The 288,358-nt window shown below is 36.8% G+C and overlaps 2 protein-coding genes across 10 annotated transcripts; one reads left to right on the top strand and one right to left on the bottom strand.

Annotated features, from left to right (window-relative positions):
* Nucleotides 1-27,985: 27,985 nt before the first annotated feature.
* On the top strand, nucleotides 27,986-38,172 carry CD180 (CD180 molecule). Its single transcript, XM_039365293.1, has 3 exons — nucleotides 27,986-28,186; nucleotides 33,105-33,271; nucleotides 34,822-38,172. The coding sequence occupies exons 1-3, from the start codon at nucleotides 28,013-28,015 to the stop codon at nucleotides 36,533-36,535; spliced, it is 2,055 nt and encodes a 684-aa protein (XP_039221227.1). The 5' UTR covers nucleotides 27,986-28,012; the 3' UTR covers nucleotides 36,536-38,172.
* Nucleotides 38,173-45,334: 7,162 nt separating this feature from the next.
* Nucleotides 45,335-253,137, bottom strand: MAST4 (microtubule associated serine/threonine kinase family member 4). 9 transcript variants are annotated; one of them, XM_039365211.1, is made up of 31 exons: nucleotides 252,390-253,137; nucleotides 226,720-226,873; nucleotides 213,545-213,666; nucleotides 170,608-170,682; nucleotides 164,595-164,626; nucleotides 107,060-107,148; nucleotides 95,865-95,934; nucleotides 94,752-94,772; nucleotides 93,732-93,810; nucleotides 91,881-92,038; nucleotides 89,250-89,325; nucleotides 88,570-88,779; nucleotides 85,461-85,562; nucleotides 82,971-83,103; nucleotides 78,762-78,823; nucleotides 77,745-77,830; nucleotides 71,655-71,863; nucleotides 70,916-71,054; nucleotides 70,156-70,288; nucleotides 69,360-69,525; nucleotides 67,170-67,271; nucleotides 63,537-63,659; nucleotides 63,278-63,390; nucleotides 62,129-62,253; nucleotides 61,796-62,034; nucleotides 60,343-60,543; nucleotides 59,169-59,398; nucleotides 56,769-56,891; nucleotides 52,684-52,820; nucleotides 51,804-51,985; nucleotides 45,335-51,491 (listed from the first exon to the last, which is right to left on the bottom strand). In XM_039365211.1, exons 1-31 carry the CDS (start codon nucleotides 252,852-252,854, stop codon nucleotides 47,734-47,736), a joined length of 7,914 nt encoding a protein of 2,637 aa, XP_039221145.1. In that variant the 5' UTR covers nucleotides 252,855-253,137; the 3' UTR covers nucleotides 45,335-47,733. The 9 variants fall into 9 exon arrangements, with proteins under 9 accessions (XP_039221145.1, XP_039221154.1, XP_039221161.1 ...); XM_039365220.1 differs by lacking the exon at nucleotides 94,752-94,772; XM_039365227.1 differs by lacking the exon at nucleotides 170,608-170,682.
* Nucleotides 253,138-288,358: the final 35,221 nt, after the last annotated feature.

Below are 288,358 nucleotides of genomic sequence, written 5' to 3'. Positions count from 1 at the left end.
TAATCCAAGATGGAGAACATAGCTAATATTCCTTCCTCCTATTTTCTCTACAGCATCCCTGGGAGGTTATTTGAGCTAAGAGAGAGTGACTAGCCCAAAGTCAACCAGCTGGCTTTCAGGGCAAGGCGGCACTACAACTCACAAACTCCCAGTTGTGGTGCTTTAGTCCACTAAACCAAAATGACTGTCATTGATGCTATCTTTCTAAAATACTATTAAACCTATGTTGTAAACACATGCTTGATTTTTCTCTAGCTTGAGTTCGTAATTTCTTTGATTCAAGGATTTAAAGTTTCATAGCCATAGAAAATATTTTTTTAATTTACAATAATATAAAGGCAGTCTTTTAAATCCACCTTCCTTTGGATGACCAGAAATAAAACTCCAACAGGATGGGAATTACAAGAGATGGAGCCACGCTGAGCACTGAGGCAATATAATAGCATACCATATTTATTATAATGATGGTGTAACAGCAAGAGACCATGCCATAAAATAATGAAAAATATTTGCAATCATTGATAATAGTGCTCAAAGTATCCTGAATTTATTCTCATTTTCTCATAACACCAGCATTAGCTGATAAGAAATTATGGAACCAACACTTTCTCAGCTTTTAAAACAGCAGGGTACACCAGGTTATTATAAAGCCATTAAATAAAGCAAGCCCAGCATTTTCTTCTGCAATATGTTAACCTAGGCCAAAAAAGGTGGACTAAAAATGTCAAAAGACAAATGAATATGTGGTTTATATTTATGGGAGAAAAAATTCCTAGAAATGGAACAGGATTGCTTCCAGTTACCACCATCAGATTTTCTCTCTGAATTTGACACAGTTAGTAAAGTCAGTTTGTGAATGAAAGTAAAATCAGACAAACTAAGCAAACTCCCCAAATACTATATGTGGTAGTATGGTTCAGAAGTGAAGTAGCTGAACTGACTTTGGGAAGATCGCTTTAAAGATCCTATGAACCATGGAGTTTGCAGGGTGACTTCAAGCTCCCTAACTTAGCTCTCTGGGACATTCTAAAAATTAAAGATAAATATGTAGTGCCTTGACCTTTTTGGGGAAAGACTGACTATAAAGTGAATAAGAAAATTGTTAATAATAAGGCAATATTCTTTTAGAAAACCCAAATTGTTTCTATATTCCTTATAAAATATGGAAGTTCCACACAAATGATCATAACAACCTAAAATTGCACAGATATGCAAAATTGTGTTCTGAGATAGAATCAGCAAAGCCTGCTTGAGAAGTATTCAGACCAGAACAAAGACCTAAGGAAGATAACAGTAAATTTGTTGAACTCACATTACAGCAAACAGGCAAGGAAATCTGTCTTAAAGAAATGCTCATTATGTATGTATGTATGTATGTATGTATGTATGTATGTATGTATCTATGTATGCATGCATGCATGCATGTATGTATGTATAATTCAGGCAGATATAAAGACATATGATTTGGCCTCCAAATAGATTACATTTGGCAATCTATTATTTGGGATCTTTACACTGTGCTTCAGCAACATCAGCTTCATACTTGAAGGAATCTGCAGCAAATGTGATGCTATTGCAATATAGCACTATTGCAATACGTCCCACACACAGTTCTTTTCTTCTTGCCTTGGTTCAGATAAATTTACTATAGCCAGTCCATACCAGAAGAAAGATTACCCTCTGCTCCTTATGGCTATCTTAATGTGCATTTCTTCAGCCCCTGACTCAGCTTAAACTGCATTGCTCAGAAGCCAACTTCTAATCTGCTTCAACAAAGAAGCTGGCAAGTGATGCTCTTCTTCTGACACTTTTCATGCAGGACAAGTTAAGAAAAGTGACTGATAGATTTCCCCAGCTTCATTTCCCCTCCCATCAAATACCAGCAGCTTATGGGAAAACAATCCATCAGCCACTGTCCTTAATTAGACAGGGGAAGAGAGACAAGTTCTGTCAGATACCTAGACTTGGAGATTAGCAATCTGTCAAAACTTGCTGTGGTTCTGTATAAGTGTGCATTCAAAGATAGTCCCAAATAACCAAACTCTTAGCTTATACCAGCTGATAGGTAATTTTTAGACATGGGTTTAGCACTTTTCTGAAATAGTGCTATGTAGTAGCACTCTTTTGGAGAAGAACTGAGCCCATATTTAAAACTGGCTTGAAAAACAGCTGATCACCACACATCTCCTCCTCCTCAGCCAGGCTATTTGGTAAAGAGATGCGTGCTTAGATTCGCAATATATTTGGAAATAAATTCCATTGGATCTGGTGGGATTTACTTCTACCTAGATCTCAGGCTGGCAAGATCTATTGGGGATTTCAGTAGAATTTTGAGATCCATGATCTGGAGCCAAATAGATATAAACATGCACTTAGAATTTATCTTAAGTATCAAAACTGAATAGCATTGCCAGACAGCACTCTTTCTCACTCTCTATCTGCGTAGGAGGTTTTTTACTAAGCAGCTCACAGGGAGAGGGAGGGAGGCTCCACCAACTATGCCCTCAGAAGCCCTGCAGAAGAGAGACGAGCCAAATTTTAAGGTTGAACAGGGGTAAGAAAAACAAAACAAATATGTATAAACAGTTGCATATAACTATCATTGTACATGCTGAGAAGTTGGGTGTTTAGGGACATACGTAGGAATCATTTCCTCAGTGCTGATACTAAAGCCAACACAATTTCACCAGCAGACAAGCCAACCACTCCTAAGCAGAAATTAGGTGAGCAACCCCGAACCCACAGGCCATGCTACCCCTTCAACTTTTTTTTTTTTGTTGTTGTTCCTGTAATTCCCAATGCTACCTGGATTGTGTCTTCTTGACAGCTGGTGACAAACCACCAAACAACAGTAGTGCAATATTCTGTTTACTTGGGAATAAAAACAAAATAAAATTGGTATGTTTACTGCTGAAGAGGATCTATAAAACTCTTTAAATCTTTATGTTCTTCTGCAGATACCATTTTGTTATTGACTCAACTATTGCAGGCCCAACCATATTAAAAAAAAATCTATCTCTGGCCTAAATGAATTTTCCCATCTCAATACAGACAAAAACAAAACAAGAGTTAAAATCGGCAGCTAAAGAGTATAACAGGGACATCTGGGTGCCTTATGAAATTGCCATAAGAAAGCATGTAGAGTGCCCAATAACAAAAATCCATGTCTTTTACTATAAATTCTATTTAGAGTAAATCATAAAAATTAGTTGCATCAGTGTTTTTCAAACTAAATAACTTTAAATGTGTGGACTTCAACTTCCAGAATTTCCCAGCTTGCATATTGGCTGAGGAATTCTGGGACCTGAAGTCCACACATCTTAACATTGTCAAGTTTGGGGGGGTGGGGGTGGGGAACTGAGTTAGATTATTTTGCTGCCATCATTTCATGAGCTTTACTCTAATATAACATCACCACCAAATGGATTTGAACTGGCTAACAAACCTCACTCGACATGCAGTCCTTAATGGAACTACATCTACATGGAGGTAAGTAAGCAATGAGGTGCCACATAGTTCCATTTTAGGCCCAGTACTCTTCAATATATTCATAAACAATTTAGATGAGGGAATAGAAGGGTAACTCATCAGATTTGCAGATGACACTAAACTGGTAGGAACAGCCAACACCTCAGAAGATAGGCTCAAAATCCAGATGGATCTTGACAGACTTGAACACTGGGCCCTATCTAACAAAATGAAATTCAATGGTGAGAAAAGTAAGGTTCTACATTTAGGCAAGAGAAATCAAATGTATAGGTACAGATTGTGAATTCTGGCTTAAGAGCAGTAACTGTGAGAGGGTGACCCTGGATCAGTTTAATTACAAGAAATATTTTCAAACCTTTCTCACCCTCATTGCTTCTGAAATGCATGACATTTAAAAAGGTCATTTCATAAACTTCTTTAGAGGAAATGTTTAGATGCTGTAAAAATTTTCAAGAGAGAAAGAAAAAAAAAGCCAACTGTGCACACTTAAATTAGTTGTCTGGGCCTCAGCAGCCCTTAGCCTTTTCCTATTATTTTCAGACAACTCAGATCTTGCAATTTCAAGATTAATCCAATTTCTAGGCATCTTGGAGAGTTTTCTGGTGTTCTCTCCTACAAATAGGATGAAATCTGACCCTGCTTAATTGTTTGCCTGACTGGAAAACCTAGAATAAAACCTAGAATAAAACCCAGAATAAAAATATCAGAGGTACATCAGTAAAATATTCCAAAGTAAGGATACTACTTAAACAAGAGATATTCGTATCCCTTTCCTTTCCTAATTTAATATAATTAACCTGTTGAACTATCTGAATAAGCTGATATAAATGGAATAGCAATGCCAGCATACAGTCACAGCTGATATAAGTACAGATAGGCTGCTTTTAAAGAATTTTCATATAACTACAAGGATGGACAGATAAGATGGCAGGACTTCACAGACAAATTGTGTTTTTATCAGTGCTATACTTGCCTTTTGAAACAAGTGAGCAGCTTTTACTTCTCTTTGTTTGCAGATGAAATCTGGGGGCAGATACCAAAAACTGACTAGGAAGAAAAAGAGAAAGTGAGCCAGAAGCAGAGAGAGTAGTCACCATCATCCTGCTATTTCCCCTCCACTGTCAGGTTCACCATTTGTACTCTGATGTCCTGCCATTGTGCTGAGGGGGAGGGGGGATGGCATGCCTGGGATTTTTTGCTTCTGCTGTTCGCTTGAGAATTAAAGAGGGGGATTGTCTTCAGAGATGGAACAGACTCTTTCCCAGCTGGTTTTAGCCAGATTCCAAGGCCATCACGCCCTAAGTGTGAACAGTTATCTGCCTAGCACCTCAGCTTTCTCAAAACATCTTTTCGGCACCGCATTGTCCACTGGTAGACTTGTCAGTGGGGTTGGGGTTGGGAAACCAAAAGAATTGCTTTGTGATTTGCACAGGATCTTCAGATTCTGCCTGACTTTACTGCATCCAATTTCTCTCAGTAAAAGTTTTTTTTTTTATTCAACTTGATGGATTGAAGAGTCTTACTTTCCTGAGGGGGCCGACTGAGGCAGGTCTGACATCCTCATGGGAGGGGAAAATGCCTCTATGTTTTTGCCAAGGAATATAGCTGCAGGAGATAAAGCCTAGGAAACAATTTTAAGTTACACACAAACATACACACACACATACACATACACACACACACACATGTGTGTGAAGAAAATATATGAAGAAGCTTCTCAATCTTAGAGCACTTCTACAGAGTTTTGGTGCCAAAAGTCCAACCTTTCAAAGCTGTTAAAAGTGGACCTGCCAATCTCCTTTACTCATAATGATCCTGGAATATTGAGAACACAATATGATGCTGATAGCCCTTTGTCCAATTGAACTGCAGAAGCATGCAAACATTGTAATGTGGTCAATTGAGCTCCAAGATATAAAAGCAAGAGACTGTCTTCATTGCCACAAAGAGAAATGAAGTAAAACTTTTATATGTTTTCTCTGGTAGTCTGCAAATAAAGACCATCATCCAATGTGCTTGTAATGGGGTAAAGTTGCCTAGTTGCATTGTAGTGTAGGTCTTAAATCAAAACATGCAGAATGCCATTTTATTGATTTTACAGCTGGGTGATCCTTCTGCTATTTATTCCAAAAATAGGGTTTTTTAAAAAAAAACTTCTTTCACTAAGTACTGAAGGAAACTCATCAGTAAATGCTATAAAAACTTTTCAGTCCAAAGGTACCTAATACAGTAGCTGAAAAGCAATTAAGAAGTAATTTCAAAAGTGATTAAGAAATTAGGCTTGGTGATCCTTGTATCCATATAGGCTGCATTATGACTGAACTTGTTTTTGGAAATTCTAACAGACTTAGTCTAATGGATCATGGATCCAATGGTTTGGAAATAAGGTTTTGAAATTAATTATAAGAAACCTTCCCATGGGAAAATGCTGTTGTTTTGAATTTAAAAAAAATGATAGGATAGAATTTTGGACACTAGAAGGAACCAGAAGAAAATAAAGACTTTAACCAAAGAAGAATTAAATTTGACTCACTAATACAAATAGGAGCAATATACTTTTAATGGACATACAGGTATTAAAGAATATTTATGAACAATGGACTCTGATTTACAAATGAAAGACTACAAGAAATATAGAAAAAAAATACTACATTGGATATGCAAATGGATGATGTTTTAATAATTAAAAAGCATATAGAAATGACAAAGAATACTTTGGATAACTTTTCTACATTGGATTTTCAAAAGAGAAAATCCTGTTTTGAAGGATTTTATGACAAGGGACAAAGAAAACCTGAAAGAATTTGTATGTATCTATGTATCTATGTATTTATGTATGTATGTGTGTGTGTAAAAAATATTTTTTATTCAAAAGTTAAAATACAAAATCAGCCTCCCCAAAACAGAACATAATGAAATATGATAAAAAGTGCACAAAATAAAAAATACCCATATATAGTCCCCTCTAGGTTCAATAAAGCAACAAAATTATAAATCAACCTAAAGAGGATACTCAGATACTGGCAACAGCAGAATCAGATTTGCAATCAGGTAGATTGGAAATTAATTTTGGCTGACAAAGTTGGAAAAGAATTACAGGTTTGGTGGAGAAGGCTGAAAGAGCTATGAATCCAAGAGATTTAGAGATGACAGAATGGATCAATGATGAATTGGACTTTCTAAAGAAAATTCATGGACTTTTTGAAAACGTTGTGGAGAAATTGACAAAAGAGATCCATAACTCTGAGGGATGAAACTCAATTATATTGAAAGATACTAGTTATAATTTTAAGGAAAAGTGTTATGATTAAAAATCCACCCAGGATATTTGACCCTGGATGGACCAGAGACAATGACAGTAGTGGATAAGGCTGAAACTGAAGCTGCTGCAGACTTTCTGTGACTTAAAACCAATAATAGATTGTTTCAGAGCATTTTGAAGTTTTGCTGTTGGACTTACCTGTTAACAGTCAATGGAGTTGTGAAAGCTTATATATTGTAGACCTGTTTTGCAAGGGGGGGAAACTACTAATGTTGAATATATTTATTGGTATTCAGTGAAAAGAAATCAAATTCTATGACATTATTTGAAGGGATTAAAAATCAAGTCTTCTAATCCAACCCGTTGTTCAAGGCCAGAGACCTTATACTATCCCAGACAAATAAATGTCCAATCCTTTCTTGAAAACCTCCAAAAAATGGTAAGCTGTTTCATTGATTAATTGCTCTCATTGTCAGGAAACTTCTCCTTAGTTCCAGGTAGGATCTGTCTTTAATGAGCTTCCACCTGTTGCTTCTTGTCCTGTCCTCAGGTGCTCCGGAGAATAAGTCAATCCCTCATCGCTATGGCTGCCACTCAACTACTGGAAGATAGCTATTATGTCACCCCCTAATCCTTCTCTTCATTAGACTAGATATACCTAGTTCCCACAACCATTCAATGTACAGTTTCGTCTGGAGATGATGTTTTGGTAAGCTTCAACTTAGTAAGGTTTATTATTAAGCTTCAACTTTCTCACACACACTGTCTTGAGATATGCTGTCATCACCAATCTGGTGCATTCCAAATGTTTTGGAGCTGTAGAGAAGATGATAAGAGATCTCCATACCTCTTATCTTCTCTACAGTTCCAAAACAATAGGAAAGCACTAGATTGGTGATGGCAGCATATCTCAAAACAGTGTGTGCTAGAAAATTGAAGCTTACTAATGCCTCTTTGTTAAATTGGTGAATGGGGTGACTAACCTTATGTTAGAAAGGTTCTCACTATTGAACAAGGAGAAAGGTCCAAAAATGAAATTGGGGAGATGCAAGAGATGGGAAATTATTCATTCGCGTGTAGATGTAGATGTGAGAACAGCATATCATGTGAGCTGGAAGAGGTTGTCCCACATCCTTTCCTTGCTCAAATTTCTCACTCTCCCCTTGAAATATACACAATATACAGATCTCTTCTCTTGGTTTTTATTTCCGGAACTCCATTCACAAAACTAACAGCTGGGAGAAGGGGGTTTTAGACAGGAAAACCTGGTTTGTTGTAAATCATCCTATAAATAATTCAATAATAAACCTAACAGGCTTGCATCCTTCATATCTCATTAGCAGCTGATAGTCTCGGCAGTCTTATTATGATTTATATTACTGTACTCAGAAGATAACTCTAATGTGTGTCATCACATATAGTAAATGAAAGGGCAGAAACGACAGAGTATTAACCTGGATCTGGGACACCTGAGTTCAGATTTCTGCATGCCTAAAGTCAAATCCCATATGTTATACTAATTTAGCTCACAGAGCACTTGTAGACAGATGTTCTGGATAGTTCCCATTGGTTCTGATGGCACCTGACAGTGGGAATTGCAATCCTAAATATCTGAAGGATGCCTTTTAGAGAGGACAAAAGATTGCCCTGCAATTCCTTAAGAAAAAAAGGAAATTATTTCAGCAAGACTAAATAAATACTAAATGGAGAAGGAGGGTACCCTACTTACTCAGATTTAGAACAGTTCACATTTAGAATCAGAATAGAATAGACTTGGAGGTCTTCTAGTCCAGCCCCCTGCTCAAGTAGGAGACCCTATATCATTTCAGACAAGTGGCTGTCCAGTTTCTTCTTATAAATCTGGAGTCTGAAGGCAAGCTGTTCCACTGGCTAATTGTCCTCATTGTTAGTAAGCTTCTCCTTCATTCCAGGTTGCTCCTCTCCTTGATTAGTTTCCATCCATTGTTTCTTGTCTTGCCTTCTGGAGCTTTGGAAAATAAATTGATCCCCCTCCTCCTTGTGACAGCCTCTCAAATACTGGAATACTGTTATCAGGTCCCCCCTAGTCCTTCTTTTCTCTAGACTGGCCATTCCCAAATCCTGCAACCGTTCTTCATATGTTTTAGTCTCCAGGCCTTCAATCATCTTAGTTGCTCTTCTTTGCACCTTTTCCAAAGTGTCAACATTTTTTTTTGTAATGTGGTGGCCAAAACTGGATGCAGTATTCCAGGTGTGGCATTACTAAGGCTTTATAAAGTGGTACAATACTTCACATGATTTTGATTCTATGCCTCTGTTTATACAAACAAGGATTGTATTAGCTTTTTTGGCTGCAGCCGCACACTGCTGGCTCATGTTTAAGTGATTGTCCACTAGGACTCCAAGGTCCCTTTAATTGAAAAGTTGAAGCTGATCCAATAACCACATAAGAGAAGTGAATTTAAAGAGAAAGGTAAATGCAGAGTGCCTGATAAATCACAACTTCATGCTTATTCAGTAGTAGATCTCATTAAACCCTTGTGGCTTATTCCTGTAACAAATGGACCTATCCCAGTCTCTTTAATCATGCTGGCTGGGATCCTGGGAACTTCAGCTTCAATATAACTAGAGGCTCCAAGGTGAGTTAACCCTAGCAGATAGGCTCACTGACAGCTTGAATATTCAGGAATCACTATTGTTACCCATGTTTGCTTTCAATGAGATTCATTTCCAAGGCTAAGCATCACCTCCTTGTAGTAAGCTAATTTGTGGTATTTCTCAAAGAAGAATATATTATTTTCCTTTAACTTGCTATGGTCTCTGGCCACATTTTCTTGTTGCTGGATAAAGAAATGCAGTTCCCCTGATCAGAACCACAGATAGGTTGGTGCGAATCTGATGCTGAGCTGTTTCAGATACAGATAGCATTTCACTTCCATGTCCAGGTCCTTTTGCAAATGCCTGCCAGCTAAGATGTCTGTGTTGGAAGACATGTAAAATTAACCCACCCTCCATTTTGGAGGCCTTCCGATTTTTAACTTTTATTTTTAAGTTATTTAAACCAACTGTGCCCTAATGTGTTCAACTAGCGCCACCTTGTGGATTTAATATTTGAAGCTTTATTTATATTGATAACCATAGAATACGACCGACCTACCTTATCAATCCTTTCTTTGGAGTGGATTCTGTGCATTTTCTGTTAACTTATGCAAAAGTATCAAAATATCCTGACTCAATGGTGAAGAAGAGAATACTGCAGAAACTCCATCTGCTTGTGACCCGTTGGCTAATGAGCTTCGTCCAGCCCTCCTTTAAAGCACTTCTTTTAATATATTCATATCCAAAATCAAATTAAGGAACCTTCACCAGAAAGTAAGAGTTTTGGTTAGGCTTAGAAGACATCTATTGGACTTCTGGCACCACCGTTGCAGCAACTAAATACATTTGGAAAACCTAGTCAATTTAACTGAATTTGAATTCCATACTGGTGGAAATAACAACAACAACAATAATTGGTGATGGTTTTTAACATATCACAAGATTATTTATATATTAATAATAATAATGTTGGAAGGAACCTTGGAAGTCATTTAGTCCAACCCCCTACTCAGGCAGGAAACCCTATACCAATTCAGACAGATGATGGCTGTCCAGTCTCTTCTTAAAAACTTCCAGTGTTGGAACATTCACAGCTTCTGGAGGCAGGTTGTTCCACTGATTAATTGTTGTAACAGTCAGGAAATTTCTCCTTAGTTCTAGGTTGCTTCTCTCTTTGATTAGTTTCCATCCGTTGCATCTTGTCTTGCCTTCAGGTGCTTTGGAGAATAGCTTGACTTCTTCTTCTTTGTGGCAGTCCCTGAGATATTGGAACACTGCTATCACCCCTTGTCATAGACATACCCAATTCCAGAAAGCGTTCCTTATATGTTTTAGCCTCCAGTCACATAATCATCTTTGTTGCTCTTCTCTGTACTCTTTCTAGAGTCTCAACATCTTTTTTACATTGTGGTGACCAAGTGGCCTTACTAAAGCATTGAAAAGTGGTATTAATACTTCATATGATCTTGATTCTATCCTCTGTTAATGCAGCCTAGCACTGTGTTGGCTTTTTTGGTAGCTGCAACACACTGCTGGCTCATATTTAAGTGGTTGTCCACTAGGACTCCAAGATCCCTCTCACAGTTACTATTATACCTATATTATACCTGTGCATTTGGTTTTTCAGGCCATAATGTGAATAAAACCTTACTTTTTCACCATTAAATTTCATGTTAGATAGTATCCAATGTTCAAGTCTGTCAAGATCCTTCTGTATCTTAATCCTATCTTCTGGAGTGTTGGCTATTCTTGACAGCTTGGTGTCGTCTGCAAATTTGATGAGTTCCCCATCTATCCCCTCATCCAAATCATTGATAAAGGTGTTGAAGAGTACTGGGCCCAGAACAAAGCCCTGGGGCACTCCAGTACACACTTCCTTTCATGTAGGTGCAGTTCCATTGAGGACCACATGCTGAGTAAGGCTGGTCAGTCAGCTACGAATCCATGTGGTGGTGATGCTGTCTAACCCACATTTTTCTATCTTATCAAGTAGTAGCTTGTGGTCTACTTTATCCAATGCCTTATTGAAGTCCAAGTAAATTATATCCACAGCATTCCTCTGATCCACTAATTTTGTCACTTGATCAAAGAATGCAATAATATTTGTCTGGCATGATCTGTTTTTGATGAACCCATGTTGGCTTTTGGTAATGACTTTATTTGCCTCTAGGTATTCGCTAATTCATTGTTTGATTATCTTTTCCAGAATCTTTCTAGGTATTGAGGTCAGCTTTTTGAGTTGTTTTCCCCTGGAGGATTCTCATCCATAGAATCCTTCCCAAGCTCTCTCTAAGTTTATTGAAATTAGCTCTTTTAAAGTCCAAGACTCTAGTTTGACTGTGTTCTATTGCTTGTGCTTTCATAATGTTGAATTCCAATATTGCATGATCATTCCCCCTCCCAAGGTTCCTGTGACTTCAACATCGTCTATCATTTCATCTCTGTTAGTGAGAACTAGGTCCAATATGGCTGATCTCCTAGTTCCCTTCTCTACTTTTTGGCCGACAAAGTTGTTTGCTAGGTTTGTCAGGAATCTGTTTGATCTTCCACTTGGTGCAGAGTTGTCTCCCAGTTGATGTCAGGGTAATTAAAGTCCCCTATTACTATTGTGATGTGCTTCCTACATACTTTAGTTAGCTGACTAGCAAAAAGTTCATCTATTTTCTCTGTTTGGTTGGGTGGCTTATAGTATACACCTATGGCAATGTCATTTTTCCCCTTTTGACTCAAATGCATTCAAGACAGTTTTTATCATTGTTGTGCTCTATTTCTGTAGAGATGTAATTATTTCTTATATGGAGAATAACTCCACGTCCTCTTTTATTTGGTCTGTTTCTTTTAAATAATTTAAATCCCTCTAGCTGTGTGTTTCATTTGTGTGTTCCATCCCACCAAGTTTCCGTAATGGCAACAATATCATATCTGTCCTCATTTACCTGAATTTCTAGTTCATCCTGTTTATTGCTCATATTCTGTGATAGCTCATACTCTATTGATTAAAAAAATTTCCTGGATTCAGTCCTGCATTCAGTCACTCATGTCCTGATCAGCTCCCATTTAGATAATAGGTAGTCCATGACTTACAACCATTCATTTAGCGAGCATTCGAAGTTGCAACGGCATTGAAAAAAGTTACTTATGACAGGTCTTCACACTTACAACCATCACAGCATCCCCACAGTCAAGTGACTAAAATTCGGATGCTTGGATGATGGTTGTGGCATCCTGTGGTCATGTAATTACATTTGAGACCTTCCCAGCTGGCTTCCAGCAAGCAAAGTCAATGGAAGAAGTCAGATTCATTCAATAACTATATGATCCATCTAACAACTGCAGTGATTCACTTGACAAAAAAAGTTGTAAAATCAGGTGCAACTTACTTAATAACCGCCTTACCTAGCAACAGAAAGTCTGGTCCCTATTGTGGTTGTAAGATGAAGACAATCTGTACTACAATGCACTCTTCATAGGGCTATCCCTGAAGAGTATCTGGACACTGTAGCTTAGTTGCTATTAGGAGGCGCATGTAACACTGCTGCTACGTGAACTATATTGGTTGCCAGTTTGCTTCCAGGTCCAGTTCAAAGTGCTAGTCATCATCTTTAAAGCCCTTCATGGCATGAGACAATCTAACCCAAATTGTATTAGCCCACCCCACTTGATTCCAGCCCAAAGGGTATGCTATGGGCCCCAATATTCAAAGAGTTTCAGCTGGCAGGGTCTAGTAGGAGAGCCTTTTCTGCCATGACCCCCCCCCCCATTCTTTGGAACATCTTGCCACCTGAGGTGAAGCCTGTCCCCACCCTTTGGGCCTTCTGGAAGAACAGTACATCCTCAACTATCCTGGGGTCCTGACCGGGGGGGGGGCAGCTCTGTGTTAGAGATGGCTGATGGATTAACTGAAAAAATGCTACCACGGTACCAATTTTGTCTTTTGGTTCATGTTTCTGTCCTTAATGTATTTTAATATTTATGATTTTAATGGTGAGCTACGCACAGAGTTGCCTTGCAGAGGAGATGAATGACCTATTAAATAAATAAATAAATAAAATTGGTAGCTGCATTTTAAATTTTGAATATTTAATAATAATAATAATAATAATAATAATAATAATAATAGTAGTAGTAAAGTTGGAAGGGACCTTGGAGGTCATCTAGTCCAACCCCCTGCTCGGGCAGGAAACCCTACACCATTTCGGACAAATGGCTGTCCAGTCTCTTCTAAAAACTTCCAGTGTTGGAGCATTTACTGCTTCTGGAGGCAAGCTGTTCCACTGATTAATTGTTCTCACTGTCAGGAAGTTTCTCCTTAGTTCTAGGTTGCTTCTCTCCTTGATTAGTTTCCACCCGTTGCTTCTTGTCCTGCCTTCAGGTGCTTTGGAAAATAGCTTAATTCCCTCTTCTTTATGACAGCCCCTGAGATATTGGAATACTGCTATCATGTCCCCCCTTGTCCTTCTCTTTGTTAAACTAGACATACCCAATTCTCGCAACCGTTCCTTATATGTTTTAGCCTCCATTCCCCTAATCATCTTTGTTGCTCTTCTCTGTACTCTTTCTAGAGTCTCAACATCTTTTTTACATCGTGGTGACCAAAACTGGATGCAGTATTCCAAGTCTGGCCTTACCAAGGCATTGAAGAGTGGTATTAATATTTCACATGATCTTGATTCTATCCCTCTGTTAATGCAGCTTAGCACTGTGTTGGCCTTTTTGGCAGCTGCAGCACACTGCTGGCTCATATTTAGGTGATTGTCTACTAGGACTCAGAGGTCCCTCTCATAGTTACTACTATTGAGCATGGTGCCACCTATGCTGTACTTGTGCATTTGGTTTATTGTGCTTATTGCCTGAAATTCTATATGCATCTTTCCATTCATTTATATATACACAGGTTCCATTCCACTTTACTGAAACAGAGCAATTCTTATACTTCAGCTCTGGGAGGAAGGTTCCATCACTCATGATAGTGTTCAAGGTCAGGAATCTCTCATTACATTTCACAAATAGCAGCATGGGGACAAGTTTAGGAAAGAACACAGAACTATACAGGGCAAATAAGTGCTTGTTTAGTGGCCACAATTACAGCTGGGAAGCAGTTGTTCAGTGAAACCAAGACTTAGTTCACCTTTCCTTTGCTTTACAGGCCTGTGAAGGTCATAAATGCAAGAATTGGTCACAAATTTACTTTTTCATCACTATTGCAACTGCAAAGGGTCACTAAACAAGTCAGTCACTAAGTGAAGGCTAGCTTTGGATTTGTTTAAGACAAGAATTTTGCAGACCATGTGTGACCCCAGCTCTTCTTCTTTCTTTCTTTCTTTCTATCTTTCTTTCTTTCTTTCTTTCTTTCTTTCCTTCTTTCTTTGTATATTTGCTGCATAGGTTGTTTTGGTATTTTTTCCAAAATAGAAACAAAACAGGTGCATCCAGTCTCTGCTGGACTTAATGACTTTATTTTGATTTTTTTTAAAGTCCATTCTTATCATCAAAATAAAGATGAAAATCTCAGCCCTGTCCCTCCCGTAACATTATCACATCACTGCCTCACGATACAAGGTCTTTTTAAAAGAAAAAAAATATCCCCATTCTGACTTCAAGAAGATTGCCTGCTGCAATATATTTCCACAGGTTTAGGGAGTAACTCAGATCTTTGTCAAAAGGAAGGATAGTGAAGAATAAAATTTGTATTGCTGCAAGCACAGCCTTCACACTGCAGGCAGGAGAGGCAATTAACAGAAGCCACTGATAACGCTGGTGGAATAATTTATGAGGCAAGTTGTGAAGATACTATCAATGAAGCAATTATTTTTGTTCTTTATTACTCTCACTCTCTCATTTATCACTATAAACTTCTACCGGTGAGGATAAACTCATCTCCCAAAGTGCTATCTTGCCTCTTTTCATTTTATTATGGTAAGCCAATCTAGAGGAGGGGATGAAAAGCAGCCAAACTGTGGCTTATTAAGTGACATTGAGATTCTTTTCACATCAGCACATAAAACCAGGCAGGTAGCATGAGAACAACCAGGGGGCTTATCACCTGCAACTGTGTCCCTTGCCACCTCCTGTCCTATCCTAGGAAGTACTTTTCATGAGAGCTAATTCTCCATGCCAGGGAACTCTGCAAAAATGGCTTTTCAGATTGACAGACGCTTGTGTTTCTTTTATTCTCGTCTCCTCTGGCTCCTCTCCAAGTATACTGAGCAGGAGGATAAGGAACAGCTCACATTTTTTTGCCAGGAACAACTTGTGCTTTATAGTGTATGTTTCCAGTGATTAGCACACCACCACAAAAGACAAATTGAGCACCGTTTGAGGGCGAAGGGAACGAGAAAATCATTTTATAATGATGTTTCTCAAATGCAAAGAAGACAAGCACAAGTTCAGTGTCAGAACTTTATCCCCCAAATTACCTTCGGTAGTTTCAATAGAAGATGCTTTGCTATGATCTGTGATAATAAACCACCTTACTTGGAACTGCCTATATTCTTAGATGCTACCTCAATATTTCTTAGGTCCTTGGTTAGGACTTGAATTATTAAGTTCCGTCAGTTTTAGACTATGGATTTAACAGTAGCTTACTCAATCATCAATATAATAATACTTAAAGCAAATTATTATTAATAAAACTTAAAGTGAATGCACATTGGAAAATAACTCATACATATTCAAATATCACTGGGCAACAATTAATAAGCTAAAGAAGATTCATTACCAAAAATTAAATATTCAGGGATGCAGAACTGGAAGAGATTCATAAAAATTGTGAAAAATGGAAGCCTTCGAAACAATAGAAGAATAATAGAATTAACTCAAATAACAATTGCAAATATAAAGGAAAAAACTAGTAGGAACTACAGAAATTATGACTTTGAAGAAGTAATGACAACTGAGCCAGTACAGATCAGCATAGAAATAGTCTATGAAGTGAACCCCCAACAAGAATAATTAAAAAAGGAAAATTATGGCATACAGAAAATTACCACTAGAAAAAGAAAGACTGCCAGTGATAGTCTTGGTGGTTGGAAATGAAAAATATGGACTTCTTAACATTAGGAATAGCATCTTCAAGGTGACTCATTATCATCCTTATATTTGTCATTGCTATGATCCCACTTTCCGTGATTCTAAAGAAAACAAATCTTGGCTATCAAACAGCAAAAAAAAAAAAATGCTAATAAAGTCTCAGTTTTGCTTTATATGGATGATCTGAAGTTTTATGAAAAATCAGAATTGAAATTCAGTCATTGACAACTAACATAAGATTTTTTTAGCACAGATACAGCAGTGAATTTCACCTACAGAAATGTTCTGTAGTATCAATAAATCAGAGTAAAATCATGAACAGTGATGGAATTGAAATGTCAAATGGTCAAACCATCAGGAGCCATCAAAATGAAGCCTGCAAGTATCTGGCCATTTTACAGTTGGATAACATCAAGCATGGACAAGTTAAAAATATGGTTAATAAAGAATACACCAAAAAGTGAGAAAAGTGCTAAAGACAAAATTGAATTGGAGAAACATCATCAAAACCATCAATAGCTAGGCCACACCTGTGATACGATACCTTGCTGGAATTATTAACTGGACACAAGTTGAACTGGACAGCTTGAACTGAAAAAGAAAGCTAACAACTATTCACAATGCATGATATCCCTGTAGTGATATTGATCAATTATTTCTGTCCTGCAGAAATGGAGGCAGAGATTTATTTCAAGTCAGACAAACTGTTGGAAAAAAAAACATGCATTGCTTGATTACATAAGAAACAGCCAAGAACAATCATTGATACAAGTTAAAAACTGGAACTTACTGAATGTTCAGGAAATAAAACATGAATGTTGAAATAATTTAATGAAAATAAGAACAGAAAGCTGCCAAGAAAAAGCACTAAAGATGAATTTAGTAAAAATCCAATGAAACAACTAATAGTAACAGCATAAATAGTTAAAAATCGAGTGAAATGGATTAAAAACTGAACATTTTCTGGTCAATTTCTGCAAGATTGAGGGGAAAGTGGATCAAGATAAAACATATTAGTGGCTTATAAATGGAATCTAAAAAAAATAAGAAACTGAAGGCTTGATTTTGTTTGTTCAAGAGCAAGCTATTAGAACTAATGCAATCAAGTCCATAACTGAAAAATCATCAATTGATTGAAAATTCAGGCTGTGCAAAGAGACAGAAGAAACAGTAAACCACACGCTCATGTCATGCAAGAAGATTTTAAACAATGAAATAGCACCATTGCCAAAATGATTCACTAGAACGTCTGTAAAAATTATCATGTGCCACTAATGAAATATTGATAAGAATGTAGAGTTGAAAAAGTGGTCAGAAATGAGCAGGTTAAAATATTGCAGCATTTCTGAATACAAACTGATAAATTCTTGATTCATAGCACACCAGCTTTAGCTGTGGCTGAAAAGAAGACAGTGTGGATAATTGATGTGGCAATACCAGCAATAGTATAACGGAAGACAAAGAATAGGAAAAGGTGTGAAAATAGTTGATTGCAGACTGAATATGTGATAGTAATGTAATAATGCAATTTTAGACAATATGTTCAGAAGTATAATTTCTAAACCATACCTCCAATCTATTCTGTAATCACCACCCTGAGGATTGGACTCAATTCTGAGCACCTCCCCTTCTTTAAGAAAGAGCCAGATGAGCTGATATGTGTTCAGAGAAGGGCATGGAAGATGATTAGAAGATTAGAAAGTGCTATGAAAAGAGATTTATATTTTTAATCCTGAGCAGAGAAAACTAAGGGAAGATATCTGGAAAGATTGTCACACAGGAGAAGATTAAAACCTGCTGTCCATCATTCTAAAACATCGAATACAGCACAATGAAGTCAACTTCCAAGAAGGAAGATTCTGATTGAACGTAAGGAAAAAAGTAAAAGTAAGAGCCATTCAATAATACAATCAGTTACTTAAGAAAGTAACATGCATACTTTATACATATGTTTGTTCAGAGGTTAGATATTCATATTTCAGGGATGGCTTAATTTATATTTCTGACCTGAACATCAGACATCAGATCTGATGTCCCCAAAGATCACTACCACCTTGAGGATTCTGTGAGTTGAAGGGCCTTTCTTAAACAAATGCTGAAAGGGAAGAGTTTTCAAAAGAAAGCAAGAGAATCTATTGTAGAAGCTAGAGACAATGGTGGCACAGTGATTAGAATGCAGTATTGCAGGCTACCTCTGCCCACAGCCAAGAGTTGGGGCAATATGCTGACATTTGTAAACTGCTCAAAAAGTGCTATAAAGAACTGTGAAGCAGTATATAAATCTGTTGCTGTTGCTATTACTAATCTTTTACTCTCTTCCTGTCAAGCTCTAAAAACCAAGAAAGAAAGAACACTGAGATTCTTCCAAGCAGTTTCCCATATTTTTCCTCACCTACAGAAGAAGTCTTACCAAACTAAAGCAGACTACAGGTAGTTCTCAACTTACAACAGTTCATTTAGTGACTGGTCAAAGTTACAACAGTAAAAAAGTGGCTTATAACCATTTTTCACACTTACGACCACTGCAACAACCCCATGATCACATGATCAAAATCCCAACACTTGGCAACTGATTCATATTTATGATGGCTGCAGTGACCCAGGATCATGTGATTACCTTTCGTGACCTTCTGACAAGCAAAGTCAATGGGGAAGCCAGATTCACTTAACAATCATGTTACTAACTGAACAACTGCAGTGATTCACTTAACAACTGCAGCAAGAAAAGTCGTAAAGTGAAGCAAAATTCAGAAGCAAAACAACTGTCTCACTTAGCAACAGAAATTTTGGGATCTACCTGTACTTGCATTATTAAACATATACTCTGGGAACTACTAGGGATGAGCCATCTTAACTCTCTTTCTCTCATACAAACTCAAGATCTAAACTTCACTTTTGCTCCTTTGGAGTTCATCCCCTCTGTCCTGGGATTCCGGACTATATTCCATGTCACTTCCCTCTGCATGTTTTATGGTGGATGTTCTGCAAGATAGTTGCACCACTCAGTGTCATATTGCAGTTCACAACATTGCAAAACCCATTTTGCTACGTGGCCTTCAAATCAATGACCTGTGAAGCCAAAGTGTCTTCATCTCCCCTGGTATATAGATCTATTTGCTTAATTGCTTGGATCTGACTAAACACTCTTTTGAATTATTTCTATAGTAGTATACCAATAATCTGACTGTATGGTAGATGCTGGCTTTTCAAAGAATACTGTATTTTTAATTTCCACGTACAATTATTCAAATCTCTACCATAGGAGATACCTCCAGGAAAAGAAAAGGTGTTTCAAATAATAAATAACTTGACAATCTTATTGGCAATTTACTTAGCTGTCAAGTCACTAACGCTTGAAATGAAATGTCAGGCTCTTTGGTAAATTGTTAGCACTTTTTCATCATCAAGATTGATCAAAGTATGTATAAAAAATAATTCCATTCCTGATTAAAAAGATGAAGCAACAAAGAAGCATTAATGTGGAAACTATGTCTATTAATCTATTATATAATTAAATGGGGAGTGTGGAGAGTTAAAACTGAAAATCAATTTGGGCTACATTTGAAAACAAACCAAGCAACCATTGATTTCTGGAGAATACTAATTAATATTTCTCAATGTTTCTGAAAGTAGAAATGAAGATAATGCAAAAGAGGATGAACATGAAAACATAACAGCCCTGTTTCCAAAACCTACAGAAATATTCATTAAGATACACTGTCTGGGACCACAAGCCATGATGCCTTTGGTTTACATTCTGCAAAAGCATAAACACTGAATAAATGCCAAGGACACTCTTTCTATTCTTCTTAACTGAACAGAATGTTGGAGAGAAATTATAGAGAGTTTGGAATTTGTCCATCAGTAGGATAACACTCCACAAACAGAATTGAATGAGACCAAATTTGGTATAGCAGAAGACTCCAGGAAAAGAAAGATTGTTTTGAAAATGGGTCAGATCCAGCAAAGAGCTACAGAGCAACAACATTCCCAGGTGCATTTCTGTGGGAGAAACTCTTGTTCTATGCTTCTGGTTGTTATTAAGCATTTCATCCTTAAGCCTCTTCCATCCTTCTCTTGGTTATGAAGGAACATGAAACAAAGCACCTTCATCTCCATGCTACCTATGAACTACACATCTTTCTATGACTGTCATAGGGATGCAGGAGCATGAACCGATAGTCACCCTAAAAGTCGTGGAGTAGTGGCCCCATATCTTACTTCACAGAAAATTGCAACTAGAAGAGCCATGATGGCGCAGTGGTTAGAATGCAGTATTGCAAGCTAATTCTGCTGGCTGCTGACTGCCAGCAGTTTGATCCTGACCTGCTCAAGACTGACTCAGCATTCCACCCTTCTGAGGTTGGTAAAATAAGGACCCAGATTGTTGGGGGCAATATGCTGACTCTGTAAACCGCTTAAAGAGTTTTGTAAAGCACTATGAAGTGGTATAGAAGTCTAAGTGCTAAATAATAAGTAATAAGTGCTATTGCTAGAAAGCCAATGAAGCAGACACAGCCTCTTCAGTACCTATCATGGGAGGTGGATTGTATCTTCTGTCTTTGGGGGTGGGGGAAAGGATGTACCCGTATATTAAATGACATATAAACATTTTATGTGAAAAAAATGTCCCTCTTCTGAAATACGTTTTCCTTTTTTCTTGATATTCCTACTGTCTTCTTCTCCCTGTGTCCCAAGCAAAAACTTACTGCAGGGCAGGCAAAAGGAGAAGTGGCAGGGATATATCCAAGCAGAAACCAAGTGTTAGGAAAAGTCCTAACACAACATTCGATTTTTACCAATTGTTTCTAACAGTGCGTTGAGTTCTACCTATTCCAGTAAGTTGGTTTCACCTTGAGACAAGAGAAAGGGAGAGAAGGCAGTGGTGGGATTCAAATACCTGAACAAATGGTTCTCTGCATGGATGCAAGCCTTGGCCTCCGAGACCTAGAATGGACTTCCAGAATGCATCCATTCACTTTCAGTGGGCTGTTCTAGGCCTGGGAGGCCTCCTCCAGGCTTCCCAGGCCTGGAACAGACTTCCAGAAGCAGTGTACATTCAGCCAGTTCTCCGAACTCAACAAAATTTAGCTACTAGTTCTGCCAAACTGGTGTGAACCAGCTGAATCCCACCACTGGGGAAAGGGATAGTTCACAAGATTATAATGGACACAAGATTTGTTTATAATAGTGGTTTTCAACCTGTGGGTCAGGACCCCATCTGGGGTCGAACGAGCATTTCACGGGGGTCGCCAAACAACGCAATCCGCCATTTTTTCCCCCTTTTCTTTAGCTGTGCTACTCCCTTTTATTCTATTGGCTTTTGAAAGCCAATAGAATAGACTCTCTTGAATAGAGTCTAATTCTATTGGCTTTCAAAAGCCAATATGAATTGTCCAGGCTGTCTCTGCCCTGCTGAGCCCGCCAAAAGTCCCATTCTGCAAACAGTGCTGCACCAGTTGAGTAGTCCTTGACTTATGACCAGTTGAGTAGTCCTCGACTTACGACCGGTTGGGGGTCGCGGCATTAAAAAGGTTGAGAACCATTGGTTTATAAGGTCAACAATAGTTGGATTCAGACTGTATTAACCCTTCCCCCCCACACACACACAAAATATTATAATTTGGTATAATGTGGAAAACAGTCCACTGTAACCTTGATCTGCTCACAATCTTTCAAGGAGGCTGGTTCAGTGCATGAGTAGCATTCTTCCAAACTTTATCACATCTCAAATCAGGAAGTCAGGAAGCACTGACGTTTCATTTAGCTATAATTTTTAGCCAGTATAATTGTCTATAGTGTAAGTCCCCACCCTCCATTCATCATAAGGAAAGAATTAATCCAGCTTTTGTCCTCTGCATATGTTGGACCTATTGGCTAGGAATACAACACATTTGAAGGATAATAGGTTTCAAAATGGTGGGTGACATCCAGGAAAACAATCGATTGAATTGTAGATGGATAGAATCTATCCTACAGTTGCTGCCACTGAATTGATCTGCTTTGTTTTGCATAAATCTAGATATATTAATGTGCTGAATTTGGTGCGGCTTTACTCCCTATAGTACTCCCATCTAATACAATGTTTGCTATCAAGGAAAAACAAAGGCCTTATTTATTCAAAATATTTCAAACTTTCAAAACAACATCTTTCTTCATTCTCAAAATTTCCTCCACCAGGATTTTCAAGAAGCTCTTCAAAGCTGCTTGCTCCAGATGTGAGAGTCACACAGGTACAGTCCTAATTCATCTTTTGTCTCAAACCCTGACAGAGAATGGCAAAATTGCCTCAAAGCATTCAAGAGCCCTTTGTCCTATTTATATACCTGAATTCTCTCATATCAAGACTACATAATCTGATAATGTCATACTGTATATGTATGTATTCTAATTTGTTAAACAATAGCTTCTATATTAGAAGATAGCTCACAGACAGTGGGCATTTTTTTTAACCAATACCATACAACACTTAAGTTTGTTATAATGGGTGAGACACCAGGTAGAAAACAGTTGTAGTCCCACCTTATGTACACCTTATGTAAAAAATCAGCTGGGTGATCTTGGGTCAAGAATGTCTCTCAGTCCTGGGAAGGAGGCAATAGCAATATACTTGTAAAATCTTGCAAGAAAACCACAGGGACCTGTCCAGAAAATCACCAAAAGTCAACACTAATTGAAAGGCACAAAAAATACAAATAAAAACTATTGCAAATGACCACTAGGTGTCTCTGCTGTATGAAATTCAATATTGTATTATTATTTTTTTATTTCCAGGCCCTGACATTTCAATTAGTGTACAAAGATTCATACAAGATCTTTTTATTCTAATAACCCAGATCCAGCAGTATGCATCGATCATTTCTCTATAAGCACACAAAGATTTAAATGTCTAGTTAACATCAAAGTCTATGACTGCTTTTTAATCAAAAGTGTTACATTTGGGATAGATTCAGTGGCCAAATGATGCACTTTAGGCTTCTTCCCAGAGGACTGTACTGGAACCAGTTAAGCAGACACTCAAGCATCCGAAAACTCCTGAAAAGACAAATGGATTGATGTATATCAAAAAAAGAAGAAGCAGCAGCAAATGAGGAAGCCCAAACTGCACCAGACTTAGAGTTTGGGTTCATACATCAAATGAAACTATAACGTGGTTTCATTTAATCTGACCTGCCTATTGTGGGCTTGGAGAAGAGGGGAAAAACAGTCATCCATGAACAATGCATGCCCACCAGGATCTCTTCTGTGGTCCTCTTACACTGGATGCAGTCAAAATTGTTGGTCTGATTTTACATTATGGAGGCTGGGGGCTGAAGTGTAAAATAGCTGTCTTAAAGTAATTTCTACATTTAAAAAACCCAAATCTCTCAATAATTGTTTTAAGCCCTGCATATATTTGGAGAATGATGCTCAACGTACTGCACAAAGCTTGATGAGACACCAAGTTGACAATGTTGCATATCTCTGTCTTTTGGTTTAGTCTAATGTAATAGATATTGAATTTACAAGTGGAATTTGATAATCACCTAAAAATCAAAAGGGACATACAAATTATACCCCCAAGAGCAATGTAGATTATCTTTTTAAACTGAAATATAAGAGATATACTGGAGTTATTTAATGGAAATTACATATGTATTTCAAGAGAAGACACAAAGAGATTTGAAGAAAAGAGGAGTTAGATTTTCCCCCCAAGTTTTTTATTAATTTTACAATATTACATTCACATATTTGAAAAGTAGCATGGCGGCTGGAGAGATTGCCTGCTCTGACGCTAGAGTTGCTGCTCTTTGGGGTGACTTTTGGCCCTTTTCAGGATCCCCAGAGATGCGAAACTGAATGGGGGAGAGAGAGCAAGTCTCCCAGCCGTCCATGGCGGCCGCATGATGAACCGGAAGCCTGGGGAGTTAGATTTTTATCTATGGGAAAAGGATGGCTGAAGGAAGAAAAAAAACACAAATTTGGTTTATCTGACTCTGGTTAAATAATGAATTGTTATTTTTGGTAATGTTAATAGTTATCTGCATTGCATAGTTTCTCTTTTTGAAGTGTCCAATAGCGTAATGGATTAGTTTGTAATATTTATATTATTTTTTGGATATGAAATAAGATGATATTATTTCTAATAATTAATAGCTTTCATTATTCTTGTTGCTGTTATAATGTTTAATTGTTAAAAGATGTCGGAGATTTAGACTAAATTAAAATAGGGACTATATATTTATGTTGTTAGGTATTAATTTTTACTGGACCTTTGTGATCTATAAAAGCTGAAAACTTAGAGATGAGTTTATAGAAAATGGGGTGAGAAATTACCTGGTGTAATTTAAGATAACTTGTTAGTTTTGACTATACGTGGGATGAAAAGAGGTTTCTTTTTCTTACTGTCTTTGGAGGGAATTTTTCTTACATTTTTCCATATTTTTTCTTTTTTTAATATATTTTAATTAGGTTTTTTATTAGTTTTATCTGTTTAGTATAATTCTTAATAAAACTATTGAAAATAATCTTATAGTCTTACAGTTTCTATCCCATTGCCTTAAATACTATACCAGATCAGTTGGCAAACAATAGTTCCATCATATCCAGTATATTTTATTTAGCCTAAATAATTTTAATCGATGTTTGTGTTACTAAGGAAGCAAAAGAATTACACATGAACAAAAAGATAAATAAATCTGCCAAGATAACTACCTAGTTATATAATTGCTACCAGCAAATATATTGTACACAGACCAAATCAATAAATCACTCACTGAAAAACTGTTTTTGCAGTTGGAGATATGACAAAAATGTCAGCAAATGTTAAATTCCTTAACATTAAATTAAATGTTTTTACTTACTAAGGACTAAACTAAGGACTAACATTAACTATGGAAGTTACTTGCCATTCACCACCCTGGGGTCAGTTAAAGATGGTTTACAATATGACATTGTAGCATATACTGAACATGAAACATGCTGAAGAAAAAAGATGGATTGCCAACAAAGCTTTTTGTGACCCGCATTTGAGGAAGAAATACATCATGACTCGTAGCATTTTGGCTCAAAGCAGAGCTGCCACATCAGCGGGCCAGTCTAAGCATTTTGATTGGAGGAACAAAAAGGTATATCCTTCCCTGTCCATTTTTAGCAGCTGAATAGATGGACTGTTAAATTTTACTTCTCCACAGGAGATCAGGACCAGATTAAGGCCAACCAGTTCTCTAAACACAGACAAACAATAATGCCTATCAGTTCTTCCATTGGTTAACTGACAGGACATTAAGAATCAATAAGTTCTGTAAATTAATGCTGAATGTAGCAGTGAAGCTACTAGGGCACCAAGCTATTAGGCCTTGGTGTCCTAAGCAATTGCTCATTTTTCTTCATAGTTAATCCAGGGTTGGTTGCTGGAGATGGGATAGTATCATCCACATCTGGAATAGCAGACTAGGGACCCTAATAGATCATGATGGCACAAAGAGTCTCAACATTTTGCTTCTGCCTTCTTTAAGTGTCCCTGTTCACCTTATGCCTCCTACTTTTGGTATCTATTTATTCCTTCACCTGCTTCCTTACTGCTTTTCCTAGATTCCTAGCCTGCTCCTATTGCAGCTTCTCTTTGGCCTTTGCTTTTTCAGAATCTTCTTTCAATATGGGGAAATACATCTTCAGTCATGGAGACATGTTTTTGAAAGCTCAGCATATGACATTGCTCTGACTCTCATGCTCCTTGTCCACTGAGGAAAAGAATCAGAGAGAAAATCAAGTACATTAGAGCATACTGGCTGGGGAATTCTGGGAATTGACATCCATGCAGCTTAAAGTTGCTGAGGATCATTAGAGCATCAGCACACAAAAGGTACAAGACTACTTCTGACTCATCATAATGTGCCAATATAAAGGGCAACATATCTGCATTGGCTTCAGTAGAAAATATATTTTAAAAATTAAAATGTTGAAATGAAAGCTGAACACAACTGAACATGTAATTCTGTCTTCTCTTTCCCATACAGATTAATATGACTCCTTCCCACCAAAATGGAAGATGACTCTTCTTTCTATTCTACATGAAATGAGATCCTCCTAACCTTCTGAAGAAAGAAGTGTCCAGCCCTTGCCAAGCAAGATTATTTCAGCATAATTAAGAAAACTTGTCAGCATGAGTCTGGCCACAGCCTACAGCCTTGGGGATTAAGCATGCATGTCCTTGGCGTGCAAGAAGTCCAGATGTCTTTATCTTCTTAGGCAATGAGTTAGATTAGGTCCAGATGGCATCCTGATTGCTTGAAACTCAGTTGATTGAATTAGTGGAGCTGTTATTTGTTCAGCAGTTTTAAAGCTTGGGACTCCCATTCATTGTCAACGTCCTAGAGTTTGTTGCCAAATGCCTAGTGGGAGGGCAGATCAATAACTAACAACTCTATAGCATTTATAAGTGCGTGTATTTAACAGCCCTGTGCTGTCCTGGAGAACACATTCATATGCTTTTCTGTTGACCTTGATGTGGCTGGGCAGATGCATTGGCTTCTCTTGCAACAGAAGGCTTTCGCTGTCTGTTTTGCATTTCAGCCTCATTTAACCACATCCTCTACCCAAAACCCACAAGACCTTAAAAGCACCTGCTATCAGTCCACTGTGCCAGGGATCAAATCAAGAACATTCAAACTCTAAAGCTTTTGCAGTTGTACTAAAAGCTGCAATAAGTCATATAGCACATTGTGATTCTTAGCCTAGTATATTATTATAGTGTGTGTGTGTGTGTGTGTGTGTGTAGATGAATTCTGGAGATTGTTTAAATATTCAAGCATACAGGAGATGAACTTAGAAACTACTATTTGCTCAAGAATGCACATTCTCATCTCACCTATAAAATGTCTGGCACTAAAATGGCACCAGTGCCTTATACACAAATAGATGTGTTATGGGTACCCAAGGAAGGGCATTAGGACACCCACAATTTAATGTCTTCCCATGGCAGAAGAACTAAACACCTCTATTTAGTAGATAGAAATGCACTAAACAAAGCTGTGCTATACAGAATTATTTCAATATTTTCCTCCCTGCCTAATTTCTCAGTATATAATCTGAAGATTGTAAAGTTTTCCTTACTTGTTGCTACTCTTAAATTGAATCTTTGACTTAAAATTTGAAAATGAAAGATTTGTCTGCCAGCAAGCCATATTTTACTCCATGGTATTCCATTCTGTTCTCTCATGTTTCCCAGTCCTTTGTTACAGGTTCACTGATCAGGCTCCTCAATCATTATTTGGATCCCTCTAATAAGTTATCAGGGGAACCTCCAAGACTATCTAAACAACTGTATCCCTACCCAATTCCTAGAAACAAAGGCAATGATATTTTCAGGAAATCATAGACTCAGAGAATTCAGTTATTTAAGAGTACCCACTTTATACTTGAATGTCATTCAAAGTAGAATAAGTTGTTCTAAGATTGGCTGCAAAATATAGCAAGTTTCTCACAAGGTCCTGAACTTTTCCAATAATTTATGGCAAAAATGGTACAAATATTTAGGAGGTAAACCAAAAGTAGAAAAACAGAGCAAGAGGAGGAACTGAAAAAAGTACGCTTCACGAAAATCCTGTGGTTGTTAAGGGGAAACAACATCTTTTTCAGGCACTCTTTGGCCGCTCTTGAAGCATTAGATTCCAAATGCCTTTTCTGAACCCCACGCTAGAAAATTATTTTTCATCCGTCTTCCATTACAGGCGTGTGGAGAATCTAATCAAACTCTTAATGGTTTGTTGCACATATTGCTGGCTTCTGATGGGGCTTTTAGGTCTTAGCTATGAAGTCTCCAAACCCCTCAATCAGATGTGCACTGAGGTGAGTGATCACTTATTTGTCTTTCTATTGGGAGAAAAGCATCTTCAAGAAAGAATCAATAATTAATTTGGGAGCAGTGAATACTTGCATGCTAACATTGGGTCACTGAAGGGCTGAAAGTCCTCTGCTGGGTAAAACAGAAAAATATACAGATAAATGCAGTGCCTTAGGAGCACATTTGCTGGACAAAAAGCAAATTTGCTTTTGCCTCCCCCCCTCCCAAATCAGGCTGATTTTGCACCCATTATTATAGCTAGTTGTGATTCTATTTTATTAGTTTCATATTCACAGTGATACATATTAGTTAGATGGAATCATGTGCCTGCTTAGAAGCAGATACCATTTTGAAATTCCCACATAGGCAGTTCAAGGCAATAAGCAAGCAGGTTAAGGTGGTCTATCTCTTCTCTATTTGTGGCCAAGAACCTTAAAACAAATAGGATCAAGGGAGATTGGAGATCTGCTGTTTAAGACACCATGTGGAGTTTTCAGGCACCATTTGGAATTGGCATATGCAGGGAACATTTGCCAAATGCTGCTGGACTAAGAGGGGCTAGGAGGAAAACAGACCATTGGCACTTTTTATCTACGTGCACCAGGGGCTTTTGAACAGGTGCTTGGCTTTATAAGCAGTTTATATGCACCTCATTTCTGTACAACTAGACCTTGGGGTGTGATGCTTCTCATGGCACACTTACGCTCACTAACACAGACATCTTTTACAGCTGTTATGGAAAAGGCTAGCGGCCTCAGATTCCCTCAGGCTTTTTGAATTGATCAAGTGATTGCTTTCTTGATATGTGCCAAAAAAACAACAACGCAACCCAGGATGAAAAAAGTAAATGACTTGGCACATGTATGAATGGTGGTAAATGAAGTATTTTTCAGAAAGTTGTATATGCTTTAGTCCACTCACAGTTTGATATTTCATAATGGCTACTTCTTTGTCATAGAAGAACTCTACTATGTATAAACCTCTATTTCAACCATCTGAATGTACAGACTTTAAAACACTGATAATTGACAAACATTAAGGTACAGTTGCAAGGTAATCAAGTAGCAGCCCCAGGAATGATCTTTTATAAAATGGGAGCAGGGCTTTGAAGTTCCCCATCAACTGAAGTCAGTGACTATAGCTTTGAATGCTCCTGCAGTAATTGTCTGAATTATTTAAAAAAATGATTAGAATTTACTGGGGGTTGTTTTGGACTATGACTTAGTGCTCCAACCTGGTCTAGATGTAAAGACCAAAATCCAGGGCCACGAACAGACAGTCTGGTATCTTCCAGATTTGTTGTGCTACTCACGACAATGATAAAGAATGGCAATATGGAAGACAACAAGTTTGTTTGGTGTTTATATCTTGCTGTAGTCAAAGCCCTCAGCAGTTTGCATAACTTAAACCAGGCAGAATTAAAAATAACATTTATGATAAAAATGAATATAAACAGTCATAATAATTAAAACAAAATTAAAACCCCAACTTCAATTAATCATAAAATACAAGGAGGGTAACCAGAATCGTCTTTGGAAGAGCTCTGTCTTTAGCAACTTCCTGAATGTACTTTGGAAAGGAGCCAGGCTAACCTCTACCTTCTTTTACTTCCTCAAAGTGGGTGACTAAGAATAATTTCTCCCAACATGACTAATAGGTCAGGCAGATTTTGGGGGAAGTAATCAGTCCTGCAGCTACCTATTTTTGTCCTCGGCTGCAGAAGCAGAGAGTAACACTTGAAGGACAATGATATATCTGAAAGACATGTATACTTGATCAGCATCTAATCTTGTACAAGAATTAGATCCTGGGCCATCAGCCAAGTACCCTACCTTTCTCTGTATTTTAAGAAAGTATCTATATACAGGGATTGGTATCAATTAGGTTTGTACATGTTAGACATTAAATATTAATTTATTCTTTTAAGTTATATTACCATTTCCTACAACAAAGCTGAATTTACTCTCACATCAGTCTATTAGAGAACACAGTATGATTTCACTTCCCATATTTTAATATTTTCTTTTTACTAGCCCAGAAAATGTTTCCAATAATAGTTGAGTAATCTGGAAAAAATTTTTACCAATGAAACTTTGAACATAAATTATACGATCATACAAAGAGCCTGTTTTGAGGTGTTTTTATTCTTTTAGCTTTTCTATTTTGACTTGCACTGATATTTTCTCATTTTGCTGTGAAGACAGGCAACATTTCCCCCCCCCCCCAATCCTTCACTAACTAAACCAGGCAATAGTCACTTAATGCAATTTTCCATCTACTTTCATCAATTTGGCTTTCACCCATGAAGAAAACTTCAAGTCAAAACCCCAAAAGGAATTGTAGATTAACAATCCTACTGCTCCTTCTTCACTAATTCTAGAACACTTTACTAAGCTCCTGGTTATACTTAGTTTATGTTAGACTTCAACAGGGGAATATTTCAAAAAGTACCAATTGTTCACATAAGTCACAAGGATCCATTCTCCAGCTTTTCCCATCTTTGAAGTACGCTGAAACGTCTTTGTAATACATTGAGTACAATAGTGCTCTTAGGTTTTTATCTGAGGAGTTTTCCATTCTGAAAAGTTAGTCACAACAAGAGTTTGGTTGATGTGGGTTTTATAGCAGAAATATCTAAACTAAGTATTAGCTGAGAAGATCTCTCTCTCTCTATTCCCCCATACAAACTTGTTTTCAAAAAATATGTTATGGCACCTTAATTTATAATAATTTATACATATTGACTTAAACGTTCCATGAAATCAGTTTGATCTGCTCCTAAATTCATAGCCTCAGTAATATAGTAACAAATATTTCTCCAAGTTGTTCTCATATTAAAAAAAAAAAAAACCAAACAAGGAAGCAAAGCAGCTGAAAAACTACATTGACTCCTAGATAGGAAATGTTTAGAGTCAATTTTATCATATTTATTTTCTAGATTTTTTTTCTTACATACATACATGAATGAATGAATATGATATTACATTTCCTCAAATGTAATGAATATTACATTTCCTCAACAACTCAAAAATAGCTCAGAGTGAGTAATTTTAAGAAAAAAAGATACCCACAGGAGAAAAATAATGTAATAATTCTGTAATATTAGAAACCTAGAAAGGAAGATCAGCTCCCACCTAAAGAAAAGATGAGCAAGAAATATTCTTTCTGATCCAGGAGATCATTGGTTCTGTCTGTCCTTCCTTGTGAATTCCTTCATTCCATCACCTGTCCTCTAAACCTGCTGTGATGGCCTAGTGAATTTGCAACTTTCTGTGAGAACAGATTCTTTGGTGCAGAATGGGTGGCTGGGGTTGGCCCCAACAAAGTTGCTGGAAATAGTGATTCCTTACATTGTCATTTTCCATAGGATGCTAATTTTCCACGTGCTGTCTAAAACAGAGCAGCAGTACTTATTTGTAGTAGATCAAATTAGTCTATACCAGAGGTAGGCAACCTTGGCTCTTTTATGACTCGTGGACTTCAACTCCCAGAATTCCTGAGCCAGCCAGGAATTCTGAGAGTTGAAGTCCATGAGTCATAAAAAGAGCCAAGATTACCTATCCCTGGCCTATACTATAGTATCTAGATAAGGTATTTTGAATGGAAAGAAATTAAAACTATTTAAAATGCTTTATAGAAATAAATGTCTTTGATTATGCTCTTTCTGTTCACTTTCTAATTATATTTCTAATTGTTCTCTTCTTGACAGGAAAATTATACTCTAGCTGAAGAAAATTGTGTTCTGTAATTATTGTATTTAGCAATGTTTTCTCCAAGATTTTGAGAAATTCACACTAGAATTGAATGCAGTGTGTTTTACTTACATAGTTATTTATTGTGCAACATGGCAGGGAGTCCCATCTGCAGTTATAATATTTTGGGAAATGTTTTCAAGGTCATGCACACATTATATAGCCATAGTTTTTCAATCATTTATCATTTGTTGAACTGTCAACTTATTGTGAACTTTCTGCATTAAAAAATGAACAGAAAGCCTATATGTGAGATTAGTATTTCACACTGAGCTCTTCATTGTACACTAGACACCATCAAAAAAACCCATAAGCCAGATGTCAACAGCATATGAAATCATGAACTTTCAATATCATTCATTTGGTTGTTGTTTTTTCCTGCAATACTGATTTTTTTAAAAAAAAAAAATATGTCCATTATATGGCAGCAGTAACAGATAAATGGTAGTAATATAAATTTTAGTGAAGTGTCAAAAACAGGGAAAATACTGTTAGCATTATTTTTTTAAAAGAAATGTTAAACAGAAGGACAAATGTCATTCTCTGACCCTTTTTATTCATTCCAAAAGGTGCATAATTTGGTGTAACCTTTATAATTTGCCCTCCCTCCAAAGAGGTAATGAAAGTTTACCTCAGATTCCTAGCAGTGTCATTTCTAATGATAGCTCAGGTTTGTCCCTGATAGAGATTAAAAAAAAAGAGTTAGGGTCAGGTTTCTGATTTGTTCTGTTAGCGTATTTAGCTATATGTTGGCATATGTACTTAAAATACAATGGTTTTATAAAAAACATAAAACTGGAGAGATACATATAATACATTCGCATATATCAGTAGTCCTCAATTTACAGCAATTGTTTAAACTTACAAGGGCACTGAAAAAGTGACTAATAATCAGTCTTCACTCTTAAGACTATTGCAGCATCTCCAAAGTCACGTTATCTAACTTTGGGTGCTTGGCAAACAGCATGTATTTACGATGGTTGCAACATCCAGAGCTCCTGGGATTGTCATTTGCAACTTTCATAGAGAGCTTCTGACAGGCAAAGTCAATGGGAAAAGTCAGTTTCACTTAACAATGTCTTGCTTAGCAACTGAAATTCTGGGCTCAGTTGTCAAGGATTACCTATAGGGATGTACTGCACGTTTCTAACTTGATATATAATTTTTACAGTTTTTTATTAATACAAGCTACAGTTGCGAAGGTTTAGGATTGAGAGAGATTCCAGAACAACTGCCTTTCACCACTGAAGTTCTTGATTTCAGCTTCAACTTCCTATATCTGCTTCAGCAATCAACATTCAGCAGGCTGAAGGCCTTGGTGCACTTAGACTTAACAAGGTAGGTATGTTGGTTGAATTTTTATACTGCCCAGTTGCAGAATGATCTGGGAAGTTTACGAAGTTAAAACAAACAACACTATATAAAAAGAATAACATAACATCCTTCTACAGCATCCTTCTACAGTAAAAGCATTCACTCAAATGCTCAGTCAAGACCTAGAAAAACTGGTTTTAAAGAATTTCTTGAGTGCGGACAAGGTGGAGGGCATATGAATTTTCCATGGGAAGCTATTGCAATAGACAGATGTGCAACAGAGAGGATTCACCTTCTGGGTGTTGCTAGATAGCATTACTTGCCTGACAGGACCCAAAGCAAGCCAACATTATTGAAGCACACAGGCTGGGCAGACACTATGGGAAATAGACTTAGATTCTGTCTTCCCTTCAAAATTTCAAGATGGTTCACATGACTATTCTTCTGCACTGTTTTATCTTCGCAATACCTCTGTGAGGTAGACCAAGCTGAGAGAAAATGGCTGAATAAAAATTTCTTAGTGAACCATGATAGTTAAATATGGAATTGAACTCAAGTCTGCTGGGACCTATTACAACACTATTACAACAGGTAGTGCTTAATTTACAACAGTTCATTTAGTGACAGTTTGAAGTTACAATGGCACTGAAAAAAGTGATTTATGGCCATTTTTCACACTTATAACCATTGCAGCATCCCCATGGTCATGTGATTTACTCGACAACTCATTCATATTTCTGACCATGCTGTGTCCCAAGGTCATGTCATCACCTTTTGTGACCTTCTGACAAGCAAAGTCAATGGGAAAGCCAGATTCACTTTACAACGGTGTTACTAATTTAACAATTGTAGTGATTCACTTAACAAATGTTGCAAAAAAATTCGATAAATGGAGCAAAACTCACTTAACAAATTTTTCACAACATAAATTTGGATTCAGTTGTGGTTGTAAATCAAAGGCTATCTGTACTCTGATTTTTTTTCCATATCTCTTTTTATGCTTTCAGTTTTTTTCATACATTGCTGTTGTGGATGAAGTTCTAAAAGTCTCAATAATAGTTGCAATAATATTCAAAAATTAGAGTTCTAGAAAACATGAAAACTTGCAGCTGTTTGGTAATAAAGGCATTGCCTCTGTATGTGTACATTTATGTGCATGTGTCAATATGGCAGCTTTTATTTCTTGTAATATTTGACATCAGCTTTAAAATGTTACCAGAACTTGTCCTGTACTTTCATGTAGAAATTTTATTTTCTCTGGTGTTTTTCAATGATTCACTCAAGAAAATAAATTTGAATAAATCTTAATCAGAGTTTGCAAGCTTGTAACACTCCTTCTGAACTTGTAATTGATAGGTATTTGTCTTGTTTAAAGAGACATATCATGATGTGCTTTGATAACCATCTAAAATCTGTTAATGTTGATTGGATCTCTAAATTTATTGAAAAATGAAATGTTTCATTTAACTACATGGTTACCTAATGATCTCCTGAAACAAAAATAAGGAATCTATTTAAATTATATCCACAGTTGTGCTTTGTTTTTAATACCAGATTTTGTTTTCTTTTAAAAGGTGTCAGATTAATTGGGTATATGAAAGCACTTTCGAAAGCAATATTTTCCTGGAGACCGTAGTCTTTACTGGAAATAATCTTCTCTTTCTGGCCTCAACAGCGTTTATGGGTCCTCAGTGTCTGAAGCATCTTGATCTAACCCAAACAGGGATCACTAACTTAGCATTTATCCCAATGCAGGATCTACACAACATAGAAACACTGTTACTAGGAAGTAACCATATTCAAACATTGGAGCTGCTATCAGATTTTCCAGCTAGAAAGCTCAAATACTTGGATTTACAGATGAACAATATACAAACAATATCAATTAGAGACATAAAGGCATTAAAACAAGCTAACAATCTGACTCTCAATCTTAGGGACAACAAGATCATGCACATAGAGCCCAAGACTTTTAATTCATTTTCCTTCTACAGTTTGGACTTTGGCAGTTGTAATATTTCTGTGATATTGGATGGATTGCAAGGTGTCAGCACTGCTATCCTTTGGCTCGGCACTTTTTTGGGTGTAGACAACCGTCCTATTCAAGAGAGCACATTGCAAGGCATATGCAACATCTCTGTAGACTATCTCAGTCTACAATATCACTCTTTCCTAGAACCTTCTGGTGACACTTTCCAATGTTTGTCCAAACTGAAAAGATTGGACTTGACCCATACCTCCCTTTCTAAGCTACAGAGTCTTCCTCAGATGAATTTACTGAAAGAATTAAATCTCAATCGGAATTACTTTTTGAATCTCTGCGACATCCACTTTTCTGTTTTCCCTTCTCTTACCCATCTCTATATCCAGCAGAATCATGAAGCCATGGAGTTGAGTTTTGGATGTTTAGAATCCTTGTCAAAGCTTCAACACCTTGATTTGAGTTGGAGTCACATAGAAAGCCTAGACTGCTGCAGCAACCAACTGCATGGTCTGATTGGCTTGCAACACCTTAATTTAAGTCACAATTACAAACTTTCATTTCATAACACAACATTTAATGAATGTTCTAACTTGAAAGTTCTTGATCTCTCTTTTACACATATTATCATCAATAATTTTCAAGGCCCATTCCACAATCTACATTCTTTGCAGATGCTTAACCTTTCTTTCTCTCATATTGATACAAGCAAGCAGAATATTTTGCAAGGTCTAAGCAGCCTGCTTGTCTTAAATATGAATGGAAATACCTTTAAATCTGGCACCATTTTCAATGATAACATTTTTCAGAAAGCACCCAATCTAGAGGTGTTAACCTTAGCTTCTTGCCAATTAATAGCGATAGAAGCTAAAGCATTTTCTGCTCTCAGCAAGTTAAAACATGTGGATCTGCATCATAACAATCTTACTGCATTCTGTTCAGATGTGTTTTCCAATTTCAGGAACATTTATCTCAATTTTGCCAATAATGGGATCCATATTATCCCACATGATTTGTTGACTCGACTATCTGGCCAGAGTATAATCAATTTAAGTTACAATCCACTGGAATGCACCTGTTCTAATATTGGACTATTAACTTGGTACAAGGAAAACATAGATAAAATTGAAGATTCTGAACAGACCTTGTGCGCTGAGCCCAAATCACTAAGTGGTACTAAGCTTTTCTCTATAAATCTGTCCTGTGGATATAGCACTGCACAAATAGCATTGATTACTCTTGTTGTGATAATAGTAATTGTAGTGACCTTCATTTTGATCATTTATGCTTTAAAGCAAAAATATTAACAGATAGAAGCTTTTGGTAGAAAGTAAGTATGTAGGAATTTTTAAAAAATATAGAAATATATCATTCTCTCAATGTATTAGGTGATAACACAGTGGTTCTCAACCTTTCTAATGCCGTGACCCCATAATACAGTTCCCCATGTTGTGGTGACCCCCAATCACTTATATATCACCGGGTGCCAGGGGCGTGGCCAAAGAAAAGGGGGAAAAAATGGCAGACAGCCTTATTTGGCGACCCCCGTGAAATGGTCGTTCGACCCCAAATGGGGTCCCGACCCACAGGTTGATAACCACTGTAATAACAGGACACTCCAAGCTCTCGTTGTTATGGCAGATAGGAGAAGAACAGAGTAATGTAATATTCTAGAAACAGGAGAGAACTCAATTTTCCGATTGATTTAATGATGTAAAAATATGAAGATTACATGCCCTTCATCCTCCCCTTTTCCTCTGAAACCTTTTTTTTACTCATTAGTAAAGTGATACCAAACCTATGACATGCATGTCAAAGGTGGCACACCATGACATTTTTGGTTCATTATCAACCAACAACACTAATCTTGAAAGCACCCTCGGTTTTCACACAATTTTTGGAGGCTATGGAGACTGTGCTTTTGCATAGCCCTGGACCCTCCAAAAATGAGTTTGTTTTACTCATATTTCATTTTTGTAATTATATGACATTTCTTTATATAAAATACATATACACGATAGGACTGTATTTTTTAAAATAACTATGTAGAGAATTATTTCTCTTTTGTTTGGGGATGGCGATGGCGGTAACAAACCAGCAGAGTCAAGTTAGTCATTTTCCAAATTTTTGATATGCCAAGCTCCAAAGTTTCACTATAATATATTAAAATTACTTATTTTCCCCTAACTCTGTACAGGGTTTAATACCAATATATTAATATACCAGAATATACACTTTTTTTTACACTGGTGTTTTAATGAGTTGTTTCTTCTTCTAAATAAAGATGAAGTATACCTTATACCTTCTATTACATTTCACAAAATGTAAACATATTTTACCTGTAATTCTAAAGCATAGTTTAACTTCAATGACAGAGCCTACAGTTCTGTCCTTCTTTTTTACACCCTATTTTCTAGAACAGGGGTTTCCAACAGGGGTTTCTGGCTTTGTGGACTGGCAGTGGTAGTGGCAGCAGCAAGGGGGTAAGGGATGTTTTGTGTTTGTGCCCACCACTTATACCAATGGAGTTTTGCAGCCTTGTCAGCCACTTGCACAGCCCAGTTCCCAACAGGCCACGGCCCGGGGACAGGGACCCCTGTTCTAGAGTAACCTTAAGGATATTGGTCATGATGGGTTTTCTTTTCTTTTATTATGATTTGCTAGTCTGTGTGAACTTAAACATTAGAGAAGCATAGTTAGAGGTTCTGATCTTGGTTCATGTCTGCATATTATAATTGCATTTTACTGCTAAAAATGACAGACTATAATTGAAAATCAAAATGTTTTATTATCAAAATTCATGAACATAGCCCCAAAATGTTTGATTAATATATCTAGGCCTACTAATGAGCCATGGTGGCACAGTGGTTAGAATGCGTTATTGCAGGCTGATTCACATCTCACTGCCAGAAGTTCGAGAATAGAATAGAATAGAATAGAATAGAATAGAATAGAATAGAATAGAATAGAATAGAATAGAATAGAATAGAATAGAATAGAATAGGAGCTGGAAGGGACCTTGGAAGTCTTCTAGTCCAGCCCCCTGCTTGAGCAGGAGAACCTATACCATTCTAGTCTCTTCTTAAAAGTCTTCAGTGATGGAGCGCCCACGATGTTCCACTGGTTGATTGTCCTCACTGTCAGAAAGTTTCTCCTTAATTCCAGGTTGCTTCTCTCTTTGATCAGTTTCCAACCATTGTTTCTCATCCTTCCCTCTGATGCTCTGGTGAAAAACCTGATCCCCCCACCCTCTGCCTTGTGGTAGCCCCTCAGATATTGGAACACTGCTATCCTGTCTCCCCTATTTCTTCTCTTTAGACTAGCCAAACCCAAGTCTTGCAGCTGTTCTTCGTATGTTTCAGCCTCCAGGCTCTTCTCTGAATTTTTTCCAAACTTTCAACATCTTTTTTGTGATATGGCAACCAAAATTGGCTGCAGTATTCCAGGTGTGGTCTTACTAGGGCTTTGTAAAGCAATACTAATATTTCACGTGATCTTGATTCTATGCCTCTGTTTATACAACGCAGGATTGTATTAGCTTTTTTGGTTGCAGCTGCACACTGCTGACTCATAGTCAAGTGATCGTCCATAGGACTCCAAGGTCCCTCTCACAGTTACTGTTTTTAATCCAGGTCTCACCCAATCTCTATTTGTGCCTTTGGCTTTTCCTGCCTAAGTGTAAGAATTTGCTTTTCTCCACACTAAGCAAAGTTTCACTGGCTCAAGGTTGGCTCAGCCTTCCATGCTTCTGAGGTCAGTAAAATGAAGACCCAGATTGTTGGGAGCAATAGGCTGACTCTGTAACCTGCTTAGAGAAGGCTGTAAAAGCACCCTGAAATGGTATATAAGTCTAAGTGCTATCGCTATTGCTATTAGCTCTGTGTACTTAAAAAAGAACAAATATACACTTGTTTCTTTTCAAGGTTTAAAAACAGAAAGCAATATATTAAAACTGATTCATAGCTAAATGTGTTCTAATGTAAATCTTGTAGCTATGAATATCTTTTTTAATACTTATATTCTGTGGACAATTTTGTATGATCTCTCTTTAGAGGGACATTATGTTCATGGGCACACCATACTACTTTATCCTTTCCCAAAGTTACATGCATTCTCAACCATGTATATATTCATTTTTCTCTGCATTAGGCAGTGCTTTTTTTGTAAAAAAAATAAATAAAAAAAAGTGCCGGAACTCACACACATCATACAACCCACCTTGCCTACTCTAAAAGGTTCCATCCAAAAAAGGTGCCAGAACTCCGTTCTGGGCATTCTATGACAAAAAAACCCTGGCATTAGGCATGGGAATGTATAAGAAAATGCCTATTTGAACCAATGTATAAGCTTTCTGTACAGGCAGTCTATAAGATAAAAATGTCTGACTTACAGACAACTTATACTTATGAATGGGTTATTACTAAAAATGGTGGACCACATTCTCCTTAAGCTAATAAACTGCTGAAACCCTGTTTTAATATGCAGCCTGTTTTCAGGTTCATGAAGACATTGTGTAGTTTCAATTTTTAACCAGTTTCAGGAAGGAGAATGCCTTCCACCATTTTTATCAATAGTCAGTTTGTATGTATAAGTTCTGACTTATGTAAAAATTAGAAGTAGACAGACTTAGGAATGGAACTTGCTCTTAATCTGGAGATTGCCTGTATTTTCAGAAAGACTTTACCTTCATTTATCAATTGTTGTTTTGTGCTTGGTATATTGTGTATGTATATGTGTATGAGAGAGAGAGAGAGAGAGAGAGAGAGAGAGAGAGAGAGAGAGAGAGAGAGAGAGAGAGAGAGAGAGAGAGAGAGAGAGAGAGAGAGAGAGATGCATTAAAACTTAAGTTTATAAATTAAGCTAAATTTAATGCATAGGCTTGTGGTCAAAGCTAGAACATTAATTTTTGGAAAATTATCAAGCAGTGGGGAAAATTTGGGTTAGTTTTATGTGTCCATGATTATTTCTTCAATTCAAATCTGACACAGAATTTCATACACTATACCAGGGGTAGGCAACCTTGGCTGTTTTATGAGTCATGGACTTCAACTCCCAGAACTCAGGAATTCTGGGAGTTGAAGTCCACGACACATAAAACAGCCAAGGTTGCCTACCCCTGCACTATACAATAATTATATCTCCAAAAGCTAATGTAAATGTTATGGAAAACGCCTTACCAGAAAATAACAAAAATCCTTATTCTGATAGTAACGAAAAACCAAGAATATTTATTAATTTATATAGAATTGCTATCTTTCAAAACACACTAACACAAACATTCTGTAGAACAAAGAATAAGGCCTACATGTGATTTTTAAAAGCTTTTAAGATAATATAACTTACTAAAATTAATAAAATATTGAATAGAACAGAACAGAATAACAGAGTTGGAAGGGATCTTGTAAGTCTTCTAGTCCAACACCCTGCTTAGGCAGCAAACACTATACCAGTTCAGACAAGTGGTTGTCCAATCTCTTCTTTAAAACTTCCAGTGTTGGAGCATTCACCGCTTCTGGAGGCAGGTTGTTCCACTGATTAATTATTCTATCAGGAAAATTCTCCTTAGTTCTAGGTTGCTTCTCTCCTTGATTAGTTTCCATCCATTCCTTCTTGTCTTTCCTTCAGGTGCTTTGGAGAATAACTTGACTCCTCTTCTTTGTGGCAACCCAAGATATTGGAAGACTGCTATCATGTCACCCCCAGTCCTTCTTTTCATTAAACTAGACATTCCCAATTCCAGCAACCGTTCTTTATATGTTTTAGCTTCCAGTCCTATAATCATCTTTGTTGCTCTTCTCTGTACTCTTTTCTAGAGTCTCAACATCTTTTTTACATTGTGGTGACCAAAACTGGATATAGTATTCCAAGTGTGGTCTTACCAAGGCATTGTAAAGTGGTATTAACACTTCGTGTGATCTTGATTCTATCCCTCTGTTAAAGCAGCCTAGAACTGTGTTGGTTTTTCTGGCAGCTGCAGCACACTGCTGGCTCATATTTAAGTGATTGTCCACTAGGACTCCAAGATCCCTCTCACAATTGATTACCATTTATACTATACCTGTGCATTTGGTTTTTCTTGCCTAAATGTAGAACCTTACTTATTGAAGTGTATAAATTGTTTCACTAAACTGTGTGGTATTTTCATCAAAATGTTCCAATTCAAAATAAAACTATTTGGTTTTAAAGAAAAAAAATCCAGATGTTGTGTTAATTACAGAAACATTGTTATTAACTGACAAAATGTAATATCTTTAATGGAAACATTTTAAAATAATTAAATATACTATTTATAACACAGGTGTCGAACTCGATCATATCATGTGATGTATTGTGAAGTATCGTGACATTTTTTGCTTTTGTAGAGCCAGGGTGGGCGTGGCCTCTGTGACGCATCCGCCCTATAGGCCACCAGTCTGACATCCCTGGTTTAGAATATTAAGTGGGGATATAGAACAGAGTTGTATTTAATAAACTATAAACACTTCTGTGTTGATGCAGTTTATAAGCATGTTCAAATGAATACTCATTTTTCTTTAGATACATCCATTGCCAGTACATTTGATGGACCTACCTATTCAGTCACATTTTGTCAGTGTTCATTGCATCTACACATCTTGGGATATGGCAAACATGCCATTAGATAATCCCATCCACTCAAAATACTTTACTCCATAAACTTTGATCAATGATCATGATACAATATTGGTTAATTAATTGATCTCTTTTCTATACAGAACTCACGTGGTGGAAAATATGTTTGTAGCCCAGTAAAGGTCTAAAATAATCTCCAATAAAATGCTATTGATACTTCCAGAGTTAGAATCCAGTTACCTGGGAATAATTTCTTTAAAGTTTTTCTGAATAATTAAATGCCAATGGAATATACCTTTCTTCTATGATATGTAAAACATTTCTTCTGGAAATCTACTCTATGACCTAAAGTCTACAATGTTGTACAAATCTGTAACCCAGGGAACCAAACTATTTGAAAACCAGCTACCTTCCATTTGATAATCCCTGGCATTCTTTCCAACAATCTTGTGCTGTATTATTATCTATTCCATGGTCACAATGATAGAATAAAAAGCATCCTCAATTTTCTTCACATACCTGTATCAATTTCTCAGTTCCAGAAAATGTCATAAGTCATAGAAATATTAAACTTACTAAAGCAGCCTCATACAAAGAAAATTTATATAAAATGTGGTTGACACTGGTTAGATTAGCAAAAATGTTTAAAAATGTATCGAATAATTGTTGGAAATGCAAACAAAAACCAGGTACCTACTATCATATTTGGTGGGTATGTCCTAGTGCAGTGGTGGTGAACCTATGGCATGCGTGCCACAGGTGGCATGCAGAGCCGTCCCTGTGGGCACACACACCATTTCTGGGCTCCTCCCCTTCCCCTCTCTGCGCATGCGCAGTCCGGGAATAGCTGCAAGAGCTGGGCGGGCTGAGGAAACATATAAAAGGAGCAGTTTTGGTGGAGAGTGAGTGAAAACAGAGCCATCTCCCTTCCGCAGTGCAGCCCCATCGGCGTGAGCGAAGACGGCCCTGGGACGGCCTGGTGTGGGTGCTGTCTATAGGGTGGCTCTGACAGGGACAGTGGCTGCTGCTCTGAGCCCCTTGACTGGCCAACCACACAGAGAAGCAAGAGGAGGTGGCAGCAGCGGTGATCCCTGCATCACAAAGCCCGGTCGGCCGCAGATCTGGAAGCAAAGCTGTGCCAACCATCCTTGCGCTGGTGGGGGCAGTGGCAGGGGAAGGTGAGCTGTGGCAGATGCCCTCCCCTCCCTGCCCGCAGGCGCATGCAGGACAATGTGTGGCAGCAGTGGCAAAGGGTGCCCACATGCCAAATCCTGCCTTCCTCTGCCGCCAACGCCAGCACGAGGATGGTTGGCAGAGCTTTGCTTCTGGATCTGCTGCCTGATACTATCGGCCCCCACACACAGAAGCCAGCAAGCGCATGGGGGCTGACGGTGTCTGTCAGCAGCCACAGCATGCTGGCTGTCCTGCATAATGGTGGACTGGCCACAGAGCCCCATCGGTGCAGGCGGAAATCGCTCTGGGATAGCTGGAAGAAAGCCTTTGCCCGGCCTGGGCGCATCCACTCTATGGATCTGATGGGGATGGCTTCTGCTGCTGCTCTGACCGGTCAGCCCTGCAGGGAAGCAGAAGGGGCAGCTGGTGCACAAATCTGCTGCCTCGTTGGGCTGCTAGTGAGCAGCCGAGGCGGCTCCAGACCCCCGGCTGCCCCTCCACCTCCTCCTGCTTCCTTGCATGGCTGACCAGTGAGAGCAACAGAAGCCACCCCCATCAGATCCGTCAAGTGGATGCGCCCAGGCCGGGCAAGGGCTTCCTCCCCCCCATAAATTGGTGAGAAGACCTCTTATTATGGCTTAGTTCACAACCATAATAAGCTGCTCCTCCTGAGCAAAAGCACATGAGCTGGGTTTGCACCTCGACCTAGATTTTTGGGTGGAGGAGGTAATAGCAAGCCCCTGGATGCTGATGCAGCAAAAAGATTAATGGGCTGCTGCGACTCGCCTCTTGTTCCGGCTGCTGCGGATGATGGAGCTGCCAGCATCAGGCAGAAGAGCATGGCCCTGAGGCGGGGGGCTGAATCTCACTCCCTAGGCTGTGAAGCTAAAGCAATTGGGGGGTGGAGTGCAGACAACCTGCGAGCAATAGAATTGGATGAGCCTCCTGTCCACCGCCCCACCCGCCAGAGACCCCCTGGATCTCCCCCAACCCCTCCCGGCTCCCACAAGCATCCCTCCCCACAAACACCATCATGGTGGCCACACCCGCCGTGGCCATGCCCACCCAGTTGGCTGTGACCACTGAGCCCACACCCACCCAGTCAGCCACACCCACCCAGCATGCAACGATAAATAAATGGGTTTTGGGTTGCGGTTTGGGCACTTGGTCTCTAAAAGGTTTGCCACCACTGTCCTAGCACAAAGAAATTTTGGTTTAAGATTCATATATGGCTGGAAAAGATGACTAAAATACAGATAATATTTAAACCAGAACTGTTTTTGTTGGGAATACTAGGACTCAATTATGGAAAAGAGAATGAATATTTAATATTACATCTATTGACAGCTGCGAGAATAGCATTTGCCCAATTCTGGAAGAACAAAAATTTACCATCTGACCAGATTATAATTACAAAAATTTTAGAATGTGCAGAAATGGATAGATTAACCTTAGAGATTAAAGAGAAAGAAGACTCAGTTTATTTTAAAACATGGGAAAATTTTTATTAATGGTTAGCAATATGATCTAGCGAGAAAGGATTGTGACTTTAACTAGGATGAATGATAGTTATTGACTAACTAATATTTTTATGATTATGGATATTCTTATTGATTATAGCTATTTATCATTATATTAATTACTGTCCTCTAATATTTGTATCTGGACGACAGTCTGCTTGCTAAAGCGTGGAATTATTGTTGGGGGTAACCCCATTTTTCTACCTACCCTTACCCTAATCCCTCTCCTGAACCCCACCCAACACCCATACTGATCCTATCCTTTCCTTATCCTTGTAAAACCTAATAAAATATTTTTTTTAAAAAATGTCATAAGTCAGAATGGATGTGCTGACATATTTACATCTTTACACAGGCCATTGGACAAAGTGAGCATATAACATATATAGTCATAAATAAAGTCTTTGTGTACTGAAAAACACTCTAATTTGGTTGTTGAAGTTCTCATATATGTACTTTCAAGTTTATTGGAAATGTTGCTGTTTGTTCCTCTTTCTTATATCTTTATAAAGATTTACTTTTTTATTTTTATTCTCAATTTACAACCCACTAAGTCTATGATCAACAATCTTTCTTCTGTCACTCTTTCATATTTCACTGAAGAATGAATCATATTTTGTTTCCAAGCGACAGAATGTTTACCAACTCTCTTTCCTTTTCTTATAGTCCCCTCCACATAATTCACATGAAGCTCTGGTGCACTTTGTACTTATCAATATAACAAAAAAATATCTCATGCACATTCTTGTTCTGTTAAATCCTGAATATTTAAAATGTAGTATTTTAGAATTCAAGAAAGTCTGTTCAAGCAATAAACCCAGATTTCTTTCATGCCCTTTTTATTTCAATATTGTCCAACTTTCCATGTATAAATATTTGCATTTAATAGGCAATTTCTATGACAATCATGGGGATCTCTTAAAGAAAAAAAAAGAGACTGCAAACACTTTATTGCAGAAATCCTAATCATTTTTTATATAATTTGATAACTAACAGTAGGCGATACTACAAATGGACATTATAATATACAGCTACACAAAGACTGACAAGTAATACAGAGGACCTCTAACAGTTTACTTTAAGGTAAACATTAACGAACAAGGAATTACATGAATGCAAACTCAAGTGCTACCATATTTTCAAAATGAGGGGAAATATTTGGCAAAAGTGATAAAGCACTATATACAAAATATACATTAAAAGATATATTTGTAAACAAGATAGCTAATGTGCTTTAAAGAAAAAAAGTGAAAGGGTTTTCTCCCCCTAGTACAACTGTAAACTATGAAATACTTCCCAAAGAGCGACATTTTGATTTGGGGGCACATTTGCATTCAGTTTTATTCCCAAATCACAGATTCAGACTATAAATGACAGGAATACCTGAAGAGTATTTCTCCTTCTCTGCTTATTTTAAATAACTCATGAGTGGCAAATGACTATACTACCACTCGATGGACATTTAGAAACTGGCTGCTGATACCATTTTCTGAAGCTTATAAATATGAACAAATCCCACCTGGTTTATTTCTTCCCCAGAGAAATGCATTTAACACACTTGTAAAGATCTTATAAACAGTCAATTTATAATTAGGTTATGCTCGGCGGTCCATAGTTAGCAAACAGGAAAAATGCCCTGGAGGAGACTCAGCATTAAATGGACTTCTATAAAGTTATATAAAAAGGAAGAAAAATTAATGAATTCTCTTTTCATTTTAACATTCTCGTCTATCATAACCTTTGATGTTTTTATTTAAGTTTCCAACCAAATCAAGTTTCCTTCAAATGTCATCCATTTAAACTTATTTCATGAATCATGAAATTAAAGTAAGGCTTAGGAACATTAAACAAAACATGCTCACATTCTAGCCCCAAATAGCTCCAACATGTTCTCCCCTTTTAATCTAAAAATGTTTTTCTTATTTTAAAAAATTAACTTATTTTCTATACAAATAAATATCATGCTATGAAATGTTTACAGATACTTAATATACTTCAACCAGAATGTGACTCCTAGCATCACTTGCAAAAAAGCAGCAAGTTTAATCTACAATGTAAGGCCCCAGCTAAGTATTTAAATGTTATCAGGTACTGAATATATTATCTAGATAAAATGATGGACAATGCATCCCTTCACCACTTTTGTCATAAAACAGCGAAGAAAACTGAACCACTAAATGATCAAATTTACCTGTCATCATAGTGAAAATGAAATGTGGTCCTAAGAGATTTGCTTCTACATAAGTATCATATCAGAAAGGCCAAACCATAGTTAAAATGATCTGAATAAAGATGAGTATACTTAGCATGCCATGAAGAAAAAGGAACATGTGGACATTTCCTTTTATTCAAAAACTGTCTTCTAACAAGGAAGTTTTATGTGAGAAGACAATAGAAGTTCTTTCTGTTTCCTAACATCAACACTGAATAAAGACAATCACTGTGCATTAAAGAACTGCAGTTCGTTCATTTAAGCCAGTGTTTCTCAAACTTGAGGACTTTAAGATGGGTGGACTTCCACTCCCAGAATTTCCCAACAAGCATGGATGGCTAGGGAATTCTGGGAGCTGAAGTCCACACATTTTAAAGTTACCAAATTTAAGAAACATTGGTTTAAATGAGTAAGTCTAGCTCACCTACAAAAGTATGAATCTGTAGGTCTTATGCAGCTAAACTCATTAGAAAGCACTAGATTTTGATGTTCTTAGATTTTTATAGTGGGTGTACAATTCTGAACAAGAAAAAAACTTTCTATTTTCATCCTCCCATCAGAGCAATACATTTGTGGGATCAGTTTAGTCCTAAGCTTTAGCAATTTTGTTCCTTCTTTGATTATGGCAAATTGGTGGCAAAGCAACTCTTAAAAAAGAGTAAACAATACAATCAGCAGCAGTTGGATACTGTAAATCAAAACAAACACACAAAGTATTTACAGTGAACTTGCCATGATCAGCCACAACCCCAGGCCCACTTTACCGTAAGTCTCTCAACTTGTAAAAGTATTTCTATACAAATACCATACGCTAACAGTTTAACCGGTAACATTTGGGAAGACATTTATGAAAGGGGAATAAAACTCGAGTCTTTCTTTACAGACCCTGCTTAAGTGGCACACTTTTTTCTAACAGAAAATACTACACAGTGCTGATTTTTGGGAAGAAACAAAAAAGACAGACAAGGAACTAGATTTTCATCCAAGATGTCCTATTTGCAAGTGACTACTAAGAGCTGTTTTTGTGAGGGCTGTGTCTTGAGGGGTCTTTTCCTCGTTTTTGCCGGGAAGAATCTTTGTCCAATGAAAGTGCATTGAGAGAGTCATTTGTAGTCCCTGACTTTGGCAAATCTTTGCCTACATTCTGTTTTCTTATAGCAGAAGACTGAGGCAGACTGGGGTCTCTTCCTTTTATGTCCATAGTGCCAGCAGAGTGAGACCTCTCCTGACCTCTGGGCTTTCCCCCCAAATCTGAAGTAAGAATTTGCTCTTCTTTAGGGGGTGAAGTACAGTGAAAGTTCAATGGCGAGACAGTTTCTGTTCTGCCATCTGCTGAGAAGGAAAAGCTGCTTTGCTTTTTGACTTCCTTGCAGCTTGGTTCAAGGGGCGGTGCTGCTGATAGCACTTTAGCCTTTGAGGAAGGCAAAACAGGGGCTTTCTGTCTAGGTTCTGAGCAGCTGAATGGGCCATCCAGCTGCTTTGTAGTGTTTCCAACCGCGCGACATGAATTCTGCAATGTGGTCAAGGAGGAATGTTTTGTTGGATTGGTTTTACTCCCTTCTGCCAGTTGCTTTGGATTTGTGTATCCTTTTCCTTTAGAGTCCTGAAAGTTCTTGTTACCCATGGCTGACTTTTCCACAGCCTTTCCTCTGGCATCACAAGCAGAAACAGAGAGGCTGGAATCCAATTTCCTGCTATCACTTTGAAAATAAAGTGCATCGGTACATTTCCTTCCTTCGGGTTGTTTTTCTGAAGAAACTGTTGGGTTACCTGAATCCTTATCTCCCTCTTTGTTCAGCAAAGGACACTCTTTTGCAATGGATACCTTTGGCTTGTTCCGTAGATAGAATGGCTTTCGATCAACTGGATCTCCTAAGCTTGCTGTCTCTTCCTTCTGAAAAGGCTTTGTATTCTCTGTTCCCTGGCTTTTACTAAATGGTTTAAGCTGATTTTCACCAATGGTTCTATTGAGCTGGACTGGTAGTTCTGATCCACATTCTATAACCAAATTCTGTTCTGTTTGTACCTGTCCATTATTTAGCTTTCTCTGAGAGTTTGAAGAATGTGAGAAAGAATCCAAAGTGATCTTAAACATGTTTTTCCCCTCCTTTCGAGAACCAGCCATTCCCAGTACACCGTTTTCCTTTTCTTTTACCTGTGTAGCTAATGGTTTATGTGCAAATTTTTCAGAATGTTTTAATTTAGAGGAGCAAGCGTCAAGAACATGCTTTGGTTTAACAGTGCTGTTCTCCACAGCAGGCCAGAGAGTTTCTTGATTGCTATAACACATAGGAACATCTGCTGCAGATGGTCTGTTGAATGGTTCTTTTACTGCAGGAACATCAGAATTGCTACTTTGTGGCTTAGAAGCAAAATTAGGTTCCTTATCAGCAGTTGGAGGCTGTGTGTTTTTGGATTGCCTCTGCTCTTTTGATCCCAGGTCTCGAGGCTTATCCTTTTGCACAGTTGCAGCCACCATTGTTTTTTCTACTTTAACGGAACTGAAACACTTTGGGGAAAGCAAAGCATTAGTTCTTAGTTTAGGCATGCCAAACTCATTTCCTGAAAATTCTCCAGTGATGTTTTCATCTTCCTTTGCAGGCTGTTTAAGCATATCCTTGACGTCTTTGGGCTTCATCTTGGAATTTGATGCCTGTACTTTTGCTGTACCGCATGCTTGTAAATGAGCAGTTATATCCAAAGTATACCTTTGACTGTGCTTAGAGTCTTGATTCGAAACCAAATCTGGAATGAGACTCTTCACTAAGAAATCTGCAGTCCTCTCATCATCAGTCTGTTCGGTTTTCACGTGGCTCTCCAATACTTCTTTAACATGTTTCTTCTCTTTTCGTTTGCCTTTTTCAGTATTCCCTTGTCCTTCAGTAGCTCTGCAAGTTATCAAAGCAGAATTCTGATTCTGGAAGCCATTAGATTTCATATTGTTTGCACTAACCAGGTTTGTCTCTTCTTTTTGACAGATCTCCCTTACAGAGGAGTAATCATTAGCACTGAAACTACAGAGTGATTTTCTTGACTGCTGTTCAATCATCACAGATGCTGCAATTGAATGCTGTGTGTTTTTATTAGGCTTTGAGCTCTGCAGCTCTAGAAGATCAGATTTGTATGGTCTGGATTGTTGGATAGTTGGTAGCACCTTCTGAGATAATGGCTCAGCTTTCAGGCTGTTGTCACACTGGGGGAGTTCATCATTTTTAATACTCTGCTCACCTTGGAATGCACCTGAGGACACATCTGACTTTGAAGCCTGTGGCCCTGAAAGTAGAGCAATATCTAATGTACCTTCAATTGGTTTCAAGCAAGAAATAGATCTTCCTTCTAACTTGTAATCTGAAGAACTCTTCCAGGCCAATGATTCTGTGGAGATCAGGGTTGATTTCTCCATGCCAGGTTCTGCTCTGCTGTTCAAGGTTTTGAGGGGAACAAAAGGAATGGAACTAATCTGAGCAGCATGAGCATTGCTAAGAAATGATGGGCTTTCAGCAAGTGAATTGGAACTCTGCATAATATTTATAGGCTTAGTTGAATTAAGCTGTTGGCACTCAAGCATGCTTGCTGCCAATTTGGGCTTTAGTACTGGACTAGAATTGTCATCACTTTCTTCAGAAGATATTTTCTTTCGAATATAATCTATATTTGCAAGTTTACTATCTAATCTTTCAAATTTGACAAATTCTTTTGTTGATGCATTTTTATCTACATTTCCTTCTTTTCCATTTGCCAGCTTCTCAGATGAGTGAGGCAGAACATCTAGCAATGTACATGGAGGGGAAAGTCTTTTGAAATCATAAGACAAATGACTAAGTTCATTAAGTGCAGGGCTATGACATGACATACATGCATCTGAAGCACTGTATTCATTGGACTTCAGATTTGTATTCTTCTGAAGAGTATCTTTCAGTATGCCGCCTGTCGACTGTGTCTCCAAAGCTGTAATTTTAACTTCAGAGTAATTTGATCTTTCCGAAGCTTTTTGAAACACTTTTTTGCTATCCTTGTCATCCAGGCATGAGATAATAGGGTTTTCTGATTCACTGCAAAGTTCATGTACGGTACTTGTTTTCTGCAAATATTCTTGTTTTTCTGCCAGATCTTGCTTTTTCACAACTATCTTGAACTTTAATTTTTCTCTATCCAGTTCATCAACAGATTCTTGCCTGCCCAGTTTCCTGGAAAGGGGACGTTTTAAACAACCTTGTTCTGCAGGCCTCACTCGTGTGACCGAAGGAGATTCCAATGCATTCTCCTCCAGATTCTGAAGAGTTATATCACGCTGAGATGCTTCTCTATTCACCTCTTCCTGAGTTACTTCTAAGCTGTGCTTGCGTGAGCATAAGTGTTTCTTATCAGTGCCATAAGAAGGGGCAAGTTTTTCTTCTGACTGAACCCTTTTGAGCAGTGGGGATCTTGGTGGCTCTGCACTCTTAGGCCTGACAATATGTCTTACAATAGTGGGAGGAGAATGCATTTTACTGGGGAAAGCCTGAGCTATTTTTCCATTTCCTATTGAATGACCCAGTAAGGGGGATGGAGATCGCTGAGGAGAGGTTGGCTGAGGTGTTGGAGATGGAGTCCTTGCCAATGGTGAAAGGGGAATACTGCCAGCTGATTTGCGTCTTCCAGATCTGTATCTTGATCCCCCAAGCTTGGGTCCTAAACCATGGAGTGTGCTGGGTCTAATATGTCCTGAGCCAGCTGGAGAATTGGGTGCACTTGAACTTGGAGAACTACTTTGGGAAGAATTTGTTCCTAGGAGAAAAAACAATAACAAATGAAACATTATCAAGTTCTTCATTTCAATATTTAGAAGCTATCATAGAACACATTATTTTCATAGAATCTACAGATCATGAAAAAAATATTTCTCAAGTGTGATACAGATAAATATTATCAGAGATCAAAGATCATATTTCTCTAGCCTTAGAAGTTTTATGTTTGACACTCATATAGCCACACAAGAAACTTCATGAAAATAAGCTCACCGTCACACTAACTGTGCGGTTAGTGCCTGAAAAACTTTTCATTTCTTTCACTGAGAATCTTTAATTACCAATTCCTTACCTGAGGGGAAATCAGGGGTGGAACGAAGGCTTGGTGTTGGTGATCGGGGGGACAAGCTATGAGTTGGAGAACCAGGTAAGCTCTCTCCTGATGATAATGATCGATTCAGACAGGAGAAACTCCGACTTGTGTGAAGAAGAGGTGAGGGTTGCTTAGCCAGCTTTTTGAACAGAGATCTCCTCCTAATACGAAAACAAGAATTTTTCCCTTAGTAGTTAAAAACTTACCAATGTTTTACTTTACATTACAGCTAGATGTTTAGGCACTTAAGTTGTAAATCACAGAGGTATTTGTTAAAATCTACATACTGTAAGAGTTAATTTCCAATGTTCTATTCTAGAAGTCTAGGATAATGCTTTAATAACAAGTGCCAGGCATCCATCCATCTATTCATTGCCCATCTCACCTGAGTGACTCTGAGCAGTTTACAAATAGCAATAATAGCACTTAAAAGCCATATGGTAAACCCTTTTTAAAGAAATCCTAATTAATCAAAATCTTAATTTCTGAAAAACTCCTGAAAGACAGATCTGCTATAAAAAGAAAGAAAAATCCCACTACCCCTCATATTATTTACATGTAAATACATAAAGTAAGGATCTCCACCCCAGCAACTTTCAAGCAGATTAACCATTATAAAAAGCACAATCTTAAATTATTCTAACGAAATGATATGCTTCTAATATCCTAATGAGACATATGATTAAAACTTTGGAGATTTTAAGAGATTTTGAGGCAATATTTAATGCTAGTAAGAGTAAGAAAAATTGGAAATCTTGAATGGAGTGAAAATACTATTTAAAAAGATATGTCTAACATAAAGAAGCACATATTATAGAAATGTTACAAATTTTCTCTTCATTAAGGAATCATAACTCACCTTTCCAAACTCTCCTTCTTTTTTGTTTTCTTACTCCGTCTAACCATTCGGCCTCTATAGCTATTCTTTCTAGCCGGTCCTGTTTTTATTGAGGTATTTTCAAATGGGGTAGTAGTAATTGACACTTTATTGCCACTCTGTTAAATAAGAAAACAGGACAATATGGTACCACTATAAAGACTTTATTAAAAAAAAGGAACAAAATAATGAGAATATGGGTCTAATATGTGAACTAGAAAAAAAATCTAGTACATTGGTGAGTTCTATCACAAAACTGTAGACATTGATATACTGCTGAGATATTAAAAGGGAGGGGAGATATGTTCACTTCAACTTGGTTGATTTTTATCATCACTATTCTTTTGTGTCTTGACCAGTTATCCCTGGATTTGTATTTAATAATATATCTATAGCATAAAATTGTTGTTCTCTCAATAGATGTTTGAGAAATCCTGTTTTCTATATTTATATAGATAAAAGAATTTTTTCTATCACTCTCATGATCAAATCTTAGTTTTTGTTAAGCAAAGCCATTATAAGTAAGATTTTTACTATGAGCAGTATTTTTCTTGCTTTTAGTTTCATATTACAAGTGATGTTAATTTGGAATGTCCCCGTAGCCACATGACAATGATTTGGGTGCTCGGCAACTGGCTTGCACTTATGATGGTTGCAGTTATGATCACTATTTATGGCCTTCCCTACAGTTTCTCACAGCAGAGTCGATGGGGAAGCCAATAGAGAAGGTTGCATTGGTGGCACAGTGGTTAGAATACTGTGCTGCTTCTGCTGACTGCCTGCAGTTTGGCAGTTCAATTCTCAACGGCTCAAGGTTGTCTCAACCTTCTATCTTTCCGAAGTCAGTAAAATGCGAACCCAGATTGTTGGGGGCAATATGCTGACTCTGTAAATTGCTTAGAGAGGGCTGTAAAGCACTGTGAAGTGGTATATAAGTCTAAGTGCTAGTGTTATTGGTACTGCAAGTCCCCCAGCCCCTCCACCCAGTTTGTCCCTCAGCGCTCCTTAGTTCTCACCCCACTGCACTTTTTATCCCCCGGCTACCTGTACTTCTGGCCCACCATACTCTTATCCCCAAGACTTCCTGCATTTGCATGTGGCTTGCACCCCTCCTCCCAGGGTCGCTTCCCCTCCCTTGTGGCACCCCCAGATGCCTTACCTAGAACTTCCATGCTTCCTGCTTAACAACCTGTGCATCTTGGATTATGACAGCAACCAGGATTGGAATTATTGTTGCTAACAATAGGTCATGTGATGTTGCAGTTTACAATTGCATCACTTAACGATGGTAATTTTGGTCCCAATTGCCATCATAATCCAAGGACTATTTGTATGACAAATCTTTTTCAAACTCACAGGATTCTCAGATACAAATTGTTATTGAGCATTGAATTGGCTATCCAAAGCAAAAGTAAAATAAAGAACTGCCATTTTAAATAGATACATCTAAGCCCCCTAGGTATGCCTAAATATCTGTTTGTAATCTGGTTAGAAATTGCAAAATTCCACTAGCTGTTTTTTTTTAAGCATTTTTTGCCAATCTTTAAGAGTTAGCTGCCTGCAACAAACTGTGTTTTTGCCCTCAGGGCATTAACCAGAGTCTTGGGGTGTATAAACATTAAGCCAATTTTGGATAAATTAAGTGAAAGGAATAAAAAATTAGGTATGGATCACAACCACGAGAATTCTGCAGCCCAAATGGGATTACTGAAAATTTTGGAAGTTCATGTTCACACAACCTCATCCAGGTTGAAAAAGAATGAAGTAAGCCATATGATCCTCGTTAATGCCAGAACATATACATTGTTTATGCAGGGCTACAGATTAATAACACATACCATACGTTCTATGTAAACTTAAATATATAGCCAGTAGTGCATTAGCCAGATTGTGCAGTTATCTTTATACTTAAAATGTCATACAGTTTAATCCCCCTATAAATTAAATCATGGTAAGATTTTTTACTGACTTTTTGTAAAAATATTACAAAATATTTTTAAATGACTTTATAAAAATCCATTTCCTAAAACTCTTTCATTGTGCCTTCCATTTCAATGTACAAAAAGAAAATTATTTTTTTTAAAAACCCTCCTAAAATGATTTGAATTTACACACTTTTGGTAATACAGAATATACAGTATAACAAGATGTGACATTTTCATCTATTGAGAGAACAACAATTAAAAGTTGTAGCAAATTCTCATGAGAGAAAACACGGTCTTAATGATATACTCTGAAGGCCAGTTACTGCACTGAAGCTGACAAATTATATATGGTGATAGAATCATAGAAGAGTTTTTTTCAGATAAAGCTAATTATCTTTTTTTTAAAAAAAAATTGCTATTTTGCTTTATAACTTTAGTCTCTCTAAGAGCAACATTATGCCCAGTGTATGCTTGACAGTGATATGAAAGAGATCTGAGTTCACTTGAAAAGACCAGCTGCTGGAGGCTTCCTTTAGTATGGTATACCATCACTATTTATCAGGCGTTAGCAGAAAAAATGGGAAGAGGATGAAATATAATTACACAGTTCAAAGGACAGCTAATTGCAAGAAGTGTTTTATTTTATATCATTATATTTCTGCCATTTTTCTCTTCATTAACTTGGGAATGCATCTCCACCTATCCTGCCAGGTTGCCTCCCAGGATGCCTCCTCTAGCTCAGAGAGGAACATTCAATGCCTCTGTTTTCATGACATGTGATTTTTTAAACTATTTTCCACTTGATTAACCAAATGCATATGGTTCAGAATCACTACCAGGTGCTCTGGACAAAAAAAGGAAGGCTTTTAATTATTCATTGACCTCTTTAAAAAGAGATAAATATAAACAAATATATCCAATTTAAACAAAAACCAAACTAAAAGGAATTGAAATAGGTGAAGAGGCCAATTAAGTCTAAATCAAAGCAGGACTTTTCTGAAGCAAACTGTAGTCCCTAACCTCTATGGCCCTTCCAAGGCTTACTGAATCAAAATTGGGGGCGGGGGAGAGCAGGGCACAGAAACAAAATAATCATGTTTAGATGATTTGCTTAACTAACTGGATCATGAAGTATAGCATATCATATGAACAGGAACATTGGGTCATATGAAATCTAATCTTATTTGAGACATGTCCCAAGTCAGAATGTCATTTAAATCAGAGATCCCCAACCTATGAGCTGCGGCCTTTTGGCCACCAGGCCACATGAGTGGCTGGCCAGTGCACATGTGCATATGTGTGTGCTCACCCCCTGCCCTTAGCTGAGCTGCGAGTCTTGCACCGGTGCTAGCCGAGGCACGAGCCGTGATTCTTTCGCTGGTGCTAGCTGAGCTGCAAGCTTCTCACTAGCACTAGCCAAGCCATGAGTCTCTCAACGGCATTAGGTGAGAGGCGAGCTGCGCACTGACACTAGCAGCCCCATGGTTACAGCCCCTCACAGCTCACACATGGAAAGTGGGTGTGCAGAGTTATTATTCCAAAAGGAGGTGTTGAGACAAAGAATGCAGACCACTTGGCTCTTATCAAATGACTCTTCTTTAAAGTAGGATCTAAAACTTGTCTACTTTGTCAGGACTTACTGGACAGGCAGATTTTGATGCTAATTGAGCAAAACACTAAAAAAGAAACACCTGTAATTTATATGTACTATTATATTCCAAACCCCTTTATAACTTGATGAAGTTTTATAAATTCATAATCAATATTAATTAAATACTCCAACTTAATAAATTATTTGTGATAAAAATATAAGAATATGTTAACACAGACTAATTAATAATTGTCTTCAACATATTAATTGGCAGCTCTAAAGTCCTACTTCACAGTTAGAAATGTGTAAATATCCTAGTGGAAACAAGTTCTCCACTGAGTTTGTGGACCAATATATTATTGCTGTAAAATTAGTGCGTGTCGAATTTTATACACACACACACACACACACACACACACACACACACACACACTGTATATGTGCTTAAATAACAAAATGAGTAACTTATGGTAAAATCACTGTCTGGGAAAAAAAAGAATGAGTGACAGAACATATAGCATGAGGGACAGATTTCTGCCAGATTACTGTACCTTTAATAACAGTTCTATGACTTCAGTGTGAACAAGGCCATGCACTGGCTCTCCATTAATATGGGTAATGAGATCACCAGCCTTCAATCCAGCATAATAAGCTGGACTTCCCTCTTCAATGTTCTAGAAAGTAAAAGAAAATACATAAGCTCAAATATATTTGTCTTTACTTTGTTGAAGAAATATAATACAGTAGCTTCTGGATTTATCAAGAAAAAAAATGGATTACTTTGTTGTTCTTCCACATGCCACTGGCACAGAATCTATCACAAAAACGTATCCCATCACTTCATAATGTAAACAGTTCTGCTCTTTAATATCACTGAACTTTAAAGATTAATTGTTATTGTTAAATTTTCTGATTGTTATGTGCCATGGTTTTCATTTTTAAATTTCTACATTCCAAATCATCACATTCTGATCTATCATGAAAGAAAAATTGGGGAAACCAAGGGCAGTTCTAAACAGTTTGAGTTGGTGACAGCACAACTCAATGCTGTAAAGCAGACAAAGTCATTTTACAAGTATATACAAATCCAAGATTTCCTATTGGTGTTGGGGAATTGTTTTTCATTTAAAATTACTGTTGCATTTTTCAAGACAAGGATATCTCATTACATGGTTGTTTCATGTATTTACAGATAAAGGAATGTTTGTGCAGAAATTAGAGGAATGTTGGTTGGAGAGATATGCATGAGTACCTTTTGATGGAGATGATGCCATGTTGTTGGCTGAGAACCTGAAAGATTTGCAGCAAATGTTAGATATACTGCATGATGCAAGAGTATGCATCTAAAAATTAATGTATCAAAGACCCAGGAAGTTATGTTTGGTAGGGAAAATGGAGTGAACAACTGCAAATTATATATAAATGATGAAAACCTGTAGCAAATAGATGAATTTGTGTTCTTTTTCCATAAAGATAGAAAAATGGATGAAGAAATTTTATGACACACAAATTCCGATACAGCAGTGGGTAGTGTGTTATGAGGAGTGTTTGCAAAAGGAAAGAACAATGGCTATGCATAACTGGATGCTTCTTCCCGTTTTGTTATATACAAGTGAAATTTGGAGATATTGGAAGAAACATGAAATACGAATACACAGGAAATGGGTTTAAAAAAAATGTGTGGGATAAAACAAGAAAAAATCTGGTTAAGAACAGACAGGTGAGGAATGAATGTGGATTGAATACAGAAATGAGTGGCCATTACAGATAATCCTCATTTAGTGATCACAACTGAGACTGGCAATTTTGTCATTAAGTGAAGTGGTTGCTAAGTGAAACTGCAGTCGTCCTTATGGTCTTATGAAGGCTATAAATGCAAGGATCATTCAAAAATGACTTTTTCATCACTTTTATAACAGTTGCTAAATGGGACAATCGCTAAATGAGGATTAGCTGTATTAAGGAAGAATGTTGAGGTAGTTTGCTCATATAGAAAATATGAATGAAAACTGGATTCAGTTGAACCAATATGTGAAGAAAAAGTGGATAGTGAGAGAAAGAGGGAAAGAAAGTTATAGCTGAATTGATCAGAAAAGATGGACTCAGGCAGCAGCACAAGGCCCTGGACTTCAGATCCTCTCTTCCCCATTAGTATTGGATTCATATAAAGGGAATGATTCAACTTCTTTTGTTAATTAAATACTGCCATAGCAAGAAATTACAAGACAGAACAAATATTAATTTTAATGCCATTTACATTTTTGGCTGAATTGGTAAGTCAGGTTACTAAAAAAACTAAACTTTGTTCCTGAAGATTTTTCTTTTGAATTTCATCTTGATGCAGACAAAATGGAAAGGGGACATTGACTGAAAGATCAGAGAACCCAAACTTGGAACTGGCCCACAGAAATTATGGTACCTTAATAACAAATATGATCAGCCTGAAGATTAGTAAAGAATAAACACTTGCCAGGGTCTATATATTAAGATTGTTATTCTGAAACTATTTTTCATTTTAATAAGCCTAAAGAAGGTAAAAATCTCCATACATTTTCCTCCCTTAAGTTCAAATATTCTGTTTTAAATGGTTAGGGCTACTTTGTCCTTCAGGCACATTAGCTCTATTTCCAATTCAGACTAAATCAATGACTCTCAAAGTGTGGTCTGGAGAATTCTGGAGTTTCCCAAAGCCCTTCCAGGGGACCTACGAATATTTTAAATATTTTAAAGTTTCTCAGTTTTAATTTTTAATATACTAAATACCGATAGATATTTGGGGCCCTCAATAATTTTTAAGAATGTAAAGAGGATCTGAAACCAAAATGAACATAGCTGGATTACATAGTATACTAAGTAATACTTTTCCATTATTAAATTACACTAAATGTGGTGTCTCATTTAAGTATAACCTACAAATAAATTAATCAGGTATAAGAGATTGTAAATTTTACCCAAATAATGTGATGAACTGTGTAGATGTCGCTATCACCCACATATACTCTGATTGCTCGGATAGTAAATCCATACTTTTTGCCTGAAGTATGAATTATGACAGGCTGGTGGGGACTTGCAGGAGCAATTGATGAGTCACGGCTTGGAGAAGAATCTCTGGAAGATGAAGGATCTGAAGATATGGAATGTGGGGACATTGGACTTCCCAAAGGAGACACCCCAAATATATCTGAAAAGAAATGGTCTCTATTTAGGAATATATTCAGTTTCATATATATGTTAATATACTACGTTATCATACTCACAGCTTTGTTTTTTAAGAAGTATCTACCACTGTTCAAAACATGCCAAAATATTTCTCTTTTATCTGGTGGGAAAAAATACCAACCTACAGGTTTATGTATTTTATATAATGTTTATGGTTAAGATCTTTTTGGTTAAGATCTCAAGACAGAATATGTTCCTACTCTTACTATAATATACTGTATAGTATACCCATGTTTTGCAGAATATTATTTTATGGTTAAGACAAAGGGAAAACATGGAATAGACAGTTTCATTCTAACTCCTCATCGCCAAGTCTTATAGGACTAGTGCTGTCCATAGAAATACAGTTCTGTATTTCTTTCTGTGTAACAATTTAATGTAATGAATGTGTTTTCTTTTTCTTTTCTTTTTTCTCTCTTGTTGCATGTGTTCACTAGACAGCCTTCAGAATTTATCTGCACTATCCATACTTTCATTTCATCCATTTATCTGATCCAAGCGTGTATCTGCACTGGGAAAGGCAGCAGTTTTGCTGATCTGGATAACACACCTAGAAGATAAAAGGCAAGGTGGCTTTGAATGGATCAGTCCTTAGCATTCCAAGCCACTGTCTACTTGCTTCGTACTTCTGGATTAGATCCAGCCCATTGTTTAAATCAAAATTCCTTTTGCTGATAGCAGATAATTCAACTTCTTTTAGAAGAAGATAACAATAAGTTGCATAGGGAGTATTAATTACTACTAAAGATTCAGTGTACACACCATGCAAAACCTTTAAAAAATGTGACTCATTTTAACACAAGAAAGGTTCAGTTGAAGATGCATTGCTTAAAGAGAAAAAGAATCACATAAGCATCATTATAAAACAGTTTCACATAAGTTTCATCATTATAAAACAGTGTCTACCTCCTGGAATCATAAGGGACAGAGCACTGGCCGAGAGAGACTTTGTAACCTTTCCAGATATTTTCTTTTTTTCTGTAGTTTCTAATCGCTGACGAGCCATATGAGATGCTTGTTCACTAGATGTTTTTGAGAAATTATCTGTGCTATCCATACTTTCATTTCTTCCATTTATCTGATCCAAGTGCTCTGAAAAACTACCAGCTGCACAAAATAAAAGAATGAACACATTGAATCAAGATTTGGGAGGAAGTCAAACAATAAGATGAGGATTTATTTTTCTGGTAGAACCTCATGCAATAAAATTTTAGAACAAACACCTGCACAGTTATTAATCATCATTTTGGGATGAGGACCAAGCATTAATATTAGTTTCTTTGTCCTTCCTTGCACTAAATTTCCCATTTTCCCTTATTTTAACAATACGCTTAATTTTCACAACCCTGCTTAAGTTGTTGGATTAGCTTGCTTTCAGCTACAATATTTAAAATACAACACAAAACATATCCAAAGTGCTTTTTCTAAAAGATAACTGGACTTTTTTGTTTTTGTTTTTTTTTGAAAATATTTCTCTTCTTATCAAGAAGTTTTTTGGATAAGAAGAGAAATATTTTCAGAGGAAAAAAAACAAGAAAGTCCAGTTGCCTTTTGGAAAAAGCCCTTTGGGACATCTATGACCAAATGATTGAGAATCTCCATAAACATTTACAGCATAAAACCAAAAGAGAAAAGGTTAGAGCTCATATAAAAGAGGGAAGGTTATTAGACCAAATCTGATTATTTTTGTATGCTCATAAAATACCATTTTGGGCAAAAAGTATCACTTGTTATTAAACAATATAGAAAACTTAGTTGAGAAAGCAGCAACAGTACAAACATTGGAGAAAAGTGATCACTTAAATGCTGGAGCTTCTGACTTTAAATTAATCTAAGCTGAGTCAAACATGTGCCTTGGGCTTTAAAGAGATTAATATGAATTTCTCAAGAATAGGCCTTACCAGATTACTCATATACAATTTTTATTAAATAACTTTATTAACAGATTATAGGAATGGTACTGCATAGATATATCTTGATTTCAGCAAAGCATTTATGCTAGTACCCTCCATGATATTTTAATCAATAAGCTAGACAAATAAGGACTAATTCAACAAGTAGATATATAGCTGGCCTAATATTGTACTTATTAAATTATACTGTATGTACATATCTAATCAAAAGTTTATGGAGTCCTTCGTGCTCTTATAACTAAACCAAGGAAGGGATTTGCAACAAAAGGGGTAAGAGATAAAAGAAAGTTGTGTTCATTCCCCATACGTTGTGATATAAAGAAAATGATCCAATGTGCTAATCTGAGTGATCCATTTCACGTCAGTTGAAAAAAATCAAGATAAATTGTTATTATAGCCCGCTCAATAAGTAGATCTAAGAAAAGCCATTTTTATATGGATCATACCTGAGAGTGTGGAATTACTAATTGTGCTTGCTGGAGTTGTTACCTCCACCTCTACTTCATCTTGAACAGTTTCTTCATTTGCAAACACAGTTTTTTCTTGAACTTTATGAGATCCAACAGAACACAGTAATTCTTCTGAATCTCCTTCAGCTGATATAGCTAATTTTGGAAGTAACCCTGAACTGTGGCATTGCTTAACACTTTCAGTATCCGAAGAAACAGATGTAGATATTTGCTGCCTATATTTAAAATGATAATACATGTCAACACACACTAAATATACATACATTCACAAATGTTGCATAGTAATCACATATTATTAATATTACTTACATATCAGAATATTCTGAGCTCCAGCATGAAGATTCTGAAGATGTTAGTGTCACATTTGTTGTTCCTTCTATTGTATTCTCCTTTTCTTCAGTTTGAATGGTGACTCGATCTATACTACTAAAAACCTGTATGCAAGGGTTGGGGATGAGGGCAAAATAATGAAAAGTTAACAATTACTGTATCAAACAGAACTTCAGAAAAGTATGTAATATGATTCAAATACTTCAGATGAAGATATGTACGAACTATTGATTACTTTCATACAAGGAATAAATATATCATGGGGTTTGTCTGGATCATTCTAAGTAGCTCACATTATATTCAAGGTGAAATCCAGATTATTTTGGTTGTTTCTGGTTTTGGCAAATAAAAACCCCAAACAGGTGAGTAGTGCAAAGCTCCTGCTCTTTCATCTATCCTCTCCTTCTTGCATGTCTGTGTACCAACTTGCCTGATGATTTTCCCCTGGCTTTCCTTTCCTTTTCTTCCCCTAACTGCAACCACCTTGAATACAAGAAGAGCATACAATGGATATAAAAAGTCTACATACCCTTATTAAAATACCAGATTTTTGCAGTGTAAAAAAATCAGATCAAGATAAATCACTTTGGAATTTTTCCCACCTTTAATATAACATATAAGCTGACAATCCAATTGACAAATAAATGGAAATCTTTTAGAGGAAAAGATTAGAGAAACACACATTCATAACCCTAATAATTGAATCTTGTGGGCAAAAAGAATTTGGAAATGGGGCAGTCCCTCTGAATGAATTTATTCGTAATAATCCAAGAAGGTACTATAGTAGAATATCAAGTTTATTGCAACTGTATATCAATTGCAAACTTAATGTAAACTTTACTTTAAACCCTCCCCCTCAACAGCTTCATTCAGTATGAAAAAAAATGCACTTCATGGTAATTATTTTGGCACCTACTGATTCTTTGAGCTGTTGGGAACAGAATTTTATTGTCCTGTGAGGATATGCACAGGTGGCTACTGAGGATGACAAGTGGCTTTTGAGCTATGAGTTGCTCACCCATATTAACATACTGAAACCTTAAATTTATATGCAAAATTATTTTGCAATAATTCATAATTACATTTTTGTATTAGATATGTTTGCATGCAAACTATTTAAATACTAACTTTTGAAAATCGATGTGAACATGAAGAAAACTGTCTTATCTCCAAATTAAAATCTTCATCATTTGTATCCTCTTCTTCTTCTGTCTCCATATGATGATACTTCTCAGAACGAGCTATAAAACAACATGGGCTCAAATTAATTGAATAAGTTTTACTCAAAAATCTTTAGATGTCAACAAAAATGCATTTCAAAATCAACTATTGCAACCATAACATTTAATATATGGATATTTGTATATCTCTATTGAAGTAGGCATACTGTCAAAGTAGCTTGTGTCATCTTCAGATTCCAGCTGAGGAATGAATTCTGCTTTCTGTCTCAGCAAACTATTCCAGTCTAAGTTTTGAAAGAACTGATGTTGTTTCACTTCGTAAGTACCACCTGGTGGAGCAAGAGAAAACTATTGCAGATTATATATACAAATAAATTGTTCATACTTTTGAAAAGTGAATTACCTTCCAGATTTACATATAATGATTAGAAGGACTGCAGGTTTTTCATGCAACTAATTTTTGTAACTATTGAGAAATATTTACCTTTGGAAAAAGGACATCAAAGAAAATACAATATGTCCATTAACAACTAGTGTATTTTTAAGTTATTAAGCAGTATACAATAATTTTATATTAGACCCAAAACTCAAACATAATATCAATGGAAGAAAGCTTATTTATAAATCAGCAGAAAGCAAATACGTATTAAAACACTGGATTCCTTGTAGGTTTTTTAAAAATATTTTTCAACATTCTACTTGCATTTTTTGCTTAAATTTTGTTTTCACACAATACTCAAATTTGATACATAAACAAACTTTGTCAGCATGTAAAGCATTTGGAAATGTACTGTTGGATTGTAAATAATATTCATTTTATTCATGATTTTCAGGGATACAGTAATTACTCAGAGTAGTCTAAATATTTATAGAAACTAAATATTTTTTCCATCGACATATTTGCAATCAATTCTACAATCACGGCTCATGAAGCAGAATTTTGAAGCATAAGAAATTCCATTTTCCACTGAAAAGAAATGATACCTCCCTCCTCTTCTATTACTTCCAGATGCAGCAAACTACAATTCCCAGAATTCCAAAGCAGCATTGTCAATAATGAATGATGGTTGCTACTGTAGCTAAGGCAGAAACAAAGTGATAGATTTTCAATCCATCATATATAAGAAATCCTCCCTACTGAAAAAGAATGAAAATGTTTTTTGTCCTTGAAAATCAGCTGTAGTTTGATCACTAATTAAATTTATTGCAGTATATTTACTCATTATGGATTATACACTGTAGAAATTTTCAGCCAATTTTCTCATAACAGCAGTGTAACTTGGTTTGGAAAGTATGAATGTTAGACTGAACTGACGTTACCAATTATAAAAGAAAAAAGAAAAAGAAAAATCTGCAAACTTGATTGCTCCTATAAATACCAAAATTGTTCAAGCTATTCTTAAGAGTTAGACATCAAAGTATGAAATTTTATATGACAATAAATTTATTTTAGTCATATATGACTATGATGTGTATATGTGTCTAATATACAAAATATTGTTACACATTTCAATAATTTTGAAAATTATCTAAAGAGGTCATAATTGTGACACTGTTGAAAAACAGTTCTTGCATATTAATTAAAATGCTGAATGGAAATAGAAATAAGGCTTTTTATTCTGCATGGAATAGCAGTAGATTTTAAAAAGTACAGAAAAATATGGAAAAGGTTAAAGGCAAATTTATTCTCAGTTATTTATATTTCAACATACAACATAAATACTTTTTTATATTTGAAAAGTCTGGAATAATCCTCCTTAGTTAGAGCAGAACCTATTATAAGAGATTAGTGCATAAAGAATTTAACTAAAATATATTTTAGCGTCATGCTTTCCACTGATTGCCTATGAGAAAGTTCTTTAAATTTCTGGGTTCATTCCAATCAAACCAAGTTACATTTTCTTCCAATAGGAATAATATTTGCTTAAAAATTCCAACTCTGTCTTTAGGCTCTTTTACTCAAAATTATCCAACTTTTACTCTAAGAACAAATTAATTTGTGACTCTGTAACTTTTAAAAATTAATACCTATTAATGTACATTGGCATCTTACTTTGCTTATGATGTGTTATTTTTGTTGCCTTGATATAAAATTAATAAAATACAATGCAATGCAATACAGACCATGTTAAAGAAGTATAAAAGACAGATCTGCTTCTTTATCTTTTTATTGGGAGGGGAAGGAATTGCAGAAATTCTTTAAATTTGGTACACTTACTAAATATAGACTAGGTTTTAAGGACAACTTTATATCTTTATCAGAAATCCCTGTGGCAAGCTGGGTCATCCTTTGAGAAAAAGATAGCATGGTCTGAGATGACCAAAATAAATATTTAATTATAGGCTGACCATATTTTTATTTTTTTGTCCAATGTTGAATGGTTCTGTAATCATCTAAGAAAAGTATATGTATCATAAATAGAAACATAATTGCAAATGAACTTCAAAAATAAGTCAATATGTACTTACTTAAACAGATAAACAGAATTACTACAAGTGGGAAAAAAGCAGTGAGGGTTAAAGTGACCTCTGATTTCTGTCATGATTTTGCTTGTGGGAAGTGGCAGGGAGTATTGGGAAATCACATGATCTTGGGGATGCTGCAACAGCCACGACCTTTTGCAAATAAGACTGGTCTGAACGTAGAGGAAATTTCAATTCTACAGGAATAATGGGTTCCAGGAGTTTTATGTATTTTTAAAGTTAGTGGATTTTAGGTACTTTGGTTCAAAATTGCTGCAGTATAATGTTTGGGCTAATTTGAAGGTACAAATAGACAAACAGATAAACATAATGAGACTTTTATTAGTCTGAGTCCCCAACTGTAGTGAGATTTTAAGTATTGGGAGGGGGAGGGAGAAAGAATTGGTGCACTGCTTCAAAATATGTATGACCAATGTTATGATTGCAGGATTCAGCATTTGACCCTGCATTCCAAAATTCACTGCTGATTAACAATTTTTGTATTTCAACAAATCATATATTTCTCAATTCCAGGAATACAACTCCTAATTAACCATCCCTATGGGATGGTTATTTATCCATTACAATACCATAGCACTGCTCCAGGACATTTACTAAGAGTTAATGTTGATATTCTCTCTCTATCTCTCTATCTCGCACACACACACACAAATACATACACATCTGTGCAAATGGAAGAGCATGGAGATCCCATCAAAATTTTGGGCTTCTACTGTAATGACAAACATAATAAATTTTTAACAGTGTAGTTGTAAAGTACTATTATCTAGATCAGGGGTGTCAAACTTGCCACCTCACACGACGTGTCATGACATATCGCGATTTTTTCCCCCTTGCCGGAGCTGGGGTGCGCGCAGCTTCTGCTTGATGCATCCAGCCCGCGGGCCCACAGTTTGACACCTCTGATCTAGATTAAACCATTCCAGGTTCTCTGCAAGTCTCTCAGGCATTAATAAATTCTGAATCCTCTACAATCTTTACCATGATAGCAAATTGTTTAGATAGTGAGGACTAGCATTTATTGACCTATTGTGGGGGAAATAGGAGGAAGAAGGAATATTAGATATGTTTGTGGCCTTCAGCTATTTGTAAAAATAATAAAGGCAAGATACAAATAAATAAACAAACAAATGGGAAAAATAGATTAGAAAATGAGAAAAAATTACAAGGTGTGGTTTGATTCAATGCCACCTTAGTTATTATTTAAGTTAGTAAAACAAAGAGAACAAGGAAATACGTTTTTAAACTACAACCAGACGCAGGTATTTATTAAGTAGAAACAAAAGATCAAACACTCCGCAGCCAAAGAGATAATGCTTCCAACATGTAGGAAAATAAAAGCAAAATTTTCTAACCTGTTCCTAGTCTCTCCAAGGGGTTTTGTCTCAGAAGCAAAGCAATCAAATCCTGGGCATCTGAAGGTGGTGCTTCATCCTTTTCAGGCCAGTTGATCTCATCTAGGAGAAAGAAATACCACTTCTAAATATGTTGTTGTTGTTGTTGTTTTTAATGTTGTAGCATTCTATATGGACAAATCCAGGCATCTTAATTTTCAGTTCTTGGTTTTTAATCCTGTATAGACTTTGAGCCCCCAAAATGTTTGAAACACTTTTGTATTGCCTAATGTTATTCTTTATTATACTTATATTGTACTATATAATGTACTAAGCATACATCCAAGAGTTCAAGCACACAAATAAATAAAAGCTTATTTTGAAGTTTGCCAGTTTTCAGTTCTTAAAATGCCATTTAAATTTGATTTGAAAAATATAAATATGTGTTGATACCCTAAAGGATCAAAGCTAAAACATTTGTTATATGTACTAATTAAACATTTCATATAGCTTTGCATCATACCAGAAACAATATTTATTACTTGTATTATGAACAACTAGCATATTGTATAAAAAGCTCATTAACAGTAGGCATACCATGTATTTCCTTCACTTTTATTAAAAATATGCCAGATTATTTAAAAAAAAACCTTTTTAAAAACACAATTGCATTTTTTTTCTTTACCATTACCCCCTCCTTTTATCAGTAGACCTTATCAGCATACTTTGTAAAATATATTGGGAAATGAGTAAACATAGGTTGTTTAACATAAACAACAGGTATCTATTTCTACACATCTGGAAAACATGAAAGTACACCAACTAGAATAGTGATAGATGTTGTTCAATTAGTATTTAGTTTTGCCACAAGCTGCATAACAATACTTTGGTTCAGCCTGCAGGTTACAACCTAAAAGGTTATGGAATTTTAAATGAAAGAAGAACAGCTGCTACAGAAATAACATTATACTGTAACAGCCACCAGTGAAATCATTAACAATCTGTGAACTGCATTTGAATTCTTCCTTTCCCCATTATTTATTATTTGGGAAACTATTGTTTCAGGCTTTTATTACACCTCTTCTAATTTATTGCATTATGCTATTAGGCATTTTCCATTTTATGCAAATGAAATAAATGTGAACTTTTTAAAATATAGATTAGACTAGACTATGCTAGTTTGAAGCATTAATCTAAATAGATTCTTTCTGTTTAAAGCACTTGTCATTTATTTTATTGCTTTCTCCGCTCCTTTCAAAATATATATAGTCACTCATTTCTATAATGTAATTGCTCTATATATGATTAACGATATCTTAACTTTTAATTTCTTTATGATCTTATTCTTCTCTGGCACTTTGTAGCAAATTATTTTTCCTTTTCCATTCCTTTCCCAGGTTCTTTAATCGCAATTGCTCTATACTGAGAACATGCAAACAGAAATTGTTCTAAATGTATATTTTAATACATAGTCACAACTTTACTAGTATTTGCTAATGTAATTGGGATTGCTGTTATTGTAATTACTGAAAAGCAAACACATTTACTCAAATGACTTTAGAGCTGGGAAGAAAAAAGGTCCTTCTAGCAGTGAAAACTATAACACTTTACAGAATGAGAAAGCATGGAAGTGATTCAAATTATAAAAGCAAATTAAGCACACACTACAAAGAATATATAATATTTCTTAGTGAATTTATTCTATTTTTTCTGAAGTTTAAATTTTCAGACTTATCATTCTTGCCTGATGGGTGAGATGGACAATTACCTTTTTTCTTTTGTAAACTATAACTAATATAATATTATAGCCTTTCATAAATAATAAAACCCTGACTGAGGAATTAAGACTGGTCAGGTAGTGTCACCCCCAAACCCAAAGACATCATGTTGAAATCTAATCAAGTTCTTTATTTGTCTATGCCTAGTAGAATTTTGCCAGAAGCCATAACCTTCTAACTTAATAGATATACTTTGGGAGATTTTAGGGTATGGCTACTCTGAACTTCTTCTACTTTCCCATCCAATTCAAGGCTGAGCAGTCTTCTATTTTGGGCCCCTATCTGGAATGTGTTGTGTCTCCCTGGGAAACCAAAATCACAGTGCCAAGATCCCCCCCCACCCCGTTCCAGCTGCACTTTCCATCACAGATAGCCATCCCCAAAGGAAAGTGTAATGATATAAGGAAAATCACTTCTGTCATGTGATAATTACCACTGATAACTTGTCCAAATAGCTCCTCTGGTGTATCTCCAAAGAATGGCACACACCCAACAAGAAACTCATAAAGGATAATTCCCATGGACCACCAGTCCACTGGTTTGCCATAACCTTGCCTTAGAATCACTTCTGGAGCGATATATTCAGGTGTACCACAAACCTAAATAAGGAAACAGTAAAAAAGAAAACTGTAAACTTTAATAATGTCTATCCCATTAAATAATTTCAAATTTTCTTTTCCTTTTTTAATTTTAAAAAAGCATGTTAATTTTTCACATTTTCTAATAAAAGTTTCCAACTTAACTTTTGCAAGTGAATATTTCACAGACACTGTCTGCCAACTTGAAATCAAAATATGTTATACATATATTTATTCTGATTATGTTTGGATTATTCTTATTTTAAATTGAAAACTTGAACAATTTTATCTTAAATAAGTCTTAGACTGAACAGATTGTGGGTAAATGGTAATGAGGCATGCTTAAGGGGAAATGGGCCATAGCTAGGATTTTTAGCATCCTTGACTGTACAATGCATCATGAGTTCCACAAGTACTCTGCTGAGACTCTGAATTCTTTATAAAAACAACATTCAATTTGTCTCTTTCACAACCTCACTTGCTTTCAATTAGACCATTCATCTTACTAATAGACCATAATGGTGAAAAGCCAAATTTGAAACAATCTGCAGTGCAAAAATAAAGATAACTCTTATATAGAAATTTGCAATAGTATTATAGAAATTAAAAATAATTTGCTAAACTTTTGGAAAGAAAACAAACATTGCTTACCTGTTTATCCAGAAATTCTCTAGCATCCTTCTCAATATGACCCTCATAAAGATTGGTGGTCATACTCATGAGACCAACCTTAGACAGCCCAAAATCTGTTAATTTTATATGTCCCATGGATGTTACTAGTAAACTGCAAAAAAGAATAACAATAAGTAACTATTAGCAACAGAGCAGTCTTTTCAGTTTACCATTTAATATTAAGTCATTATTATAATCACATCCTATCTGCAAACATGTTGGAATGATATGTTTCATAGAGGATATTTAATTTTGAAAACAAAGTGCTACTAGCTTAGTGAAGTCCATCAAATCGCAAGATAGACAGTCTTTATTCATTAAGGGATAATGGGAGGAGACTTGATACCTTAAAAAACTAAAGTTATAAATCTGTAAACTGTATGCAGTCATATTTTTAAAGAAAGTTCATTTAAATTATTCACAATTAAATATTAAACATAACACCAAATTTACAATTCATTGGTGTACTCAAAACAAATTTTAAAAATAGAAGTTATGAAATATTAATCAATGAACACATTATGAACATAAATATCTTGAATATCTATACTAATATTCATCATAATTATGGATTTATTTCATAAATTATCCTTTATAGAATTAAAAAATAATACAATCAGATTCTGAATTCTGAATTTATATAACAAGAATAAAATAAACATTTCTGCTTCTTGCTTCATTTTATACATTCTTAGTTTTTCTGTAAATATTTTCTGTTAATTACATGCTACATACATACTTATCAGGTTTCAAATCTCTGTGTACTATTCCATAGTTGTGGAGATATTCCAGTGCTAAAACAGTCTCAGCAAAATACATCCTGGCCATATCTACAGGCAAAGGGCCCATATTTTTCATCAAAGTAGCACAGTCTCCACCTAAAACATAATGCATATTGCTATATTTTATGCCACACAGAGAAATCAACCACAGCATTCAGACTAGCAAACAGATGGCAGTATTAAAAACAAAACTTCCTTGTTAGCAAACAAAAAACAGAATAAACTTCAGTGTGGGCATATAGAAATTCTTTTTTAGAGTTCAGATTAAAAACTCAATGGGATAAATTGAAAATATTGTACACTAATTTGCTGATTATACTATAGGGGAGAAAGCATTTTGCTCAATGAACATGCATTATGACTTGGGGATAATTTTGTACCAATCAGGATTAGTTTGGTTGGAGTCTTGCCTTCCTACTCTCATTTATCTTGTCAATAATCCATGAGGTAAATTAAAATGGGATTATGACAAGACAAGATGACATTAGATAATCTCATGATCATGCAAAGACTTGATGCTATGTCTCCCTTTTCGAGCCCCGTTATTGCTATAGGAACACTATGACATATGGAGGAGACTCAGCCTTTAAGTAAAGAGATAAAACATTTGACATTTCTAATTTTCAATATTCATTTATGGTTTCTCAATATTACAATACATTGCACTTGACACATAATATAAAACATAGACTGTACCTTCCACATATTCCATGACCATGCATAAATGGCGTTTAGTTTCAAAGGAACAATACATGCTGACTACAAATGGATTTTCTGCAAATGTCAGGATATCACGCTCAACAAACGCCTGCTGAATCTGGTTTCGAAGAATGAGATTCTGTTTGTTAATCTTTTTCATTGCAAATCTCTGTCTTGTTTCTTTATGACGCACCAGGTAAACAGCACTTGGAAAGAAAAGGAATGGGGAATTATTAAATCAATTACCATTTAAAAATCTGTAATACTAAATAGGTGTACAATCTGGTAGGAAAAGTTTAACATTTGAGAAGTAATAAAATTTATTTTTTTAATGCAGCTTGCTATCCCAATTTATCTAATCAACTACATAAAAGAAGTATTCATAATATTTTGATAATTATCCTTAAGTTTCATTTCATTAAATTTTTCATAAAAAAAGATATGGCACAATATTACAATTGTAATAGTACACTGTTAGGTAAAATGTTATTGTACTTAACAATGTTCAAAGTTTCAAAGGAAAATTGAAAAATTATAAGTATAAATAAGTAAAAACTCACTTATCTATTATTCCAATTTATACAGCTGCCTATGTCATATATATGCTCTAGGAGTCTTATAAATAAATAAAAACAATATAAAACAACCAAACAATACAGTAGTAAAAACAATATAAAAATCACCATAAAATTCATAGCTGAGGTAATCATTGTAACACTCAAAATTACTGAGCCAGTTCTGCATTAATAGATTAAGAATAAATTAATAGTTTAGGTAATAATTAAATAATAAATTAAAATTAACACATTGATTATCAACTAGGTTGCAAATGGTATGAATTTCATAGGTAAAATTGTTATTATATTCAGGATTTAGCATAAGAAGTTAAAAAAACTGATTCCTCCCTACTATGCTATATGTCGTATGATAATTAATATACAGAAAGTGTTACTCTAATTTCTTAATTTTCAGATTAGAGGAAAGTATACAGAAAAAAAAGAAAGCAAACAAGTGAAAACTCAGAAACATACCATAATTCAGTGCTGACAAACCAATATTATTACAATAGATTAAAATTCAAATTACAATTATACTAACTTAATCAAAAATTCAAATCATATATTCACCTTTTGTATTTCCTCATAACGTATTTTAGAGAACACCATTTCTCATTAAATTAAAGCCATATTTACCTCTTCAGAATTTGAACTTTGTGTAAGTATTTATAGCTTATGTTTCAAGATATTTTTTTTATGAAGCACCTTCAGGAAAAATTTCAAATACTCTATTTATGTGAATGGTGGGCGCGCTCAAATGGAGCTGTGCGCATGAAACCATCTCCTCTCCTCCCTGGGCTGCCAAGCCAGAAAGGTTGGAGACCGTTGTTATATAACACAACCCTGGGAATTGGTAATCAACTACTATTCCAACAACTTTTTCATCATAATAATAATAATAATAATGTTGGAAGGGACCTTGGAGGTCATCTAGTCCAACCTCCTGCTCAGGCAGGAAACCCTATACCATTTCAGACAAATGGCTGTCCAGTCTCTTCTTAAAAACTTCCAGTGTTGGAGCGTTCCCCGCTTCTAGAGGCAGGTTGTTCCACTGGTTAATTGTTCTAACTGTCAGAAAGTTTCTCCTTAGTTCTAGGTTGCTTCTCTCCTTGATTAGTTTCCACCCGTTGCTTCTTGTCCTGCCCTCAGGTGCCTTGGAAAATAGCTTGACTCCCTCTTCTTTGTGGCAGCCCCTGAGATATTGGAACACTGCTATCATGTCCCCCTCCGTCCTTCTCTTCATTAAACTAGCAGCCGTTCCTTATATGCTTTAGCCTCCAGTCCCCTAATCATCTTTGTTGCTCTTCTCTGTACTTATCCCATACTTGTAAATGTGCTTTTTGTTTGCAAAATGATTTTACTCCTCAATGTATTCTTAAATTTTGATTTGTATTTCATTCTTCTAGGATATCCCATCCAATTTTGTGTCTTCTGTAAGTCTGATACAAAAATTCTCCAATTTTTAGTCATTTTAAAAAAAAGACAAATACAGGATGCAGGACTATATCTTATGCCATTCTACTCAATATCATTTTCTTTCTTGGAGGAAAACAATCATATATTTCAAATGGTTTCTTCCATTAGGGCTTTCCTACTAGGCAATCATATTTATTATTGCTCTGAGTTTATTAAAATCAATGTTACTTTACTATAAAATACACATTTGAATATTTTCAATCCAGCATTTACATTGTCACTTCCACCTAATTTTAATGTTACTTCAATTTCCTAAATTAGAATAGAATAGAATAGAATAGAATAGAATAGAATAGAATAGAATAGAATAGAACAGAACAGAACAGAACAGAAGCTGGAAGGGACCTTGGAGGTCTTCTGCTCAAGCAGGAGAACCTGTACCATTTCAGACAAGTGACTGTCTAGTCTTTTCTTAAAAACCTCCAGTGATGGAGTGCCCACAATTTCTGAAGGCAAACTGCTCCACTGGTTAACTGTCATCACTGTTAGGAAGTTTCTCCTTAATTCCAGGTTGCTTCTCTCTTTGGTCAGTTTCCAGCCATTGTTTCTTGTCTTTCCCTCTGATGCTTTGGAGAATAGTTTGACGCCCTCTTCTTTGTGGCAGCCCCTCAAATACTGGAATACTGCTAATCAAATTAAGTTTTCTCTATCAGTTATATTCTGTCAGGAATATCTGATGTATTGTGCCTTTCCTCATCCTCTGTAAGACAAGATAGACATTCCTTAAACAATGATGATTGGCAGAGTTTCTCTTCCAAAAGACATGGAGGTAATGCAAGTTCTTCATTATTACTACTTCATGCCTGTTTGAAAAATCTTGTTTACTTTTGGAAATCATTATCTGTATCTTCTTCTTAACTGGCCGTGCAATAAAAGCAATTATACTGGTTTTATTTGTTTTTCCATCTACTTTAATCTAGACCAGTGGTTCTCAACCTTTTTAATGCCGCAACCCCCCCCCCCGACCGGTCGTAAGTCGAGGACTACTCAACCGGTCGTAAGTCGAGGACTACTCAACTGGTGCAGCACCGTTTGCAGAATGGGACTTTTGGCGGGCTCAGCAGGGCAGAGACAGCCTGGACAATTCCTATTGGCTTTTGAAAGCCAATAGAATTAGACTCTATTCAAGAGAGTCTATTCTATTGGCTTTCAAAAGCCAATAGAATAAAAGGGAGTAGCACAGCTAAGGAAAAGGGGAAAAAAATGGCAGACTGCGTTGTTTGGCGACCCCCGTGAAATGGTTGTTCGACCCCAAATGGGGTCCCGACCCACAGGTTGAGAACCACTGACCTAGACACTATATATAGTATTACGAAGTTCATTCATTTGGACTTCCAAGCAAATGCATACAGATTCATATAAATCACTTAGTAATTTTAGTCTTTTTGAACAAATTATATCCTATACTTCAATCAAGGTATCAAGTCCCATTCATTTCCATTATATCAATCAAATTATAATTGCATTATTTCATCAAGAATTCAAATTGTATCTTTTCTCACAAATCCTGAAATCAAAGCATATTTGTATGATGGTAGCAGTGTCCCTGGGTCATGTAATCACCATTTGTAACCCTCCCAGCAGGCTTCCAACAAGTAAACTGAAGGGAGAAGCTGGATTCACTTAACAACCATGTGATTCACTTAATGACTCCAGCAAAAAGGTCATAAATTGGGCATGGTCACATTATGATTCACTTAATGACCACACTGCTTTGTGATGGAAGTTTTGGTCCCAAGAGGAGTTGTAAATCAAGGACTATCTTTACTAAGTTCTTTTCACTGTATATATCTCTTCACCATCTTGGCAGCCTACCTCTGAACCCTTTTTAGTATTTCAATGTCCTCTTTAGATGATTGTACCCAAAACTGGGCACAATATTCTAAATGGTCCTGACTAAAGCAGAGTGGGGTGACATCGTTTAAGATTTCTCTTCCAAGGAATAAGAGGATGGATGACACCACCACCTAGGCTGGCTCAGGAATTCTGGGAGTTGAAGTTCACGAGTCATAAAAGAGCCAAGATTGCCTACACTTGACCTAGGTCCCCAGGGTTTTGTGCTTCCTTCATAAATATTCAGTCCTTTGCAGTATTCCGTTCCCATTTGGATTAGAAGGGATGACTTATTATTAGCAATTTAATATGACTCAAAGTTTATTCAGTCACTAATCCTTGCTTTGAGCAGGCAGCACACTTTATAAACAAACTGCCAAGCTGAAAAGCATTTAATTTCATTCCTTGTAGTGCTATTTACCACCATGACTGTTTCATCTTCTATCAGGATACAGCTGCATCTCCTCTGCCCTTCTGGGATCCAACATCATTTCTTCTGTTCTTGCTGTCTTCATTCTTTTCTCTGAAAATACCCAGCTTGATTCTTCTGTGGAGTCCTGAAAACTGTTTCTGAGTTCCAGCAGTGCGAAATAGTTTCTATGTAACTTGTTTCTAATTGCAACTCTCTGACTGTTTTTCCCTTTGACTCCCTTCCTTTCAAAGAGTTGCTTGCTGTGTCAGTTCTTAAAGTCTCTTTTATTTGGTCCGATAAACCCCCAATTTTTTGTCATAGGAGGGACAATGACCATTACTTATTTCCACCGGTTAACTTTTTCATCAATGGTGCTAAAAATAGTTCATTTGCAGTAAAGATAATGCCAAGTTGTTTTCATGCAAGTAATACAACATGACAAAACCACTACAAGTCACACCCGCAGAATCCATACATTTTCACACTCTTTGGCTTGTGGTCCTTGGAAGAGCAGAAGCAGCAATAAACTGCTTATAAGCCAATGTTAATCAAATCTTGTTAAAGCAAAAACAAATCAAAGCTAGGGGGGAGAGATCAGTTTGTCAAGCTGAAAGAACAGAAAGTGCCAAACTAATGTTACAGGGGAAGGATATAATCACCAGGGGAGTGTCAGACTGTATTTCTATGTGACTGAGCAAAGCATTGCAGTTGCTGGCAACACTGAAAACTATAAAAGTAGAAATTTAAATGTCATAATCGAAGTGTTTCTTAGGGGCCACAATTTTGATATCCGCTGGAAGTTATAGAAGAATGTCATTCTGCAAATCTGTAGTGAAGGGTGGTTTGGATTCCCAGGAGGAAGTGGGTGCATTCCAGAGAGCAAAGAGGCAGCAAAGCATGGAAAGTTTTGGTCAGGAGAAAGAGAATTAAGAAGATTCTTCTCTAGCGATTTCCAGAGTGTATCTATAGTGATGCAAATTGTTGTTTGGCAAGATTTCTATCTATAGGTGAATAACAATAAAGAATTACTCAGAGGTAAGTTCTTGGTGCCTGAGAAATTTTGTAGCCTAGGCGCTAACGTCGGTTGTTGTTGTTTTTGTAATTTTTCTATGCATCCCAGGGTCTGATGGAAAAGCACGAGAAGAATCTTGCTTAATCAGAAGCTCTCTGGATGTACTTATTTTTACTTATCGATACATAAAACATATTTCTTTGCACCACAATCAATTTTTGCTGTCGGTTCCTATTCCAGAAATATTTTCATTCTCAACCAATCCCTTAAAACAATATCTCTCCTCATTTGCCTCAATTCCTACTCTCCGACTTCTGAGCTCTACCAGCAAATTCCTCTCTTTCCCATTCTCTATTCCACCGAGCTTCTTTCTCATTTCTCCTCTACCTCCATGACAGCTGAAGTATGAAGTAGGGTATCCCTTCAGATTTATGACTATGTCAGCCACCACACTATTTGTGCTTCACACAGCCACTAGCTCACCTCTCAATTACTTCATTCTGTCAACTTGGGATTTTCTCTTCAGCATCACTGAAGAATGCTATAAAGCCACCGTGGCCATCTATTCCCTCTTTCCCTCTCCCTGGAATCATCCATTTTCATGAGAAAGAAATGACAAACGCATTTCATTTTAAACTTCATATAGGCTTCAGTACATTTCTTCTGACATTTTCCCACAGCAATATTTTTAGCACTCCTCCAAAAGAAATACAATTTTTGTGCACATTAAGAAAAATATACCAAGTTATAGAAAACTGTGAAACAAATCTCAGAGAATTTTGTTTATTTTTACTCACCCATATGCTCCATTGCTAATCAATTTAATTGTTTCAAAATCATTTTCACGAGGCTTCCTCTTAAGTTTAAGTGATGCATTAGAATTCTTCAAAATAAATAGAGGAAAATTATTACACAAGACACTAGCAATGGGGTTGTACAGAGTTTCAGATAAACTTCAATAGATGGCATGAACACTTGTTGGCTACTCCTTAAGTCAAATGGTGCCTTTTCTTGAAATCAGAAGCATGATCTTGGTATTAAAAAAAAAAATAACCCTTAGCTTCTCTAAGTATTGGCAGGTCTACATGAAAATCCCATAGATTCTGAAGCATCTTTTTCCATTCTGATCAAAAGGACCATCACAGGTCCTCTGTACTTTTAACCAATTTGCTAAACCAATATTTAGCAAATCTTCAGACATAGTGCCATTCATCAAATAAACATGGTCTTTTCTGTAACACCCAGTAATATATTAGCCATTATTTTATCAATTATATTTCCACTATGTTTTAATTATTTGCATACTATGTTTTAGATATTACTTACAAAACATTTGACACCATCAAGATTAACCATAATAAAACAATTATAATCAGTGTTAGATGAGAAATATAGTATCATCATTAAGAAGCAATACATAATGTTTACTCTAAACTTATTTTTTGTCTTACAGCATTAGAGTTTTTATGTCTGTGTTTATACTGTGCAATATGTGACAGTATGGATAGGACAATGATAATTTTTCAGTTATTTAAAGAACACAAAGACCCAGATTCAGATTGATATTCTTGTCTGATTTATTTTGTATGACAGCTGAATATAAAAAAACAGCTATTTCCCAAATAACATTAAACTAAAATATAGCTTGTTTTTCACTTAGCAATGACATATGTTGCTTATCATTAAGGATAAGCTAGTTCATTATGATTGTTCCCATAACTTAAAAAATAATTTGCATTATAAGTGAATTCAGCCAAGGAAGAAACTATTTATTTAATAGTAAGAGTACAAGAGATTAAAAGATTTACACTGACCGGTTCATCCGTTTCTGGAGTTGCTGCTGCTCCACTGTCATAGTTAGTTAGCTGTGCTATTTCTATCAGAAAAAAGAATACAATTTTTAGAATACAGCTTATGTAAGTTTTATTAGTTTTGTTTTATGTTTAGTTGTTTTATGTTACATTTTATGTTATGTAACACACTATATCCTGATCTGTAAGAAGGAAAGAATTTTTTTAACTGTGTTACAAAGAGATATAAACACTCAGGAAATTCTTAAGTGGTATCAACTTTTCACATCAAGATCCACTAAATTAAGATCAATGTTAAGTTTGGTTCTATAATGTTCAAATGCACCAATATAAAACACAAATTAGGCTTTGAATGAACTGTTGTGTCACTAAGAATCAAAAAAACACTATCATTTATAGGCCTCTGCTGGCAAAACAGAGGCCAGGGACAACACATGCATCAACCTGGAGCTCCATCTGCAGGTGCAGAGGCCTTTTCCTAAAGGCCTCTGAGAGTGAAACGGAGGCCGGGGATGACTCATGAGAACGTCGGCAGTCAGCTGCAGAAGAAGTGGTCTGGCAGCAGCCACATGGGTTCCTACTGGACAGTGCTATCAGTGCCACCACCTTGAGATGAGGCAGGTATTGGGGTATGGGAGGTCTGGCTGTTTACCCTGAGGTAAACAGGTGCAGGATGCCTGGGGCAGCTCCACCCTCTCCCCCACCTGCCTTGTGTCACCTCGTGGTGGCAGTACCACGAACAACCAGATAGAATGGGCGGGTGTCCAGCTGCATAGGCTCTTAACTAGGGCTTATTTTGGGGGTATTAGGCACATGCATAAAAATCAAACTAGGGCTTATTTTCTGAATAGATCTTACTTTCGGGAAAACAAAGTAATTCCCTCTGTGTTGGTGCACTTACATTTATTCAGGTAATGCAATAATTCACATGACTAGAAAAAGACAATTTATATGAAGAGCTCCATGTAAATTATACTGGTGTTCCAAACTTTGTTATTGCATTATAGATTTAAGTCATAGAAATAAATACAAAAGCAGAAACTTAAAAAATAAATAAGTTTATTTTGTGGTGTATAGAGGTATTCCTCAATGTGTGTTCATCAGCCAGTCAAAAGTTACAATGGCACTGGAAAAAGAAGATGTTCAACCATCACTGCACCCCCATGATCAAGGAATTGTGATCATAGGTTCTTGGCAAAAAGATCACACAATAGTTGCAGTGTCCCACCATCACATGACTGTCATTTGTGATTTTCTCTGCCAGCTTTCCATAAGCAAAGTCAATTGGGAAGCCGGCAGAGAATGTCACAAGTCGCTCACAAGTAAATCAGTCACACTCTTCACTGCCTGGCAGCAGCTAGTCATGGTCCTACTGTGCAGGAAACTCGCATACCCTTCCCCACCAGAGCATCAGCCACCCCTGGCCCGGTGTGTGCCTGCCATATCTTCATTCTCTACTAGCCTGTATATGAGTTGCCTGGGTCTCACTTAATGACCTGTGATCCTTGCTGAACAATGGCAGTGGGAGCATGCCATCATTAAGCAATGCTGTCATCTGATGTGCCTTATGACCACATTGTTTAGCGATTCTGGTTAATGATACCATCATTAACAGAGTTCTACCTATACACACAATTACAAACACTGACAAAGAACTATTTGACTTTGAAACTGAAAGCACAAAAAGAAACATCTTATCCCAGCAAATATAATATTTATAATCCAAAATGTAATTTCATTACAAATTTATAATAAATCACAACTTAAGTCAAACATGCCTCCAGCATGTTTTTATTTAAGATGAACGACACTTAGAACAAAAACATAAAACTTCAGATTAACTTTACTATCAATATATAAATGTGAAATTTTATTAGAAAACTGCTGAGAAACAGCTTATGGTTTGTTTTTCATTTTCTAAAAACCAAGCCATTGTAATGTAGTTTGACAGTTTTGTCAATCCCATATTTATATTCATAAATGGAAAATCAAAGTGGTTTAGTTATGTATCCTACTTTTGATAAAAAATAACCATTATCTGAGAAGTACACATTATTTGTAAACAGTAGGTAGTAATAGAATAAAACCAAGTCAGCTTTTGAAGCTGAAAGCTAAAGAAATATTTCGCAACGCCTGAAGACATTTTTTAAACTCATCTAAATACCATTAAACATCTGCTTTTTTATTTTATTGACTTAAACCATTTCTAAAGAGTCATAATTCAAAAAGGTAAAGATTTAATCTAAAAGCCTCAGGGAAAAAAATTCAACCTGGGGAGCATTTCTGAAATACATTGATCACACTCCAATAAATGATGAATCTGCTATTTATTGCTTTTTATACAAAATAGTTTTATCTAGCATTATCTCCAAAAACTGCATGCATCATTTATCTGAAAAGAAACCATACCCAACAGACAAAAAAAAAAAAAAGATCCAATTTTAAGTCCAATTACTAGAAATTTTCATTGGAAACAAAGAAATGTATTATAAACTGAAAAGAAAATCAATGTCTTTTAAAATGTGCTTTCATAAATCAGCAGCTGTAGTTTTGGCTACTATAAAATTCCCATAATACTGTACAATAAATAAAGCAGTAAAATTTATATTGATCCCAGAGAAAAGTTGAATACTCCCTTCTTACTATTTTAATTGTTGTATCAATTATTATACATACATACATACATACATACATACATACATACATACATACATACAGCCAGTTTATAATAACTAAGGAACATAATTCAGTGAAACCTAATTTCATTTTGCTCTGAGAAATTGTATGTACCTATAGATATATTTGTTTGGCTCATTCTAAAGCAGTGGTTCTCCACCTGTGGGTCGGGACCCCATTTGGGGTCAAATGACCATTTCACGGGGGTCGCCAAACAACGCAGTCCGCCATTTTTTTCCCTTTTCCCTAGCTGTCCTACTCCCTCTTATTGGTGGCCACACCCACTTGGGGGTCACCACAACATGGGGAACTGTTTTATGGGGTCATGGCATTAGAAAGGTTGAGAACCACTGTTCTAAAGCATGTAAGAATAATTGAGCAATGATACCTTCTTGAATATGGAAACTGAAATAATCAGTATACTAATTTGGGACTTATTCAAATGTTTATTCTAAAACCTGTAGACTACCATATTTAATTTAGATAAGTTATTAGAATGTGATGCTACGATGTGGGATAAATAGGCTGCATCACATTCAGACTAACACAACAATTTTATTTTAAGAATGCACAAATAAAGACACTGTGGTTGAAATTTTGGATTTGTAAAAACAATCAAAATGAATTGTGCCTTCTTTAATTTCAAAATAACATGAAGCTGTGATTGATTTTAATTTCAAAATAACATGAAGCTGTGATTGATTTTAAACATTTAGGGTGGAAGAAGAGAGAAAAAAAGATATTATGGTTCAAGCATGATAGTTGAACCTGGATAATGCAATTTGTTTTGCCTAGCATAATTTATAAACCGATAAATCCACTATTGCTTGTTCAATAAACTATTGTTAATACTAATTAACCTAACATACAAATAAAACTATATTGTCAGGGATATCCATATCCATAATGGCAAATAATATAAAGCATTAAGTCAAAATGTAAACATTCAATTTGACAATATTCATGATTCTGAGTTAAGAGATTACGTGCAGAGTCAAGTACATTTGTGCCACACTCAATTTTATTATGAAACTAGTTTATTTTTATGAGACAGATGTTTTTATTTGTTTTTCAATTTGTACTTCCACTTCCTTAATTGACCAATAAATTCTTTCAGGTTTTTATGTGAAGATAATTAAAAATTGCCCCAATTATTTCTGTTAATGTTTTGATGTGTTGTATTATAATATTGGATTTACATCATGCTTCAGTATCATGGCTTACAATCTGATCAGATTTTCATTAATTTGACAATATTGTTAAACATCTTACCCCAATATGCCTTCTTTGCAAAAGCTGATAGTAAGCTATAACTCATCAATTATTTTCTAAGATGAACAAAGAGTGAGCTTAATCTTTTAGCTTGTTTTGTCTATGAAAGGTCTTTCATTATTTTGTAGGAGTTTGGTACTAAAATCACATGATGTATTAGATACATATATTGAAATATACAAGATTAATAAAAATGGTGATATCAAAAAAATGGGTAAAATACAATAAATCAATTGTGATTATTACATTATTAAATTATCATACCTTCCAAAGGATCCTTATTCAAACCCAGTTGACTTATGATATACCTAGGAATGTCGGTTTTAATGCCTTGCCCCTCTTTTGCATGGCCTTCTGCAGCTTCCAAAAGATAGTAAAATTCTTCAGGGTCAAACTCCTAATGAAAAAGAAGAAAACATGAATTGGAGATTTCACCCTTATCCCAGTATACATTAACTTCTTCCTGCAGGAAAAGAACCATTTCTGTTTTATGGTTGCTATTATTTTTTATTAATTCTTTATAAAAACAACTTTATGTGCAGCAATTCCATGTTACAAACAAGATCACTGCTATATAGACATATGTTTTGCAGTGGAGAGTGAGGAGAATTTGGAATTACACTTAACGTCTTCTCACAAAAAAAATTCCTCAATATATTTTAAAAAGAACTTCTAAAAATCGATAAAACTGAAAGGAAGACTAGAATAGCTTAAAGCAGGGGTAGTCAACCTCGGCTCTTTTATGACTCGTGGACTTCAATTCTGAGAATTCCTGAGCCAGCTTAGCTGGCTCAGGAATTCTGGGAGTTGAAGTCCAAGTGTCATAAAAGAGCCGAGGTTGACTACCCCTGGCTTAAAGGAATACAGAGACTACCATGCTGCAGACAGCATGGAAAAGTAACTTAGTAAGTGAATCTATCCTGTGCATACTGTATTTATGCAGCATACAGTAACTGTGGGGTCTTTGGTGCTCTCCGAACATGGTTGTTTTCTTGCAGATGCTCATGGATGATATTACTTAGTTGGGTAATGAAATATTTATGGACCATAAAGGCCATTTACTCATACAGAATTACCTGCAAAATCTAAAGAACAGTGAATTGTATGAAATTTAACATTCCCCAGATCATCTGATGATTACATTCCTTTGTTCCTTAGAGTTATTCAATCCAATCATTTTTTTTTAAAAAAAATAGATAGGTAACTTCAAGTTAAATTGCATACTGTATTCATTCTCTAAAATTACTGTGCATTTTTAATTTACTAAATTTTTAACATATTTCTTAGTTGAAATTTTATGTGTAATAGATCTATTTAGACCTTGATGCTATCATAAATACGTACACAGTTATATCCTGATGCAGGAAATAAGTAATATGGTGTGTCTTTAATATTAGCCAGTTATTACCTGCTTCTGGCAGTATCTGGGTCTTAATCAAAGGCCGAATTTTTCTTCAAGGTATTCATGTTTTTAAGCAAATGTATCAGGACAATGCTAGCAGATTCATCACTTCCTCACTGATATTACCAGATAATTGGCAGACTCTAAAGCAGTGATTCTCAACTTTTCTAATGCCGTGACCCCATAATACAGTTCCCCATGTAGTGGTGACCCCCAAGTGGGTGTGGCCACCAATAAGAGGGAGTAGGACAGCTAGGGAAAAAAATGGCGGAAAGCATGGTTTGGTGACCTCCGTGAAATGGTCATTCGACCCCAAATGGGGTCCCGACCCACAAGTTGAGAACCACTGCTCTAAAGAGCCTGGAAATCCAGTATTTGATCTGAACATGTATTAGATATATATTAAATCAGATGTAATGAAATTGTCCTATTTTCAGCCAGACCCATGGAAAATCCTCTCATCATTATTAATACAGGAAGTTGCTCACTTTATTGGACAGGTATATATTTAATGCTATTTAGGTTTAATCAATATATGAATATCTATGTTTTTAATAATAATAATAACAACAACAACAACAACAACAATAATAAAGTTGGAAGGCACCTTGGAGGTCATCTAGTCCAACTCCCTGCTCAGGCACGAAACCCTATATCATTTTAGACAAATGGCTGTCTAGTCTCTTCTTAAAAACTTCCTGTGTTGGAGCATTCACTGCTTCTGGAGGCAGGTTGTTCCACTGGTTAATTATTCTAACTGTCAGGAAGTTTCTCCTTAGTTCTAGGTTGCTTCTCTCCTTGATTAGTTTCCATCCGTTGCTTCATGTCCTGCCTTCAGGCGCTTTGGAGAATAGCTTGACTCCCTCTTCTTTGTGGCAGCCCCTGAGATATTGGAACACTGCTATCAGCCCCCCCTTGTCCTTCTCTTCATTAAACAAGACATACCCAATTCAAGCAACCGTTCCTTATATGTTTTAGCCTCCAGTCCCCTTATCATCTTTGTTGCTCTTCTCTGTACTCTTTCTAGGATCTCAACATCTTTTTTACATCGTGGTGACCAAAACTGGATGCAGTATTCCAAGTATGACCTTACCAAGGCATTGTAAAGTGGTATTAATACTTCACGTGATCTTGATTCTATCCCTCTGTTAATACAGCCTAGCATTGTGTTGGTTTTTTTGGCAGCTGCAGCACACTGCTGGCTCATATTTAAATAATTGTCCACTAGGACTCCAAGATCCCTCTCACAGTTACTACTATTGAGCAAGGTACCCCCTATACTATACCTGTACATTATTTATATGCCTTGCTTTACTGACTATCAAAGTTATTTAAAGTAAACATAATCTTACCAAACATTCAAGTAAACGAGCAGGCCGTGCAATTACAATAAGTATTTTTCGGACAAGCTGTTTAATAAATGCTAATTCTCCACTTTCTGATCGTTCTTGAGCCTGTTAAAGAGGCATTAAAATAGTCATCATATTAAACATGGACACAAAGAAACATTATTAAATATAATGAATATATAAACTATATATTATTTCAACATAATCATATCAACAATCTTGAACATTCAAGAAATCTGATATATTTGTGTGTGAATTATTACCATTTAGCATAAATTATTAATTGATATTTACCATTTATCATTTGTTTGATATCTATAGTATAGGAAATTATTGCCTAGAGAGACAAACATCTAAGTTCAAATTAACAATGAAAGCTAGAAAAGAAATTATAGAAACAGACATAGTGTGAAAGGAGCCTACTGATTTGATCAATTAGGGCAGTTTTACCACAATATGTACCCCAGAAAGTCTGGATGTAGCTCTCAAAGCACATTTAAATTTAGAGAAGAAACAATAAATGAATGATCTAAGTCAGGGGTCCCCAACCCTCAGTCCATGGATCAGTACTGGTCCGCAGCATGCCAGCAGCCAGGCCGCACAAACAAGCAAAATCCCAAGCAACACACAAAACCACACCCCCTCCGGTCCACGGAAAAAATCTCTCTACATAACTGGTCTCTGGTGCCCAAAAGGTTGGGGACCTCTGATCTAAGTAAGAGGTCCCTATCTTTTGGGCACCAGGGATCGGTCCCCTAGAGAGAGGTTTTTCCACGGTCCATAGGGGGTGTAGGTTTGCATATTGCTTACATCTCACAGATGCAGTTTCACTGGTTTGTGCAGACTGATTTCTGACATACCATGAACTAGTACCGGTCCACAGATCAGGGATTGGGGACCCCTGATGTAAGTGAGTAGGGGGGGAATGCAATATTTTGCATCCAAAAACTGAGTTGTAAGTCTAGACTTCCAGAAGTCTAATAAATGCACCCCCCCACCACCACCACATGTTTTTCCCTGGGTGAAATATTCTTACGTGCCTTTATTCATATCTCAAGAAGACACTTATTTGCTTCACTTCAAAGCAGATGCAAGACAAAATTCAAAATATACTACTTACAATCTACAATGATGGATAATTATTTTTATGTGGAGTTGAATTAAACACATCACAAGTCACTCCTAGACATTTGGTTTTAAAACATTTGTACTGTTCATGCATAAAAAGTTTATAAATATTTATAATTAAGATAAAAATAACAGATTTTGAATAATTTAATTAGTTTTTAATTCAGCTTTTTCAAGCATTAATTAAAATAATAGGAGAAATGGGTAAATCATTTTAACTGTCAAAATTTCAGAGATAATGGTCTACTAAATGCTACATACTTAATATATTACTATCGGTATCAAAGGCTTAAATGAAACACTAGGAGAAACTATAATCAATGCTTTTGTGAAGTGAAAAAAATGCCAACAATAAAACTCAGTTAACCTTGACCTCAGAACTACTGAAATGTCAGCTAAACACAACTGTTCAGATGCCTTGTGGCTTCCATAGGCCATTCATTGCAATCATAATGTGCCAAGCAGCAGGGGACACAGCCATCTACTGAATGTCACAGCTGCAGACTGACTGAACTGCATCACCAAAATACTAAACTGTATTCCCACAGTCTAGTTCCAAAAACAGCAGGCTTTCCTGCAAGACTACATGGTTGAGAGACACAGTAAATCAGACAGGAAATAGAGGATACATAAATGTAATCCATAAAAGTGCCATTTGATTCTAAAGATACTGTTTATAAATGTGCTTTGAAATCAATAGTAACCTTGTCCATAAATTAAGAATATCAAAATCATTTCACTGAATTAAAGCATTAGGTTAAAAACTGCAGCATTATTTAAATACCTCTTTCTCCTTACTGATTTACCACATGAAACCATCTTTTTTCAGAAATACTTGTTTACATTGTATTGGAATGGGTAACATAGACTTATTTATCTATAAAATATAGAAACAATTATCCCTATTGGTCAACTACACTGACATGCAAAGTACTTCCAAAGTACTTCCAAAATCTCCATGCATTTTACTCATAAATTTTAAACATCTAAAGAATATTAACTAGCAGAGTAATTGACAATGATTCCATTACAAAGAAAGGTCTTGAAAAACTGTAGTGCAATCAATATCTACTGCCCCAAATGTCCATACTAAGGAATTAAGGAGCAAACTTACTGTTTTTGTAATACACTAAATGGATTAGAAATAGTAACTATCATATATATGTTCTATCAAAGAAATCTTTCTTCTTTAATTAAAGATCGGGGTTGTTTTTTATGATAGTTTCAAATGTGTCTTATACTTTCAGAATCAGAATTCTATCAGAATTTTAGAAATCCCATAAAGTACATTGAAATATAAGGTGTTTTTACCATTATTTCAAAATTATTCTTAACCATTTCCTGCTTTCATCTAATTTGAAGGAAAATTAAATAGTTTGTATGTAATTTTGGAAAGTTAGCAACCATAACATAGTCTCTTTCTTGTATTTCTGTTACACTTTTAATAATATAATTAATTCAGTTAAACAAAAAATACTTGATTTTTACATAGAAAAGTCCATTTAAGCTGAAGCACAGAATGAATATGTATATTATATAGGTTCAGCTGCTTTATAAACCAATTATTTCCAAACTTGAAGATCCCTATAGCAGCTGCTAAGGTCATTAAACTGAATATTTTAAACAGCTGTATATATTTAAACATTATTTTATAAAACTGTAGAAGGCCGTAAATATTTTTTAAAAACCCTCTATTTTTAAATCGAGAACCTGTTTGGTGTAGTGGTTAAGGCATCTGTCTAGAAATCAGGAGACAGAGTTCTCGTCTGGCCTTAACCATATAAGCCAGTTGGGTGACCCTGGGCCAGTCACTCTCTTTCAGCCCTAGGAAGAAGCAACGGAAAACCATTTCTGAAGAAAACTTGCTGAGAAAATAGCTATTCTCACACTATTCCAGACAGCCATCAGGAGTAAGCAGTGACTTGAAGGCACAAATAAATAAACAAAATGTGCTTAGCGTTAATGAAACTTTAATTGATCATACTTCTTGTAGGAGCTTATCCAATTTATGCTGTAATTCAAAGAAATATCGTGAGGTAATAAGACCCTGATGAGATTTATCCAAGCAATCACGACCCAGTTCAATGATCTGATGGTGGGTGAAGCTGAGCACTCCATCTGCCAAGGGAAGGATGTTCTCAGGAGAATGGTTGGTGATAATATCCTGAAGCCTTTCTTCCATCTGAGCAGTAGCCTGTATAATATATGTTTTATAGACTTAATCAAGGTATTAATGAACTTAAGCTTCTAAATCAAAATTTGCACAAAAGCATATGCAAAAACTGATTCCAAGAAGTTTACTTTTAAATTATAAACAACATTTTGAACTTAATCAGATATTAGTAATAAAGCTAGAAAGGTATACAAAAATTTTAAAACCATATTTAAAATATAAAGCCACAAATTAGGAACTGTACATATGTACACTATATATGGACTTACTGATTAAAGAGACATTTTCCTGCTATGTTAATTAGGACATTTTTACAATTTAATACTAAAATAAATGTCAAAAGTTACTGCTTTAAGTTTTCTGAAATTTAAAAGAACAAAGCTATTTGGGGTTATTTTAATCTGATATATTAAGTACAATAGAAAACCCTCTTTTTCCATATGGTTTTCTTGTGAAATTTAATACAAGATATAATTTATATTCTTTATTACCTTAGGAAACCTTTCTTTGTACACATGGTTCATCATAATAATTTCATGATCGCAGCAGGCAGGAGGACGTCCAGGACTGAAAGCAAAGAAATTAACCTTTGAATCTCATTCTAAATTAACTTAAAATTTATAGTACATCTTTTCCACTGACAGCCAGTCAGTTTATTAAAAATCACAATCTCCCCAAATAGTGAGACCAGGTTCTGTTTACTGTCCCAGTCATCCAACCATATTTTATTTTACTTGGTTTCTATTTGACTGCCAATTTTTGCCTATATTCTATTAGCGCTTTGTGCCTACCTCACACATTCAGTTAACTTACAGCATGATCTTTTTTTAATGTACTTTTCCCTACCTTTCTCCTGCAAATTTTACAGTTCTCTGAAACCTGTTAACGTGTTTTAATTTTCTAAATTAAATTTTAATTTTAATGGTGCCAAACTGTCTACACATTAGATAAAACAGATATCTTCTGGCAAGACAAGAAGCAACGGATGGAAACTAATCAAGGAGAGAAGCAACCTAGAGCTAAGGAGAAACTTCCTGACAGTTAGAACAATTAACCCGTGGAACAACCTGCCTCCAGAAGCGGTGAATGCTCCAACACTGGAAGTTTTTAAGAAGAGACTGGACAGCCATTTGCTGAAATGGTATAGGGTTTCCTGCCTGAGCAGGGGGTTGGACTTGATGACCTCCAAGGTCCCTTCCAACTTTGTTATTATTATTATTATTATCATCATCATCATCATCATCATCATCATCATCATCATCTTTCTAACAGTATTTCAATACAGTGGAAAAAATTTAGACTATTATTAAGCCATTATTTCATGAACTATTCAATACGCATATTATCAATAACCGTGTTTGTAATATTTATATATTGATAAATATATTAAACAATTATTAATTTAGGAGTTAGTAAGACAGAGTCTGAAGCCAGGTCTGATATGTTGTTTCTTATCTTACAGATCATAGCTAATAAATATTGTACTAAACAAGCAAGGAGAAAGGCTGCAGCAAAATTCTTAACAAGACTTCTGATTTATCTTATGCCATGTTCAGGGTAACATTTTAAGAGAAAAACTTTTAATCAAGGTGAGTTACCTTTTCATATACAAGATGAAGTTTCTTGTGACCCTTTAAAATAGATGGACTTCAGTTCCCAAAATTCCTTAGCCAGCAAGATCCACCCATCTTAAAGTTGCCAAAGTTGAGACTTACTGCCTTAAAGGCTAGTATTATTTCTGATCTTAAAATGCTACAATATTATTTATTGCCTTTGGGTTTATTTTATTTATTCAATTTCTATAGCTGCTCATCTCAACAAAGTGACTCTTATTTCAAGTATGATTAAAGTAACAGTCAAATATGTTTCTAAGTGGATTTTTTTGTAATTATTACCATTAAATATTTGATAAAATAATGTACTGTATTTTTATGAGTTCAACAAATAGGAGATGGACAGTTCAGAAATATGAAAAATAAATAAATAAAATAAATATATATCATGAAATTGATTACTTTTTTTTTATTTCTCCACAATTTGGCATGCCTGGAGGCCAAGACTAAGAATTTTGTAGGTATACTGTATTTTTATCAGGAAAATTATTCTAGTTAAAGAAAATATTGGCATGTATACACAAACACGTACACAATCACAATCACAAAATTAATAGTAGGAGGTGGACTTTTATTTATTCCAAATTTAAAATGTTAATCAAAGTACTTAATGAGCAACTTATAAATCCATCAAAACAAAGTATCCATTGCAAAAATGAGACCATCAATGTTTAACTTTTCTCACTTAGATTAAAATTCCTTTCCATCAAACAGAATATTATTATGGCAAGACCTGATTATGAAACATCAGCTCACCGGTGTCAATATAGCCCTGTCTTGTCAAACAATATTTCTTTTTCCCATTCATCCAAAATCTATATATTTCCATTAAATTCTGATTAAAGTAATAGATGATACCAGAAAAATCAGATCAGGGTTCACTGCATGCTTGCATTAGATTGACTTGGTTATACTGACACACAAATTACAGTCCTGTTCAATTATATTGTGCTCCTCTTCAATAAAATCAAAGTAGTGAACCACGAACATGAGAAGAATAGCTTTTGCCTGCAAAACCTCTATTCCATACACTGTATTCCACTAATCATGAATATAGTGTTTTATTAAAATGTATACAGTACTCGTATGTTTTACTAACAAAATATATTTACGTATGTTTTTCTTTAAATTTGGACATTTCAAATAATTTACATTGTCATTTAATGTATTTTTCATGTATTTTTAAGATAAAGATATATTTAATCATTTTTCCAATGTCCATTGAAAATCATGTTTCTAAAGAATATTAAACTAGAAATTCACCAGAATAAAAATTATGATCTTAACAGTAAAAATCTAGACTTCATACAGATACTGAGGAATTATACATTGGAAAGTACATTTTGGAATCTATTATCCTTTTAAAACAACAATATATAACATGACAGATTAAATTTTTTTGGCATCTCATAAGCATAATAATATTGTTTGTGTGTGTATATTTGGATCATTTTTCACAAGTTTCTATATCAAGATACATGTCATACTTCTAACAAAAAGTAAACCTACCTGAGGCTTCTGGATCGTGGCCTCATTTGAGTGGTCCTACATCTATTATCACTAGCAATACTTTCAGTAGCACAGAAATGTTTAGATAAAAAATGAAGTTCATCTGGCGTTGGCTGATAGGGTAACTGGTGTAACTTCTCTTGGGAAGAACAGGATGACTACAATAAAAATATAAATATTAATTTGTACCAATATTCAAAATAAAAATCTATTCTATTATCAACAGTAATATCACAGTATACAAACAAGTTTCTTTTTACATATAAATGTACAATACTGCATTTCTAATACAATTTACTATAACAACAGTAACGTGCTAAATCAAAGCACTTGGAATTCAAATTCACAAATTAGAACGTTTGCTTCCTGAAAAAGTTCTCATATTTATAATTTTGTTTAAAAATAACATTAAAAAATCAACTGTGAAAAAAGCTGTTAATGAAAAACAGATTTTCTCTTAATTATATGTTTACTATCTCATACATATTCTAGTCAAATAAACTTTGCTCCGTTTCCAATTGATGAGTATTTAGTGCAGAACAATCTCTTCAATGCCACATAATGCAAAATCTCTCTGGAAATGTCTTACCAAAGCACTTCATTATAAGATTTTTCTAAAAGTTTTAAAATAGCAGGATTTGACAAAATCATCTAACAATGAAATGTAATTAATCATAATTGCTTCTGTTTGTTTTGAATACCATTCATCCTACAAATAAATATTAACAAATTTGAATAATTAAGATAGTATTCCATAACATTTAGAAACCAAGCATATTTTCCAATGAATATGGCACTTTATTAAAACATGAGTTTATTTCAGGGGAAGTAATTCAAATTTGTCAATGTAAAAATGATTACATAATGGTTAATGCAGCATTAAGTCTTGGGTAGATAATAATAAAAGATTAGAGAAAATGTCATTCAATTCTCATCATTTACCTTCTTTTTAGAGTAAATTATTCAAAGTACTTTACTTGGATGGACTAATCTATCAACTGTATATTTAGGTCACTTAAATCTCTGTCTCATTGAACACGTCCCAACGTGTTCAAAAATTCTATTTAAGGTGATTGAAATTCTCACTATCATAGCCAGACTGTGACTATATAAGAATAAATACTCCTTCCTATATCATGACATATATTTATTTATTACAAGTTTTCAGATTCACATTGTTCAGTTATAAACTTTTTTGGATAGATTTGTTGAGGATAGCCGCTAACCTACACTGTCAACATAGAAACCACAGACTTCTTCAGCACTTCCTTTCTAATGGATCGAAAGAAAAGAAGCAGTTAAAGGTGACTAAGCTACTCAGTACTGAAGTCATGATAAGTATTTAATTTAAATCAGACAAATTACATTTTATTTAATAATGTTTGCTAGAATTCTTATAAAAGAAAATAAAAGAATAAAGATACTGTCTAGTTTTGCGGCGGTCACAGAAATAAGTGGTAAAAATGTGCAAAATATTTTAAGTTCAAATTGTTTGGAAAGCAAAATGCCCTGCTTTGACCTTGAAAATAGCTGCTATTTTGATCTTATTCAAAATGTTGGGTAAACATGGTTGGACCTTGGAATGTGCTGCACATTTCTGTTATTCTAATATAGAAATTTACATGCCCGGTTACTGGATGTTCTAGCATCATCAGTCAGTTTCTACCTATTGAGTAGAAAATATGACACAATCTGTCTCCAGACTTACAACCAAACTTCTCAACAGGTTATTAAGTCTAAACTTACAGACTTTATTCTTTACTTGTCAATACTACCCCAAACTTCACCATTTTCTAAAAGAGCTGAATCTGAAAACATATTACAGAAAGAAGCCAATATAAAATCACTTACTGAAACTGTTGAACTGGGAGTATTTGTACCATATCCAGAAGAAGGGAGAGATGCCAGTGACCAACGCCGTCCATCAGTCCTAAAGTGTATTTGAGTTTAGTCACAAAATACAACTGCAATTTTACTATGCCAAATATTCAAATGGAGTTAATGGAATAATATGACAAAAGGGAAAATACAGCAATATAAGCAGGCCTTATTCAAGGCATTTTTTTAAAGCATTAAAAAATGTTTGGAAACAAATGGAAGATTTCATCATTCTAATTAGCCAATTCAAAATGCTGACTAGAATAGAATAGAGAAAACAGAGGATAACCATCACAATCTACGTACTAAATATAAAACATGTAGATTGACAGCTAAAGTGAATCCAGAATGGTAATTGTTTTATTTGCAAAATGAAAGAGAGATCATTCTATTTTTGGCAAAATATTGATTGTATGGAACATTTTTTAATCTTTAATACATGTAATGAAATTTGAGACATAGAACTACCAACCTAGTTTCATTCCCAGTCACAGCGTAAATATTTATCTAACACATACATAGTTGTTGCCTATGCTTTAAATTTCACTACCACCAAGGAATACTGTTCTCAGACAAACATCAACAATACATAAATCAGGGAACTCAACCAAACTATAGATTGTACAGTAAGTTACATGCATAATATGAATGATATCCATCATATAAGAAATCTCTGCTCAACATTGCTCAGAATTGTTTCAGCATGCAGAAACACAGTTATATTTAGTCCCACATTTGAATGTAACACTTTATCTATCACAGAGATAGGTGCCTAATCATATCAGAATGAACACTCCAAACACACATACATGAAAAAGAAACACAGAAACACACCACACAAGCACTCCTTGTTTTTTCTCTATGAGGCAAAGGAAGCAGGCAGAAAACAGAATAGCTGCAGATTGTATCTGGACTTGCTGTGATGACCTATTCAGCCTTGCGAAGACATGGCTGCAACAGTGAGCACAGCTTGTACAGATAAGAGATAGTTACCTTTCATTTCGATGCCCATGACTGCAAATGTAATTGTACCAAATATATTTAGACAGAAACACAGAAAACAACTTTTTAAGCACAAGCAAGCTACACAGAAACTTCAAATAACTTAGACATTGTGGCTTTAATTTTTACAGTTAATCTGTAGAAAATACAGAATATACAGAAAATACAGATAATCGGACTACCAATGTTAACAATTTTTGATATACAAAGATATACTTAAGTGAATCACATAAATTTCTAATTCCCTCCAGCTTCTCAATAATTTTCTATTTAACACTTATGCAAGACTCTCCTATATTTCTTCAATATTTATTCAAGTATCCTGTGATTGAAGTTTTTGATAATGATTATGGAGGTGATTACACAATGAAGATGTTGGGACAATTTGAATCAATTGATTGAATCAATTAAGTTCTGGCATTAGATAAGCATCAATTGCTCCCAAATTATGTTCATTTTTAAATATTCCAATAGAGAACACTATTAGAAAGAGAAAGGAGGTTATTCAACTACACATGTAGAGCAAGAATATTAAGCCTTTTAGCATCAAATCTCACATTGCTTTTTATTTTTGTATATATTCCAGTCAGCATTATTCTACATGCATACCAGTCTTCCACTTCTAGAATGGGTGAGATTAGACAACATCTTATAGAGAGACAGTAGCCTTCTACCATAACATAATTTGTGATAGAGCTTGCAAATGATTATATATCTCATTGACAAAGGGGAATATTTGTAGCTTAGGGATGAAATGAAGGGTCCTTGCTGCTCTCTGAGTTTGGTTGTTTCTTTGCAAACATTTCATTACCGAAGACATGCTAGAAGAGATATCTTCAATTAATATCCTAATGGTTTGCCCTGTTAGTGTTTGTAGGACACTAACAGTTCTTTGGTTGGAACAAAAAAATGAAAACACCTCCCCACCAGCAATCAACATAGATTAACACCAAGATTGACATCAACCAAAAACCAAGAAGTAAACAATATCCAATCAAGGAACTGCCAAATAAGCTAATAATAAAGAGTCAACCATCAGCATTATCATTACCAAAAATATTTTTCTGCTATTAATTTTAATGTTAGAAGCATATATTTTCTTACCTTCGTGCAAAAGAGAAGTGGGCTGAGGCACTAGGAGAAAAATTTCTAGGGCTGTCTTGAGGACTGCTGCCTGTTATGAACAAGATAAATATAAAATATCTTAACAAAAAGTTCCATAAACCATTGAAGTTCAATAAAAATTTGTAATAAATTCCAATTATTTTTTTCTCATTTAGATGCTCCTTCTTCCCATGTCATATATACTTACATGAAACTGAGTTGTGGTCTAATTAAGGTATCTGGCATGATATCTTATGTTCTGACTCAAGGAATGTGATTAGTAATAATTGGGTGTAAAATCTCCCACTTTTCATCCAGACAAACATAATATTTTCTCTCTTTGGACTAATAATAAATAAATGCAAATGAAAAAGTAGGTGATGAATATCACCCTTTTTTTCTTATCAAGGGCCTTATTTTTCAGGGAGCCAAATGTTTGGTGGACTAAAAAAACAAATCAATAGAGCCAAACTTAAAATGGATGGATGCCCTCATTCTTTTCCTCTCCCTTTTTTCTTCAGCAGAAAATATAGTTTCATCAAATCCACAAACATTTATGAACCTAAGGTAAAAATCTTGTTTTATATATATAATAATATTAGTTCTCCAGATTACAATGCCTCTACCTATTAGTTATTTATACATTTTATAATACCTTCCTATGAGGAAAAAGTTTTGAACCAAAGTATATATTTAGACCAAACATAATATTAAAATACAACCAATTACAGCAGTGTATGTGTGTATGTATGTATGTATATATGTATGTATGTATGTATTGTATGTGTGTGTGTATACACACACACACACATACAATACATACATACACAATACATATATTAAAAAAAAAGATTTCTTTCTCCCATATTTGGGCTGACAGGGTGTACATTCAAGGTAAATATATATATATATATAACATTTCATTTGCAGAAATATATATAGTGAAACCTCATTTTAGCATTTTTAAAGAAAATACAATTAAAATTCATTTAAACCCCTAACATCAAAATAAGAGGGGGCTTTTGGATTGAATTTATTATTACAAGGAAGATTTAGGAAAATTTGGGACAAAGGTGTGTATGTAATTTTTGTAGAAGAAAAGATATATTTATTGGTTGGAAAGAATTTGGAAATTATTGACAAAAGCTTTCAAGGTACTAGAACAAATAGGGGAGGATAAGTAAAGAATATCAGCAGCAATGGAGGTATGTCAGAATTGGCTGGACCAAAGTTTTGGAAGGCTACTTGTTGGACCTATGGCCCTAGTGATTCTGCTATTTGCCAAGACTACCTAACAGAATGATGTAATTTTCTGCTAATAATTCTCTTGTTATAAATATGTGAAATACATTCTCCTACCTTCATGCAAAGGAAAAATGAGGTGAAGTACTATGAGAGATTCCTAGGAAGAGCCCATTGGCTGATTTCCACAATAGGACTGACGTGATTTACTCTGTGGATTTGGCACAAGAGGTAGAAGGAATGCCACCCTTGTGGAATAGCTTGTGAGGTAGAATGGTTGCCTGAGCAGGCTTGAGAAAGTTGAGAAAAGTGAGCATGCAAAAGTATGGTCTTCTAAGTGGGTGAAGTGGGAGTAGGTAGGCAAATTGCTGCCCAACAGTAATAGAGATGAGTATGTTGAGAGAGATGTTAGAAGACTGCTGTAGTTAATCAGATTAATGGATAATGAGACCTCATTCTTCTGTAATTAGGACATGAAACATACACATGGCCTGCATCACAAAGGGATGATAAGTGAGGACAAGACAAAAATTTACTCACCAAGCCTCTGTGGGCATTGGTAGCCTTTATGCAAATAGTTGGAAGAAGGTCCAGAAATTACTGCTTGTGCGATTTTAGTAGTGACTAGAAACAATACCCTAGAAGTGGCTGGGCATGCATGTTATATTAGGTCCTATATAGTGAAATGTGTGGATGAACCTGAAGAACAAGGCGAAGAAATGCTCCTTAGGAAGCAATCAGACAAGACAGGCAGAAGCTCCCCCAATAGCTTACTGGTCAGAGAAGGAAACTTAGGAAGGAAATGCCCTTATAGATAAAGCAGCTAAAACTGGTAGTTGGAACTTTGTACTTTCAGACTTGCAAGATGCTGTTAATGTAGCCTAATAAAGCATAATTAGTTCATCTAGTTGTGTTTGTTGTCTGGTTTATAAGAGGGCTGATAAGTCTTAGAAGACAAGATGAAGCTACTTTTGATATATTGACCGACCTGTTCCTTAACAACAACCTCCCAGATCCCATTGTTGGATTAATGGTAGAGTCCTCAAATATATTAGTCTTTAATATCCATGTTTTGGAGATAGGATCTGAATGAACTTGAGAGTTTATTATCTCCATGGTGAACCCAGACTTATCCAGTAGATCATAAGGCTAACACATACAAGCAACTATACCTAATTAATAGACACACTGTCAGCTTGCTTGGTCTCAACAAATGGAAAGACTGGTTAAAAAGGTCCGTCCCAGGAACAAAGGACCCTTAGGGCTTTCTGAGGGCCCTTGAGAAATTTCTAGCGGTCCTGAGTCAGAGAGGTTTAAGCCATATAAAGCATCAACAAATATGGATTCAAGAGACTTCTTCTCTTTTTACACCAGTGACCAAAACTAGGTCATGTATACCAATCTGGGTCATTTGTATTATTAAAACATTAAGCATATAATACAAATTACATCACCTGTGGTATTTTATTTTATTTCCATAATGACATCATTATGCAAATGACATAAATTTACAGGTAAAGTAACGTGGGCTTCACGTATTTTGTTCATTGGGTTATTACTTATTTATTCTGTACATCATATTGATTTTTTTAAAAAAGTTTCTACTATAAACACATTATTAAAATCAGATGGAACATTATACTTCCAAACTCTAGAAAGAAGAGGGCATTTCTTTTGGCTTTGTTACTATTCTTACATAGCAATAGCACTTATATACCACTTCATAGTGCTTTACAGTATTAAGTGCCCCAACAAAATCTGGATCCTCATTTTACTAACTTTGAAAGGATGGAAGGCTGAGTCAACCTTGAGCCGGTCAGGATCGAACTCCTGGCAGGGTGAACAGTCAGCCTGCAGTACTGCATTCTAACTACTGTACCACCATGGCTCTACATAAAACCATTCAACTTGCTGCTAAACATTGGGAATGCTTGGTAGACAGTGATTGATAATTGAACTTTTTATAAGCAGCAATGCCTGCCGGAAAATGAATTAGTATCTTTAAAGAAATTCTTTGATAAGCCTATACTATGCTTCACAAAAATGTATCATGCCACTTTAGTGAATACAGTTGAGTTACTGCATATAAGACACATTTTTCAATATTTGTTTTTAACTTAGTAATTTAACTTTTAAATTATTAACTTAGTGTATCATCTAAAATATGAAGACATATCAGATATTCATTGATTAACTATTTACCATAAAATGTGCTAACAATTTAATTATAATTGTATAACATAAATCTCCTACAAATGGAAATGAATTATAGTGTATATAATATGTTATTATTTATTTAGCATATGGTATTTGTACATGAGAGAAAGAGAGTCTACAATGTTATTATACGTATAGTTTGGCTGCTTAGAATTGCTATCCAGGGTCTGCTGCAGGGGCGAACTAGCAGGGTCTGCTGCAGGGGCGAACAGAGAATGGCTAATGAAGTTTTGGGGGCATTATCCAGGGCTTTTGCCTTGCATTCGAGCAGGTCCAACGCCAGTTGGCTTCTTGCTACTGCACGAAATGCCATTTGCTTAACACCAGAGTGGTATCTGTTTATTTACTTGCATTTTTACATGCTTTCAAACTGCTAGGTTGGTAGAAGCTGAGGTGAGTGATGGGAGCTCATTCCATCATGCACTGCTAGGACTCAAACTGCTGGAGTACAGAGAGTTGACCTTTACAGACTGGAAAATCCAGTGTCTTTAAGCCACTGAGCCACTGTACCTCTTTATATAATAGGTTAATCTGTACCTTGGTATAATGGCAGATAATTTTTTTAGCCTGACTGGCCAAATTAAAATATTTATGTTTTACATATTTAACCTGCTTCTTCTAATTAGAACATAAATCTGCGAAAATGAAAGACTGGATATTTATGAGTTTGAAGAAGACTTGCATGGTTTCAATCCTATTAACTTCTCCCAATTTAAATAGAATAGCTACACGATTTACATCATAGAACATGGTCCCTTGCTTAAAAGGTTGCCTAATGAAGGTCAGATTTAAAGATACAAAAGAATATTGAACAGGAAAACTGAAATTTGTATTTCTTAATGGGTGTTCTGGTTATATATAGCCAGATCTTAAAAATATTGTTAGAAAATTATGTCATATTTTTTATCTTCTGTTGCTTTTGGCTGCTTAAATATTTCTTTTTTAAAAAGAAAATTGAAAGTATTTTTTGTCATTTAAAACTCCCAGCTTTTTACCTGGATCTTAATTCTTTAATTCCTTCCCAAAGCTTTGTTTTCTCCCAAAATATATCGGTAGTCTTACGACTACTCTATTGCAGTTCCTATTTTATTAAGGGAATTTATTATGCTGCTGAGGGTTTTTTAAAAAATAAATAAATAAATAATCTTCTCTTCTTGAGAAAATTTTGATCTAATGAAAACAATGAGGAAGCATTGAGACTGTTTTACAACATGAATTATATAAACAAACTAATCAGGCAGGGAAGAGACGGAATTGTCAGGGGAAATTAATGTACAACACAACCCTATTTGTATCCATGCATACTTGGGAGATGAGCTGAACACCAATGCTTCATTTCTGAGTTTCAAATGCTGTTACTTTTTTCTCTTTTTCTTTTAAAAGCCAAAGAAATAACAGAGAGGTGAAAAGTAAGTGCGTTTGGCACTTCTTATTGGAGCAAATGTCTTACATGTTTGATGAGACTTATTTTAGAAAAATGGAGTGCTGACCACAATTGTGCACGGCCACAATTTCAACATGGGAAATGAAGTAACAAAAATGGGATAATGGGACTGCTTTTGTTCCAACCATTTCAAAGTAATATATTTTAAATGGATTTTTTTTAACCTATTATGTATTCTGTTGTTTTTTTTTTTTCACTGTCCCATACCTACCTGGCCCATTTTAGGGGCTCAATTTATTCTGGTTGCAAAGAATTTTTCTTGTTGGACAAATTTTAATACAAGATTTTAAAAAGGGAAGTTTTTTGCTGTGGAACATTTAATGGTGTGCAACTGAGAAAAAAACTAAATATTAAAATTAAGGGTCTGGCTATAATCTTCATAACTCACATAATTTATTTCAATATTTCTCCACCCTAAATCCTATTGTTCCCAAGCTTATTGCTTTCAAAGACAGCGTCATGTAGTTTATAACTATTACTGACTACTATTTAAACCTAATGAATGGGGTCAGACATTATATATGTTATTAACACAAGTTATTCACAGAGACAATGATACTGAGAGTAGCTAATCATCACTGAGTGAATCAGTCTGGTATAGTAGTTAAGGCACCAGACTAGAAACTGAAAAACCATGGTTCCGGTCCCACCTCAGGTGCAAAACCAGATGGGCGACTTTGACCTTGGCACTCTTTCTCTCACTCTTAGGAAGAAATCATTTACAAAAATCTTGTCAGCTCCTTTCCCAAGGAGTCCAAACTAACTCAACGGCACACACTATAAAGACACACACAAATATTTAAAATAGTAATGTATCTGAGCTTGATATATTATATGGGGAATATCATTGCACACGCACAGCTATTGTTGAAATAGTTTTTTTTTAAATCCCAAAAACTTAGTTGATATTGCAGCTTGTATATTATTTGATGTAATCAGGAATTTTACAATTCATGTAACTTTTCAAAATATATGTTTTAAGGTTTGACTGCTAGTTACGCATCTGGATAGCAAAGTAACTTTTTAAGACACAATATTTGCTTGCAAAAATAGTTAGGTAATACTTTTAATTACCCCAGAAGGTAAGACTATTTAAGTACAAAAATAATAATTGTTTATATGAAGACATATTTTGTTTTCCAGTAAGGAAAATACTAACCTTTCACTAAAAGGTCTTGTGGAAGTAAGCAGTTGATTTGGTTTAAGAAAATTTCTCACTTTCAATCTGAAATTTGGTTTCTCTGGGCCCACCAGAGACTGGAGAAATTTGGAGGTACAAAAATGCAGGTGGCCATTGGTAAAATATTGGAAATTGTTTTTATTATTACATACTGACCTGCTTTTAAATATAAGGAGGTATATAACTATCCCCATACACAGGAATATGAAGTACTGTATTGTTTTCATTTCCTTATATTGGTAGCAGCTAAATAATTGATTTGGCTCCTAGGAATGGACTATTTTCCTAGGTCTGGAATGAAGTTTTGTGCACATATAAAATTCACAGCTCAGACCATTCAATATTAAAGAAATAGTATTAGTGTCTTACAGGAATCTGTTTAACCAAAAGATTTTTTTTCACTAGTGGAAAATATGAAGGCACTAAAAAAGAAAATATCTTTTATGGCTACAAATTCAATTTGATTTTATAATATTATAATAATAATAATAATAGTAGTAAAGTTGGAAGGGACCTTGGAGGTCATCTAGTCCAACCCCCTGCTCGGGCAGGAAACCCTACACCATTTCGGACAAGTGGCTGTCCAGTCTCTTCTTAAAAACTTCCAGTGTTTGAGCATTTACTGCTTCTGGAGGCAAGCTGTTCCACTGATTAATTGTTCTCACTGTCAGGAAGTTTCTCCTTAGTTCTAGTTGCTTCTCTCCTTGATTAGTTTCCACCCGTTGCTTCTTGTCCTGCCTTCAGGTGCTTTGGAAAATAGCTTAATTCCCTCTTCTTTATGGCAGCCCCTGAGATATTGGAATACTGCTATCATGTCCCCCCTTGTCCTTCTCTTCGTTAAACTAGACATACCCAATTCTCGCAACCGTTCCTTATATGTTTTAGCCTCCATTCCCCTAATCATCTTTGTTGCTCTTCTCTGTACTCTTTCTAGAGTCTCAACATCTTTTTTACATCGTGGTGACCAAAACTGGATGCAGTATTCCAAGTGTGGCCTTACCAAGGCATTGAAGAGTGGTATTAATACTTCACGTGAGCTTGATTCTATCCCTCGGTTAATGCAGCCTAGCACTGTGTTGGCCTTTTTGGCAGCTGCAGCACACTGCTGGCTCATATTTAGGTGATTGTCTACTGGGACTCCGAGGTCCCTCTCACAGTTACTACTATTGAGCATGGTGCCACTTATGCTGTACTTGTGCATTTGGTTTTTCTTGCCTAAATGTAGAACTTTGCTTTTTTCACCATTGAATTTCATTTTGTTAGTTAGTGCCCAGTGTTCAAGTCTGTCCAGATCCTTCTGTATCTTAAGCCTGTATTCTGGAGTGTTGGCTATTCCTGCCAGCTTGGTGTCGTCTGCAAATTTCATGAGTTCCCCATCTATCCCCTCATCCAAATCATTGATGAAGATGTTGAAGAGTACTGGGCCCAGAACAGAGCCCTGGGGCACCCCCCTACACACTTCCCTCCATGTAGATGTGGTTCCATTGAGGACCACATGCTGAGTACGGCCGGTCAGCCAGCTACGGATCCATCTGGTGGTGGTTCTGTCTACCCCACATTTTTCTATCTTGTCAAGTAGTAGGTTGTGATCTACTTTATCAAATGCCTTACTGAAGTCCAAGTATTCAATGAGTTTATTGAAAATAGACCAAATTGAAAACTACACATGTATTAGTTAGATCTTAACACTTACTTTGTTAAGTAATCTCTTTATCTCTTATCACAGCATATCACTGACCTGTAAAATTCATCACCTAAAGATAATATGATGGCCACTGATGTGGAAGTGGACAGAATAGGTTCACAGGAGATATTGAACTTCTCTTAGAAGTTCTCATATTAAAGAACTACAGAGATTCTCAATGCAATGTGCCTAGTGGTGCTTAAAAGTTTGTGAAGTCTTCAGAATTTTCAATATTTCTCTATAAACATGACCTAAAATATTGAGGAAAATGATCTACATACATATCTATTTGTGGAAAAATATGTAATTCTCTAGGGTTATTATCAGTTCATTTGATGAATAAATTATACTCTGATATTTCAGTCAGAGGGCTGATAAATCAGATTCAATAGAGACAGAAATTCTTCCACATTTCTTTGTAATTTACTCAATCAGAAAAAATAGTAAACATGTTAGTGAAAAAGAAGTGACTAAAGGAGGACATGCTAAAGAATATTTTTCTGCTTTGGCTCTCAGTGATGGGCACCTGAAAAAGAAAGATGGATCTTGAGTGTCATATTTGTCTCTGTATATTTGTCCTTTTATATTTACTTTTCTTCTTGTAGAACAGCAACCAGAGTAACTGGGTAACTTTGAGATATGTTGATTTTACTTCCCAGAATGTTTAATTCTCTATTTCTCAGAGAATTCAGATTCTGTCCAGGCAGCCTCTGTCTCTTGCCATGGACAATAAGAATGATGGGCATACCAATAGCTGCTGCAGGCCTTTCTAGACCCTTTCAACGTGTTCAAGCTACGCAAAAAATGGAAACAGAACTGCCAAACTGAAAATGGGATCTGATCTTTGGAATGCAAAATGAGGAAATTAGTGCCAGTGCTATACGAAGATGGCAGACAACAAAATGCCTTGGAGTGAGATCATTGAGAGAATGTATCAACCTTATTTTATTTCTGAAACACAACCAGTTTTTAAGCTTGGTTGGCAGAGGCTTGTTCCTGCTGCTTGGGCAAGGATGGCATTCTATCCTGCTTTGCATTGCAAGATGCTCTCTGTGCCTGGTCAAGTTGGACAGGTTTGATGACAGATGTCACCGCCAGATCCTATTTTATCACCCATTCCCAAAATGGCAAGTCTCTTGCACTCTTACTAAGGGCTCAGAATGTAAAGAGTCTCTGAGCAATTTTAGTCTTATCTTACCCAATCTGTGTCCCCTTAAAGTTGAAGTGAGTACAAAGAAATTACCAGGAAAAAAGAACAAGGCAGACAAAGCAAGAGAAGTCATGGAAGGTGACATGGGAATGACAGCAAATATGACAAATGACAGCAGGCAGGCAACAGAGAAGCAAAGGCATCTTTGGAACAGGAAGCTGGAGCTGGTACATCTCATTGATGTATATCTCAATGACTGAACTTTGAGGTTGAGTATCATGGTTCTAACTCTTGAAGATGCCACTCCAACATATGATGGGGAAGACACAGAGGAGTTTTAATGTTAATTTGAGATTGTTTTTTAATTGAATAGACAAACAAGTTATTTTAATTGCAATTAAGATATTTTGTGCAAAAGCTGTGACTGAGCTTCTGAATAAGATGGAGATATGGTCTCTGAAGATGCTGGTCCCTAGAAAGAAGGCAATTATTTTTAGTATATGTATTTGTAGCTCATGCTACAAAGTATCCTACTATGCATTTTGAAGGGAAGAACTTGATTAAGGCAGAGCCTTGGATGCATATTTTAAGTTATTGTTTTAATTTCTATTTAGTCATTGTAACTCCTTTTAAATACTTAATTAGTCTTCTTTTCATTCAGTTCAGGTACTTTAGCTCTTCAAGATATTAATTATTTATTACTATATTAAAACAATAACCAACTTCATGAATATGTGGAGTTTTGTAAAACCAACTGATTATTTAAAATATTGGAGCAAGCTGCTACTTAATCATTACTTATTACATCCCCGTCCCCAAGATTTGAATGGTCTCCATTCTACTGGCATCTCCAATATAGCTCTTTGCCCAAACCTTTGGCAAGGATGACTGATGCCCCTTTTCTTTGTTTCCATCTGGGTTTGTTTCCTCTGCCAACTTCGTTTCTTCTGTTTGTGCTGTTGTTCTATTCTTTTTTGTTGTTAAAAACATTTAAAAACTGCTGAGAATCATTGGGAATCATGTGGCAGAAACATTTAATAACTTTATTTAATTATTATTAATTAACTTGATTCAGAAGAAGATCTTTATAATGGCAAAGTACTTGGAGATTCTAATCTTGAAACATATTCGTTAACGTGGATTGGAGGACATTAAGAAATAGCATATGTATTTTTACCTTTCTTCTTTTCTAGAACAATTCTGAAAGCTGTTATTAATCCTTTTTTAATTAGATTTTTTAAAAATATTTTTAATCCCTTTATTATTTTTAATAAAATAATAATGAATGACTTCAGGTTCCTCCCTCTCTTGTATCTCTTTCCCTCATCCCCCAAGGTCATCCATACATTCCATTATACTAATTCTCCTTCCTTCTCCTATTTTTTAATCACCATCAAAATTCTTATGAGGTGAACTGTGATTGGCCCAAGTTTACCCAACCTTTTACCAAACATTTTATCTGTACTTTGTTTTAGTTCATTAGGATCTAGCAAAAATGAATGTAGCAAAGTTCTATCTATAAGCTTGTACCATCTATTACAATTAATATCAACTATACTTGCTTTGCCTTGAGTTATAGTTCCAAATCTATTTTATGTCACTTCTGCCTTTGATAAAAGATAGTAACCAATTTACTTTAAAAGGGGTAACTGATGTCAAATTGTATAGAGAAATCAACTAGTGATGCAATGATCAGTTTACACTGTTTCACAATGCATTATTTATTTATTTATTTATGAGACTTATATACCGCTTTAAGTGCAAGCACTCTCTAAGTGGTGTACACCAGTAAGCAATGTATGTATGTGTGTGTGTGTGTGTGTGTGTGTGTGTGTGTGTGTGTGTGTGTATATATATATATATATATATATATATATATATATATTTTTACATTGCCCCCAACAATCTGGGTCCTCATTTTACCTACCCCGGAAGGATGGAAGGCTGAGTCAACCTTGAGCCGGTGAGATTTGAACCGCTGACCTGCTGAACACAGTCAGCTAAAGTGGCCTGCAGTACTGCACTCTTACTGCTGCGCCACCTCGGTTCTTTTTACAATATTTACAATTTTTCACTTCTATCTTATCAATGATTTTTGCTGTGGTTATAAGCAAGAATTACTGAAATAGATGTCAAATTTATTGCAATAAATATTAAACCTATATTTCATATTATTAAATTCTACAATAACATATCACATACTATACATTTTTAGAAAATTTCAAATAGGAACTTTTTGAAAATATTAAAATAAATTTTAAAAGAACAATGGTATTACCTGCATGAGCAGAAAGTGGTGAATGGGGCCGAGGCATAGCTGAAGACTGTCCATTACAGATCAAACTTTTTCGATTACTTGTCCGACAACTGTAAGAAAAGAGTAGTTGGTTATTAAATGATAATGTACTATAAATCATTAGTTAATATTTAAATAACTCAAAAGCATAGAATAGCATTTGAGTCATCTATTTCAACACTAAGTTACAAACTTGTTACATTCTGAAATAGAAGGAATAAATCCTAGAGTTATTATCCTATATATGAAATAGCAAAGTAGAATATATCCTATATATCAGAGAAAAGATTCTAAGATTAATTAAGACACATTTAATACAAGTATTATCCAGCAAACATATTCACCCTCCACTTTCCTATTCTAGATTACAAATGACAGTTTACTTAATATAGAGCAAAGACCTTAAAGGTAAGGAAAAAGAAAAAAAAATGATTTTGAAAAAAATCATTAATACAACGCATTTGTGTTTATATGGATTTCCTTATGTCAAACAGAGGAATGATTGATCTCTTTTATGATATACCAATTAAAAATCTAATTATTGAGGCAAATTTCACATCTGTGCTTGTTGTAAATAGAAGTGGCATATACTACAAAGATAAATGTGTTCCTTTGCTCATATGCTTTGCATTTCAAATACTGCCAATTACTATTTTTCTCAATTAGAGATGACAGGAATATTATAGTTGTAATTCATAATAGAAAGGATTCTTTGCAGATTTTTAACAGTATTTCTAAATGTTGAAATTATAGTCAATGGTGGTTATGTGATCACTATTTGCGACCTTCCCTGCCACCTTCCCATAAGGAAAGTTAATGGGGAAGCCGGCAGGAGGTCACAAATTGTCCAGTCAGCCACTCCCATTGCTTGTTTTTTTTTCTGAGAAGCCCCCAGTAGAGCAAATACAAGTCTCAGCTGGACTTCTGCCAGCCACCCTCAGCCCCACCTGCCTGCAATTACACCATAGCACTTACCCATTCATTCTTGCTATATAGCATACCAGTCCCATAATCCTTTAAGCAAGGATTTTACCTCTTTAAATTATGCGTGTAGTTTGACATGAATTATTAAGGAGTTACTGTTTATTCAAGCTCTTGAATGAGTTATTCAAGACTCCTGAACACACGTTCTACTGTCTTACTGCATTCTCCTTTTATATCTGGGAGTAATTTTACATGTCAATGATGACCCAAGATCACGAATCTTGCTTACAGTTCCATTAAATTATATCACTATTGCTTCTAATGTTCAATATTATATGATTCACTATTCATAAACATCCTGGCGTATAAATGCTGGTGCCTCTTTAGTGAGAGTTTGACTCACAGGTTTCAGTCAGATTCCCATAACACACGTTATTTACTATATCTCATGAACTAATTTGGCTTCAAATGTTTCTATTATTTCATTTTGATCAAAACAAAGGAATCAATCAATCGAATCAGTTCCAGCTTTCTTTTCTCTACTTCATGTTTATTCTAGAGATTGAGAAGAATGCCAGAGGAAAAACACTACCCATCTGCTAAATACTGTTATTCTGATTTTTTTCTTGTATTCACGCTAAAAAACAACGAATGAGTCGTTTTATTAAGCATCTAATAAACAGCCAGCTTCTGTTATTTCAATATTTTTAAATCCTACCAAATAAAATAATGAATATATATATATATATATATATATATATATATATATATATATATATATATATAGTTAATAACACTAAAAATATGAACCCTGGGAATATTCATATCTAAAATAAAATGAACACCAAGGTATTGATTAAAACTATAAGAGTTTAATTTAAAAACGCCAAGCTTTCGCCGTCATCTGCCGGCATCATCAGGGCTGGACCCTCAGGGTGTGAGAGAGTCATTTTATAGGCAGGCCGGAGTCTGCACTCGGCTCCTCGATCTCGTCACCGGACCCAATTGGTTGAATTGTGCTCCGGTGGTTCGTTTCTTTCTGTCCTTCCTAGCTGCGTGTGTATCTTCATCTACCTTCTTTTCTTTGGATTCTAAGGTAGGTGATGTAAACCCCTTGTCTCTTCGATTGTCTCTATCTCTCAATCCATTCCCCCTTTTGGGTTCGAGTGGTAGTTTGTATTTGTCCTTTTCCTTTCTCCAATCATGCTTCACCCAGTCACTTTCTCTATGAGTATCCTTGTTTTCATCCTTAATGCCCCTCCCTCGTGCCCAACTGTCATTAGAATGGTCGTGCACAATGTTCCAGACTGGCTGGGGTGGCTCAATGGATTGTTTTTCTATGGGGGTGATCTCATGGTTATAATTATCTTTGGCCCGTTGGTGAGGTGTCGGGTCTAAAGATCTCTCCCCATCTTTGTCTAACGTATCTCCTTGCACGCTAATTGGGATATCTCCGATGTTCGTGATGCAGGGGTTCTGGGCTTTAATTTCTATCGCTCTCTTAGTTTTTTGCAAGCGTGTTAACATTGCGGGGGTAGTGGAAATTCTCAATCGTTGTCCCTCCTCTTCTGAATTGCCATCCTTAGAAACCCCAAAGATAAAATTGAATTAGAAAATCAAGGAGTATACGAAATCCCATGCACCACTTGTCCCACCACATACATCGGACAAACCAACAGAAGAATAAGTGCACGCACTGAAGAACATAAGAACATAGGAACCAACATCTTCCCTGGTCCAACACCTTAAAGCCACAGGACATGAAATTGACTTTAAAAATACCAGAACCATTGCCAAAGTGAACATTTTAATAACAGAATAATCAGAGAAGCCATCGAGATAGAAAAACGCCCACACAGCATGAACAAGCGAGATGATACCTCCCGCCTACCAGCCATTTGGAAACCCGCCCTTATTGACAAACGACTCCCTAACACAAAAAATGATACCAGACCCACACTCACAAAAACCACACAGGATGTCACCACCACACATCCAAGCAAAAAACAAACCCAAAGCCACACCGATGATGAGGCACGACCACAAACCAGAAGCCAGACCACAGCTGCATCATTAGCCACTTTAAACCCCTCCAATCCACACATGAAGCAAACTGACACCCTCCATGAAGATGAGGCACGACCACAAACGCGAAGCCAAAAATCTTAAACCCCCCTGCAACTCAGACTAACCTGAGCACAACCAAACAGAACACTCTCCCAGCCAATCAGAGCACAGCCAACCCCCCAGCCAATCAGAGCACAGCCAAGCCCCTAACCAATCAGAACACACCTCCACCCAATCAGAACACAGCCAAGCTCCCACCCAATCAGTTCATACCCCCACTGGCAGGTAAAAGGAAGAAACAGCTAAGACCACACATTGCTGCTCGAAGCACGAAGCTGAAAACACCAGCCTGAAGATGACGAATGGGAGTTCGTTGAAACGTCGCCAAGACACTTCCAATTTTACGCGGGAGAAAACCCAAACAACCAAAGACCTACATACATACATACATACATACATACATACATACATACATACATATTTAACCTCTTGGTGCAAAACCTGTAGTGCTAAATACAAAGATTCTTAATTATAAATGTATTTGTAACTGTGAAGTCTTATGACAAAACTGCTTTTCTTCTTCTTCTAGATCAGAGGTCCCCAACCTTTTGGGTGCCAGGGACCAGCTCCATGGAGAGACGTTTTTCCACAGACAAGAGTGTGCATGGTTTTGTGTGCTGCTTGCATCTCACAGATGGGGCTTTGCTAGTTTGTGCAGCCCAGTTGCTGGCATGCTGCTGTTCTAGATTACTGTTTGATTTAAAAACAAAATTACCACTTTATAATAGCCTTATTACTAAATGCAGCATGTTCTGGAAAGGTATATAAAGTTTGATAACTTCTTGGTTATTTAACAGTCAATTCTTTTTTAAAACAAACTTAGTCAAGATAAAAACAATCACATTTGAAATAGAAAGAGACCATCAGACTTAACTGTAATTTTTAAACTTAATTATTTAGGTCTACAGTCAGTTTAAGGACTATCCATCTTTAAAAGGAAAGATGTGTATGTATCCAATCATTAATAGAAAATGAATCTCTTGGCACAGCCAATCAATAAATCAATATTAACATACAAAACACTCCTAACTGCAGCTTTCATGATAAGCAATCAACAGCACCAATAATGACACCCCAATAATACGATCCATTAAGGTTTTTTCTTCAGAGAGCATTGTTTTACTCTGTACACAGGAATAAATTACTAGAAATAAAGGTTAATTGCTAAAAGGAGCATGGATGTAAGATGTGCTGACAGCAATTACTCCTTACCATGCTTTTCATACGAAATTTGGCGTCTGCTTTAATTGTTTATAATGATTTCATTTTAACATCCTTAATTATTAATATTTGCACTTGTAATGAAGATGGATACAAGCTTTAAAATACTATGGCTGCACCTTTAGCAGCATGTGCTGACTATTGCAATCTCCTGCAATGTAGTCCATAATTTAATTGCCATCTGGATGAGCAGGAGATGAAGCTTAAAAAGAATATGAAGCACTGTATTTGAAAAGCTACTATGAAATAATACAATCGGCCAAGAAAAATGTGGGGAACAATTTTTATTATAAAACTTAGTTGCAGTAAGTGAAAACAAAAAAGATACAATGCACACAGATTCTCCCCCCCCCACCGCCTTTATTTATCTTTCTTGTAACAAAATCTGTGCGAAACATCTCTTTCCAAGAAACAGAATATTTCATTTCTACTTTGTTTATATGGCATGTGTTATGAAACATGCTGACCTGTAATTTGAATTATTTGCTTTCTTTGCAAATTCAGGTACAAAAACTTAACTATGAATGCAACATTTCCAGTTCTGGATAGCAGAAATTATCTAATAGATTATACATGTGAGTAAAATACTGCAAATTGCTAAGAGACACCCCCCCCCAAAAAAAATCTGGACATTTAAAAAAGTCAAAGAAGTTTTCAGTTAAAAAATATTTTTTTAATAGGAAGGCTTTTATCAATAAAACAATCTTGAATGCAGTTGTAATTAATGATGCTATTAGACAGATGCTAGTTATTGGCTTAGTTCCAACATAATTTCTCCTTATTAAAATGTGTCACAACAAGCCTGACAGCAAAAGCCCTCTTATTCTACTACTGGTTCCAAAGAAGAGAGAATGCCATTCTGTGCTTTATTTTGAAATATATAATGCAGTTTCTGCTAGGGACAAAACAAAATTATGCAGCTATCATTTCCATTACAAAGAATCTCTATCAAATTTTATTTGTACTCCAAGTGGAATGAATCTTGTCCACTAGCAATAAATAGAAAATGTATATCAAGTTTCATATTTTACTTCAACCTTTCTTGTCATTGTAAAATCTCAAGGGGATATCTGCCCAAATATTCTTTATATATATATATACTGAATGTATTAACTGCCCTTATGATTTCTGATTCTTCTGCTGATACTACAAGGAAATAAAAAAAATATGTTTCCTCTTCAGAAGTTTGTTTTGGTCATCTTGGAAAAAGTAGGTGATAAGCAAGTTCTCTTTGTTTTTTATTTTATTAAATAATTGATATATGCTGAAAGAAAAAAAGCAGAAAAAAATAGAAATTTAACGGTGACCTGCACAAAACTGTTTCTCACAACCTTATGAAGCAAAACCATTGCACAGAAAACAGATGGAAGATCTACTGTATAATGCTAAAGCAGGTATTTCTTTCCTAGATCATTTCTGAGATTTTTTAAGGATCTGCTTTGGAGTGGCTATACTAGACTTGTGAAGTTACCTTCACAGCCTGGCTGGGAAAGCAGCCAAAACTTTTATATTTCTAAATAAAACAAGACAATGATAGATTTTTGAATTACAAAAGTGGTAAACGTAAAGAAATGAATCATTAAAATTATAGGAAAAAGATTAAAATAGTGTCCCTTCAGAATAAGGAATTCAGTTATGCTAACCAGCATGATTTATGATTAGATTTAGATTTAAACTTCACCTATCTTCCACGCTGGTGTATATGAAGCACTGAAAGCCAACGTGGGGTACTGGTTAAGGCACCAGGCTAGAAACCAGGAGACCAAAACATCTAGTCCTGTTGGGCACAAAGGAAGCTGGATGACAACCTTGGGCTAGTCACTCTCTCTCAGACCAGGAAGAAGACAGTGGCAAAATACTTCCAAATATCTTGTCAGGTAAACAAATATCTTGTTATAAACAATAACAACAATAGCAATAATAACAGGAATCAACACTGACTTGAAGATTATCCTCCCCTCCAAAATTAATAATCATTTCTTCCAATTTTCCTTACGATAATCCTGTGAGATAGGGTTGGGCTGACAAATAGTAATTAGCCTTTCATAGCTCTGTATCAAAAATGAATGTATGTCTTCATGATACACCTTAATTGCAACATCATAAAGATTCTTCAAGTCAAATATTACCAGAAGTTATTACTCCTATTCAGGCATTCAAAAGAACAACAGTACAATACATAAATAGACTAAAGAAAGGTAAAGGCCAACTTCATGCCATTTTTCAAATGCAGTCTCAAGAATTTCATGTATAGAACATGGATGCCTGCATTGTTATAAGATTTACATACATTGGCTTGATATTCACTTTAGCGGTCACAATTAACAGATAAAAATAGAGTCTAGACTGAGAAGTCTGGAGAGATTGTCATATAAAAGAAAAAAGAGGCATTGGGTTATTTAATAAAGTAAGAAACAAAATAAATAATTAGAAGACAATTCAGTCAGAATAGTGATATTTCTCAAAGTTTGAAAAAGAAAATTTAGCAATCCAACTTTAAAAAAATATAGATATGATACACACACACACACACACACACACACATACACACACACATAGACTTAGTAAACCACTACATATACTTTCACCAACGGATCTCAATGGAACATGATATAATAAAGGAAATTGAATGGTGTATTAAATGTGGTTGGCAGGCATTTGGCAAGCTAAGCATAGTTTTCAAAAACCACCTCCTTTTCAATCAGTGTGTGCTACCTGCTCTAACATATGCTGGTGAAACATGGACACTAACCTCACAATCAGTACAAAAGCTACGAGCAGCACAAAGAACCATGGAAAGATACATGCTCGGCATTACATGACAAGATACAAAGACCTGCACATGGATTAGAGAACAAACAAAAGTATATGATATCATCAAGAGAGTAAAAGAATTGAAATGGAAATGGGTTGGTCACATAGCAAGAACAACTGATGCCAGGTGGACCAAGGCAATCATAGAATGAATCCCATGTGATAAAAAGCATCCACGAAAGAGACCTACAACAAGATGGATCTACAACATCAGCAAGTATTGCAGGCCCAATTGGCAAAAAAAAGCTCAGGACTATATAGATCGGAAACATGTGGAAGAGGTTTTTATCCTGCAGTGGGCAGATAATTATTTGAGATGTGTTTGAATATAGTAGCTCGGGTTGGTAGTTGGACTGTAGGATTGATCTCCGAGCTTGGCGATTTAGCTGCAAACGTTTTGTCTCCATTGGGGGGGGGGACATCTTCAGTGCACTTTGAATTGTGCTTGTCAGACAAGGTCACCTCAGGACACTGCAACTGTCATAAATATGAGGCAGTTGCCAAACGTCTGAATTTTGATCACATGATTATGAGGATGCTGCTATGGTCGTTAAGTGTGAAAAATGGTCATAAGTTACTTTTTTAAGTGCTGTTGTAACTTCAAATGGTCATTTCAAGTTCACCTGTACACTAAAAAGCTATTCTTTGAAAAGAGGCATTAGAACCAAGGACTACAAGAAAAGTTAGACACTGGCAAAGTAATATAAGTAGCTCTTGTTTAGTGACCACAACTGGGACCCTCAACTTGATTTTTAAAGCAAAGCAGTCAGTCACTGAATAAAACTATTACTGTGTCTATGATCTTACTTCAGTTTTCCTTTGCTCTCTAGACCTGTGAAGGTCATAAATGTGAGGATTGGCAGCAAGGTTACTTTTTCATCACCACTGTAACTGCAAATAGCTGCTGTGCAAGGTAGTCATTAAACAAGAACTACCTGTACTTTTCCCTTGTGTTTTTCACTAGCAAAAATTACACTCTGCTACCAATGGAATGAATTTGGCATCTAATCCATTCTGCCCAGTTCATAAGCATTTCAGATTGGGAGAGTAATCGCTTAAACTATATAAAATGTAAAGTTGAAACTGCACAGAAAATGCAGGAGCTATGATCTTGAAATCTACAAGTTCTGAAGGAAGTGGTTCCCAGCCAAAAGTTTAGATCTAAAGCAGGAGTGTCAAACTCGCAATGTCACATGACGTGTCACAAAGTATCGTGATTGTTTTTCCATTGCTGGCAATAGGATGGGTGCAATTTCGCCATGACGCATCAGGCTCACAGGCCAGCAGTTTGACACCCTGCTCTAAAGTATACCTACCAGGTGATGGTGTAGAATTCATATACTGTATGCAAATTACTGACATTCAAAAGAATAATCTTTTTTTGATTCTCGTATTCTCTTATCTCTTGACCAAAAACAGTTTCTTATTCTTGCAAACATTTCTTTTCAGGCTCTGAATGCACAGGAATAATTAATTTGTGGATTATTAATCCTGGAAAATTTGATAAACTAATCATTACCTAGAATTTCACACAAATGTAAAGCATTTTTCCTTGCAATACAGAATATTTTATCTAAAACCCCAATTACATTAATTTAATGCATCTTTTAAAATAGCAGTGAATATTTTGCACATTTCCAATTTTCATGTATTCCTGTTCTGACCAACCATTCTATCACATTGCAAAAAAACTGATGGGATTTAAGAGTTTTACAACATTTAGAGAAAGACAGCATATGAAACTGTTGTATAAATCATAAAATAACACTAGTTCCATCCAAACCAAAACCCATATGTAAAATAATAAAAATCACCATTATCCATGCAGATGGTGCAGCTGTTTATGTTGCAGCACCATCCCAAGCCATCATCTACTCCTATCAGAGTTCACTAAAAGTCATAAGGTATGTGATACAGTCTGTGAATGAGAAACCTCCGTGACAAGAATATGTTCGTATGACAATAATAATTCAAAAACTATAAAAAGCAGTCTTTTGATGTTGTAATCATCATACATATTCCATCACTTAAAATGCAGTCTAACTGGTTGGTCTTCCTTTTAGGCAAATAATGTGACATATTTAATTGGGGAAGGATTCTGCTAATAATATTATACTTTCTAAATATTCACTATTTTCTTGGAAACACAGACCAGCTTAAACCCTACTTATATGTCTCCCAAAAGAATACGTTTTCTTCTCCCGTATACTGAAAAAGGTTCAAATGATGTAACATAAGATAATTCATTCTAACATGAGGATCTCAGGTGAGAATCAGTCAAGATCAGGCTCTTTTCAGTTGGAAAGCTGCACTTGAGAAGACTTGCCTTTGGGCACCTCTGGTATAAACCATATGGGCTGGGAGGATTGTCATCCTCTCCTCTCAGCCAGGATGTAGTGGATGGACAGATTCTCCCTGGATCATAGGATACCGGACGTAACAAGGATGTGAGCTGTAAGGACTTTATAGATATAAACAAACTTTAAATTAGACTCAGAGATAAACTTGTAGCCATTACAATTCCCACAACGTCACTGTTATCTGCTATTCCAGTCTGACTGGTTGGCATACAAGCAGCTGACTTAGTACCAGCTGTAGCTTTCAGATGACCAACCTAGTTTTCCACACAGTAAAAGAAGGATAGAAATACTTTTAAGTCTTGTAAGATTCAGTTAATGCACAATAGAATGCTGGCTGAGGAATTCTGGGATTTGAAGTCCACAAGTCTTAAAGTTACCAAGTTTGGAGACCCCTGACATAGAGTTTGCAAAAACGATTGTTCTTATTGTTTAGACTACCTCAAACAACTAAGGTAGCTTTGAAATAATAATGATATTGTCAACCGACTTGGCCTTTTCGAAAGGTTTGAAAACATGGCTGTGTTTTCTTACTTGGGCTCATAGAGGAGCACAGCCATGGTGCTGGTTAGGGCCCGAAAGCTCACCCATTAATTAACTTTTAACATTGATTTTTAACCAATCTTGCCTCTTTTTAAATTGTATAATGTTATGTTTTAATATTTTATTTGTACATGACCACAGTCCCTCTGTGAGAGAAATGGGCAGCTTCAATCATTTATTTATTTATAAACAAACAAACAAACAAATGGTAACCGTTGCATTTTATGTCATAAATAAGTTAAATATCTTAAATTTTCCCTCAGTTATCATTGTGTGTCCACTTACACACAAACACAGTTTCATCAGGTTTCATAGTGTTTTTCAAACTATATTCTGTATAATCTTTAATGAAATTTAAGAGGGAGGGGAAGAAAGTTTCACTCATATATAGCAATTTTCTATCACTAGAATTTTGTTTTGTGATCAGGGGTTCTGGATTTTTCTTTTTTAACTAACAAGTTCCACAATCTAAATGTTTGGAAAGCCCTGGTTTAACACACTGAGTTTGTAAATATATCTTTTTAATAGCTACCATGATGAATAATGAAACTGTTCAACTACAGAAGCTCCACATATGAGATTTCTGCTTGCCATGCAGGAATGTTTGTCAGGGAAAAAATACTGGCAACAGGTATATTCAAATTGCTGTCTGTTTCCTAGTCTGCTGCAGATAACTCATTCAAGTGGCCAAGTTTCTGCTGATTTTTAAAGAAGGAAATAGATGATCATGTAAATAGAAACATGTCTTTGCTCAGATCTGAAAGTACAGATTTATGAGAAAAGCATTACATCATCTAAAATTCTTTTTAGTATAAGGAAGTGGAAGAGAAGAGTCATCATACCTAAAGTGAGAATGAAGCTTTAAAAAAAATCCCTGATCTTGGCTTTCTAACATGTCTCTTCTTGCTTCCCAGGTAAAGTAAAGTATGACCTATTCGTTAGTAATCTTTGGGTGGCATAGCATTAGTCATATTATTTCACACACACCATCTAAATAAAAAGAAAACCAGACAGCCACAAAACCTGTTTAACTGCTTTTCCTTCTGTTTTATTCAGAATAGGTTTATGAAAACTCCCAGTGGCATAAAAAATATTTCACTTCACCTTTGAATACCCCATGCCTTTTGCACATGGAAAGTTTAACTTACACTGTATTTATGTTATACAATTTACTCCCTAAGATAACTATAGTCTATGTATATGCAATCAAACAAAGTAAATCATAACTTCAAAAATGTATATTGCATTAAAAAATACCATTTTGAAATAATTAAAGTGTGCATAAGCAAATTGATTCTTTTGCTGCATCATCAAATTCCAGATTTCTCCTTTATCATTTCAAGTAAGGATAACTAATGTCTATGTCTCCAGTTGTAGCTGGTTAGTTATAAATTCATAGTATATAGTTACAGGAAGCGGAATATTTTTCAATAACATGTTTTATCTCTAACTTCAAACCAACAATCAACGTTAATGAGTTAATTTTTTAGAAAGTTATGAACAGACAACAGATTATTTTTCATAATCTAATCAGATACACTTGTTTTCTAATTTCTTTAACCCCGTTTTGATTAATCATAGGGATAGCAAAATGAGACATGCTTTAGTCAAGAGAGATGCCCTATTGATTATTAAACAATCTATTTTTGATGTGATACCAGTACTTCCAAAAAAGGAATAGTACAGTTACAGATACGTTGATGCTGTGTTGTTCAGAAAGATCAAGGGAAAATGATGGCAGCAATCCTATTAACATGATTTGCTTGGTGTACTAACTACATCATTTCTTTTGGAAGGAAGGTTTGGATGTCATGATCCAAACTTTAGAATAGAATAGAATAGAATAGAATAGAATAGAATAGAATAGAATAGAATAGAATAGAAGCTGGAAGGGACCTTGGAGGTCTTCTAGTCCACCCACTGCTTAAGCAGAAGTCCCTAAATCATTTCAGACAAGTGGGCTGTCCAGTTTCTTCTTAAAAACCTTGAATGATGAAGCACCCACAATGTCTGAAAGCAAACTGTTCCACTGGTTAACTGTCCTTACTGTTAGGAAGTTTCTCCTTAATTCCAGGTTGCTTCTCTGCTTGATTGCTTTCTATCCATTGTTTCTTGTTTTGCCTTCTGGTGCTTTGGAAAATAAATTGATCCCTTCCTCCTTGTGGCAGCCTCTCAAATATTGGAATACTGCTATCATGTCCTCCCTAGTCCTTCTTTTTTCTAGACTGGCCATTCCCAAATACTGCAACCATTCTTCATATGTTTTAGTCTCCAGGCCTTTAATCATCTTATTTGCTCTTCTTCGTACTTTTTTGAAAGTCTCAACATCTTGGTGATCAAAACTGGATGCAGTATTCCAGATGTGGCCTTACTGGCTTTATACTTCACGTTATTTTGATTCTATGCCTATACAACTTAGGATATAACCAAGGATTGTATTAGCTTTTTTGGCTGCTGCCACACACTGCTTCTCATGTTTAAGTGATTATCCACTAGAACTCAAAGGTCCCTCTCACAGTTACTGTTTTTGAGCCAGGTTTCACCTAATCTGTACTTGTACCTTTGGTTTTTCTTGCCCAGATATAAAACCATGCTTTTATCCACATTAAATATCATTTTGTTGGATAGGGCCCATTGTTCAAGTCTGTCAAGATCTTTTTGGATTCTGACCTTTTCTTCTGGGGTGCTGACTATTCCTGCCAGCTTAGTGTCATCTGCAAACTTGATGAGATCCCCTTCTATTTCCTCCTTTAAGTCATTTATGAAGATATTGAAGAGTACTGGGCCTAAGGTTCCTTGTGGTGCCCCACTGCTTACTTCCCTCCATGTAGATGTAGTACCATTAAGGACTACTCGTTGAGCATGGTTTGTCAGCCAGTTACAAATACATCTGGTGGTGATGCTGCCTATCCCACATTTTTCTAGCTTACCAAGGTTGTGGTCTACTTTGTCAAATGCCTTGCTGAACTCTAAATATACTATATCCACAACATTTTGCTGGTCTATTAATTTAGTCACTTTGTCAAAGAATAAAATAAGATTGGTTTGGTATGATTTGTTTTTAACAAACCTATGCTTTAATAACTTTTTATTTATATTATTAGTGTAATATACCATGCCTGGGAATGGATATCTTAAAAAAGGACTTGAAGACTGTAGATTATTCAAAAAAGACTTTACCTAAGACTTTTACACATTACCTTAAATCAGTCCTGAAACAGTTTAATCATCTTCCAGTTTTATTTCCTGACCGACTTCTTAAATGATTTCAGGTCAGATTATCTACAGGACTTAACTCATACCTGCCTCTAATTTATTGACATTATCACAGACCATATTGTAAATAAAGGGCTTTTTGAATAACAATTATCTCAGCTGTTAAATTTCTTCCCATGGAAGTGAAATTTAGACTGCCCTTAATGTGTTTTTAATACAATGTGGTCTTACACTGTGTTCTGTTTTATCAAACCACAATAGTTAGCTCTTCTATTTTTTAGTATTAGCACCACAAACCCACAAAAGCAACAAAAAAAGAGAACAAAAAAATTTCAGTCTCATCTTGCCTAAAAAACAGTTGGTAGCTACTGAGTTAAGAGCCCATGTGGTCTAGTGGTTAAGGCACCAGGCTAAAAACCAGGAAACTGTGAGTTCTATTAAGCATGAAATCCAGTTGGGTGACTTTGAGCCAGTCCCTCTATTTCAGCCCTAAAGAGGAAATACAAATACATCTATTTACCAACCTACCTACCTACCAATCTATCTACCAGACTAATATGGTAGTTTATACTCCATTATCTTCGGTGAAGAGGTTTTCATAGTAGGTTGATTTTGACTGATGATGATAATAATTTGGAAGTTTGGAAAACGTGGAAAAATGAAATAAAACACGATGAAATAATCAAATGGTTACCACCTGCCATAGGAAAAGAAGCAAAACATGTACAAAATGAAAATATTATATAGGTGAATACAAGCTGAAATTGTAAACAAGCTAAGTAGGTGGAGAACAGGAATGCACCTGGAAAAAATATGTTTCATGGATATTGGCAATCAAAACTGATGCACAATATATGGATTGCTTCTGTAGTTTTTATACCTGAATTCCTTTCCAAGTCTCTGAAGTATTATATTGTGGGCTTAAAACTTTCCTCCCACATAATCCAAACTCCTCCCAGGAAGATTTAAAAAATGAAAGCCTCTAGTGCAGGGGTGTCAAACTGCCGGCCCACGGGCCGAATGCATCATAGCAAAACCACGCCCACCCCATTGCTGGCAATGGCAAAAAAGTCATGATACGTCACAACACATCACGCTGCTCTAGTGAATTCTTTCCTTGCATAATGCAAGGTAACTTGGGTTTATCCAGAAATGCATTTAAGTGGTCTTTATGGGCTTTCTTATGAGAAACTTAAGGATACATTCTAATCACTTGTGCGCACATTCTAAGAAGGATCTCTGGAAGCTGCCTTGTTAAGAGGGCCATCTGTTATAAAACCACTTTTAGTACTCTACTGGTCTTGATTGCCTTTACTGTTTTTACTGAGTTAATCAACCATGAGAGATTTGCTGATATGGTTGGCTAGAAATATTTAATAAATAAAGATATACATAAAGTACTACGTTTGTGCATAAAGCAACTTTTCCATGAGAGGTCCAAGCATATGGGAAAACTGCCAACTTTTCCTCCCAGTGGCAGCTACTTCAGTATCATGAATGCCATTTAGGAAGGTCCCCAAACTTATAGAGCACAAGCAGCTGACAATGGAGGAAAGTACTAAAAGCCCTTGTATGCCTACAGTAGTGTTTCCCAAACTTGACAATTTTAAGGCATGTGGACTTCAACTCCCAGAATTCCACAGCCAGCATTGCTGGCTGTGGAATTCTGGGAGTTGAAGTCCACATGCCTTAAAATTATCAAGTTTGGGAAACACTGGCCTACAGTATATCAAAACTTATTCTGATATCAGACTATACATTTAGAAGAAATAGACAACTTTTCTTCTAATTTTTTTCTCTTAACCTTGCTGTTAAAGAAAAACAATTCCGAACAAAGGAGATACCCTGGCCTGTGCAAGATGTAAGTAGCTATGTTCAAATGGCCCAAACTATGTTTAAAACATGAAGATTAAATTGACATGCAAAATAAGTTTTTATAAAACTTGAAGCTACTTCAAAATATTTGCAAATGCAGGTAGGCCTCAACTTACACCTGTTTATTTAATGACAGTTCAAAGATATGACAGCCTTTGAAAAAGTACCATACAGCCCGTCCTCAAAGTTACAACCATTGCCCCAACCCTACGATCACATGATCACAATTCAGGTGTTTGACATCTGACTTACATTTATGATGGCTGCAATGTCTTGTGATCACATGATCATGATTTGCAACCATCCTAGTCAGCTTCCAACAAGCAAATTCAATCGGGAAAGCCAGATTTGTTTAACAATCATGTGTAATCACTTAAATGTGATGACAATGGTTATAAAATTGGATCCAGACAGGTGATGACTCCCTCCCTTTTTGACTATGGTGACTTATAATGGAAATTCTAGTCACAGCTGTGGCCATGTCAATATCTTACCTGTATGGCATTTTCCAGCCCTAAGAATCTGCCCAGAAACATGAAATGTAAATGAGAAAACTGTCTTTTCATATTTTGTTGAGGCTAAAAAGCAGTTCACAAAAATAAAATTAGCAAAATCATTCTTCTGGAGATTAAAAGAAACAATCTTAGGTCCAGTTAAAATGTAATTGTCTCAGGCTATTCTTTCCTTTTTCATTTATCTCCTTTGTGTCCACTTACATGCCTGGCTTCTGCACCAATATTTTGGCATATATTCCCTTTTACAATCAAACAGTGAAACTGTGGTTTATCAATCTTTCTACATAAATAGGAATCTGATTATTCATGAACATTCAGACTTATTATCATTTTGAGATTCTTACATATGAATATGATGCTGTGTTGATGTATTTTGTGATAAAAACATGAGTTTTCCACGGAGCAATTACTTTCAGTAACATTTTATCTAAAAAAATGTTAGGAAAAAAAATTCCTTCACCTCAGCACAGTCACCAATTTTCTGTGGCTAATGTCCAAGGACTGAGTTTCATTCCAAACCCCAATTCTGTCTTCAATTTCCCTTACAATACAAAATGTTCTCCTGTTAAGTGTTATTTTTACATCCCTCCAAATCCAAAATGAACGGTCACGGCTACTTCTTTATTATTACTATTCAAGTCAAGACATAGGCCAACTGGAGAGCACCCTGAAATGCATAATAATCCTATGGTGTAACTCATCTAGGAAACAAAAGATGCTCAAGAATTATATTTTGACTCAGATGTAGGCAAGAAATGGGCATGGTAATCCAGAAGAGAATTAATGTTTAACTTAAGCTTTCAACAAAGTATTCATTGAGTCCTGCTGAATGAACTCAGACACCCTACCTATAGCTGTCAGAATCAATGCACACAATTCATTTAATGCTGAAATCTGTTAATGGTCAGAAGGGCGTATTCCATCAAAACCATAGGCCAGTGATGGCGAACCTTTTAGAGACCAAGTGCAACCCAAAACCCACTTATGCATCATCGAGTGCTGGGTGGGTGTGGCCAATTGGGTGGGTGAGGGACTAAAAAGTTCAATCAATCAATTCAATTTTGCAAGATCTTTTTTTTCCCTGTGAAAAGTTGAAATTGACTGATTGATTGAACCTTTTCTTTTTGCACACGGTGGCGGAGGACTAAAACAAAAAGGTTTTATAAAACCCAGCTAAAGGCTTAGGACTGGGGGGGCGGCGCGCGTGCCCACAGAGAGAGCTCTGAGTGCCGCCTCTGGCACCCGTGCCATAGGTTCACCACCACTGCCAGAGGCTATGTATAGAGACTGAACATGCTGCTGTCTCTTCTGATGTTAAGCACCGATAGGGATGTAATAATATCTAGAATCTGTAATCATATCTAGAACTTAGATCTAAAGGGAAGAGTTCCTTTTTGCTTGTAACCTCAAAGACAAACTGTTCTTACTTCAGTATATTTTAAGGTTCATAGTTTAGCAGAAGATGAGATTGTAAAGTTGTCCAAGAGAGATAAAAGCACAAACTATTAACATAGAAAATGGACAACCATATCCCATTCACTAAGGCAAGTACTACTCTATTGGAGAACATAAAAGAAAAAAAGCATTGCTTGCTGATAGCACTCTTCAAGGTCTGATATGACATTAAAACAAGTTATTAATAGCTTGCATAGTTACCATTTAACAGTTCTAACTTTGTGTTTTAAAGCAGTACAGTTAGTCCCATTCTGAGCAAACAGTCAGATGTTTGTCTAGCATTAAAAAAAAGCTTTCAGTATACATATAAAGGGCATACATTCAGAAGCCACTAAATATTTCTCCAAGGAGGTGCTCTTGATCTACTGCTTAATACAAAAACATTTGTAATTTGGTCTGATGCATAGTCAAAATGACTATATCTAAAACATTCAATTGCAAAATGAAATTTTGGCATATTCAGCGATGGTATTCTATTTTTCCAGACTATGAGAAATAAAACTGGCTGCTCGTATTAAGGAAGATACAAAAATCAAAAAGTTGATATTACCTGTTATTATGAAAAAAGAAATAAATCACAAAATACTACTGATCAGCACTATTTGCCTAAGTGATTGCTAACAAAAGGCAGACGAATAAAAAGGGAGCCCTACAGAATGCTTTCAATATGCTATGCATTGTTATAAAGCAGTGATGGCGAGCCTTTTAGAGACTCAGTGCCCAAACTGCAACCCAAAACCTACTTATTTATCACGGGGTGCCGGGTGGGCATGGCTGTGGTCATGGCAGACTGGGTGGGCAGGACCAGGGCGGTGGGGGCTAGTCCCTCACCATCTCCAGAGCACGGCACGCGTGCCCACAGAGAGGGTTCTGAGTGCCGCCTCTGGCACGCATGCCATAGGTTCACCACCACTGTTATAAAGTGTTACTTGATAAGGCCTCAAATATAGGCATAAATCCAGATGTTCTTTATATGTATAGGTAGTCTTTGACACACAGCCGTAATTGAGCCCAAAAGTTCCACTGCTAAGCAAGACAGTTTGTTAAGTGAGTTTTGCCCAATTTTTTTTCTTTCTTGCTACAGTTAAGTGAATCACTATAGTTGTTAAATTAGTAACATGGTTGTTAAGTGAATCTGGCTTTCCCATTGACTTTGATTGCTAAAAGATCACAAAAGGTGATCACATGACTCCAGGACACTGCAACCATCATTAATATATGCCAGTTGCCAAGTATCCAAATTTTGATCATGTGACCATGGGTATGCTGCAACAGTCATAAGCATGAAAAGCAGTCATAAGTCACTTTTTCACTTTTTCAAATGGTCACTAAATAAATGGTTGTAAATTGAGGACAGCCTGTATTGCAATCAGATCCACTAGGTCATACCCGGACTTGCATTCTATAATTTATTAGGGAGGAAGGGAAGGGAAGGGAAGGGAAGGGAAGGGAAGGGAAGGGAAGGGAAGGAAGGAAGGAAGGAAGGAAGGAAGGAAGGAAGGAAGGAAGGAAGGAAGGAAGGAAGGAAGGAAGGAAGGGGTATATAATAGCCATTCCTAATGTAAGTGAGCGTTTGATATGTGGATTTCAATTTCCAGAATTCCTTGACTATTCTTCAGAATCCCTGAGAAATCTATAAAGAGAAAGTATGTAATTTTGGAAAGGCAGAAAGCAAAGGGGATAAGAATTCTCATGTTAAGATTAGGTATCCTTATAAAGATTTGTTTTAATGTTGTCACTTTTATTTAATTTTTAATTAGCTAAAATGAATGGACTTTATTCTGGCTTATGATTATAACAGAGTTTTATGCTTTTATTTATTTATTAAATTTGTTTGCCACTCATCTCACTGCAAGATGACTCTGGACAGCTTACAACAGGGGTGTCAAACTGCCGGCCCACGGCAGAAGCCGCGCCCATCCCATTGCCGGCAATGGCAAAACAATCCCGATACGTCGCGCAACATCACGTGACGTCACGAGTTTGACATGTCTGGCTTACAACATCAAAATAAAACCACATGTCTATATATCTTTATCTATACACTCACATATAAATGTATAAAACCCCAATAAAATCATAATAAAAATACAAATTATAGCTAAAAATAAAAAGTGGGGAAGGAACAGAATGTTCAGGGAAGGTGGGAGCTGCTATTAGTCAATCAACCATCTCTATTGTGCTACTCCCCCACTGGGACCCAAGCCACCCAACAAAGCCAGGTCTTTTATTTGTTTACAGGGTATTTTTAGGTAGAAATCATTTTTCCTGATTTCTAACTTCAAAATAATAAGGGAATAGAGTTGATGAAAACAACCCAAGAAAAATAAAATTAATATTTCCAACGATTAGAAAAAGAAAGGCATTTGATGCCAGCAGAATGTTCAGAACATTACCATTTGTTCTTATTTTAATTAATGTCTCACTGATAGCCGTTAATCACTAAAAGTAGTGGTATAGGTTAGGAAACTCAGTCATACTGAGTCAGACCACTGGTCTATTTCAATCTTAACTGGCCTTTTATGTCTATAGCTTCTCCCGATACCAGAAACCAAAGAGTAACCTCTATGCAACAATTTAGCACTCAGCTACATCTCCTTCTGTGAACTTCGCACCATTCTACAATTAGTTACTAAAATCCACTCCGATTTTTAAATGCTACTTATCTTCAGTATCTTCTAATTTTATAGTCAAATGCCAGATTCTGGACTTGCCACCTGGTTTGATTATACTCAACTTCTCATGCATGTATTTTATTTCCATTGCCACTTTTATCGTAATTTATATAGCTACTAAACTTTTGTTGTTTGCTTTAGAGCTATAAGTTAAAATAAATTTTCAAATCATTTACTAATTATTATGAAAAATGGATTTAAAGCCAAGGGAACATTTTATACATAAGGACCCTAGCATTTTGAACACTGGAAACATGTTCTGACCCATATCTTCTATGTTTTAGACAAATACTTGTATTGAGCATTTAATTCTGGACTGCTGAATATGCCACCCAAACTGCATTGTATCAGTATAAGAATATGAAAGTGGACATACAATAAGAAGGAGGGTGGGGAAGGGCATTTGCAAGCCTCTTTATTTCAGGACAGGACAGGATAGGAGAAGACAAGATAAGACAAGACCCAGAAGCTGTTTGGAGCATTCTTCAGGTCTGTATAGCTTGTTGATCAGTTTTAGTTTCCCTTCATACTATATCAACCATGTATCATCTATACACTCCCTACACAAACCTAAATCTTAAACTCTTAAATAACACAGAAACCAAAAGTTAGACTATTAATTATGTAAACATATTTCTAGAGAAAATTGAACTGAAAAAGAACCCCAAGCGATCACCACCACCACCACCATCTACTACCATAAGGATCTTAATTGGCCTTGGTAAAGAGATCTCAATTTACCTAATAAATATAATAATTTGTTCATGTTCCTAATTCAATTGCTTCCCAAAAATCAAAATGTCTGAAACAAGGAACAATTGAAAAATTTCTTAGAACATCTATCTCAGTTCACTGAGATTTTGGTGAGCGTAATAAATTACAATACAGTATATGCAGCAGTGTCTTCTTCATTCATCTAAATCTTTTCAGTGTGTTTGTTCAAGGATTAGTGGATATAAACTGTAAACATGTTACTTAAACTCAGTACTACTATAAGAAAATACATGCTCATTTCGGAATAGTATTTAGTTCTTGAAACAATTCTTCTTTTACTACCACTTCTAAGTTATATATTTTCTTCTGCTTTGTTATTACTTTGTTGCATCTGCTACTAAATTGTTTCCAATAGAAATAAGAAAAGTAATTTGATAGATATATTACTGCACATATAAATGCATATAAATTAGAAATTAAGATTGAAATAATTATTATGTCCTTAATAGTCTCAATATTACTCAGCACATCCTATTATCAAATATCTAACTAAGCAACAGTACCAGTCTATTCTAAGTTAGATTTAGATAGCTCTAATCACACTTCTAAATAAGTACATATTCTGTAACTATTTTTAACCGTCCACCACACATTAACTTCTAAGAAAAAAAATCATATTAATAAAGCAGCAGTTCATTAGCTTTTCTTTTCTACAGGTAAGAATTTGATCAAACTTGAATTTATGCTTCAACTTCCATAACAAAAGATACTACTTGAAACAATAAAATTTATAGAAGCTATTAAGTTCAAAACTTTTATCCCATTACCTATATTTAAATTAGGCAAAAAAAACCCACAAATTATTAACTACCAAGTATTAAAAGCAGCATGAAACCTGAAACAAAAGTCAGGAAGTTACTGAAGTAATATTTACCTGCTTTTCCACCTACTTGACAATATTATTTGAAAAAGAATTGTGTACATTATTTTTTTTTTAAAAAAAACTTTACAACATAGGTAATAGACAAGTCAGTACAAGAGTTTTGTTTTACCTTTGTGTTCGACGGAGCCTGTTTCCATTTCTCAAATGAGGCAATGTAAAGTTTGAGAGGACAGTCCAAATCGCTGGATCAGACATATCCATATACTCTTTCCTTTAGCACACCAATTATTTAAAAAAGTGGAGAATAGAAAGAAAAAATAAAAAAAGAAAATAATCCCAGTTCGATTGTCGCTCTCACCACTAAAAATGTAAACATTAACTCCACTCAGAACAATATTAACATAGATCAAACAGCTGGGTACTTTAGATGTCTAAAGTAATAATAATAACAATAGTAATATTTAAAAATCCTCTTCTCACAGATTCAAAAAAGTCTTTCCTTTTCTCTCTACACTTTCTGTGTTTCTAAGCATTACAATAGTTTTTACACTCCAGTTCTGTTGAAACTCTGTTCCTGTACGTGTGATTCAGCCAAGGTACTTTGTCATCTGTTTGGAAGATACCATTCTGAGCCAGCAAGGGGGGAGCTATAGTTTTTGTTTCTTTTATAATTTTCTGGTTATTATAGGTTTAGCATGTAATTCTACTTTAAAAAGTATCAATATATAAAGAAAATTTTTACTTTTTTAGCTTTCTTTAATATCAGCAAAGCTAAAGACCTTACAATTGCTCCCCCAAGCAATTTTTGGAAATGAGCTTATCTCTCAGAGATTTTTCCAGGACTTCAATCTATCATCATTGAACTTGTATTTCTGATTAATAAAAGATTAAAAATTAAAACAGTATGGTTTACTATGGAAAGAGGGGAAAGGTCTTCCTTCTTTAAATTGCCTGCTGCAGATATTATTACAGAATTCTAGGGAGACATTTATTAAAAGAGAGGAATTTAGTAAATGGTAAAAAAAGAAGTGTGAATAAACCATTTCATCCAAATCAAAGGAACTTATAAATATTAATATTTTTCTACAGATGAAAGATGGTTTATTGCAGTATATTCATCCTGTGATAATCACTTATATTCAAAGCAAAACACTTTTCATTATTTGCTCACTCAAAAATATTATATTTTTTATTAAATTATAGACAATTTAGGAAGGACACTTCCTAAATACTGTATGAATACCAAAAAATAATCAGTTTTTTTTAAACCCAAGGAAAAGTACAACAGGGAAGGTTATGTTCATATTCTTGCATTTGTAAATTTTAATTTAACATATCTGATCATATTCTGACTGCCAAGACTAAAAGTGAAATTGGAAAAACTAAAACATTTACAGTACAGATGGAGTAAGCAGAATATAAGAGGGAAACAGCCTCAGTATTTTCGTGCCAAGCGTTCCACAACCTGGACTTAACCACCCACTCCAAGATGAGTATAACCTCTCTCAGAATCTCTCTCAGACACATTCATGCTGTTATATTCTCACATACAATCCAGAATTTTGGGTGGGGTAGGAGAAACTATTTAATGACTAAAAGTACACACCCCACAGTTTCTTTCACTTTGAAGCACCTTCATATTTACTCATACTCACTACATAATAAAAATACAGTATTCCAATACAGCATTTTTCAAAAAATATATCTGACTATTTTTGAATTTAGTACATTCAGTGGATTATGTGCATGAATCTAAATTTAAGGGGGGAAAGATGATGCAGACTGTTTGTGCATGCCACACCTGACAGTAGTTCCTTAAAGAAGTAAATTATGTTTCCTGGAAAAGGAAAATGTACTTAAGGAAACATTACAAATGCAATGTACATGCCAGTTATGCTCCAAATCCTTTTTGCTCTTCTGAAACCAGGTCTCTGTATAATCCAGCAAGGTGCAATGCTAATGTGTGAGAAAGTGCTATGCTGGCATGCCAACAGTTTTTACTTTGTTTTAATAGTTGTTGGGTGTTTTTAATGTTTTTCCTGTTTTTGTGCGTTGCTCCAGGTTATGGTTGTGCAGTTATATACAGTAAGTCAAATATATAAATTCTTAGTTCTTGATCCACCTTTTGTTTTCAAAACATTAAATTCATTCTATGATTTTACTAATGTTAACTACAGGTAATCTTCAACTTGCAACCAGTTGCTTAGCAACTATTTGAAGTTACAAAGGACCACCCTCCAAAGCTACTTACAACCCAGTTGTCCCAAAAGTGCTTTTTCAGGAGGAAACTGGACTTTCTTGGTTTTCTTTGAAGATGTTTTGCTTCCCATCCAAGAAGCTTCTTCATCTCTGACTGGATGGTGGTGAACGGAAGGATTCATATTCCTTGCAGACAGCTGGTCATTTGCATCTTTTTAGAGAGTCCTTGATGCCATTTGGAGGTTTACCTGTGTCCTCAGGGTCACCTGAGTAGTGTGTGTGTGTGTGTGCGTGTGTAGCCTTCTTGGCTGCAGGATGTTTTCTGTCCTGTGTGCCTTCACTGTTGAAGACAGGAGCAGGCTGTTGGGGATGAGTCTGTGTCATCTGCATCTCAAACTGAAGCACAAATGGTTCCTGTAGTCTGCATTGTTTTCTGGAAACCTGTTCATACTCGCGCACCATTTGAAAGGTGTTCATCCCAAAGTGCATAGCTAACGGATTTCACATGACCGCCATTTACAACAAACAACTTATGATAAATAATTGGTTTGATTAATGACCTTGGATTTACTTAATGATCATTGCCACAAAAAAGGTTGTAAAATTGGTTTGGTCACATGATGATCCATTTTACAACCATAACGTACTTAAAATCATAATGTACAGGCCCCATTGCAGTCATAAGTCAAAGACTACCTGATTTGCAGTTGACATCAGACCTTAGAATATTTCTTGCCATATCCTGAAATATATGTATATACACGCAAACATACATACAATACATACATACATACAATAGTAGATAAAGATTGTGATAAGATTTTCAGCAGCAGTACATTTGACTTAGATTTAAAAACCAAACAATGATGATACAAGAAGCAATAAGTAATGAGAAAAAAGCTGGTACCAGAAGAATCTACCCTAAATGCCACCAAACTGTCACTATTAGCTGCCAGCTTTTTCAAAAAGTGTAACACTGCCAACAAAAGTAACATGTTCAGGAAGAGCCAAACCATATTTAATTACCATCTATAATTTACCCATCACAAAACTAATTTTTAATTATATAATACTGAATTAAAATTAAACAAGTATCCAATATTGTTACACATTGTAAAATTTTGTGCTCTGATGCCTTGAATTACATACCAGATAATAGTTTTTATGAAAAAAACAGATGAGACATTAGGTTAATATCTATATTGTTCTACAGAAAAGAAATATAACATGTCTTTGGCTAGGAGAATTAACTGTACATTAGAATATTTGTACATCAATCAAAATATTTTAAATTTATATTTTGTTTCTTTAATATAGGAAGGAAGGAAGGAAGGAAGGAAGGAAGGAAGGAAGGAAGGAAGGAAGGAAGGAAGGAAGGAAGGAAGGAAGGAAGGAAAATAAATTATGTTTTAATAAATTATAGGAAATTATTTAGCCTGATTTTTAAATATTTTAAATATGTAATTCTTCATATAATGACAAGTTCCAAGTGTTTAGAAAAGAATCCAAAAGAACTTTATTTTTAACACCATGAATTTCTAGCAAAACAAGACAATAATTAGAAGTCCACATTGCATGACTTAGTGTCCATCAGCCATTTAACACAGTTATATCAATGCAATGATAAGTGCCTTGTAAAAGCAAAGTTCCCATCCTCAAAACCTTCATATTTATTGATACTGATTTTGGCAGATGATGCAGTAATCATCTTGGAGACAAATTCCTTGTGTGTCCAATCACATTTGGCCTATAAAAATATTCTATTCTATTCTATTCTATTCTATTCTATTCTATTCTAGTCTAGTCTAGTCTAGTCTAGTCTAGTCTAGTCCAGTCCAGTCTAGTCCAGTCAATACTATCACAGACACTAGTAAACTTCAGAAGGACAGTGAAAACACTACAATTAAGCCTTTTTAAGGGACTTTTAAGGAATTACTATGAGCCTCAAGATGCATAACATATAGAAAGTTCCCTGTTTTTATTTATTGGGTTTTATGTTGCAATATTCAGTAGAACATTCACAATTCAATTCTCTTAAAGTACTGTATCCAGCACATACCAAGAAACTACTACAGTTCCTATATGGAGCTCAGTTACACCCAGGCATCAATTATGATAAATTAAAGATTCCAAATCATATTTGTATGCAAATTATTCAGAGTGAAAATATTATAGAATAGAATAGAATAGAATAGAATAGAATAGAATAGAATAGAATAGAATAGAATAGAATAGAGCTGGAAGGGAACTTGGAAGTCTTCTAGTCCAGCCCCCTGCTTAAGCAGGAGAACCTATACCGTCTCAGACAGGTGAATGTCTAGTCTCTTCTTGAAAATCTCCAGTGATGGAGCTCCCACGATTTCTGGGGGGTAAGCTGTTCCACTGGTTGATTGTCCTCACTGTCAGGAAGATTCTCCTTAATTTCAGGTTGCTTCTCTCTTTTATCAGTTTCCAACCATTGTTTGTCCTCCTTCCCTCTGGTGCTTTGGTGAACAACCTGGCCCCCTCTGCCTTGTGGCAGCCCTTCAGATACTAGAACACTGCTATCATGTCTCCCTTATTTCTTCTTTTCTTTAGACTAGCCAAACCCAAGTCCCGTAGCTGTTCTTCGTATGTTTTAGTCTCCAGGCCTTTGATCATCTTAGTAGCTCTTCTCTGATTTTTTTCCAAACTCTCAACATCTTTTTTGTGATATGGTCACCGAAATTGGCTGCAGTATTCCAGGTGTGGTCTTACTAGGGTTTTATAAAGTGGTACTAATACTTCGCGTGATCTTGATTCTATGCCTCTGTTTATACAACCCAGGATTGTATTAGATTTTTTGGCTGCTGTTGCATACTGCTGGTTCAAGGTTAAGTGTCCACTAGGACTCATAAAAACTAGAATGAGGGTATGGTTTTATGTATTTAAATATTGGCTAAAAGCCAATTTCCAACCTCAAAACTTGACACACAATGATGATGATGATGATGATGATGATGATGGAAGGGACCTTGGAGGTCATCTAGTCCAACCCCCTGCTCAGGCAGGAAACCCTATACCATTTCAGACAAATGGCTATCCAGTCTCTTCTTAAAAACTTCCAGTGTTAGAGCATTCACCGCTTCTGGAGGCAGGTTGTTCCACTGGTTAATTGTTCTAACTGTCAGGAAGTTTCTCCTTAGTTCTAGGTTGCTTCTCTCCTTGATTAGTTTCCATCCATTTCTTCTTGTCCTGCCTTCAGGAGCTTTGGAGAATAGCTTGACTCCTTCTTCTTTGTGGCAGCCCCTAGATTTTGGAACACTATCATGTCCCCCCTCGTCCTTCTCTTCATTAAACTAGATCACAGGTCGGCAACCTGCGGCTCCGGAGCCACATGCGGCTCTTTGAGCCTTCCCCTGTGGCTCCCAGCCTCCTCTGCCTTTGCAGAGAGAGACAGAGACAGAGAGAGGCAATTGCGCTTCCCTGCTTCTCTCTCTCTCTCTCTCTCTCTCTCTCTCTCTCTCTCTCTCTCTGTGTGTGTGTGTGTGTGTGTGTGTGTGTGTGTATGTATGTATGTGTGTGTGTGTGTATAAAAGAGAATGCACTCACAGTATTCTCCGAGGAGCTGAAAAGCTTACTGGGCGGAGCTCCTCCCTTTGCTGCGTCTCTGAAGGAAGCAGGAAACAGGAAGGGCAGGAGAGAGCTAGCTAGCCCAGCTAGGCTGACTCAGGAATTCTGGGAGTTGAAGTCCATGAGTCATAAAAAAGACGAGATTGCCTACCCCTGAGCTGGTTGGACAACACTTTGAAGCTTGTCAGGTGAGCAGCAGATAGGAGAGGGGGGGAGAGAAAGAGAGAGAGAGGGGGGGAGGGAGGGAGGGAGAGAGAGAGAGAGAGAAAGAGAGTGGGGGAAGAGGAGTGGCAGACCAAGGGCAGATAGAGAGGGAGGGAGAGAGACCCTTTTGACATCTAAAATGAAGATAACACTGCATATATCCTTTTTTTACCTGTGTGTGTGTATGTGTGTGTGTATACACACACACACACACACACACACACACACACACACACATATATATATATATATATATATATATATATATATATATATATATATGATTGGAAATAAAAACAAAAACATGACTCTTGGGAATATTCATGTTAGTCAAATAGTAATGATCACCAAGAGAGTATCTATAAAAATAGAATTTTAATCCACCGAGCTTTCGTCAAACACAATTGACATCGTCAGGGTTAAAAGGTAAGTGCCGGGGGAGAGTCTTATATACAGCTGTTTAATGTCTGCTTCCGGCTCCTGGAGCGTGTCATAGGCCCCAGCTGATGTGAAGATATAAAATGAACACCAGGGTAATAAAAACTGTAAAAGTTTTTAATAAATTAAAACTATAATTTTTAACCTTTTTAATCGTATGTATGTATATATATATATATATATATATATATATATATATATATATATATATATATATATATACTTGTTTTCTGAGGTTTTCCAAGACCTACATACATATATATACGTATATACATACACACACACACACACACCTATAATAAAGGTAAAAAAGGATATATGCAGTGTTATCTTCATTTTAGATATCAAAAGGGTTTTGTGGCTCCCGGTGTTTTGTTTTTGGTGGGAAATGGGTCCAAGTGGCTCTTTGAGTGTTTTGGGTTGCCTAACCCTGAACTAGATCATGGGTCAGCAACCTGTGGCTCCGGGGCAGCATGTGGCTCTTCCAGCCTTCTCCTGTGGTTCCCAGCCTCCTCTTCCATTTGCAGAGAGAGAGAGACAGAGGCAGAGAGAGGCACTCTCTCTGAGTGGGGGAAGAGGACTGGCAGACCAAGGGCAGGAGAGAGCCAGCCCAATAAGAATGTGTGTCAGCTTGTCGGAGAACAGCCTGAAGCCAGCTTGCCAGGTGACCAGAAGATCAGTGAGGGAGGGAGAGAGAGGGGGGGGGAGGGAGGGAGGGAGACAAAGAGATGGTGAGAGAGAGGGAGGGAGGGAGGGAGAGAGAGAGAGAGAGCTGCTGCTTTCTGCTGAGAGACAGCAAAGGCAGGAGCCCTGCCCAATTAGCTTGTCAGCTTATTGCTGACATTATTTGCAATAATCTATAGATAGTCCTCAACTTACAACAGTTCATTTAGTGACCAAAGTTAAAATGGCATTGAAAAAATTGACTTATGATTGTTTTTCACATTTAAGACTATTGCAGCATCTCCATGCTCATGTGATCAAAATTCAGAATATTGGCAATTAGCTCATATTTATGATGGTTGCAGTGTCCCTGGGTTATGTGAACACCTTTTGCAATCTTCTGACAAGCAAAGCCAATAGGAAAGCCAGACTCACTTAACAACCGTGTTACTAATTTAATAACTGCAGTGATTCCCTTAACAACTGCAGCTAGAAAGGTCATAAAATGGGACAAAACTCACTTAACAAATGTCTCGCTTAGTAACAGAAATTTTGGGCTCAACTGTGCTTTTAAGTCAAGGACTTACTACACACCATTTTTTACTCCATTTCCTGGATGGACAAAAAAAATTATCTAAACTATGGCAAATAAAATTCTTAAAATAACTCTTACAATTGCTAGATTTGCAACAGTAGACTGAAGAAATTAAGGTTTGTTGATAGCAAACAGAGCATGTCGCAGGCCTTTTTATGGCATACTTATATTGAGCTTTCATGTTTGTGTTATCTGGAGCCTGTGACCTGTACAGTAATAAAGATAATTCATTCATTCAAACACTCTTGCTTGTTCAAACACAAACGTGTACATGTATGCGTATACTGATAAGATAACAGCAGAAGTGTTTTGCTCTTGAGCCTCTATTATTTATTTTGATCTGCTATTATTAGATCACAATTAAGCACTTGCATCTACATAGCAGCATGTGCAAGTAAGTACATAAAATATTATCTTAAAATTTTCTGATGTGTTTTTTTTCCAATCGAGCTAATGTACCATTCATTTACTGTTCTGTTTCCCATTGCCAAATTATTTATTTTTCTAAGACAGGTAGTCTTCACTTAATGACTGGTTATTTAACATCCATTCAAAGTTATTTATGACTGTCCTTGAATTTATAACTGCTGCCCCTCCACAGTGATCACTTAATCATATTTTGGGCGTTTGGCAACCAGCTCGCAGAAAACAACACAAAACACTGACCTTTCTCACTCATCCCTGGTTTCTAAAATAAAGTATTCAACTTTCATTTATCAGTATTATACTTAGTATTATTTTTGAATCAAGATAAGGAATAAGTATTAACACCTGCAAATTGCTCTCCTACTCTTTTCGTTGTTTAATTTTTTTAACAATATTATCAAAATGAGTAATTTTTGAGTATCTTACACTTTCTCTTCTCACCCAGTTGGTTGAGTATATCATATATATTACTGGAAGACTAGTAACATATTGGACAAACACTGATCTTATTCCTCATCATTTAACTGCAAACAAACTTGAGTGTATTTAGTAAGAGAGAAACCAGCTGTTATGCATCATCTAAAAATGAAAATGCAGAAAAATGTTGAGGCTCTCTAGTACCAGAAAAAAATAATATGTATGTGGTGACAACATGGACAATTAAAATTAATCTAAAATCTAGTCATTTTAAATTCCAGTGCAAATTAGAAGAGTAACTAAACTACCAAACCATAAGCTAAATTCTATTGCAAATTAAAAGAATAACTAAGCCACCAAATCATAAACTGGATACAAAATCCTTCTATGACTTTAGTTTATAAACTAAACTTATTGTTGTTATAAAAATACATTAAAGTATAGGAATGATTAATTATTAGAGGTATTCTGTGATTTAAAAAAAGAAATAGAACACCAGCTCACCCTGCTATCACAAGACGTATGATAAAATAAAGGTATTTTATAAAATATGCATAGGAATTTTCTATATGCAAATGCTAGAAATTAGAAACTTATTTCTAGCAAACTAATACTATTACCCAGTCAGACATAAAGATCAAAGGTAATTTTATGAATTAATCTAATCATGTAAAATGCTTCACAGCAGAAACCAAAATAAACAAAGGTTTGTATAACGCATGCACGCAAACTGGGAAGGTGGAGTCTAGGTATGGTAAAATTAATAAATAAGAATAAATAAGTCAAGATCAAATACACACAAACAAACTCCATGTGCAATACTATATTTACAATTACAATGAAAAAAATACTGTACAACTACACAAAGCTAAACTTTTACTCCTAAGATTTAGAGTAAAACAGCCGTACTGCCATTCTCAGTATCTGCTCGCAAACACTTTTATCAATCGGTCAGCTATATTAAATCAAAAGGTTTCAAATCTTTCCTAAATGTACCCAAAGAACTATGGTACTAGGAGGTAGAAAAAGAATCCCATAATTGAGCGCCCAGATCCTGAAATCCATACAAATGAGATAGAATAATACTCAAAAAGAAAATGGAAAGAAGCTCTTATCCTGTTGTAGATATAGGCTCATTCCATGAGAGGAGTTGGGCAAAGCTAACTGCTGGCCTTTAAATACTAGCGACAAGATTCTGAATGTATTTGTAGTAAGAAAATATAGTAGGAAAAACAAGGTAAGGTACAGTAAAGATTTGGATAATTGAAAAGACAAGAAAAGGTCCATTCATAAACAGCTGCAGTACAATAGACTAGGTAGGACACAGGTCAGCAACCTGCAGCTCCAGAGCCGCATGCGGCTCTTTGAGCCATCACCTACGTCTCCGATGCCTCCTCCGCCATTTGCAGAGAGAGAGAGACAGAGAGGCACTTTAGCTTCCCTTCTCTCTCTCTCTCTCAGGCGGACTTACCTCCTGCAGGACTCCTGATTGGCCCTGCGCCCGGGTGCCCCACCCCCTGGGAGAAGTGTGGCCAGGGCCTCATGGCCTTTGAGCCGCCCGGGGAAGCCCTGGGATCCCTGCTGGGAGCAGCCCGCTGGAGGCTCCGCTGAGCGAGCCAGCCCTCCCGCAAGCCATGGCCCAAGGGACACCAGCACCTGCGATCCCCAGCCAGCCCAACCATTGGCCCCACTGGTTGGGAAGGCACGCCGGAGTCCAGGCTGCCGGGAAGGAAGGAGATGCAGCAATGGTAGGAGAGGACAGCCTCCTCCTGGGGCCAGGCGCTGGCGGCAGCTTCCTTGTCCTCCTCTTCCTCCTCCCCTTCTTCCTCCTGCTGCCCCACAGGTGGCTAGGGGGGGCACCAGGACAAGAGGGGTACCTGGGGGGGAGCAGCTGGCTTGTGGAAGGGCTGGCAGGGGCCATGCGGCACCAGCCCCCACCGCAGCTCCATCGGATGGGCGGAGGGCGAGGCCGGGCAGCGCGGAATCCCGGCTGGGGTGGCAGCAGTGGTTTCCTCACCCTCCTCCTCTCCTTCTTCCTTGTGCTGCCCCCTGGGCAGATTGGGCGGGCACCGGGGCAAGAGGGGTGCCTGGGGGGAGCAGCTGGGCTGGCAGAGGGGCTGGCAGGGGCCACACAGCACCAGCCCCCACTGCAGCTCCATCGATGGAGGGCGAGGCCGAGCAGCGTGGAGTCCTGGCTGGGGCAGCGGCAGCTGCTTCCTCGCCCTCCTCCTCCTCTTCTTCTACCTGATGCCCCCGGACAGCTCAGGTAGGTGCTGTCCCCACTGCGGCTCCATCGATGGATGGACGGTGAGGATGGGCAGCGCGAAATCCCGGCAAGGGTGATGGCTGGGCAGGGGCGGCAGGCATCCCCGACGATGCAGCCGTGCCGCTGCTGCTGGAGCTGCTGCCTCCCATCCTGCTCCCCCTCCCCACCCGTTCGGCTGAGGATGCGGCGGAGGCCGGGCCGGGGGCAGCGAGGACCCCCGACAATGCTGCTGTAAGAGAGAGAGAGAAAGAGAGGAAAGAGAGAGAAACAAAGGAAAAGAGGAAAGAGAGACAGAAAGAGAAAGGAAAGAGAAAGAGAGAGGAAACAGAGAAAGGGGAAAGAGAAAAAGAGAGAGGAAAGAGAGAAAGAGAGGGAGAGGAAAGAGAGAAAGAGAGAGGAAAAGAGAAAGAGGAAAGAGAAAGAGGAAAGAAAGGGAAAGAGGGAGAGGAAAGAGAAAGAAAGATAGAGGAAAAAGAGAAAGACGGGGAGAGGAAAGAGAAAAAGAGAGGAAAGAGGGAGAAAAAGAGGGGGAGAGGAAAGAGAGAGAGAGGAAAGAGGGAGGGGGAGAGAGGAAAGAGAGAGACAGAGACCGTTTTGACATCTAAAATGAAGATAACACTGCATATATCCTTGTCTACCTTTATTTTATATATATATGCACAGAGAGATACATACATACATATATTAAAGGTAAAAAGGATATAATAATAATAATAAGAGTAGTAAAGTTGGAAGGGACCTTGGAGGTCATCTAGTCCAACCCCCTGCTTGGGCAGGAAACCCTACACCATTTCGGACAAATGGCTGTCCAGTCCCTTCTTAAAAACTTCCAGTGTTGGAGCATTTACTGCTTCTGGAGGCAAGCTGTTCCACTGATTAATTGTTCTCACTGTCAGGAAGTTTCTCCTTAGTTCTAGGTTGCGTCTCTCCTTGATTAGTTTCCACCCGTTGCTTCTTGTCCTGCCTTCAGGTGCTTTGGAAAATAGCTTATTCCCTCTTCTTTATGGCAGCCCCTGAGATATTGGAATACTGCTATCATGTCCCCCCTTGTCCTTCTCTTCGTTAAACTAGACATACCCAATTCTAGCAACTGTTTCTTATATGTTTTAGCCTCCAGTCCCCTAATCATCTTTGTTGCTCTTCTCTGTACTCTTTCTAGAATCTCAACATCTTTTTTACATCGTGGTGACCAAAACTGGATGCAGTATTCCAAGTGTGGCCTTACCAAGGCATTAAAGAGTGGTATTAATATATGCAGTGTTATCTTCATTTTAGATATCAAAAGGGTTTTGCGGCTCCCAGTGTTTTGTTTTCAGTGGGAAACGTGTCCAAGTGGCTCTTTGAGTGTTTTGGGTTGCCTACCCCTGAGGTAGATTAAATGTATTTGTACATTGTCAGTGGACAGGAACTGCCATATTCAATAGATGTTTAGTAAATGAAGATGACACACAGTCACAGCTCTCACAATAGATGGCTGAAGGTAAAACACATCAATTAGGAGAAGTCCACGGCTACTGGCCACTGCAACAGAGATAAATATGCTGTATGACAATCTCTTCCTAATCTGGTTTTTCAGGTCTTCCATTTTGCATCATCACCACTGTAACTGAATCCATCCATCTTGCTGCTGGTCATCCTCTTTTTATATTTTCTTCCACCGTTATCAGAGCATTTTCCAGATGGCTGATACGTCTGGACACTCGACATAATGTGTCCAAAGTAGGGCAATCTGAAATGGTCATTTGTGTTTGGAGTGAGAATTTGGGGTTTAATTGTTCAATGATCCATTTTTTTTTCTTGATTGTCCATGGTATTCTCAGGGGTTTTCTCCAACATCGAAGTTCAAAGTTCAATACTCTTCCTATCCTGCTTCTTCAATGTCCAACTCTTACTGTTACAGAGTGTCATAGGAAATACTATGGTTTGAATTATTCTGACCTTTGTAGATACAGATACATCAGAGCATCTGACTATCTTTTCCAAAGCTTTCACAGCTGTTCTACCAAATGTTAATATGTGACATTTATTTACATATATCCTACCTGTATTATTTTTATAAATATCTATAAATAGGCAGAGAATATATCTAAACCCTGCTCTTTCCCCTACAACAACAACTCTATAAAGGGGGTTGGGCTGAGAGAGAGTGACTGCCCATGGTCACTCTGCTGGCTTTCATGCCTAAAGCAGATCTAGAATTCACAGTTTCCTGGTTTTAGTCTGATGCCTTAATTACTAGACAAAAATATTGGTTAATGCTTGTTTTCCTATTATTGATAGTTGAACCTAAAAGGCAAAAGCTATCCACCACCTTAATATCTTCTATGTCAATTCCAATGCTGGTTGTTGTACTAATTGTTGTACTAGTTTGTTTGATCTTCTTTTTATTTAATTTTAGCCCTATTTTTTCAATGTGCTTCTTGATATTTATTACTAGAGCTTGCAGATCCTTTATATTTTTGGCTGTGAGAGTAGCATCAACAGCCCAGTGGAAGTTATTGATGTTTCTTTCAGTTTAAAACTATGCTAATCTTCTTTCAATCCTAATTCTTTAACTATGGCTAAAAAAATTCTTGATTTGGAAATCAGCATAAAACGATGCAATCATCCTGATTATTTGCTCAAAGTGATTAAATTCTATAAATGAAATTAAGCATGATACTTTATTTTAAAAATTAGGATTTGTTTATAGTAGTAATTCTACACTTTATTGTCTTTATACAACCTTTACAAGCATTCCTCTAAAACAATATATTATAAACAGCATTTATTCATTTTGATTTGAATAAACCAGATTTATGATCACAAGCCTGAGCAATAGAGGTATTGTGCTATTTAATTTCTTGTGGATGTGAGTGTGTGTACATATACTCACCACACACTCTGTGTCAAATGCTTTATAGAATTTAGGCATATAATAATCCATATATGTTATAATGAAAAGAACCCCCCTTGTATTTGCTATAGTCAAAAGAGATATTGTACATGGATGTATCCAATGAAAACAGCCAGTTGCCTAAAGGTGACCAGGTATTTCAACCTACATACCCTCTTTGTAATGTTACACACAAAAGAACAATAGTGCATTCAGGCTGCCATCTAGAGTGGAAAACCAACTAACTTTAACTTGTTTTGGCTCAAAAGTAAGTGAGTAGCATCTGTATGTATATGTGCATTAATAAAAATATAATATTTTAAAAATTAAATAGAAAATTAGAAAAAACTTTGAGTGTCTGAGCTATTATCTGTGCAAATGTAACATTGGGGGGGAAACAATGAGTGAATGAGAAAAAATCTATGGGAGAGTATTTTAAAAACATAGCTAACATTATGTAAGATACTCAACAGCAGCAGTAAAACTTAAGAACAAGAAAAAACGTTTCATGTGTTTTATTTTTTATTTATTTACTCAATTTCTATAGCCATCCATTTCAGCCAAGAGATTCTAAACTGTTCTAAAACTATAAAACAATTAAATGATAAAATACCGTAATCCCAAAAATATATACATGCAACATGTTACTATACATATAACCATAGTGTAGGAACAACTTTATTTAATACTTTAAAGGTCAACCATCCTTACTTCAGTTGCTAATTCTACACAGATTGTGCTCTCACAGCCTTTAGGATCATCTGTTATAATTGGAATCTGTTCATCTAACATGGACTAGATGTGAAGTGGCACTGTAGTGTCTACTCCAAGAGATCAAGAAGAAAGAGATCCAAAGGGTAGCTTTCAAAGTAGTAGCTCTCTCACTGTATAATATATTGCTACCTGCACATAGGTCCATCTTTCTGTAATTTACAATATCTTTTTCATAAGATATTTAGACTGGAAGGTTCTTAATAGCCAACAGTAATGGAGGGTTAATTTTAGCTGTTATTGATTCTATTATAGCAATTATATTGTTACATGTTTGTGAGAAAAAGCCAATAAAGTTCAGTAAACAGACAGCACTAAAACTGATATAATAATAATAATAATAATAATAATAATAATAATAATAATAATAATAATAATAATAATAATAACCCCCAGTGAGGCACTACCTTGACCCCCAGTGAGGCACTACCTTGACGTGGTTGTGGGGCTTGTGTACTCTGAGGAAGATGAGAGCTATGCTAGAGGTTCAACCATACTGGACAGGTCTCATCAGAGGAGTCAGACAAAGAGTGTCTCTCCCATAAAAAATATGGTGAGACGTAAATTTCCGAATGCCATACCGGCTCGGACGTCGCCCGGGTTAACAAGGTCCGCACTAGATATTGGAGTTCCTGGATATCTGGTGAAAAATGGGTTACAGGACTCAGGACTGTTGGCTGAGCAACCAGGGCCAGCAGCTGCAGAACTACTGGAAGAAAAGGTGTTTACCCGTCGCAGATACACAGTGATGGTAAACAAAGAAATAATGATCAGTTACTACAGATCAAGTCCAACAAGACGAGGATATCTAAAACGAATGCACCAATTCTGGAAAGAACAACATCCAGAATCAGAAATAACAGAACAGAGACTAGCAGATCAACGCCGATTTATAACACGAAATAAAGTATTTACAGAAACAGAATTAGACGAACTGCAAAGGTTTACCCAGGGCAAAGAAATCAAAGCCTTACAAGAAGTAATTCAGAATGTAGAGGAAAACCAGGGGGAGTTGGCAGTGAAAGAATCCAGTAGAGATATACAACTGTTCTCATTTGGAAACCAGGCACCTCTTCCTCAGGAAGAACAAAACCCTCTAACTAAAGAAATAAAAGAATTGAAACACAGAATAATTGAGCATCTAGAACAGCACAAAAACAACAGAATAAGGCTACCTGCATTGAAGCTTGTTCCAAAGAAACAGCTAGCACAAGCATTAAAAGATGCAAATACTGCAATATCAAGTATAAGCACCAATTCACTGCAAGAAACAAACCAACTAATGTACAGCACAGCTGCAGTTATAACTGAATACCTGGGATGCAAAATCAACAAAGAAGAAAAAAAACAAACAGTGCACCACAAAAATGGAAGGTTAGACTAGAAAATAAGATCAGCAAGTTAAGATCACATGCAAGCAAGCTAGAACAGATGAAAGAAAAGAAGCTGAAGAACAAGAAGACCAAAGAATACCTAATCAAGAAATACCACTTAGAAACAAGGAAGATCAAGGAAGCACTGGAAATAATAAAGCAACAAATAACAGCTATAGCCAGGAAAATCAGTAGATATGAAGCTCGAATTGCAAACTATAGGCAGAACCTCCAATTTCAATCCAATCAGAAACGTTTCTACCAATCCATCAATGGAGAAACTGCAAGGAATCAGTCAGTACCTGACAAGGAAGAAACAGTGCAATTCTGGAAGCAGATATGGGATAACCCAAAGAAATACAACAAGGATGCGGCTTGGTTAAAAGAGGTGGATGCAAATAAAACAGAAGTTGAAATGAAAGAACTAGTAATAACAACAAAAATGGTAGAAAAAAGAGCAAAGAAAATCAAAAATTGGTCAGCACCAGGTGAAGATGAACTGCATGGGTTTTGGTTGAAACATCTAACTGTTATACACCCACTCATTGCCAAGCAGTTCAACAATATACTACAAGGAGGAGAAATTGAAAAGTGGCTAACAACTGGGAAAACCTACCTAATAATGAAAAATCCAGCAAAAGGGGCAACACCAGGTAACTACAGGCCAATTACCTGCTTACCAACAACATTCAAATTACTAACTGGTGTGGTAGCTGATGCAGTACAACAGCATCTAGTTGAAAACAATCTCTTTCCACCTGAGCAGAAAGGAAACCGCCCCAATAGCAGAGGAACAAAAGATCAACTCCTAATAGACAAAATGATCTTGGAAAACTGCAAGAGAAGGAAGACCAACCTGAATGTGGCATGGATTGACTACAAAAAGGCATTTGACTCTCTGCCACATGATTGGATAATAAAGTGCCTAGAAATAACAGGAGTCAGTAGAAACATCAGAAAATTTGTGCAAAGATCGATGGCACAATGGAAGACACAGTTGCAGATCAATGGTGAGAGGCTGGGAGAGGTTAATATCAAGAGAGGAATATTTCAAGGAGATTCATTATCACCATTACTATTTGTTATTGCACTGTTTCCTCTGTCAACAATACTGAATAACTCAGGACATGGTTATCAAACATCAAAAACATCTGCTAGACTATCCCACCTCCTTTACATGGATGATCTGAAGCTGTATGGAAAAACATCATCTGAAATAGAATCGCTGCTCAACACTGTCCGTATATATAGCCAAGATATTGTAATGGAGTTTGGCTTGGACAAATGTGCCACACTTACTATCAAACAAGGAAAAATAGTGAAAACTGAAGGAATCAAGATGCCCCACGAAAATAACATTAAGAGTCTGGATGAGGAAGAGTACTACAAATACTTGGGTATCCTTCAAGCTGACAACATCAAGCACACTGAAGTCAAGAAAAAGATTAGAGGTGAATACATCAAGAGAGTGAAGAAGATCTTAAAATCCAAACTCAATGGAGGAAATACCATAAAGGCAATCAACACCTGGGCAATCCCAGTCATTAGGTACACAGCTGGAATAGTGGACTGGACTCAAGCAGAACTAAAAGCAATGGATAGGCAGACCAGAAAAATAATGACAATGAATCATGCCCTTCATCCACGCAGTGACATTGATAGACTTTATCTACCAAGGCAAATAGGTGGGCGTGGAATGCTACAAGTACATCAGATGGTTGAAGAAGAAAAAATGGCTTTGGAAGAATATCTGAAGAACAATGATGAAGATGCACTGAAATTAGTATATCAGGAAGGCTTACTAACTACTGGAGAGACCAAACTGGCCTACAAGAAAGACCAAATGAAGAACAGAATAGAGGCATGGGAAGACAAAGCACTACATGGCCAATACATAAAAAAATAGCTGGGAAAGCAGATAATAATAAAACCTGGCAATGGCTAAGAGCAGGAAAATTGAAGAAAGAGACCGAGGGACTAATTCTGGCTGCACAAGACCAAGCCTTAAGGACAAATGCATACAAAGTCAAAATTGAGAAGACAGCAACAGACAGTAAGTGCCGCCTATGCAAAGAAGCTGAAGAAACAGTGGACCACTGGTAAGCTGTTGCAAGAAGATTGCACAGACTGATTACAAGCAGCGGCATGACAAAGTAGCAACAATGGTGCATTGGAAGATCTGCAAAAAATATCATTTGCCTGTAAGCAAAAACTGGTGGGATCATAAAATAGAGAAAGTCATAGAAAATGATAAAATTAAACTGCTCTGGGACTTCAGAATTCAAACAGACAAGCACCTGCAACATAACACCCCAGACTTAACAATTGTCGATAAGAAAGACAAAAAAGTCTGGATAGTGGACGTGGCAGTGCCTGGAGACAGCAGAATAGAAGAGAAAGAACTGGAGAAGATAACAAAATACAAAGACCTACAAATAGAAATAGAAAGACTGTGGCAAAAGCAAGCAAGGGTAGTACCAATAGTCATAGGCTCCTTGGGTGCAATCCCAAAACAACTGGAGCACCACTTGAACACCATTGGCATTGACAAATTCGCTATTAGTCAATTGCAAAAAGCGGCCTTACTAGGGACTGCTTCTATCCTGCGACGATATCTGTAATACCATCAAACATCCACATCTGCCTATCCCAGGTCCTGGGTAAGGACTCGATAGGTAGACAAAATGCCAAATCCAGTCTGAACATCAGGCTGACTGTGCGATGATTGATAATAATAATAATAATAATAATAATGAAGTTGGAAGGGACCTTGGGGGTCATCTAGTCCAACCCCCTGCTCAGGCAGGAAACTCTATACCATTTTGGATAAATGGCTGTCCAGTCTCTTCTTAAAAAATTCCAGTGTTGGAGCATTCACCGCATCTGGAGGCAGGTTGTTCCACTGGTTAATTGTTCTGTCAGGAAGTTCTCCTTAGTTCTAGGTTGCTTCTCTCCTTGATTAGTTTCCATCCGTTGCTTCTTGTCCTGCTTTCAGGCGCTTTGGAGAATAGCTTGACTCCCTCTTCTTTGTGGCAAACCCTGAGATATTGGAAGACTGCTATCATGTCCCCCCTCGTCCTTCTCTTCATTAAACTAAACATACCCAGCAAGCGTTCCTTATATGTTTTAGCCTCCAGTCCCCTAATCATCTTTGTTGCTCTTCTCTGTACTCTTTCTAGAGTCTCAACATCTTTTTTACATCGTAGTGACCAAAACTGGATGCAGTATTCCAAGTGTGGCCTTATCAAGGCATTGTAAAGTGGTATTAACACTTCACGTGATCTTGATTCTATCCCTCTGTTAATGCAGCCTAGCACTGTGTTGGTTTTTTGGCAGCTGCAGCACACTGCTGGCTCATATTTAAGTGATTGTCCACTAAGACTCCGAGATCCCTCTCACAGTTACTACTATTGAGAAAGGTACCACCTATACTATACCTGTACATTTGGTTTTTCTTGCCTAAATGTAGAATCTTACTTTTTTTACCATTGAATTTCATTTTGTTAGATAGTGCCCAGTGTTCAAGTCTGTCCAGATCCTCCTGTATCTTAAGCCTGTCTTCTGGAGTGTTGGCTATTCCTGCCAACTTGGTGTCATCTGCAAATTTGATGAGTTTCCCAACTATCCCCTCGTCCAAATCATTGATCAAGATGTTGAAGAGCACTGGGCCTAGAATAGAACTCTGAGGCACCCCACTACACACTTCCCTCCATGTAGATGCAGTTCCATTGAGGACTACACACTGAGTACGGCTGGTCCGCCAGCTATGAATTCATCTGGTGATGATGTTGTCTAACCCACATTTTTCTATCTTATCAAATAGTAGGTTGTGATCTACTTTATCAGATGTCTTACTGAAGTCCAAGTAAATTATAAATAAATTATATAATATTTAATGAACATATTATCGTATTTGATTCATAAAATTGTAAACCTTAGAGGAAGACCCAGTTTGGTGTAGTGGTTAAGGCATCAGCCTACAAATTGGGAGACTTTGAGTTCTAGTCCTATCTTAGGCACAAAGCCAGCCAGTCACTGTCTCTCAGTCCTAGAAAAGAGGCAGTAGAAATCTTGCCAAGAAACTAGTCCAGGCAATTGTCAGGAGTCAACACTGACTTGAAGACACCAAAACAAAACACCAATTGAATACTATGCTTTTGAATACTATGCAGAATCTACAGCTGATGCAAGATGCAACTGCCTGGTAAACTGTTAGCTTATGAAAACATACTCTGCATCAACAATACAGATTGCCACATTATTTATAATGTAATTTAAAGGGCTAGAAATCATCTAAAAGCACTCCATGTGGTCCTCTAGCCTTTGAGGGCATAGTTTTTATACAATGCTCAGATTTCATAGTGCTATACAGAATAATGCCAGGAAAAAAGAGGTTTGGCCAAAGAAGAAGAAACAGCATCTTGAAGCCTATGAAAAAGTGCATTTGCACTTATCTCACATTCTGGACATACTAAATAGTATTTAACATCTTCCTTTAAGTGTTTGCTTGTCTTTTTGGGGGAGGGGAATTCCTCTTTTCAGAGCAAAAACACCTTTTCATGGTGGGCATTTAGTCAAAGAGGCAGCTATCCTTTTAAATTAAAACTGATGGAATAGAAATAGCTACCCATCATAAGACAGAAAAATGGAAATACAAAAATCAAGTGGCCCATGATAATACAGTACCTGCTATATGAGATAATTTTACATATTGCTAAACTTTTTACTCCAAACTAATATTGCTAATGATTGCTTGCAAAAAACAGAGCTGGAAAAAAATATACAATATCCTTAGTTTATTTTGTTACGTAGTAAATGTTCATCTTATACTGCTGAATGTTTTCTTCAGGCTCATGAATTTATAAATTGTAAAACTAATTTCATTTAAGTCACTACTCTACATTCTTGTTGGAATAAGGATCACTTAGAATTAGATCCCCTGGAATTAGTGACTAGTTTTTGTATCACTAAATATTTTAAACAGAATCCATTTTTAAAGCTATAATCAAAGCCTCTGAATGCTAAATTATAAGTAAATAGCAGATCCTGCAACACATATGAAATTCTGTATGACAACTGTAATTCACTTTCCTACAATTGGACCCTCACCAATTATTCCAACTCTTTACAACAATCTAGTGCTATCTAGAATATTACAGTTAAGAACATATAGAGACCGTCTGATCTATTTTGTAAAAAAATGAATGTGTAGCTCTGAGGTAAAAACTTCCCTTCCCTAACCTACAGCTTTCAAGGGGATTTGCCACCTACTTCTTTGAGCACTACAGAAACAAAGAAACACATTTGGGTTTAGTGTTTCATGGAAAGTTTTAATTCAGTACATAATGGGCTAATCTGGGTCTACTGCTTATCCCCCAGAATCAAACTTCAAACTGAACAAAAGTATTACCGTACATATTATTTCCAAAATGAATGCATCATGTCTTTCACACAGCTAATTACATGAGTGACTTGAGTGACCAACTTGATATTTCATTAACAAATGTGTTCTTTTTAATAAATATAAATATCTCTATTATTTATATAACATCTTATGTGCTTTCCAATGAACTCATTCATACAGTCATTCCTAATTAGTTTCACAGTGATGCATCAAGTCCTTTCTTCATTACTAGAGATTGCTGGATCTATAGTACTATAGGCCCTCAGAATATTGGTTAGGCGAACTGATAGAAATCAATTTCAGTAATTTTGAATTCCATCTAAGCAGAAAAGATCATGTGCTTAAACACAACACGTTTTGCAAACTGCATCAAAATGCTCTTTTCTCCAAACTTTTTATAATACATGAGGTGATTTTTTTTATATAAGATAGCTAATGACAGCACATATAATACATACACAACTTCAAAAGCAATTTCAGTAATTGTATGCTGCTATTACTAGAATTGTATCTTATATCAATATCTCAGACTTCCAAAAATACAATGCACATAATTTTCAGAGTATTTAAATATTATGAACAAAATTTGAATTATTAAATGTTTGTACTGAGAAAATCTTGGAATTTTCTTGAATGATAAAATTTAACACAATGCTTTTCTGGAAACATCTTCTTTGGATCAAGAAGTGTTTCATGGTATTCTGAATATACTGGCTCCAGAACAAACCTTTGGCATAGAGATTACTATAGTAAGTATTAAAGATGTTCATTTTTTTTTACTGTGATAGCTAAACTGGATTATTATTAGTTCTCAAAAAGGCAATCTGTATTTATTTCTTTTTCCTAATCTTGCTAACATTTCTGATTCTGCCCTTCTACTTTAGCCATTCGTGTAGAATAGTTTACTTTAGAGCATACATGCAAATAGTAAAGTTTCAATTATTCACTTTCTCCTTCTCTATAATGTGGAAAGAAGAAAACTACAAAATGGAAGTATAGTTGCTTACCTCCAAAAATGAAAAGCGAACAGAGGACTGCATGGACTGCAAGGGCTGGTTGGGGTTGGGCTCATACTTCTTGGGGTGAGACTGAAAGTTAAAATAATGTCATCTCTAGTGATAGAAAATCATTAAAAACTCTAATTTGACTGAATTCAAGGATTAGTTCTAGTAACTCCTCTGAACAATAATAATAAGAAAAAGAAGCATGCTAAAGGAGTCTGAGCTTCAGGGCAATCAACAACAGGAATTTACTTTCTCTATTTTGGTCAAAAAAGCATGCTAATATAAACATTACAATGTCTATTTTTAATATTTATCTGATAGTCCCATTTTTACACTGAGGAGAAAACTGTTTTAAGCAAGCAAATGTTTCTATTATAAAAAGTTCAAATACTTTTTTTAAAAAAGTATTTAAAAATATGCCGATTTTCAGTGAAGCGCCACTGATTCCAAATTTCCATATCTAAGAGAACCTTAAGAGAAGTTCTGTTAGAAATGTCATGCCTCAGCTTTAATCATCCTAAGTAGCATGCTGCATTTCACAAACTAAGTGAATTAAGTATTAAGATGTATTGTAATTACATCTACTGAATAAGAATTAGAAATAACCAAATTATTGCCAATAAAAAATTAAAAATAAGTAGTAAACTTTAAAAATGCTCCTTTTAGCTTTTCAGAATGCCATTTGTGAAAAACACATTCCAACAACAACTACAGTAGCACACTTACAGATGCACACTTAATTTTAATACATTATTGAAAATATTTTATCTGCTTTTCAAAGTGTCTTATAAAGTTAGTAACTACAATCATTTACTGCTTGGGTACGAATCACTGAGATGAACATAAGCATTTCCTGATTGTTAAATTACAAACTTTGATCATTTCATTCAGCTTCTGTATTTGACAAAAATGCTTTATAGTGACAATTTTCTTAATGTTTTAGCATTTCTCCAAGCTTAGTTTTGTACTTAGCCACAATAACAATGGTTATAGAAATTATACCAACTACATAAAGAAAAAGATTAATTAACATCAAAATCAAAATAATGAACAATATTGATTATCAGAAACAGAATTAAAGTAACAGGAAATGGAAGTTTGCAAGGAGAACATCAATTGTTTCAACATGAGTTAATAATGAAAAATATACAAGGGGATTGAGATCCATTTTTGTTTAAAATTCTAAAGTTTACCAAGTAAATGTTTGTACTAAAATTTGAGGTTAGATGCTTAAAAAGTCTATTAATAAACTAGTTTACTTAGAAGTATTGAGACAAAAAATAAAGTTGGGAATGAAAATTTAAAGTTTGCCCCAAGCACTGAGTGTCTAAAATTAAAAAAAAAAAACATAACTAAAAGGTACTTTTATTCTCCGTACAAAATCCCAGTAGACATTCTTTATCTTTGAAAAATCAAAATGAAAAACAGCTGATATTTTTCAACCTACAGCAGGTAATAAATATCAGGGTCAGAAAAAAGTAAAACAAAAAAACAAAAGTTCCTACTCTGTGGTAGCACTCAAATTAAACGAAATCCTAGATGCCAACAGAGAAAAGCAGTTCATATTGTTTTAACAACCTATAACCATACTGCAAGAAGTTCTTTTCAAATATTATTTACAATTAATACAATCTTATTAACCCATACACAGAAGTATTGAAGAGTTATTCATCAATAAACTGATATAAAATTACAGCCATTATAAATAAATACACTGAAAATCAATGCTTTGTAATACAGTTATCTGAAATATAGAAGCCAGCATAATATCCTCTTTAAAGCAATATTACTTTTTGTTAGTTATAACTCAAAGAAATCGATACTGCATATCACAACAGAAATATATGAAATAATCTCTAGATACCCAAAATTAATTCAATAGCCTATGGTTAAATAGCTTGAGCTACATATAATCTGTTCTTTTTGCACAATAACACAATTGATATTTAAAATGTACTGTATCCAATCACCAACATATAATCTTAAGAGAATATTTTGTGTACATAGGCACACATGCATATACTTATATACCCATGCAGTAAATTTTGAAACTCAAAATTAAATGTATTTCAGTTTTGGCTGTTTAATTAGAAGAAATATGTTTACACTTTTGACAGAGATGCCCAATATGCTCTATAATGCAATATACATATATTTATGTAATTGTTTTATAAATGGAAGCAAGAATCACACAAATGAATCTATCATTTCTATAAGTTAGTAAGCAAAGTCTTTACCCAGCCAAATATATTTAGCTTAAAGTCTCTAATATCAAACAAAAATGTCACGATGCAATATAATTCAAGAATATTCTGCTGCTCAGTAAAACATAGATCATATTTAATGATTTTTCACAAATAGCATTTCTCTTCTGCTTTAATTTCTTACAGAGTTCTGTATTATTCACCATGAAAAAAGGCATTTCAAAAAGTGCAGCATTTGGATAAACAAATAGTAACCGAGGGGGAGTGAGGGGGGGGGATGATAGACAGAAAAGAATCAGCATGGCCTACAGAAGGATGGTCTCTCTTAATACATTTATGATGCCCAGATTCACGCATTCAAATACAGCAAATTGAAATATGCAGTATCATTTAAAATACCCTGCAATATCACTGCTTTAGAGACATATATTTGAAGCTAAAGCAGCTGCAGTCCATTCTGAAAATGTTCCTGCAACCTAAAGCTGCAGTGCTTTTAGCCTGTCAGCACAAACGCATGTAACAGAAGCTAGTGCCATGCAGAAAGCATTAAAATATTAAAAGGCAGACAATACTTACTCCAAGGTCAGCCCTGGAATTTGCAGCCTTTCCCGTTGGGCTTTCATGGCTGTTAGGTTAACACATTCTACTGTAACCATGACAAACATTCAGTGGTAGCATCCTGGTGATGACAGAGAGCCCAAATGAGCCATTATAAAGGAATGGTCTAACAAACTCTTGGGGGAGGAAGCTCTGTAAATTTGGGTCCTTCCACTTCTAGCTGTCATGAAAAAATGTCAGCTGCTTTCGTCTAGATTAACCATCAAGTGCAGTGCACTGATTTAGCTAGCAGCAAGAAGGCTTCCAATCTGAATATCAAGCTAATCATTTCCAATTTTCTAACAAGCATTGCTTGGCACAAACGGTTTTCACATTAGAGGACAAAGAGCTACAAAAACTATTAGATTTTTTTAAAAAGGAAAGGAAAAGGTGCAATAAAAATTACTCTTTAACAGAGCTAACAGACGTCACAATCTCATCAAATAAGCATTCGCTCTGAGAAAATCACAGGAAGATAAGATCTGCTCTTTCTCTTCACACGAAGCAGATTAAAGTTTTAGAAAGAAATGCAGGATGTTGAAACATTGTAATTCCTTATTTGTGATTCAAAGTAAATCATCTTTCCTAAATAACCTCAACAAGATATGCTCAGAAAAAATTCAACAGGAGAGTAAATAATGGAATGGAGCAGAACTATTTTGTTTTGCTTCGTTTCAAATATGGCAAAGGGAATAAGAGCAGGAAAAAGAAAGGCTTTGAGTTTTCTTGGAGACTGGGTTTGCAGATATCAGTGGTGGTCGATGAGCTTGTGAGAGAGGAAAGATACTGAAAAAAATCAGGGCAGGCAGGTTGGTAGGATATGTTGCTCTGGGACACTGGTGGCAGTGAGGAGGGGGGGAAGGAAGGAAGGAAGGAAGGAAGGAAGGAAGGAAGGAAGGAAGGAAGGAAGGAAGGAAGGAAGGAAGGAAGGAAGGAAGGAACCAAAAGGATCTGGGAGAAGGCAGGAGAGTAGAATGTGCCATAGTGGAACACCAGCAGCAGCACCCTCTTTACCAGTTTAAGGGCAGAGTTTTTCACACCAGCCGGTATCGCAACATGGGAAGGAAAGCAAATCTAGGGTAATATAATACAGTACAATAATTGATTCCCTTAAGTTGTCTTGCAATAAATCTTTAAGAACAGTGGGGAAGGCAAATTATAACTCAGCCATTCGGGTAATGCAAATTACACCAGCATAGTTTACTGTGGGTCAAGAACTAGAGGACTGTACATTAGGGTGGCCGTGAGGAAGATTTGAGTGGCATGTTATATTGTTACTTCATCTTTCCTAATTTAGAGCAAAAGAGGGTAAGAATGAACACAAGCATGCTTTTCACTGGGTTTCTAGTACTATAGGATGCTGGAAGAAGAAGGAGGAGGAGGAGGAGGAGGAGGAGGAGGAGGAGGAGGAGGAGGAGGAGGAGGAGGAGAAGCAGAAGCAGAAGCAGAAGAAGAAGAAGAAGAAGAAGAAGAAGAAGAAGAAGAAGAAGAAGAAGAAGAAGAAGAAGAAGAAGAAGAAGAAGAAGAAGAAGAAGAAGAAGAAGAAGAAGAAGAAACCTTATATCATTTCAGACAAATGGCTATCTAATCTCTTCTTATAAGCTCCCAGTACTTTATAAAGATTTTTTTAAAGCAGCTAAAAATCAGAAATGTGTATGTTTTATGCTTCATAAACTTTAACATTGGTAACATTGATCCAAGGTTATTTTCAGCCTTTTACAAGACCCTCTGCAACTTGCAAAAGTTTTATTTATCCAATGAGCACTGCTCCTGAATTCTTGAGGAGATACTGCAAATCATACTCCAAAGGATGTAAATGACTTCTGATTCTCCAACTGATTTGACTTTTTGTTTTCATATATTGGATTCCCAATCTTGCTAAGCTTATTCTTTTGTTTATTAGAGAAAAAATTCCAGGGTTGTCCATATTATGTAAAACAAACCTAGGTAGATAACAACAAATATACAAGTTATAAAGTATGCAAGATTAAAAAACAAAAACAAAATCCACACATCACCAGACATCTTTTTTAAATAATGGTTTGTTGATGTAGCCACAATTGGCTAAATTCCTAATAAAAAAAATCTGATTTGGTAATCAAAAATCACACAAGCTATAAGGTTCTGTGTTCTCATATTTCTACAAATTATACACACACATATATGTATGTGTGTGTATATATATATATGTATGTTTTTATGAGAGAGAGATATCAGTATCTACAAGAGCAATTATACATTCTCCATTGTGTGCAGCTTTATAGACTGCCCTGTAGAAACTTAAGACATCAGTCCAAATTAGCTGCTCTGATGAGATCAGAACTCCCCCCAGCATCTGGAAATAAACTGATGGGAGGGATTGCTGTTGCCAAACTTTTCCTCCTAGGGAAGTCAACCAGCATCTGATGGCACATCAGTTAGCAAAGCTGCCTCCAAGAAACACCATCCGACTGGATGCAAACTTAAGTTTTTCATCCCCCTATATGTGTCTGGGATCCACCTGGTCAACATTGGGCCACAGCAGCTGGGCAGTAAAGGCAGCTAAAGTGGCTGACAATACACATGGTTCTTCTCCCAGCAGCTATTCAAAGTGATGAATTTGATGCCATAATTTTAACAGTTCTGAGAAGGCACACCTGCCAGACTCTGTACTCTCTGTTGGCCATGTGCTGTATATGGCCCAGGCTCTTTCCATCCTGCCTTTTCCTTAAAGCTGGTATTTTGCTATCACTGTGTTCTCTGCCTGACCATCTTTCAACCTTTCTGGCCACTATAGAAAGTAAGAAAGCTGACCTTGATGGAGATATGCAATACCAATACTTAGGCAAAGTCACAGAAATATTTCTTAAGGCCAAACAATGAGATAATTGTGAGGGAGATGGGCAGTTAAGAATAAAAGTTCAGAAGTGGTTTAGGCAAATTCACTGGAAGAGAAAGAACTATAAGACACCCAGACTTGAAAAATTCTGTTCTAATCTCAATAAAAAATAGGTCTAGTTTCCCATGGAATGATTTTTCCAATCTGGTTTACCTAGTTGGGCTGACAGCCACATAAAACTTGCCTACAATCACACAATACACCAAACCCTTCTGTGAATGGTGTGCTTTGGATTTAGCATGACAGGTTAACTACTGGACCCATGTTCATCTCTTAGCATGGGAGTCCCCAACCCCTGATCCAGGTACCAATATCAGTCCGCACATGCAGTCGGAGAGCACACAAAACTCCATTTGCGCATGTGCAGGATAAAGTTACACAAATTAAATCATCCCTTTCCCCCCGCCCCGCCGCCGCCACCACCACTGCTTCCAGTACATGCAGCTGGAAAGGTTGGCCACTGCTGTCCTAGCAAACAGGATGCTTATCTCCTTTCCTTTCCGTTGAGTGAGCAACTTTCCCCATCTTTTCATAAAGTCGGAGCTTCCTGTATATTTACCTTTCAATTTATATGGATACCCAGAAATGCGTAACCACTTTCAATATGTAATATTATGTAATATTATGTGATAATATGTAACCCACAATATGAAGTATTTTACAATTTACTTGAAAAGTGAATCAAATCAATAACTGGGATCTTAAGGATATGCATGGAATTGCAGCCTGACACAGGAAAGCACACATTCGTTTCTCTGTGAATTTCTTAGGTTTATTTTTAAGGGATTTTGGAAAAAAAATGCATATGAAGTCTCAAGGGGGAAAGTAAAGTTATAAGAGTTTTCTTATACAAAGCACACACTCTTCCTCATAGGAATGCTGCTCAAACCCTTTGATCATATTTGTTGCTTTCCTCTGAACCTAGTTCAGAGGAAATGCAACAGCCAAAACCACCTACAATATTCTAGTTGTGGTAGCACCCCTGATTTATATCAAGACATTATAATACATGAGGTTTACCTGTACCATTTTGTATTATCCTTAACATGCTGTTGGCATATTTTACAGTGAATGCACACTATGTCCAAACCTTCATTGAACAATTTACCATTATTCCAAAATCTCTTTTTTCATGAGTCATTGATATCAGTCACTTAAAAGTTCTTCAAAATTTTGGGAACATCCAGAATATTGGATATGAATCCAACATCTTGGAAAGTACTGTACACAGGATAAAGAGAGACCTTACATCTCTGTTTGTACATACAATGGCCATTCAGCATCTTCTTCTGAGATTGTATGACTGTGCTTGGCAACTACAGTGCAATCCAAAGAAAATACGTGTTTCAGTTAAAGAATTCTAAAATGTTAGGCAGCCATTCTATGACATAATGGCTGTTTATCCTATATATTGAAAAAGTGACCAGTGCTTTGCAGATATGTAAAGCAAAGCTAATGTGATGTTTCACCTAGCAACTATTTTGATTAATGATTGAATTGCCGGTTCTAATTCTAAGTCTAATTCTAAGACTAATTCTAAGTCACTAAAGAAGGACTACCTGTATTAAAACCAATAATTGCTCTAATAAAAAAGGCAGTGAAATACCAGCATAACACATCTTTAAAAAGTGTCACTCCCACAGCTTTGATGAAAAAAGTAATATTCCCCCCCCCCAAAAAAAGGATACCAAGGGAAGAAAATAATTAACAACTTCAAAGATGTATAACTGGGAATACTGGGGGAAAGACCTTGTTCTTCTTACATAAAAACAAGAAATTCTGTATGGAAAAGCTTGTTGATTTATTAGCTAAAAAACTGGGTCTTTTCTTCTTCTTTAGCTACTATTGCCATAAGTTAGTAAATGCTTTATTACAGACATGTCAATCTGCCTACCCATGAGCCAGATGCATCATACCGAAACCGCACCCACCCCATTGCTGGCAATGGAAAAAAGTTGTGATGCGTTGTGACACATCACGTGACATTGCGAGTTTGACACCCCTGCTTTATGAGGTAAGATTACCAAATCATATTAAAAAGGCAGATCAAAAGGAAATAGGAAAATAAATATTTCCTCAAACATCAAACATTTTCCAACACTTCATTTTTCAGAATCTCCATCCAGCTATAACTTTCTAGATATTTCTCAGGCCATTATTTCTTCATTCATAGATTTATTTTTATGATTCAATACTCATTTTTTCTTTTTGGGAGATCTAATTTCCATAAAATGTTTTATTCATAGTGGTCCTTCATTTTTTTCTAGGCAGATGGCCAAATCATCATTTTCATTCGTTCTTGAGTCTCCAAATGATTCAATTTTTTTTTCTTTATCTTCCATGCTTCCATTCATGTCAACCAACAATTTTCTCCCAAATTACATTCCTTCAAAATTTTGCACCATTTTTTTCAAAAGCGTCTCTAATTTTTCATGATCATCATTCAGTTGAGTGAACAACATTGAACAATATATGGCTTTCCATTTGTGCACATTCAACAAACTAGATTACATCATTCATATTTTTTATATTTTACCCCCTTTATTCATAATAATTCATTTCATCTTCACTTCTATGCATGCATTCATCAACTCCATTCCACAAGATCAGACTATTTACATATAGATCTTCTTATCCTCTCTCTTAGTTTCACAAACCCAGCATATCTATTTTTCTTTCTATTTTTATAGCTGCTCTTTGTCATAAAATACTCTTGCAGAACATCTTCTGTATGAAATGTTCATGAACAGATCATCCAGAATATTGATCTCTACCATCTCTCTGGGCTTTAGCCAATCAAACCCCTCATGTTTCAGTAAAACGAAGAAAAGATGTACTAAACTACAGTACAAGCTATAGTTATAACCATACAAAATGCAGCACTACAATTGGCCAGTATGCTACATTTGCAGTCAGAGCCCACTTCTTCTCCAAGCATGTCCACAATATCCACTTAAATTAGGATTATCTATCAAGGGATTACTCTGCATGTCAAGTAGCTAACAATAGGTTTTAGTAATTTTTTTTAAATACACAAAGTTTTATAATATTTATTGTTACATTCATTAAATCCAGGTCCAATTCAGGATTGGTATTTTCACTAAATAAATGGACGTATGTGCATTTTCAGAATCAAATTCTTTTTTATTATTATTATTATTTTAAAAATCCATTTCTACATCGAACAGTGTGTTGTCTAGGTATACAAGTATTAAAATATAATAATCATCACATTCATAATAATCTTATCAAAATACAATCATATACTAGGAAATAGCAAATTGTTAAAAATAGTATTACCCACATTAACATTAGTTATATAACAATCAAAATTTTTAGTAATCCATTATAAATCTTGCTCACATAATCCACATATTCTCATATTTCCAACTTTCTAACCTCTGTTTATATCAGCTAACCATTGGTAAAATAAGTCCCATGTCATATAATATTCAGTTTCTTCTTTTTCTTTAATTTTTAATGTTGTGTCCTGAGCCTGCTGAAGCATTCAGCAGGCTCAGAAATGTGCAATAGGTCCCGGGCAGACCAAAAGCTGCCCGGGACCAGACTGGCTGTCGCCAGCCTTGTGCACATGCGCAAGGCGCGAAAGCAGCCAACTTCTATTGGTTAACATTGTTTGGGTTCAGAGTCCTATAAAAGGCCTGTGTGCCTTTTGTTCCTTTGCTTGGTGTTGAAGAAGGAGAATAAAGCGTTTGTTACTTGTCACCATGTGTCTTCATCATTCGCACGCGAACAAAGGGTTTAACATTTAATGTTAACCTATCCATTTCTGCGCATTCCAATATTTTTTAAATTATATTCTCCTCTGTAGGAGTTTCTTCATTTTTCCAAAATTGTGATATACTATCTTAGCTGCTGTTAAAATAAGTATTACCTTTATTGTAATTTCCTGGTATCAATAAGAATATCTCTGGTTTTAGATCTATATGTTATTTTGTCATTGCTTCCAACCATACATGTATTTTATTCCAATATTTTTTGCCTTGGGACATGTCCACCACATGTGCTAATATGAACCTGGTATTTGATTGCATTTCCAGCATTTATCAGATTTATCTTTATACTAGTCTAGCAGGTGAAAGGTGCCATCTGTAGAACATTTTATAAAAATTTTCTTTATATGCTGTTGACATTGTAAGTTTATAGTTTCTGTCCCACAGTTTCTGCCACTTATCTAATTCTATTGTATAGCCAAAATTTAGAATCAATTTCTTAATAGGGATCACATTTTATTTCCATAAAAAAATAAGTAATGGTTGAGATCTATAAATATATGTGAATTGAAACATAGAGTTGTCTTACAACCATATTAGAATCATATTTTAAAAGTATGTTGCCATTTTTAATTCAAGTATTTTTAATAGAGAGCAAATTAATAAAATAGCCTATCATTTACAATAAAAAGTCTTGAATACAGTTCTACTACCACAATAAAATTGAAGTACTACTGAATATTGGATAAATAATTGAAAATTATTTAAAATTATTAAATGCAAATGGAACTTTACATAACAAAACGTATCTGAAAATGAAGCATATTAAAGAACTAGCATTTGACTTTAAAGTAATATTTTGATAGCTATGAAACTTAATGTGTGCATTGGTGATTTTATTAAGATAAATAAGAATTATTCCTAGAAAATACAGTTAAACATATTCTAATACATACTGGGCACTTTCTCTACCAAACAGAACTACACCACACAGAGAAGAGATAATATTAATTATATATATTCTATAAAATACAGGTTTTTTACCTAATCTTTCTAGTATTTTTGTGCACTGACCACAATTTATCACCATGCTAGTAAACAATTAAAAACTGAACATTTTAAAGATGAAAGGATCAACAGGTCAGCGCAAAAGATGAAAATAGTCTATAAGTAAACACAGTCTTCAAATGTAAATATACTGAGAAAGTATCTCTGAAGTATCACATAAAGCAAGATGGGGAGGTGGCCTTCTTTTTTTAATCTATTATCAGCTTAATGTTTTCTGCTGAATTTTATGAGTTTCATCTATTCATTCTATTAACAATTGCTGGAGACCTTTTACCTATTGAGTATTCTATCTCTCTCTCTCTCTCTCTCTCTCTCTCTCTCTCTCTCTCTCTCTCTCTCTTCTTTTATGATACACTTTTTCAAGAACATGTCTACTGCACAAAAAAGGGGTGACTTGAGACATACCGAATGGATAGTATAATCTATTGTGTTCTTTCTTTAGTTCCCACCTACAGTTTTCAATTTGATAAGGATTTCTGACATGTTGATTCGCATTCACTTTTATTATATCCTGCTATATACCAAAAGTAAGGAGAAATTTATTACTAGGCAATATGATTACAGAAAATAATAGTTTTTCTCACATTGTATTTCATATTAATATTTTTGCTTCAGTAATATTAATTTATTTCCATTATTAGTTGAGATATTACATTTAAAACATAAAACAAAAATATTGTAATAAAAATTATCTGAAAAGTATTAATGTTTGAGATGAATAACATATTCCATAGCAGATAAAGGATCAAGTATGCAATCAGCTAACCTTTAAGTGAGTTTTTTAATGGAAGGGCTATAATAGGCAAGTAGGATATGGGCAGCAAACCCAGGGGCTTTGTGGTGAATTATTACTTTTTTATGGCACAAAACGTTTAGTACTAAAACATTAGTCAGGAATTTCTGAAGCTCCATTCCAGTTGAATGCTCCAAGACTAGAAAGGAATATCCTAAGACTGAACAAACCTTTGTAATACAGATAATCCTTGAAGTACACATTTGTTGTATAAGCAATGATTCAAAGTTACAGTGGCATTGAAAAAAATAACCTAGAACCAGTACAGCATTCCCCAAGGTCATGTGATCAAAATTTGGACTTGGCAACTGGTATGTATTTATGATGGTGTTAACAACCCAGAATCATGTGATCACCATTTGTGACCTTCTAACCAGACTTTCAATAAGTAAAGTCAATAGGAGAAGCCAGATTTGCTTAATGACTGAAAGATTAACTTAAAAACTGCAGTGATTTGCTTAACAATCATGCCCAAAAAAAAGTCTTGAAACTGGGTGCAATTCACTTAAGAACAGCCTTGCTTAGAAACTGAAAATCTGGTCCTAAATTGTAGTGATCTGTCGAGGACTACCTGTATTCATATTCTTTATAAGAAGAGTATTTTTGTATGTGGGCTGCCTAAAAATAAGAGATCCAAATAGTTAACTCTTTTAGGTATAGAATGTTATCAGATTTATTTCAATAGGTTTTGCCAGCAAAACAAAACAAAATGGTAGAGCTTTCCCTCATGTTTGGAAATATAATTATTTAACTTCATTTAATTTTGCATAGGCCTGTCTTTTTAATTCAATTATAACTGATTTTTCATTTATTTATTATAATTTAAATAATACTTAATTGCCTGGAAAAAGCAGTGACTGTTTGATTTCTTGAGAAGATAAATCCTACGTTATGTGAATATTTTGAAAATACTGAATATCAGCCAATAGTACTTCTCTGCTTTCTCCCCTTCCTCATTGCAACTTAAAAAAACCAACAATAAATGAATATATAAAATTTCAGAAGACACTGCCAATGACTACATGGCTTATGGTTGGTCTCTTAGGATCCCTGACACAGGGACCTCTTCTGCATCGGTGCATCAGGATTGAAATTTCAAACAGATTTGAAAATCTGTTAAAACAACTGCATTTTGCCTAATTTGGACTTAAATTGATACCAAACATACATCGGCACAGTTAACAAGAAACTAATATGGACTTTTGTATTTTGAAAACTATAAGAATATTCCATTATATATTCTACCATTATCCTTTCTTCCTTAAAATAATCCAATAATTCACCTTTAAGAATGACTGTTGGAAAGATCAATTATAATCTTTATCAACTTTTAGGAAACATGCCAGAATAAGCTGTAAGCAAAAGGTAGCTTAATAGTTAAGTTGTATATGTGAAATTTTGTGTTCAATATCTCATTTAATGGTATCAGCCACTCTTTTCCCCCAACACAGAATAATACTTATGATTATTACATGGGAAACCTGCAGTTGCCTGATTGTGAAAACTGCAGAACAAGTGTTCTATGAAAAATGTTCATAGACAACAGTTTGACATATTAGATATAAATAATAAATAAGGCTGTAATGGTGTTAAAACCAAACATTTTGTACAATGATCCTCAAAAATCTTCATTATATTCTTATAAGCTTATTGTCATGTTTTAATATGACATTTCTACAACATAACAATCTCAAAAGACTAAAAATAAATTCAAAAACAGAAGAACAAAATTACTTTTTCAATAACACAGAAAATATTTTTAATGTAATAATTTTAAAAATATATTTAATGCTTATTTTCATAACACTATTTCATTTTAGCAGCAGCTTGAGTCTGCTGCTAGTTTTGAAAAATAGATTAAAGTCTTAGCTCAATTTTTCTATTTAAAACAAAAATGTTCTTTCATAGTACTCTATGAAAAATCTGTTTATTCCCATCAAGAAACACAGCCGATATGACATGCAACTGTAGTATTGGTTTCACCAGTTTTCTTTTATATTGATCCAGGAAGTGAAGACAGATCTTGGATTAATATACATCCATCAAGGAATGTATATTATTTTTTTAGACACCTAACCATTATACATTGATAATTGCTCTCTAAATAATTGTAATTTTGATTTTTGCTATAATTTGTTCAAGCCATTACAGTCCACCTTATGGAAGAACTCAAGAAAAAAAATGAAAATTATCTTCAATAATCAACCTCAAACAATGAATCAGTATTACATCATAGTATATTCTAGTCTTCAAAAGTTTTAGGAACATTGTTAGAAAGAGAATATAATGTTGATTTTCTGTACTGAATTTTCCTGACACAGATGGGAATTTTGTTTGGCATTTAGCTTCAACTGTCGTTTGCAACATTTTTTGTTTGTTTCAAAATAATACAGGTGTGATTATGTGTCATAGAAAAGTACTGGCAACCCAAACTGTAACAATGAAACTTTTTGAAAAACAAATAAACAATTTTAATTAATAAATATCTTAATCTTCATAATCTGTCCTGAAACATTACATTATATCCAAAATTTAAAAAAATAGAGTAAAGCACAAGAACTATAAACTTTTTTTATCCACTATCTGCTGCCACCTTTAACCCTTGTTTTTCAGCCATTGAAAGGTAACATATATACTGAGGACCTGTCACACTCTTTATAATGAATACACGTAATTGAAATAAACATTGGTTACTTACAAACTTCCCCTTCTTGGAAGGCTCAGCTCCTTCTGCAAAAGTAGGAAAAGAGTATTTTACAATGAGTTCCCAAATGTATAATAAGATTTTGGTGGTTATTATTACTATTATTAACTTCAATTCAGAAATTGACATTTAACCATTTTAACCAAGGAGAACATTGTGGATACAAAGAATATCAAATACAGAATATACAAACTAAACCTGTAATGAACTGAATAATTTAATTACAATGTATGGATACTGGGTGAGACTGCAGAAAACTAATTGAAACATCTAAGGACACATTCTGAGAAAGAAAAGGAACAGTATCATGGGAGACTCATCTAGATTCTAGAAGACTTTGGAGCATGGCATTGATTAAAGGTTTATCAGCAACAAGGTCACCCAATTAATTGTCAACTTTTCAGCCTAAAAATGCATGGTAAAAATGTCAATTAATATAAGATTAAGAGCAGTAAATAGGAGTAGGACTATGAATTATGAACCATGGTGCACATACACTAAGAACATATATGTATTAGGTTCACATATTTGGTATTAACATATTCACAAAATTTTGGATAATAAGCACAAGTCGAGAAAAAAAATAGTAAAAAGAAAAAATAGTTTTTGCTATATTATATGCTTGCCTAGAATGAGAGGGAATGCTATATACATAACGAGTAGCTGGGAAAATGAAAACTTCTTGACTCTTCCAATAATGTTGGGATGAACTTGCTTCTTCCTGTCTGCTAAGTGAAATAAAAATTAAAAACCTATAGCTCTGCCTATTTCTTTCAGATTCTGGGATCCCAGAAAATGTTCCTACCAGTAGTCACACTACATTTTCTCAGTTACTCAAGACAATGACACGACTGCAATGCTTTTCATGTTTTTTATTCAGTCTCTGGCATGAACAATGGCACAGTGCATATTGGGAACATCACCAATCGAAAGACACAGCTTTGTCCCCTCAGCTACCAACTGAAGGAAGATGAGTAAAGTGACTGAAAATGCCACCCCATGAAACAGTATAACTTCCTCCTATTCTTTGCATTTTGAATTATTCAAGATCTTTCACAGCAAAGTCAGGAACTCACCCTCTATTTATGAATTAGACTGGGGTTGGTATTTTTATTCACCTATTGAGTCTTTCACAAAGATCTGGAATAAGCAGATGTTCAAGGTATTGTTGCAGAAAGTAAACTGTCCTAAAGAAAAGCTGCCTTTTGCCACTGACTGATAGTCAATTTCGATGGTGTTCAAGTGGTGCTTCAATTGTTTTGGAATTGCATCCAACCTATGACTATTGGTACTACTTTTACCCTTTTTTGCCATAGATGTTCCATTTCTATTTGCAGATCTTTGTATTTTGTTATCTTCTCCAGTTTCTTTTCTTCTATTCTGTTGTCTCCAGGTATTGCAATATCCGCTATCCAGACTTTTTTGTCTTTCTTATAAGAATAGTTAAGTCTGGGATGTCAAGTGACAAAGGCTTGTTTGTTTGTGTTCTAAACTATCAGATCACTTTAGCTTTTTCATTTTCTATTACTTTGCCTATTTTGTGGTTCCACTGGTTCTTACTTTGATGGCAGGAAAACAGTGTTTTTGGCAGATCTTCCAATGCACTATTGTTGCTATTTTATCATGCCATTGATGGTGTTCAGTCTATGCAAATTTTTTGCAACAACTAACCAGGTAGTCCACTGTTTCTTCTGCTTCTTTTCAGAGGCAGCATTTGATGTCAGTTGCTGTGTTCTTAATTCTTGCTTTCTATGCATTTGTTCATAAGGTTTGATCTTATGCAATCAGAATTAGTCCCTTTCTTTCTTAAACTTTCCCGTTGTTAGACAGGAACAGATCTTGTTATCTGCTTTGCCTGCTAGTTTTTTTATGTATTGCCCATGTAATACTTTGCCTTATCATGTTTTCTTTTCTGTTATTCTTTTAGGTTTTTTTGTAGACCAGTTTGGTCTCTTCACCACTCAGTCTCTTTCCCAACTCAGTATACTAGTTTCATTGCATCTTCTTTAGTGTCCTTCAGATATTCTTCTAATATGCTTTTTTTTTTTCTTCAACTGTCTGGTGTATTTGCAACATTTCATATCAACCTACTCTTATTGGTTTATAGAGTCTGTCAGTGTTGCTGCTTGGATGAAGGGAACAATTCATTGTCATTATATTTTTGGTCTTCTTATACAAGGCTTTTAGTTCTGCTTGAGTCCAGTCCACTATTCTAATTGTGTATCTACTGGAATTTCCCAGGTGATAATTGCCTTAATGGTATTTCTTCTCCCGAGTTTAGACTTTAAGATCTTCTTCATTCATATATATTATATGTATTCACTACTAACCTTCTTCTTAACTTTCATATTCTTGATGTTAATGGCTCTTAATATTGGGCTTTTGGAGCTGGCTGGTACATCACTTCAGTTTTCTTCGTGTTGATGAAGAGGCCAAAGTTGTCACAAGCGGCTGCGAATTTGTCCATGCTGGCTTGCATTTCCTGCTCTGATCCTGCATTAAGGGCACAGTCATCAGCAAAGAGAAGATCTCGTAGCACAGTCTCCTTTATCTTGGTGACAGCCTGAAGTCTTCGCAGGTTGAACAGTTTCCCATTGGTTCTGTACCTCAGATTAACTCCCACTGAGCTGTTCTGAAAGGCATCTGACAGCATGGCTGAGAACATCATGCTGAATAGGGTTGGTGCCAGCATGCAGCCTTGCTTAACGCCATTAGTAAGAGGGAGGGCCTCTGAGGCTCCACCGTTACTCAGAACACGAGCCGCCATGCCATCATGGAACTGTCGTACCATCAAAATAAACCTGTCACGGCACCCAAACTTCGACATAATGCGCCATAGTCCTTCACGACTAACTGTGTCAAAAACCTTGGTGAGATCCACGAAGGTGGTGTATAGTTCACGATTCTGCTCCTGACATTTCTCCTGGAGCTGTCGAGCTGCAAATATCATGTCCACTGTGCCACGCTCTTTGCGGAAACCACACTGTGTCTCAGGTAGTATACCCTATTCCAGATGGTCAATCAGGCGATTTAGCAACACTCATGCAAAGATCTTGCCTGCAACAGAGAGAAGTGATATTCCTCTATAATTATCGCAGACTTGTCGATTTCCTTTCCTCTTGTAGAGGTGCACAATGGACGCATCTTTCAGTTCCTGAGGAATGGAACCTTGTTTCCAGAAAGATCGAAACAACTGGGTAAGTTTTTCAACAAGCACAGCACTGCCAGCCTTATAGACTTCCGCTGGGATTGCATCAGATCCTGGCGCCTTACCACTGGAACATTGATTGATGGCCTGTGAGGTTTCAGCCTCTGATGGTAGGGCATCCAGGCTATAGTTCATATCTACCTGGGGTATCCTGTCAATCACCTCATTACTGATGGTGGATGAGCGGTTCAACAGAGTGGAAATGCTCGGCCCAACACTGTAAAATCAGGGTCTTCTCAGTGATAAGAGTTGCACCACTCAAATCCAGTAAAGGAGAGCTTCCTAAGGGCTGAGGTCCATACAGGGATCTAAGGGCTTCATAGAATCGTTTGGCATCGTTTCTATCAGCAAACTTCTGGATTTCATCTGCTTTGGCACTCAGTTAGGAGTCCTGCATCTTGCGGAGCTTGCTCTGTACAATCCTGCGAGTGTTTATAAAAGCATTTTTCTTTGCAGTTGACAACGGGTCGTTTTGATGAGCGCGGTACAGATGGTATTTTTCAGCAAGCAAGGCCTTAATCTCTTCATCATTTTCATCAAACTAGTCCTGGTGCTTCCTATATGAGGGTCCAAGAACCTTAAGTGCAGAGGAGTGCAAGATGTCCTGGAAACATTCCCAGTCCTTCTCAGCATTTTCCTGTATTTGCAGCTCCAGGAATTGATTGTCAAGATCTTTTACTAATGAAGCTACTACGTCGGGGTTTTCCAGTGTACTGACGTTGATCTTTTTCATCACAACTCTGTTTCCCTGTGGACGATTCTTCGGCTTGATGTGAATATTTAACTTGGAAATGATGAGTCTATGGTCAGTCCAGCAGTCAGCACTCGGCATAGCCTTAGTTACTCTTACATCTTGCATGTCTTTCCTCCGCACAATGACATAATCAATGAGATGCCAGTGTCTGGAGCGTGGATGCATCCAGGACATCTTTTTACGAGTGGGTAGGGGAAAGATATCTGGTATTAATAATGACCAGATCATGAGCATCACATGTCTTCAATAGCAACAGGCCATTGCTATTACACATGCCAATTCCATTTTTACCAATAACGCCATCCCAGGTAGAGTGATCGGACCCCACTCTCGCGTTGAAATCACCAAGTAAAATCAGCCTATCGGTGCGCTTCATAGATGAAAGTAGGGCATCAAGATCTTCATAAAACTTGTCCTTTACTTCATCTGGATTTGTCATTGTGGGTGCGTAGGCACTGATCAGTGTGGCTTGTTTTCCACTTAGTAATAGAGATACAGTGTTATGAGTCAATCATTCACACCCTTAGGAAGACTGGCAAGTTGGCGAATAAGATGGTTCTTAACTGCTAAGCCAACTCCAGACTCACGACGTTGGTCACTGCTACGTCCACACCAAAAGAATGTGTAGCCACCTCCTGTTTCTGTGAGCTGACCTTCATTGGCTAGACGAGTTTCACACAGGGCCGCAATGTCAATGTTAAATCTTGCAAGCTCTCTGGCTACCAGAGCTGTTCTTCTTTCTGGGCGATCTGCTAATGGATTGTCTTGAAGCATACGTACCTTCCATGTACCAATAATAAGTGGTAACACCTTGTGTTTCGTCTTAAATTTTGTATTTCGACCGCATGAGATGGGATCCCCTCCAACCATGGTAGGCTGGACTTGGTTTGAAAGAAGCAACAACGTTTAGGGCACATTTCTAGCCCCTTCCTCATATTACAGAGGTGAGCAGTGTGATCCTAAAGAGGGCTGCTCAAGTCGCTCAGGTAGACGCCGAATCCAGCTGTTGCTTCATCAGCAAGAAGCAACCATTAGACCTGAGCCGCCTGTGTGCAGGTCCGCGTCCACAGCTCCCAGTGATTCCACACCTGCTGCTTCTTCGCTCGCCTATCGCCACAGGACTTTGAGATTTATCAGAGTTAGGGAAAGTCAAGATGTCAAGACTTGCGTGTGGATTGGATTTAAGTGAGGGAGAGGTGCGCATAGTCAGCCTCACTCTCTCTTTCCAGATTCCATCTTATTCCAATGGCAGGACAAAAGTCGAGACAATTGAAGATGAGCTGGGTGCAGTGGTTGACCAGGGCATCTTTCGTCTCTTGCCGTGCTCTCAGCATACCACGTCGCTTGCAGAAACTGCCTTCATGACCGTTGGTTCTATTTTAATAGATCTCATCCGCTCACTCCACCAGTGAGTAGATAGAACAAGGTTATTTAATAAATTATTAGAAACCAGACATATTATCAGTAAGCATTTATAAACTGATGAAAAATAGTGCAATAGTTTAGTTCATTTTCAGTGTCACTAGATTTGAAGGACATAGAGACAACACTTTTCTATACCCTTATAATGCTTCTCTATGTCAGCAGACAAAACTGACCAGAAATAGAAAGGAACCAGAATTTTCTTAAGAAAAACAAATCTTTTGCCATCCTAAATTATTGCCAGATTAATTCACCAGAAATAACTTTCATTCCAAACCTAATATGGTGTGATTATAAAGATAAAATAATATTTTAGTAAAAGCAAGCAATAATAATAAGAAATCCATTAAAATGTCATTTCTTGACTAAATACATAACATGGATTTCTTGTATGAGGATAACTTTGATAGTAATCCGAAAACTACACCTGTGATTTTGGAGCAAAATGCTTCTGAAAGGATTCCTGTATTCACAGTAACTTGCACTAGTCCAACAGTACCCAAAGGACACCAGCAGCCTATGATTAACAATAGTGCTAATGCAAAATATCCAGCATACATTTATGAAAGCCACAAAGTATTTCCCTTGTTTGATACATTTAAATTTCCCTTTAGCCCACTCACTTTTGTAGCTGATGGTTCCACTAGCCGCTGGCGATGCCGGATTGAGCTGAATTGGCTCTTCGGGGGTATCCCTTCCTGACAGTGAACAGAATGCGTTGGGGTGGAGGGTGGGAATACAAGACAGGGAAAGATGAAATATGGGAAGGAAGGAATGGGAAATGATTGGAAAAGGGAAAGGGACAGTATTTAACTAAAATATATTTAACTATGTTTCTAAGAATTTAATACCAATAAAGGAGAATATAAGACAATCTAACAATATTAATACTGAACAAATCTAGGTATCAAGTACTATTAATACTGTAATTGATATGAGCACAATTCAGCCAAATCATGTGACTTACTTTTCTAATTTAAATCATTCTTCCTCTGCAGTCAAGCATCTTCATACTTGTCAGTTAAGGACAGATTATATCATTTATATCTAGCAGTTTTGAAAAATTCCAGAACATCTCACTGGCCTCCTGTGAACTTATATATACAGTATGGCAGAACATGGTGAAACAGACTGGCTCCAGGTGGGCAAAGGACTGTGATAAAACTGTATTCTCCCCTAATTATTCAATCTATATGCTGAATATATATTAAGAGAACCTAGATTAAAAGAAAATGAGTATGATTTTAAAATTGGAGGAAAAAGCATCAAGAATCTGTGCTATGCTGGCAACGTTACATTTGCAAGCTCTAGAATAAATGTCACGGAGCATAATGAAAAAATGGGATACAATTAAATATAAATAAAACCAAACTAATGACGACAAGAACAACCACCGGCATTACAATTGACAATGAAAATATCAAAGTGGTGCATAGCTTCTGCCTTTTAAGATCAATCATCTATAGTAAAGAACAAGCAGTAAAGAAATACACCACAGACTAGCACTTGATGTTCATGTTTTGTTGTTCGTCCATCGATTTCGATGAAGACCTTGACATCTTGTGGGTTATGGGACATCAACGATGTGTCCGTAGGTGGCTAATAAGACCGATGTTGGCACGGAATGTTCTGCCACATACTGAACAAAGAAATGTAGCACTTGATAGAACAGACATGAAGGCTTGGAAAAGATATACAAATGCCATGATTTACAAACTTTTCGAATACCTACAAAGAGCAGAATTGTACAACCAATGGTATTCCTCTGTGGTACTCTATGGAAATGAAAGATGGGCCATGAAGAAGCAGGATAGGAAGAGTATAGATGCTTTGGAACTTTAGTGATGGGGAAGACTCCTGAAAGTACAGAGGACAGCCAAAAAAATCAATAGATGGATCACAAATCAAGCCAAAATTTTCACTCAACTCACAAAAAAATCAGACTCAAATTATCCTATTTAGAGCGCATTATGAGAAGACCTAGCTCCCTAGAGAAGGTTCTAATGCTTGGGAAAATGGAAGGAAAAAGAAGAGGACAATCAGCATACAAGACGGATGGACAAAGTTAGAGTGGTGATAAGTGCACCGTTGGATGACCAGGTTAAGGACAGATTGTCATGAAGAAAATCTATTTATGTGATTGTTAAGAGTAAACAATGACATGATGGTATTCATAACTTACATAGATTATATATTCTCTTGGGTGCTAATTAAACCAATATCATTCATTATTTATACTGATATTTTTACTTTTTAAAGGTTCATTGCTCCAATACACTTAATCAGGATGATTATCTTTATTTTGTTGATTTCCACGTGGTCAAAATCAAATGAAGGATATTCACCATTATATTCTGCATGGCTATCTTTATGGGACAATAAGTGAATAATTGCTGGACTAGATGTTATGATCTGTAGTTACTACATAAATTATATATAAAGAAAATTCCATAAGTGCAAGAGAAATAATGTATTCCTCTAATTATCTATCTATTCTAAAAACATATAATATAAAAATCAAGTTATAACTTTTTTATAACTTTTCCCAAGTTATAACTATTGTGAAGTAAGCATTACCATGACAACTTCTTTGGCATTTTTATAAAGCTACCATGAATTTTCCAATAAAAAGGAAAAAAGCTACTTTACTCTTTAATACTACATTTCTTAATGTCATTCTGCTGCACAGGGAAGTCATATGATCCTGGGTAAGACGCAGCTGATACAAGAAGTTGCATACAGATGCTACCACAAACCCGCTCATACATTGCAGATATATTTTTCATCATCTAATGCAAAACACTGCAAAGGCTTAATTGGAACTGACCTGATCACTCTGAGGAATCATCTTTGCCAGAAAAAAAAAAAAACAGGGGAACCTAGCAATCTGGTTCTTCCAGACGCCACAACATTCTCATCCTGTTGTATTCATTTCCTTTTCACTCCCATACTATTTTAACAACTATATTAAGCTAAATATAGAAATAAATCTACTGAAATATATTTAATGTACAACAATATACAAGGCAGTTCTTTTCCCTTCGTCTATCAACACCTAATGAGATATTTAAAAGTGAGTATTCCACAACACTGCTTGCCTGTGGTAATGATCTGGATGGGAACCAATAAATTAAAGCCCATGCTAGCAAAATGGAGGTTTTGTTAATGGATGGCTCTTCTATCTGGAGAGAATAGTTGGAATGGATAATCACGTGCTTCCTATTTTTCATTTTAAAAATCAGAATCTGCAAAATGTTTATGATCTCTTATATGAAGAAAGATGGACAGCTTTTGAAAAAAGCTGACTAATTTATATTTATAATATTTTAAGTATTAAACCAGAAATATTTTGAAAGTGATATATTTACAATGAAACTTTTTATCTTTTCAAATGGCTCATTTAGTGAAAAAATGAATTGAGAGTTTGTGATTACCAATTTAGAAGTTCAACTGGCAACTATCCATTTATTTTGGTGCTTGCTAAATATCTTTTTGTTCTGTCCTTTTAATTATTTTTTTCTGATGCTGTCATCTACTATATTTCTAAGTTCATATGGTATGTCTCTGATTTTTTATTTGATGCTTATACATTATTTTAACAATTTTGCAGTGTTTCTTATTTAAGAGATTTATTTCTGTTTTAATTTTATATTCCTTGGAAAACTTAAAAAAAAGAAACATTCAAAACAATCTACTCAGTCTTTAAAATATAAGTCTATTCACTAGATCTACCTGTTAACATTTCTTGTGGACAAAAATAAAAGCAGTATTTGTAATATGACTTTTAGATTATTTTTTTAGAGGTTTCAAAAACTGTGGTTCTTTGAATAAAGTGTTACAGGTTCAGAGCATCATTACTGTCTCTCTGTAAAATAAACTTTATTCTAGTATCATAGGGGCTCCCACAAATACACACGGTCTAGTTTACCCTAATCATTAACCTCTTTTCTAAGAGTTAGATTTAGTATTATAGGCACCAATGTATCCTAAAATATAATAATAACAATAACAATAATAGAGTTGGAAGGGACCTGGGAGGTCTTCTAGTCCAGAGATCTCCAACCTTTCCAGGCTCACGGCCTGGAAGGAAGGAGAACAGCTTCCAAATTGGTGTGCACACATACACGAACACAAATGGGGCCGCAGACATTATCACATGTGGGGAGGAATGCACATCCACTCATGTGCATACCAGCCAGCCATTTCCACAGCCCACTGGCCAAGAGCCTACGGCCCGATCCTGGGCCATGGGCCATAGGTTGAGGACCCCTGTTCTAGTCTAACCTCCTACTCAGGCAGGAAGCCCTATACCATATCAGACAAATGGTTGTCCAGTCTCTTCTTAAAAACTTCCAGTGTTGGAACATTCACAACTTTTGGAGGCAGGTTGTTCCACTGATTGTTTTAACTGTCAGGAAATTTCTCCTTAGTTCTAGATTGCTTGTCTCCTTGATCAGTTTCCATCCATTTCTTCTTGTCCTGCTTTCAGGTGCTTTGGAGAATAGCTTGATTCCCTCTTCTTTGTGGCAACCCCTGAGATATTGAAACATTGCTATCATGTCACCCCTACTCCTTCTCTTCATTAAACTAGACATACCCAATTTCTGCAACCGTTCCTTATATGTTTTAGCCTCCAGTTCCCTAATCATCTTTGTTGCTCTTCTCTGCACACTTCCTAGAGTCTCAACATTTTTTACATCGTGGTGACTAAAACTGGATGCAGTATTTCAAGTGTGGCCTTGCCAAGGAATTATAAAGTGGTATTAACACTTCACCTGATATTCAAGTCTGTTAAGATTCTTCTTTATCTTAACCCTATCTTCTGGAGTTTGGGCTATTCCTGCCAGCTTGATGTCATCTGCAAATCTGATGAGCTCCCCATCTATCCCCTCATCCAAATCATTGATGAAGATGCTGAAGAGCACTGGACCCAAAACAGAGCCCTGGGGCACCCCACTGCACACTTCCCTCCATGTAAATACAATTCCATTGAGGACCACATGCTGAGTACAGCCAGTCAGCCAGCTATGAATCCATCTGGTGGTGATGCTGTCTAACCCACATTTTTCTATCTTATCAAGTAGTAGGTTGTAGTACATTTTATCAAATGTCTTACTTTACTAGGCAGTACAGTACTTTAATTTACAAATGTCCAAGTAAATTATATCCACAACATTCCTCTGGTCCACTAATTTTGATACCTGGTCCAAGAATGCAATAAGATTTGTCTGGCATGATCTGTTTCTGACAAACCCATGTTGGCTTTTGGTTATAACTTTGTTTGCTTCTAGGTGTTCACTGATTCGTTGCTTGATTATCTTTTCCAGAATCTTCCCAAGAATTGAGGTCAGGCTGATAGCTCTGTAGTTTCCTGGATCCATTTTTTCCCCTTTTTTTGAAGATGGGAACTACATCAGCTCTGGTATTCACCAGTGCTCCAGGATCTTTGAAAGATATAGTTCAGTGGTTCTGAGATCACATCTGCCAGCTCCTTCAGAACCCTGGGGCGTATTCCATCTGGTCCTGGTGATTTGAACTCCTCTAGGGTGGATAGGTGCTCACTTACCATTTCCTTCCCTACTTTAACGTGTTTCTAATCTGTTTTTACAGTACTGTTTTTGATAGGTTGGACTGCTTCTTTCCTTTGTGTAAAGACAGATGCAAAAAATGTTTAAGTAGTTCTGTTTACTCCCTGTTGCTTGTCACCTTCTTGTCACTTTCTCCCACTAATGGACCAATCATTTCCTTAACTTTTTTCTTATTTTTTACATGTTGAAAGACTCTTCGTTTGTTATTTTTGACTTTTGTCAAAAGCGTTAATTCATTTGGAGCTTAGCTTTCCTCATTTCATCTTTGCAGGCTCAGGCTACTTGCTGATATTCTGCCTTAGTTATGTGCCCCTCTTTCCACTTTTTATACTTTTCCTTTTTGTCTTTCAATTTATCAGAGAGTTCTTTATGCAGCCAATATTCAAATATTCTGTTTTGTTCTCAATATTCTAAAGTTGTTTTATTCAACATTTCTTTATCATTTTTACAATGCATTCAAATGTATAGGAATTCCAATATAAAATCCTGAATCACTCTCTTATAATTATTGTTTTTATTTAGATGCAGCCTAGAAGACCTAGTCTGAGCAAAATTAGTCTTTTACAGATTGAATGTAGTTATTCCAGTTATTTGTACAAAATGAATCAGCTCCACACTTCCCACAAACCACTGGGAATTTTATAAATCAATAAATAAAGTTTTGGTGTGCTTTATCACTTTTCTTAAGAGTATGCATGCTTCTCTGCTCAGTTCCTAATAAATATACAAGTAGTAACATTTATACGAAAAAAATTAAGAAACAGAAATTAAGCATATATATCAGGGTAGCTAGATAAGCTGTGTGACTTGACAAATATAATCCCCCAAGAAATACCTCAGCTATTTACCTGCTGCTGGACCAACCTTTCTTACTAGAGAAAGGTCAGATGCTTATAAATCAGTAACTCATTACACACTTTCCAAAAGAAATGGCTGCCGTACAATCTCCATGCAAGGAGATTCAGGTTTTGATTAAAGAAGAAAACTAAAAAACATTTTAAGCAATATGAGGTCTTTCATCTGCATGCAGGACCAGGTACTGTATGAAGGATCAAACCTCAGTACCTGAGATGACTACAACTATAGAGCCTATAGGAAAAGTTGACAGATAAAAGTAGCAGGAAATGAAAAACTCAAAGAGCACAGCCATCAAATATGTAACAATATGAAAATAAAACAGTGCTTTAAATTAGAGTAATATGTGCTAGATGAGTGAGTGCCCTGCCAATCCAGTGACCGAGGACTGATTAGGATACAGGAAGAGGGATTAGCAGACCTCTTAGAGAAGGCTGTAGGTTGTATAAGTATGGATTGGAGTTTGAGCAAGGAACAATAGGAACAGAGGAGAGAAAGGGAATGTTATAACTCACCCTCAACCTAGCAGGCATTTCCCCATTCATAGCCTTCAGGCACCAACACAGAATCAAGCATAATCCATGCTATTTCAGGTGTGGGGGCCTGAAATGCGACTCAGGTACCATCTCATTCCAAGCATTCATCCAAGCTCAGTTGTACCATACAACAAAGCTTCATGACAACATAAAGATCTCTCTGAATAACCCACTCCCCATAACTCCAAAATTTGATTAAATAGCATCTGAATTTAAAAAAAAAAAACCCAAAGATTTGATTTAAAAAGTAATGATCAATTTAAGATAAACATGCTGAACATGGGATGTTTGAAGGCTCCATACAGGGCTCTGTGAAATAATAAACTCCTCTGTGTTGATCATAGAGACCACAATGACGAATTAAAAATGCAATGTAATGCCATTCAAAATATCCTCAGATTCTTTTATAAAGACATATTGCTTGATAATAGATTTGACATGAAGGAACATTAAGTTTATGCTTTCCTTTCAAACAGAACACTAAATAGTCAGTTTGGTAACATATTGTACACATCATCAAGAAATGTTGGCAATTACAAAAAGTCATTAATGAGAAGTACGATACAGGCTACAGACATTTAGTTTGGCCAAGTGCCAAATACTCTAGCTATTAACTTAACAGGTTTTGCTGTTACATGAGGCTACTAGAATACAGAAATAGTGAAGCCAATGGGGATTGTGTTAACCCTTTTGTGAAGCTTAATAGCTTTAATAATAGCAGGATGGACAATTAAAAAATGAAGAGCCTGGAGAAAACTTGGCTAATGTGCTAAATGTTTCAAAAATATAAGACAAAGCAAGCAAGTATCCTGTTACCTGGTACGCCAACAAAAATGAGAACTCAGTGGAAATTAAAGGTGCATCCAGATACAACTAATTTGAGAAGTAAAACCACATTTTTTTTTCAGATGTACAAGCTTCTAATAAGCAATTTAACTCAGAAGAAATAAGAAAGATACCTAAATTCAGCAGTACACTGTTCCAGTACTTCCAAAGCATTTTTCAATGAAGGCCAATTAACAAGCACATTGTTATGAGCTTCTAGAGCTCGGTGGAGAATAAGTGATTTTAACTATCCCCACTTACTTTAGCTCTATTCCTATTGGGCTTTCCTTTAAGTACATAAATAAATTGCAAACAGTACAATCTCTAACAAATGAAAGAGAAAACAGCAACAAGAAGACAAATTGAAATAAATTGATTTTTTTTTAAAAAAAAATAAAAATAAAGGAGGTCTTTACCAACTTCTGAAATGCTCCTAATTAGAATGTAAGTTTTGTTCAGGATAAGCAAGGAATGTTGTTGTTTTTTTACTGGCCAGAGGTCAGACATAAAAAGGAAGGACAGAAAATAAGGGTTGGTATATAGAAGAAACAAGGGTACAAAAGGTAATGCAATGATTGTGGGTAGGACTAGGATCTTTCTTTTTTGTCAGAGCATGGTTGGCAAAGTTCTGCTTTTTCAACAGTGTTGAAAAATTATAGTACAATTTTCATGCATTCCACATTTTACAATGGCATGACACTGTGCCATTGATTTGGCAACTCTATAACAGGGTTTCAGTGGTTTTTAAAAAAATGTGTGTCTGAGGCCTGAAATAACTCTAACCCCCTGTTACTTTGGTCCAGAACCTTTCTTTAATCCCAATCAACAGTTTTCAGGGGTCTCAGGAATTACTGATCCTCAGAAGGACGTTTCTGAAGATAACTCAAGAGACAAATTCATTTTATCAGAGGTAGTCTTTCAAATAATCTGTCTCTAAAGCAGGGGTGTCAAACTGCCAGCCCATGGGCCGGATGCTAAGGTAACCAATCGTCCTCCTTTAGGGAGGACAGTCCTTCTTTTGTAAGTTCTGTCCTCTCTCGAAAAGTGTCCTCCTACATGTCTTCCTTTTTGATATTTGAAGACTAATCTGTAAATCTCCGTATTCGATCAATGCCAAGCCGTTGCGTGTGATGTGACATATTTGTATTTGACATGACGATTCATCAAGGCTCGGTACAGCGCGGCGAGACGCAATTATGAGACGCATGCGCTCCGCACAGAATTGTTTTGAGAGAGTGCGCCGTGCGCAAAAGTGCGCCACACAGAAGTGGCTTTGTTTACTTCTTACCGAAACAGGACATGGCACACACGCATGCATTACACTCACTTTTTTTCTTCAATTTATTTGTGTCCTCCTTCTCATTGTAAAAAAGTTGGTCATCTTATGGATGTGTCATGCCAAAACCGCACCCACCCCATTGCTGGCAATGGGGGGGAAGAAATCACGATGCGTCACAATACATCATGTGATGTTGCGAGTTTGACACCCCTGCTCTAAAGCATTCAGGATTTGAATTATTTGTATTTAACTTATACACTCCAGAACAATTCTTTAGTAGGAGTCACAGGCTTTCTATATGCAGTTTCTATTTGCAAATAGATTGCAGCATTCTGGACCAATTGAGATTTTCAAATACACTTAGGAGAACGCTATCAGAATACATCACAGAAATCCAGTTTTACTAAAGCTCTACCCAGAGTTTTATTTAAGAACAATTTTATTTATTTATTTAAGAAAATTTATATAGCCATCTAACTCAGTGTCTCTGGGCAGGTTACACAAATAAAAACCCAAAATAATGCTTGTATCCATGGAATATGTCAATATTCTTATCTATTTTTCATTCAAATTGTTAAAATACTTAATTTCAACTGTCGAACTCTGGTAAAAGCAACAATAAAAAGCAATACTGTAACCCCCCACCTGCTGGTGACAACAATCAATAGCACACATAGCATATATTTTTTATAATCTCACTTTGTCAAATATAAAAATGTATTGATACATATAGTAATAGACAGAGATATTTATAGCTTGTCAGTACTAATCCTCTTGACAAAAAGACAATCCCACAATTGTTTTGTTAGTTTTAGGAGGCAGAACTTTGTTTCTCACTGAAGTATGAAATTGCCATGAAGCCCAAGAAACAGGCATGTAAAAACTATGTAATAAAAATAGTCTAGAATATTTTTACTTTTAAATATGTCTTTAGACAAACGTTGTTGACTATATAGATCGCTACAGTCCACAGCCTTTGATGCATACACCTATAAGTAATCCTTGATTTACAACTACAATTGGGACCAGATTTTCCTTAGTTAAACAAGGAGGTTCTTAAGTGAGGCACACCTGATTTTGGGAAGGTTACAAATTTATTTTACTTATCAAATTTTGAAATTGTTCTTTTCCCACACTGTGAGTGGTGTACAAATATTAAAACATAAAAAAAACTGTATATAAAAGTTTAAAAGAGGCAAGAAAGATTAAAATTCAATGTCAAAAGTTAATTAAAAGGCGGTGGGAGGGCTTTCAAGGTACTAACCAGCCCCAGAGCTGTGTGTTTCTCTGTGAACCCCAAGCATCTACTTTCTGAAAGGCTTGTTTATATAAATAAATAAATAAATAAATAAATAAATAAATAAAACTTCAGTCACTAAATGAATGGTTGTAAGTCAAGGAGTAGTTGTACAGGAGTGGCACAAAGGCTTGCATCTTTCATTGCTGTCTTTCCTGGTGCATCTTACATAGTTTGTAAAACATCTACTAATATAAAGGTAAGCAATTTGCAACCCATCAGTTGCATATGAAATCCATGCACTCAAATCACATCGCTGTAATCCAGTAACAAAACCATCAGTCTTCAACGCCACTTTTTTATCTATTTATCTATCTGCCTTACAAAAACACCATTATTCATATTCTCCATATTTGAAAAATCATACAAACGTATTTGCAAACATATTCAGTTTGCCTTCCAATAATAAAATGCTATTGGACAATGGAATGTCAATTAAAATGCTCCCACACACAAAAGCAGTTTTATTAATAGCTACAGAGTTATGAAACAGCAGAGACTTTGTGCACCTATGAAAAAGAATATCACTGTCATTTATTTATGCATTGCATTATATGTATATCACTTCTTCATCTTTGCAATGAGAAGCAGAAACTTTTTTTTTTTTTAAAAAAAATCCTTCCTTTTATTTATACAGAAATTTGAAAACGTACTATAATCCTATTTTATATCTGGCCTTTATATTTCTCCCTATGCTTCTATCCAGGATCTATGATCAAAATTCTTATCAATTTTTGTTTCAAGCTGTTAAAACACTTAATTTCAACTGTTAAACTATAATGAAGGCAACAATTTAAGTATTCACAAAAATCTGTCAAGTAAATCTGCTCACTGCACAACAGGTAGTTAGTTACTCTTGTGGACTGCACCAAAAGCAACACAAATGTACATGAATTTTTAAAAGTCTTTGACTCCTCTGAATTATAAGTATTAAATTCTGCAATTGGCTTCAATTCAACTGCATAATGAAAGATTACTTAAGATCAAGTGATGCTAAGACATTAATAAACATTTCAGCTTTCTCCTTAAAGTCATCATCCAGTGCCTGGGGACTATGTGGCCTGGATGAGGAAAAACAGACTCAATAACTTGACCTGACTGAGTAGCTTGGTTTGTTTTAGCCTCTTTATTGTGGGGACATTACATCTTTAGTCTTTAATGGGATTGCACTTCTCCAAGCAAGACTAGCGCTCAATCTGGGAGTCCCCTAGGCTTAAAGAATAGAGGACAACTTTGGCCAAAAGGGTCTTTGCACAGGTTCATCTGGTACACTAGCTGGACTCTTCTTTAATCAGGACACCCTTCATCAGGCACTCATTCATGCTATCCTCTCAATTGAACTACAGTACTGCGGTAGAATGCAGTGGCATGGGCAGTGATGGGTGCATTGCAATACATCCACATGTTCCTGCTACTTTGCTTGCTGCAGTGCAGTTGGTTTCCAGGTAGAATCTGAGGTGTAAGCTATCCACTATAAAATCTTTCATAGCTTAGAGCCTGGTTATTTGCAGAACATCCTATCTCCATATGTTTCTGCCCATCCAATAAGGTCACCTAAATGGACATTTTCCATCTCCCACAGATTCAGCAAGACTCAGGAACTATGCCTTCTTTCTAATGGCTCCTGCCTTGTGGAATTATATCCATCCAGAAATCCATATTGAACTTTGAGGAAATGGGAGAGCATTAATGCTTCTCAATGTTGGTGTTTGAGAATATGCCCGAGAATATTATGGACAGGACACAAAACAAACAAATGGATCATGATACAAATCAACCCAGAGTTTGCACTCAAGACATAAATGACCAGGCTCAAACTATCCTACTTTGGATGCAGCTATCTCTCTGGAAAGACTCTAATGATGGGAAAGACAGAAAAAGAAGACATTCATCAGTAGAAAAATGAATGAGTCAGCCACAGTAATGACAAGTGCATCATTGGTAGTGCTGAAGAATCAAATTAAGAGACAGATCATCATGTAGAAAATCTAGCTATGTGGTTGCTAAGTACTAAGAAAGACTTGATGATATATCCTCATCGTCATCATCAGGGATCTGTACTGCTCCCACCCTTTTCATTTTCCACAAGGTATTAAATACCTGGTTGTTTCCCTAAACTTTGGGCTAGGATGGCAGTGATTGGCTGATTGGTTTTTGGTTCTATCTTCTTTTCAGCTGTACTCTTCTTCTTTGACATAAATTGTTTCCTTTTTAACTTTTTAATTTTAACTTTTTAATTCTAGTGACCTAGAATCCCTATGGAGTCAGGTAGCTTTGGAATTGAAATAATTTAGGTAAAATATTTATATTTTTTAAAAATAGTCTAATTTGACAAATTTCAAAACTCAACAAAGCAAGGATCCCAAGACCTATGATGCTACTCAAAGTAAATATGAATCTACCATCTGCCATTTTTAAAGGTTATTTATTACATTATCAGTGGGCTCTCAGAAGAGTAAAATTATGTTGTTAGTTTTCCAACCTTAGCTTGAAATCGCAGCAACTTGATTATCTGTTACATTTCCTATTTCAAAGTGACAGCTGAAAAAAAAATCAAAAACTAAAGTGACAAAAAGGAGTATAAGAATTTCTGTTAATTTTTATTGTATTGGATATATTAATAGTTATTTTCAGAAATTACAAATTTCACTTTCTCGTGTAGATTTTAAAGGTCCATGTAAAAAATCTTTAGCAAACCATATGAAGTAAACTGACAAATTACTTATAAGAATACTCTCAGATACTATTGCTGCATGTATTGTGCAACTTAGCTCCTTTTATGATGATCTGTCCAGTGAGAATGTTTCACGTACTCTTTTAAGAATTATAAATATTTGGAAAGCTTTACTCTGATTTAGCAATATTGCAATAACAATAAAAGAAATGTACGAGTATAGAATCAGATTCAAGGCCTTTACAGAAACTACATAGTTCTTTCTAAGAATTCTGTATCATTTATTTGGCCATGTAAACTAAAGTAGATAACAGTTGAAAAATAGAATTTCCTCACTGTTCCTCATATTTTGTTGAAAATATTAATATTATTACTCTATTACTTTTTAAAGCAGATGGACAATGCTAGGAAAAGACACACTGGATAAGCTGCTTCTTGCCTTCAAATATGAAATGTAGCACAAAATTTTAAATGTATTATACAAACTTAAAGAAAAGCATGTGTCAAATCACAATCTTAATATTGTAGGTTCCAGCAATTTGCTTCAAGGGAAATATTATTTCCAAGAATATGAAATAAACTTCTATTTAATGTTATTTAAAAACTATTCATACTTCTCAGAAGGGAATTCTATAATCAGGCCACCACCTTTGAGAGGGGCGTATGTCAAGTGATGACACAATAAGCAATTGTGCTGAGAATATATGCAGAGCCTCTGACCAATCTCAACGCAGAGACCAACTGATATATGCACTTCTCTCCTAAGTTACTTAGGACTTTTATACTAGTGTAGCGGGGCTGGCTGAAAGGCTTTGCAAGAGCCTGCCCGGGGAGAGGGAAGCTCGGACAGGTGCTGCCGGTTTTGGGCATGGCAGGCGTGGATCAGGCGGAAGGAAATAAAAAAGAGGAAAGAAAGGGGTGGGGTGGTTGCTGTTGCTGTTGTCGGAGAGAGACTAGGTGAAGTCAAAGAGAGAGTTGAGGTTTTAGCTGATCTCTTTCTGTGAAGGAGAGGCAAGGAGAGAGCGAGAGAGAGTGAGAAGGTGGAATTTTACTGCTTTCTTTCGCAGGGGGTATATCCCGTGCAGAGGCAAGAGAGAGAATGAAGAAAGAGAAAGTTGCTGGGGTTGCTAAATTTAGATTTTAACAATAAAAGAAAGAGGGGGAGGGGTTTTGACATCAACGAGACCTGAGATTGCGAGTGACGACAGAAGAGAAGGAAAGGCTGGTCGTTACTGCTTTGGAGATTAGCGACCATCCGAACTTTGATCATTGTTACTTGTGCAAGTTATAGACATTGTGGGGAGTTGCCCTTGTGGGATGAGCTATTACTGCAGAACGCTGACTACCTTCATTCATGTTCCTATCGCTGCCTGAAGCTGGGATTTTTCCCACCCCACTTGTTTCCAAATGGTTGCTGTGAAATCATTAACTATTGCTGCTATAATAGTAGTAGTAGTAGTAGTAGTAGTAGTAATAATAATAATAATAATAATAATAATAATAATAATAATAATAAAGTTGGAAGGGATCTTGGAGGTCATCTAGTCTAACCCCCTGCTCAGGCAGGAAACCCTATACCATTTCAGACAAATGCCTGTCCAGTCTCTTCTTAAAAACTTCCAATGTTGGAGCATTCACCACTTCTGGAGGCAGGTTGTTTCACTGGTTAATTGTTCTAACTGTCAGGAAGTTTCTCCTTAGTTCTAGGTTGTTTCTCTCCTTGATTAGTTTCCATCCGTTGCTTCTTGTCCTGCCTTCAGGCACCTTGGAAAATAGCTTGACTCCCTCTTCTTTGTGGCAGCCCCTGAGATATTGGAATACTTCTATCATGTCCCCCCTCATCCTGGGGCTGTTAAACACCGTCACACATTGACTATCAGGGCCAGGGGCTGGTCATCTTTGTTCCTGAAAGCCCCCCTTTGATAATGAGAGTCTGCCACCTCCTTTCTGATTTGAAAGCAGACATCATTCAAAAATCAAATATTAGTTTAGCCTTTCCTGCAACTTCAGGCTATCAATATCTATATGTTTAGGCATGATTATCTTAGTTTAAAAACAATGGTACCCAACTTTTATAGCCTGGCAGCCCAGCCCAGGAAAAGGGGGCCAAATGTTAAAGTTGTCAAGTCTGAAAAAATACTGGTCTTGGAAAATAAAGTCTTCATCTGGCACTAAAAAAAATATCTGACTCTGTCAGGAAAACCCTTTACCATATGAGATATTTTAGAAGTTTAATATCATTGTTGGCTTGGTTTTCAAAAATAAGTAATATCTTAATATCTGATCAGCTTAATGTAGAAGTAGCAGTCATTTAAGGCAGTCACATCTCAAACACTTTGAACATAAATTTTACAATGAATGAAGTTTCTAAATAATCTTTTAATGAAGACCCATGCTCAGTGTCTAAACCAGGTATGTCTAATCTTTAGCTTGTCAGCCACATGTAGCCTGGACAACTAGTAATGCCGTCTCTCAAGATCATAAACTTTTAACATCATTATATGATTTATATATATTAACTATATTATATATTTTATATGTGATCCAAGACAATTCCTGTTCACTCAGTGAGGCCCAGGCAAGCCAAAATGTTGGTATATCCATGCTCTAAACCAGTGGTTCTCAACCTTCTTAATGCCGTGACCCTTTAATACAGTTCCTCATGTTGTGGTGACCCCCAACCCTAAGGGCTCTCCAAGCATGCACCGACGCCGCCCACTCACCTGCCGCTCCCAGAGCTCAGTGCGCATTGCCTGTCCTCACCTCACTTCCGAAGGTCGCCGGCCTGCCCAGCTCCAGCTGGCCAGACAGGGGGGGCAGGAATGCTGCTCCACACAGCCTGGTTGGAGAAGCGCCCAGGTGGGGAGAGGGAGAGAGAGAAAGAGCGAGAGAGAGAGAGAGCCAAAAGGGCGACAACACCGGCAGAGCTTAGTTCAGCCTCCTCCGCGGAAAGGACTGCAAAGCAGCGCAGCCTCCCTTAGGAGATGCTCAACAGAAACGAATCCGGCACTACAATGGCCCCCAGCTCGAAGCCGTGTAGAGACGGATAGAGGAGTGGTGTCTTGGTTCCTAAGACCATCGTAAATATGTGTTTCCCGATGATTGTAGGTGACCCCTGTGAAAGGGTTGTTTGACCCCCAAAGGAGTCACGACCCAAAGGTTGAGAACCACTGCTCTAAACTGAAGGTTCTCACACTATGAGCATATCCTTAATTCTGTGCTCTACTGCCAGGTAAAGCCATATCTAAAATAATCTCCCAAATTTTCATTTCATTTTTTTTCAAAACGAATCCTATCTTTTAAAAAAGGTTAAAAAAAATCTTCTGAGTCAGATTAACTCACTGAAAACCTTGTATGCCAGATGAACTTTAAGGTCACATAATGTTTCAGAATGCCTTGGGTGACTTTTGAGGAGACTCACAACTGTAAAAATAATAAACTATAGTCATGCTTCCTAAGCAAGTTCAAAGCAAGCAATGAAGTAGGATAATTAAAAGACTATAGCAAAGTGTTGTTGCAAACTTTCTAATGAGTATTGCTTGATTTTTTTTGCATCACTTCACTATTATAATGTATATTTATAAATATAATTTATGTTTCTGTCATAATTATATAATTCTATTGATTAATAAAGGTAGGATATATATGTACATATTATATGACTATGCAATTAGCATGTAGATATTCTTCTCTCAAATCATGTAGGGATTTATTTGTACTTAATGAATAGCACACCGAACTCCCAGAGGGGCCAGCCTGCATTAAATCAAGAAGATGTATTGTTTTCAGGATTCTATAGGAAGTGACTAGTTCACCAACATCTGCTCCTGGTAAGATGACTGGATATTACATTTAAAACATTTAGGACAGTTCCTAATTTGTACCAACAGCGAAATCTGATCTAAAGATTCAGCTTTCCCATCAGGCAGTTTTCTAGAACGGTCCTTCGAAATTTGTCAACCCTTTTGGAAATATCCCTGACAGTGGACTGCTGGAGTACAAACCCTTTGGAAATAGTTTTGTAACCTTTTCTATCTTGGGAAGCATCAACAGTGGTCTATCAGAGATCCTCAGAAATCTCCTTTGTTCAAGCCATGAGACATTTGCATCTACCTATGTTGTGAAGAACAGACTTTGATAGTGAAAATTAAGGATTTTGTTCTTTAACTAGGGCAGAACCTCCCACACTCACACCCTGATTGAAACACCTGACTCTTCAAGTGAATCTTAGAGATTCACATACTTTTGCCACCCACAAATATATAGCCGTGGATCATTTTCTTCAATAAATGCATATCCACCTCCATAAATTTATATACAATAAATGCTGCTTCATGTTGTTCAAATTTCCAAAATATATTTGAAGCACTTTTATATATTCTGGATAATTTCTCTGGTGTCATGTATCAATGATACATTATAAGATCATAACAAAATGTATTCAATAGTTCATCCACAATCTTTTTTGTAAAATGCTTTTATTTTCATTTTGGGCATAAATTCACAATATCAAGGCTTTATCTCCCTTAATTTCTATCCAAACTGGCTACTATAATTATCAGTCAATATAAATTTTGGATAAAGTTGGGGATTTATACACAAAACAATTCTTTTTAAATAAATTGCTCACCAAAATTCTTGTGACTTAGCTATTTTACTTTTTTTTTTTTCTCCTAATGTCTGTTTCTTGTAGGCAAATCACATTGTTTTTACTTTTCAAATGATTTTTTTTCTGTTGAAGGGCATTTTCCCCATTTATATTGCATATTAAGCACTTAACATCCATAATTAGGCCATGATATTGGAAAAGTCAGTACCTATATTGCCCAATATGGAATCAGAAAAAAAGTGTTCTTTTTTCTTGAGTAATATTCAGCAGAACTTGGTCTCTTGTCTTCTTCCTGAGAAAATGCACAAAGGTATCTTCTTGGAATACTTCTTAATTTTGCAAATATGTATTGATCCTACAGACCTCATCAATCTGAGACTTATTTTTACTTTTTAACTTATTTATCAAACTTGTATGCAACCTATCTTGCCAAAGGTAGCTCTAGGTGGCTTACAGACATTAAATAAAATATAGTATAAAACATTAAGACAATATATAAAGATCATAAATTTGAAATTCAATTAAAATAAAACTAAATAGGTTGCAGAGGGAGGGAGCAAAGTGCACATTGGGCCCCCAGGTTACTTGGTGTAGCCATCTCTTCAAGGCTTTTCGGAAAGCCAAAAGGTTGGGAATGAATCTGACATCAGGGGCCAAGATGTTCCAAAGGGCAGGAATCACAGAAGAAAAGGCTCTTCTTCTGGACCCTACGAGCCAAAATTCCTTGGCTGACAGGGTCCACAGCATGCCTCTTCTGCCAGCCTGGGTGTGGCGGGCTAATCACATTGGGGTGAGCCAGTTTCTAAGACATCCTAGACCCACGCCATGAAGAAAGGTGATAACCAACAGCTTGAATTGGATGTGGAACCAAAACTGGCAGCCAGTGCAGCTCGTGGAACAGCAGAGTAACACAGACATCCTAGAGGTTACAAATTATTTATTTATTTAGTATGTGGCATATCATACATAGACTAGCAATATATATTGACATTTCTCCTAGATTAATAAAGCACAATAAAATATAAATGTTAATAAGATCTATGTTCGAATACCAATGTTTGGGCAATCTAGCCACTGAAGCACAGCATTGTTTATATGGAAAAAAATCAAATCCTGGAGTGGTGTATGCCCTCATCTTACAGTGGTCACAATGTGATCTACAGTTTGACATGGGACCCCACAATCACACTGAGGTGAAGATACCACACCCCTTTTATACAGTGAGTCCCAGCAGATGCTGTGTGAACTGCAAATCCTATTCAGGATTGTCCATTGCTAGCCTGGTATTTCAAAGCCTGGCACCTTTTTTTGTGGCATCATTTATGTCTGGGTGTTCAGTGGGCCATTTGGATTTCCATTGGGAATCATAGTTAACATTGTTTGGCAGATGTTGTGCAAGTGCCAGTGGGGATTTCCTGGATTTGAGTCTTCTGGATGATAAATTAGGAAGGTTGGCATGCACCAGTAAAAGAAAGTTGTTCATAATTTTTCTTATTCTCTTACTAGTGCTCTTGCCTTCGTAAAGCTGGAGGTGCTGTATGGCTTAAAATGGGAGACCAGAAAGTCAGAGTGGTTTTAATACATCTGCCTATAATCCTCATGGTGTTGTTGAGTCCGGCATATTGCTTATTAATAAGACAGTTGTTAAGCCATACAGGGGCAGAGTGCTGCCAAGTAGTCCAGCCCTAGTGCTGATGACCTGAGGGTGACAGCTAAAGCTTCTCACTAAGTTCCGCATAATTTCTGATGTATATTGTTCCTAGTATTGATTTTTGCTGCCATATTCTCTAGATGAGATAGCCTAGTCCAATGTTACTCCAAGGTACTTTGGATGAGAGTTATAGGGGAGTAAGTTGTTCTTTAAATAGATCTTCAGGGCTTCATATGCTAGCTTGTTACACTGTTTTGCTGGTGCTAGGAACAAGCCTCTAGTCAGTGGAGAATTTTCCCAAGATCCTAAGATCTTTGAACAGGAAGCTGTCTGCCAGGTCCATGTATTTTTCTTGTACTGCTATCGCCAAATCATCAGCATATCCAAATTTGAGTCCTCTTGTCATGGAATATTTGATATGTATAAGTTGAATAATGTAGGTGCCATTACAGAATTTTGTGGGAGGCTGTTGTTTAACTTTCTTATTTTACTTAGGTTGTCCCCCGTTATTATCACTTAGTATTTTATTAATTAGTCTACAGAGATTTTTACAGGAAATAATATGGCCCAGTTTGTATAACAACCCACCCTTCCAAATTTTGTTGTATGCCACAGTTACAAAAACAGCCATGTTTTTTAGGCCTCGCTGGAATCCTAGGGTTACAATAACACCATATTATATTGAATGCCTTCTCCTTGGTTCTAGTTACAATTTTTCTTACTTTCCAAAATTTTGTCAGGTGATTTGTTTTAAATCTACAGCTTTTGCCCTAGAAGATTCTTCAATTTTCTTAACTTCTTTCAGATTTTCTTTAAACCCTGCAACTGTTGCAGTAAACTATTGCAAAATTCTTCAAACATTTTCTGCATTCTAGTAAAGTACTTTTACTTGTAATTTGTTCTAGTGAACCTGTGTCCCTCTCCCAATTTAGCAGTTTTTCTTATGGTTGCCATGGTGAAAAAGTGAAGGAGTGTCAATTACTTCAATGAAAGTAAAGGCAGGTTTTTTGTTTTGCTTTGCTTTTCACTATCTTTAATACTTTAGTCCCAATCTCCATAGTTACAGTCTCAGTGTAACTTAGTTCATATTCTCATATTTTTGTTTCATAATATCCACCAATTATTTCTGTCTTTAAAAGTAAACAATCAACATTTTCAGTCAGTCTAATTATTTTTACTATTTTCAAAGGCACTTTCATAAGAAAAAATTTCTTCTTTTTTAAATGTTCCTTTTGTATATTTAAAACTTTCTTAGATCACAATCTTCTTAAGCTTTTTGCTTTTAAAATAAAATCCTTTAAAATAGTGTGTGTGTGTATGTATGTATGTATGTATGTATGTATGTATGTATGTATGTATATATGTATGTATGTATATATATATATATATATATATATATATATATATATATATATGTGTGTGTGTAGGTCTTTGGTTGTTCGGGTTTTCTCCCGCGTAAAATTGGAAGTGTCTTGGCGACGTTTCGACGAAGTCCCATTCGTCATCTTCAGGCTGGTGTTTTCAGCTTCGTGCTTCGAGCAGCAATGTGTGGTCTTAGCTGTTTCTTCCTTTTAACTGCCAGTGGGGGTATGAACTGATTGGGTGGGAGCTTGGCTGTGTTCTGATTGGGTGGAGGTGTGTTCTGATTGGTTAGGGGCGTGGCTGTGCTCTGATTGGCTGGGGGGTTGGCTGTGCTCTGATTGGCTGGGGGGTTGGCTGTGCTCTGATTGGCTGGGGGAGTGTTCTGTTTGGTTGTGCTCAGGTTAGTCTGAGTTGCAGAGGGGTTTAAGATTTTGGGCTGCCTTGCTATTTTTTGGCTTCGCGTTTGTGGTCGTGCCTCATTTTCATGGAGGGTGTCAGTTTGCTTCATGTATGGATTGGAGGGCTTTAAAGTGGCTAATGATGCAGCTCTGGTCTGGCTTCTGGTTTGTGGTCGTGCCTCATCATCGGTGTGGCTTTGGGTTTGCTTTTTGCGTGGATGTGTGGTGGTGACATCCTGTGTGGTTTTTGTGAGTGTGGGTCTGGTATCATTTTTTGTATTAGGGAGTCGTTTGTCAATAAGGGCGGGTTTCCAAATGGCTGGTAGGCGGGAGGTATCATCTCGCTTGTTCATGCTGTGTGGGCGTTTTTCTATCTCGATGGCTTCTCTGATTATTCTGTTATTAAAATGTTCACTTTTGGCAATGGTTCTGGTATTTTTAAAGTCAATTTCATGTCCTGTGGCTTTAAGGTGTTGGACCAGGGAAGATGTTGGTTCCTCTTTTTTGACTGAGTTCTTATGTTCTTCAATGCGTGCACTTATTCTTCTGTTGGTTTGTCCGATGTATGTGGTGGGACAAGTGGTGCATGGGATTTCGTATACTCCTTGATTTTCTAATTCAATTTTATCTTTGGGGTTTCTAAGGATGGTGGATATTTTTCTGTTTGTGCAGAATGCTGTTTTGATGTTGTGTTTATGGAGGATCTTACTGATTCTGTCTGTGGTGCCTTTTATGTATGGGAGGAGGGCTTTGCCGTTTTCTTGTTCTTTGTCTTGGATTTTAGTGGGGGTTTCTTTTTGGATTAGGTTTGTAATCTTATTTCTTGGAATCCATTGGATGTTAGTACATTGGTGAGAGTGTGTAGTTCGGTTTTTAGGTGTTGTTCGTCAGCTAAGCGTTTTGTTCTGGAGATGAGTGTCTTGGCTACAGAGTTGATCTGTGCTGGGTGGTGGTGTGAGAGAGCGTGCAGATAGCGGTTTGTGTGTGTTTTCTTCTGGTAGATGGTGTGTCCTAGGGAGCCATTGGATTTCTTGTAGACTAAGACATCCAGGAAGGGAAGTTGGTTGTTAGCTTCTGTTTCCATGGTGAACTGTATTTTGGGGTGTAGGCTGTTGAGGTGTGTGAGGAAGTTGTCCAGTTTTTCTTTCCCATGTGGCCAGATTATGAAGGTGTCGTCTACGTATCTGAGCCAGAGTTTGGGTTTGTGATCCGATTTTTCTAGAGCTTGGGTTTCAAAGTGTTCCATGTAGAGGTTGGCAATGACAGGTGAGAGGGGTGATCCCATGGGTGCTCCTTCTGTTTGTTTGTATTTTTGTCCATTATAGATGAAGTATGTGTTGGATAGGCAGTGGTTGGTCAGATCTAAGATGTGTTGGGGGGGTTATATTTGTTTTGGATAGCTGTCAAGGCTTCTTTGATAGGCACTTGGGTGAAGAGGGATATGACATCGAAGCTCACGAGTAGGTCACTGGGCTGTAAGTTTTGTTTCTTTATGATCTCTATAAACTGGAATGAGTTTTTTACGTGTGAGGTGATGGATTCTGCATAGGGCTGTAGTTGTTTGGCGAGAAATTTGGCTAGGTTTTGTAGAGGTGAGCCTATGGAGCTGACTATAGGTCTGAGTGGGGTTCCTTCCTTGTGTATCTTGGGGAGACCATAGAGTTTGGGGCATCTGGATGATTTCTCTCTGGGAATGATTCTTTGCTGGATCTCTTCGCTAATGGGGGAGGCTTTTATTTTGGATCTGGTGGTTTTTTCCAGGTAGGTGGTGGGATCTGTATTTAGGGGTTTGTATGTGGAGTCTTGGAGTAGGTTGGTTAATTTGGTTTGGTAGTCAGATGTGTTCATAACCACCGTGGCGTTGCCCTTGTCTGCTGGTAGGATTATTATGCTGGTGTCTTCTTTCAGGTTACGTAGTGCTGTCTGTTCCTCTTTGGGTAAGTTGCTTTTGGGTGGCTTGCTGGTACAGAGGATGTTGGTGATTTTGAGTCTGATTCTGTTAGCATCGTCGGGGTTGATTTTGGTCAGGCTGGTTTCAACTCCACATATAATGGTTTCAGTGGGGATGTGTTTGGGAGTGACTGCAAAGTTGAATCCTTTGGAAAGGACATTGGTTTCGGCTTTGGTGAGGATCCTATCTGAGATGTTATGCACTGTTTGTTTCATGTGTGGCTGTGAGGGAGGAGGGGTTTGTTTCTGGCGTTCTTGTAGTCTTCGGAGTTTGTTGGTGTGTGTATCTGTCTTGAGGGTGGTCTTTAAAAATACCAGAACCATTGCCAAAAATGAACATTTTAATAACAGAATAATCAGAGAAGCCATCGAGATAGAAAAATGCCCACACAAAAATGTCGAAACGTCGCCAAGACACTTCCAATTTTACGCGGGAGAAAACCCGAACAACCAAAGACCTACATACAAACACCCGCGAAAACCTCAGATGACGAATGTGACTTCGTCGAAACGTTGCCAAGACACTTTCAATTTTACGCGGGAGAAAACCCGAACAACCAAAGACATATATATATATATATATATATATATATATATATATATATATATATATATATATACATACATACATACATACATACATACATACACATATACATATACATATATACACACACACACATACATACATACATACATACATAAACACACACACACTTTGGTTATTCGGGTTTTCTCCCGCGTAAAATTGGAAGTGTCTTGGCGACGTTTCGACGAAGTCCCATTCGTCATCTTCAGGCTGGTGTTTTCAGCTTCGTTGCTCCTCGAAGCACGTGCAAACATGCAAAGAGGTTTGCAAACTTTACTAGGAAATTTCCAAACAAATAACAAGCAACAAGGAAAGGTGCATGGAAATGTGCATGTGCGCACACACATACACACACGCAACAAATCAAATTCCCTATGTATATCATTTAGCCAATTCTTAACCTGAACATTAGTTTCTCCATCATCAATGCTATACTGCATATCTTGTCTATCCAAAACTGAATTGAATACACACTATCTGCTTAGCTTAGCTATCTCTAGCCTCGCTATGAAAAGAAGAAAATATTTATTCTCCAAGAACATGCTCCCCTGTTTTAAAATGAAGAGCAAGCAGAAGTTCATAATAATAATAATAATAAAGTTGGAAGGGACCTTGGAAGTCATTGAGTCCAAACCCCTGCTCAGGCAGGAAACCCTACACCATTTCGGACAAATGGCTGTCCAGTCTCTTCTTAAAAACTTCCAGTGTTGGAGCATAAACCACTTCTGGAGGCAGGTTGTTCCACTGGTTAATTGTTCTAACTGTCAGGAAGTTTCTCCTTAGTTCTAGGTTGCTTCTCTCCTTGATTAGTTTCCATCCATTGCTTCTTGTCCTGCCTTCAGGCACTTTGGAGAATAGCTTGACTCCCTCTTCTTTGTGGCAAACCCTGACATATTGGAAGACTGCTATCATGTCCCCCCTCATCCTTCTCTTCATTAAACTAGACATATCCAATTCAAGCAACCGTTCCTTATATGTTTTAGCCTCCAGTCCTCTAATCATCTTTGTTGCTTTTCTCTGTACTCTTTCTAGAGTCTCAACATCTTTTTTACATCGTGGTGACCAAAACTGGATGCAGTATTCCAAGTGTGGCCTTACCAAGGCATTATAAAGTAGTATTAATATTTCACGTGATCTTGATTCTATCCCTCTGTTAATGCAGCCCAGCACTGTGTTGGCTTTTTTGGCAGCTGCAGCACACTGCTGGCTCATATTTAAATGACTAGGACTCTGAGATCCCTCTCACAGTTACTATTATTCAGCAAGGTACCCCCTATACTATACCTGTATGTACATTTGGTTTTTCTTGCCTAAATGTAGAGCCTTATTTTTTTCACCATTGAATTTTATTTTGTTAGATAGCGGCCAGTGTTCAAATCTGTCCAGGTCCTCCTGTATCTTAAGCCTGTCTTCTGGAGTGTTGGCTATTCCTGCCAACTTTGTGTCATCCACAAATTTGATGAGTTCCCCAACTATCCCCTCGTCCATATTTGTTTATGGAACTGTAGAATCCAAGATTAAAACATGCCAATCACAAGAGCCAAGGTGGCGCAGCAGTTAGAGTGCAGTACTGCAGGCCACTTTAGCTGACTGTGTTCAGCAGGTCAGCGGTTCAAATCTCACCGGTTCAAGGTTGACTCAGCCTTCCATCCTTCCGGGGTAGGTAAAATGAGGACCCAGATTGTTGGGGGCAATGTAAATATATATATACATTACTTACTGGTGTACACCGCTTAGAGAGTGCTTGCACTTAAAGCGGTATATAAGTCTCAAAAATAAATAAATAAATAAATGAACTTAAGTCCAAATTGCCTGTATATGTGATGCAATGTTCTGCTGAAGGAGAATTTGGGGACGAGGGGGTGTCAGCAGTAGTACTACAGCTTCCCAGGAAGGAGGCAGCATATTCCAGAGAGGGGTCCAAGATAAGACACTGCACAGTCCTGAACTGGATGATGGGGGAGGAAAAGATTCAGGGTAGCCACATCCTAGAAGAGAGGTGTCAAAATGGGGCCCTGCGTCACCTGCAGGCCACACCCACCCCGGCTCCGCAAAGGAAAAAAGTTACAATACGTCATGTGATGTGATCAAGTTTGACACCCATGCCCTACAATATCCCAAGGTATATCAGTTAGGATAGAATGTCACAGCTTTAGTTTGGCAAGATTCTATTAGGTGTACACAAGCAAGTAAACCCCTTGAGTGGGTCTCATTGTGTCGTTTCTGGGGCTTGGACCTGACACTATTCTTACTAAGTCAATTCTGAACTTGTATATAGGTAGTCCTCAATTACGATCACAATTGAGCCCAAAATTTCTGTTACATTTGTTACATGAGTTTTGCCCCATTTTATGACTTTTTTTGCTACAGTTGTTACATGAATCACAGCAGTTGTTAAGTTAGTAACACTGTTGTTAAATGAGTCTGGCTTCTCAAATGAATGAACTATTGTAAGTTGAGGACTACCTGTATCTATAGAACATCTTCTGTAAAGTGTATCATTTAATATCAACTTAAACCTACATCCTTACCCAAATATTTTTAAAGTCTTAGCGTTTAATTTTTTTTAGTATTCAGCTTCCTTGCTATTTTAGGTTTTTAATGGATTTAGAATTGTATGTTACTTCCTGTCCTTTCTCTCTGTCTCTGAAATTAAATTTGCTTCAAATCCAGAACATGCCATAGCTTTCAGAAATTCTACCGAATTGTTTTGGATTAGCCCTGGTTTCTCAACACTGTTTAATTATTCCTGTATAATTGTTTTTATATTATTTTATTGTATTGTAAGCTGCCCAGAGTTGCTCTGAATAGCAAAATGGGTGGCATATAAATAAATAAATAGGGACAGGTTTCAAATAAAGGAGAATATTTGTAGCTCATGGTTGACATGAAGGGTCCTTGGTGCTCTCTGATCTTGCTTGTTTTTTTTGCACATGTTTTATTACCCAAATTAGGTAACATCATCAGTGCTAGGGTTTTAAATAAAACAAAATCCAAAAGTGTTGAGTAGAGCAGGGCTGGTGTGCATCACCTCCTTTCTTTCCTCTTCTCCTCAACAGCTCCCATTATGCCATGCCTTATCACCATACTCACTCCAGCATTTCACAGCATGTCCCCCTCCAATCGCTTCAGACTTTATGACTGCCACTAATTCCCAGCAGCATATATCATTGGCCTGCCTTCTTTCTTATTTCCTCCCCCGTCAGCCATCACTACCTCAGACTGTAGCACCTGACTAGCCCTTCATCAATATCATTCTATCATCTTTCCTTCCCTCTCTCTTTGGCCTCCCCTCAGCCAAAACCACTTCTTCCCAAAATATGTGCCTCCAATCTGTGCATGGACCAAATAATCCAAATATTTGGGTTTCAGTTCAGGCAGGGGGTACAGTTTATGCATGGAATATTTTGTACATTCATACTCTATACTCTTTCTATTACCAAGAAAGGGCAATAATTTTGTGCAATTTAGATGGAAAGACATATCATCTAAGCAATAATTACATGGTGATGTCTTAAATTTCCTATGATAAATGCTCAAAATTTAATTTAAAAAAAGTAGCCTCCATAGTTATAATAAAGGCTAATAATACAAGTCCTCAGTAAATAAAACTTTTGTAAACATGAATTTGCTTCAGCTGGAATTAGTAAAGATTGCAGCAAAAACAGGTTCTTAGGGATTCAAACAAATAGGAAGGGCATTTGGGGGGGGGGGAATCTTAGCCTGATAGTTTCTTCTCTCATTCCAGCCCTTACACTAAAGAAGCTCATCATAGCCAAATTTTGCCCAAGTAAACCTGATCCATATAAACATGCTAAAGCTATACAAATAATTAAACTAAAGCTAGCACTTTTTCAATTACCCTAATAGCGTCAAGATAACCTACCACTATAGAGGTCCAAAGTCAACTTTCATTTGATGCCTAATAAACAGTAAGCTGTACCTTGGGAAAATCCATTTTCCCCTTTTATCACAGCCTATAAAGTATCAATCCACCATTCTACTGAGCAATTTCAAATAAATATATGCCACTGATTTGCCAACATTATTGATTCCTGTCCTACCATGTTCCTTTCCCTATTCAATTCATGCTAACTTAGACAGAAAGAGACAAGTGCACATATCTGTAACCTTTTGAATAAATCAACATTACACCTATACAATTATTCCCACTAATAAAACTAATTAGCACACTGTTCTAGTAATAATTGCATATAAAGATAAATTTATTCCTAGGATAGCAGGGAGTCAGCAACACACTGACATGCCCATAAATTCAAAACTCCTAATTTTAAAACATTTGATTTGCAGTACATTTGCATAAAATTTTAATTTTTTCTCAATTATCATAATAATTTTAAAATGTTCTTAGTCTCAATTTAATATTCAAACATTTAATATTTATTTAATATTCATTCTCACTGGGTAAGAATGCTGGGTGACTCTCAGCCCAAGCATACCTCATAGAGTCATTGTTGTGGGGAAAATAAGAGGTAGAAGGAGCATTATGTAAATTTACCACCTTAAGTGATTTACAAAAATAATAAAGGCGAGATAAAAATCTAATAAATAAATAAATTGAAATTACTCAAGTCTTGCAAGATTTTTGAATTTTTTACTGAGGCAGAGTCTGAGACCTAGATGCCAAATGACTTATCTGCACATGCAGAACTGAAATTAATAATGCTTAAGAAATATAACTATACTCTGCCATACTGAAAATGTACCATTAAACGTACATATACAACAAACCTGCATTATACAGTGCCACACACATACACCAAGAAAGTTAGGTACATGTATACAGACTACAGACAAAACATCATCACTCTGATAATCTCCACTAACCATATGTAGTACCAGAGACAATCAAATAATTTAAAAGATAATGGATATTAAGAGTTGTATGAAGATTTAGATTCTATTCCAAAATGGTGCTTTTCAAGGTATGGATAGGATGAGTCCATAGCACTTCTCTATAACTCTTTAACACAGCCATGTCTTTTCCTGGAACAACTGGCAGCTGTGCAATTTCCAAGAAAGGGTCAGTTGGTTTTAAAAGTTAGAGGCAAGTGCTATGCCCATTCTTTAAATTGTATCTTTGGAATGAAATCTGAACCACTGCACAGTCCAACTGATTAATGGCTTTTGGTTTGCAATATGGCAGATATTCTCTTTCCTTTTCTCTAAATTGAAAGAATTTAAAAAAAAATATTTTAAGACCAGTTGTTACAAAGAGCCTGGCTAGTACCCAAAAAAAACAAACAAACAAAAAAAAACAGGCACACAGATATTCACTGTCAATATATTGGCCACTGCAGACTTAATAAAATATCATCCCTTTAATGCAAGAAAACTGAGGTCAGTTTATATGATCAATGCCAATTAATGTCCTAATATCTTAGGGAATCACATTTTTCTTTAGTGAATATAACACAAAGGCAGCAGGCCTTACTGCTGAAACTAAAATATAAAGCAACAAATAAATGTTACATTTTAATAAATATTGAAGACATGCTGAGGAATTTTTTCTCTAACTTTAATGTATAAAGGAACCAAAGCTCAAAATTTCTTTGCTTATGTCAAATTCTCAGCTGAATGAGATGCAAGAAAGAAAAATAAACTTGAGAAAATAAGTACTTAAACAGTTTTTGCATTTATTTTTGTAGCATAGTTCAAAAATGAATAGTAAAATAAGATGGTATTTTCAATATGCAGCAAAAATACTTGATTCATATAGATAAATTTATTTTATAATGAATAAATTATTTGCTTTTGCTAAGCACTATTAGTACTTACTAAAAATCAAGTAAAACTTTTTTAATCCTAGGCTCAAGAAATTCATTAGTGCTTCTAATAGTAAAACTATTTATTTTAATCACAATCAGTTATTTAATACATTCAGATCATAAGAGCTATTCAATGTAATCAATACATGACAACCATTCTTGTGACTGGTGTTAATACAAACAAAACATATTCTTTTTAAGGCTACATGTTTTATCAAAAAACCTCAAAAGACTTAGTTCATCAATACTGATCACACTAGAACAATTGTCAAAACAGCCATGTATTTCAGCAAAATAGTTATTTCACCAAAGGCTTTCATTTATAGATTTAAAAGTTAAGAATTTTCAGTAACTAAATATGTGCAAAGTTACAGTGGCAGGAACATAGCTTCTTTGAGTACAATGAAACAATAGAATTGCCCAGAAAACATGGGAAAGGAAGTTTAGTCAAAGATGAATGACCTAAGCTATTTTTTTTCTTTAACAACAGAAAACAAAGAGGTTTAAGAGTGGCACTTCAACTGTCTTCAATCATGTTAATTATGTTTTATTCTTTGCTTACAAGTCTAATACCAAACACTGATTTGTGAGAGTTTAATTCACTAAGTTGTCAAGACAAAAAGTTTTGAAATTCTAAGACATCCACAAGTCCAGACAACAAAAGGCATAACGTGTCTGAACATATATAATTAACTTAGAAATCTTGAACGATAAGCTAAGTATTCTGAAATTATTTTTCTGGCAATGAATTCAAAGATTGCTAAAACTTTGTTCACATTCCCAGAAAAGTAGGTTCTATAATCTTTCTTTGCCAACATGTTAACCAAAAACAATCACACTGAAGCATCATTGATGTTTTAGGCTTAAAACATTATTATTAATAGCTTCCAAATTTGCCAAATAATATACTTATACAGTGAAGGCTGAAAATTCAAAACATTTAAAATGTGCAGGCTTTTTTTGGCTTCTATTTATTTTGCTTAAATATTCAGAACATTTGAAATTCTCTAAAGCTGCTCATATTTACTTGAATGCTAAATAGTTTCCCATTTAAGATGCTTTTTGAAAATTTCTTTGTAAGGGAATCAATAATTTGTTATTCTATCTGAAAGAGCAGATAAGACTGTAAAGTCAGACTGTATCTTTTTAAAAAGCTTTTTGTTCAGGTGAATGTTATGATTTCACATCCTTAGAGAAGAAAAGCAGGCAGCTTTCTGACAAGGAATACTTCACTGATGAACCATTTATCATGCTGTACTTGAAACATAGTAATCAATAGTTTAAAATTTTTGCCCAGGACAAAAATGCAAATGAAACTTTTACAACAAAATTATTCACTGAGAAAACAGCTTTCAAATAGCTATATAGCCTACCTGAAGCCCTCGCCTTCTCAGAATGCTGGACTCGTCCATTCTCTCCCTCATTCCTTCTATAACAATATAGCCATGCTCTAGCATCTCAGACTTCGGCTCACTTATTCAGATTCTAGCAGCTGCTAAACACTTACATCACAGTTTATCTGATTGGAAAGGAATAGTCAGCTGACTTTAGCCAGTTATTCACTCAGCAACTTCTGAGCTCATGCATGTTTGCAGTACTGTATTACAAAGCAGCAAGTGGGCTCCAGACACCTAACAAATTTATCTAGACAGGAGTAGCTATTTGACAGAGGAAATCCTGCAAGAGGATTGTTATTCACACAGAACAATGCGCCTGCCATCCTGTGCACCGTCTATAGATCAAGTTTTTGAGAGGAAGTGATGAGGTTAAAATGCCTGAGTTAATCAGCATGGCACCTAAAGTGAAGAGAAAAATTAAGAAAAACTAAAAAACAGAGCTGGATAGTCAAACAACGTAATAAACTGATTCTAAAAACAGTGCCTGTTATTTAGCTACCTAGGAAATAAGAATTGTGTCAGGATACAAAACCATTTAAAATATAAGTACACAGAGGATTAATATTTGATAAAATACAATTATTAGTTAGAAACTTCACCTATGTTCAAAAAGAAAGCCATAGACAGAAATATTATTTCTACTATCAAGCATAATTTCATAATTCTCAGTTGTTTATTCTAATCGTTTTCATTTTATTCCAATCCTAAACAGAAAAGTGCTTAATGCTGATATTTAGATCACTGCATATTGCAAAACTAATGTACCACAACACTCAAGATATATTTAAAGCTTTAAATTCTGCTTTCTGTATTTCAGTAGAGAAGAATGACTGAATGTCAAAGGGAAATAAAAATCAGCTTGACAACTAAACAAAGCCTCATATATTTTTTTGAGTTCATGATTTCTAGACAAATTTCAAAAGAAAAGGGGAAAGCTATTTGATTTTACTTATCAGTATAAGCTTATGTTATCACAATTATTGATTTTTTGAAGCTGTCATCAGGCTATTAAACTTGAAATCAATTGATTAGATTATCATTAAAAATTGCTTAGGGATTTAAATGTCTACCTACCAAGTAAATTGATTGCATTTCATGCTTCATAAATGGGCTCTGCCATTTTCTTTAGACTTACATAACAAATTCTCGCAAACACATATTTAAATCCCCACTAAAAAGTATCCTTTTTAATATATGAATAAAAATATATGAAGATTAGTTTTTGGAAGCAACTTTAAGTTAATTCACAAAATTTAAGGATACATAAGCAACCAGACACCATCAAAACCAGAGGATAGAATTAGTGCAAGATTGGAAGATGTGGAGAGACCTGGCCCTAGAGAATTGCCAAGAGTCGGAGGTAATTGAATGGATAATATCATCATCATCAAGCAAAAGAAAGAAAATGAAATATTTCTGTCTACAGATAGTCCCGTGACCATTTCTTTTACAACAGTTCAAAGTTAAGATGGCCTTGGAAAAAGTGATCTGATAGTTAGTCTTGAAGTTAATAGGAAATTCTCTTTCTTGGTTAAAGGAAGCAATTATTAGTGTTAAGAAATTGGCTCTTTTGGAAATTGGCAGTTTTTATCCTTTATGTAATTAAATAGCACAGAGAAAAATAAAAAAATTAGAAAAATAAAAGCAAACTAACAAAAATAGTAGATGTAAAAAAATTGTGTATGTGTAAGTTCATGTGCATGTGGAGAGGGAGAGGGAGAGAGAGGGGGAGGGGAGGGGGAGGGAGAGGGAGTGGGAGAGAGGGAGAGGAAGAATAGTGGAAAACTGGAACAGCGGCCATCAGCAGCTATGAACTCTGGTGATGCACTGTGTCTTTGCAGTGGCCTCTGAAAGGCCTTGAATGGCAGAGCTGCCTAGCAGTCCATAGGAAAAATAAAGGTTGGACAGGTCTGCAAATGGGAGCTTAAACACTTAACACTGCGACATTTTCAGTAGCCTTTTTCTGGATCGGGAAGCCTAACTTATAGTAATATGCCTTAATCCCTTCCTCTTGCATTACAGAACTGCCTTCTTCGTGGGGCTTCCCTTGAAGAGCATTTGGAAGTTGCAACTGGGCAAGAGTGCATTGGCATGGGACTTCATATTACACCTCTGCTGCATGAAATGCACTGGCTTCTAGAAGGTTTCCACATGAAATTAAAGGTGCTGACTGTTGCTACAAAGTTCTACATGGTGTAGTGACAAGTTTGTTATGGGACTGCCTGTCAAACATATGCTCCCCCTATACATCAGGCCAGAGATAACTTAGATCAGATCTATGGTTGACCTGACAGCTGTGAACTCTCAAGCAGTTGCCAAGCCCACAACAAGGATTTAAGTCCTGTAATGCCAAAGACTTGGGGAACTCCCCTGCCAACCCAGAACCTTATGGATTCAGTATGTTATCTAACTTTCCCTTACCAATACATTCTCCTTTTCCAAAAAAAGGTCACATCCAAAATATTCATACACACTACTTGGCGATTGGTACCAACTATGAGGATGATTTTGATGTATACTCAGCAACCCCTGTTCATGATTTCAAGCTGAACAACCTCCCTCCTCTATTACAAATCTCACATACAATATCCTACTGCATTTGTCTATGGAGCTTCTCAGTCATCCAGATCGTGGTTGTCCCATTTCACTTCTTTAGTTCAGAATGAATGGTGGAGAATGGAAGGATTTATATTCCTTGCAGTCACCTGGTCATTAGCATCCTCCACACCCATCTGCACTATTCAGATGGCCCTGAGGGCACAAATAAATCTCCAAGTAGTCTCAACAATTCTCAGAGAGAATGCTAATGACCAGATGACTACAAGAAAAATAAATCTTTTTATTCTCCACCATTTTCCATCATTCAGTCAGAACTGAAAAACCTTCTTGGATGAGAAGTGAAATATCTTCAAGGAAAAACAAAGAAAGTCCAATTGCCTTTTGAAAAAGCACCTTTGGATATCCTACTTCAGTGGTGGCGAACCTATGGCACGGGTGCCAGAAGCGGCACTCAGAGCGCTCTCTGTGGGCATGCGCGCCGTCGCCCAGTCCTAGGCCTTCAGCTGGGTTTTATAAAACCTTTTCGCTTTAGGCCTCGGCTGCCATGTACAAAAAAAAAAGGTTCAATCAGTCAATTTAAACTTCTCGCGGGAAAAAAAGTTCTTCAAAGTTGGAATTGATTGATTGAACTTTTTAGTCCCACCCATTCTGCTGTTAACACCACAGCCACACCCACTCATTGGGCCACACCCACCCGGCACCCAACGATGCATAAGTGTGTTGCAGTTTGGGCACTGAGTTTCTAAAAGATTCGCCATCACTGTCCTACTTCATTCCCTTTCCTATCCCACGCTCAACAAAGACATGGAAAAATTCAGAAACCAAATCACCTACAGATGTAGATAACTAAGGTACACCCCTACCTCCTCCAACCCTCACCCAGTGGATAGCAGTTAATATGCTGAAATTGACAAGCATGACACTGTTCCATTTGCCCTGTCCAAGGGCAGTCACAAGATACTCCACTCTCAAGATCAGCGGCCCACTACTGCTTCATTGCCATTTAGGATAATAGTATTTATCCAAAACTCATGAGACACCAGCCTAATGATCACTGTGGCTGCCAGCATCCAGGAAGACAGATCCAAGATGTAATAGAGGTATTCCTCGACTCATAACAGTTCAGTTAGTGAACATTTGAAGTTACAACAGCACTGAAAAAAGTGACTTATAACAGTTTTTCACACTTAAGGGCATGCTGTGGACCCCCATTAATCAAGGAACTTCAGCTAATAAGATCCAGAAGATCCTTTTTTGCTCCCACCTTCTGGAACCTCATGCTGCTGGAGTAAAATATTCCCCCACTTTCTTGGTCTTTCAAAAGGTCCCCTAAACCTGGTTCTGCCAATTGGCTGGGAGCCCCAATGGAAGTATTCCACACTGAAAGTGGTTTGTGGACCAAGAAGAAAATCTCACCTCCATCACATTCATATGCTGGAGCCTAGTTAACCAAACTGTTGTTAATTTTAATATTTTTAGTGTTTAATGTTTTTATATCTTTGTTTTTATGATGTTGTAAGAGTTGTTTGGTAGTGAGATGGGTAACATATACATGCGGATTTTCTTTATGCATTGTGTCTGGATTATAGCATCAATATAGCCTGAAAAAAAGAATCAAAATGCAACCATATATTACAATTTTCTTATCAATGTAGAAGTGACTATAGATATATCTAATCAATTATACTTGAAATCCAAAACAGTAGGGCCCATGAAGCCATCCAAAATTTGGTGCTAGTCAAATATTATATACAAGGTATAATTTAATATTCAGAAAAATACTGAAGTAAAGATGTCACAATAATGGTAGCTTTTCAGCTTCTGGTAAAATTGGGAAAAACAAATTAGGCTGATTCATTTCAAATTTATTTCAAAATAAACCAAGGGATGAAACTGCTGAAGAATATCCCTAGGTGAGCATGCAGGAGAAACAAATAATTTGTTTTGTTATTAAGCTTAAGGACATTCTCCCAGCCAATTTAGGGACTGACAAGCACATTAAAAAAAAGTAGGAACTTTTTTTTTAAAAAAAAAAAAAACCTACTAGGAAGATATTTAATGAACAAAAACATGTCTTCTCTAAAGTTTGTTTATCTGAATATTTTCCATTCATGGTAGAAGAATACCATGGTAAGGTCCAAGGTTCTATTTTCCTTCTGTGTCTGAAAGCTATTCCAAAGGGGCTTATCGACAGATGATAAATGGAAATGAAGTTTCTCATTTACCAAATGTTCTTATGCTGATATTTCCTCAATTAGCCAAACTGTACTAGCAAGAGACTATAGAGAAAAATGTAACTGAACAATCAGAAAGCTCAAAGAAAGAACTGAATCTTTTCTTATACTGTAGATAATATTTAAAGATTACATATTGAACAGAATAAAATAGAAATAGAGAAAGAAATTGTGTCTGATGTGGATGGAGATCCAACTATAATTCCTGGATTACCGCCAATAACACCAAGTCCTGAAGTAGATTCACAACTAGGGGCTGCTCCACATTTGGGTAGCACTATTAGGCACTCCACATATGCCCATGTGTCTCTGTGTGCGCTAACTTTCTAAATTTAACAGTATCTATATTTTGGCAGGAAGGGTGTTACTGTATTGGATTATTTCTGTAATTCTTCGATTAATTGATTATGTGCCATATTTTGCTTTTGACTCCTAATGACCACATAGATAGATTTGTTATCTTATTATACTGCTTACAACCCATTGAATCATACTTTGTTATATTTACTAACCTAAAGAGATAAACAGAATGACCATGAGATGACAAAAACAGTGGGAGTGGGAGAAACTTCTGACTTCTTGCCAATTTCCCGATTGATTTTGCTTGTAGGAAGTTAACTGGAACATTGGAATTCACGACCACATGGTTGCAGCTGACCTTGGCAATACTGTAGTTGTTTGTGCATACAGCTGGTCTGGAGATTCTTGAAATTTCAACTTCCCAGAAGTAATACCTAAACCACTTCCTCAATCTACTTTCCCTCTCCGAATTCCAGGTAACACAGATGGATGATATCCCAGCCTCCATATCAGATTCTGCCCAGGAGGAATCAAGACAGTGGCATCTCTAAACAATTTTGCCTATCTTCTTCAATTTTGAAGTATAGTCAAACCTTTCTAAAAGACAATGTATCACCCTACACATGAAAGGAAGCCAATAGCTTGCCAACACAATAAGGGAGACATAATGATGCTTTTCCTCCTGTATTGTCAAAGTATGGGCTTATATCTGAGATTGTAACTGTGACTGATCAGGTCCAGTTTCAGTCTTTCTTTGCAGGTAATCCAAGGATTGTTTCTATGACTCCCTTCATCTCCTAAACCAAGGTGCATCCAGGAATGGCAATCAGGAAAAGAAAAAACCATTCAGGGGAATTTCATCAAAAGCCTGGGTTGCCCAAGGCTACAGGGGCACACAATCCAAGTCATGATGACCTATTGTGGCATATCTATTTGACAATGTACTGATGGTATTAGCAAAATGCTGATAAGAGTCTGAAGAAATAATAGGTATTTTATCAGATTATACTCCCAATTAAAAAGTATACAAAATGAGTCTACTAATAATACACTTGCAAAAGGGAGTTATCTTCAGATTACTAGGCATTAAAAAAAGAACATGAAAATGCATGTTGGAATGCGTAAGGTATCTCAGGAAACCAAAATACAAAATAAAACTAAAATCCAAGAAGTCTCAAAGAATTACATAATCATTTTCTCTGAGATCAACTCCAGAGGAATACAAACACTTAAACATCACTTCATATAGATGCTATATAATAGAAATACATTTTTTATATTTTTTGTTTCTTTTAGATTTGCAATCATACCACTACCTACAATTTATTTCTAGGGGCTTCTAAGCAAAGCACTAGGTAGTTAGACCCAATTTCAGATAATTTCATTTAGTTCCATGAATTTAAATGGACTCCAAAAAATGGTAGAGGACAGGAAGACCTGGAAGAACATTGTCCATGGGTTGCAATGGGTCGGACGCGACTTCGCAATTAACAACAACAATCTAGTTCCATTCTCTTAAAACAGGCATGTCAAACTTGTGATGTCACGTGACGTTGTGCAACGCATCACGATTTTTTCCCCAATGCCGGCAATGGGGTGGGCGCAGTTTCTACATGACACATCCGGCCCCCGGGTCTTAAAAAGTTTGACTAAATTTACACATATTAAGTCATAATGTAATTTGTTTTTGGCTAAGTGATTTATAAAAATCCAGGCAATATGGATTAGTCACCAAACCATAGCTAAATCATGGTTTAAGTGCAACATGTATCAGACTGTGGTTTAGCGTATCAGTATTTTTTAGCTTAATTACTTAATTCCCCTCTTAAGGCAGCTAGCCTCCCTAAAATTCCTGCTTTCATACCAGAAGCTGTGGGAAAATTCGACTTAAAGGAAATACATGCTGCTTAAGGTTAAAAAAAAAAAATGCACCACTGGGACTACCATGACCTGGATGACTAAGAATAGACAATTTTTTAAAAAAAAAAATCATATTTGCTGCTTCTTTCCTTGGATCCCTAGCAGTATTATTTTCCTCAATTCAAAATTGAATTTTGTTTTTCTAATATGGACTATCTCTTTCCTTCAGTCATCTTCTTTTATAGCTTATCCTTTCATTTCCATGCCATTTTTTTTTGCAATCCTCGCTATATCATAGCACTATTGTGTTTCTAGCACCTGTAAATATCTTCAATTCTAACTAAACAGATAATTCTTCATTTGCTATATCACAGCACATTAAATCCATTTTCATAACATATACATGGTTTATGCATAAAGCATAACATAATGGTAGCCTGTACTGAACTATTGCAAGATGCTGATCACATTTTAATACATTTCTGCCCATATAATTTCTTTTTAGACGAGAGAGGGTCCCTCATTTACTGAATCATTTAAAAATGTTTATAGAATTTCTAAACGCTGAATTACTAAATTATTACCTTTTCTGTTCTCTAAATAGATACACCTTCTATTTTTAAAATGAAATAAAAATAGATCTATAATGATGACAACCAATATATTGGTCCCCCTTCTCATCATCTTTGGGAGGGCTTCCCAAAATACAGATTATTTGAGGTGGAAAAAATAGGACCTGTTAGTATCAAACTTGCAAGTTATGCCAAAATATCATCCTGGAGCTTTAAATATATATAGAAAGCATTGCTATTTAAGTTTCTTGCTTCACTTTCAACTTTTTAAAAAGATTCCAGGAGGGGTGAAAGAGAAACAAGGACATTTTGGAGTAGAGGTGAAAGGTACATTTCTTATCAAAGGCCAATGATAAAGATAAAAATACAGGTTTGTATTTAGCCATTAGCAAAGTCTACAATAGGATTATGCCAATCTTACCATCAAATCTACTATGAAAAATATTGATTTTCTGTCAGAAAGCATCACTTTGAGAAGAGGCACATATGGCCACAATCACATTATACACACATCTGGCGTGCGCATGTGCACGCATACGTCCACCACCATCCCCCACAAATAGATGGATAGATAGATAGTTACAAGCTGGAGGGAACAATATAGGATAAAATGAAGTTTTTGAAAGAGTACATCTATGCAGTAACAAATATATAACAAAAAATTGTAAAATAAAACTACTTTCTGCTACGTGCTTAGATCAGGTGAAAAACAACATAAAAATCCAAAAAGATATTCTCAGATACAGAAGTAAACTAAATGACAAAACTTATTGTTTTTTTCAGAAATATCTCCTTCAGCTTTCATATGCTAGATTTAAACATATATCATTTTGCAAATAAAATAGAAATCACTGAATACAAATAGCAAATCTAAAATTCTATTACATTCTGAAAGTAATTTTTACAAAGTATGCCAGTCCCTATCTATTGAGGCACATTTAATATCCTTTTTGGGCTTTTCAATATTGCTGCCAGAAGGTAAACTCAGGCTGCAAAACAACTTTTGATTATTTTTGTGCAGTACAATATGTTATGGTGCAATATGCATCAGAAAACAAGTGTTCTGCCAATATCATGACATTCACACAAAGATTCTTCCAACTTCTAATAACCCTAAGCTTGCTAAACCAGATGTTTCTGACAGAACAAAGTATAAACTCTGCAATATCTCTGATACAGTTGATAATCACTTAAAGGAAGTACTTTTAATAACTTCATCATACATTTTCTGTATCAACGCTCATGTCTAACCACATTTTATTATCCAACTGAAGTTAATTTTAAAGCACCTTCTTCTATTTATCCAATAAGAATTAATTCTAGACCGTACCAGAAATATTTGCTGGGACACAGTCCTAGTCAAATACATCATGGTTAATTACCAGATGTTAAGCAACTCAGGAAAAATATCACACAAGAGGCCTTAAAGATTGGACAGTTACTACTCACTCGGTTAGTGATAGAAACATTTCCCATTGGGACATATTTGGATAATTATTGAGGCACTGGTGCACCTGCCTGAAATTCACCAACTGCAGTGAATGACCAGATTTCTATAGAGGCTGGTGGAAGACTTCTTCAATCAGTAAATAAGTAATATCAAAATTGTAGCATACTGTAAAGCTACATAGGGTCCTCAGATATACAATTAAAATATTATAACTGCTTAAGTATTAATTGGTATCTCTAATGTCAATTATTAGAAAGGAAAAGGTGAGAAGAGCAGAATTTTTTTCCAACAGTAATAACTCATGTAAGATAAACATAAGATTAGTGTTTGGTTATTTGAAAAAACATTTGGTTATCTGGAAAAAAAACTGCCCAATATTCCTTCCCAATTTTTTTTTAAATTTAGTATACTACTTTAGAAATGGAACGTTATTACTTTATGCTATTTGGTATGTGGCATTCCTATGTCGGATAGTGGATTTTAGCACTTTTCCTCCACATCGGCTTTGCCAAATTGTTATCTTTTTAAATGTCACTTCTACCCTACTTTAGACTGTTTTAATCAAATTGTCACTATGATTCATAACAAATGCTGCAAAAACAAAACAAAGTAAAAGTTCCAGATATTCCAGAACTTGTAATGTCTCTGGTGGTAACAATAGAAATTCAGTATCAAAATTTTAAAACCACCCATCTCCTCACAGAGGGACTCTGGACAGTGTACAAATAAAATACTAAAAACATCAAAATTGTATATAAAATGTTTAAAACAGACAAGCAGTGTTAAAAAATTATTAAATGGTGGGAGGAGGGCTTTCAGGACAGTAACCAGCCCCATGGCTGTGGGCTATTCCTGCCAGCTTAATGTCATCTGCAAATCTGCAATAGGTTGACCCCCCTCTTCTTTGTGGCAGCCCCTCAAATATAGGAACACTGCTATCATGTCACCTCAAGACCTTTTCATTAAAGTAGACATACCCAATTTCTGCAACCGTTCTGCATATGTTTAACCTAATTAATTTAATTTAATTTAAACCTTTAAAGTTAAAGGAAAAAGTTGATGGTTTTGAAATATTATTGTTAATGTAAAGTTGTTTAAATGTATATCCAGAGCTGTAGATAAACAGCCCCAAAGTGCAATCTATATGTATTATATTGTATTGTATTGTATTCTTTGTATTGTATATATAGTAATATATATTTGTAATTTTGTAATATAATACCAAGGTTCCCACTTTATTGTTACTTGAAAGGAAAAAGGGAAAAAAGCTACTCAAAAGCAGATGGGTATAGGAATATGGTTCCCTTGAATGACATTACAGGTAGTCCTCAACTTATGATCAGAATTGAGCCCAAGATTTCCATTGCTAAGCAAGACAGGTGTTAAGAGAGTTTTGCCCTATTTTATGATTCTTCTTGCCACAGTTATTAAGCAAATCACTGCAGTTATTAAGTGAACGTTCTGGTCGTTAAGTGAATCTGGTTTCCCCCACTAATTTTGCTTGTCGGAATCTGGCTGGGGAGATGACGAATGATGATCACATGACCCCGAGACAGTGTAAGAATGCATGCCAGTTGCCAAGCACCCAAATTTTGATCAGGTGACCCTAAGGATGCTGCAATGGTTGTAAGTGTGAAAAACGGTCATAAGTCATTTTTTTTCCAGTGTCGTAATTTGAAATGATCACTAAAAAAATGATTGTTCGAGGACTAACTGTATGGAATTAGTCCCACTACCAACAAATGCTTATAGGTACTTACGGTATTTGAAGTAAAAGATATATTTATTAAGAAATATAAGATTAAAAAAGCCTCCCTTTTAACTAACAACTTTACAGGAAAGCTGTGATTAAGTCTCAAGTAAGAGAATGTGTGTTCTCTTGTTCTTAAACACAGAGATTCCTTTAACTAATAGAACAGCTGAGAAACAGCAGGAATTGAGTGTGAAGTCCTCAGCCCACACCTATTTATTTCTCACTATCAGCCCAAGTGATCAAATAGCTCATAGGTACAAAGGAATGATACCATCTTCAACCATTTTCCTCTTCAGAATGAATGAATGAATGAATGAATGAATGAATGAATGAATGAATGAATGAATACTCTCACACCCTTTTGTAATTCCAGGAAATTAAACAGTACTGCAAATTAAGGGTGAAACATCAAAGGAAAAGTTGAAAGACTACTGCACAACAGTAGGAAATTGAGTTTAGTATCTGGTTGAAAAAGAAAGAAAACTACTAATACTTTCTCAACTGAGTGGCATCTAATCAGAAAGCTTCCAAGGACACCGCCTTCTAAAACCTCCCTTCATAGACCAAACCAAGAAGTGTGTTCTGGAGAAAGATCCAGAACTGTCACTGTCTTGATCATAAACAGTGGGTTCTAATTGAGTGATCTGAATAAGCACAAGATGGGAAGGTTCAAGAGAGAAGAGTCTCAACTCAGAACAGCTGTAAGTTTTGAATCTTTACAACCAGTTTTTAAAAAGCAGTGGAAAATAAGAAATATGAATTGGTTGTGGGGAGTTTCTACAATTCTGAAGCTGCACTTAGTCAATTTTAATAAAATCTCTATTCTGAATTCCAGATACATGAGCACAATTCCAAAATTGTACTCTTCCTATTACATTCATAAAAATTGACACAAATAACAATAAATATTTCATTTTTTTTTGTTTAATATCCCTGTATGTGTTTTAATCCTCCTGTATAATCAATAAGCATTAGTTAAGTGCTTGGTTTGGAAGAAGTCAGTTCATCTAAAACTATATTTTGTTTTGAGAATCCTAACACAGGACAATGTTATAATAATTGCAATGTTTTATGTACTAAATAGTTAAGAAACACAATAATAAAATGCATGTAGAAATATAAATGTATTTCTCAGGGGAAAAGGGGGATTCCTATATCTGTGGGTCCCAGTTAGTATGACTTAAGAACAAAAACATTAAAGACCCTTTTCTCAAAATAGAGCAATAATGCTATATGATACACACTTGGTTTTTATGCCATCTAGTGGACATTATGTATACAAGAACTGTTTTCATAATAATACTGGGTGATATTAATAAGTACATCCACCCAACCATTCCTTAAAATACAAAATACGTTCACACTTATTTGCAAATATTAACTATTGTGCCTAATGTAGAGTCAGAAGTCAGATGGGAAACAATAATTATTTCACATATGGATTTTTAAGTGTATGTTATCAACATTCTCGCAAAACTGACCATGGAAACTACCATCTATAAATATTAGATTTAGACTCTTTTACATTATAAAATTTTTACTTCCTGCACTAAATAAGTACTGCATACTACATTACTTTTCTGCCCATTATTTGGTGTCATCCATATATGCATATAAGAGAACCATACTTGTTGAGTATTCCTGTTACATGCATACAGTAACTAATAATCTATAAAAAAACCTAATACTTGAAAGCAGTGTTTTTTTTAAAAAAAATATGAAGCCTCTTTTTCTTAAACAGACTACTTAAATGAAAAACCTATAATAAAATATGCTGCCAGCTGATTTCATATGAAATGAGCAACACAATTCAAAATTAGAGGCCTCCTAGCAAACATAATTCAGATACTCTGAACATGTTTAGTACTATGATATACAATAATCGATCCCAGTTAGGCGAAAGGCCCTGAATTATTGTGTTTTTGGAAAGCAGTTTTGGGTTATTTGACTTTGTGCAAATAAAATCCTAGCCATAGTATTATATTAACATTAATCTTTTTTTTACAGTACAAATATTTGGAAATGTAACTCACCAAACTAGCTGTTAGAGAAGGAGCAGATTGTCCGAGAGCTTGAGTGCGCATTCGGACAAGATTGGAAGTTTCGCCAGCTTGCCATGAATGTTGGGTAACAGCGTTTGGCAACAAGTACCTACCTGTCGAGAGAATGACAATAATTATTAAGACTAAGTTCACAGTACATAATTTATAAAGTTAACAAAGTGCTGCAAAATTAAGAGAGATAAAAGTACCTTAGAGCTAAAAACTGGACAAATTTAACGGAAAGTAATTCTCAAATTTCTGCTTTTATAAGCTTCTTAAAAACTCAAAAGTTATTCAACCAGCCTTGGATGGCAAAGTAATAATTTTATATGACATGGATGAACAGAAATAGTTCAGTTACAGATTAATAGCAGTTCCTTTCTTCTTTCATTTGTGCTGCCTTTTTGAGATTAACAATTCTCTATAATCTATCCAGGCCTGTCAATATAATTTAGCTGTTTGTGTTATTATTTTGTTTGTGAATGCCTACTGTTCTGTTTCCAAAGATGAGGCATGGAGACGAAGTGGAGTAACAAAAACAGTCTTCCTTTATTGCAATTCACCAACAGAACAGAGAACAAAAATGGTGCAAGCCCTTTTATAGTCCCTTGGCAGGGACAGCGTCAGCCAATCATTCCATGGCATTCTCCCACCTTGCACATGCGCACAAGGCTGGAGACAGCCTGTCTGGTCCCGGGCAACCACGTGGTCTGCCTGGGTCCATTCTGCAGCTTCCTGAGCCTGCTGAGTCATTCAGCAGGCCCGGGACATAACACCCCTCCCCCCTTGGATTAAACAATAAGTACACACTTATTATTTGTACATTCATACACATATACACGTGTTCCTTTGAGCAAGTTGTTATTTCTCAATACAGTTATTGCCTGCTCACAGGCAAGCCAAGATTTACATCTCTTTATTCCAATAACAATATATCATACTATAAAGTATAACACCCTTCATTTGAGTGTGTTCTGATTGATAGAGAACTACTAGGCTTCCTCCATACTTGACAGGAACTTCACATAGTCCTTTAAATGTTTGGGTGGACCCTTGGCCTGCTCTGACCTTCTTGGAGCCAGTGTGTATGCCTGGCCTGCCAGCTTGCCTGCCAGGCTAGGCAGACCAGGACTTTGGTGCCCCATAGACCCAGGCAATGCCCCCACGCTGCTGACTGGCTGGATCCTCTGAACCCAAACCAGAATTCCTTGGGGGGGGTGGAATTCGCCAAGTCCAGTGGTGGGGTGGAATTCCCCAAGCCCACAATGGACCCCTCTTGGAAGCACTGTCCCTCAAGCCCAAGACCAGCAGGTGGAATGGCCTGAGAAGCCGATTGACAGCAATGTCCCATTGACCCAGTGTCTATGCCAGAGTCAGGAGCCGCCTCCATGGCAAAACCCTCTTCTGGAACATGTGCTGAAGCATGTGAAGGTCCACTTGGGCAGAGAGACTGTGATCCACAATCGTAATTGTGGTCCTCCTCCCCTCCAAGAGCAGAGCCAGGAGTGGAAGTGTGGCTGGGAAGCCTCCAGCGCAGTTGGTCAATGTGACATCAGATCACACGACCATCATCCAAGGCCACTTCATAGGACAGCGGCCCAGAGACCTTGCATACCACTGCTGTTACCCAGAGATGCCCAGGTCCATAGTTCCTTGCCCATACTGGATCATCCACCTGTAGTCTCCTAGGTGCCCATGGCTGTGACACCTGTGAAGCCACCCAGTCTGGGTGCAACCTGTCCAGTTTTGTGATGAGGCAGCGACCCCAGCGGAGTTCTGCTCGTCTCTTCCCAGTGGCTGTGCAAGGTGTGGTGGTTGGCAAAGAAGAAAGTCAGCTAACCTGTGATGCCAGCTGCCATGAGTGAGTCTTTTTAGAGCATCTTTGGTAGTGCGCACCATCCTCTCAGCCTGGCCATTGGAAGCTGGATGGAACGGTGCTGAAGTGGCGTGCTGGATCAAGTTGGCCTGTAGAAAAGCCTGAAACTCAGAAGAAGTGAATTGGGGTCCGTTGTTGGAGACAAGGACGTCTGGAAGCCCATGGGAGGCAAAGATCCCTCTCAGCGCCTGGATGGTCCTAGCAATACTAGTGGAGGAACGACCTCTAGCCACTTGGAATGGCTGTCCATGAGGAGAAGGAAGAATTGCCCCTGAAAGGGCCCAGCATAATCGATATGAACCCTCGACCAAGGAGAATGTGTCTCCTCCCACCTATGTACAGGGGCCTGGGGCCTTTCAGGCCTAGATTGCTGGAGTGAGCGCCTTCGTCCAGACAATTCTGGGATGTCCCTCATGTAGAGAGAGCAAGATTCTAGTCCTCAATTAGGCTGCTACCCCATAGAACACACCCTTTGAATGTGGACAGCTCGTGCTTCCTTTGCCAGAAGCTCTGGAATTCGGCACCAGGACATGTGTCAGGCCATCCTGACAGCAACCATGTCAGCACACGTGTTAGCGTGTGATCAGTGGCAGTTTCAGCAGCCACGTCCCTAGCATTGAGGGGAGACTCAGGCAATTCCTGAATGGAGAGAATGTGAAGAGCAGGAGCAGGATCTGCCTCTACCTGCTGTAGGGGTAATCTGCTGAGGCCATCTGCATGGCCCATTTCTTTACCTGGTTTGTGCACCAAAGTGTAGTCATATGCTGACAGGAAAATTGACCATCTCAGCATTCTAGAAGATAGTATGTGAGGGGTTTGTTTGTTGTAAACAAACCCAGCAGGGGCTTATGGTCTGTGTAGACCGTGAAGTGGAAAATTGACATCTCAGCATTCTAGGAGATATTATGTGAGGGGTTTATTTGTTGTAAACAATCCAGTAGTGGCTTATGGTCTGTGTAGACCTTGAAGTCATGGAATTTCTTTATGCCAGCCACTATGGCCAAGTCTTCTCTGTCAATCTGCGCGTAATTACACTCAGCAGATGAAGGAGTCCTGGAATAGTAGGCCTCAGGGACTTGTGTCCCATCAGTCTTAAGGTGACTAAGCACAGCCCTAACCCCATAAGGGGATGCATCACAGGCTATGCACACAGGCAATTGCTCATTGAAATGCACTAAAACCGCATTTGAAGAGAGCAAGGCCTTGACCTCTGTGAAACTCCTTTCATGGACCTTTGTCCACTTCCATGGAGCTTGTTTGTCCAAGAGCCAGTGTAACGGCTCAGCCACTGCAGCCTTGTGAGGTAGGAATGAGTGATAGAAATTTAACAGTCCTAGAAAAGCCTGAAGTTTGCTTTTGGACTTGGGACCTGCTGAATTGCTTTGAGCTTGGATTCAGCAGGATGGATGCCTTCAGCATCAGTACGGAAGCCCAGAAACTCAGTGGAAGTGACTCCAATTTTACACTTATCTTGCTTCAGCTTCAGCCCCGCTTGGCGGAAACGCAGCAAGACAGCCCTCAGCCTTTCTGCCAGATTCACAGATGACTCCCCAGCAATGAGGACGTCATCAAAGTAGGAGCAGACCCCAGGAATGCCATGAAGCATTCACTCCATCACGCTTTGGAAAATGCCTGGGGCTATGTTAACCCCAAACTGCAGCCTTTTTACCTTAAAGGTGCTCCGGTGCGTTTGGGCCTCAGCCATTGCCTTATCAATGGTAACTGTTGATAGGCCTGAGCCAAATCAAGCTTTGCAAAGATTCACCCCCCTTTGAGGGAGGCCAGAATGTGGCTCACCACAGGCACCGGGTAGGCATGCTGCTGCAAGGCTTTGTTAAGCGTGCACTTGTAATCTGTACAAATTCGGATTTCTCCATTTGCCTTTAAAGGCGTGACTATGGGGGTTTCCCATGGACTACTGTCCATAGGCTCTAAGATTCCCTGCTGGAGCAGCTTGTCCAGCTCTGCATCAATTTTGTTTCTTAAGGCAAAGGGCACCCTTCGTGGCTTGATGTGAATGGGTGTGATAGCTGGGTCTAAGCGTAAGTAGATGGGAGGCTCCTTGTACGAGCCAAGCTCTGAACTGAACACATCAGCAAACTCCTGCAAGGCCTGACGTTTGCATACTGTGAGGTCCACTCACTTGAATCCCAAGGGCCTCAAACCAATCGAGTCCAATAAGACTCGTGCTATCACTCCCAACTACTACATCTAGCAACCCTTCAAAATCTTTACACTGCACCTTGAGCATGGCCTCCCCCTTCACACGGACTCTGGAATTCTGGAAGTCGGTGAGGATTAAATTGGATGGCCTGAGTTTAACTCGTAGGCCACTTCTACTGGAGATTTTTTTGAAAGTGTCTAGGGAAAGGATTGATAAAGCGGACCCTGTGTCCAACTCCATCGAGAGGGGAACCCCCTGCAACTTCATGTCAATGTGAAGCGGCCTATGTGACCCAGTCTTGAAAATGCTCCTGTGCGACGTGCAGAAACCCACCCTATGTTGGCTTGGGACCCTGGTACCTTTCTGAAGCAATTCTTTCGAAGACCAGTCCTTCTGGCGACCCAAACAGACAGAGGCAATGTGGCCTTGCCTGCCACATGCCCTGCAAATGGTGGAGTGGAAGCGGCAGTCGGAGCGCTTGTGGCGTCCTCCACATCCAAAATACCAGGGGAATGAAGTTGTCTGTTCTTTGTGTTTTTGAGGCTTTTTCTCCGCTGCCTGCTGAAGTCTGTCCATCTCCACTTCTTGATCCTGTTTGGATTCCTCCTGAACGACCTCTTGATGGACGGAGACTGCCGCTGGACTGTTCCTGGCGAGCCGCAAGGCCTTCACAGCGCCACCCGCTGCTTCTTCAGCTGCAATCTTTCTCAAGGCATCTTGGAAAGAGACATCTTCTTTGGTGAAGATCTTCTGCTGCAGCTCACAACTTCTTAGTCCACAAACTAAACGATCCCGCAACCTCTCTTCCAGGTCCTTGAATTTGCATGGCCTAGCTGCTTGTCGGAGTGCAGCAATAAAGTCCACAGCAGACCCACTAGACCTCTGGTCCCTCTGCTCAAATGCGTGTCGCCATGCAATCACTGAGAGCTTGGGTTCGAAGTGTTCTCGCAGCATCTTCTTCAATTCAGCATAAGCAATTGATTCCAATGGTGCTGGGGTGACCAGATTCTCAGCTATATAGAAAGTCTCTTGCCCACAGACATACAGTAAAGTAGCAGCCTTGAGGCCGTCTTCCCTCACTTGGTTTACTCGGAAGTAATTCTCCACTCAAGCCACGTAGGAACTCCAGCGTTCTGGATGTGATGTATCAAATTCCGAGAGACGGCCGATTTTGGACACTGTTGCTGCCCTGGAGCTTCATCAACACCTCTAGCTGCAAGGTTTGAAAAGGGGTCCCTCTTGCCGAGCTCATCTCCAGCATTCTCTTACTGGCAGGCAGAGTCGCAATCTCCGGACGCCGAACTTCCCAGCGCTTCAGGCCTCTCTTTGTGAGTCAGCCCAACTTTTTCTTTGTTGTTTTCCTTGCAACGATCCCACCTTCGTCGCCAATGTTCTGTTTCCAAAGATGAGACATGGAGACGAAGCGGAGTAACAAAAACAGTCTTCCTTTATTGCAATTCACCAACAGAACAGAGAACAAAAATAGCACAAGCCCTTTTATAGTCCCTTGGCAGGGACAGCGTCAGCCAATCATTCCATGGCATGTGCACAAGACTGGAGACAGACTGTCTGGTCCCGGGCAACCACATGGTCTGCCCAGGCCCATTCTGCAGCTTTCTGAGCCTGCTGAGCCATTCAGCAGGCCCAGGACATAACACCTACAGTTCAAGATGTCTATAGAGACAGCCATTTAAAAGAATTTCTAAAAGGAAAACTGGTACATTTATATTATGCCAGTTACTAAGTGTATTGCATTGTCAAAATACTAAACCAATAGTTCTCTTGAAAGAAAAAAAATCATTGGAAGTTGAATCCTAAGGAAATGTATTTGACATTTCAAAGGTAAAGTTATAGCTTTAAAAAGCTGAATATTAGCTAATCAAAATAAAGAATCTTATCAGGTCAACAGAATCCAATTACAAAATAGGGATTTTTCTGTTCTTCTCACCTCTATACCCCGCTTTCTGAATTAGTATGCCCCAGAGGAATGCAGGGGAAGGATTTTCCACAATATCTATTCTAGAGAAGAATCTACATTAAGTATACTTTTATAATTAAAATTTAACTTCAGGATGAAAAATATATTCATATTTTTAGAATCTAGCCATGAATTATAGTTTATTACTGCATGCCTTCCATTGTATCAACCTGACCAAAACAAAGGATGAAATACATATGTCTGCATATACATTTAAAATAAATATATGTAAATTTAATATAATCCTCATTGATCTTAATATCAAAATAGATAATGAATAGATTTTAAACCAATGTTTTCAAACCCTTCATTATTATTATTTAATTTCATTGTGGCTACCTCAAGAAACTTTATTTAAACCCAACAGGGGAGGAATACAAGCAGGCATAAAAAGTATGGTGCTGTTTAATTCATGCATCATTTGCTGCTTACAACTTAAGGAAATTAGCATCTGTCAAGTGTATTACTCAAGTACATATGGTTAAAATTAATGGACAGTACTTTCTTTCTCTGCCAGATTTAAAGCAGTGATGAACCCCCAGTCTATTAAGGCTGATAAAATTCAATCAAAGCTAGAATTACAGCTGTCCTAATTATGTTGTCCTTGGCTAATGCAAGCGAAACATTTGTACGAACCCCATTAACAAAATTCAGCACTTTCATGCCCTTCCCTTTTTACATATAGTAATAAAAGCTATCTAGCAAATATTATTGAGGTCCTAAAATATTCACAGCAGTTTGAAATAATTACCCAGTTAACATTTACAATTAGTGTTATTTTAATTCTTTGCTCTTTAAAAATGACTTTTACTTTTTCAATATGATCTGTAATAAAGGAAGAAATGAGATCCAGCTCAATGCTCAAGCTAAAATTAATGTTATAAATAATAGAAATGCTTTAGAAAATAAGTGGCAAAAGCACATTTCAGATTGAGTAGGATGTACTTTAATCAATATCACAGTTCATTACATCAGAGAAAATCACCAATTGGATAGAAAGAAAAAGAGGTTTTTTAAAAAAACATGAATTCAATTTTAATCTATTTAGATCTTTGACTAGTCATGGTTTTATATCTGTAACTACAGTATATCTTTATAATATCTATTACATGATGCTTTCTACCTCCGTAATAAATGGATTGCTTTAATTATTTCTATCGCTTTTATGCCACTTCAATCAAAAGCAGTTTAAAGACTTATATAAAAACAATTAATGTCCCCTCAATTTATATAACATGCAGTTCAACATAAATAATAACAACCAACACCAACATACATCCCAGACTCCATCAATTCCTTCACCCTTGAACTAAACTACTGGGTCTTAGCAAACTATTTGAATATTAACAAGGCTGCAGACCTTATTTCTGAAGGTTACTGATTCTACACAAAATACTCATCTCTATGTCCTGCTAAACTTTACAAGTAGAGAAAATAGCTAGCTGCAGATGATCTCACAGATATGGGTCAAATTATGTAGAACTGTATAGATTAAAAGCACCTTGAACTGCACATGAAATCAAAATGGTAGCCAGTGCAGGTCATGTTAATACTGGTGATGAATGACAATATCAGAACAGTTCTGTTAGTATATGGGCTATTAAATTTTATACCAATTGGAGTTCCCAGGTGATCTTCAAGGTGGTCCATATGAGCATATTATTATAATCCATTTGAGAATGATAAAGTCATAAGTGACTGTTGCCGGTAAATTTTGTTTCAAGGAAAGTTAACTAGTTAAGTGGTCAACTAGATGGAACTGGGCAAAGATTCTCCTGGCCATATCTTCTAGCAGAAGCTCCAGGTCCAGGAAAATCTCCATATTCTGAATCAGTTCCTTCTGGGGAGCTCCACTCAAATCAGAATTAATGTTGGTACTATCTTGGAATAATTCAGGTTCTGAAATAACAGACACTCTGTCTTTTTAGGTCTCACTGCCTTTCTCCCATCTAGGCCTGTTTAATTCTTTTCCATAAAAAATTATGAAATTGTCAAGTGAGCAGATGTGAAATACAATTTAACTTTCACCAAATTTACTCCGTTAAAAAGACGTAATAGCATGGAAGTATTAGTCTGGCCCTAAAGAACAGACTCATGGAAAGATTGCTGGATCAATCCAATGAACTATTTAAGCCATCCTTCTGCTTTTAACATAAGCTATTTAATTAATACCTTGGGGAAGTTCAGAAACAGGGCATGAACTCCTGCCTACTCCCATTATAAGATACTTTGCATCTGTTTGATAAAATGAAATATATCTTCAACCTTAAGTAATATAGGTCTGTTATTCAGATTTTTTATTAAAACTATCACAAGCATATCTCATCTTCATAACTTATAGTCAATTTCACAACCTAAATTATATATTCTATAAATATTCATCAACTGTACTAATGTATTGCTCTTCAACTACTGTATGTTGGCATCATTTGGATCCTCATTTTTCTAGAGACAAGCATTCTATATTGCATCAATGACTAAAGTTTCTTAAAAACCACTACTGAAATTAAATAAAATATCTTAGAAAGAGGATTCTTATATTATCTGAGTGGCCATGTCCAGCATTCAGAATATATTGAGAATATGCAAGTTTCCATTTTGTGAGTACATTCACTACATATTCTCAAAATGTAAAGTGTGGCTAGGTCTAAAATGTTTCTGTACTGTATCCCTTACCTACGATGCTTCGTCAATATTTTTTTTCATCTAAAATGTCCCAATTTCAATGTACCGTTGATTGATTGATCACATGACATCAAGTTGAAGTCAGCTCCTAGCAACCATATAGCTATTTTCCATGAGGATGGTACTTACTACATCACCTAATATTCTTCTATATCTAGACAGCTTTTCCTTAGCAATGTTGAATCCTGAATATTGGTCCTGAAATAGCTAACATCCATTTTCCTTTTAACTGATATAATTACTAATAAAAAGAAATGCTTCAACTGTTCAAATTTTACACTTCGAAGTTTATTTTGCAAGCTCTTTCTTCTTTGTTCTATTCTTATGTATCCTAGTATCACTGCTATCACTTATATGGTTATTTTAATGATCTGCTTACTTTATTTAGAGAGGTTCCTGCAGAAGATGAATAAAAAGATTAGTACAACGTGCTTTGTCTAATATTACAACCCTTTTCCTATTTGCCGATTAATTCTTTGGCAAGGCTTTGAAGAATGCATTTCACTTTTCGGCACTTGCTATACCAGTGTTAACAGGATTCTTTAATTTCTTAGGGTCCAAACCTCTCTTTCAAATGCTTTAATATATAGGTAATCATTTTATGCTATAAATTTAGATTTGCAGTGAAATCAGAGACCATTGCCAATTTCTAAAGCTCAAAAAAAGTTCAAGCTTTACCTGTCTCACCATTCAACCTGCTTTCAAAGGAGCTGTAAAAAATGTGAGAATCAGAATCCCTTTTAAATATCTGCTTTTATGAAAGTATTAGAACACAATGACATAAATTCACTACATATATTTTCACTTGTTGACATTTTGGGGGAAAATCATATCTTCCTGTGATAGAAGCAAGAAAATGTAGAAGGAACTCTGAAAAATCATTTAACAGGTAAAATTTGACTACACAATCTCTCTTCTTCCATTCTATCCACAAACCAAACACGAAATTAGACAACTATGCATACTGAATTTTTTTTAAAAAAATCAGCTAAAATGGAGTAAAGATACATTTATTAGCATCAAAGGTTTTTTCCAATGTAGGTTGATAATCCAGATGTGAATTTAATTCCTTCATCTCAGTGAGTTGTAAGCAAAGTTGAGAACAGGTCTCTTGGGTATACATCCCCTCTTCTGTTTCTTGGCCTGCAAAGTGCTCACTTACGCCTTGTGCTTTAATTTGTCGTTGAAAAATAATCTCTTTTGTACAGACAACTATTAGCTCAGTATTTTCAAGAATTTTATCCAATATATACTTGTAATCAAAGTCTAGGCAGGGTTCTTCCATTTCAGTAATGTTTAGAGCCATTATTCTTTTGGTGGAGGCTGTATTTAATAACAATCAGTCAATATCCGCTTCCACCCAGCTGTATGGCTTCTTTATCTTTTCTTTTTTGTGATAATTTGAAGGTCAAAGTCAAGCTAAGAGTCCAAGAAAAAGAAATAATGATTGCAGTTGGTAATTTCACCACAAGATGTCCCCAGAGGGTTAGCCAAAGTTATTCAGTCTTTCCAAACCCCCAGTAAAAATAATTTCTTTCCTCTTTTCCCTTTTCCTTCTTTTCTTTAATTAAAAAAAAATAGTGAAAAGTAAAAGAAAGCAATATTCTCCAGATAACTAGCATATTAAGTCTCTATATCAGGGAATTTTGGGACCTCCAAATGTCCAAAAATAAAATCAACCATTAAAAAGTAGAAATTAATTTTTCTTTTATTCCAAAGCTTTTCTTCCCCCATCAACAACGCCGCTTTAACAAAATAGGGAAAATAGTTCCAAAAAAGCTTTTCACAGGAGTGAATAGGAAAAGTAGAGGCAAGGAAAGGTCTCACCAAATCTTCCATGGTGGTTCTATTTTGCTTAGATGTTCTTGTAGCTTACGGCTGGTGCAGCTAAGTGATCGGCCATTTTACTGACCAATCTTTACTCCATCGGCCCAAAGGAGCTTACTCAGATTGCAGAAGACAACGACACCCTTCTGCAGTCGAACGAGGGGCCTCAACGGTAGTCGTCCCTGCAGGGCAACTTTTCGACCCAATCAAGGGTCTACCGACGGAGGAAATTCGGCCGGCGAAGAGAGGAGTCTCTCCGAATGACTGCAGCACCATGACCCAGAACCGGAAGCCCGGAGTAAAGATACATTTATTACCCATTTACTATAAATATATATTTTTAAAAAGAATGCATTGTATAACAAATTATGAGGTGTGCTAGAAGATAAATATTAGATGTTTGTATGGGAATGATTATGCAATGTAGAAGAATTACTTGAACTAAATCTTCAGATCCAAGGGGATAAAAATTAAGAAAGTAAAAATGCTATAAGAAAGTTTAAAAATATAAATGATGTATAAATGATATAAGTGGAAAAGTATTAAAATATAGATATTTGCTTATGCTGAATAACTTGTTTAACATTATCCAAAGAGTGAATTTCTGACTAATGACTGGAAGATTGTCACTATTATTCCCCTAAAAAAGGGAAAGTTAGCTATAGGGCGAGTAATTTAGCAAACATAGGATAGTCTTTTGTAAAATTCTGACTGAAAGAATATAAAAAGTGAAAATGAGCAATATCTGTGAAATACTATGCAAGATACATACCAATTTTTTTTTCAAAAGTCATATAAATGTGAAAAAGATCATTTATTGTGTGTTTGTTGATTTAGATGGAAATTATGGAATATTTTGGTATAGTATATAATGGAAATGAAGCATGTATGAAAATAAATGGAATGCATATGCATGGTTTCCACACTGAGAAAGAAAATAACATATACTGGTAATAGGTTATTGGTTGTTTCATATATGTATGGATAAATGGAGAAGGAATCCTTGTCATCACAGTAAAAATACATTGGTTGGCATGCTTTTGTATGTAGATGATGCCATGTTGTGGGCTGCAAACCCAAAAGACATGCAAATAATGTTATCCCAATAGAAGAGAATCTGCAGCTCAGGTTTGATCTCTGGAGTTCTTGATGCTGAGGTTGTTTGTTTGCTTGGAGACCATTAGCTGAGTAAATAACATCATTAATGCAAGCAAACAAGCAACCTCAGAGAGCACCAAGAACTCCACAGAGAATGCTGTGTATGTATGATGCAATGCAAAATATGGATTTGAAAACTGATGTATCAAAAACCAACACAATTGTACTTAACAGGTGAAAGTAACAACTGGAAAATATACATAAACAGCAAGAAATAGGAGAGAACAGATGGTAGCATGATCATCAAAGAAAATTAAACAGCTGGAGAAACTTTAACATGTGAAAATACAGGCAGAAGTATAGTGACTACCATGTGATCTATTGGGAGGAACAAGTGTTTATCAAAAGAAAAAAAAAACATGGCTGCATATAAGCCACTCCACTCTGTTATATGGAGATTAAGTTTGTCTATGTCAGGAGAGACATAAAAGTAAAATAACTGTAGAGGGAATTGGATACTTAACTATGATATATGCTAAAGCAAGAAAAGAGTGGGTCAAGAATAAATGTATACTGAACAAACGTATTTTGAACACAAAAGTAAGTAACCAAGTAAGTAACCAAATCACATTGAGGTGAGTTGTACTAATTTTCAATGAGGATAAACCTACAAAAATATATGAAAAAAAAAGAAAAGAAGGAGAAACTAATAAACTTGTGGTTGGATGGAATTAATGATAACCTGAAGGAGAGGTGAGAAGTGTAGAGAACAAACCACAATGCATGAAGTGTTGTATGGATATGGTGAAAGCCAGAAAGCTTTGCAAGATTACAGAAATATAGTGAGTAGGCTTGATATACCCTATTTTTAGATACATTTATATTTCTTTTTCTCATGCCTTTAATTTCTTAGTTTACTATTTCTTATACCTTTTCTGCATTCTGCACAATGCTGCTTACCCTTAAAAAAACAGTGTGTTGGATATATAAGTATATACATTCAAGCATATTTACCCACATAAGCTTTTCTGGTATTTCAGCTTGTTGTCTAGAAAGGATTTAAAAATAAAAGTGTCTGCTAAAGCATTATTCTGTTTATAGGAGTAAGTATATAGACATAGACATGGTCGACAGTAGAATAATACTAGAGGAGAACCAGTGAGGGCAAGGATGATGAAAGAGAAGTTACATATATACATAATCAGGTCAATTACAGAGGACTAATTTCAGAGGACTAATTTCTGTTTAGTCAGTTTGAACATGATTAATTCAAAGGCACTCTGTCCCTGCAGTGGTCAAGTAAGTATTGGTAGCAACCCTGAAACTGGGAAAGTATGTTTTAAAGGAGATGTATATGTATCAGGAGTGAGGAGTTTTCCCCTAAACTCCACTGAAGATGTTACCTAGCCTGGTAACGAAATGTTCAGAAATCAACCTACAAGCTCGGAGAATGAATCTTCACCCTCATACTACATCTGAGCTAGATATTCGCCACTATTGCAAATGTACTTGAGTATTTTTACAATCTTTTTTCTTACCAGTTAGAGCTCCTCCAAGACTTCCCCTTCTAAAAGGTCGTCCATCTTCACTGAGCTGCCTTTTAAATTTCAGAGATTTTCCAGGGCCAGAAGAAACTTCAGGGTTACTAGATTTCCGAAATGGCATCGGTGGAGGGGACAATATGCTATCAAGCTGGAAAAAAAGAGAAAGACAGAACCATTGAGGCTGGGTTATGGTTACTGTGAAGACATTTTGAAAAAGTCATTAGATATTATGTCTTAAATTCAGGCCACATTTACACAGAACAAAATCCATTAAATTTATGAGTGCTTCTTTCTAAATCAGTGTTTCCCAAACTTGACAATTTTAAGGCATGAGGACTTCAACTCCCAGAATTCCACAGCCAGCATTGCTGGCTGTGGAATTCTGGGAGTTGAAGTCCACATGCCTTAAAATTGTCAAGTTTGGGAAACACTGTTCTAAATAAACATAAATATAGACAGTGAATAAAAATAGCAGATTTCTTGGAAAAGGCAATTAAAATAGTTATGGGCCGGAGCAGCTTGTCTACAGCATCTAGAACTTGTTAGCTTGGAGAGAAGAGAGAGAAGAACATATATAGCAGAGGCACAGTATATAAAGTGGTTGAAATGTCACGGGAGAAACATTGCTCTGTCTCTCACAATAATGGAACCAAGAGCAATTTTTCTTCTTTTTTGCCACAGTTGTTAAGTGAATCGTGGCAGTTATTAAGTTAGTTATACCACTGTTAAGCGAATCTGGTTTACCCATTGACTTTGTTCGTCAGAAAGTCGCAAAAGGGGATCACATGACCCTGGGATATTGCAACCATCATAAATATGAACCAGTTGCCAAGCATCTGAATTTTGATCATGTGATCATGGGGATATTGCAGCAGTCGTAAATGTGAAAAATGGTCATAAAGTCACTTTTTTCAGGGCCATTGTTAATTTTGAACAGTCACTAAATGAAATGTTGCAAGTCAAGGACTGACTACATGTACAATGATATACTCCAATTTATTATTTTTAACAGCAGTTTGAATAAATAACAGAAGCATCACACTACTAGTATGAGTTTAATTTTATCCTTGGTTTTATGTTTTGATTAAGTTCTTTATTGTAAATCTTTGAGAGATTTCAATAGTCAAGCAGCTTAAATTTAACAAATAAAATAATGTATGTTTTATGTATCTGCACGTTAGGCCCAAGCCCAAAGACAATAGAGTGAAATCAAGAGAGTTCGATTCTATGTATCTAGTAGACAGAATCTTGCTGGAATAAAGCCATAACTTTCTAGCCTATAGAGATACTTGGGAGATTCTAGGGCCTGGCTAGCCTGGACATCTTCCTCCTTTCCCCCATCCAGCTTGGGACTGTGCAATCTCTTAACTGAAATTCTCTCTTGGAGAATCTACCATTTCCTCCCTGGGAAACAATGGTGCTCCTGCCTAGATTCTCTCTCCAGTACCAAAAGAAGATAAAATAGGTGTAATATACAAACAATGTACAAAATAAAATGTGAAGACTGAGACCATCACTACAGAGACAAACAGGTAGAAGCCCAATAGAACATATCCATGAACACCGATCCACGTATGTTGCAAAGAACTAAAAGACTATTTTTATCATTTAAAGATAACTATATTGAAAAGTTCAAATATTAAAATTGAAAGGAATGCTTCATCATGGAATTTCATGTCCAGATTTCTATTTTAATAATACTGTTGAGAGAAGTAGAAAATCCACTAGGTGGCACTATACTACAATGAACAAAACAGCAACAATTTATTTACATTGATATTGTAACTGTGTCAACAAAAAATTACTAAAATATTTATTGTATCTGAGAAGAATCTACTCTATCTTGAGCATTCTACTTAGAAGCAAGATCTAATAAAAGGGAAAAACATCTTCTAAACTTGAGAAAAGTTCAGCTTCTTGTTTCCATTCAGATTATTTTAGCAATACACAGTAGTGCTTATGCAACATATGTATATGGAAAAGTCCTAAAACTAGATAAAGAGAACCCAATTACACTAGTGAGTAAAAAAAACACTGTACTTGTTCATATATTATGGGAAATGATCCAAAGCTAAGTATGCAAATGTGAGAGGTCCTGACTTATTTAAAGAATTGAATTCTGGGTATTCATTATCAAAGCCTGATCTTTAGAAAATAGATATGTGGATATGTCATGACTTGAAGAAAGGAAACACCGAAAATTTTCCAAAAACAGTTGATTATTTCCCCAGGACATATAATTCCATGTAACTGGGAAAGGTTACAAAACAAGTATGGATGCCACCAATCCACTGTCAGGCAGATTACGTACAAACAGAAACAATTCAACTCCATTATTACTCTGCACAGGAGTGGTTAACTAACCAAGATCCCACCAAGAGCAAAGAATCCCAGAATAAAGTCATAAGAGCTAGAAGCTCTGTAACATTGATGAATGTTATTGTTCATGAGACCATTATGCATGGCAGGATTGCAAGGAGAAAGCAACTTTCAACAAAAGAAGACTACTGCCCATCTACAGTTTGTAAAAGGCCATGTGGATAACTGCTAGTGCATACTCATGCACCCTAGTTTTTAACCTTTTTGTGATCTCCCCAACATAGTTACAGGAACAGTCCTTACACTTGATCTTATAAATTATTGCAGATTTTTCTTCATTGGGGAGTGGATCTTCGGGTGCATGATCTTAGATTGTAGAGTTTGATCTGGTTTATGGGCCACTTTTACATTAAAGGGGGCCAGTATTCTGGCTGTTGCCTCTGATACACCATTAAGGTTAAAAACTAGGGTGCATGAGCATGCACTAGTGGTTAGAAGACAGGAACAGCACTCACAGATTTGGACCCATATGAGCGATCATGGGCATGAATTTGACCTTAATGGTGCACAGCCCATATCTAGGGACACTACTAAGGGAGGCCACTTACTTAAAGAAGCCTGGCTTTCTGATGGCGACTCTATCAATCGCCATATAGAGTTTGCCCGACATACCAAACATTTAAGATATGAGAACAACAACATCAGAATCCACAACTAAGGCAATTGGCACACCCCTCACGAAATCAGAGGGAAGGGAGAATAGTGGAGATATCCCATCTATGGGACAAGGAACTCACAAGAGGAATAGAGAAGGAACAAGAAATACCCCCCTCCTAGGTATCCCAGATAAGCATATTTTAACTTATCCCCCAAAAAGTGGAAATAACGATGGGGGTGAACAACAAGGATGTCTGGACCCATGGGACACCTGCTCCACAATCCCCGCTAACATGAGGGGAGAGACGGGTTATTCTACCAACATGAATAAGAAAGGAAAACATAGATCTATGATGGAAAGCTATATCATGGGACCCCGTAGACATGCAAAAAGGGCAAAAGAACTGATGAACGGTGAAGGAGGATTGAAAGCCCAACGTGTGATCAAGCAATGATGAACCTTAAGAGAAGAGGGACAACTAGAAGCGGTACAGCATACTCACAGACAACCGAGGAAGAAGGCAGCGTCCCTGGTTGGAAGAACGTACGCAGGAATGCAGCCACCAGAGATTGCACCGATAGACGTCTGGATCCGCTTGATACACCCCCTCCCTCGAAAGACCATGGAACGGGGCTAGAGAGGATGACGGACGCGGGAGTGGCGAGCAGAAATGGAGAGTGGTTGGATCCAGAAGGAAAGAAACAGCAACCTCAGAAGGCACTAATAAAATAAAGGATGTGGGCCGTTTAAGAAACCAGATAGAGGGAATGTTCGGACCAGTAACTAGGTCAAGGAGCCAAGCGCAAAGCCACCCGGCAGCATAAGAAGGACTCCCAGCAGTCTTGCATCACGCTCTGATAATGTTGATAGTGTTGACCGACGAAAGGCTCGGCTTTTATATTAAACAGTTTTGTTTTAGTATTATCCTGGTGTTTGGATTATTTTATGAGAGAGAGAGAGATAGATAGATAGATAGATAGATAGATAGATAGATAGATAGATAGATAGATAGACAGACAGACAGACAGACAGACAGACAGACAGACAGACAGACAGAGATAGATAGTAATGTTGACAACAATAACAACAACAACAACAACAACAACAATAAAAGGGACCTTGGATGTCTTCTAGTCCAACCCCCTGCTCAGGCAGGAAACCTTATACCATTTCAGACATATATAGATACATAAACATACATACACACATACACACACAAACATAAGTATGTATGTATTCTTATGCATGTGACTACATGTTTGACAACTGAAAGCCTAAACCAGTAGCAACAGAATAGCATAAATTTAACAAAACATAACTGCTCTCCTAGAAGTTTCTGAAGACTACTCCACAGGTAAGTTCCACAAACATTTCCTTTCTGACCTATCAAAATAATTTAGCAGCAAATATTAAGTCTGTGAACTAAGCCGTATCAAAAATGCAGGCTGTAAGACATGCATGAAAGACTCAATTTTCCCCAAGAAAACATAATCAGTCTTGCATTGGAGGCTCGTATTCTCTTCCAGAGTGAATGCAAAAACCACTGGAGCACGCTTGAGAAGCAGTTTGGCAGAATTTTGATTGAGAGATGACAATTTGGGAAGTGGAAGTACAGCTTTATATCAAGCAGGAAATGTGCACAGCGTTGTTTTGGTTTTGGGGTTTTTGGGGGGGGGGCTGGCTCTTCAGTTGGATTAAGGAATGTACATATGGGAAAAAATGAGCTTTATTGCATACTTGTTGAAGTTTATTGAATGTTTGCTCATTTCCTTCCAATACACTTCATCTAAATCAACTTCAGTTATGGGATATTTTCCAGAAACATGGAAGTGATGATTGGTTGCTGAAGGTACTAACAGCAGCATATGAAGATTTTTTTAAAAAATCACAGATACAACTATGAGATCCTTGAAAATAGAAAGGTGAGAAATTTGAAGGAAAAAAACCTTATGAAGAAATGCATGAACATGATGGATAAAAAGATGTTTGAAAGATAAGCAGTCATAGGGATGGAACAGCTTGTTCTTCTATTCCAATGGGTCTCCAGAACACTGCAAATAGTTGCAGAGATTTCCCCAATGTGATCTGTGGAACTTTTAGAAGGAAATCTACAAAGGCAAACAAGCAATCAGTGACAGGGCATGGGGAAAAGCGTGTGGGACCCGGCAGGGTGAGTAGCAGGCCCTAGGCCTGTGGGGACACCAAGGGGTAGGGAATGGAGCATGGGGTGCCTTGAGGAAAGGGGAAATCTCAGGATGCTCAGGGCAGGGCCTATGCTAAGACTCCCGTGGTCTCCCCTCCCCGGGGCTCATGAAGCAACCCCTTCTCCGCTTAACAACTTCATCAGGAAGTGCAAGGGGAGGTGAGGCAATCATGTGATGCTTCACTTAACAGCCACCACATTCTCCAACCATAATAGGTGGACTCCATTACAGTCATCAGTCAAGAATTATTTGTACTGTACAATAAAGATGTTGATCTTGTGATGCTTTCCTTTATCACATGATGATATTTTAATATTTTCATAAAATCGCGGTAAGAAATTTTGTAGTATCTCTTACAGAATTAGAAGCACAACTGCTATATTAACTATACACGTAATTTGGAGTATCTCTTATAGTATCATTGAACACATCTGCAAAGCACAATCTGACTATATAACAAAGAAATATTTGTTAGAAAACTAAAAAGCTCCGTTTATAGTCATTAAAGTTGAGAAGAAGCCAATGAAAATATAAAACTTTCATCTGAATTAATACACACAATAAGGATGATAAATAAGTATAGCCACCTACATGCTTCTAAAAAGTCTTTGATATGAAAGAATCTGTATTCATTTTCAGAACATCAAAAGCTGGAAAACAGAGCAATCATGTAGAAGAAAGATTTTTTAAATTAGCCTGTAGATTATAAGGGTCCAGTCCTACTTAGTTGAGATTGTATTTTAGGACAATTTATCCATTATTCATGCTGCAATAAATTATTCCATTGGTTCACCTACTCTCACAACAGGTATGGATTGATTCAAATCCATTTAATTCATGATTCAAGCAGCAAAAGAAAGTTTCGCTTAACTTTTAAATCAATTTTCTCTGAATTTTTAGAGGATCCCTTACTATAGTGGCAATGTAAGCATTAAATCATATTTAATTTAATTTGCTACGGTATCTTTAAAAATCTGCATTTATACCAGTCCCTTGCACTAGCCTGCAGTGCTCAGGGATGCCCTACCATCTGCCAAGACTTTTAAATTATAACTTGGTATCAAAGTGTAAGTGGCTTTTTTTCTATAGGGCCACTTTAGAATGTTCTCTGTGAAGATCAGGCTATTCCTGATCTACAATTTTACTGAAGAACCACAACCAATAGATTAGGAGAAACATCAGTGTATTTATTTGAGGGATATTGCCAGGCTGTAGTAGCTGCTATTGAATTCCAGGAGGTTGATAGCTGTAGCATAGAAGAATTAAAAAGGATTCCATTAAGGAAGAGCTTTGCAAACTGAAAAGAGACAAAAGAACTGAGAAACTCAATACAAAATAGAAGTGATGTGGCAATCACCTTTCCTCTCCCATCATGATAACTGAAAGATTCTAACAAAAGGATAGTGGGCGAGCAGAAGCTGCATCTCACTTGCTTTGGCCATGTCATGTGGGGGAAATCACTGGAGAAAGCCATTATGTTTGGAAGAGTTAGCAGTAAAAAGAAGGGGTGTTGTCTTACCTGAATGCCTTTTCTCAGCACGGAGATGGATAATCCACCAATGGGTTTAGACTGTGTTCCTGCCCAATCAGATCAATTCAGCCAAAGTTGCCACACCCTGGACCATAGAGTTCCCATTCTTGACGCGAGCATAGCCATTGACTGACTGCAAGATGTGTTGGCTCATCAATCTAGCCCTAGGCCTAAGTAACTTGCGAGGGTGGGAGTGGATTATCCATCTCCGTGCTGAGAAAAGGCGTTCAGGTAAGACAACGCCCCTTCTCCAGCATTGCAGATGGATAATCCACCAATGGGACATACCAAAGCCTACTGTCCCTGAGGGAGGGGAGCACGCCGATCCAGTGTGGCACTTTGAGGTACAACCTGTTGGAGAACCCTCCTACCAAAGGAGGCCTCCGCCAAGGCAAACCTATCAATCTTATAGTGCCGTATAAAAGGAGATGGTGAAGACCATGTGGCCGCCCTGCAGATGTCTTCAATGGACGCCTGAGTGGCCCAGGCCGCGGAAGTAGCGGCACTCCGAGTAGAGTGGGCCGTAATCCATCGTGGAACCAGCAATGAAGCAGCTTGATACGCCCCCACAATACACACCCTAATCCACCTGCCAATCGTGGAGGAGGAGACCTTCCGAACCCTGGAGGAAGGGCAGAAGGAGACAAAGAGGGCCTCTGAGTTACAGAACGCTGCTGTCCGTGAGATAATAGTACCGGAGCGTCCTGCAGACATCCAATAGATGCCATTGCCGTTCCCGATCATGCGATGGGTTAGGACAGAAATCTGGGAGCACGATTTCCTGGGCCCTGTGGAAAAGAGAGTTGACCTTTGGAAGAAAGATAGGATCGAGGCAGAGAACCACTCGATCCTGGTGGAAGATGCACAGGTCATCCTTGGTAGAAAGCGCAGCCAATTCAGAAATGCGTCACGCCGGGATCGCCACCAAGAATGCCACCTTGTGGGACAGATAGCACACGTCGCAGGTTTTTAGAGGCTCAAAGGGTGACTTGGTCAGGGCCTGAAGAACACGTGGAAGCTCCCAAGAAGGATACCTGTGCACTACAGGGGACCTGGTGTTAGCGGCCCCTTTGAGGAATGAGCAGAGTAGGGGGTGATGTCCCAAGGAGGCCGCTGAGTCACAGGTGAGTACTGTGGAAAGCGCAGCGATCTGTCTGTGCAATGTGTTCGGGGCCAAGCCCCTCTTCAAGCCCTCTAACAGATAGTCCAGAATATGGGGAACCGTAAGGTCTGAGAGTGACAGGTGTTGAACCAAGCATGAGAGAAAGTTCTTCCACATGGCCTCATAAATGCGGTTTGTAGAAGGGCGACGGGAAACCTGGATTATCGTAATGACCCCTGGAGAGCAAAGCTCCCAGGACAAGATTGAGCGCTCAAGTGCCAGACGGCTAACTGGAGCCATTGGGAATCCAGATGGAGAATGGTCCCCTGGCTAAGCGAAACCCGGTCTGGGGGAATCCTCCATGGATCCGTGAGGGAGAGACTCACCAGATCAGCAAACCAAGGTCTCCGTGGCCAGTACGGAGCCACTAGGAGGATCTCCGCCCACTCCCAAAGAAGCTTGTGGATGACCGCCGGGAGGAGAGGGAGAGGACGGAAGGCGTAAAGCAAGCCCTCCGGCCATGGGCTCCGAAGAGCATCCGTTCGTTCCGCCCCTGGAGATGGGAACCGGGAAAAGAATTGAGGCAGCTGTGCGTTGATCGAGGACGCAAAGAGATCCAGCAACGGCAAGCCGAATCGGTGACAGATTTCTCTGAAAATCCTCAGATGGAGTCGCCATTCCAAGTGATCTATCATTGCCCTGCTCAGGAGGTCGGCCTGAGTGTTCGCCTCCCCCGAAATGTGATCGGCCTTGATGGAGGCCAGATTGGATTCTACCCAGGAGCCCAGTAGAAGAGCTTCAGTCAATAGGGTCTGAGATCTGGTACCCCCTTGCCGGTTTATATGAGCCTTGGCAGCCACGTTGTCCATGAGGACCAATACGTGATGCCTTGTCACCAGACTGTGAAAGTGGCGAAGGGCCAGATGTATGGCCTGGAGCTCCAGCCAATTGATGTTGTGCCAAAGGTGCGCTCCCCAGCCGAACAGGCTGGCAATGGTCGTTAGTATGAGCCGATCTGGCTCCTTGAAGGAGGATCCCTTGAGCATGGTGGGCGAGAGCCACCACATGAGAGAGCGTGATACTTGTAGTGGGAGTCTCACCCTTTGGTGGGAGGCGCTGAGGTTCTGTCTCTGGAAGGGGAGCAGGAACCACTGAAGTTCCCTGGAGTGGAGCCTGGACCACGGAACGATCGCTATGGCCGAGATCATTTTTCCTAACTGGGAAAGACTGGCCAATGTTACAGTTCGACTCCTGTGTAATTGGAGGACCAACTCCCTTATGCTGTCCCGGCGTTCCTGTGATAAGTAGACCCGGCACACCGTGTCTATGATGGCCTCTAGGTGTAACGGCCTTGTTGTGGGAACCATATGGCTCTTGGGGAAGTTTACCGAGAACCCGTGATCCTGGAGCAGCTTTACCACCAGTTCGAGGTCCGCCAGGGCGGACTGGGTGGATGATGACTGGATTAATATGTCTTCCATGTAGCATTGGACTCTGACTTGTACCATCCTTAGGTGAGCTGCTAGAACTGCCAGGATTTTGGTAAATACCCTGGGAGCCGATGATAGGCCAAATGGGAGTGCCCTGTATTGAAAATGGCGCCCCTTGTGTGCTAAACTTAGAAACCGGCAGTGGGCGAGAGAGATGGGGATATGGAGGTACGCTTCCGTGAGGTCGATAGATGTCAGGAAGTCCCCTTTCCTTACGCTTCCAAGATTGAGCAGAACGTTTGCATCTTGAATTTGCGGTATGCAAGATGATAATTCAAGCCCTTGAGATCTAAAATGGCTCTCCATCCCCCTGATATCTTGGGGATGACAAAGAGGATGAAATAAAACCCCTGACCCTTCTGGTCCGCTGGCACCAGTTCTATGGCCTGTATGTTTAGCAGATGCTGAGCGGCTTTGTTCATTAGTCTTCTCTTTGTTCGATTCAGTGGGTAGGGGCAGGAGAGAAATCGATTTGGGGGATAGGAGATGAACTCCAGGGACAGACCGTGACGTATGGTATATATCCATGAATGGATATATGTATATCCATTCATGGATATACACATTCACCCCCCCCCCAAAAAAAAGAATTCTATTTGAACCTTTTTTTTGCTATGGGCAAACTGAGGTGGTGCCCTAAAAAAGACCTGAAGAGACTTGTGTGGGGAAGGCTACAGGGTGCTTGTGGCACTGGAAGATCTATGTCCTGTTGATTGAAGACTATGCTGTAGGGGTTGAACACTGACCCATTGACTCCTCTTTTTGGACATAGGCATTAGCACCGATTTCACATTATTTCCCACCTTATGGTGAAGAGCCTTGGTTTGTTGGTATTGGGGCAGGAAGCAATACAGAAGATTAACACACAGCCACAAGCAAGTTCCAGAGGGGAGGCGAGAGAGGTGTTGCTGTGATAGTTGCTAGTAACTGTATATATAAATTTGATGAGAGGTTGTAGTGAATATTTGGTAATGTGTGAAGTGTGCATGTATGGGGTGGGGGGGGAGGATGTGAAGTGGGAAGGATATGAGGGTGGGCAGGAGCATTTAAGGAGGAGGTATAGCACTATTTGGGGATGGACTGCATTTGGGTATGTTGGGCTCAATGGTTGAGAGGGATCCCAATTTCTAATCCCCGGCTCTTTCCTCAGAATCATGTTATCAGTTCCTCAATGGACCCGGACTCCAGCAGTTGCTGCTGAATGCCAGATTAGTCTGCAATAAATTTGTCAGCCCTTTGAACCAGACTAGAAAACCAAAGTTAACAATGCTAATACTACTTTTGTTATATGTTTACAGCAACAGAATCTTGCAAGTCTGAATATGCTTCTTCCCTCCATCTTCAGGAGAACTAGGGAGGGTCGAGTTGAATCATTTTCTCTAATTGCTTTGGACTCAAATTCCTTTTACCTGACTTTTCTCTTGGTTGCAGCTTTTCCTCCTGATCCTCAAGGTTATTCCTATAGCCTCTTACATTCTCATCTGTCCTCACCATCATACTACATGTGCATCCAGGTCTCATTAATGCTTGCCAGGACAGCTACAGTATCTACAATAACTATGTGTGAGAGGCCCTCTGATTGAAGCTGAGCCCTCAGGAATAGTTGGACTGATGTATTATTCTCTCTGCTGCCCAGCATTGTCCCTTCCTGAGCTACTGGATTCCATAAAATCCAAGGTTTCAGTTCTTGTGGACTTCAATTTGCCACTGAATCTAGAGTGGCTGAGGTTTTTCTCTCCCTTCCTTTCCCCTTCCCTCTCATTCTACAGTTCAGGAAAGAGGTTGTGTATGGTATGTCTGCTGATATGTCTACTAAAGGCATACTTTTGTTCTCAATTTTCACCTTTCTTTTTCTGCATAACTAAAAAAGTGACATTCTAATTCTTTAGTCCATGCATCAAAACAATCTGTGATTTGAACTTTAACAATATTCTTTATGGATAGGGCAGGGGTAGGCAACTTTGGCTCTTTTATGACTCATGGATTTCAACTCCCAGAATTCCTGAGTCAGCTATGCTGACTCAGGAATTCTGGGAGTTGAAGTCCATGAGTCATAAAAGAGCCAAGGTTGCCTACCCCTGGGATAGGGTGTAGGTTGGGTTTCAGAATTTGACTTCATCAGAAAAGAAAACATCTCAGGTTTCTTTGAAGCACACTTTTCCATGCTGAGCTGTCAGAACACAACCTGAGCTGTATATATATTTCCACTGTTGTAAATTTGAACTTGAGAGCAATCCTTAAAATAATCATCCCAAAGTATTTGATTTAACGTTTATTCTAGATTCCACTCATACTTTCCAATAGAATGTCTTATATTCAAAAGCAAATTCTTCCATAAAGTTAAATATCCATAGTCTTCAACATCAATCTATACTCCAAAAGGCCCAGACTTGTCAATTCCAGAAAGCCTTTGGGTTACATGTTGACCCAAGTAGTTGCAAAGACTTTAACAGCAATAAACAAAAAATTTGTAACGAAACCCAGAAGTCTACTAATTTTAATTCAACACACACACACACATATATATATGAACAATAAAATGGAATAACATCTTTAGAATTCAGGTAAATTAAGAGTTATCTTCTTTAAAAGATAATCTCAGTTTATCCTTAGTGGCCTATTTAACCTTATACATTTCTTCAGCAATTTGCCTATCTGAAGGAAATATCTATTTGAAATTAATTTTGAAACACCTCTTAGAACATAAATCTACCAGGGAGCAATATTCATTTTAATTACATTAATATTACCCCAGCAACTTAATGGAATTGTAATCAATCTATTAATATATAAGACAACCTCCTAAAATGTGATTTGTTTCTGTGTATTTACAAATATTTCTAAAAATATAAAGTTCTAAATCCTAAACACATTCTGTAATTACTGAAGCCCATCTTTTTACATTAATTTATTTATATAGCAAAATCCAAAGGAAGTATTATTCAAAACCTGCCAATGATTACAATATAATTTTATTTTTTAAAAAATGAATTTAACATTTTATGTAAGAATTAATGAATGGGGAAAAGAACAAAAATGAAAGAAATGTTCATATGGGAACATAATGACTGGTGAGAAAGAAATGTGCTTACGGGAACAGAGTGGTGCTAACCCAACAGATGGAAAAGAGACAGTCTATTTTAACATTTGGCTGAGAACAATCCCCCACTGTGTTTCTTTATTCTAGGAATTTATTCTAGGTTATACAAAGTCACTAAAATATTACTCATCATTTTTTAACTTTTTTATTATAATCAACTAATATGTTCCATTTGGTTTATTATAAATCCAGAGTTCAAACATTAGCAAAGCAGTATTTTTACAAATAAAAAAATAGAATTATCCCCCCTCCCCAGTCAGGTTTCACTATAATTTTTCAATATAGTCTGCAGAAAACCTCTGGGTGAGAGAATTTAATCAATAATGACAGGAGAGCAGAGACTTGAGATCTTTGACATTTCAATGTGGGATGCCTTCATGGCTCAACCCACTCTTCCATTTGGTTTATGTTTACACAAAACCACTGGAAGAGGTCATCCACTGTTTGTGGTGAGGAATCATCAATATCCTGGCATCCAATTTGTATCTTCAGTCTAAGCAGAAAAAGGCAATGAAAATTCAGAGCATGGAGGCTAGACAGCATGGCACAAACTTAGGTTGAATTATAGCAAAACAAAGGTGTAATTTGTATAGAAGCCTTCTGGTTCTAGCACATTTCCATATTTATCCTTGGACCTGAAATGGCAGGTCCTCAATTTGGGATTTTTTAAGACTTGCTGCTCCTACTGACATGCCGTTTTCCCCCAAAAATAAGACCAGGTCTTATATTAATGCATCCAAAAGACACATTAGGACTTATTTTCCAGTTAGGTCTTATTTTGGGGAAAACACAGTAGTAGATAGAGCAATGGCCAGGATGGGTTTTCTCTAGCTTTAGCTAGTACATTAATAATAGTCCTTTCTTGTTCAGGAGATTCTGCTCTGGCAACAGCAATTCAAACTCAGTTGAGTATTATAATTCTCTCTATATGGGGCCTGCTCATGAAAACAAAATTAGTGCAGAATCCAGCTACTCCACAGACTATAACACCATTTTGGTGGAAGCTGTACAGGCTACTAGTACACTTCTAGACACAATTCTGGGTCTATTACTACCTATTGAGGTTTATAAAGCCTTTCATAGCTCAAGACCTTGTTATCCTGGAATTATTGGATTCAGGTAGAATCTGAATGTCCATTATACATAGGGCAAGAAGCTAGGCTGAGATTCCTCTTTTGCAAAAGGCCAAGGAAAGAATTAGGAAGCAAACTTTACTGTAGATAATTTCAAATATTGTTATTCCTAGTCTTAGGAAATAAAAAAATAAGTTTCTTGGATCACCAACCAAGAAATGTTATATACTTTATATCTGCAAGGTCTTTTGTTCTAGAGGACAGGAAGGGAAGACAACAAGAGAGTTATAGTAGCGCAGGTGATAAGAAGAAGGGAGTAGAATGGTGTAGGGTTTCCTGCCTGAGCAGGGGGTTGGACTAGATGACCTCCAAGGTCCCTTCCAACTTTACTACTATTACTATTACTAGAAGAGTGTTTATTACATCAGGTTGTTTATCATGAGACTTTGTCACATCCTATGACTTGGTGAATTGATTTAGACAACGGGTGTCAAACTCGCCGCATCATGTGACATCTTGTGACGTATCATGACTTTTTTCGCATTGCCAGAGTTGGGGGGCACGCCCTCCACAGGATATAGACGATTAAAAGTAGCAATCAAAAAATGACTTTAAAATTCCAATTAAAAGGTAAATTTAAAGTGTGATACGTAAATATGTACCCACACCATTTAAAATTAAGCAAGTTATTTAGCTTCAATGGTATATTTTTAAATATGTAATAACTCTACCTAAAAAAATTTATAGACAATGTATTGCTTTAGATCAGGGATGTCAAACTGCCGGCCCGCAGGCTGGTTTCATCATACCGGAGCCGCGCCCGCCCCATTGCCGGCAACGGCGAAAAAGCTCCAATACGTTGCGCAACGTCACGTGACGTCGCGAGTTTGACATGTCTGCTTTAGATCATAAAATTCACAAACACACTGCCCATTATACAAAATAATACACATATTATCACTGTATTATTAAAAATTGTTTTCACATAAGCTACTTGTCCCATTTATTCTTTAGGAAAATAATATAATCTCATTTAAGCCTTAAGTGATTTTAAACAATGCTTATTTTCTTCAATAAATTAATAAACATTTAGGGTTATCCATTCTTTGCCTCTTAAGAGGTATCAGACAATTGTCAGGCTTAATGGGAATGGGATGAAGACTTGAGTAGACAGATCACTGGAGTAGAGAGCTATTATGGTGTCTTGCCAACCTCCAGCTTCCATTCACAAGCCATCATTCAAATACATAAACTGTTGTGTTGCGTTCTGACCCATGAATAGGTGTCACCAGAGGTTTGTCTTTAGAAATGAAAACCTTTCAAAAAAAATTATGGATTCATTTTCCACGGAGTTTGGATCCCAGCCAACAATGCCCAAGCCAGTTTCTATTGCACAGCAGGATTGCCTCTTCCCTATGTCTCATAGAAAGCCAACCAAATCCTCTCAGGAATTCTTCTTCTCTTTCTACCATGCAGGTTTTCAAACCAAGATGAACAGCCAAGCAGAGAAGAGAAGAATCAGAGAAATATATTGGGTAACTCAGAAAGAAAAAAAATTGTTCTTGCCATACATTTATGTGCAGCATTAAAGCAACTGAAAGGGGGTGCTGGTGGAGGGGACTGAGCCATATCAAAGAGTTTTGCCTTCCTTCACCTGAGGCTAGATCTAAACCTCCCTCTGAGTGTTTGTTGAAGTTCATTCTCTTATGGGCTTTGTGTGGGAGGGTACTTATCCACCATTACCATGTGTATGTGTACTGCTGCTATGTGTACAGTGTGACAGCCTTTTTGTGAAAAGGTAAGCAGCACCCAAAGCAATCTCAGAAATGGGTTGGTTTCATTGGTGACACAATTCCATCAAAGTTTACCAGATTCAATCAAATCCTAAATCAAAGGGATTGATTCAGGTAGATTCAGCTGTTGTTCTAATGAACCCTTCAAGGAGGCCAACATCAAGAAGTTATAATGGTATATATGTGGTATTGAAGAAGTTATAATGGTATATATGTGGTATTGAAGATGTCCTTGGTGTGAATAAAATCACTTCACAAATAAAGACCCTATAAAGGAGACAAAGCAGACTGTTATCTTTACTAATGGTGTGAAAAAACGCAGTATATCGGCATAATAAATGTTGCTTATACCAGGGTCCCCAACCTTTCTAGCAGGCACCTTTATGCACGCATGTGCACACACGCTAAGGTGGCTGTGCACACATGCACACAAATGGGGCCGCAAGCATGTGTGCTCCGCAAATGGAGCTATTAGTGCTGGTGCAAGGTTCGCGGCTTGGCTAGTGCTGGCGTGAGGCTTGCAGTTCGCGACTCAGTCAGCACCAGTGCAAGAGAGAGTGAGCATGCAAACACTGGCCAGCCACTCACACAGCCTGGTGGCCAAGAGGTCACAGTCGGAAGTGGGCCATGGCCCATAGGTTGGGGACCTCTGGCTTATACTACATAATGATAATATCAAAGTATTCTATTTATAATGATAGTATCAAAGCATTCTATTCAAATGATAATAATAATCAAAATAGAACTCAAAGGGACCTTGGAGGTCTTCTAGTCCAACCTCCTGCTCAAGCAGGAAACCCTATACAATTTGAGACAAGTGGCTGTCCATTCTCTTCTTAAAAACCTCCAGTGATGAAGCACGCATAACTTCTAAAGGCAAGCCATTCCCCTGGTTAATTGTTCTCACTGATAGAAAGTTTCTCCTTAATTTCAGATTGCTTCTCTCTTGTTTAATTGTCATCCATTGCTTCTTGTCCTGCCTTTAGGCCTTTCAGAAATAGGTTGACTCCCTCTTCTTGTGGCAGCCCCTCAAATAGTGGAATACTACTATTATGTCCCCCAGTCCTTCTTTTGTCTAGACTAGCCATACCAGTTCCTGCAACTGTTCTTCATGTGTTTTGGTCTCCTCTAATCATCCTAGTTGCTCTTCTCTGCACTTTTTCCAAAATCTCAAAATCTTTTTTGTAATGTGAGGACCAAAACTGGATGCAGTATTCCAGCTGTGGCCTTACTAAGGTTTATAAAGTGGTACTAATAATTCGTGTAATTTTGATTCTATGCCTCTGTTTATACAATCAAGGATTGTATTAGCTTTTTTGGCTGCTGCCTTACAGTACTGGCTCAGTAATGGGGGGGACACTATTATTCTCAACATTATTCTCAGAGGCATTCCAGTTGTGGAAGTCATAGTGTGATTTACAGCATTTTCTTAATCTTGCTTATGTAACAAAAATTTATCTTACTCTGTTTGAATACTTTGATGAGGAAACCACTGATCACTGTAATTGTGCATGCCAATAAAGATACTTTGTTTCAACTATCCCCAATTGTTTCTGTTTCTAATTTAAGTGGGATATTTTCCACCATACCAGCATGGTAAAAGATTCTAGGAATGCTTGTGATTTTAGATAGTAAAATAGCATAATTTTGAAAGTCAGAATTTATCACTACCACATCTTATACCAAACAAAACCAAAATAGGGTTCTTTTGCGTTTCTTTCTCATTACAGGTAGTCCTCGACTTACAACAGTTCATTTAGTGACCAAAGTTACAACAGCATTGGAAAAAGTAACATGACCATTTTCACACTTCTGACCGTTGCAGCATCCCCATGGTCACATGATCCAAATTTATACAGTTGGCAACTAACTCACATTTATGAAGATTGCAGTGACTCGGAATCATGTGATCACCTTTTGCAACCTTCTGACAAGCAAAGTCAATGGGTAAACCAGATTCACTTAACAACTGCCATGATTCACTTAACAAAGAAGTATTAAATGAATCTGTGGGAAGAAAGGTCGTAAAGTGGGGTAAAACTTACTGTCTCACTTAGCAACCTAAATTTTGGGCTCAACTGTGGTTGTAAGACAAGGATTATCTGTATTTTAGCCATCATACACACTATTAGTACTCTGAAAATCTTCAGCTACTCCTTAGAATGATCTGAAGGATCTATCATTTGTCACTGCATTGCCAATCTTACTTACTTACTTACTTACTTACTTACTTACTTACTTACTTACTTACTTACTTACAGGTATTTATTTATGTTCGTTCATTCATTCATTCATTTTCTGTAGCCACCCAACTCAATCAACTGACTCTGGACATTTATATCATTTTTGAATTATCTGTTCATGTGATTTTCTTAGTAAAATACAGGAATACCTTATCATTGTGTTCTCCCAAATGTATGAAATTACAGTGCATTCAGAAAGTATTCAGACTCCCTTCGCTTTTGTCAATTTTGCAATCTGATTCTACAGTTGTTGAAATCTACACTCTACACTCAGTATCCCATAATGACAAAGTGAAAACAGAATTTTAGAAATGTCTGTAAATTTATTAAAAAGAAAAAAATGAAATATCACATTGGCATAAGTATTCAGACCCTTTGCAACACCACTTGAAATTTAGCTCAGGTGCCTCCCGTTTCTCTTGATCGTTGCTGACATGTTTCTATGTCTTGAATGGAGTCCCCCTGTGGTAAACTAAATTGATTGGACATGAGTTGGAAAGGCACACACCTCTCTATAGAAGGCCTCACTGCTGACTGTAGCAGAGTAAAAGCCACGAGGTCAAAGAAACTTGTCTGCAGAGCTCAGAGACAGGATTATTGCAAGGCAAAGATCTGGGGAAGGCTACAATTTCTGCTGCACTGAAGGTTCCTAAGAGCACAGTGGCCTCCATAATTCTCAAATGGAAGAAGTTTGGCACAACCAGGACTCTTCCAAGAGCTGGTCACCCAGTCAAACTAAGCAATTTGGGGAGAAGGGCCTTAGTAAGAGAGGTGACCAAGTACCCGATGGCCACTCTGACTGAGCTCCAAAGATCCTGGGTGGAGATGGGACAGAGTTCCAGAAGGAACTGGGCTTTTTGGCAGCGTGGCTAGATGCTTCCTTCTCCTCAGTGCAAAATACATGAAAGCCTGCTTGGAGTTTGCAAAAAAACACCTGAAGAACTTTCAGACTGTGACGAACAAGATTCTCTGGTCTGATTAAACCAAGATTGAATTGTTTGGCCTCAATTCTAAATGTTATGTCTAGAGGAAACCAGGCACTGTTCATCACCTGCCCAATATCATTCCAACAATGCTGTGGGGGTGTTTTTCAGCAGCAGGGACTGGGAGATTGGTCAAGGTTGAGGGAAAGCTGAATGGAGCAAAGTACAGGGATATCGTCAATGAAGACCTGTTCCACAGCGTTCAGGACATCAAAATGGGCCAAAGGTTCACTTTCCAACATGACAACAATCCTAACATCTAAGACAACACAAGAGTGGCTTAGGGACAACTCTGCAAATGTCCTAGAGTGGCCCAGCCAGAGCCCTGACTCTGAAAGGGTCTGAAAATGGCTGTCCACCAATGGTCACCATCCAACCTGACTTGAGAGGATTTGTAAGGAGGAATGGCAGAAAATCCTCCAATCCAGGTGTGCAAAGCTGGTTGCATTATACCCAAAAAGACTCGATGCTGTAATTGCTGTCAAAGGTGCTTCAACAAAGTACTGAATGAAGACTCTGAATCCTTATACCAATGTAATATTTCAGTTCACTGATAGTTTGCAAACCACATTTTAATTCTCACTATTTTTAAAACTTGTATTAGCAAAGAAAAAAATGAACTCAGACAATAGTGTTGTATTAACCAAAACTGATTCATAAATTGATTATATGGGAACTGAGCACGTGCATTATATCTTCTCTCCATGTAGATCTTGTATTTATTAGTACACAGAGTAACAATAAAGACTTATTCTTTTCTCTAATAGTAAGCTCCCTATATTTCCTATTATTATTTATCTTCTTCCACCAAGATGCTTTCAAAAGTTATGGGTTGCTTATTGCTTATAAAAGAAAAATCTAAAATTCAAATATCATAAGTATTAGTTTCTAAACTCTTTTTAACAACATGTCTAACTATGCTTTATACATACTTGTACATTTATTTTTTCATATAAAAATTGTGCTAAAGTAAATATGACCAAGTATCAATCAACACAAACCTTTGTATTTGTATAATGACATCACATATATGTATTCAAAGGCAAAAAGAGGTTTTGGAATGTGTGGGCATAAAAATATAGTACATGACTGCAGCTCCTCATAACAGCACAATTGCTACACAATCCAGGAAAAAACATATATAGTTTAGAGAGCTATAGGCAAATCTTACATTCATGCCCCATACATACAAAGCATATACCTTTAAATTTGGTACAACATAACTTAGTAATTAACCTCAGATAAATACTCCAGAATAACCCATTTGCAAGAAACCATGTAGCTCAGTGGTTCTCAACCTGTGGGTCGGGACCCCATTTGGGGTCAAACGACCATTTCACGGGGGTCGCCAAACAAGGCTGTCCACCATTTTTCCCCCTTTTCTTTGGCCACGCCCCTGGCACCCGGTGATGTATAAGTGGTTGGTGGTCACCACAACATGGGGAACTGTATTATGGGGTCGCGGCATTAGAAAGGTTGAGAACCACTGATGTAGCTTATATACTTGTTTTTGTAACCATATACAATTAGATCTATAATGAACAAATATTATACCTTTCAGCTCTCACAGTTGAATTAATCATTTATGAATCGTTTAAGCTAAGGCCATTTCACCACCTAGGACTTATAGTGGACTTCTATCTAACACTGAGAAGATATAAGCCTTTTCCTCATTACTTTCAACTACTTTCCTAGTGCTAAAACTTAATTCATGTAAACACTACAGTACTTTATAAGCAAGCATGAAGCAATTATTCAAATACTTTATTTTAATTCAAAAGTTTTCACTCTTTAATTAGGATTCACTTTCAATTCAAATATGCAATAGGAGTCATTTAAAATTTTACTACAAATATTTATAGTAACAGTATAGTGGTAGAATCTTCTTTAGAGTGAATTACAATGTACCAGATAAAGATGAATTATAGAATTCCCTCCATATACTGTACATAGGTTACTAAACATTAATAGATTAGCACAAAATAAGGTCACAGAAACACATGAACATACACTTCTAAAATCCATATTTATAAGATCTCTAGTCAGATTTGAATTAATGAAGTTATGAACAAATAGCTCTCTACTCTGTTATAAGTTCTTCCATTCCAGATAGTGATGTGTAGTATTGGATTGTGATACATTACATTTAATACTCTTTTGTTAACACTGGATAGGCAAATATTTTTTCCTTGATATAAGAAAAGCTCTTTCAGATTTTTTGGAGTAGTAGGTGAAGTTTGATAATTCTATTTAAACCCAGAAAACATTCTGTTCTATGTACATACTGGTTTGTTTATATCTAGAATCCCAAAATGCCCTCAGAAGGAACATTTATAGCTCAGTTTCAGCTAAAACAAATCTGCTGACTTAAAAGTACACAATTGTAACTGCATGTTAGAAACCAAACTGCAAAGTGACCTCAAATAATGAATGCAGACAGAATAAAATTCTATACCCAGAAAAAGAAATTACTAATTTATGAAGCAAGACACTAAAGTTATCACATCAGCATGAACTTCCTCCAATGTGAAACCAGATTCTATTGATCTGCTATTCATTTTAAGCTGGATAAGAATGTGGGAAGAACTGGAGTAATAGAAAACAAAACAAATATGCTTCTCATTTGAAATATTTAAGCATTCATTTTTTCATGCAGAAATCTAAAACAACAAAGTTGTAGCTCTTAAAGAAAATTCAAATACATTGTAGGTTTAGCGGTCACACCTCTGAAAATATTAACACCCATAAAGCCAAATGAACTGACTTAAATAATCCATCTCATTTTATTATCCATTACAACACTCAGGACATTTGCTATAAAAATATATAGCCTGATATATAAGTTTACACATCATATTTATTAGTCTACATTAGAAAAAGGCGATATCTAGCGTATAGGAATAATTAAGATCATCCAACTTCTCATCTCTAACTTGGGGAAAAATCTCCTTTGTTCCCCTCTTCAGAAGAGCCTACATTGTTTCTTAGGCATTTAGAGAATAATGTTCAAATGTATAGAGAGCATGTCCAGGCCTACCACATTCAACAGATCTGTCAATTACAAAGTCAGTAATTATTCCTCATCACTCAAGTCTTCCAAGATTATTGCAGCATGAATATGTAGTATGTTTTTGACATTGCCTGGATTCACAGAACACACTAAGGTATAAAGTGATTGGCTTGGTTTTGGTAAACCTAGTCTTTCTTGGTTGTCATCTATGGTCTAATGTGTCATACAAACCAAGGTTATGGTTTATCCAATAGCCATGGCAAAGAACAATAAACAGATATAAATTCTAAAAAGCAAGATTAACTTTTTTTCAAATTCTAGGGAAAGCCATTTGTAAGTTGTTCAATAAATACAATTCATTCCAAAGTGTGCAAATTGAAGATACTGTACTAGAAGATTTCCATGTTCTGCTATTTAAGAAATAAGCATTAATGCTTAGTATTATGGAATCAGGTCCTAGCATTTGATAAGAGGTTTCATGACTGACACCTAGTTATACTGCTGGGAAAACTTTGCCAATGGTGACTGATTTCAAAAAGCTAAATAATGAGAGTTCTGATTGGTAACTCCATAGGAGGTGATAAAGAAGTTCTAGGCTACAACTGGGAAATCTCTAAACAGGAGAAGGAAATGCAAATCAGGTAATAGACACTGTGAGAAAAGTTGGAAACCCATTATCTCAGGATAATTAAAACAACAAAAATCATACTTTTTCATGGCAAATATGTCAGTTGTGTCAAACACCAAAAGACACACAATTTCAAGGCCACCTTTTTCAAGGTAGAAAAAAGTAGGGTCAGAATTAAACTACAGTGTTAAAGAACAATGTATCTTCATACTTTCATTAGGCAATCAATTGCTCTCTATGGCTCAATCCTAATATGAAATAGAGTTTTGCTAAAGGCAAGATCAAGGCTGAGAGCCTTTGCCAAAGCCTGCCAGGTGAAATCCTTTATTATAATCTATCTCCAGAATTTTATTGAACAGGTGGAAATTAAAACTTGCACTATAAATGATAAAAGTTAACAGCAACTAAATACCCAACATGGTTGGTTATAGCAGATTTTACATACAATAGAACAAAGTTGGCTATAGTCAAAGGATCTAAAAATTTATCAACTACTATACATAAATCCAAATGACTTACTTAGTTAATACAGGACATATAACAGAATAACAAAGTTGGAAGGGACCTTGGAGGTCTTCTAGTCCAACCTTCTGCTCAAGCAGGAAACCTATAACATTTCAGACAAAATGGTTGTCCATTCTCCTCTTAAAATAGTGGAACACTCACTATTTCTGCAGGCAAGTCATTCCACTACTTAATTGTTCTAATTTTTCAGGAAATTTCTCTTTAGTTCTACGTTGGTCCTTTCCTTGATTAGTTTCCATCTTTTGTTCCTTGCCCTGCCTACAGGTGGTTTGGAGAAAAGGTTTGACTCCTTCTTCTTTGGGGCGGCCCCTTAGATATTGGAACACTACTATCATGCCACCCTTAGTCCTTCTTTTCATTAAATTAGACACATCCAATTCCAGCAACTGTTCCTAATATGTTTTAGCCTCCAGTCCTCTAATCATCTTTGTTGCTCTTCTCTGTACTCTTTCTAGAATCTCAACATATTTTTTACATTGTGGTGACCAAAACTGGATGCAATATTCCAAGTGTGGCCTTATCAAGGCATTGTAAAGTGGTACTAACACTTCATGTGATCTTAATTCTATCCCTCTGTTGATGCAGCCTAGGACTGCACTAGTTTTTTTGGCAACTACAATCCCTTAAATATGAGCCAGCATATTGCTAGTTCATATTTAAGTGACTGACCACTAGGACCTCAAGATCCCTTTCACAGTTACTACTACTGAGCCAGGTACCACATTTTTGGTACCTGCATTTGGTTTTTCTTGCCTAAATACAGAACCTTATTTTTCTCAAAATTTCATTCTGTTAGGTAGGGCCCAGGGGTTCAGTCTGTCAAGATCCTTTTCTATCCTGAGCCAATCTTCTGGAGTGTTACCTATTCCTGCTAGCTTGGTGTCATCTGCAATTCTGATGAGTCCCCCTTCTATCCCCTCATCTAATAATAATAATAATAATAATAATAATAATAATAATAATAATAATAATAAAAAGTTGGAAGGGACCTTGGAGGTCATCAAATGCAACCCCCTGCTCAGGCAGGTAACCCTATACCATTTCGGACAAATGGCTGTCCAGTCTCTTCTTAAAAACTTCCAGTGTTGGAGCATTCACCACTTCTAGAGGCAGGTTGTTCCATTGGTTAATTGTTCTAACTGTCAGGAAGTTTCTCCTTAGTTCTAGGTTGCAATATCTTCAATATCTTTGATGAAGATATTGAAGAGTACTGAGCCTAAGACAGAGCCTTGCGGTATCCCACTACATAACTTTCCTCCATGTAGATACATTCCCATTAAGAACTATACCTTTAGTGTAGTTGGCCAGCCAGTTACAAATCCATCTGGAGGTAATGCTGTCCAACTCACATTTTAATATCTTATCAAATAGTAGGTTGTGGTCTTCTTTATCAATGCTTTGTTGAAGTTCAAATAAATTATATACACACAGCATTTCTCTGGTCCACTAATTGTGTCACATTGTCAAAGAATGCATATAAAACATAGACTTTTTTAAAAAAATAGTGGGCAGTACAACATATGAATTGCATTTTCAATTGCCCTTTCATAAAGCCAAACATAGAGTCTTAAAGAATGAGGAATTTTTCTTAAACCATGCTAGAGTTATTGCTTTCCTAATTTTTTTGTTCATATATCTTGTTGGTATACAAAAAGATCAGTTATGCAAAAAAAATCATCTCTAAGCTACCATATTTAATTGCCTTTCTACCTCCATAACAAGGCATTTAAGGCTTGACACTCCCTGCTTATAGCCATCAGAATATATCCTGTGAAAAGTCATAACTCTAAAGCATCTTCTAAACGAATCTTCTCTAAATCAATTCACAGACCCAGGTCCACAGGAAAAATGATAATTTCAATCAGAATGAAAAAATATACATAACCATATGCTGATTTACATTCTAGCCAGCCCAGCTTCACAACAATGGGACACCTTAAGGATACTAGATTGTATGCTCTCCAAATTACATGGATGTGTTCATGTAATCACCGAGAACCATATTTCATTAGTTCTTATTTTTATCAGGACTGAGCCTTAAGTCCTCTTTCCCTACCTTCTAAGTCTTTCTCTACAATGGGGAGCCGGTAGGCATATCAAATATATTTTAAACCTGCAGTCTAGTACAGCAGTGCTTGTTTGTTTGCAGTTAAAAGATGTCCACGCCACAATTTCAGGCCCCTTGGCAAAATCATCCACCTTTCAGAACTCCTGGAGCCTCACTCCACGGAAAGTATCTAAACCTTCACTGGAGCCTTGTATTTATGTGTTACGCTGCCTTTAAATGCAGCTCCCTGTGGAATTTACCACTTCTTCCAGGGAAGGTAGCCCTGGAAATTTCCTGAGACAAGCCCACTTTTCCTTGCAAAAGCCTTCTAGGAAGCATTGTCCAGTTCCCCCGGAGACTTGAGCGCCCAATGAAGCGGCGACCCCAAAGTGACCCCACGCGTGGAAGGAAAGGACTCGCCTTTCCTGCCGTCGCAGGGGCCACCGGACCCCCCCCCCCATCTAAGCGGGGCGCCCGCGATTGCCGCCTTGCCCTCTCTCCCCATTCAACAAGCTCCACCTGAGGTGGAAGATGAAACCACCGTCCCCGGGCTCCGAGCCCAACCCGGAGAAGCGATTCCCAGAGCCTCAATTGTGGTCGGTTTCAAGGGTAGTTAAGGAGAAACGCCCCGTACAAACACACAGCCCACTCAGGCAATTAGGAAGAGGCTCACCCGACCGTCAACACGCGGCAGGGATCCCGCCCTTGGCAGCCGCTTCCCGGCGCCCTGAAGGAGCCAGGCAGCCGCAGCCGGCGGTGGCTTTCTCCTGCCCCCGCTCCCACTCAAGCAGGTCATCTCCCTCCCCCTCTCCCCGGCCGCCCGCCCGCCACCATTGGCCTCGGGCAGCCACCGCCAGGCGGAAGGAGCCAGCCTGGATCCTCCTGCTCTTTTCGGGGAAGAACAGCCCCCCGCGTTGCCCTATCCCTGCGCCTCCACTCCAAACCCTGATTTCCCCACCTCCTCATCTTGCTCCTCCAACGAGGCATCCGGCTCGGGACGACGGCGCGCGCCTCCGCCGCCATCCAGACCGCCCGGGCTACCCGACTCGTCCTCCTCTTCCTCGCTCTCCCGCCGTCCGTCCATGCATCCCTCCTTTTCCACCTCGCTTTCCTTCACGGCGCAGGGGAGGCCCGAGGGCAATGCCGTGGGGCCGCCCGGCGCTTCCACTCCTGGCCCCTGCAGATCGGAGGTCCCGCCGCGTCGGTGGGGATCCGCCCGCGCGAAACCGCCCCGGCTCGTTGGAGCGGCGGGGGCGGGGGCGGCAGACCCGGCTTCGCCTTCTTCGGAAAGAGTTTGGGAGTCTGACGACGAGGGGGACAAGCTGGAGCTGGACGAAGAGGGCGAGAGTCGCTGGCCTCCGTCCCCTCGCCGCTCAACCTTCTCCTTTCCCACAGCTGCCGCCGCGGAAACTTTCTTGCCCATAGCCGCCCTTCTAAGTGCAGCGGAAAGACCGCGGCCGCCGCCGCCTTGGGTGGGTTGGAGGAGAAAGTCAGCCACCCGCCTCCACCGGCGGCATCAACACCGGAGGCATCCTCCGCCGGAAAGGGAAAAACGCCAGCAGAGCCGCCGCCGCCGCGCCCCACTATACCGGGACCTCGCCCGATGGGAGCGACATCTCACCTCGCCAACACCGGCGGCTCGGAAACTCTGCGCGGGCTGCAGAAGAGCTCTCGGCGCGCAAGCCAGTCCTTAGACAGCCCGGGAGGCGGCTCTTGCCTTCCGCGGACCCGCCTCCTGGCACTAGGCTAGGTAGATGGGCTGTCCAGGCAGCCAATGGCAAAGGCGGCAGCGATGATGGGCGGGCCTGCTAAGGGATAATCCTGAGCCGGGTGAGGGGGAAGCAGCAGGTAACAGGAGCACGAAGTGGTAGCCGCAGCGGTAGAGCTCCCGAGCGCCCTGAAGTCGGAGCACGCCCCTGTTGGATGTAATAGGGCTGACTTCTGAAGCTGCGTCGCCTTTAAGAATGTGTTTATGGTTATGATCCTTAGATCTCCAAGGGACCGAAAACACCTCCAAAACAACTCCTGGGAATCCCAGGTAGGAGGCTTAGACTGAGAAATCATCCGTAAAAGACCGCTTTAATACTCTTGTTAAGAAAAATGTAAAAAGCATCAGCGAACTGCACTTATGTGTGTCTAGTCTAACGAAGAGAAGGACGAGGGGTGGCATGATAGCAGTGCTCCCATATCTCAGGGGTTGCCACAAAGAAGGGAGAGTCAGGCTATTCTCCAAAGCACCTGAAGGCAGGACAAGAAGCAACGGATGGAAAGTTAGTTCAAAGAGAACTAAGGAGAAATTTCCTGACCCTTAGAACAATTAATCAGTGGAACAACCTGCCTCCAGAAGTTGTGAATGCTCCAACATTGGAAGTTTTTAAGAAGAGACTGGACAGCCATTTGTCTGAAATGGTATAGGGTTTCCTGCCTGAGCAGGGGATTGGACGAGATGACCTCCAAAATCCCTTCCAACTTTATTATATTATTATTATTATTATTAATAATAATAATAATAATTGCACAGTCAGCCAGATGTTCAGACTGGGTTTGGCATTTTTGTCTACCTATCGAGTCCTTACCAAAGATCTGGGATAGGCAGATGTGGATGTTTATAAGGCCACCTTTTGCAATTGACTAATAGCGAATTTGTCAATGCCAATGGTGTTCAAGTGGTGCTCCACTTGTTTTGGGATTGCACCCAAGACGCCTGTTACTATTGGTACTACCCTTGCTTGCTTTTGCCACCGTCTTTCTATTTCCATTTGTAGTTCTTTGTATTTTGTTATCTTCTCCAGTTCTTTCTCGTCTATTCTGCTGTCTCCAGGCACTGCCACGTCCATTATTATTATTATTATTATTATTATTATTATTACTATTATTATTACTATTATTATTATTATTATTCAAGATTTAACAAAGTGCATTCCAGAGTGGAACAATAGGAGCAACTTCATCAGCAATTTTTTTTTTTTTTTCGCAAACCTGTCACAGCACTTGAATGGGAGATCGTTCTCCCCAGACCTCCACAAACAGAATAGTCACTCTGAAACATTCTGGACAATGTTTCAATTAATCTGTAAGTGTGGGTGTCTTATCATTTTTTGGCCAACCTTTTGGCCGCAATGTAAACCTAAACCTTGTATCTGTGTCTAAGCAAACTCATTGTTCATCTTTTGCCAACGTTTCTCAGTTTTGGCAGCTTTAAGATGTGTGGACTTCAACTCCCAGAATTCCCCAGTCAATATTGAAAAAGGTCTCCAGCATCTGGCATCCTTTTCATCTCTGGAATTCAATACAACGTAGGGCAGAACTGTCATCCAAATCCCAAGTATCTGTTGGAAACCAAGCAAATCATGTCCCTGTCTCAGGTGTATAAATTTATCAGGGAGTCTTTGTTACTGGCATATTATAGACAGTCTTACAAATGACTGTGTTGGAAACCTTTGACTTACACAATTAGTGATGGAGTACAGTTGACCAAAATGTTACTTCCTTGTTTCTGTCTTTATAAGTTCCTCTGCACTATTCCCCATTCTGTCCTTTTCCTAGGCACACAGATATACTTCCAAACTAACAGTGCTCTGTTTTCTAAGAAACAGTTTCTCTATTTTCTAAGAAATTTAAAACCACGATTACAAAGTGGTTATCCAGCCTCTTTGAAAGCTTCCTGTGAAAGGGAGATCTAGCCAAAGCGTTCTTCTTGATAGCTCTGTTAAGGAAATCTCTTCTAAAATCAGCCTGGATCTCCATTCTTTTCATTTCAAATTATTGGTCTTTAATCTCTCAAATAACATTTTAGATATTTATGCACTGCTATCATATATCCTTTTAGTTTACTTTTTGCAATCCAAGGATATTCAACTCTTTTTACGGAACCTTCTTGGGCTTTCTAGACCCCTTATTATTCCAATAGTTCTCTAAATCTGTTCCTGCTGATGTTTTTATTAGGCCCAAAAAAATTATAATTGTTTTTAGAATTAGCTAAAAAAAAAAAAATCAGGAATTAGAATGTAGCATGTAGATTTCATCCCAGAGTTCTCTAAGTCATATATCACAATTGAGATTATAAGCTATATTTCCAGAAATCAATTTTTGGAGTAATTTACAAGATGTCCAATAGGTTTTTTAAAAAAACAAAAAACAAAAACAAATCACAGGGAAAATATATAGAAATTAACTAGGATGAGCCAAAATGTGGATTAGTTATTAATTTTTAGAATCCGAACAGAGCAAATGCAACCTAGTGATATGTTTCAGATCTTATAGAGAGAGGATCAGAAAAACTTACTGAGAATGATAAATTAGTGCAATGGTGATAATTCATCATGGAAATTTGAAACTTTCCCTTCAGGTTCCAAAATTACTATGAATAATAGCTATGTTTACATGACATATTTTAACCAAATCAGTTAAAGACCTAGCTGGTACAGTTGCCCAACATATAAACCTTGATTAGTGCTTATCCAGCCCTTTTGAATCATTTATAGTTCAAAATATTCTGTAAATCCAGAAAATAGTAACTAATTTAAATGTGTTATATATCTATGAGTATGAAGATTTGGTATTCTTTCCAAAGCATCATTTTGAAAGTAATATATCAAAAGGTTTAGACTCCCTTGACATTTTTTATCAAAGAAGCACTAACTTTTCAAAGGTATTATACTTACCTTTATATTAATTATAATGCTCAAAATGATATTTTTCACTATATTTATTTGTGGTACTTTTATTTTGCTTTTTTATTCAGCAAAAGTTAGCATTAAAAAGAGAAGTTAGAATCAACACAGAAAGGAGCTTTTTCTCAGTGACAAAGTACATGTAATTGTAATTTCTGTTTAAAGAGTTTTGATAGATTGAGTAACTTTCTGTCACTGCCAGCCAGAATAAACACACTGATCTAGATGGACACAATATCAAAACTGACTTAAGGGTGCTTCTTATGTTTCTAAAATTGTATTAAAATTATGCTACTCTGTTAAAAAATAACTTTGTTATATTATATAAACATCAAGCATTTTGTGAAATTTACTGCAGTCATTTCACTAACTGGCCCAAGGAAAGCTTATTATTGTGTAACTTTTTTGCTTCCTATCTTGCTCTTTTAACTTTTTCTTTCCTATGCAGGCATTTTTCAGCACTGAAATACTGTAGAGCTCTCCGTTAATAGATTTGAGTTATGAACAAACTACACTTTTGAATCAAGATTGTGTTTTACCACATGGATCACTGAGTACATGAGAGTTTGGAATCAAGCTAATTGTACAGTACTGTGTCTGCTCAAAAGTAAATCCTATTGAATTCAAAAGGCTGTATACTCAGGTGGGTGCATCTATAGTTGCAGCATCCATTAACCTTGTGACTCAACCATGAAGAAATAGTGGAAAGAAGAAAAGTACTATATGAATAGCCAAACCATTCAAAAAATAAATAAATGCTTCAGTTGCAAATTCCAAGGTGATGTTTGGGTGCCTCTGTTGCATCAAAATATCACTTAAACCTAGTTTATTGAATAAACCATAATAGGTTGTTTTGCATAATATATTAGTCCATAAACTATTATTTAAACCACACATTAGTTGTAAACACACTAATATAAACCAAGCAATGCATTGTGTAATTCCAATCAATGTGTCTCCATAATTTTAAAATATTTTAGGAAAATTCACTCTTTGCATCTTTAGTGTGATAAAAGGAATAATTATAGAAATCTAGAAATATATACACTTTTCCTAATATGCATCATTGTTAAGACCATCATAATGCTGGTCAATATGGGATCTTTGAACCAAGATCTATAATAAATTATAGCAGTTATATTTTGTTTAGAAAAAAATTAAAACATGGCGGTAAGGTAGTATTTTAAATATTTAAAGTCTGCCATCCCGGAAACTGAGATTAAAATTTTGTTCCATGTTACTGCAATCGTGGCCAGTTAATATCATACATTAAAGTGGTTTTGATTCTGAACTGTTATGGTACTAAACTTCAGATATCCATGATGGGCAAGACTTTCTATGTATGATTATCCAGTTATAAGACCTGCTATATTGAATATGGTTACTTCCAGACAAGGGTCCAACTTCATGTGGTACCACCAATTTTCTGCTTCTTTGTGAAGTCTAAAATAATGAGATGTAAATCTTATTTATGGCTTTTTAGATAAAACATGGCACTTAGCTCACACTGTACAGTACTGACTTCACAGCAATCTCCTCTCAGTTGATTATCATAGTATATATAAAAATAGTATTGAAGGGTTTGAAATTAATGTACTTCTTTCCAAAACAACTCATTTATTGTTTAGATTAGTGTTTTTCAAACTTAGCAACTTTAAAAATTATAAGAAATTGATTTTGTTTTTGCCTTGGTGTCATAATCTTAGAAGAACATATGAGCAGAAGACTTTTAGGCTACAGGGAACTCTATCTCATTTTAAGCTTTAACTAGATTGCTTTGTATAGGTTTAACCTGTGTCATAATTTGCTGAACTACCAGATTTACAATTAATGAGAAATTAATGGCATAAGAAATGTATTCAAGCACATCTTAATGATATTACAGACAATAACAATTTCCTCAATTTTACACAAAGCAATCATATCTCATGTTTCTTTTTCGTTTTGGTATGTATTACAGATAATTATCCACTTATAACCATAAAGGACCTTGTCCATCATGGTCTTAAAGTGGGTCAACCACATGCCCAACCAATTTTACAACATTTTTTGCCGAAATCATTAAGCGAACTCCACAGTTGTTAAGCAGACCAATTGTTCACTATTGACCAGTTTTGCAAAAGACTGGACATAAATGCCAGTTTTCAGCAAAAACCATCATAAAATGATGTAACTGCAGGATGCTGCAAATGGCCATAAAGTAGGCTCGTTGCCAAGTGCCTGAAATGGGGTCCTGTGACGAGAAGGGTGGAATTGGAACTTTGGAGCTGGGTTGTAAGTACCCCTGAGAACTTCCATTGTAACTTCAAATAGTTGCTAAGCAACCAGGCATAAGCTGAGGATTACTTATACTACAACGTATTATTGTTAACAATATAGAACCCTCATCCATGGAAACTCTTCAAGTAATTTTAGACCATTTATACTCTTAACCAACTGTCCAACAGAATTGTGCTGCGAGGAAAGATAGGAGGAATAGAAACATCAAAAAAAAAAAACCCAATCTCCTACAAAATGTTAAAGTTTCCCATTGGTAGTTTATTTTTAAATACACAGGTTGACCTCATCAGACAGATTATGTTATAAATATTGGTATAAGCAGCACTGTTGTGATTCCAAGAGACATTTAATGGGAACTGCTGTTGTATTCTAATTTGTGCGGCAGAGACATAAAAATATGATTGCTGCTCTATTGAGTTTACAGTTTTTGAGAGCAATATTGATGACCCCTTGAGAGTTAGAAGCAAAAATTAAAATAACATCTTGGTGTTGATTATTGCTAAATAATGGACCTAAAGTATAGATCAGATATGAACAATGAAAGTTCTAACAACAGTATCCTAATTAGTCAAGGTTGTCTTCTATAATGAAAAAAATCTATATTAAATCTTTTTGGCTTCAATTTCTCTTTTGCTTCATTTCTAAGCATATTATCCCATCCATAGTTGGTTCAATGCTTTTATTATCTTGGGACATTATGCTAATATTTTCTGCAAACAAAGTTGAAATTAGTTCACACCTGGTAAAAGCCAAGTTGTAAAGCACATTTGATACATAATTTCTATACCAGCAATTTTGGAATTTCTCTCAGGTGAGGCACAATAAAATCAAAAATAAAGACTAGAACAGCAGTTCTCAACCTGTGGGTCGCGACCCCATTTGGGGTCGAACGACCATTTCACAGGGGTCGCCAAACAACGCAGTCTGCCATTTTTTTCCCCTTTCCTTAGCTGTGCTACTCCCTTTTATTCTATTGGCTTTTGAAAGCTAATAGAATAGACTCTCTTGAATAGAGTCTAATTCTATTGGCTTTCAAAAGCCAATAGGAATTGTCCAGGCTGTCTCTGCCCTGCTGAGCCTGCCAAAAGTCCCATTCTGCAAACGGTGCTGTAAGTTGTCTACAGCGAAGGTGAGCTGTCTGGAAGTTTCCACCCCTCGCTGCTGAGCAACTACTAAAAATATAAGTAAAAGAGGGCCAGGGGTGGGAGGTGGAAGGCCGGCGGGCGCAGGGAGGGTTGCTGGCGTGCGTGGGGCCCGGCGGGTGCCTTACCTCCCTTGGGCTGGGCCAGCTGGTGGCCCAGCCAGTGGTCAGCCTGCTCCGTCTCTGCCACTTGCCAGCTATGCCTCGGCCGGCGCAGGGGGCGGCACCACGCATGCGCGGTGCTCCCGGGGAGGGAAAGTCCTCGATTTACGACCGATTGGGTAGTCCTTGACTTATGACCGGTTGGGGGTCGCGGTATTAAAAAGGTTGAGAACCACTGGACTAGAACATAACAAATTTAAATTATTAAAATTACAATAAAATACTAAGAGAAATTTTACAATTAACTTAAAAAGCTAGTTGGAGATACTTTTGTAAAACCAAAAATATGAGAGCCAAATGAAGTTGGCACTGCAAATTGAAAGAAACATGGGAAAAGGGTCTTCTCTTGCCCCACTTCCCTAGAGTATTAGACATTCCATCTCACTTCACACTCCATGATCTACTTACATCATGGCATTGCACATATGTCACGTGGCAATTGCCTTGCAGTGCGCCAATACTGCTTTTGTCATCTTGACAGAAATTCTAGGTCCTGTGGACATCTCTGCTCTCATCTCCCTCTGAAAGCAGCATCTGCTGAATTGACAATATTTTTATCTTCATCTGCATTTCCACTAGAAATTCAGAGCTGTCAACTTGGATTTGTTAGAAACAATATATTTTACTCTGTACTGTAAAAGAACACTGGAATGGTTATAAATTAGTCCTGGCTGAATAAAGAGATTCCAGATTTCAGTTCAATTTCAAAATCCAACAGTAACTTTAAAAACACCCAGAAGTAGCCTGAAGTGTGTATTCCCTAAGTCAGAATGAGTTTCAGTTGTTTTCATCTTCTGTTGTCTTTTTTGATGTTCATTGTGCATTGTTTTCCCCCTAAAGCTGGTTGTTTCTGACTTCTACAATTGACCCAAGGGCAATATTTGCTATTGAAAAAAGGATTTACAGAATATTGTTTACAAGCAATTTTGTGACAAAATTTTAAAATGTCAAACAAGCATATTAAATTTCTCACGATTGTTAAGATTAATAATGAAAAATTATTATTGTGTATTGCAGTAATATGATTGTGATGAATTTAGTATGTGATTGAAAAGAAAGGCAGTAAATTATGGGTCAGTTATATGTCAATGATAATTAGAGTAATTATACATAAGTATAATTTAATTAATCAGAGAAAAATTACTTTGAGGCATACATTAAAATAATATCATTTTATAAATTTGCTAATCATCAACTGAAAGAACTTATACATAAAATGTGCTTAAGCAATATTAAAATAACCATCTACTTTGCCCTAACTTTTCAGTTAGACTTATCATTTCTAGACTATAACTTCAAGAAGGTTTCAGAAAATGGAATGGTTGCCCATTCTTGCTTTAAAATGCATTCTATGTAACAAATCTAACAAGAGAGAAAGTCACCAGAGGCACTTCATATAATGCATGGGGATCTCAAATCTATGAAGTCATAAATGATGGTCATCCCCAGCCATAATTAATATCTGGACTTCCAAGTGATCTCCAGAAGTGGTGAATGCTCCAACACTAGAAGTTTTTAAGAAGAGACTGGACAGCCAATTGTCCGAAATGGTGTAGGGTTCCTGCCTGAGCAGAGGGTTGGACTTGAGGACCTCCAAGGTCCCTTCCAGCTTTACTACTACTACTACTACTACTACTACTACTATTATTACTCTAGAACCAGGAAAGGCATTCACAAATCTGTGGCTTCAGGTGTTCTTCAAGTAACAAGATAATCTGGCCTGCCAGAATGACATGCCAAACCAGATATATATCTCAACTAAAACCACACTTTGCTGGTATATGTTGCTCATTTGATTACAAGCCTGGATTGTTTGTTGTCTATATCTGGCATAATGGCTTCATCTTTTCTTCTAGGTATCAGTGTTTTGAGATAAGCCAGGTCAAAGACAGTCTAAGACAGGGGTCCCCAACACCTGGTCTGTGGACCAGTACCAGGCCGTAGAATGCCAGCAACCGGTCCCATAACCGGGAAAGCCCCATCCACAGGATGCAGGCAGCACACACCCCTCTGGTCCACGGAAAAACCTCTCTCCACGGAACTGGTCCCAGGTGCCCAAAAGGTTGGGAACCTCTGGTCTAGGACTATTTATCTAAAGGACTATTGAAACTCATTGTTATAGGGTATTGCAGCAGGATCTTGAAAGCCTGCTTAGAATACCTCTCTTATTTCTCTTATATGAAACAGAATCAAGGAACTGGAACCAGGAACCTCATTGCTAAGCGATGCAGTTAAGGCACACTGTCACATGACTGCACTGACTTACAGTGGCAATTCAGGCAGTATCAGTTGCCGCTAAGTGAATCCGGCATGGGTGCAACATCTGTGGGATGTTGGGATCCATTGGCAATCTCCTGCCTGCTTCCTTGTTCACTTTGCTTGTGAGAAGCTGGCAGTGAAGGTTGCCATTGGTGATTGTATGACTATGGGGATGTTGCAATGATGTAATTGCAACCTAGTTGCTAAAAACACAAATTATGATTACATGACTGCAAGAACACTGTGACAGCCATACCCACAATGATTCTTTGTAAGTACTCCTTGTTCAGCATCCTTATAAATTGGAACAGTGGTTGAGCAAGTGGCTGTACCTGTATTTCTTTCATTCCTTTCTTAGTTATTCCATGCTCCTCTATACCAAATAAAAACCGAGTATGAAATTAACTAGTTACTTTGAATGGTAGTTCCAATCATATTAACATGATATAAGAAACCAGGCTTATACTTAGGGAGATGGCTTTGGTAGCAGAATGTAAGCACTCTCAGGTTTTAATTTGAACAACTGTGATCTACATCTCTATAATTTGTGTTGTCTTAATAAGTCCTTATTAGCATAATACTTAATTTCCAACTTCCACACATGGAAGTGGAAAGGCTGAGTAATTTTGTCTTTTTAGGGGAGGTGAGAAGGTGAGAGACAAACAGTGAGATAACATGTATGCAGTCTAAGGAGAAACCAGAATTAGAAATAAAATTGCAGGACCTCGCAAAAGTCCCAAGAACAATTTTAAAATACAATTTACATAATTTGCAATGACATATATTTGCCCCTTTAAATATAGCCAAACTGGCTTGGGAAATTCAGCTGTTTTCTTTGCCCATTTTTGATGCCATATCTGACCTGGAGTTCAAGGCGGAAAAAGTTTTGAAAAAACTCCATATTTTCTCTGGCTTCATCATTGAAAGAATCACCATAGTGTCAATCAATTCCAAACACTTTTTAAAAAGCAATATGAATAATACGTGGCATTCTTCCATTTTAATTCTCCAGTATTTGCATTCATGTTATATAAACATTTCATTAGGAAACTCAGTATTTCATTAAAACAATTTTGATTTGCAGTGTAGCTCAGAAAGATAAGAGGAAAGCAGGAAGCAACATGTATGATATGTGAAATGCTACATGTCTTTCACACATATTGCTATTAGTTTTAGAATTTTTTTCAGATTTATTTTCACTTTTACTCTTCAACTCAAGGTCCTTTACACTAGTTATCGCCTCAATGAATCTTTAATAGACTACAATGGTACATGACAATTATGTAACACAAATTTTCTGTAATTTTAGACTTGTATCAACATGTAAAACAGAAAAACATATTGAAAATTAGCCATATATCAAATCAATCCTCTACTTGAAATCTGATGAAAGCAGAAAAAAAGGGAAATAATTTTGTATTAGAAAGTATATGGAAAGTTCAAGGAAAGCAAAGTTGTCTACTGCGCAGCAACGAGAAGCAAGCAGCAAAACATATGTTGTAATGTCACAACACAAACCACATGACTAACATACTTACATCATGTGTTGTGACATAAGTAGAAAAGGTTAATTTTTATGTGATAACATTGTAATGCATGTTTTGTCATTTTCATGTTATTACAAATTGCACTGGATGTCTACGAAGAAAAGCAGTGGATAATAGGAACTAAATTGCTAATGCGAACAAATATATATTTTGTTAAAGCTCTACATTATCTAAATAAAATATTCTGTCACTTTCTTAGAAATCCCAAGCATTTGAATTGGCCATCGCTAGATACTTAGAGATCCAGGAACTATAGTATAGCCTGATTTTAAATAATGATAAAACATAATTGCTTTTGGCTTATGGTGTCATATGAATTGTTCTCCTATGGCTCAGCATGATGTGTGAACTAGGCTACAAAATAATGAACTATGTTTTAAAAAATCCCAACTATGTGTGAATACTTTGGTTTACTGACCATATACTTTCTGGATCTAGATGCATACCTGTTTTCTTAGATCTAATATAAAATTAATATTCTCCTTGGTACTACATTGCCCAATGTGAAATTAATATTGCCTAATTGCCCAATATGAAATTAATATTCTCCTTGGTATTACATTACCCAATAAAAATATCTGAAACTGATATAGGAGCCTCATATACTATAATAATAAGCTAGGAGATATTAGCCAAATATGGCTTCCTAGACTCATGTACTCGGCATGCATACTTTCCAGTGAAACAGACCAAGATAGGAAGATCATTTTATTACGGTTTGTTCAGAATATTCCAATTAAAAAAAAAGATTCCTCTCATTGAAAGAAGGAACCTCAAGACCCAGCTTTCAGTCCGTTTTATAGTTAATACATCAAGGGAAATTACAAGAGAAAAGTTGATTGGACAGGACAAAAGTAACCCTTCCTTTGCATAGAAAATCAGTTATATGGAATTAAACATATTACATGTGACAACACACATGTCCATTTAAATGAGGTCTGATGAAAGCAGAAGCATAAAATTTAAGATGTTAATGAGGAAAAAAAAGTCATAAGGTTATTTGGAGTTTAAGATGAAACAGATACCAATTAGCACTAACAAGCTATATCTTATCAGAAGACAAACTCCAGACATCCCATCCTATCTTGACCTGGGGAACAAAGACAGTTTTATATCGTGAAATTTAGGAATGTTAGAAGTTATCAATAAAACCATTAATATCATTTTTAAAAAGAGAAAAATAAGTCAACTTAAAATACAAAATAATTATGTTAGTTAGCAAATACAACAATATTACAAAATCCATGTTGTTGGTATTATAAAGTCCATTCTGTGTGGCCCTCAGAAGGAAATATTTTTCCAGAAGACTTATTCTCTTTACCTATTCTAACACCCAAAGCAACATGCTACAGTTCAATATAAATGAGAACTTACGAATATTAAATAAAAATAAGGTCCCATCCATAGGATTCCTAACAAATTGCTGGGGAAGCTAAAAGTTTCTTTCAGGTAATACTATGCCAAGAAGCACTGTGATGCATTTTAAGCCAAGTTACTACTACTGTTAATAATAATAGTAATAACAATAAGGAGAAAGGAGAAAAATACATTATTTCTTTCACAGATGTACTATTAAATTCCTTCTCGGAATATTAGACATTATATCCATCAAAGCTGTATGTATTCATTAAGGTATTAAATATATTACAGCAGATTGTTGAAAATGATGCATTAAATCTGCCTATGAAAGTATTTCAATAGGCATGCTGTCTTATTCAATCTTTAATGTGTTTTTTTTTCTACCAAATTCTATTAAGGACTCAGATTGAATATATTTATAGATAACAGTTCTATTACTTTGATACTTTCAGTAACCAGATTTTTCAAAATAAATGTCTTCAAGTTTTCAAAAGCAATTTTGCAATAATGCCTGTCATTCTTGAGAACTTAATATGAATATTGGAGTTTTAAATGAAAATAGTGAGAGGTTTTGAATGTTCCTAGTTCTAACCTGATAAATTTAAGTTACAAGATTTAAATTAGAGAAATCTCTAGAAACGAGTGAATAGAACTAACTTGCTGAAGTTTGATAGGTATTTTAGTTATAAATGATTAGACTCTTTGGGGAAATTTTCAGTTTAATTTCATAAAGTATACAATGAAATAATTTAAATGTCAAGTAACTAAAATTAAAGATCATCTGGCAAAACAATAAATATACACAATATTTTTGCAGAATGCTGTTATTTCAGAAAGTCAGATACAATTATTATGACGGGGAATGCTGTTAATTTGTTAAGCTATTTCATGTGTCTGCTGGGGTTCCTATCTCACTCCAGGACAAATTCATCCAACAAAAGTATTGACATTTCATGTTACATGTTTACTATTTACATACATGACTGCATCAGCTATTGTAGTCTTTGTTAAAAATTCAAGTATCTTTTTAGGCCAGAAGGAAGCTAGAAGAATAAAATAAATTTTAACTCAACAACAATTAGTAAAAGTAGTATCTTCCAAGCTCATGTCTTGGTGACTTCATTGGTTATATCTATCAGTGTTTGTCATCCTTAGTAACTTTAAGATGTGTGGACTTCAACTCCCAGAATTCTCCACCCAGCTTTCTGGTTTCAGGGAGTTGAAGTCCATATATCTTAAAACTGCCAAGATAGAGAATCACTGATATCAATGCAATCTTCTTAGCAGTGATACAAGAATGATCTGTCATTGACTTCTTCTGGGATATTATTCAGCTTCTTCATCTAGTGTCTAGTCTGGACATTTCCTGATAACTTCTCATATACTAATCAGCCCCAACACTGCTCTGAGCCCATCAAGGTCAGCAGGGACTGTCACCTGCTGAAATACCTTACCAAAAAAAAAAAGTAACAATCACTAAATAACATTTTAGCTGAAGATCTTCAACACAGTGATGCTATTAGTGCAATGCTATTATTTAAGCTATTAGTGTCATTCTCCACAAGCATTTCTACATGAAAACATAAGCAGTATTTCAGTGATTATGTTAATCAGTCTGAAAATTCCGTAACACTCAGTTTTCAATTGTGAGATTAATAGCAAAGCCGTCAGTAAGCATAATAATCTTGAAACATAAAGCAATAGTGTGTGTTGCACAAGAAACAAAGCCAGCCTTGCACTGGGTGAAAAATGTGATTATCCCAACCCAGCTTTATGACTGAAATCACAAAGGGTTAATGCAATAGAAGATTTGTTCAGAATTGCTGAGTACATAATAATTAATTTATTTTAAGGTAAAAGATGAAGAAATAATTATAGATAAATTAATCTGCACATATCTACATATTCTGAAAGTTTTTTGAGAAACCATTAGTCTTTCTATAGGTTGTAATAAGAAAGCCCTCAAATAAACTTACTTTAACCCAAGCTTCAAACATACAGCAAATGTATAATATCCTATCAACACTTTATCCTGGCCATTCTACATTTACTCTTTATAGTACATAGTAATACCTTTGTGGAAATTCCTTACTTCGCCTGCTTCCTGGTTATTTCCTTTAAAAACTGTTTCCCAGATTTTGAATGCAAAGAAGTATGTGTATATAAGCAATCCTATGAGGTTTTTTTAAATGTTGTATAATAAGCAAGGCTTATGATACCCACTAACTAGTCAATTAAATATGTTCAGCCATATAATCAACCTATTACTGATCATACTTAAATGCACAAAAGTTAGCAAAGAACGCCCTGGTCTGTAGCTATTTACATTTTAATTGTCCCATAATATCACCTAAGATAGGAGTACCAGTTTTATATTGTTTGGTATGATTTTTCAAAGTAAAGAAATACTTCTTGCTACTAATTTTTAGCTTAACAGCATTTTTAATGTATGGGAATTAGGAAACTGTAATAACTACCTATAGAGATTTGACATCAAGATTGCCAAATAAAAACATGCTACTGAATGTCAAATACACCTCTGGCATGAAAATTTCTGAGGTTCAAATCCCAATATCTTCAACTACTTATCTGACAATTTTTCAGTCTTCTCAAAGCTTGAATTAATTCTGAATGAGGATTACATGTACACATACACATATACATGCACATACACATATACATGCACATACACATACACATACACATACACGATGTGTGAACTTCAGTTCCCAGAATTCTCCAGCCATCTGTTGAGCTACTTAAACATCTTAAAAGTTGCCAAGGTTGAGAAACATTGATCTAGACAGTCATAATCTGTGGAATTAATTGCATAAATATGCCCATAGACATGCTCCCACAAAGTCCTTGAGATAACAAACGGACTGCTCTAGACACGGAACACATTCATCAGCCATTTGGACAGGGTCTGATAAGAACACGGGAAGCAGGATGCATGAATCATTACCCACCTGCATAGCCTTGCATCTGGAGAGTGTCTGTTATGTGATACATTGTAACCACCCCTATATACGTCTTTTGATTACGCTGTGTGATGTAAAAACTATAGTAACAATAAAATAGGGTGTTGGAGTCAGCTCTGGGCTCCCATCCCGAGATACCTGCATGCGTGTCTCATTCTCCATCGGAGACCACCACATCTGGTGACCCCGACGTGATCCACTGAGGGATACATCCCTGCCAACCCTTTACTTATCGCCTGGAATAGGCTTGGTGCACCCGACGAAGTTGCTGGCAACTGACTCCTCTTCGTAAGTATGGGGGGTGGAATGTCTCACGCTCAAAAGCAGCATGTGGAAGAGCTGAGGCTACATGGCAGGAAAAAATATCTTACTGATCAGGAACAGAAATTAACCCGTCACCTTTTTAAATCTGAGGCTGTTAAATTGCTTGCTTACGTATGGGCTAACTGCTCATCCTATCCGGAGTCTGGATCTTTAAAAGTAGATACATGGAGGAAAATCGGCGCCATCCTCCATCAGTCTCCGAGAGGGCCCCCCCCAGAGATTTTGTGCCTTTGGAAAATTGCCTATACCCTGATTCAAACCCATGCTGACTTGCCTCATCAGCCTTTATTAGACCCTCCACCGTATAAAAGTCCGTCTGTTATGTTGGCCACTCCCTTGCCACCTGGAGCCAGTTTTAACCCTCCTTCTGCCCCTGCAAATTCTATGGATCCTGATAAACAACAAACAGCCTCTCCTGTTCCTGCCTGTCTCCCGGCCCGGAATCATCCATGGTGCTTTTCAAAAGGCTTTGAACAATGGTGATTTGAGCGTTTCTGAATTATCCGAGACAGAGTTGTTCCCTGTTACTTATCAACAGACCGCAGCAGGCATAGTGGTTGATTGGGAAGCACTTCCCCTGGCTATGATCCGAGAATTGAAAAAGGCTACAAAAGATTATGGCATAACCAGTCCCTATACTAGAGGACTGATACACTCAGTTGCTAGCACATATCGAATGTTGCCTCAAGATTGGAAAGATCTGTTCCGCATGCTTCTTAACGGAACGCAATACGTAGTTTTTGAATCTGAATATAAGAGAGAGGCACAAAACAGAGCTAATCATCCAGGTTCACAATGGACAGCAGAACAACTCTTCGGAGAAGGCAATTTTGCTACCCTTAATGCTCAGGCTCAAACTTTCACCCCCTTTGCATTTCCGATCATTAATACTTGTGTTCTTTCTGCCATGGCTCGTGTTGATGAGTCTGGCACCCCGATTCAATCTTTTTCTGCCATTCGCCAAACTGCGACTGAATCCTATGCAGACTTTATGAATCGCCTGCAAGTTGCCATTGAGTGTCAAATTTCAAACAGAGATGCAGCAAATGAAATCCTCATAAAATTGGCTTATGAACATGCAAATGCGGACTGCCAGTCCATTCTTAAACCACTTGTTTCCAGTCCCATGGCCACCCTAGTGGACTTTCTTAAAGCCTGCCGCATTGTGGGAACCAATGCTTTTTAAATGGACACTCTTGCAGCCGCAATCCAAAAGGGGAATCAACCCCAAGGCACTTGCTTCAATTGTGGAAAACCTGGTCATTTTAAAAAGCAATGCAGAGCCCCAGGAGGTGGCGCGGCTCGACCCGCTGCCATCCCTGGAACCAAGCCCAAAACTGTGTGCCCAAAATGTAAAAAGGGTTTTCATTGGGCCAATCAGTGCCGTTCCTCTCAGTCCAATCGGGGAAACTAACAGAGGGGTCTGCAGCTAACCCCTCTCCAAAGGCTGCATCCTTTTCAGACTTTACTCCTTCTGCTTCGCAATATTTTTCTGGCATTGATTTAAAATTGGCTTCTGATCTTTCTGTTACTTTTCCTAACCTACTCACGGTTGCTGAAACCCTTTATTCTGGACCCTTGCCTCCGGAAACAGAGGGAATGATCCTTCCCACACCTGTTGCTCGGGAACAAGGAGTGTTTGTGCTTCCAGGTATGATAGATCCCATGTATAGAGACACCCTAAAAGTCCAATTTTATACCAATCTCCCTGTCACAATGAACCGGGGGGATACGGTAGCACGCTTGGTTTTATTACCACGTGCAACACCATCCATTCCAGAGGCTGCATATGCACCTCACTCTGGGAATTCTTCCTCTGATTTATTGGCACTAACAAAGCAAATTACTCCCCAAAAACTGGTGATGCCTTTTTTAATCAATGGCATTCTCTTCTCTGGTCTTGTAGACTCTGGTGCGGATGTCTCAGTCATAAGAACAGCTGAATGGCCCTCTAACTGGCTCCTCGAATTCTCACCGGCAGTCAGGGGAGTGGGAGGACTTCAACAAGCAAGCTCCAGTAAAAATTGGCTTACTGCACAACGAATCACAAAAGGCATTTCTGCTAAATTTAAACCTGTCATCCTCCCTCTTCACACAAATTTATGGGGCAGAGACTTACTCTCTCAATTTAATGCGAAGTTAACTCTGGAAGACTAATAATGCCTCCTTCACCCATGAAGCTTACGCTCCTTTCTGACACCCCCGTGTGGGTAGACCAATAGCCACTCACTTTAGAAAAACAGGAAGCATTGCAGAAACTGGTATATCAGCAAATACAATCTGGCCATTTGGAACCAACTACCAGTCCTTATAACACCCCAGTATTTGTAGTCAAGAAAAAATCAGGCAACTGGAGAATTATTCATGATTTACGCCTCATTAACATAATAATTAAACCCATGGGTCCGCTACAGTGCGGAATGCCCAACCCAAATATGATCCCCAAAGACTATGATTTGGCAATTATTGATTTAAAAGACTGTTTTTTTTACCATTCCTCTACACCCTGATGACAAACAACTTTTTTCCTTTTCTTTGCCTCAAACTAACATGTCCCGACCTACTCCTCGCTATCAATGGACTATTCTTCCCCAAGGCATGCTTAACAGCCCCACCATATGTCAAGCTTTTGTGGACGCTGCCTTGTTGCCTTTTCGCAAATCCTATCCTAACTTTTTGCTTTATCACTATATGGATGACATTCTCCTAGCTGCACCGGGTCCTCCCGGCATGGTGCAAACTGTCCTTCCCCAACTCATTCAGCTTTTAACTTCTTATGGCTTTATTGTCGCCCCGGAAAAAGTTCAGACCCAATCTCCCTTTTTATATCTGGGACACAAAATCCTAGCCTCTCATTCTGTTCCGGTGCTCCCTGCCATCCACCTTCCTTCTCCTCTCACTTTAGTTGCTTTACAACAAATCTTGGGCACCATAAATTTTGTACGCCCATTTCTTGCACTCACCACTGCCCAGTTGGCACCCTTGTTTTTGGCTTTGCGAGGCCACACTTCCCCCTCCTCTGTTGTTGTTCTTAACCCCACTCAAAAACATGTTTTTGCCTTAATTAATAGTGCCCTCTCCACCCGCTGGGTGGACCGAGCCATTCCCAATGAGCCTTTGTCTTTGGCCATATTTAATACTCCCTCTATTCCTACAGCTGCCCTTCTCCAACATCAAAAGGGGAGGGTCTCCATTGTTGAATGGATTCACCTCCCCAATACCCCTCGCAAATCTATCAATCCACTGCCATATATGTTTGCTCTTTTAATTACGAAGGGCCATTTTTGAGCAAAATGTTTAATTGGATTTGATATTGTTTTTTTATATGTCCCCATGTCTCTTACTATATGGGAACCTTTATTTGCCTCTTCAGATGTATTGCAACTTTCTCTTGCTGACTGGGCAGGATCTGTTTCCTGTCATATTCCCTCTGACCCTCGCTTCCAACTCCTTAATAATGTTTCAATTTCTCTGCATTCTCCCATTTCCTCCTCTCCCATTCCTAACGCTGTCACCCTGTATGTTGATGGCAGCAAGACCTATGATTCATGTGTATGGAAGGAGGGTGAACAATGGCACACAAAAATTACTCCTCCTCAAACTTCTGCTCAGCGTGCTGAACTTGCCGCTACAATATTGGCTTTACAAACTTTTTCTTATGAACCTTTTAATCTTATTTTAGATAGTCTTTATGTATATAAAGTTCTCACCTCTTTATCTGACTCATATGTGTCACCCTCATTGGATGACTCTCTCCTCAGTCTATTTCTCACACTCCAATCCCTTCTTCATTCCCGCTCTACTTGTTTTTTTCCTGCTCATATTAGAAGTCACCAACCTTTCCCTGGTATTATCTCCGAAGGCAATGCCAAGGCGGATGCTGCCGCTTCGGCTGCCTTGACTCACCAGGACGTCTCTGTCCTTGTTTTATTTCCCATAACCCCATGGGACAGCCATTCATATTTTCATCAAAATAAGAAGGCTTTAATGAAACAATTTTTTTTAACGGCTACGGAGGCTGCGGCTATCATACAACAATGTCCCACCTGCAGCCTCCAAGCACACTCTGTTCCTCAAGGGGTCAACCCAAGAGGGACGCAGAGCTGTCAACTTTGGCAAATGGATGTTACGCAATATTTGCCATTTGCCCCCTGGAAATATTTGCATGTTTCCATTGACACCTATTCAGGCTTTATTATGGCCACCCCTCAAAGGGGTGAGTCTGCTAAACATGTTATTAATCATTGTATTCGTACCTTTTCTACCCTGGGCAACCCAAAAGAAATTAAAACGGACAATGCTCCTGCTTATACCAGCACCTTCTTTGCGCAGTTTTGCTCTCGCTGGTCTATTGTTCATAAATTTGGCATTCCATATAACTCCACTGGTCAAGCGATCATGGAACGAGCCAATCAGACCGTAAAAAGGACTCTAGACATGCATGCAAAAAAGAAAGGGGAAAATACCCCCGGCTTGCCTGGGATACAAAACACTCTTAATCTTGTACTTTTTACCTTAAACTTTTTGAATGTTTCTGGCACCCCTGGCTCAACCGCCGCAAGCAGGCATTTTTCTGCTTCTCCCACAGATTCTTCACGCCCCCAGGTATACTATCGACGTTTGCCTGATCCCACCTGGAAAGGGCCTGCCTCCCCCATTACCTGGGGTCGAGGTTACGCTGCAATAGATGACCATGGCGAGATCATTTGGACTCCAGCTCATTGTGTTCGTCCTTATATGGCTCAACGTACACCACCTCAGCCAGGCATATGAGGATCAGGGACTGTGGGCTTTTAATGCTTTTGTATGGGATGCCAGGCGCACTGCTGTTACACTTAACATCACGAACTGTTGGATTTGCATGCAAATTCCTGGTGACAGTCGTGGTGGCCTCATTTTCCATGCCATCCCATTCAATGAAACAGGATGGAAGCAGCTGTGGAACATAACTACAGAGACTTTGAATATGACATATGCTGTGGGCGCTCATATAATGGAACCTGCCAGATTTTGTTTTTATAGCACAGAACTATTCCGTAATGCCACTTATTTGGGAAATTATAGTAATTGTCAACAAGTTATTATATGGAATTCAGCAAAGAAATGCAAATCCATCAAAAGCAACCTTACTAAGATAAACAACACTTATCGAAGCAATCAATGGACAAACGTCAGTACCTACATGGCTTGCCTTGACATGGAATCCATAATAACATTTGCTAATGAGTCTCGCCAGGGTTATTATGAGTTACCCGATATGTGGCTACTATGTGGCCGTAGAGCCTATCGCCAGGTGCCTAAGGATTGGAAAGGCACCTGTACACTGGGCCTTTTGACCCCTGCTGTATATGCCTTGCCTCATCTCCCTGATGGACGCCTGCGGAACAAACGTGATACTGGTTCCCGGATCCACCCCTAACATTGGGTGGTAGTTTAGAGACTCAAATCAGCAGAGGAATATTGCCCAATCTAGGAGTTGCCATGAACTATAGGGACCTTCATTTGCTTAACAATTGGACTGTTCATATGTTTAATGAAACAATCAACAGCATTAAAATGATTAATCAAGAAATGGGGGAAATAAGGGAAGTAGTTTTGCAAAATCGGTATGCTTTAGATATTATTTTAGCAGCAAAAGGCGGTGTATGTGCTTTAATTCATTCTCATTGTTGTATGTATATACATGATTTTCAACCTAATATTTCTGCTACAGGCAGGAAAATGGAATCTATGATCCAAAATAATCCCTTACGCAGTGATGGATCAGGCACCGTGGGTATCTGGGGTGCCCTTTGGTCCTGGCTACCGGATGGATCCTGGCTACGATCTTTGATTTCTATTATAGTAACCATTTTGATATTATTTGTATTGCTATGTTGTTGCATTCAATGTATTCCCTCCCTCCTGCAAATGTGCAAAAATGTTACGCCCTCCACTAGGAAGGACACCTTAATCAGTGAATCAAGATCCCTTCTGGAACTGGAAGTGAGTAACATTAAAAAAACACAAAAGGAGGAGATGTGGAATTAATTGCATAAATATGCCCATAGACATGCTCCCACAAAGTCCTTGAGATAACAAACTGCTCCAGACACGGAACACATTCATCAGCCATTTGGACAGGGTCTGATAAGAACACGGGAAGCAGGATGCATGAATCATTACCCACCTGCATAGCCTTGCATCTGGAGAGTGTCTGTTATGTGATACATTGTAACCACCCCTATATACGTCTTTTGATTACGGTGTGTGATGTAAAAACTATAGTAACAATAAAATAGGGTGTTGGAGTCAGCTCTGGGCTCCCATCCTGAGATACCTGCGTGCGTGTCTCATTCTCCATGGGAGACCACCACAATAGTCCTTGTTTGTGTTTAAAGCTGTGTAGCAATGTGAGAAAGAGCATGCCATAAAGCAGGAGTAGGCAATCTGGTAGTCATAGAAAGCACCTGGAAACTATCCTACATTTTACAATTATTTCAGTTTAAAAAATAAGCAAGTGGCTGGTAAAATGCCAGTCTCTTCAACTATCATTATTTATAAGAATGGCATAGAGTCTACATAAAACCCCATAGGCATTCCTACGAATAAGGATGACAAGCTGCAACACAGAGCTTTGTTGAGAAATGTGTCCCAACACTTACCCACTCATAACAATAGGAAGCTAAGTTAGAAATAAACAAGTTTGCTAATTGGCTTTCTAACATATGAGTGTTTTGTGACTGTTGTACTCACCATTGCAGATGTTTGTATATATTTTCAACATATATACAAAAAGAACATTTTAAAAAGTAGCATTTTTCCCACTGGTATTCAGAGCTTAGTCTATAAAATCTTTAAAATTCTGATTTTGGTTTTATGAGGATGGTGGCATGGACTAGATTTCATGAGGAAGGTTGGGGATTGCAGCCAAGAAATTAAAAGACGCTTGCTCCTAGGGAGGAAATTATGGCAAATCTAGACAGCATACTAAAAAACAGAGCCATCTCTCTGCCAACAAAAGTATGTAGAGTCAAGGCCATAGTTTTCCCAGTTGCAATGTATGGCTGTGAAAGTTGGACTATAAGAAAGGCTGAGCGACAAAGAATTGAGGCCTTTGAACTATGGTGCTGGAGAAGACTCCTGCGAGTCCCCTGGACTGCAAGGTGATCAAACCGGTCAGTCCTAGGGGAGATCAACCCTGACTTCTCTTTAGAAGGCCAGATCCTGAAGTTGAAACTCAAATACTTTGGCCACCTAATGAGAAGGAAGGACTCACTGGAGAAGAGCCTAATGCTGGGAAAGATTGAGGGCTACAGAAGAAGGGGACGACAGAGAATGAGGTGGCTGGATGGAGTCACTGAAGCAGCAGGTGTGAGCTTAAATGAACTCCAAAAGATGGTAGAGGATAGGAAGGCCTGGAGGAACATTGTTCATGGGGTTGCAATGGGTCGGACATGACTTCACAACTAACAACAAAGCTATAGTATGAGTCCTGGTGACACAGGCAGTACTAAATAATACAATAAATAAAACCTTTAAAGAAAGTGCTTAAAAATACAAGTTGCTTTAGAAATTATATACATCAAATAGTGAATTTCAGAAACTGATTTTGAATAAAAGGAATTGTATTATATTGAATCTTCAAATAAAATTCAGTGAGACTTGGAGATCTGAATTTCCAACCCTGGAATGTAGGAAAAACTACTAGGGAGGAGTTGTATGTGCCTCAGTGATAAGTTGGCTAACTATAAACTGTAGGTTTCCCCTATTTAGTTCAATCCACGGTTTTCCTACCCAACAGTTAGGCAAGTAAGGTGAAGAAAGAAGGATTCAATTAAGGAGAATAGTTGGAGCTGAACCCAGAATTATTTACATTCTGTTTACGGCTCTTTCTAATTAGAAGAAGCCAGGGGCAGATCAAACTATTTCTTTATTTCTTATAGGATCTCATACAACAACAAATAATGAATTTTTTCAACAGTTTTGAATGATTCCATATATAGAAAATCCACCCAAAGAACATATGCTAGAGAGTATTGGCATAAGTAACCACTGACTACTTGCCTTATTTGTAAGAATTTTAGGAGCCACTGAGAACTACTCCAGTAACAATATATAGATTTGATCTGAATTAGAAAATCAGAGTTGATGTTCTATGGGCAAGCAAGATGCTCTGTTATCAGTTCAAAGCATACCAGATGTTTTGAGCTCTTTCAAAATCTTTCAGAGCTGAATGTTTGTGAGGCCCAGCTTTGGATAGTTCAGATGAATTTAGACATTTTAATGGACCTAAAATATATATCTAATTTCAGTTCAATTATATATTAATTGATATATAATTAATTTATTAATACAATTAATAAATGTGTCCTACTTTAAGAACTAATACTGCTGTTTCTTATTTCAGCAAAATCAATGTTGCCCAGGAAGTCATTCTTTAAAAATCACCTCTTCAAAGTATACTATATCTTCCTTTACTTGTTGTATGGAACACCATCCATAATTTTCAAAATGGCTACATAAATATAAAGAGAAAGCTCTAAATAAAGAAAATAATGGAAGTGCATTCTGAAACCATCTGTACTAAAGTAGGCCATTTATTTTAATTGGGCTCTTCAGAATAACTCAACTAAAGTACAAATTACAGCCAACATACTACTTAGAAGTTAAAACTCAGGTGATAATACATTTTCAGCTCCATTAATGCATCTTGTTGAAATGAAGACAATGACAGTCAGGCTCAATGACCTTCTTTTTATATTGTGTAAAAAAATAGCTTATATTAGAAACAATAGTTGCTGCAAGTTATAAAAAAATGGTTTTTAAAAAATGGTTCTGCATTTACACATTTGAATTCTGGTTATGTGTTCCTTTCCATAATAGTTGTAATTCCACTTTAGAAATGAAGAGCAAAAATAGTTCTGTATAGACTGATCGCCTTTTGACATTTAAATTTTAGGGCTATGCACTGCACCGAGATCACACTAATAGCATAGGTACCATATTAGTCTCCAAAGCGTCTTCACTGAGTTGAAAAATTAATCTGAATGAAAGGACATGGGACTAATTTATTATGTAAAGGCCTTTAAATTTTAATGGCTCTTTTGATTACTGTGCTACAATAAAAGTACATAATCTTTTTTATATGCCAAGATTGCCAAATGCGAGACAAATCTTGGTAGGAAGCTTTCAGGGTTGCTAGGGCAAGTGCAAGCTTTTTGCAGAAACCTTTATGTTACACTTTTCAGAAATCCCACCAGCTCATAAGCAGATACAAGATTGATTCACCAATTTCTCATATTTGGAACCTGAACATCTTATGTCATTTATTCATTGTTCAACAGAGGCCCACAAAGTAACATAAAACATTTTGCCTACAAAACAGTATCATGAGTCACCATGAAGCAAGGTGGGCGGTGAACTAATCTAACAAGCAAACTAACAAACAAACAAACAAATGTTACAGTTAGTGAGCCAGTTTGGTCTAGGTGCCCGGATAGAAACCAAGAGACTGTAAATTCTAGTCCTGTCTAAGGCGTGAAATCTAGCTGGGTGACTTTGGCCAGTCATCGTCTCTCACTCAACCCACCTCACAGGGATCTTATTGTGATGAAAATAAGAAGAAAAGTAGTATTGGTATGTTTGCCATCTTGAATTATTTGTATTAAAGGCAGGATATAAATCAAATAATAAAACAAAATGCAAGGTAGGTTGAACTAACTGTTAGTGACCAACCCAATGTCACCAAGGGAAATTCTATGGTCAAGCCTAGGTTCTGTTTAGTCCTAAACTAAGATGTTAACCATCACATCACATTATAGGATACAGTTACTTTTTGGTAGTCAGCATTGTCACATTAGTGGGCAGCAGTGTTAATACAAAAATAAAATCTAAAAGAAGTTTTGACTGAGGGAACTTTCCTTGAGTCTTACTGCTGGTTAAAATTCTTCTGTTGTCCCAGGACTGTCTGAAATTCCTGTAAGCTTTTTCTGTCATATCATCTCTACAATTTATATTATCTTTTTCGCATAACATTGATACCAACCAATATATCAAATAATAATTTATTCCTGATAATACTGAGGCTCATTGCTATTATCAAGGATAATCATTTTTTCCCTATTGCAAGTTTCAGCACGAGCTCGTCAAGACAGACAATAATTCTTCTTCTTTAGCCCCAGGTAAAACAGGCAATATTTCTTTACACTTTAATTATATTAAAAGTTTGCAATGCCATTAAAATCTGTAAACCATCATGCCATGATGATATTGTGTTCCCAGTTTAACTTGGAATATATGTTTGTAATGAAAGCTCTTGTTTAACCTCTGTACCTCACAACTGCTACTAGTCATGCCACCCGCATCATATTACAAAATATCTTATTCTAAAAATCTAAATCATGTCAGAAAATGCCATGCATTTTCATATGAAAACTTTTATTATTAATCTTTCCTGTTTATATGTGGCTACTGTGAATACTTGATATGCACCGGCCCTTGGTCAGATTATGAGCTATTTCCTCTGTAGTAAATTGCACAGCTAGCCAGCAGTGCAAATACTGAGAGTAATTAAAAGTCAATTTTGGACTATGACTGTTCAGCAGCACACTGAGTCAAGATTTTCTTGATCACATAGATCATAATTTTCAGGGTTCACATAATATATTAAACTATGCATCATGACCAGAATAATACAACAGCAAAATAGATATGCTTGCATCAATCCAGTTTATTTATTATATCCTGCCTTTGTTATTTTTATTAATAAGGTGGAAAAAATACCTAATAATGCAGCAAGATAATTTGTATGCAGTGGGAATAATTTTAATGAGCAGAATGCAATAGTTGCATTACAGGTTTGCTTTGTTTTTTCTTTTCTTTTCTTTTTTCTTAAGCCTAAGACAGTGGTGGCGAACCTAAGGCACGTGTGCCAGAGGCAGCACTCAGAGCCCTCTCTGTGGTCACACACACTGTTGCCCCAGCAGAGTTCACCAGAGTAGCAAGCATGTGGCATTTGGAAGTGACAGGGCAGGAAGTGAGCGAGCAAGCGGCATTGCCCCCCCCAAGGGATGCCCGGAGATGGCGAGGGACTGGCCCCGGCCACACTCAGTCTGCCTTGACCACTGCAGACATGCCCACCCAGTGGGCCATCCCCCCTCACACCCCCTGAGGGCACACAATGCTGATGCAGCCCTGGCACTTTTTTTTTTATTGAAAATTTTTAAATTTTACAAAACAATATGGTTCCCTTCCCCAAGCCCCCCCCCAACCCTCCCATGCCCTCCCTCGACCTTCCCAGAGCTGAATACAGGCTTAATATTTTTTCAAAAAGTCTTAAAACAAATATAAACCATAAACAAATCTAAATACATTAATTAAACAAATTGTAAACTAGTTAACAATAATATATGTATAAAAAAACAAAAATACAAGGAAATACGAGAAAATAGGAAGAAAGAAAAAGGAAAAAAGTCTATAAAATATCTTAAATTTTAAGTATAAGTTATTGAAAAGCTAAATAATATTTTTTTATATCCAACTTATATTGTATAAAGTCTATCCATTTTTTCCATACCAAAAAATACTTCTCTTGCGATTGGTCTTTCAAGAAAGCCGAAATCTTTGCCATTTCCGCCAAATAAGAAACTTTAAAAAACCACTCTTGCAAGGTAGGCAAAGATTCCTTCTTCCAACATTGCCCTACTAACAACCTTGCCGCTGTGATTAAATTTAACATCAATATAGTCTCTTTAGTATCACAATCAGAAACAATACCTAACAAAAACAGTTGTGGAGTAAATTTTACCCTTCTTCTAAAAATTCTTTGAATATTCCACCATATCTTAATCCAAAAAGCTTTTATATTTTTGCATGACCACCAGATATGATAATAAGTAGCATCCAAACATCCACATCTCCAACATTTAGGCTGTAAGTCAGGATACATATGAGACATTTTTTGTGGATCAAGGTGCCATCTATAAAACATTTTGTAAAAATTTTCCCTTAAATTTTGGGCTTGTGTAAATTTAACATTCCTCACCCAAATAATTTCCCAGTATCTAATAGAACCGGTTCATCAAAATTTTGTGCCCATTTGACCATACATTCTTTAACTAATTCTACTTCTGAATCCAATTCTACTAACACCCCATAAATTCTCTTAATATGGGTTCATCTTTGATCTTTTATTTGTTTTAATAAATTCTCATCTTCTCTAAGCAAACCCACGTTACGATCTATCTTCCACCTCTCCACTTTTTGTCTATAATGAAACCATGAATAAATAATATTTTCTTGTATTAAATCTTCCAAAGATTTTAATTGCCAATTTTTACCATCCCATCTAAGTAGTTGTGCATAAGAAACGCTATCCATCTTAACTCCTCTCCTTATCCCTTCTATCGCATGCCCCGGTATAGCCCATAGTGGAATTTTAAAATCACTTCTATAATATTTTCTCCAAACCCGAAGTAAAGAAGTCCTTATAATATGAGATTTAAAGACCCTATCAACCTTTTTATTAAAAATTAAATAGGCATGCCATCCAAAAAGTAAATTCCAACCCTCTAAGAGGAGTATTTCTACATTTGTTAAATTAACCCAATCACTTATTAATGTTAAAACCACAGCATCATAATACAATTTCAAATTTGGTACCTTGAGTCCACCTCTCTCACGAATATCCTGTATAATTTTAAGTTTTACTCTTGATTTTTTCCCTGCCCAGATAAATTTGTTAATACCTTTCTGCCATTCGTTTAAATTAACCTCATTCTTTAAAATAGGTATCATTTGAAATAAAAAAAGAAACTTTGGCAAAACATTCATTTTGATCGCCGCAATTCTTCCCAAAAGAGATAATTGCAACTTCTCCCAATTTTCCAAATCTCTTTGTATATTGACCCACAGCCTTTCATAGTTATTTTTGTACAATTTTGCATTAGAAACAGATAAAATAACCCCCAGATATTTTACCTTATTGACAACCTCAAAATCTGTCAACTTAACCAAAGTCTGCTTATCCAGATTAGTCATATTTTAGGCAATATTTTAGTCTTATTGTTATTAATTTTAAAACCCGAAACCTGTCCATACTGATGTATCAATTGTAATAACTCTATTACAGAATAAGTAGGTTGAGATAAGGTAACCACCAAGTCATCTGCGAAAGCCCTTAATTTATATTCTTTTTTATTAACTTCTATTCCTTTTATTTGCTGTGATTCTCGAATTTTAATCAACAGTATTTCCAAAGTTAAAATAAACAGCAATGGTGACAATGGACAACCCTGTCTAGTCCCCTTCTCTATTGTAAACACCTCTGACAAACCCCCATTAACTATAAGTTGTGCCGTTTGCTTTTGATAAATAACACCAAGAGCTTGTAAAAATTTTTCTCCAAAATTCATTTTCTCAATTAATCTTAACATAAATTGCCAATTCAGCTGGTCAAAAGCTTTTTCAGCATCTAAAAATATCAATCCTGCAGAAACTTGATTATTTTTATCTAAATATTCTAATAAGTTAATAATTTGTCTTACATTATTCTTCATGTACCTTCCAGTTATAAAACCCGTTTGATCCATATGTATTACATGATGCAAAACCCTCATAAGCCTGTTAGCTAAAATTTTTGAAAAGATCTTGTAGTCTACATTTAAGAGAGATATAGGTCTATAATTCTTTGGTAAAGTGAGATCTTGATCTTCTTTTGGAATCAAAGATATAAAAGCTCTACCCCATGACGGGGGAATCTCTGAACCCTGTAATATATTATTAAAAAGCTCACTTAAAGGTTGAATCATCTCTTGTACCAATGTTTTGTAATAAATAGATGTGAAACCGTCCATACCCGGTGCCTTACCTAATTTTAATTCTTTAATTACTGTCTCAATCTCCTCACTAGTAATCAAACCATTAATTTCTTGTTTCTGATCTTCTGTTAATTTAGGAAAGTTAGCTTCATTTAAATAATTATCTATATCTGAAACCTGTACTTTAGTACTCATATATAATTTTTGGTAATAATCTAAAAAGGATTTCTTAATCAACTCCTTCTGATATACCAATTTACCATTATAATTTATTTTATCTATAGTTCTCTGTCTCTGCTTCTTTCTCAGTTGGTAAGCCAACCATCTCCCTGGTTTATTAGCATTACAAAATGTATTTTGTTTCATATACAGTAAATTAGTTGCAGTTTGATCAGCCATCAACATATTAAATTGTGATTTAAGCAATTTTATAGATTCCTTAACCTTCTCATCTGTAGGATTTAAAATCAAAGCTTTTTCTTTTAATTTAATCTCATCTTCCAACTCCTTACGTTTCTGCATCTGCTTCTGTCTATGAACATTATTCATTTGTATCAACAGCCCTGGCACTTTGAGATAAATAAGTGGATTTTGGGTTGCAGTTTGGGCACTCAGTCTCTAAAAGGTTTGCCATCACTGGCCTAAGAATTTAAAGCTATTGTAGAACAGAGTTAAATATTTTTAAAGAATTAGGACAACTTTTCATCCATTATTCTTCCACAACCTGCCACCTTTCAAATGTGTTAGGATCCTCTTCACATTAATTCTGCCAGAAATCTGTGACTTATGAGAGTTTTAACTTTCTTAAAACAAGGTGAGATTATGGAAGTTCAAAAGAATCAATCTTTCCAAAGTGATTTGTTCTTTTCAGTTATTAAAAGTGTGTTATAGATTGTGTTAACTTTGTTCATGCTAACTGACAGAAAAGATATTGACTAAAATATAATAGACACTATATGTCTGCATTTATATATTCAAAATGGTAAATTCTTCATAGGCAGAGTTGAATCCCCAGTTAGTTCTTGATCTCACTGCTCTTTAGAATTTTTGTTTGCTTGTTTGCATTTGTATAAAATATGTGTTTTTTTAATAAAAAATAAGTTGAACCTAATAAAACAAAATTATTAAAGAGTCAGTAGGAATAAAAATATTTTAAAAACAACATTGTAAAAATAGAAATGTGTAACTTTTTTCAAATTGGGAACACTTGAGCCTTGAATTGTTTATAATATGACCTCACCCTAAGACAGATCTTTTGGGCACCAGGGACCTGTTCCATGGAGAGAGGTTTTTCTGTGGACCAGAGGGTGTGTGGTTTTGTATGCTGCCTGCATCCTGCGGATCGGGCTTTGCATGTTTGTGCAGACTGTTTGCTGGTATGCCAGGGACCGGTACTGGTCCATGGACCGGGGGTTGGGGACCCCTGTCCTAAGAAATGAGAATGGTGTTTATGTGAGGACATAAAAGTAGATTAAATTAGGACAAAAATAAATTTTAACTAACATCAAAATTAAATTAATTGAAGACTCTTAACTATTTGCATCAATTTCATACTGTCCTCTCACAATATAAATTATAGTTGGGCAACAAATTCTCAAGAAATTCTATATGTTACACTTAAGGCTTTGTATTAAAGCCTACACTGAAACTTTGTATTAAAGTAGCTGGACAATAAAAGGAATTCTATAGAAAAAATATTTGCAATACATTATAGAGGCTTAACAGCACAAGATATATATTAATGAATTCTTGCATGTCAGAGGAATTTATTTCTATAAATGGGCAGTTTGGATAACTTGAATTAAATTTTTTGCATCTGTATTTACTAAATAATCTGTCCTATAAATGATTTGATTCTTACCTTTTAATTGTAATGCCAAATAATTCCAACCCACACAAATGTTAAAGGCACAGACCTTCTTGCTATGCTTTAACATTCACCAAAAGGAAATAAGGGATTTGAAGACCTCCCAAATATGAACTCTAATGCTCATCAAATTATTCTCATCCCATTTTTATATTGAAGCTATTTTTATAGAATCTATTTTTCCAATTATGTAAGTGAATATATGAATAAATATAAAATCATAAGAATTATTCAGAAGCTTTAGACAGACCTCTGAGCAAAGATACTGCATTTATTCGTGAGCCTAATTTGCTGACTTCCCTTGGGATACATTGGCCTTTTGCTCTCATCATTTCTACATGGCTAGTTGGAGTTGAAAACCTATAGGATGTCCATACATCCAAACAGTACACAATACACAAAAACACATACTTTTAAAACCTCCCCTTTGTTAATAATCTTCTTGGCTGTATACTTATTACAAAAGCTTCTTGTCTATGTTTAAAACAGTAATAACAGGAAACCTGTTCTCAGGGCATGTAAGAAATGTTAATCCTGTTATTTTTAAAAAATATATTTTCAAGGATATCTGAACAAGAGTTTATGATGAAAATCCGCTTTGGGAAATATCGAAAGAAGCTCTCCTTCCAAAACAAACCTGTGCCCTCCCCCACTAAAAAATTGAAAGCTTCATAATTTAATGCCATCACTTTAAACTAGGCTCAGAAACATGCTAGAAGTCAGTACAGCCAAATTCTGCTATAAAGTGACTTAGACTGTGTCAATGGTTTAAGTTGCTCCCTTATAAACTGCCACCTCACTTCCGCTTCTTCGTTCTTAATCTGACCCCAGTTCAGTGTTTCAGTCTGGCTAATTCATAAATAAAGTGATATTAGAAAGAACCAAAGGATGTCCATTCCAAGCAGACAGAATTTAAGATTGTTCAAATATCCTCTAAGCCTTCCTTATTTGTGTAGCTGATTGATGAATTTTAACAAATCATTGACAGATTTAGCATAAAGATATTTGCAATAAAGATATTTGCAATAAATATTCAGGCAGCTCCTCTGACCAAAAGTAAAATATCCATCTCAAAAGAATAAAGAAAGGGAGTCAAACATGCAAGGAAAAAGAAAGGAAAAAAGAAAAAGAAAAAAGAAAAATTATAATAAAGAGAAAAGAAATATATAGAGAAGTGATATTCAACCTTAATCACAAAAAGTATAAACAAATTTAGAAACTCTTCACTCTCTCTAAGACTACATTTATCTCTTTATCCCCTATCTCATCTTTTATCTATAAACAAATCAATAAAAGATTATCTTTTCAGTCCTAGTGCCAGAAGAAAGACAATAAAGCATAATCAGAAGTAAAAGCATATCTTATTTAACCCTGATCAAATAAACCAACTTTATATTTTTTCATTTTACTTCCAATGATCTTTAGTTCATTCAAATATTGTTGTAGTATCTGATTCCTTTTCTTCACAAAGTTCTTCAAGACTTTAACAAGCCTCTTTTGTAAATCCAGTAGGAAAAAATTATCCAGACCTCTCTCTTGGTTTGTAATTTGTTGTTCCATTTTAAATTTTAAAACCTCAACCAGTTTATTTTCTAGATCCAGTGAAATATCCTTCTCTTGGCCTGTCAGTTGTAAATCTACTTTCGATACTATTTCTACCTGGCCAGATGAAATTTATTCTACACCTGAAATTTATTTCAGCAAAATCTAGCCAAAAATAGCATAAATTATTACTGAAATTGTTAATATTATGACTAGCATTTTCTGATTCCTTTCTTCAAAAGTTTCCTTTTTATTGCTGAATGTTTTGCACCATCTTTCAAGCCTTTATATCTTTCCTCTATCTAAAATCTTTCAACTCCTTTATTGTCCAGTTTTTGAAATCATTAAATTTTTTATCTGTACTATAACTTATAAAAACCAAAACAGGTTTTCATTTGTTTTTTTATAATTACTCTAACTGTAAATGTGTCAATATTCTAATTTTATCTAGGCCTTTTATCCATTTAAATTTTATAAGATCAAAATCTTATTTAGGTTTTGGATATTTATTTCAGATTCTTAAGTTTATATTAACATTTTCTTTTGTTCAGGCTTTATTGTGTCTTTCATATGGTTCAGTTTATCTTTTCATATGTTGTTCTGCCTTTTGAAACCTCTGGTCTCCTAAATTTCACACATACGGTAGTATCACTTTCTTAAGTTTCCCTCTTCCTCACCCCATTCCCTACCTCCAAAAATTTATATTCAGGAATCTTTGCAACTCAAGCGATATAAGCTATCATAGTTAAAGCTACAGTTGATTACATCATAAAAACAGCATGCCCTGTTGAATACATATCTATTCAGCTCTTAAAATTTTCCTTCCCTGAAGCATTTCTTCTCATCAGCTATTGTTTCCGAATTCTGCATATTCACTTTTGCTTTTATTTAACTACCGGTATGTATTCTTGTTTTAATGTGGAGTTTCACGGGTAGATTAAAAAAGATAATTTGAAGATAAAATCAGTTCCTGTACTTCTTGAATATGTGTGTGTGTGTGTTTGTATACACATGTACACACAAACGCACACAAATATATATGCATATATACACAAACACAGAGACATAAAGTATTTTCCTTTTCTTAGATAGTTGACTTTGGCTTTACATATTTCTTGTTTTTTCCTTCCATGTTCAAACATTTAACCTTTTCCCAGTAAGTACAGACTTGGAGTACAGACACTATTCAGGCAAAGTCATTTCCCATGACAATTCCATTTTCCATGCTATTCAAAGCTTACTTACCAGCATACAGCTTGGGGTGTCATAAAACTCTTAGATGCTTATTTGCCTGACCACTACATAAAGAAGAGTTAAGCTGTCAATTTTCTAATACCTCAGTTACAACTCTTGAAGACCCCAGGACTTGAAAGAGAATGTTATCCATAAGCTTATTAACTTAACAACTGCAGTGATTCACTTAGTAACTGTGGCAAAAATGGGGCAAAACTCACTTTACAACTGTCTCACTTAGCAACAGAAATTTTGGGCTCAACTGTGGTCATAAGTTGAGGACTACATGTAGTATTCTGCCCATTGTCAATGACAATTTGCAAGGAAAATAAATCTTAGTCACTGTATCACCCTAGCTGTTCAATATGTAGATTAAACTATGACCAGAAAGACCTATTTTATTTCACTACCCCACTGAAATGTGTTCACTGGTAACTTTAGACCAGACCCTGGCTAGAGTTGCACACCATAATGAAACATAAATAGGTCAATTGCATTTCCCCTTAGTGTATTGTATAAACTCTGCCTATGTGATTAGTTTATGATATAAACTAATATATTCAACCAGAAAACTGGTTGAATATATTACATATAAACTACAATCATGTATGTGTATGCTACACAGTCATTATGAGCCAAACATACCTTGTAAAGTTGTAATTATAAGAATAAAATTAGGCAAAACCTTCATTTGAACTAATTAGAACACCCAAGAATCAGAATGAAAAGATACTGTGTAGCGAGAACAAGCATGCAAACACTCTTTGCCATTCATTCATACAACATTTGAATGTAGTTATTATTGATTGTAAGCATGCTGAGGCAGGCAAGTAAATGGCATTCTTCAATTCCCAGAAGACTTAATACATATTTTCTGTTACAAACCTTACAAGGAAAAAATAGACTAAGGAAGGATGTATTTTTCCCTACTACATTGTTAGGGGATGTCAAAGAATTCCCATGAGCAGTAGTTAATAGCTAAAGATTCTAAAGATAAAGGTGCAGAACCATGATATGTATGACTGCAGGTTGTATTTCTGGGATGTGAAATGACTTCAGTGCTTTTCCTCTCGTCAATGAAAAGCAAAAGAATATATAAATGGTTCGTGAATTTCTAGACTATTGTAGAGAGTTTAGCTTACTTCATAAGATGCCCAATCCACACTCCCTTGGCCACACATAGTGTCTAATTATCTCAGTCCTCTCTTTGCTGAGACAGAAAAACACATTGCTCGTTTTAAAATTAGGGAAGAATTCCAGAAGATATAAATAAAGAATGGAAAAAGCATTGGATGAAGATTATTCCTTCTAATCTCTGATTAAAGTTTAGGATTTCTACAACTCTTAGAAGCTCAACTGAGTGAACAAAGAACATGTCAAAAGGTTCTTTCTTCATAAGAAATAGATAGCCAATCTACAAAGGAATTTACATTAGAAGTTCATATTTCTGTGCAGGGCTAAGCCTATGTTTCTGAATTTCTTCAAACAAGGAATTGCTTTTATTCATACTTTGCACTGGGTTCCTGACAATATTTTTTTTTGTAGAATCAACTTATAATTAATAAAACTAATTTGAAACTGTCTATCTCCTCTCATTAGAGAGAAGTGCTATTGTGTCATCTACCGAGAGTATTTACTTTTGGGATTGTCTCTTTTAAGTCAAATTATTATATTCCATTGGATTGGAAAATACAAAGTCCTTACACAAAAAAGAAGATAAAGATCCTTATAGAGAAGAATCAACACTTCCAGGCTTGTGT

The sequence above is a fragment of the Crotalus tigris genome, unplaced genomic scaffold (assembly GCF_016545835.1).
Source record: "Crotalus tigris isolate CLP2741 ecotype Arizona unplaced genomic scaffold, ASM1654583v1 scf7180000017592.2434428, whole genome shotgun sequence".
NCBI classification, from domain to species: Eukaryota; Metazoa; Chordata; class Lepidosauria; order Squamata; family Viperidae; genus Crotalus; species Crotalus tigris.
This window is presented reverse-complemented; position numbering and strand designations above follow the sequence as displayed.

Coding starts and splice junctions, on each gene's coding strand:
- CD180 (XM_039365293.1), top strand. CDS start 28,013: ATGCCTTTTCTGAACCCCACGCTAGAAAATTATTTTTCATCCGTCTTC. Junction 28,187..33,104: donor TCAATCAGATGTGCACTGAG/GTGAGTGATCAC, acceptor TAATTTTTACAG/TTTTTTATTAATACAAGCTA. Junction 33,272..34,821: donor GTGCACTTAGACTTAACAAG/GTAGGTATGTTG, acceptor TTCTTTTAAAAG/GTGTCAGATTAATTGGGTAT.
- MAST4 (XM_039365211.1), bottom strand. CDS start 252,854: ATGGGCAAGAAAGTTTCCGCGGCGGCAGCTGTGGGAAAGGAGAAGGTT. Junction 226,874..252,389: donor TGGAGGAGCAAGATGAGGAG/GTGGGGAAATCA, acceptor CTTTTTTTCCAG/CTTGATAGCATATTGTCCCC. Junction 63,391..63,536: donor TGACACAAGCTACTTTGACA/GTATGCCTACTT, acceptor GTTGTTTTATAG/CTCGTTCTGAGAAGTATCAT.